At 44.4% G+C, this 288,358-nt stretch overlaps 2 protein-coding genes across 3 annotated transcripts; both read right to left on the bottom strand.

Moving 5' to 3' along the window:
• Positions 1-6,008: 6,008 nt before the first annotated feature.
• CMTM7 (CKLF like MARVEL transmembrane domain containing 7) lies at positions 6,009-76,846 on the bottom strand. 2 transcript variants are annotated; one of them, XM_049871199.1, is made up of 5 exons: positions 76,622-76,843; positions 20,298-20,471; positions 14,049-14,147; positions 10,146-10,227; positions 6,009-6,652 (listed from the first exon to the last, which is right to left on the bottom strand). In XM_049871199.1, the coding sequence occupies exons 1-5, from the start codon at positions 76,781-76,783 to the stop codon at positions 6,639-6,641; spliced, it is 531 nt and encodes a 176-aa protein (XP_049727156.1). In that variant the 5' UTR covers positions 76,784-76,843; the 3' UTR covers positions 6,009-6,638. The 2 variants fall into 2 exon arrangements, with proteins under 2 accessions (XP_049727156.1, XP_049727157.1); XM_049871200.1 differs by lacking the exon at positions 14,049-14,147 and having other exon boundaries at positions 76,622-76,846.
• Positions 76,847-95,366: 18,520 nt separating this feature from the next.
• Positions 95,367-210,631, bottom strand: CMTM8 (CKLF like MARVEL transmembrane domain containing 8). The gene is made up of 4 exons (XM_049871201.1): positions 210,229-210,631; positions 111,017-111,190; positions 97,270-97,386; positions 95,367-95,800 (listed from the first exon to the last, which is right to left on the bottom strand). The coding sequence occupies exons 1-4, from the start codon at positions 210,373-210,375 to the stop codon at positions 95,717-95,719; spliced, it is 522 nt and encodes a 173-aa protein (XP_049727158.1). The 5' UTR covers positions 210,376-210,631; the 3' UTR covers positions 95,367-95,716.
• Between the last annotated feature and the right edge of the window lie 77,727 nt (positions 210,632-288,358).

The following is a 288,358-nucleotide window of genomic DNA, read 5'->3' on the forward strand; positions in this document are numbered from 1 at the left end:
CATGGGCCCATCCTTCCCTTCTTTCCATGGCACTGCCTGGCTGGCCCTAGTAGGTGGGTCACCTCCCTGGCCTGGCAGCCTGGGTACTGAGTACAGAGTCTGGGTTAAATATGAGCACTGCCCACAGACTGGGCAGCTCCCAGAGAGGGCCTGGCTTGCAGAGTTCTCCAGGACCCGTATTGCTTAGCTATTACAATATTGCTGTGGTCTCTGTTGGGCTGTGGTTTGCTTGCTTTCGGTTAGGTATCATTTTTACTCTTCCAGCTATGGAGGGGCCTAGGCTGGGGTCCTGTACTGCCTTTGAGTGCTGCTTTGTCTTGTGTGAACAATATGGACTACACACCATCGTTCCACTTTGAAAATATGCAAAGCTTGAGGACCCGTCTCCTCTGTATCTTTTGCCCTTCACTCCTCCCGTGAGAAACTCAGGCATGCAAACGTAGTGGGGTTCCTGCCTTCAGTGCCTGCTCCCCCCTGGGGCAGCAGGAGCATAGCTGCACCCCACCAAGCTCACATGTCCCTGTTCACCAAGCTCGGTGATATCTGACCTCTTGGTCAGGTTCTCACCTGTTACCTGGTGGGCAGTGAGGTTATATGTGACTTGGCCAGCTGCCAGAGCTGGTGTGCCAGCCTTCAGCACAGGCCCTGGGCTTCTCGTCCAGTGCTGGCTCCCACGGCTCTCCTCTGCCTTGGGGTCCCTGGGGCCTCTGAGGGCTGGCACCAGGATGTGGGAAAGGACAAACCAAAACCTGTTGCCCTCGAGTTGATTCTGACTCATGGAGACCCTCTGGGTTTCAGAGTAGAACTGCGATCCATAGGATTTTCGATGGCTGATTTTTTGGGAAGTAGATCAGCACTGGAAACCCTGGTGGCATAGTGGTTAAGTGCTGCGGCTGCTACCCAAAAGGCTGGCAGTTCAAATCCACCAGGCGCTCCTTGGAAACTCTACGGGGCAGTTCTTCTCAGTCCTGTGGGGTCACTATGAGTCGGAATCAGCTTGACGGCAACAGGATTTTTGTTTTGTTTTGTTTAGATCAGCACCAGCTCTTTCTTCCATGGCACCCCTGGGTGGATTTGAACTGTCAACCTTTTGGTTAGTAGCTGTTATGGACTGAATTGTGTCCCCACCCAAAAAATGGGTGTCAGCTTGGCCAGGCCGTGATTCCCAGTATTGTGACTGTCCACCATTTTGCCATCTGATGTGATTTTCCTATGTGTTGTAAATCCTCTCTCTGTGATGTTACAGGAAACCCTGGTGGCATAGCGGGTAAATGCCACGGCTGCTAACCAGACGGTCGGCAGTTTGAATCCACCAGACGCTCCTTGGAAACTCTGTGGGGCAGTTCTACTCTGTCCTATAGGGTTGCTATGAGTTGGAATAGACTCGAGGGCACTGGGTTTTTTTATGATGTTAATGAGGTGGGATTAGCGGCAATTATGTTAATGAGGCAGGGCTTAACCTACAAGATTAGGTTGTGTCTTAAGTCAGTCTCTTTCGAGATATGAAAGAGAGAAGCGAGCAGAGAGACAGGGGGACCTCATACCACCAAGAAACAAGAGCCAGGAGAATAGTGTGTCTTTGGACCCAGGATCCTTACGCTGAGAAGCTCCTCGACTGGGGAAGATTGATGACAAGGACCTTCTTCCAAAGCCGACATAGAGAAAGTCTTCCCCTGGAGCTGGCACCCTGAATTCAGACTTCTAGCCTACTAGACTGTGAGGGAATACATTTCTGTTCATTAAAGCCACCCACTTGTGGTATTTCTGTTATAGCAGCACTAGATAACTAGGAGGTAGCTGAGTGCAAACTGTTCGTGCCACCCAGGGACCTGGGAAAGGATAAGGGGTTTCAAAATGCCATGATAGGAAGCAGTTGTTCTGCAGGCTTTCTCCTAATGTAGCTGTGGGTCCAGCGACAGGAAGCAGATTTACCCAGAACACCTACCGACACCATTCCTCACCCCTCCCCGCATCATGAAATAATAGACCTCAGAATTGCGCTTGCCCCTGAAGAGTCTTTGATTAGAACAGTGAACTCATCTGTAACACCACTGACTCAAACGCGGACGTGCACACGGGGCGTCTGCTGCAATGCAGAGGGTCTGGGTGGAACCTAGAATCCTGTCTTTCTAACCAGTTCCCAGGTGATGACCCTGTGGCTGAACCACACTTTACCTGCCAGGCCTAGCAGATTCCTGGGTCCCAGCCCAGACCTACTGCATCTCAGTCTCTTGCGGGGAGGCTGGCCAGCTGTCCCAGTTTACACCTGTATTGTGAAGAATTAATATCTGGTGGGCTGGTTAATTTTATGTGTCAACTTGGCTAGGCTGTGGTGCCTAGCTAGTTGGTCAAACACTAGTCTAGATGTGGCTGGTATTTGTAGATGTGATTAACATTTACAATCAGTTGACTTTAAGTAAAAAAAGATTACACTCAATAATGTGGGTGGGCCTTATCCAATCAGTTGAAGGCCTTAAGAGCAAAAACTTAGGTTTCCCAGAGAATAAGGAATTCTACCTTGAGACTTTAACATAGAAATCCTCCCCTACAGATTTCAGACTTAAGACTGCCAGTTTCTAGACTGCCGCCTGCCCAATGGATTTTGGACTTGCCAGCCCTCATAATTGCAGGAGTCAGTTCCTTAAAATAAATCAATATCTATTCATCTATCTATCAATCAATCAACCAATCTATCAATCATCTATCTATCATCTATCTGTCCCTCTGTCCGTCCATCTATCATCTATCTCTCTCATCATCCATTCATCTATTTATCCTATCTACCTACCTACCTGTTTATCTATCTCTATTAATCTATCTATCATCCATTCATCTGTTTATCCTGTCTATCTACCTGTCTACCTACCTACCTATCTCTATTAATCTATCCTCCATTCATCTATTTATCCTATCTACCTACCTACCTATCTCTATTAATCTATCATCCATTCTGTTTATCCTATCTACCTGTCTACCTACCTACCTATCTCTATTAATCTATCATCCATTCATCTATTTATCCTGTCTATCTACCTACCTACCTACCTATCTCTATTAATCTATCATCCATTCATCTATTTATCCTATCTACCTACCTCCCTATCTCTATTAATCTATCTATCATCCATTCATCTATTTATCCTGTCTACCTGTCTACCTACCTACCTATCTCTATTAATCTATCCTCCATTCATCTATTTATCCTGTCTATCTACCTGTCTACCTACCTACCTATCTCTATTAATCTATCATCCATTCATCTATTTATCCTGTCTACCTACCTATCTATCTATCTATCATCCATCTATCCAATTATCCTATGGGCTTTATTTTTCTGGAGAACTCAGACTAAATACACCTGGATTTCGAGGCTGGCCTCACCCTGTTATTCTCACATTAGTGTCCACCTGGGCATCTGAATAGCACTGCTCTACCGGCTTAGACAGTCCCTCCTTTGGGTGGAGCTGTAGCCCAGGGCTGGCGAGTCAGCACGGGGGACTCCGAGGCCTCCTCCCTAGTGTCCACCTGGGCATCTGAATGGCACTGCTCTACCGGCTTAGACAGGCCCTCCTTTGGGTGGAGCTGTAGCCCAGGGCTGGGGAGTCAGCACTGGGAACTCCGAGGCCTCCTCCCTAGTGTCCAACTGGGCATCTGAATGGCACTGCCCTGCAGGCTTAGACAGTCCCTCCCTTGGGTGGAGCTGTAGCCCAGGGCCGGAGTCAGCACTGGGGACTCCGAGGCCGCCTCCCTAGTGTCCCCCTGGGCATCTGAATGGCACTGCCCTACCGGTTTAGACAGTCCCTCCTTTGGGTGGAGCTGTAGCCCAGGGCTGGCGAGTCAGCACTGGGGACTCCGAGGCCGCCTCCCTAGTGTCCCCCTGGGCATCTGAATGGCACTGCCCTACCGGTTTAGACAGTCCCTCCTTTGGGTGGAGCTGTAGCCCAGGGCTGGCGAGTCAGCACTGGGGACTCCGAGGCCTCCTCCCTAGTGTCCACCTGGGCTTCTGAATGGCATTGCCTGACCGGCTTAGACAGTCCCTCCTTTGGGTGGAGCTGTAGCCCAGGGCTGGCGAGTCAGCACTGGGGACTCCGAGGCCTCCTCCCTAGTGTCCAACTGGGCATCTGAATGGCACTGCCCTACAGGCTTAGACAGTCCCTCCCTTGGGTGGAGCTGTAGCCCAGGGCTGGCGAGTCAGCCCTGGGGACTCCGAGGCCGCCTCCCTAGTGTCCACCTGGGCATCTGAATGGCACTGCCCTACCGGCTTAGACAGTCCCTCCTTTGGGTGGAGCTGTAGCCCAGGGCTGGCGAGTCAGCACTGGGGACTCCGAGGCCTCCTCCCTAGTGTCCACCTGGGCTTCTGAATGGCATTGCCCGACCGGCTTAGACAGTCCCTCCTTTGGGTGGAGCTGTAGCCCAGGGCTGGCGAGTCAGCACTGGGGACTCCGAGGCCTCCTCCCTAGTGTCCCCCTGGGCATCTGAATGGCACTGCCCTACCGGTTTAGACAGTCCCTCCTTTGGGTGGAGCTGTAGCCCAGGGCTGGCGAGTCACCACTGGGGACTCCGTGGCCGCCTCCCTAGTGTCCACATGGGCATCTGAATAGCACTGCCCTACCGGCTTAGACAGTCCCTCCCTTGGGTGAAGCTGTAGCCCAGGGCTGGCGAGTCAGCACTGGGGACTCTGAGGCCGCCTCCCTAGTGTCCACAGCATCGTCAAGTAACAGTTGAGTTGGAGTCACCTCGGCAGGAACTGGTTAGGTTTTTTGGTTTCCCGGAGAGGGTAGGGCTGGAATCAGAGAGACCTGGCTGCTACACCTGGCTCTCCTTGGCTTACCCTGTGCTCAGAAGTAGTTTCCGAGCCTCAATTTTCTCATCTGTAAAATGGCCAAGATACACCTGCCCAGAAGCACAGTTGTAACTATTCCACGTGATCATGAATGTTATGACTGAGGAAGTAGCAAATTTAGGACAAGAAGATGAATTGTCAAGAGTTAAAAAACATTAACTTCCTCCAAAGCCTCTTCCTTATTTCACACTGAATGAGGAAATTGGTATTACAGTAGAGGAGGAAGAGAGAAGTAAACCGAAATTAAAAACTGCACATGTTCACCTAGAACCTAAAAGTCAACACTAGACCATCGCCCAAGATGGAGGGAAAAACAAAAGCCTAGTAGTTCTCAGTCTCCTGGTGCCCCGCTACCACCACCAACTGCTCTGACAGGGATCACAATAGAGGATCCTGGGCAGAGTGGGAGAAAAATGTAGAATGAAATTCAAATTCACCCAAAAAAAGACCAGACTTACTGGTCTGGCAGAGACTGGAGGAACTCCCGAGACTGTGGCCTCTAGACACCCTGCTAACTGGAGCCACGCCCAAAGACCACCTTTCAGACAAAGATTAGACAGGCCTTTAAAACAATAACACACGCGAGGAACGTGCTTCTTCCTGGTTCAATCAAGTATATGAGACCAAATGGGCAACACCTGCCCAAAAGCAAAGAGAAGAAGGCAGGAAGGACAGGAATATTGGATAAATGGACACGGAAAACCCAGGGAGAAAGAGAAAGGGAGAGAGTGCTGACACGTTGTGGGGACTGCAACTAATGTCACAAAACAATTTGTATATACAATTTTTGAACGAAAAACTAATTTGTGCCATAAATTTTCACCTAAAACAATAAACGTCTAGTAGTTTAGCAAGGTCCCTTGGCAGTACAAACAGTTTGTGCTCAACTACTAACCTAAAGGTTGATGGTTCAAACCCACTCAGTGATGCTGTGGAAGAAGGGCCTGGCAATCTGCCCCATGATGATTACAGCCAAGAATTCACATTTTACTCTGTAACATGTGGGGTTGGCATGGGTTGGGATCAACTTGATGGCAACGGGTTTGGTCTTTTGGTTTTATACACAGAGCATGGGGTTTAGGGCACCGTGCTGGACACAGAACAGAAACTTCGTTTCAAGCCTGGTTTTATGCTCTTCTTCTAGTTTAATAAGATATCCTTCTGCAACTGGCCAAGTCAATAGTTTATTAAAAAACAAACACATACACACACACAATGGTAACAAAGGCTGGAGACTTGGGATCTCCTCTCTGGGGACGGGCCGACCACATAGTGTTTCTACAGGCATGCCTCATTTAAGAAAGATGGGTGTCTTCCAGGCCAGGCTGACAGCCAGGTAAGTTAAGAGGTGGCTTTGTTTTCATGAGAGGCCTTAAGGCAGCTCCCTTCCCCGAGGAATGTGAAGTAGAAGCAGATTTATGCACGAGTTTCCGGAAACCCCTCCCGTAGGGTCGTCAGTACCTGAAAAACCCATTGCAGTCAAGTCAGCTATGACTCATAGCGACCCTATAGGACAGAGTGCAGCTGCCCTGTAGAGTTTCCAAGGAGTGGCTGGTGGATTTGAACTGCCGACTCTTGAGGCAGTTCTAAAAGCTGACAGAGAGAGACCAGAGAAAGAGGCTGGACCAGCTCAGAGCCCAGGGAGCCAGTGTCTTAGAGAGCAGGACTTTGGCACAGGAACACAGGTTCAGAAGGCTTTCCTCAGGTCACATGCCCACCAGCCCTCCTGTCTGCTGGGCCTCGAGTCCCGCCAACCCCGGCAGGGTCTCCTGCAGTGCCTGGTGCTGTGCCTTCATCAGACGGTTGCATCTTGGGAAGGAAATGGTAAGGTCAGGTCAGCGTGCTGGGGACAGGCCCATTCAGAGCCACCCAGAAGGCAGGAACCCACCCAAGCTCTGCTCAGGGCATTTTTTTTTCCTCCACCCAGGACCAACTTTCTTTGCAATTACTTTATTCATTTGAAATGCATGTCTAAAAAAAAATTAAATAGTGCAGGAGGGACCCCCCCACCTTAGCAGTGTGCGGCCCCCGAGTCTGAGTCTTCGTCCTCTGGGGTAACTCCTTCTAACTCCGTCAGCTGCTGCTTTTGGCAAGCTCCTCCATAATTCCATAATTTTCAGTAGTATATTTCATACCAACGTGTATGGATTGATCAACTTCAGACGTTACCTATCAACTTCTTGTTTCACATTCTATACTTTCTATCACTCATATTTTTAAAAATAACTTTACCGAGATAAAACTCACGTACCATAGAATCCACCCATTTAAAGTGTACAATTCAGTAATTTTTAGTATATTCACAGATGTGTGCAGCCATTACCACAGTTGATTTTAGAACATTTTCATCATCTCAAAAAAAAAAAAAATCGCACACCCCTTAGCTGTCACCCCTGCTTCATGCGTCCCCTTCCCTCCCAACCTCCCAGTCCTAAGCAACCAACTAGGTTACTTTCTGTTTCTGTAGATTTGCCTGTTCTGGACATGCCAAGTGGATGGGATCATATAATAGGGGGTCTTCTGGGACTCGCCTCTTTCACTTAGCATCGTATTAATGCCTCGCTGGAGCCCTGTGGTGCAGTGGTTAAGAGCTCAGCTGCTAACCGAAAAATCGGCAGTTTGAATTCACCAGCCGCCCCTTGGAAACCCTGTGGGGCAGTCCTACTCTGTCCCGTAGGGTCGCTATGAGTCGGAATCGACTCGATGGCAATGGGTTTAACTTCTTGCCAGCGACCGACAGAAGGAAACTGAAAGCTCTACTATGACCACCTTTCTGCAGCTCTGACCATGTATCACACGCCTTAATGTACGTACTTTGATGTCCTTAACGTACTTTTTAAAAGAAAGAAAAAAACACCAAGGAAGGAGGTGCTGGATCAAAGAAAGAAGTAGATTAATAAAAACAACAGGTCAAGCTTTCAGCAATTCTACTTTTAGGAATTTATTTTCAATATGAAAAAAATATTAGGGCTAAGTGTGTTGTTGCTGTTAGGTGCTGTCGAGTCGGTCCCGACTCAGAGCAACCCTGTATACAACAGAACGAAACACTGCCCGGTCCTGCACCATCGTCACGATCAGTGCTATGCTTGAGTCCGTTCTTGCAGCCACTGTGTCAGTCTATCTCATTGAGGGTCTCTCTCTCTTTTGCTGACCCTCTACTTTACCAAGCATGATGTCCTTTTCTAGGGACTGGCCCCTCCTGATAACATGTCCAAAGTATGTGAGACAAAGTCTTCACTGGATATGTATAAGGTCTTAGTTTCAAGGATGTTCATTACAGCACTGTTTAATAGCAAAGAAAACAACAACAACAACAACAACAAAAAACCTTAAATCCCCAAAGAGAAGAATTAAATCAACTGTGGCACAGTCATGCAACAGAACATCACAGAGCCATTAAGAATGATGGAGAAGAAGACCTAATACTATCAGGAAAATGTGTGCCATGTAGTTAAACCAAACCAAACCAAACCCAGTGCCGTCGAGTTGATTCCGACTCATAGCAACCCTATAGGACAGAGTAGAACTGCCCCATAGAGTTTCCAAGGAGCCCCTGGCAGATTTGAACTGCTGGCCCTTTGGTTAGCAGCTGTAGTACTTAAGCACTATGCCACCAGGGTTTCCACGTGGTTAAGTAAGAGGAAAAAAACAAGCAGGTTATAGAATAGCACAAAGTCTGATCCCTTCAATAAAAGCAACACGGTATCTGTTCAAAGGGGAAATACTGGAAGAACAGCCCCCCAGATGCTGTTCCCAGGTAGTTATGACAGACAGTTTTTATTTAAATTTTTTTTCCTTATTTGTATTTTCTAAGTGTTCTACATTTTATTTCTGTCATTAGGAAGAGGAAGATCAATTCAAGAAAATATTCTGTCACTTGTAAACCCATGTTCCTTGCAGCATTACTCACAACAGCCAACAGGTGGAAACAACTGAAATGTCCAACAACAGATGAATGGATAAACGAAATGTGGTGTATACATAAGAAAAAAAATTTTTTTTTTTTTTTTACATACAATGGAATCTTACTGTTGTGGACTGAATTGTTCCCCCCCACCCCGCCCTCAAATATCTGTCAGCTTGGCTGGGCCATGATTCCCAGTACGGTGTGATAGTCCACCATTTTGTCACCTGAGGTGATTTTCCTATGTATTATAAATCCTATTTCTATGATGTTGATGAGATGGGATTATCGGCAGATATGTTAATAAGGCAAGACTCAATCTACAAGATTGGGTTGTGTCTTGAGCCAATCTCTTTTGAGATACAAAAGAGAGAGGTGAGCAGAGACATGGGGACCTCATACCACTGAGAAACCAATGCTGGGAGCAGAGCGTGTCATTTGGACCCAAGGTTCCTGCACTGAGAAGCTCCTCGACCAGGAGAAGACTGATGACAAGGACCTTCCTCCAGAGCCAACAGAGAGAGAAAGCCTTCCTCTGGAGCTGATGCCCTGAGTCTAGACTTCTAGCCTACTAGACTGTGAGAGAAGAAACTTCTGTTTGATAAAGCCATCCACTTGTGGTATTTCTGTTATAGCAGTACTGGGTAACTTAGACTATTAGTCACAAAGAGAAGTGAAGTCCTGAAACATGCTACAATATGGGTGAACCTTGAAAACATTATGCTGAGTGAAGTAAGACAACCACAAAAGGACAAATATTGAATGATCCCACTTAGATGAAATATCTAAAACAGGCAAATGTCTAAAGGCTGAAGTTTATTACTTGCTATCAGGGGTGAGAGGCATGGGAAAAGGGGCACTGAATTTCTATTAATGGTGGCGGAATTGGGAAAAGGGCAGTGATAAGGCTGCACAACACGCTGAACTAAGAAAGCTAGGGAGGAAGAAAACGTAAATAAAAATTAAAAACTGCGTATGTTTACCTTGAACCTACAATTCAACCCTAGACCACTGCTCAAGACAGAAAAACAAAAGTCTAGCAGTTTGGCAAAGTCCCTTAATGTCACTGAATCATACATGTAAAAATGGACAAATGTTTTGTCAGATATATTTTTGCCACAATTAAAAAAAAAAATGCTTTGCCATCAGAGGCTGGAAATTCGGGGCATCCCTGGGCATGGTAGGGGCAGGGATTACAGCAGAGGTTCTTGGGGGTCTATCTTTTCTCCTGCCTGGCCCCTGAGCTCTAACGCTGCTTCTGGGTCTGCCTCGGGCCTGAACACGGCCTCCTCGGTGCAGGGCCATTCCCTACCGCTAAACTCAAGAAGGAGTGGTTCTCCTGTTCCCGAGCACAGGGAGCTTTCAGAGATCCTCTGAGAACAGGTAAGCAGGACTCACCTGTTGACTGGGTGACGCAGGAGATCTTGTAGGACAGCCAGATGCTCATCAGGCACAGGGAGGTGGCCATGAAGCCGAATATCTGCACGGGAGAGACGGAAACCCACAGTCCAAGGGTCAGGCGCCAGGCAGTCCCATTGCTCATCTGTTTTCCCTCCTGTACTGACTGTGGATGGCAGGGGCCCTGGGGAGTCACCTGATCCAACCACCTCATCCTTTAGGTGTAGAGATGGAAGCCCAGAGAGGCCCAGTTGCCGACCCCAGGTCCGTAAGTGGGCTGGGTGGTCCAGGGGAGAGGCTGTGTACCCGGATGGGGGTACAGGAAAAAAAAAAAAAAAAGATAACCCAAACTCATGCTGTGGAGTTGATTCTGACTCATACCGACCCTACAGGACAGAGTATAGGATTTCCAAGGCTATAAATCTTTATGGAAGCAGATTGCCACGTCTTTCTCCCTCGGAGCAGCTGGTGGGTTTGAACTGCTGACCTTTTGGTTAAAAGCTGAATGCTTAACCATTGTACCGCCACGGATCCTTCTGATAGGGGTAGTATGGGAGAATTTGAATATTGTCCAGGCACACCAGTGCACACCTGCTGCGCGTCTTGGGTCTGCAGAGATATCATCCAGGCCCTGTAAGTTCTTTTCCAGAGTTTGTAAATTTTTGTGTTTTTGGTTCTATATAATATGTAGATATTGGTTCTAAATATAAACACTAATATAAGCATTTTTTTTTTTTTATATAAGCATACTCTGGATCGTCTATGTCAGGGGTCGGCAAACTACAGCTGGAAGGCGGAATCACTGTTTTTGTAAATAAAGTTTTATTGGAACACAGCCACACCCATTGGCTTATGCTTTGTGTGTGACTCTGTTCTTGCTATAATGGGTCTACTGGATGGCCAACAAAGCTTAAAAATATTTACTATCCAGACCTTTATAGAAAATGTTTATTGATCCCTGTTCTAAGAGATTTCTATATAACCATGAAGTGCAAAGCAATTTCAATCCCATGTTTGGGTTTATGTTTACAACGGGTTGGCTCCAAGCTATTGTACTTTAATTATCCTGGGTTCATAAAGAAGAAAAAGACGGAACTGTAAAACTTAATTTGTTTTTTAAAAATTTTAACATTACAGTGAATTTTATTGGGGTAGCACTGTTTGCGCTTCATTTGTAAATTTCATTTGTAAATCTGTTCTAGCCCGTAGCATAGCCTGGTTAGAGCCAGAAGCAGAGGCCTTTAGGCCTCAGTTTACCTTTGCACGTATTTAAATAATATGAAATGAAAATAAGTCAAGGCAGAGCTCTTTTCCTTTTTCAGGCTCCAGCCCAGTGCTCAAGTGCGAGGAAAGCTGGCTGGGTCTAGTAAGACCTCTTCACTTTATACGGGAGGAACAGGGCCCCCGGGAGGAGGAGGGCATTCCACAAGGAGAAGCAAGTGCAAACCTTGGTCTCTTTGGCACTCTGAAGCCTGGAGTCCTTTCCGTATTTGTGAGCAACACTGGCAGCTGTAGCAGCTAAAATTCATTGAGCGTTACTATGTGCCAGCCGGTGCGCCAAGCCCTTTATGGTTGTTAGTTGCCGCTGAGTTGATTCCTGTTCATGGCGGTCCCACGTATGCAGTAGAACTGCTCCATAGGGTCTTCAAGGCTGTGACCTTTTAGAAGCAAATCACCAGGCTCGTCTTCCGAGGCACCTCTGAGTGGGTTTGAACCACCAATCTCTCGGCTAGCAGTTGAGCACGTTGTATTTGCATCACCCACGGACCCCTAAGCCTTTTACAGGTGTGTTGGTTCCTTTAACCCTCACAGCTCTGCCAGCTGGGTGCTAGTATCACCCCACCCCCACCCCTGCCATTTTACAGCTAAAGACAAGGGGGACAGGAAGTCAATTATTTTGCCTAAGGCCACAGAAAACACGGGCAAGGGGCAAGGATGGGATTTGAGCCCCAGGAGCCTGGCTCCTGCATCCACGCTCGGCTGTACTCATTGTCCAAGCGGTCTCAGACTTGGGTTCGCCACGCCGTCCCTCGTGTAAAGCCAGGCTCAGCAGCTAAAAGCAAACAGGAATGGCCCAGGAGCAGCCAGACGAAGGGCAGGATTCTCAACAAGGTCTGTTTTCTTCTTTTGGGCTTGGTTGCTGGTTTGTATGAACAGCTGACCCCACCAGCTCACATCCAGCTCTCCCTCCTTCCCTGAGTTCCCCTCCTTGGCTCCTTTTGTACCAATTGTTCGCACCACATAATTTGCCTCTTGGAGCCTGTCCTGGCCTCTCATGGTCTGCTTTGCACAATTGGTACATTATATACCATCCTGGTCTCCACTGTCTGCCCTGCATAACTGAACGGTTTATTATATTGGTCTATAATGCCGTTCTAGACGACACCGCCTTGTTTGCAGATCCTTTCATATGCCTTGGCCTCTCCTCCTAAAATAGACTACGACTTTCTCATAAGCAAGGATTCTATCAAGTATTTCTTCTGCCCCATCCCCACCCCGCAGGTCCAAGGTTGGGTCCTAGGCACAAGGATGATGTCTGACTAAGGCTCGCTGGGGGGTGGATTCCAGGGTTGGCACGGTAAGTACAGCCTGACTCATAACACTCAGCGGGACTCTCCCCGTGGGGCCCCTGAAGCAGAGGGCATGGGTTTCCTCAGCATCTCTTCCACCACCTGCCCTGCGTGGGGCAGCGAGGAGCCTGCGGGTGGCGACCAACACTGACCTCAGAGGCAGCCCGGGGGAGGTGGGGGGCTTGGAGGCAGTTACGGAGCATCAGCATTTAGAGGCCTGGACGCGCCCTGCGCAGTGAAGCTCTGCCGCGTGCAGACCTTTGGAGGATAGACTCCGGCCCTCAGCCAACCTACTTCTCCCAGCTAGAGTCTGGAGGATTTCGGGAACATATGTAAACAAAAGACAGTGACGGCCGCTCAGAGCTCAGAGCTTTGCTCAAAACTCGCGGTAAAAATCTTGCCTGTTCATCCGTTAAACGAATCAGTATGGGCCCACAGCTACCACACTGGAGACAACCGGCTAAATCAGAAATGAAATCGCAAATCAGATGACAGGGATCTATGAACCTTCTTAAAACACACACACACACACACATACATATATATACACACACATCTATGTATATATATGTACATATCCATGTAACTGTGTATATGTGTGCATATAGTGTAAGGACACACACATATACACACGTACGTATATATGTACATATCTATAACTGTACGTATATGTGTGCATATAATGTAAGTACACACACAATACACACATCTATATGTACATATCTACGTAACTATGTATGTATATGTGTGCATATAAACACACACACATATATATGCATACATCTATGTATATATGTACATATCCATGTAACTGTGTATGTGTTTATGTGCAAATAATGTAAGTACACACACACACACACACACACCTCCCACAGCCCTGTATTCATTCATCAGATGGATCAGTTTTCACCTCTGAAAAGTACAGGAATGATGCCTTTGCTGGCCTGAGTACTATTAAAAGCCAGGAATGGCAATTCTAGGATTCGCCTAACTGATCATAGAACCCTTCCCCTGGGCCTAACGGAGACCTCTGAATCTTCCCCTGCATTGTGCTGAGGCAGCCACGAACGATCAGAGCGGGCATGTGAATTAGAACCTATTCACCAGCTGATTTAAATGGTGGCTGTAGGAGAGAGAGCCTGGGATTTGCAGATGAGATCCTCCATCGTGGGCCCAGGTTTAAGGCTCTTGGGAGATGGTAGCATCAAGGTGGGTGCTGATTTTGCAGAAAAGGGCCCCCAAAACCAGCCCCTCTTCTGCCCCCATCAGGAAGAAGACAAGCACTTGAAACATGAATTCATTCCTAAAAGCTCCCCCGAGAGACCATCCTCACCGCTCCGGCCACCAGTCCGCTCACGCCGTAGCTCTTGGAGGCTGCCACGATGGAGGCGATTAAGAGAAGCAGGGTGCCGATTAAATAATGCAGGAGCTCCTGGGGGCAAAAATAGAGCAGAGCCGTGGGTACGGAGGTCCACTCCTGGTTCTTAGACAGCAACCGGACATCAGAGAAGATGCAAAGACGGGGAGACAGTGATACTTCCTCTTGCTCCTTGCAACATGCCCACAGGAGGCCCAGCGCAGCTTGCAGGCAGCAAACGCAGAAGGAAGAGGCCCAGGCAAAAGAGCGGAAAGATGGCGGGCAAGCAGGAAGGGAAGGGGACAAAGAGAAAGAAAGCGTCTCATGTGAGTAGAGACAGCCACTCAAGGACAGCTTCATTCGTGAGATCAATTTGTAGGCAGTATCTCTGACCTCTGACCAAAGCAAATAAGCCTCTCTCAACTCCCCAGCTGGAGAGTTTCAATGAAGCTCCAGCTCCGAGAAGCAAAGCCCCATACAGAGAGGTGTATCTTCTGCTTCAGAGAAAGTTCCAGGCTGACAATGTGCTGGCTTTGCGTGACTGACCAGAGTGTCTGCCCATTCTGTGAACAGCCCCAAGTGAGGAACAAGAGGTGCTTGGACCCCCCAGACTCAGAGTCTGAGCCTAGAAAGAGGTCAGCTCTGAAACGTTCTATGGGTGTGTGGTGGGAGCTGGCTTTCTCACTCCTAAGTCCTCCTGGTTTTGTCCTCATTCTGTCATTCCCCCTTCTCTTCTCTTCAGAAGTGTGTATCAGGCCAAGCACTGCCACCTGTAAGTCTACTGGCAGGGTCAACGCTGCCTTTGCTTCTCACCATGGACCACAGGGCCACCCATTTCCACCTCATTCACCCCTCATGATTAAAAGGCCATTTTTGCAGGCCCAGGACAGACGGATGAAGGTCTGTTACTCAGCAGCACAGGAATGCTTCCATTTCACCCTTCCCCTTTCTATTAAACAAATCAGAAGGGAATCAGGAATTACAGCCATCCCTTTTCAGTTGTCTTTAATGAGAATTTAGAAATGATTCCATTGTGATGTTCTGCCCAATAGGCAGGCAGCTATTAAACTTTGGAGAAGCATCCCACTGTTAAACTGCTAATCCCCTTCAGGCTGTGTGAAATCAAAGAACCTGGTTTCTCCATTAGTGACTAGAAAGGAGTATAATGAGGTGAATCACAGAGATTTTGGCTAAAAAGCAGGTTAGTACCTGGAAGTTCTCCACCTCCAAGGCCACCCATGAAGAAAGAAGAGGATGGCATGGGATAGGGAAAACCAGCTTGAAAGAGTCTTAACATGAAGCCATTTAGAGAGTACTCAGCCAAAAATGTGTGGTTGAGCAAAAAAAAAAAAAAAAAAAAAAAACTCTTAATATAGTGGATAATAACATTAAATGTAAATGGATTAAACAATCCAGTCAAAAAAGCAGAGGTAGTCAGACTGAACCAAAAATAAAAAAGATTCAACATATAGTAGAATATGTGATATAAAGGAGACACACTTTAGATTCAAAGAAAACAAATTGAAAGTGAAAGGACAGAAAAAGATATATCATGCAAAGAAAGCTGGAGTAGCTATACAAATACAAACAAAATAGGCTTAATAACAAAAATGTTAGTAGTGCTAAAGAGGGACATTTTATAATGATAAAAGAGTGACTCCATCATGAAGATATAACAATTATAAACATATATGCACCTAATAACTGAGCATCAAAATACATGAAGCAAAAACTGACAGAAATAGGTAGTTCAATAATAATAGTTGGAGCACCAATGTCTCATTTTCAATAATGAATAGAAAAACCAAGCAGAAAATCAACAAGTAAACAGAAGACTTGAACAACAGTATAAACTAACTAGACCTAGCAGACATCTCTAGAACACTCTACCCAACAATAGCAGAGTACACAATTTTTTCAAGTGCATAGGAAACATTCTTAAGATAGACCATATGCTAGGATATAAAACAAACCTCAATAAATTTAAAAAGATTGAAATAATACAATGTATGCTCTCCAACCACACTGGAATGAAAATAGAAATCAATAACAAAAACAATTTGGAAAAGTCACAAGTAAGTGAAAATTAAACAACACACCCCTAAATAACCAATGGGTTAAAGAAAAGACATCAGGGAAATTTTATAGTGGTAAATGCCTATATTAAAGAAGAAGAGAAATCTCAATTTAACAATCTAAATTTCTACCTTAAGACACTAGAAAAAGGAGCGCAAACTAAACCAAAATCAAGCAGAAGAAAGGAAATAAAGATTGGAGTGAAAATTAATGAAATAGAGAACAGAATAACAATAGAGAAAAATCAATGTAACTAAACGCTGATTCTTTGAGAAAGATCAACAAAATTGAGAAACCTTTAGTTAGAATGACCAAGAAAGAAAGAGACAAGACTCAAATTACTATAATAAAAAATGAAAGAGGGGACATGACTACTAACCTTACAGAAATAAAAAGGATTTAAAAGGAATACTATGAAAAACTGTATGCCAGTAAATTAGATAACTTAGATGAAATGAACAAATCCTAGAAATACACGAACTACTGAAAACTGACTCAAGAAGAAATAGACAATCTGAATAGACCTACGAGTGAAGAGATAAAATTAAACAAAAAACTACCCAAAAAGAAAAGCTCAGGCCCAGATGGCTTCACTGTTGAATTCCACCAAACATTTAAAGAATTAATACCAATTCTTCATGCATCCTTCCAAAAATAGGAGATGAACACTTCCCAACTCAGGCTATGAAGCCAGTATTACCAAAACCAGACAAAGATACAGCAAGACAAGAAAACTTCAGGCCAACGTCTCTTAGAATATGCATGCAAAAATCCTCAGCAAAACACTAGCAAACTGAATCTAGCAACATATAAAAAGAATTATACACTATAACCAATTGGAATTTATCCCTGAGATGAAAGATTGTTTTAACATCTCAAAATCATTCTAACACACCATGTCAATAGACTAAAAACAAACAAAAAAAAAACACCACAGATCATCTCAATAGATGCAGAAAGAGTTTTACAAAAATCCAGCACTCTTTCATAAAATCAAAACAAACGAAACACACTCAAACTAGGAATAGAAGGGAATTTCCTCAACCTGATAAAGGGCATTTATGAAAAACCCACAGCTAACATCATACTTAATGGTGATGAACTCGATGCTTTCCCTTTAAGACCGGGAACAAAATACGATGTCCACTCTCACCACTTCTACTCAACATTGTACTGGAGGTTTTAGACAAGACAATTAGGCAAGCAAAGAAATAAAAGGTATCCTGAATGGAAAAGAAGAAGTAAAATCATCTCTATTTGCAGATGATATGATCTTATATATAGAAAATTCTAAGGAATCCACTAAAAAACTATTAGAACTAATAAACACGTTTAGCAAGGCTTGTAGGATACAAAATCAATATACAAAAACCAGTTGTATTTCTATACACTAACAATGAACAATCCAAAAATGAAATTAAGAAAACAATTCCATTTGAAATAGCATCAAAAAAAAAAAATAAAATACTTAAGGAAAATTTAACAAAAGAAGTATAAAACTTATACTCTGAAAACTACAAAACATAGCTGAAAGAAATTAGAGAAGATGTAAATAAATGGAAAAACATTCCATGGTCATGGAAAAGAAGATTTCATATCATTAAGAAGGCAATTCCCCGAATTGGTCTACAGATTCAAGGCAATTCCTATCAAAATCCCTGCTGACTTCTTTGTGGAAATTGACAAGATGATTCTCAAATTTATATGGAATTTCAAGAGGCTCAGAACAGCCAAAACTATCATAAAAAGGAACAGAGTGAGAGGACTCACCCTTCAGATTTCAAATCTTACTACAAAGCAATAGCAATCAAAACAGGGTGGCAATAACATGCAGATAGACATATAGGATCAGTGGAGGGAATTGAGAGTCTGGAAACAAAGCTACATGTCTATTGTCAACCGATTTTTGACAGGGGTGACAACAACATTCAATGCAAAAAGGATAATCTTTTCAACAAATGATGCTGGGACAAGTGTATAAATAGTCACATGCAAAAAGTTGGATTCTTACCTCACACCATATACAAAAATTAACTCAAAATGGATCAAAGGTCTAAATATAAGAGCTAAAACTACAAAACCCTTAGAAGAAAACATAGGGTAAGTCTTCATGACTCATATTTGGCCATGAATTCTTAGATATGACATCAGAATCATGAGCAACAAAAGATAAATTAGACTTCATCAAAATTTAAAACCTTAGTGCCTCAAAAGACACCATCAAGAAAGTGAAAAGACAGCCCACAGAATGAGAGAAAATACTGGCAAATCATATATCTGATAAGGGTCTAAGTATCCAGAATATACAAAGAACTCAACAGTAAAAAGACAATACAAATGAAAAATGGGCAAAGAATGTGATAGACCTTTCTTCAAAGAAGATACACCAATGGCCAGTAAGTACATGAAAAGATGCTTGACATAATTAGCCATCAAGGAAATGCAAATCAAAACCATAATGAGATACCACTTCACATCCACTAGGATGCCTAGGATCCAAAAACACATAACAAGGGTTGGAAAAGATGTGGAAAAATTGAGCCTTCATACATTGCTCGTAGGAATGTAAAACGGTGTAGCCATTTTGGAACGCTGCCTGGCAGCTCCTCAAAACGTTAAATAGAGTTACCATATATGATCTGGCAATTCCACTCTTAGGTACGTATCCAAGAGAAATGAAGACGTATGTTCACACAAAAAACTTGTGCATGAATGTTCATAGAGGCACTATTAATAATAGCCAAAAAGTGGATAACAACCCAAATGTCTATCAGCTGATAAACAGATAAACAAAATGTGATATACATCCATACAATGAAATTTTATTTGGCCATAGAAGGGAATGAAGTAGTGATACATGCTACAACATAGACAAAACTTGAAAACATTATTCTAAGTGAAAGAAGTCAGTCACAAAAGGGCACATATGATTCTGTTTATATGAAATGCCAGAATAGTCAAATTTATATGTACAGAAAATAGATCAGTGGTTCTACAGGGCTAGAGGGGAGGAGGGGGCAGTGATAGCTAAGAGGGTATGGAGTTCCTTTTCTTTTAATTTTATTGTGGTAAAATATATGTAACAAAATTTGCTGTTTTGCACAATTCAGTAACATTAATTACATTCACCGTGTTGTGCCATCCCCACTATCAATTTCGAAAAGTTTGTCATCGCTACAAACAGAAACTCAGTACACCTTAAGGAATATCTCTTCATTTCCCATCCCCCGAGCCCTTGTAGCCATGAATACATCTTGATCTCCAAGCATTTGCTTATTCTAGAGATTTCATAAAAGTGGGCTCATACAATATTTATCCTTGTGTGTCTGCCTTATTTCACTCAGCTTAATGTTTTCAAGGTTCATCCACGTCATCGCATGGATCAGAGCTTCATTTCTCTTTATGGCTGAATAATATTCCATTTGTGTATACAGACCACGTTTTGTCTACCCATTCTTCTGTTGGTGGCCTCTTGGTTTCTTCCCACCTTTTGGCTATTGTGTACAATGCTGCGGTGAACATGGGATTTCTTTCTGAGGTGATGAAAATGTTCTAAAACTAATCTAAATTGAAAATGTTCTAAAGCTGTGATGGTTGTATGACACTGTCAATATACTAAAAGCCACTGAATTGTACACTTTAAATGGGTGAACTGTATGGCATGTGAATTAGATCTCAATAAAGCTGTTAAAAACATTATATAGTAGGCAGAAAAAACCTGGCAACCTCTGATTTCTCTCCTCAGTCCCTGTCAGTCCATTTTAGCTAACGAATCTTATCCTTCAATTCTCGTTAAAAGTATAAATACCCACCCTCCTTATCGGTTACTTTTTTCCATGTTCCTCTTTCCAACTCAATCACACACAGCCCATTTTTCTGTCACTTGAGAAAATAAACACTGAAGTGAGAGGCAAAGCCTTCCAGGAGCTGAAAAGTGAGTTTTAGATACCAGCAGGATACCAGGCAGAGGTGCCCACAGTGGGAAGCTCAGGGCTGAGGCAGCAAAGGACAGCCAAGGAGGTAGGGTGGGAAGGCAGACGGGAAGTGCTCCGTCGGGTCTAGGTGCCCCAGCTAACACTCTGACTTCTGCATCAGACCCTCCGCAGACTGCCCAGGGGAGCCACGAATGGGGCCAGGCCACTCCCTTACCGACAGGGGCCAGTTGATACAGGTGAGCATGCGGTAGAGACGGAAGAGGTGGACCAGGTAAAAGGCGAGGATCATTATTAAGTCGCAAATGGTGACCACTTCAAAGTAGCTGTAGGCACCGTAGTCTGTCCACAGAGAACTCCTCACGCAGATGAAGGCAATCAGCAGAGTAACCTGAGACGTAAACATGGAGACGTCAGAGAAACCCCTCCCCAAGGCGGCTACCCAGGAACAGACAACAACAAACCAACAGAAGACAAACCAATTGTCCTCCACCTCTCACTCCCTCCAAAGCTCAAACTGAGGAACCGCTAAAATTCAGGCTATCTCCTCACGGACTGGCAGGAAGGTAGGGAGAGAGCAGTTTCACACAGTTCAGGCTTGTACGATACACACAGGTTGTGAATGCTGAGTCCTGAGGCAGCTGGCTTTGTTATCTCTGAAGTTCGTTAAATTGTGCCGGCAGGAAGCATCTTCAGAGAGGAGGCAGGAATACAGGAAAGTAACAAAGTGGAGTCATTCCGTCTCCTTACTGGGCCCCCAGAGAGCAAAAAGAAGAGTTCAGCATGATGTTGGATCTAGCATTTTCGTATAAGGTTGAACTCTATGACGTTACCAATATTTGGCTGTTTTTGACTTACAAACATGGCAATTCATACATTATACCTTCCTAGTTGGTAGAGAACAAGTTGTCATTTCCTGGTGCTGACATGCATGATCTCATTGAGGCCACAGAGAACCCTGCATGGTAGATAATATCCCAATTTTCAGATGGGGATACTGAGGCACTTGAGTTTGATAATTACTCCAAGGCCACCCAACTTGAAAGCAAAGGAGCTGGAATGTGGACCCAAGTCTGACTGACACCAGGGACAATGTTTCCCATGCCAGATACAGTTCTGCCTCCCATATATGTAAATCCTCATCATCCCACAACACTTAATTGTGCTCATGTGGAATGTGTACATAGACCAAGAGGCAGTCCTTCGAACAGAACAAGGGGATACTGCGTGGTTTAAAATCAAGAAAGGTGTGCATCAGGGCTGTATCCTTTCACCATACTTATACAATCTGTATGCTGAGCAAATATCTGAGAAGATGGACTATATGAGGAACGCAGCATCAGGTTTGGGGGAAGACTGATTAATAACCTGCGATATGCAGATGACACAACCTTACTCGTTGAAAGTGAAGAGAGCCTGAAGCACTTACTGATGAAGATCAAAGACCACAGCCTTCAGTATGGATTGCACCTCAACCTAAAGAAAACAAAAATCCTCACAACTGAACAAATAAACAACATCATGATAAATGGAGAAAAGACTGAAGCTGTCAAGGATTTCATTTTACTTGCATCCACAACCAACGTCCACGGAAGCAGCAGTCAAGAAATGAAATGATGCACTGCATTGGGAAAATCTGCTGCAAAAGACCTCTTGAAAGTGTTAAAAAGCAAAGATGTCACTTTGTGGACTAAGTGCGCCTGACCCAAGCCATGGTATTTTCAATCACCTCATGTGCACACGAAAGCTGGATAATGAATACGGAAGACTGAAGAAGAACTGATGTCTCTGAGTCATCGTGTTGGTGAAGAGTGTTGAGTATGCCGTGAACTGTCAGAAGAACAAGAAGTCTGTCTTGGAAGTAGTACGGCCAGAGCGCTCCTCGTAAGCGAGGATGACAAGAGTTTGTCTCAAGTATTCTGGACATGTTATCAGGAGGGGTCAGTCCCTGGAGAAGGATATCATGCTTGGTAAAGTAGAGGGTCATCGAAAGAGGGGAAGACCCTCAATGAGATGGACTGACACAGTGGCTGCAATAATGGGCTCAAGTACAACAACCCTTGTGAAGACAGCGCAGGAACGGGTAGTGTTTCATCCTGTTGTACACAGGGTCGCTATGAGTCAAACTGACGACACCTAAGAACAACATCATCATCAAACAAGCTGAGAAAGGTAGATGAGTTATCAGACCTGTGGGAATCCTGGTTTAGATGTTACGCTTGTTCACCACTAGGGCAGATAGTAAGAGCTCACTAAGAATACTGCTGCGTGAGTGAATGAATGGGCAGGCTGACTAAAAAACTAGATCAGGTAAATAGTATTAGCAAGGGGAGAGAAGATTATAGTCTTTATAAAGTCCCCTCAAGAGAATAAAACCTGTCCATGCCACATAGGGAACACATCAATAACACCCAGGTGTTAAATGTATGTAAAATCTTAACCAGTAAAAACCAGTTGCCATTGAGTTGATTCCAACTCATGGTGATCCCGTGTGTGTCAGAATAAGACTGTGCTCCATGAGGGAGAATGAAGAAAACCAAAGACACAAGGGAAAGATTATTCCAAAAGACTAGTGGACCACAACTACCACAGCCTCCACCAGACTGAGTCTAGTACAACTAGATGGTGCCTGACTACCCCCATCGACTGCTCTGACAAGGACCACAATAGAGGGTCCTGGACAGAGCTGCAGAAAATGTAGAACAAAATTCTAACTCACAAAAAAAGACCAGACTTACTGTTGGTCTGACAGACTGGAGAAACCCTGAGAGTACGGCCCCTGGACACCCTTTTAACTCAGTACCGAAGTCACTCCTGAGGTTCACCCTTCAGCCAAAGATTAGACAGGCCCATAAAACAAAACGAGACTAAATGCACACATCAGCCCAAAGGCAAGGATGAAAAGGCAGGAGGGACAGGAAAGCTGGTAATGGGGAACCCAAGGTGGAGAAGGTGAGAGGGTTGATACGTCATGGGGTTGGCAACCAATGTCATGAAATAATATGTGTACCAATTATTTAATGAGAAACTAATTTGCTCTATAAACATTCATGTAAAGCACAATTATAAAAAAAAACAAAAACAAGAACTGCTCCATAGTGTTTTCAATGGCTGATTTTTTTCATAAGTAGGTTGCCAGGTGCTTCCAAGGTGCTTCTAGGTGGACTCGATCCTCCAACCTTTCGGGTAGCAGCTGAATGCATTAACTGTTGCACCGTGCAGAAACTCCACGTAAAATCTTAGGATCTATTAAATGCACTAATTCAGGACAAAGATTATTTTGTATTGTCTCTTTCCTATACAACCAGTGGTTCTCAAAGAGAGAAGGTGTAAGTGTGTGATTTTTGTCCCCCAGAGAACACATGGCAATGTCTGGATACATTTTTGGTTGTCACTATTAGGGGGTGTACTACTGGCAAGGAATGGGTAGAGGCCAGAGATGCTGTGAAACATCCCACAGGGCACGAGATAGCCCCCATGACAAATAAACATCCCACAGTGCACAGGATAGCCCCCATGACAAAGAATTATTTGGCCCAAATGTCAATAGAGCTGCTGCTGAGAAAACCTGCTGCAGAAAACATCGAGTCTACAATAAGAATGAAATCACAAAATGGGTCCAAGGCTGGTCCAGGTGGCCAGTGCTGACGACACTCTGTTTTCTAGAGCCCCTCATTTCCAGGACCATGAAGCTCCTCAGTAATCGGCACAACAGCTAAAAAAGAACTCTCGGCTTGAAGCTTAAAGGGGCCACGAAGACTGTTTTGCTTAACAGATCAAAACAGAAGAGTGTGGCTCTGACAAGAAGGCACGAAGGGACCCTCAACATTTGCGTATTTCCCTTTGCTAATGAGCAATGTGAGTATTTCCATGTTTCGGTTCCTCTCAGGCCAGCCAGCCATGGTAAAATAATGATTCACGCCTAGAGGTCGTTTGAAGACGCCGGAGAGCGCTTCTGCCTCAGTCAGGAGTGTGCTTGACTGCCGTGCCCGGGGATTTTTATTATCTGTCTTAAAATGCAGATAATTCGGGACCATGCAGTGTGATTCCTGCGCAGAGAGGCACCTTTGTAAGAGCAAAGATTAAGTAAACGCTTAGAACTCCTCACCCGTGACAGAGCTGTGATTTTTTCATGGTGACACAGGGATTTGGGAGTTTCCCAGTGAACAAAAGGGGTCTGAGCAGGACTTCCCCTTCAATCCCCTAGGGCTGAGCGCTCTGCAGCAGGAAGTACCTCGGGCTCTGCCACAAACACGGCAGACCCCTCTGGGGCACTTGCTTATGAAATACAACTTCCAGCTCTGTCCACTTACTAAGGGGCAACCATGCCCTTTCAGGAAGGCACCCGTAACCCAGCAGATGGTGCATGCTACTAACGGTTTCCTTTTTGTCCAAGGATTTATTCATTCCTACAAGGAGCCCTAGTGGTGCAGTGGTTAAGCACTCGGCTGTTAACCAAAAGGTTGGAGGTTCAAGCCCACCCAGCTGAACCCACCCAGATGCTGCACGGGAGAAAGAGCTGGTGATTTACGTCCGTAAAGATTATAGCTTAGGAAATCCTATGGGACATTTCTACTCTGTCATGTGGGGTTGCTATGAGTCAGAATTGACATCACGGCACCCAACAACAGTAACACTTTATTTACTTATTTTTTTCTATTGTACTTTAGGTGAAAGTTTACAGCCCAAGTTAATTTCTCATTCAAAAATCTGAACACACACTGCTTTGTGACACTGGTTGCAATCACTACGATGTGACAGCACACCCCCCCCCCCTTCCACCCCAGGTTCCCTGTGTCCATTGGTCCAGTTCCTGTCCCTTCCTGCCTTCTCTTCTTGCTTTTGGACAGGAGCTGCCCATTTGGTCTCATACATTTGATTACGCTAAGAAGCACGTTCCTCACGTGTGAACAGCACTTTAAACGGCTAACATCTAGTGCGCTTAAAAAAAAAAAAAAGAAAAGGTTTGGTTGACACCAAACTTTTCAGAAACTCTTCTAAGATGTGGAGGTAATCTCTGCAAAGTTTGAGGGGGGGGCGTACCCATGAATCATTCAGGTTAATATTCAGGAGGGCAGCCAGAAAGCTGAAGCAGAAGAAAGAACAAGAAAACTTTGGAGAAAAGGACCTGGGGTGTTATTTTTCCCTACTCAGGACCCCTTCTTGTTCCACAGTTTCCCAGTTAGAAAAACAAATCAACAAACGCGCCCCAATTCAGAGATGCCGAGGTAGGCGTTCCGATTCCAGCACAGAGAGAGGCTGGGAGGTTCCTCCCGGAGACAGATGTGTTTAGAGCAACTCCAACGTGATACCATCCACAAACATGACCAACCGGTTTCTGTGGTGCCCACCGGCTCCTCTCATAAAGGTTTGCTCCTCTATATCTGTCATCAAAGCTGAAAAGAAAATATTAGGCATAAATGTCCAGGAATTTAAAAATCATGTTGCAAGAACCCTCAACTCAAAGCAAAGGTCTCGCAGACGAGCCACAGGCTCTCTGAAGGCATTGAAGTCACCGCAGATTAGAAACGTCCCTTTCTCTCCCATACTGTACCCTTGCTGATTCTGTGACCCTCATTTTCCAAACGATCTGAATTCTTACTAGAAAGAAGAGATGATTTCAGTGACAGGAGCGCTGGCTTTCAATTTCACAGGGGACAGAGCCTTCAGACATGCCCAGAGAGAAATGACTGTCCCCTGCAGAACTTCAGAATCAAACCAGGCCAGTCCTAACACGTCTGGACACACATAGCCAGGCATCAGATAGCTTGCAGGGCCCCGGGCCCACGTTCCCAGACTTGGCTGAGCGTCCCAAAAGGCAGCTTTTGGGAGATGCTTTCAAAGCTGAGCAGCAGATACCTCTGCTGGTCTTGGGGAGCACCCTGCCGCCCACTGCCTGCAGCCTGTCCTCTGGGACGTTCCATCAGCAGGCCTGCATCCTCATGCCCCAGCCACGTCTGGCCCACTGAGCAGTACCTGTGTCTGGCTGAAGAGGGCACCAGACACCTTTTGTTCTGAGAGCCCTGGGCTCCAAGCCGCAGGCCCCTCAACCCCACCCTCCTGTTGGGGCTTTTACTCTGACCTTGGAATAAAGTTTCAGAGAAAGAGACAGGCGGGTGGAGGGAAAGTAAGGGATGGAAACCAACATCAAAAGGTCTCAGACCCAGCTCTAAGAGGCTTTCTGGAAAAGCCCAGGAGATGAAAGCCAGGCTTGTACAAAAAGCCAGAGATGTAGATGGCTATTCAGCGATTGGAAACCCCGTTTGTAAATGGAAGCAGGCTCACAAATGTCTGCTTGGCAGTGGGCTGGCGGGAAAAGAACTGGATTTGTTCCTAATTCTGCTGAATTCTGCCCTGGGGTACAGAGAAATGTACTCCTGCCTCCGGGTTAAAGCCTCCACTGTGTCATCGCCAGGGAATAAAAAAAAAACACAAAAACCCAAAACCCATTGCCATCGAGTCAATTCTGACTCATAGCGACCCTACAGGACAGGGTAGAACTGCCCCATAGTGTTTCCAAGGAGCGCCTGGTGGATTCAAACTGCCAAGCTTTTGGTTAGCAGCCGTAGCACTTAGCCGCTATGCCACCATGGTTTCCTCAACCAAACCTGTTGCAGTCAAGTGGATTCTAACTCATGGCAACCCTATAGGACAGAGTAGAACTGCCCCATATGGTTTCCAAGGAGTGTCTGGTGGATTTGAACTGCCGACCTTTTGGTTAGCAGCCAAGCTCTTAACCACTACGCCACCAGGGCTTTTTCACCAGGGAATAGGCCTGTGCAATCTCATTAATACCCCCCAGGGCAGAGAGAGGGGCAGTCTGGCTTATTCCCTCAGGGAGCCAGTCTGATCAATATCAGATTTTAGCTACAGGGTCCTCCCCACCCTCCTCCATACCCACCTCCAATCTGGTCACGCAGCTTTGTTTTGTACCCAGAAATAAAAACGCAATAGAAAGCACAAGAGAGGGAGAATAACACAGGAACCATTCTATTAAGGGACCCTGGGCAGCCAGGTAATGGACCACACCGATTTCTGAATCCAACCAGGCAGCAAAGTCACCTGGCAGGGCATTAAAACCCAGGTCCTATGCTTTTTGAAAAAAAAATTTTTTTTTCCACTATGCTTGTCCAGGCTGGGAATATTTCTGGAAGGACATGTAAGAAACTGGTGACAATGGCTGCCTTTGAGGAGGAGAACTGAATATTTGGTCGATCACGGGGACGGCGAGGGACTGGGCGGCATTTCGCTCCATCGTGCATGGGGTCGCCAGGAGTTGGGGGCTGGCTTGAGGGCAACTAACAACAACAAAATTCGTGAAGTTTGTTTCACATTATGAAGGCCACATATTAAGTTTTACAAAGGCACCATTTTAGGACATGCCTTGGAGGTCTTTAATGCCACGTATATAGATCTACCTTTTTCTTTAAAACAGCTATATTAAAAAAAAACAAAAACAAACTCCGTTGCCGTTGAGTCGATTCCAGATCATAGCGATCCTATAGGACAGAGTAGAACTGCCCCATAGAGTTTCCAAGGAGCGCCTGGTGGATCTGAACTGCCGACCTTTTGGTTAGCAGTCATAGCACTTTACCGCTACGCCATCAGTGTTTCCAAAAACAGCTGTATAGTATTCTCTGATACAGCTGCTGCTTTATTTAAGCCAGAGCCCTGGTGGCACAGTGGCTGAGAGCTTGGCTGCTAACCGAAAGGTTGGCTGGTTTGACTCCACTAGCTGCGCGGTGGAAACCCTATGAGGCAGTTCTACTCTGTCCTACAGGGTCACTATGGCTCAGAACCAACTCAACGGCAACAGGTTTAGTTTTTTGTTTTTTATTTATCTCACGGTTTCTCAACCTTGGCACTGATGACATCTGGGGAGAAATTCATTTTCTCACAGGCTAGTAGGCTAGAAGTGCAAATTCAGGGTGTCAGCTTGAGGGGAAGTTTTTCTCTCTCTGTCAGCTCTGAAGGAAGGCCCTTCTGCGGCAAGATAATTCTTTCCTGTGATAGGCTGTCCTATAGGCTGTTTAGCAGCACCCCTGGCCTTTACCCACTAGATTCCAGTAGCACCCCCAGATGTGACAACCAAAAAACAAAAAAGTCTCCAGACATTGCCATAAGTCCCCTGAGGGGTAACATCACCTCTGGCTAAGAACCGCGATTTAAAAAACAAAACCCATTGTCCTTAAGTCCATTTAACTCACTTTGACCCGATATATTACAGAGTAGAACTGCTTCCCAGGGGTCTCCTTGGCTGTAATCTTTATGCACGTAGATCTCCAGGTCTTTCTTCTGTTCCTTGCTGGGCGGGTTTGAACCACCAACCTTTAGGTTAGTTGATGAGTGAAAATGGTTTGTGCCACCCACGACGAGCATTTAGCACATTCTCAATTTTGTTTTGTTTTGACTAATACAAACAAGCCTGCCAAAAATATTTTTGGACATACTTCTTTATGTATGTATGAATAGTTCTTAAGTATTCCTAGAAGTAAAATTACTGAGTGCGAGCATATTCACATTTAAGATGTTTTGATACTTGCTGCCAAAACGCTATCCAAAAAAGATACAAGTTTCTCCGCACAGGGACTCTGCCAACACAGATTATGATCAGTATTTAAAAAGAGTGGAAACTGTATTTGGTTGTTATCTTAATTTTTATTTCTCCAGCTACTAGTGGGTTGAATATCTTTTTGTGTATTTATTGGCTATTGCCTGTTCATATTCTTGGTATATTTTTCTGTCTGTTTTACTATTGACTTGAAAAACCCTTTATATTCTGAATATGAATGTATTGTCTATTACAGATATTGTGAATATATTCTCTCAATCTATCATTGCCTTTATTTATAGTCTTTTGTTATGCTGAAGTTTAAATTTTTTTATGTAGTCAAATCTACCCTTCATTTCTTTTATAGTTTCTTAGTTTTAACCCCGGGATTAGAAGATGTCTCCTACACTGAAAAGAAACATTTAGTTCCTTTAAAATATATATATATTGTTGTTAGGTGCCATTGAGTCGGTCCCAACTCACAACAACCCTGCGTACAACAGAATGAAACACTGCCTGGTCCTGGGCCATGCTCACAATGTTACAATGTTTGAGCCCGTTGTCGTAGCCACTGTGCCAACCCATATCGTTGGGTGTCTTCCTCTTTTTTGCTGACCCTTTGCCTTCCCATATGTGATGTCCTTCTCCAAGGATTGGTCCCTCCTGATAACACATCCAAAGTGTGTGAGACGAAGTCTCGCCATCCTCGCTTCCAAGAAGCCCATGGTAGGGTTCTAGTTTTATCCAAGTGGTTAATCCAATGTAGTGTCATTACTCACTGGATAGCCCATCCTTTCCCCACTGGTTTAAAATGGCAGCACTTTTCACACCAAATTTCTACCTATTCACTTCAGATCCGTTGTCCACAGAGCAATCATCGTAAACTTTTAAAACATCTTAAAGCTCTAAAACTTAGGACCTTTCAGTACTTTCCCAATATCCTTGAATCAGCTCAAAATCCTTTAATAAGGCTCAAAGGGGCTGCAGGTTCTGGTCCTTGCTGCTATGGACTGAATGTGTCTCCCCCAAGATATGTGTTGAATCCTAATCCCCATACTGTGGATGTAATCCCACAGGGGAATGTTACGTTAACGAGGTTGAGGTCGTAGCAGCGTAGGGCGTGTCTTAAACCTGATGACTTTTGAGATCTAAAAAGAGTAGATCAGGACACTTGAGACTGTGTTGGCATCTCCTGTCTGGAGGGGGGATGGGAGGATAGAGAGAGTTGGAAGCTGGCAAAATTGTCACGAAAGGAGAGCATGGAAGGGCTGACTCATTAGGGGGAGAGCAAGAGGCAGTACGGAGTAAGGTGTATATAAACTTATATGTGACAGTTTGACTTGATTTATAAACGTTCACTTGAAGCTCAATAAAAGTTAATAAAAAAAAAAACAACAAAAAAAAGAGTAGATCAGACACAGGGAAGCGAGCATAAATGGGGGAAAGACAGATGCCACATGGAGGTCGCCAAGGAACCCTAGGAATGCTGGGGCTACAGAAGCTGAAAGAGACAAGGATCTTCCCCCAGAGCCTACAAAGAAGGAGCCTTCCTCCATAGCCGGAGCCTTGAATCCAGACTTCTAGCCTCCTAAACTGTGAGAAGATAAATTTCTGTTTTGTAAAACCACCACATACAGTATTTCTGTTACAGCAGCACTAAGAAACTAAGACACTTGCTGCCTCTCCTTCTCTGGTCACACTGGGCTTCTCGGAGGTCCTCATCCATGTGCCGCTCGGGAGCATTCTACCCCAGCCGTCACTCTCTCTGTTCCTTTGCAATCTGTAACACATCCATATGCTTGTTGGGTGACACTGTGGACGGTGTCCCCCAAAAGATATTAAAGTCCTAACCCCTTCAACCTCTGGGAACGTGACCTTATCGGGAAATAGGGTCTTTACAGACGTAATCATGTTAACATCAGGTCATTAGAGGAGACCCTAATCCAATATGGCCAAAAACCAAAAAACGCAAACCCATTACCGTTGAGTGAATTCCAACTCATAGCGGCCCTACAGGACAGGGTAGAACTGCACCATAGGGTTTCCAAGGAGCAGCTGGTGGATTTGAACCACCGACCTTTTGGTTAGCAGCCTGAGGGCTTAACCACTGCACCACCCAGTATGACTGGTGTCCTTATAAGAGGAGAAGAAATGAAGTCCGGATACATGCCACAACATGGATGAACCTTGAAAACGTTGTTAGGCTCCTTACAGGAGCAGATCACTAGATTTTTCTCCCTTGGAGTGGGGCTTGGTGAGTTTGAACCACCAACCTTTTGGTTAGTGGCAGAGCGCTTAACCACTGCGCCTCCGGGGCTCCTTTTGAAAACATTTATGCTGAAATAAGTCAGCCACCAAAGGACAAATACTGTATGATCTCATTTATACGGAATGAACCAATACACGGAAACCAAAGATTATTAGTGGTTATCAGAGGGGTGAGGGGGAGTGGGGGAGTTTCTGCATAGGCGACATTGAGGTTATGTTAACTGTGGTGGAACCATCTGGAAAAAAACAGTGAGAATGGTTGCACAACATGAAGCATGTAATCGATGCCACTGAATTAGACCTGTAGGAATTGTTGAATTGTATATATTTTCACCACAATTCAAAAAAAAAAAAAAAGAAGAGGAAGATACAGACAGAGACAGACACCCAGCAGGAAGAACACCATGTGAAGATGTCAGCTGGAACTGGAGTGACGGTGCCAAGGGGTGCCAGGGGCTAAGAGAAGCTGGAAGAAGAGGCAAGGAAGGATCCTCCCCTAGAGGCTTGTAGGGAGCATGCCTCTGCCGTCCCCATGATCTTGGACTTCTACTCTCCAGGATGGAGCCCTGGCAGCACAGTAGTTACGTGCTACATCTGCTAACCAAAGGGCGACAGTTCAAATCCACCAGCCGCTCCTTGGAAACCCTATGGGGCAGTTCTACTCTGTCCTACAGGGTCACTATGAGTTGGAATCGACTCAACGGCAACGGGTTGGTTGGGCTGGTTAGTCTCCAGGATGGTAAGAGAATGCATGTCTATTGTTTTAAGCCACCCAGTTTGTGGCTCTTTGTTAAAGCAGCCCAAGTGAGCTGACATAGTAACCAGTTTACTAGCCCTCTTCCCAGCTAGACTACAAGCTCCAGAAGTATGAGGACCCTGTCGGTTTCACTTCTGCCGTCCCTTAGCTCCTAACAGTACTCTGCACACACACAAAAAAAGCAAAAACCGTCACTGTGGGATCTATTCCGACTCATGGTGACCTCATATATGTCAGAAGAGAACTGTGCTCCATAGGGTTTTCGGTGGCTGATTTTTCAGAGGTAGATCCCTAGGCCTTTCTTCCAAGGCACCTCTGGGTGGATTTGAACTGCCAACTTTTCAGTTAGCAGCTGAGTACGTAACTGTTTGGTCATCCTCTGTGACAGCTCCATGACGTTAATATGTTTTCAACACTGGTTGAATGGTTCCCGGGATCATCCTGCCATCCTCTGTGACAGTTCCATGACACTATTATATTTTTAAAACATACCTCCCCACCTAAGGAGCTGTGGTGGCACAACGGTTATGTGCTCGGCTGCTTCCAACCCACCCAGAGGCTCCATGAGAAAAGGGCCTCACGATCTGCTCCCATAAAGATTAGAGCCTAGAAAACCACATGGGGCAGTTCTGCTCTGTCATGTGGGTTCCTGTGAGTTGAAATCAACCTGATGGCACCCAACAAGAGCAACGACAAGTCCCTCCCTTATGGGCTTCAAGTCCCTGGAGAAGAGGACCATACTCTGTTATTGAGATTGTCTTCGGGGTCCAGCACAATGCCTGGCCCCTGGAAAGGACTTGATAAATGCCTGCCAGATGAATGACTTTTGGGGGCTACCCTTAGGCATCTGTCACGGTTGGCAGGCTGTCCTCACCAACTGCCCTGGGAAATGTGGCATTCAGCAATCCAGGCAGAGTATCAGAGCGTGGGTGCGATGGAAGAAGGGCTTCCAGGTACACATTCTTAGCTTGTGATGGAGCTGGACAGACCAGGCCACGTTTCCCTTGTCTCTAACCGATTTTCCACTGCAGACACAACCTAGGTGAGCCGCCTGTGAAGCAATGAGGCCAACCACGTCAGTCTTCACTGACAATGGTCATCAGGAGTTACATTTACGAAGACTGGCCTAGAAAGTGCAACTTTTCAAAGATGTCATTGTATCAAAATGAACACGAAGCACCACTGACATTTATTACGTAGCACACTTGATGGTTTGGTGCTTAGACTAAATCAAACCGAAGCCCAAAGTTTCTGTCTGCAACAAGGAATGGTTTCTCCAGCTTGCTTCTCTTTCAGCACCTGATTCAATTACTTGGTCTCTTTAGCTGCTGACTGAATTTCAAGACAACAAAGAGCTTCCTCCTCCTCTTACTCCTGCCATTAGTGCGGGAGTGAAAGGACAGGGCTGTGGATGGTCACCTACCTGAGGAGACCCCAGGACACAGGTGTGGATGGTGACCTCCCCAAGGAGACCCTGGGATACAGGTGTGGATGGTCACCTCCCCCACCAAGGAGACCCCGGGATATAGGGCTGTGGATGGTCACCTCCCCGACCAAGAAGACCCCTGGAGGACTAAGTCATCAGAGAGGACCAAGGGCAGCTGAGACAATGTGGAGATGCTACAGGAAAGATGAGTGTTGAACCCCAAAGAGAAGGATGTCTGCCGTGGGCTTTTGGCAGGGGCTCCTAGGATGAGGACAAGGGTAGAGGCAACAACCCGCATTCACTGACTGCAGCTGTGTGGTGAGCTCTGAGCACTTGACATGTACTTGCTCATTTTACCCTCACCAGGTGCTATGATGAAGGTACTATTACTCTCCTCGTTTTACAAACAGGAAACTGAGGTACAGAGCCATTAAATGATTTGCACTGATCACACAACTGGTGAGTCTGGATCCAGGACTTGAACCCAGGAGGCCTGGCTCCAGCACCCACACTTTTAAGCACGACAGCCTCTCATTGCTATGACAATGATGGCTCTCACCGTGGAGGCCTTGTCTCCAAAGGGTGCCACAGGCTCAACACTGGCTACTGGACGAGCGTCAGCAAAACTGAACAGGCAGAGAGGGATGGGTGGGGAAGATATCTGGTGGCCAGTGCTGGGGAAAACCCCAGAGGGATAAAGGAAGCAAAGGCTGTGGCAAGGCAGGAGGTGTAGAAGCCCAGGGAGCAATGTGGATGCCACACAGGGTGAGTAGGCAACAGAAGTGGCAGTGACAGCCATCTACTGAACACCTACTGTGTACCAGGCAGTATGACACCAGCAACAGTCCGCTGTCGCCAGGTAAGGAAATTGAGGGAAGAGGTGGGTTACTTGCTCAAGGAAGGTCACACAGATACTAGGTGGTGGAATCAAGAAGCAGATCTAGGTCTACCTGACTCGGAAGACTCTGCAAAGAGTGAGCATATTCCAGAGGGATGGTGACAAGAAGCTACTTTGGGTTGTCACGTCTCAGTGGTCTGAGCTCACATTCATGCCACCCAGAATAGGGGTGTCTACCTCTAAGTTTATGAAGTAAAAGAACTGAACAGAAGATTTCAAAGGACCTCTCGAGAAGACAAAATAAAGTATTATAATGACATGGGCAAAGAGCTGGAGATAGAAAACCAAAAGGGAAGAACACGCCCGGCGTTTCTCAAGCTGAAAGAATTGAAGAAAAAATTCAAGCCCCAAGTTGCAATAGTGAAGGATTCCATGGGGAAAATATTAAACGACGCAGGAAGCATCAAAAGACGATGGAAGGAATACACAGAGTCATTATACCAAAAAGAATTAGTCGATGTTCAACCATTTCAAGAGGTGGCATATGATCAGGAACCAATGGTACTGAAGGAAGAAGTCCAAGCTGCTCTGAAGGCATTGGTGAAAAACAAGGCTCCAGGAATTGATGGAATATCAATTGAGATGTTTCAACAAACAGATGTAGCACTGGAGGTGCTCACTCGTCTATGCCAAGAAATATGGAAGACAGCTTCCTGGCCAACTGACTGGAAGAGATCCATATTTATGCCTATTCCCAAGAAAGGTGATCCAACTGAATGTGGAAATTATAGAACAATATCATTAATATCATATGCAAGCAAAATTTTGCTGAAGATCATTCAAAAATGGCTGCAGCAGTATATCGACAGGGAACTGCCAGAAATTCAGGCCGGTTTCAGAAGAGGACACGGAACCAGGGATATCATTGCTGATGTCAGATGGATCCTGGCTGAAAGCAGAGAATACCAGCAGGATGTTTACCTGTGTTTTATTGACTATGCAAAGGCATTCGACTGTGTGGATTATAACAAACTATGGATAACATTGCAAAGAATGGGAATTCCAGAACACTTAATTGTGCTCATGAGGAACCTTTACATGGATCAAGAGGTGGTTGTTCGTACAGAACAAGGGAATACTGATTGGTTTAAAGTCAGGAAAGGTGTGTGTCAGGGTTGTATTCTTTCATCATACCTATTTAATGTGTATGCTGAGCAAATAATGCAAGAATCTGGACTATATGAAGAAGAACGGGGCATCAGGATTGGAGGAAGGCTCATTAACAACCTGCGTTATGCAGATGACACAACCTTGCTTGCTGAAAGTGAAGAGGTCTTGAAGCACTTACTGATGAAGATCAAAGACCACAGCTTTCAGTATGGATTACACCTCAACATAAAAAAAAAATCCTTACAACAGGACCAATGAGCAACATCATGATAAACAGAGAAAATATTAAAGTTGTCAAGGATTTCATTTTACTTGGATCCACAATCAACAGCCATGGAAGCAGCAGTCAAGAAATCAAAAGATGCATTGCATTGGGTAAATCCGCTGCAAAGGACCTCTTTAAAGTTTTGAAGAGCAAAGATACCATCTTGAAGACTAAGGTGTGCCTGACCCAAGTCATGGTATTTTCAATCGCATCATATGAATGTGAAAGCTGGACAATGAATAAGGAAGAGTGAAGAAGAATTGATGGCTTTGAATTGTGGTGTTGGCAAAGAATACTGAATATACCATGGACTTCCAAAAGAACAAACAAATCTGTCTTAGAAGAAGTACAACCAGAATGCTCCTTAGAAGCAAGGATGAAGAGACTGCGTCCTACATACTTTGGACATGTCAGGAGGGATCAGTCTCTGGAAAACGACATCATGCTTGTCAGAGTACAGGGTCAGCGGAAAAGAGGAAGACCCTCAACGAGGTGGATTGACACAGTGGCTGCAAGAATGAGCTCAAGCATAACAACAACTGTAAGGACGGCTCAGGACCGGGCAGTGTTTCGATCTGCTGTGCCTAGGGTCGCTATGAGTAGGAACCGACTTGACAGCACCGAACAACAACAACCTCTAAGCTTTAGGAACCAAGAAGTCCCCCACAGTGGTATGGAAGAAGGTGGTGACAGGAGGGGGCTACAAAGAACCAGTTCTGAGCCCATTAAACCTCCGTGGAGTGGAGGAATACCTGCCCCTTTTCTTCCTCTCAGGTATCTTCAGATTAAGTAACTTTCCCAACAAATACAATCACATTCCCACTCAGCAGCTGATCTTCAATGAGACCAGATGAAGTGGTGGCAAGAAGGGACAAATCCATGGGGCCATGAAGGGAGAGGAAAGGGATGAAGGAGACAGCCTGAGAAAAGGCCACAAGGGCTTGGCCCCTGAGTCATCTCTAGTCCCAGCAGCTACCTCTTCTTTTGTTTCACACGGTTTCCTTTCTGCCACAGCCTCTGATTTGCATTTTCCCTCCTTGACTTGCCATTCCACAAATGATGGCTGCTACCCTTTCTGAGAGCTTACTATATGCTACCTGCTTTACAATTTTTAACTAAGTTCATCCTCAAAACAACCCTTGGAGGGAAGTACTAGTATAATCCTCCTTTTATGAGGAAACTGAAGCACAGAGAGGTTAAGTAACTTGCTCAAAGCCACACAGCCAGGTTGAGGAGCCAAGAGTGGGACCCTGGCATGCTCCTTTAGTTCTTTGTCTAATTAGTCATAAAAAGAGAAGAGGGATGGGGGACAAAAGAACTGAAGTTTGCAGTCATCACTCTTGCCATAAGCCACAAGTGGAAGTTAGGAGATTATTATTTTAATTTTTAAAAACCATAAGGTGATAATTCTGATTAATAAGCAATTTGGGCAGCATGATGCCATGAGGGCTTCATTCAAGAGTAGACAACTATTTGTGGCTCTTTCTGAAAAATGGAACGAAAGTGCAACAGTTAACATTCCAACCACTGCAAGACCAAGCAACGAAATTCGACACTCACAAAAGTCTCCACCAGTGCGACACCAGAGCAGAGCCCTGGGGGGAGCATGTCTGACGCAGCCAAGCAAATCCTGTCTGAATGGAGCCACAGGTGGCCCACAGGTGAGCAGCTGTCACCTGCAGCTTTCATGAATTCTCAGGTGCATTTTGGAGCAATGAAGACCAGGACTGACTAGAAAACCACCCAGGCTGCATAGGTCAACTGGCCAGAGAAATGTGGAGAGCGTCGCTAAGACCCTGAGATATTTATAAGACCCTGAGATGTTTGGACATGTATCAGGCATGTTATAATTTTACAAGTCAAAGAAAGATCCTATGTGAGCAGAAAAAGGAGCAAAAAGTCTTATGCTAAGATGAGACTGGCCAAAGCCAAGCCACTTTCGCCTGAACAGTTTAGCTGCCCATAACACCACAACTCCCTGAGTTCCTTTATTTAAACCATTTGTCTGCCTGAATCTCACACTTTTTTTCCCACAGACACTCAGGGCTTCCTGCTGTCTAGACTCCTCTAGCCTGCTTAGTCTAGACTCTTAGTCTAAACCTTCTCCTAATTACAGTTCATCAGAAATAGTGTTTACTTTCTTGCTTCTCTTCAATGTTCTCTACCTAGACTGTCCAACCTGGCTGCCATGTGGGAGTTCTAGTGGTGCAGTGGTTAAGAGCTCAGCTGCTAACCACAAGGTTGGCAGTTCGAATCCACCAGCTACTCCTTGGAAACCCTATGTGGCAGTTCTACTCTGTTCTATAGGGTCCCTGTAAGTCAGAATTGACAGTAACGGGTTAATGGGTTAGCCACATGTGGCTACTGAGCACTTGTTGGTGCGGCTGAGGAACTGAATTTTTTATTTAATTTAATAAATTTAAATAGCCACATGTGGCTAGGACTGCCATATTGCACAGTTCTGGAGCCTCCACCAAGTATTCTCTGCCCTCCTGTGCCCCAGACTAGAGGGTCCTCTCTCCTCCCTCACTCCCACTTCTTTTTTTAGCATCTACCATGTCTCCTTCCAGGTTTCTTGCTCCCTGTGAGACAAAACTTCCTTGCACATCTAGACAAGGTCTGGGTCTCTGTTATGGATTGGATCGTGTCCACCAAAACAATATGTTTAAGTCCTAACTCCCCAGGACGTGTGAAAGTGGCCTTGTTTGGAAATAGCGTCTTTGCAGATGTAAGTAGTTGGCGTGAGGTCCTGCTGGAGTAGGTGGGTCCTAATCCAACATGAGTGGTGTCCTTATAAAAAGGAGAAGAGACACAAAGAGAAGATGGACTGGGTCCACGGAGGCAGAGATGGAGTTATGTGTCTGGCCAAGGAATGCCTGGGGCTCCCAGAAGCCGGAAGAGACAAGAAAGGATCTTCCCCTGGAGCTGTTGCAGAGAGCATGGCCCTGCTGACACCCTGAATTCGGACTTTTAGCCTCCAGAACTGTGAGACAATAAACTTCTGACGCTTTAAGCCATTGTTTGTTGTACTTTGCTTTGGCAGGAAACTAGCACAGCCTCTTTACATCCCCGAAAGCGATGACTCAGTGGGGGAATTGGCCAAATGCTTGTCCTCTGTCCCTCCTGGATTGTGCACCTGGTTTCTAGGAACGGCTTTTCGTACAGGCAGGACATCTACTGGCCGGGGAGTTGTTGCTCTAGCTGTACAAACCTTCAGTTATTTCCTGTGTTAATCCAAACCTGCTTCTGAGAAGCAGCTCTACTTCTGGTTAACTGCCTCACTTCAAACCAGATGCTACCACTTCCTAGCTATGTGGCCTTGACTTTTCCCTGCCTCAATTTGCTCATCCATAGAATGGACACGATAAGAACACCTTACAAGGATACTGTAAGGATAAACTCAGTTATAAGTAAGTAATAAATGGTGAAATAATATTAATAGCAAACTAATTTTTTACCATGCAAGGGCTGACAGGTGAGCTTGGGTCTGGAAGGTGGCTCCAGACTTAACACTAAATCATCAAATATCTACAAAAATGTGCACATTTTTTGAGAGAGTAATGCCACCTCCGGTAACTGATCCTACTGAAACCCTCACGGATATAGGCCAAGATTTATTCATAAGAAGCGTTATCATTGAGTGTTATAAAGGTGGACAAAGGAGAAAAAACCTACATACACAACAGTACGTGTTCAGTAAGCAAATTAGGATTCATCCTTATGACCAAATACTAGGTAGCTATTTGCTATTTGGAAAATATGGGGCCCTAGTAACACAGTGGTTAAGAGCTCAGCTGCTCACCAAAAGGGCAGCAGCTCGAATCCACCAGCCACTCCTTGGAAACCCTGTGGGGCAGTTCTACTCTGTCCTATAGGGTCGCTATGAGTTGGTTGTCTTTGAAAAAATAATTTTATAAAAGTGTATTTTATTGACACCACAAAATGTTTACTCAGCTAATGAAAAAACAAAACAACAGCAAAAAAAAAAAAAAAAAAAAGACTAAAGACAATGAATGTAAAGGAAACTATCACAGACAAATGTTAATTATGACTATTTCTAGGTGGTCACATTATGAGTGCTTTCTTTCCCTTTTGTGCTTTTTTTTTTTTTAAAACTTCCGTGCTGAATGTACTACTTTCATAATTATGGAACAAAAAGAACTTTTATAAATCTTGCTTTAATAACATGGAAAGATATGCACAACATAGCAGTAAATGTAGACACCAAAAAACCCGTCGCCATCGAGTAGATTCTGACTCACAGCGACCCTACAGGACAGAGTAGAACTGCCCCAGAGGGTTTCCAAGGAGCGCCTGGTGGATTCCAACTGCTGACCTTTTGCTTAGCAGCCTGAGCTCTTAACCACTGCACCACCAGGGCTTCAAATATAGACAAAGTCCAAAGAATGATTCTCAATGTGAAAATATACCTGCATGTACACTGAGAAAAAACACTGGCAGCCAAGTCCCCAGCCTGTTATTAGTGGCTAACTTTAGTTTTAACTCAGGGCTGTAGGCTAGGTGAGCAGACATTCTGGTCTGTTCGGGATAACCCCAGTTTCTGCTCCTGACCTGACCAGCTGGCTGACACATCCCCCTGGCTCTCATGACTGTCCTAGCGGACTATACCTTCATATATGAAAAAACAAAACAAAAACCAAAGCCCTTGCCGTCAAGTCGATTCTAACTCATACAGACTCATGTGTTATAGAGTAGAACTGCTTCATCAGGTTTTCTTGGCTGTTATCTTTATGGAAGCAGGTGGCTAGGCTTTTCTTCCTCGGCACTGCTGGGTGGGTTTGAACCACCAACCTTTAGGTCAGTGGTCGAGTGTAAGGGGGTGTAAAAAGAACACACCCACAACATCTCCTTAAGACACGGTGGCTTACTGTATTTTCCGAAAATGGCTATGGCAATATTTCCAGCTCCCATGGGAAACCCTGGTGGCGTAGTGGTTAAGTGCTACGGCTGTGAACCAAAGGGTCGGCAGTTCAAATCCACCAGACGCTCCTTGGAAACTCTATGGGGCAGTTCTACTCTGTCCTATAGGGTCACTAGGAGTCGGAATCAACTCGACGGCACTGGGGTTTGGTTTTTTTTTTTTTTTGGTTTATGCTCTTCTACAGCCTTGCTGCCCCCCTTCCAGAGGCGGGTCTACTTCCCCTCCCTTGAGCCTGTGCAGGGCTTTGTGGTCACCCAGAACGAGGAAGAAAAAGTCACACTCTGTGACTTCCAAGGCTAGGTCATAGAACTTAATACAACTTCCTCCCGGCCCTCTCTCTCTGAACCCTGACCCTGGGAACACAGTCACCAAGTCTTCCCAGCTGAGGCCCCAGACATTGAGGAGCAGAGAAAAGCCACCTCCACTGGGCCCTGCCTGAATTGCTGACCCACAGAATTTGTGAGCATACTACGTGGTTACTTTATGCCACTAAATTTGGGGGTTATTTGCTATTCGACGGTAGTATCTGGAACAGGCACTTAAACCAAAGAAGATCCTACTCGACTTGTTTTGAAAGTTGCAGATGAATTGTTCTAGGTTTCATGTTTTGATTCTTGGCACAGGGAAGTTGAGAGCTGTCCAGAGGCAGCGTTGGGCACAGGTGAGAAAGGTACATCTGCAACCCACACCTGGGACTCTCGCTTAAAAAGGTTCCCTCAGCCGACATGCTCTTGAGGCAGGCTCAGCGGAAAGGCAGCTGTCACCTCAGAGGACTTGATGTCACTGAACGACTTGAGAATGGCTTGGTAAATCCCCGTCCCTGTAACCACACCGCCAGGTGAGTGCTGCTTATCTAGAATCATCTTCGGACTAGCGGTTCCAACAGGGCTCCAACTGCAGGGCCTGGCGGCTCTGAGCTCTGCTTTAGGTAAATGACAGGCGGAGGCAGCTCTTGGCTTTGACCCCATAGCCATGGAACCCAAAGGAGCAGTGGCAGAACAGGTAACTCCTGCCTCCACCATCCTCTCAATACCCCAGCCCCAAGCAGCTCAGCCTTTTGGAATTATTATTTATGCTTCCTGGTAAGATTTCACATGAAATGAGGATTCAACTACCAAATATATCTACATATTTGTTACGGATTGAACCGTGTCCCCTCCAAATGTGTGTTGTGAATCCTAACCTCTATGCCTGTGGCTATAATCCCATTTGAGAATGAGTTGTCTTTGTTATGTTAATGAGGCAGGATTATTGTAGGGTCAGTCCATCTCTTTTGAGATATAAAAGGGATTAAATGGAGCCCTGGTGGTGCAGTGGCTAAGGGTTCTACTGCTGTGACAGGAAATCCAGGGTGGAAAACGGAGAGTACTGTCACATGATACAGCTAGCAACTAGGGTCACATGAAGACGTGTGTATAAATTTTTGTATTAGAAACTAACTTGAGCTGTAAACTTACACCTAAAGCATAATAATAATAATAAAAAAGAATTCTGCTGCGAACCAGAAGGTCGGCAGTTCAGATTCACCAGCCGCTCCTTGGAAGCCCAATGAGGCAGTTCCACTCTGTCCTATAGGGTCGCTATGAGTCGAAATCTTGAGTCATTCTCTTTTGAGATATAAAAGAGATTAAATAAGCATGACAGGAAGCAGAGACGGGGGAAGGGAGACACCATGCCACACGAAGATCACCAAGGAGCCAAAGAATACAAGCTGAAGAGAAAAGGACCTTCCCCCAGAGCCAGCAGAGAGAGAAAGCCTTCCCCTAGTGCCAACGCCCTGAATTTGGGCTTCTAGCCTCCTAAACTGTGAGAAAATAAATTTCTGTTTGTTAAAGTCACCCACTTGTGGTATTTCTGTTACAGTAGCACTAGATGACTAAGACAATATTGATTTTCTTTTTTGTTGCTGTTAGAATACACACAGCAGGACACACATCAATTCAACCATTTCTACACCTACGGCACCCAGTCTCCATTCATTTGCCTATCCCATAGAGACACTGAGAGTTTATCAAGTGCCTTGCTGAAACTCAGACATACTCTGTTGTGATAGACAGATGGCATTAATGGCCTCAATTCTTCACCCCTCCCTGTATCCACGTGACTCTGGAGATCCCCCCATAAAGGTAGGCCATTTTTCCCTATCCCATGTAACTTGCTTTGGCCAAGAGAATGAGGTAGAAGAGACAATGTGCCAGTTCTGAGCCTAAGCGCTAAGAGGCTTTGGGTGCTTCTGCTCTCTCTTGGAAACCCAACCAGTGCCAAGTGAGTAAACCCAGGCTAGCCTACTGGGGGATGAGACCATGTGGGGAGGAGTTGAGTCAGCCAATTCGTTCCACCGAGGACCCAGGCATGTGGAGGTTCCAGCCAGGTCAGCAGAGCTGGACCACAGCTGATCCACAGACGTACTGCTTTAAGCCATTACATTCTGGAATATGGAGTCCCTGGGTGGTACAGTTAATGTGCTCAGCTGCTAACCAAAAGGTTGGAGGTTCAAGTCCCACCAGGGGCGCCTTGAAAGAAAGGCTTGGTGATCTAATTCCAAAAAATCTGCCACTGAAAACTCTTTGGAGCACAGTTCTGCTCTGCCACACACGGGGTCACCATGAGTCAGAATTGACTTAATGGCAACTGGTTTATTTTTGGATAGTTTATTATACAGCAATAGCTACATAATAAATACACTCTTTTACTTCAACTTCTTACGGCCCCAACACAGATTTTCCTCAGCCTTAAATAATGTATGGGCCCCTTTAAAATTAAAACGATTTTCAAAGACTCACGCCAATAATAACTAAGTTATTTTAGTATTTACAAACACAAAATGAAAAGTAAACCTGGCACTTACAGGTCTTATACAACCATGAAACCCAACCATATTTGCAAATTAAATAAAAAACAAAACTATAGACCCAATAAAATTCAAATGGATAACGGTTGTTTTGGTAAAACTAGATCACAGCTTGCGACTTTCCACCGTATTGTGGTAGAGAGAGGTTCTTTTGAGTTTGGTGTGCTCAATTCACCTCATGTGTGCTTTGGGGCAACACAATTCTCCCACCACTAGTCTGCTGGTCCCCGAAGGATGAGACACATAAGAACAGTGCTGAGTCACCCCAGATGCCCCAAGCGAGGCCAGTTGAGATCAACAGGCAGCGGCTGGTCCCCGAAAGCAGGCCCAGGTCATGATTAGCAGAGCTAACCTCCAACTGACCTTGGCCAGGTGAGCCATAACTACTTATTGTCATATGCCACCAAGGTTTTGTGACTATTTGTTATGTGGCAAAAGCTAACTGATACACCTGTTTCCCGAATTCCCTTGGTTTCCTGATCAGACAACCCTAGTTTTTAAAGAGGGAAGAAGAAATAAAATTACTCATTTGATGATTATTTATTAGTATCCACCAGGCGCCCAGCCTGTGCCTGGCTCCCAGGATACAAGGCTATGTTGGTTTCCATGTTGCCCAAGACAACCCCAAGGAAACATTAACAGAGAAAAATAGCCACACAGCCAGCACTTTGGCCACCATCCTGGTGAAGTAAATATTTGGAGAAGCTGTGGAGCCCGTCTGAGCAAAAGGCTTGGCTTCCAGCCTTGGACACGTGCCAGGAGAAGTCACTGCCTGCTGAGCGTCACTATGTGGGTGTGGGATGCCTGATTAAAAACCCAGGTGGCACAATGCCAACTGGTACCAGCCTGGGGAAGAAGAAATTAGTCTGGGATGAAAATGACAAAGAAAGTACCCAAGAACCATTAAGAGGCTGGAAGCATGTGTCACTGATGCAAACCATGGTTGTTATGTGGTACCCAGAGAGGAGTGGAGAAGGACATCTGAGTGTGGGCCAAAGGAAGGGTGACTAGGAGCAATAACGCACAGTGAGCAGCCCCCATAGGAGCCCTGGGTGCTGCAAACAGTTAAGTGCTCCACTATTCGCTGAAAGGTTGGTGGTTCGAACACACCCAGAGGTGCTTTGGAAGACAAGTCTGGTGATCTACTTCCCAAAGGTCACAGCCTTGAAAATCCCATGGAGCAGTTCTACTCCGCACACACGGGGTTCCTATGCATCAGAATCAACTCAGCCGAAACTAACAAAAACAGCGACCCCCATAGGTCAACCAGTCATTTAACAAATGCATTTAATAGTGGGCCAGTTAACCCCTGGGCCTCAGTTTCCTCATCTTTAAAATGGGGATAACGATAGAACCTACCATGTAGAATCGATACAAAGAGTAAGTGAACTGAAGGCATAGGGTGGAAGCAGAGGCTTATTGGGAACAAGCGAGTCGTCCACGCCATATGTGTGTGAAGGGCCGTGATGGGAAGCACAGCTGGAAGGGAGGAGTGGACATCAGATTCCAGCTGAGGGCAGAGACATCATCTTATCACCGGGCAGTGGAGGCCAGTGAAGGTTTCTGAGCAGGGGAGAGTCACAGCAGAATTGTGCTTTAGGAAAACTGATCTAAAAGCTAGTGGGCTGGAGGTGGGGAGAAGACACAGACAGCAGTTAGGAGGTTGTGCCAGTTTAGCAAGAGGTCTGAGGACTAGAATCAGAGCAGGTGGGAGAGGAGGACGGTGGGCGGCATGGATGTCCCAGGGGGGCCTCCAGGAAACCAGGCTGCAAGGTGAGGTGGGGAGCGGGCCCCCCTCAAATTAGAGGGTGCAGGCAGCCAGCGGGGGCCCACAGGAAACTTCCGTAGCCAGCTCAGTCGGTAATGGGGTGGTTGCCTTACTGGAGGTTGCTGACAACATACTCACATTGAGCTAGCACTTCCGTGTGTGCAAACATTTCCACAAACGAAACCACTGATGAAAGGCAAAAAGAGCCAGGCCTCACCCCTTACGCACGCAGGCCCTTATCCGTCCCCCATCTCCTGCTCTGAAGAACGACTCCTCAGAGAAGACCTCTCCCTGCTGCTCTCTCTGGCTGCCTGGGCCTTCTAGGGAGCAGAAAACCTGCTTCAGTTAACCTCCTGCATAGCGACCCCTAAGACAGAGTAGAACTGCCCCATCAGGTTTCCAAGGAGTGGCTGGTGGATTCGAACTGCCAACCTTTTGGTTAGCAACCAAACGCTTAACCACTGCGCCACCAGGGCTCCCAGACAGACAAGACAGTGGGGCTGTGGGCATGGACACTTCACCTCTTTCTTCCTCCCATCTCCGGCCTTTCTACTGTGTCCCCTGCGTCAGACACAGCAGACGTCATTTAGAGCAGAATAGAGCAGGCCTTTCCTGTGGGCCACACTCTCACTTTTCAGTCCTCTCAGTACCAGGTGAAAACAAAGGCCTCCCTTCAAAGTCTCCTACCCCCTTGGTCTTCGCTTACTAAAAGTAACTGGGTAAGGCTGGAATCCAGCCACACCCTACATTTCCCCTCAGGGTCACTCTGAGGCCTTCTGGCTGCTTTAAACGCCACTTGGAGGTAAGACAAAGAAGGCCTTCTGGCAGCCACAAAGCAGGTCCTGCCTCTGCCCTGGCCTGGGTGCCTTTGGAGGAAGCACGGAGCGGGCCACAAAAGGCAGTGAACAAAAGGGTTATGCAAAAACCATGCTCTTCTTACACACCTGCAAATGGGGAACCTAGGTCCACTCAGACTAGTCAAACACAGAGAGGCTGTCCTCCCAGGGCACTTAGTAAACCAAAACCAAACCAAACTGACTCATAGCGACCCTACAGGACACAGCAGAAGTGCCTCATAGGGTTTCTGGCTGGTGGAGTTGAACTGCTGACCTTTTGGTTAGCAGCCGAGCTCTTGATCACTACAAGGCAATTAGTAGGACCTCAATGACGTGAGGCAAGTCAACTTGAACCTAGCTACTGGACTCAAATGACTGTTCTTGGGACAGGAAAACTGGACAAAGGGACACGGAGAACCCAGGGTGGGCAGGGAAAGGGGGAGAGTGTTGACACATTTGGGGGACTGTGACCAATGTCATGAAACAATTTGTGTATAAATTTGCTAATGAAAAACTAATTTGCACTGTAAACTTTCACCTAAACACAATTAAAAAAAAAAAAAAAAGATTCTTCCTATAACCTATTTCTGAATCGAGTTTAATAACTTCATAGTTTTCTAACATGTGGGCAAAAGTGATAGACACATAAAGTTAAAAAAAAACAAAACAAAAAAACCCAGCAACCCCAAGTTTCATTCTGCTGTACACAGGGTCACTATGAGTTGTAACAGACTCTATAGCACCTACCAAGGAGAAGTCTATTAGCATGTGAATGTCTTGAAAGTAAGGGCTGAAAGTAAGTGGAGTCCTTAGCAAGTTTGTAGAGAAACTCTTTCTAGGCCATCAAAAATCTTCAACAAAATATTAGCAAATGAAATCCACAGGGAATTTTGGGGTGATGGAACTATTCTGTATCACACTGTGCTGATGGGCGCATGACTCATGCGTTTATCAATACCCCTAGAACCATACACCACAATAGTGAATTTTACCATACGTTAAAAAAAAAAAAGATCAGGATCAAACAAAAATGGGATACAAACTATAACGAATGAACCCAACTATATTGCAAATAATAAAATACAACCACATTGAAAGGGTAAGGAAGAAAAGAACCAATCCTGTGGATTAGTGGAAAACAATATTTTGACTGAATATTGTAAGGCTAAAGATGAAAAGAACTGCACAGAAAGACAGTAATTAGTAAACTTGTTTCTCACAGGGAAATAGATTAGCAATTTTGAAGCTACTTTACGCATACACTAGGGTTAAGCAAATAAGTAAATATACTGTAAAGAATGACAGCCAGGTTTCTCACTGTTGGACAAAGAAGTTACAAATAAGGAAAGAGGAAGCCTACAATAACCAAAAAAAAAAAAAAAAAACCAAACCCACTGCCATTGAGTCGATCCCGGCTCAAAGCGACCCCATAGGACAGAATAGAACTGCCCCATAGGGTTTACAAAGAGTGTCTGGTGGATTTGAACTGCCGACCTTTTGGTTAACAGCTGTAGCTCTTAACCACTATGCCACCAGGGTTTCCGTCTATGATGAATCCCATGGTATTAGATTGGAATTGGAGATACCGGTATGAACTCATGGTTTTTAAACACATATGCAGATAGGTAGATACAGAAATAAATACAGATGTGTGTACATGCATACATTTCCTAGCTCCGTTCTCTAAAAGGGTCTAGAAGCAATAAAATCCCAGCATTAATAAGCACACTCAGCACCTTGATTTTGGTTTCTAAATACCATTCTCCAATAAAGTTACTAGGCTCTTTAGAGAAGTGGTTGATTTTAAGACTGAGGCAGGAAAAATATAAGATGAGCCTACAGCCTCTTGTGGGGCCAGAAAGTAAGGAAGCATTCACAAAAGGATAGAGGCATGTTGAAAGGGCACAGGAGCCAAGCTGAAAGAGCTATCACTGGCCAAAGCTAGAACAATCTGAACAACAAAAGAAATAATGATAGGACTGGACTGTAGCCCAGAGCATAATGATAATTATACTATGGTTATATAAGACGGTAACATTAGGAGAAGCTGGATGAAGGATATATGGGAGCTCTGTACTATTTTTGCAACTTTTCTGAGAGTCTAAAATTATTTCACAATTAAAAGTTAAAAAAAAAGGATAAAAAATGTTTTCCATAGATAAACTATGACATAGTAAGAAAATGGAATACTTTGTTGTTAGTCGCTGTCGATTCTGACTCATGGTGATCCCGTCTGTGTAGAGTAGAACTGCTCCACAGGGTTTTCTTGGCTGTGACCTTTTGGAAGCAGATCGCAGGCTTGTCTTCTAAGCCATCTTTGGGTGGGTTTGAACTGACAACCTCTTGGCTAGCAGTTGAGCACTTAACTCTTTGCACTACCCGGGGACTCCAATGGAATACCACTCAGCAATGAAGATGGAACAGCTACCCATTCACACATTTGAATAAATCTCAAAAATGTGCTGCATGGAAGAAGCAAGACCAAAAGGAAAAAAAAAGTACATATTGCACAGATGCATTTTTATAATGTTCTAGAGCAGATAAAACTACTCTATGGAGAAAAAAACATAAATTCGTGGTTACTTCTTGGAGGTGGAAGTAGGGTTTGACTGGGAAGGGGCAAGGGGACATTTCTGTGGTGTATATGTTTGTCAAAACTCCAAAAATCTCCTCTTAATATTTATGCATTTTGATGTATTAAATTTTATACCAAAAGAAAAAACTAAATAAATCTTGAACTCTTAGTAATACGTATGTTGTATTTTTAAGAAGAAGAGTACTGATGTTGGCAATTTACTCTGAAGTGTATAGAAATGAATTGACAGAGAGAAGGATAGACGGATGAATGTGGGATAAAGCAAGTATAGTAAAAAGTTAACGGTAGACTCAGAGTGGTGAATACATGAGTGTTTGCTGTAACATTCTTTCAACTTTGCCAGATTTGAAAATTTCAAAATCAAATGGAAAATGGAAAGCAGGATTCTATTCCCTGAAGTTCCAATGGGATATAATTGTATGGGTTGCTCTAAGCCGATGTAATAGATTTACCAAACACCTAAGTCGAATGAGGGGCAAAGATCATTTACAAAAGGATTTCTTGTTTGACAAAGAGACTCATCCTGAAGTTTGCTCAAGAAGTTCCTCTAAACCACGTTGATATTTTAGGATTAATGTATCTGCCACTTCTTTTTTTCAAGTTTTAGGAGTAGTAGATACTTTATGGAACCGCAGTATGCCTGTGGTGCCAGTATATTACCAGTCAAATGGAAGGAGTATATGAAACAACAAAAACAATAACAATGACACCTGTATACCACTTCACGTCCACTAGGATGGTTACAATAACAGTCAGATAATAGCAACTGGTGGTAGGATGCGGAGAAATGAGAACACTTCAGACACTGCTAGTAGGAATGTAAAATGGTGCCACCACTTTGGAAAACAGCCTGGCAGTTTCTCAGATAGTTAAATATAGAGTTACCATTTGATCCAGCAATTCCGCTCCTAGGTATATACCCAAAAGAAATGGAAACATATGTCCACAAAAAACTTGTACACTAATGTTCATGGCAGCATTATTCATAACAGTCAAAAGGTATAAATAACCTACATGTCTACCAACTGATAAATGGAGAAACAAAAGGTGGGCTATCTGCACAATGGAATATTACTCAGCCATAAAAAGGAATGAAGTACTGATACCTGGTACGACATGGATGGAACTTGAAAACATTATGCTAAGTGAAAGAAGCCAGTCACAAAAAGAAATTACATAGTCTATGAGTCTATTTATATGAAATATCCAGAACAGGCAAGTCTACGGAAACAGAAAATAGATAAGCGATTCCCTAGGGCTGGAGGGGTGAGGTGGTTAGGGGATGACATCTAAGGCGTGTGCAGTTTCTTTTTGAGGTGATGAAAATGTTCTAAAATTGATGATGGTGATGGTTGCTGTGAATATACTAAATGAAATGAATATACTAAACACCAGTGAATACTTTAAATGAGTGAATTGTATGATACCTGAAATATATCTCAAGAAAGCTGTTATCATAACAAAAACAAAAACCTTTAAAAAAAAAAACCCAACATCTGCAGAGAGAAGACCCAGATGATACTGCCAAACCTGAGAGTGAGAGTTAGGTTAAAGAGATGAGATGAACTTAAAAGGCTCCAGCCCTTAGTGGGTGTTTCCAGAACTCTGACTTTCTCTGCCCTGGTATTTCTTGAAACCAACAGGGAAACCTTCCAGAAATGTGCCCTGATGCAGAAATGTCACAGCCTCCAACCCTTACAGCTCGGCTATGCCAGTGACCAGGCTTTTACTGGCACAGCAATGAACACTTTGACCCAGTACATGCACGCATTTCTATAACAGTTAACACAGCAGTGATCTTGAAAAATTTCCCCTACTTCGCAGGTGAGAAAACTGTGACCGAGAGAGGAAGTGATTTACCCAGGGTTACCCTGCTGGTGGGTAGCAGAGCCAACAGTCTGCCTGGTGCTCTTTCTTCATCATACTGAGAACTCTCTAAATCACTGCTGTCGAGGGGATTCCGATTCACAGCGGTCCTACAGGACAGAGTAGAACTGCCTCATAGGGTTTCTACGAGGTCAAAAATCACTCCACCTTTGATTCTGAGATACCCTTAAACAAAGACCTGGGTGGGTTCTCTTCTCCCTCAGACGTGGATCTGTGCCAACCTAAAAGTCCTATCAAAGGCAATGGTGCAGACTCGTAGAAATAACATGGCGACATACAAAAGGGAGAAGGGAATGAGGATCTTGCAGGAAATATTATGAATATGGAATAGCAAGAACAAACTCACTTGATTTTGGGGGGAATGATTAAAGATGAAAGTTCTCACGGGGATTACTAAAAGGAAGTAGCAAAATAATAAGTAGCATTTACTCAAATAGTTCACAAAGGAGCTACAAAGTCCTTTTGGTAGCAGGTAGTATTATCATCCCCATTTCACAGATGAGGAAACTAAGGCATAGAGAGACTGGGTGACTCGCCCAACGATCCCACCCAAGCAGTGGGAATCCAGCAGTTACACTGCTTCAGTTTTCCCCACTTGGTCATGAGATAAGTGGCAACATGAAGGTACCTATGAGAATGCACAGGCGTCCCGGCAGAAGTATTGTTGTTACCCGCTGCCCAGCTGGCCCCCACTCATGGCACCTTCATGCACAAGGGAACGAAATGCTGCCCTGTCCTGTGCCATCCCCATGATCATTTGTGGATTTGGACCTTTGTGATACACAGGGTTTCTACTGGCTGATTTTCGGAAGTAAATCACTACGCCTTTCTTCCTAGTCCATCTTAGTCTGGAAGCTCTGCTGAAACTTGTTGAGCATCATAGCCAACACAAGCCTCAATGGCAGATGGGTAGTGGCTGCCTATGAGGTGCACTGGCTGGAATAGAACCCGAGGTTCCTTCATGGAAGGTGCGATGTCTACCACCGCCACCCCCCAAGAGTCTACTGAAAAGGCCATATGGCAGTGGAAGACTGGTCACCTGCAGATGGAACAAAGGCTTCCCATGGCCTCCAGTCTGCTTGAGATACAAGGCAAGGGAAGTAACGAAGATGGTGTGTGAACCACGTGCCAACGAGAAAGTCTATACCTGTGGTTCTCATCCTTCAGAAAGTGTATCAGCCAGGAGACATGTTAAAATGCAAGTTCCTGGGCCCCTCAGTCAGAGTTTCTAATCCAGTAGGTCTAAGCTAGGGCCTAGGAATCCGCATTTAGAGCAGGTTCATTTCCGCCCTGCATCAAAGTACCTCTTCTGCCTCTGGCCCCTCGACAAGACTATGGATAATCTTGGTATCTACAGATGGGAGGAAGAATAAAACCCATTGCCATCTAGTTGATTCTGACTCATAGCAACCCTATAGGACAGAGCAGAACTGCCCCATAGGGTTTCCAAGGAGCGCCTGGTAGATTTGAACTGCTGACCATTTAGCATTCGTAACACTTAACCATTGTGCCACCAGGGCCACGAGGGAGGAAGAATAATGTGGATTAAGGGCTTGGCTTTGGAGTCAAACAGATCTGGGGTCAAATTCCTATTGCCTCTTATCAGCTGTGTGACCAAGAAAAGCCTCTTAAGCTCCCAGAGCCTCAGTTTTCCAATTTGGAAAGTGGAGATGCAAACAGTACACCTCTTCAAAAGATTAGTCCAAAGGACTAATGGACCACATCTACCATGGCCTCCACCAGACTGAGTCTAGTACAACTAGATGGTGTCCGGCTACAGTCACTGGCTGCTCTGATAGGGATCACAATAGAGGGTCCTGGACAGAGCTGGAGAAAAATGTAGAACAAAATTCTAACTCAAAAAGAATAACCAGACTTGCTAGCCTGACATAGACTGGAGAAACCCTGAGAGTATGGCCCCCAGACACCTTCCCGGCTCAGTACTGAAGTGACTTCTGAGGACCACCCTTCAGCCAAAGATAGGACAGGCCCATAAAACAAAACAAGACTAAAGGGGCATACCAGCCCTGGGACAAGGACTAAAAGGTAGGAAGGGAACAGGAAAGCTGGTAATAGGGAACACAAGGTTGACAAGGGATAGTGTTGATATGTTGTGGGGTTGTTAACCAGTGCCATAAAACAATATGTGTACTAACTGTTAATAAACAAACAAAAAACCAGTACTGCTCCCTGAGGTCTATCTCATCTGAGATAATATCTGAAAAGCACTTTGCATTGTGCCTAGCACGCACTGCGAAATGCAAAATATAAAATACAAAACCATCGGGTCCTTGGAACGATTCTGTTGTGGTAAACAATTAGCAGGCTAGATCACATTCCCGAATTGTCATTTCCTCTTCCTTAGCTGAATTTTCTGGAAGGAGTCTCTTTCTGTGTGTAAATTTGAAACTAAATAGACCAAAAAAACAAAAACCAAACCCTCTGCCATCAAGTCCATTCCGACTCATAGTGACCTACAGGGCAGTAAACTGCCCCCACAGGGTTTCCAAGGCTATAAATCTTTATGGAAGTGGACTGCCACATCTTTCTCCTGTGGTGTGACTGGTGGGTTTGAATTGCCAAGCAGCTGAGCACTTTAACCACTGCACCACCGGGGCTTCTTAACTAAATAAAAGCCACCACTTTATCAGCTCCCTTTTTCTTCCCAGTAGGGAAGGATTCCTTCCGCAACACTGGACCTTTATTTTTCTTCACCTTGCTCTTTGGCCTCAAAGGATGGAGACTGATAATGACTTCGTGTAGACATCTGTGCAGAGTCAGGTCTGCGTAATTTGAATATTTATTATTTCAGTAATCTGTGCCTCTCCTCTTCCTAAAGTAATGAGGGGATAAAAGGAGCCCCAGTAAGAAATGTCAGCTACAAGGGGAGCAGCACAGACTTGCTTCAAACAGGAGGGAGCTCGGCTGATAGACAGGGCAACAAAAGTTGCCTGCCTTCAAAGGCATCAATGGAAATTTAAGACAGAAAACTGAACCAAGAAAGCTCAGGTTGGCCATTTGGGTTGGTGGCGCTTAGTGGAGTGTGGGTGGAGGAAGGAAGCGGGGGCAAGTTCCCTGGAAATAGACTTTGAGAGAGAGATTTGTATGCAGCAAGTATACTGGGGAGAGTGGAAGGAGGGTCTGAGCAGTTGCACCAAAGGCCTAAAGAGCCTAAGTGGCCAAGTGGTTTGCAACCAGCTGCTAATCTAAAGGCTAGCAGTTCAAACCCACCCAGTGGCTCTGTGGAAGATAGGCCTGGTGATCTGTTTCTGTAAAGATTACAGCCAAGAAAACCCTACTGTGCCTATCTCTGTAATGCATGGGACATCGTAAGGTGGAATCCCCTTGATGGTGATGGGTTTAGTTTTTGGTTTAATACAGGCCTTGGCTGATGCTCTAAGGAGCTCTGGAGCTGGAATAGTTCTTCAGAGCTGTCCCCACTGAAGCAAGGAGACCACACCTTTATAACTCCCCTCAATGACCAATCGTTGGACGCACGCTGCCCTCAGTGAGTGGGCGCCTGGGGTGAGACATGTCCCTTTGGCTGAGGGCAATTTCTGCAGAGGAGCCCAGCAGACCACATGCCTGGCATCTGGGGCAATGGGTGCTTCAGTAACGAAGGGGGTACCTGGTGCACTTGTCAGCAGAGCTAGGCTTGATGACCCACAGAGGAGAGAGCTGAGCACCTTTGGGCTGAGGCCTGCTGGCTGAATGGAGTGCCCTTGGCACTGAGGAGGGAAACCAAAGAGCTTTGAAACACTTACCCCAGCAGGGCAGGGGCTGATGGGCGCAGGGCCAAAGACAGGGGCAGATTAACCAGTAAGCATAGTATACACGGGCTTACAGTAAGAAAGTTATACATGGGCTTAATTTTATTTACTTACTACTCTGTAGTGCACAATTTCACATGGGTTTCACCATAGCAGAGCGGCGAAAACAGGTGAAATTGTACACTGCAGATTAGTAGTAAGCACAATTAAGCCCATGCATACCTTGCTTATTGGGTAATCTGTCTGTGGCTGGAGAGAGGCCTGCCTGTGAGCATGGCTGAGAAGCTGTCCTGATTGAAGAATTGTTTCCTGAGTTGCTCTTGATCCTGAATACAACCTGTTACTTCCCTAATAAATCCCATAACCAGTTGTATGGTCTGTGAATTTTATGTGGCCATTGCAACAAATTATCGAACTCAGCAGAGAAGTACAGAGTGCCATGGGAGGGGTGGCTGGTGTCAGAATTGGTAAAAAGGTAGCAGAGAGGAGGTATGTCTGACCTCTGCCTCATAGGGATCAGCCTTGGGCTGTTGATCTTGATTCTCCTTCCCCCTTGTGATGTTAGAGAAGGTCAGACGCCCCTGCCATGCCAGTTTTACAGTCATCAAGATTCTAGCCCTGCAAACTTCAGGTATGTACTCAAACAAGGACCAAAATAGAACATTTGTGGAATGGTGGGTCCATTGGTGAATTTTACCATTTAATAATATTCTGTATTTAATTATATTAATGTTACGCCAGTCCCATTTGTGTAATAACATAAAATCTCAGAAATAAAGGATGCAGGCTGTATAAAATGCCTGCAATGGAAGACCCAGATGAAACAGGTAAATTCATGTGTTCACTGCATCATGAATTTCTCCAGCAATGAGGGAAAAGCTGGCAAACCCTGACACACCAGAACTTAGTTTCCATGGTTAACAGTTCTTCCATACTTCGCCACTACCAAAAACTCATCTTGTGAGCTGATCAAGAAGTTTTCAAAGCCTCTCTCCCTTCTCTCCCAGCTCTGGGCCTTCACACAGCATGCTTTCTCCTCCATAACACTCTTCCCACCTTTCCCTCCTGCCTTCCCCCTGCCCTGGATTTGGCAATTTGAATCCACCAGGAGCTCCTTGGAAACCCTATGGGGCCGTTCTACTCTGTCCTGCAGGGTCACTGTGAGTCGGAATCCACTGGCCAGCAACAGGTTTGGCTCCTTCCCCAGGAGGGCCTGGCCCTTGCTTTTTGGCTCACACATCCTCTGCTTCCTCCTTCAGAACGTTCAACACCCTTGCACTTGCCACACTTCATTGATTCAAAGACACGCCCTCTTTCACATTTTTACTTCCCTGAAATCAGGCGCATGTCTCACCATCACCGTGGACTAAGAAGCACGTTAGCTCACGCGCGTGCTAGCATCAAGAGCATCAGCATCAAAACGTGCAGAATGGGCACAGCAGCCTGGCAGAAAATCTGGAGACAAGAATGGAGCACTCTTAACCGCTGGGAACTAGAGGGTCCTGGGGCTGAGATGACAGAGATGGCGGATCAGGTGTGTTTAGCATCACTCCCTGAGCCAAAGTCAAAAGGAGGTTAGGACGGCGTGACTGCAAAGCCAGCTTGTGAGCCCGGCACCAGTGGCTTTTAGTTCTTTCATGGATTCTTCTAAGAAATGCCGCATTGCTAACATTCTTGACGGCCCAGAGGACAATACCGACTGCCGACCTTTTGGTCAGCAGCCATAGCTCTTAACCACAATGCCACCAGAGCTCCAAGAGTAGATAGTGTGTTTAAAAATATTTTTTTCAAAAAGGGATTTAGAAGAGGAGTACTCTGAATATACAGAAACTTTAGGATTATCTTAACCAATGTATTTTCCTTTTTGCGGTAAGGAAATAAATTTTTTTTTCTTTTTATCACAGAGTGGTGTGATATTGCTCGCCGGACAGAGACTGGAGAACCCTGAGAGTACGGCCCCCAGAAACCCTTTCAGCTCAGTAATGAGGCCACTCCTGAGGTTCACCCTTCAGCTAAAGATTGAACAGGCCCGTGGAACAAAACAAGACTAAAGGGGTGCACCGGGCCTGGGGCAGGAGCTGGAGGGCAGGAGGGAACAGGAAAGCTGGTAATAGGGAACCCAGGATTGAGAAGGGAGAGTGTTGACATGTCGTGGGGTTGTTAACCAATGTCATTCAACAATGTGTGTACTGTTTGATGAGAAACTAGTTTGTTCTGTAAACCTTCATCTAAAGTTCAATAACAAACAACAACAAAAAGAGTGGTATGATAAAAATTTAACTATGTCCAAAAGAGTTCTTTCAATAGGTATAAAATAAAAATTTAAAGCAATGAGAGAGATTTGTGTCATCATACAATTAGCAGCATTTTTTTTTTCTTTCTTTCTTACTGGTGCATAAAATAATGGCGACTTGTTTTTAGGTGCTGTTGAGTTGATTCTGACTCACAGCGACCCCATGTACAACAGAATGAAACAGAGCTGGGTCCTGCACCATCCTCACAATCGTTGCTGTGCTTGAGCCCATCCTTGTAACTACTGCGCCCATCCATCTCGTTGAGGTCTTCTTCTTTTTCACTGACCCTACAATTTACCAAGCATGATATCCTTCTCCAGGGACTGGTCCCTCCTGAAACATATCCAAAATGCGTCAAACTCTCGCCATTCTTGCTTCTAAGGACCATTCTGGCTTTACTTCCTCCATGACGGATTTGTTCTTTTATCTGGTAGTCCATGGTATATTTAATATTCTTCGTCAACACCATAATTCAAAGGCGTCAATTGTTCTTCGGTCTTCCTTATTCATTGCTCAGCTTTTGCACGCAAATGAGGCGACTGAAAACACCATGGCTTGGGTCAGGTGCACCACAGTCCTCAAAGTAATATTCTTGCTTTTCAACACCTTAACAAGGTCTTTTGCACCAGATATGCCCAGCGTAATACGTCATCTAATTTCTTGACTGCTGCTACCATGGGTGTTGATTGTGGATCCAAGCAAAAGTGGTGCCTTAGAGGTGATGAAATACGCTAGCTGGTGAGTGCGTGGATTTTCAGCCCAGTGGGGAGGAGCCGGACCTGCCTTGTTCACCTTCTATCCCTGGCGCCTGGCACAGGGCTGGCACAGGGTAGGTGCTAAATAAGTATCTGATGAATTGACCTGAAATAGAGCCTCAGACAGGCGAAGTGTTGTGGCTAGGTCCACACCAAAGAGTTAGCACCTGAGTCAGAAATGTAAACCAGAAAGCAGCCCTCCACTCTGGCACTGGATCCTTTCAGTCTCCTCTCAGTCTTCATCCCACACAATAAGGCTACTATTCCACATTTCCTAGTCCTGCTTGAAATTAGAAACCATGTCCCGACAGCTTGATAAGCTGACAGACACTTCTCTCACCCCTCCGCTTGTCTCTCTTTGCTTTGGCTTAGGAACCTACTGTTTTGATTACGTGAGTCAGCGGAAACCTGCCAGCTTAACTAAATAAAAAAGAAAGATGCTATCTCAAAAGGGCTGGCAGCCAGGACAGACACTGCACCTTCATTAGAAACTCAGGAGCTGCCCCAGGTCAGGAACCTCCACCCCTTCTTTTTGGGGTCTCCACCTGCACCTTCTTCTGGCCTCTCCTCTCCTTGCCCACAGGTGTCCCAGCTTCCTGTCTGCAGGCCTGAAGTCACGTGCCCCGGACCCCAAAGTGGTGTTCTGGGCCTGGCAGAAGGGCTTCGTACAGCTGGGTCCCTGTCCTGCCTCCTGACACCAGCATTACCTCAAGCACTTCTTCCAGGCTGACTTTATTTGAAACGAGTGTGTTATGCACTGAATTGTGTCCCCAAAAATGTGCATCAACTTGGCTAGGCCATGATTCCCAGTATTGTGTGATTGTCCACCACTTTGTCCTCTGATGATGGCACAGTGGTTAAGAGCTACGGCTGCTAGGTCAGCAGTTCAAATCCACCAGGCACTCTTTGGAAACCCTATGGGGCAGTTCTGCTCTGTCCTCTAGGGTTGCTATGAGTCAGAAAAGACTTGACAGCAACAACAGGTTTTTGGGTTTTTTATGATGTTAATGAGGCAGGACTACAGGCAGTTACGTTAATGAGGCAGGACTCAATCTACAAGATTATGTTGTATCTTGAGTCAATCTCTTTTGAGATATAAAATAGAGAAGCAAGTAGAGACAGTGGGGCCTCATGCCACCAAGAAAGCAGCGCCGGAAGCAGAGTGTGTCCTTTGGACCCCGGGTCCCTGAGCTGAGCAGCTCTAAGACCAGGGGAAGATTGATGACAAGGACCTAACCCCAGAGCCCACAGAGAGAGAAAGCCTTCCCTGGAGCTGTCATCCTGAATTTGGACTTCCAGTCTACTAGACTGAGAGGGAATAAAATTCTGTTGTTAATGCCATCCACTTGTGGTATTTCTGTTATAGCAGCACTAGATAACGAAGACAGCGTGCTATTACCAGAAGTTTTGACAAAGAAAATATACATTCATTCATTAAAAAAAAAAAAAAGATTACGGGTGCTTTCTATGGTCCAGGCACTTAGGAAATGGGCATCTGTGGTGAGCCAGACAGAAAGGTCTCTGTCCCTCTGCAGTTCAGGTCCTAGAGGAGAAGACCCACTAGGAATGAGTAACAAAAAAAAGGAACAGGGAATTCCAGCTAAGGAAGTGCTGTGGAGATATCACAACTGGGTAACAGGATGGGGCAACGGTGGGTGGGGTGGGGCGATGGTGGGCAGAGCGGGGCTTGGGGACAACTTTAGCTGGAGTGGTTTCTCTGAGGTAGGATGGGGAGCAATCCAGAGGGTAAGTGGGCCTCTCTGGACTTGGAGAGACCTGGGTTGGTTTCTCAGTTTCCTCATCTATAAAAATATGAAAAATAATAGTATGATTACTAAATAAAATATGTCAACCAAGCCAATAGAACAGCACCGGGTAGGTGATCAGCCTCAATGAATCTTATCCATTATCCTAAAGAGGTGATATTTGAGCGAAGACTTTTTTTTTAATAGGACATGCAGTTAAGCTCAATGTAACTATTTACTTGAAATAGGACATGACTTATACATTTTCAAAAGAGACTTTGATGAAAACAAAAGGACTAATATTAAGATGTGCCATGAACCAAACCAACCTCCCTTTATCCCTCCCTTCCTTCCTTCCTTCCTCTCTTTTGCCCCCACTGTACCTACAAAACACTGAGAATCAGAGGGTCCCTCCAGACTGTCTTTAATATCCAATGGTGGGGCAGCTGCATCCCGGATGCTTCACAAATGTCAAGGTCATGAAAGACAAGAAAGGCTACGAAAACTGTTGCAGGTTGAAGGAAATTAAGGAGGCATGACAACCGAATGTAAGGTACAATCTGGAATTGGATCCCAGACCAGAAAAAGGACATTAGTGGGTCAACTGGTGAAATCTGAATAAGGTTTGCAGACTAGATAATAGTATTGATGTCACTGCTAATTTCCCGTTTTAGGTAACTGTGCTGAGGTTACATAAGAGAAGATCCTTCTTCTTAGGAAATGCACGTTGGAGTATTTACGGACAAAAAGGCATCATGTCTGCAACATACTCTCAGATGGCTCAGAGGGAAAAGAAATGTATATAAATAGAAAACGATTAAACAAATGTGGTAAAACGTTAACAACTGGAGAACACGGGTGAAGAATATATGGGGAGTTCTTTGTCCCGCTCTTGCAAATTTTCTCTAAGTCTGGAATTATTTGTAAATAAAAAGTTGCCAAAAGTATGCATAATTTACAGACTTAATCATTGGGTACTTCTATAAACACTTAACAAACAAACAAAAAAAACCAGCAACTATTTCAGAAGCAGGTTAAACAGGGCTAACTCGACCACCTGAATACATATGTTTCTGAGCGCCAGTAGCTTATCTTTAAGATCCTATTAGAGCCTGTACGTTTTTTGGCATTCTAATGGTTTGGAGAAACACAGAGACACTTTATTTAACACCTTTGGAAGGCCAGGAGCAGCGCTTCTTTGGAATATACTTTCCATCTTTTCCTTCCACCCTGTCATCTGAAAATTGCTCTTTGCTGTTCTCCTCGTGTTTGGTCTGCCTTTATTGTTCTGTTTTTCTCAGCAGAAACTCAAAGACCGTTTTTCCCTTTGAATTAGCTACCAAGGAAGAAAACAAAACAAAACAAAAAAACCTCGTTGCTGTTGAATCGATTCTGGCTCATAGCAACCCTGTAGGACAGAGTAGAACTGCCCCATAGTGTTTCCAAGGAGGGGCTGGTAGTTTCAAACTGTCGACATTTTGGTTAGCAGCTGAGCTCTTAACCACTGAGTCACCAGGTCTCCACCAAGGAAGAAGATGTACTCAAAGAGGACTGAGTTGCAATCGTCCTTCAGAGCGGCCATCTCTGAAGGTTCTTCCCTGGAAACGAGCAAAGCACTTCAAAAAGGAAAACATATTACATGTCTGCTGGCTACCATGTCGAAGAGTTTTAAAATCTGACCAGAATGGAAATTTTTTTTAAATTTTTATTGTGCTTTAAGTGAAAGTTTACAAATCAAGTCAGCCTCTCACACAAAAACTTATATACACTTTGCTATACCTTCCTAGTTGCTCTCCCCCTGATGAGACAGCATACTCCTTCTCTCCACCCTGTATTCCCCTGTCCATTCAGTCATTTTCTGGCCCCCTCTGCCCTCTCATCTCCCCTCCAGACAGGAGCTGCCCACATAGTCTTATGCGTCTACTTGATCTAAGAAGCTCACTTGTCACCAGTATCATTTTCTACCCCACTGTCCAGTCCAATCTCTGTCTGAAGAGTTGGCTTTGGGAATGGTTCCTGTCTTGGGCTAACAGAAGGTCTGGGGACTGTGACCTCCAGGGTCCTTCTAGTTTCAGACCATTAAGTTAAGACAAATTTTATTCTCTCATAATTCTGGAGGCCAGAAAGCCAAAATCAAGGGGCTGCACTCCCTCTGGAGGCTCTCGGAGAGAATCCTTGCCTCTTCTGGCTTCTGCGGGCTGCCCTGGGATTCCTGGCTGTGGCTGCATCACTCTAATCACTGCCTCCAGTTTCACACCCTCTTCTCTGTGCGTTTCTTTTAAGGACACTTGCCGTTGGATTTAGAGCTCACCCAGATATCCATGATAATGTTCTCATCTCAGAATCCTTGACTTAATTACATCTGCAAAGACCCTGTTTCCAAAAAGCTAACAGTCACAAATTCTGGGGATTAAGATGTGGACATATCTCTTTTGGAGGCTGTCTTAGTTATCTAGCACTGCTATAACAGAAATACCACAAGTGGATGGTTTTAACAAACAGAAATTTATTCTCTTACGGTCTAGAAGATTAAAAGTCCAAATTCAGGGTACCAGCTCTAGGGGAAGGCTTTCTCTCTCTGTTGGCTCTGGGGGAAGGTCCCTCTCATCTATCTTCCCCGGTCTAGGATCTTCTTGCCGCAGGGACCTGGGTCCAAAGGACACACGCACGCTCCAGGCTCTACCTTCTTGGTGGCATGAGGTCCCCCTGTCTCTCTGCTTGACTCTTTCTTTAATATCTCAAAAGACACTGACTCAAAATACAGCCTAATCTTGTAGATTGAGTCCTGCCTCATTACCATAACCGCCTCTAATCCTGCCTTGTTAACATCATAGAGGTAGGATTTCCAACATATAGGATAATCACATCAGATGACAAAATGGTGGACAATCATACAATATTGGGAATCATGGCATTGCCAAGTTAACACACATGCTTGGGGGACACAATTCAATCCATAACACCTGCCACCATTCAACCCAGTGCTTCTGGGAAATACTTTTGCCTCCCCAGGCGGCACCAAGACAACTAGGCACTGAAGTAGCGATCATGTTTCCAAACACCAAGTTGATGTCACCATGGGCTGCAACAGCAGGCTTACTGTTAGCAAGAAGATCCTCACCAGGTCCAGAGAGTTCTTTCCTTGGCCCACAGTGCTACCCAGTAAACGGGACGCATGGCTCAGTGGTGACACCCAAGGTGCCCTTGTAATGTCAATGTCACATTATCTACACAGGGTCAGAGGTGACCTCTTTCATCTTTCTCCAGTGGAATCCACAAGAGTATGTGCCTATAAGGACCCCAACCCCGAAGTCAAATATCTGTTCTCCAGGAAACTTTTGTGCTTATGGCCATAGGTCCTTCCAAGGAGTTAAAACAGATTGAGTCAAGGCATTTATATTACCACGGCATTGTTTGTAATTCCTCCGTAAAAGGTTGCAGAAATAATTTTGCTCCCTATTGATTTTGTTATTTTTCATTCAGCAAACATCGATTTTTCCCTCCTCCCATTGTTTCAAATTCGAGTTGAAAAAAATAACACAACTGCTTTAAATGGACAGCAAAAAGCAACATCAGAAGTCCTGTGTGGTCTGTCGGGCAGCTGCCTGGTGCCACAGGTCCTGGGGGACGCCTGGGCAAGAATACTGAGAGAGCGGTTTTGCAGGTGGAAGGAGGATCCGGTCAGGTTTGTATGTGCCCGAAGGGCACCAGCTGAGATCACAGACCAGAAGCAATTCCAACGGCTCCTAAGGAACACAGCAGGGATGCCATTGCTGCCAGGCCCAGCTCCTGTGAGCTCTTTCCCCAGGTCAGTGCCTCTGACCCCCAACTACTGCCGGTGCTCCTGCTAACCCCTCATATCTGCAACCTCCTGCTGACAGTTCCCTAGGATAACTCGGAGTGTGCCTCCTCCGACCTCCTGTCCCGGCCTGAGCCAAAAGCCCAGCTCCCTTGCCTCAACACAAGACAAACTCCGTGGTGCACCCGTAACCAGGCTAAGGCTAGACTTCGGAAACTCGTCTTTGTCTTGCTCCTTTTCCTGCCCTTTCCAGCTTCCCTCCTTCAATAAACCAGTCACATAAGCATCTCTGTCTTAGTTACCTTGCACGCTGTAACAGAAATAACACAAGTGGGTGGGCTTTAAAGAACAGAAATTTACTTTCTCACAGTTCAGGAGGCTAGAAGTCTGAATTCAGGGTGTGGCTTTGCTGGGGAGGTCCTTCCTTGTCCATTTCAGCTTCTGGTAGCTGCCAGCAATCCCTGGCGTTCCTGGGCTTGTAGATTCATCTGTCTGTCTGTCTTCCTCTTCCCCCTGTGTCTCTGTGTCTATTCTAATCTTATTATAACTCAGAAATATTAGGTTTAGGACCCATTCTATACCGGTGAAGGAGCCCTGGTGGTGCAACAGTTAAGCACTTGGTTGATCAGTGGCTCCATGGGAGAAAGACCTGAGCGTCTGCTCCCATAAAGATTGTGTGTGTGTTTGTGTTAGGTGCCGTCGAGTTGGTTCCCACTCAGCCATCCTACGTACAACAGAACGAAACACTGCCTGGTCCTGCACCATCCTCACAATCGTTGCTATGCTTGAGCCCATGGTTGCAGCCACTGTGTCAATCTATCTTGTTGAGGGTCTTCTTCTTTTTTGAGGGCCCTCTACTGTACCAAGCATGATGTCCTTCTCCAGGGACTGATCTCTCCTGATACCATGTCCAAAGTATGTGAGATGTAGTCTCGCCATTCTTGCTTCCAAGGAGCATTCTACAGCCTAGTAAACCCTATGGGACAGTTCTACTCTGTCAGAGAGCCGCTCTGAGTCGAAATCAACTTGATACCACCTAACAAAACTACGCTGGTATTTCCTCATTAATATAACAAAAGAAAAATCCTATTTCCAAACAGGATCACATCCACAGGTACAGTGGTTAGAATTTCAAAACATAATATGGTGGACACAATTCAAACCATAAGAATCCCCATCTCCAGCCCTATTTCTAGGGAAGCTGACTTAAATAGTCCCTTTGATGGCCCCTGGAGCCCTGGTGGCGCAGTGGTTAAGAACTTGGCTGCAAACCAAGAGGCTGGCAGTTCAAATCCACCAGCCGCTCCTTGGAAGCCTCATGGGGTAGTTCTACTCTGTCCTACAGGGTTGCTATGAGTCGCAGTTTGAGAACCTGCATTTCAGGACTGAAACATTTGGCCCAGCCACTCTATTTGTAGGGATTGCTCCTTCTGATATTCTTATATACACACAAAATGATGGTAGACACAAGGAAATCCACTACCGCACTGTTCAACAATAAGAGATGAGGAATAAACTGAAGGCTTATCGATATGGGACTGGCTAAATAAATTAAGGTAAATTCATTCTCTGGGACATCATGTGCTGTTCAAGAGAATGAGGACACTATGAATGGATATGGAATTATTTCCAAGATAGGAAGTTAAGTAAGAAGACACCACGGCCCGCAGACACCCTGCTAATTCAGAACTGAAGCTACTCCTGAAGTCTACTTTTCAGACAAAGATTAGACAGGCCTAGAAAACAAACAACAACACACGTGAGGAACACGCTTCTTAGATCAATCAAACCTACTAGACCTAATGGTCCACACCTGCCCCAAAGCAAAGAGGAGATGGCAGGAAGGGACAGGAAACCTGGATGAATGGACACGGGGAACCCAGCCAGGGTGGAAAGGGAAAGGGGGAGAGGGCAGATATTGCAACCAGTGTCACAAAACAATTTGTGTATAAATTGTTTTAACGAGAAACTAATCTGTGCTGTAAACTTTCACCCAAAGAACAAAAAAAACAAAAGAATATCCGGAGGTATTTTCCTAGGCATGCTATGCTAATTTTTTCACAGCAATATGTAAAAAAAAAAATAGTATTTGCGTGCTTACAAAAATACCTGGGCAGGGAGGTATGGCTGACAGACAAACGTCGAAGGAGCACATTATTTGCATAAAAATACGGTCCATCTACAGTTACTGTTTGGATCAGGGTTTTGATTTTTTTGGTGTGCCTCTGGAAAGGGATGGTGGAAAACTGACAACTGGGAGGCGAAGTCAGCACTTTCGCGCCAAGCGGCTCCCCACACCAGTTTCCCCATCTATAGTGTTGTTGTTGGCTGCTGTAGGGTTACCCCAACTCAGGAGAACCCCACGCACAGTGGAACGAAATGCTGCCCAGTCCTGTGATCGGCTGCAGACTGGATCGCTGTGGTTCATGGGGTCTTCACTGGCTGATATTTGGAAGTAGATCGCCGAGCCTTTCTTCCTAGTCTGTCTTAGTCTGGAAGCCCCCCTGAAACCTGTTCAGCATCATAACAACACACAAGCATCCAATGACAGAAAAGTGGTGGCGGCCCATGAGGTACATTGACTGGGAATCGAACCCAGGTCTCCTGCCTGGAGGGTGAGAATTCTACCACTGAACTGCCATTGCCCTCACTCCTCATCTATAAAATGGACATAATAGCACCTCATTTGGGATGGTATAATGAGTGAGCACATTTAACTGTTGGCACAATGCGTACTCCAAGAACTCGATACATGGATGTACCATGTTACAGGAATTCAAAGATATGTGACCACAGCCCTGAGCGTTCTGCTTTCTGTCACCCTGGTTTCCTTAACTAAGCAACAGCCACGAGAGCACCAGCTCTGATGTGGGGTAAACAGGTTCTTGTGGGTGTGTTAGTTTTCTATCACCGTGGAACAAATTACCACAAACTTAGTGGCTTAACACAACACACGTTTATGACCTCACAATTTCTATGGGTAAAAGGTCCAGGCACAACTTAGCTGGATCCTCTGCTCCGGGTCTCACAGGCTGCAATCAAGGTGTTGGCCAGACTTGCGTTTTCCTCTGAGGCTTGGGGTCTTCTTCCAAGCTCACCTGGGATTTGGCAGAATTCAATTCCTCGCAGCTACAGGACGGAGGTGTCTCTGGTTGGCTGCTCTCAGCTCCTGTTGTTGCTAGCTGCCACGGAGTTGGCTCCAACTCATGGTGACCTTACATATGACAGGACAAAACACTGCCCCATCCTGTACCACCCTCCTGATCGTTGGTACGTTTGCGTCCATTGTTGAGGCTACTGCGTCAGTCCACCTCATGGAGGGTTTCCCTGGTGTCCACTGACTCTCCACTTTACCAAACATGATGTCCTTTTCTAGAGGTGAGTCTTTCCTGATGGCACGTCCAAGGTAAGGGAGTTGACATCTCGCTCTCCTTGCTTTTAGACAATCTTCTGGCGGTATTTCTTCTAAGACTCATTTGTTTGTACTTCTGGCAGTCCACGGTATATTCAATATTCTTTGTTAGCACCACAGTTAGAACACGTTAATTCTTCGTCCATCTTCCTTTCTCACTGCTCAGCTTTCGCATGCACATGAAGTGACTGAAAAGACCACGGCTTGGGTCAGATGCAACAAAGTGACATCTCAGCGTCTAGACACCATGAAGAGATGCTTGGCACATGGATCTTTCACAGGTTCTCTTTACAAGGCAGTGCTTCTTCAAAGCCATTTGGAGACTCCCTCCCTTTGGGAAGGACCCAAAACCAAACTCACTGCCCTCAAGTCAATTCTGACTCATAGTGACCCCCCACAGGGTTTCTAAGGTGGTAAATCTCTATGGGAGCAGACTGCCCCATCTTTCTCCCAAGGAGCAGCTGGTGGTTTCAAACCACTGATCTTCCGGTTAGCAGTCCATCGCTTTAACCACTGTGCCACCAGGGCTCTGTGGAAAGTACCCAGTCCCTCCTTTAAGGGCTTTTCCTTGATTAAGGCAGGCCCAGCTAGAGATGATCACTTTGTTATTAACTAAGAATCAACTAATTTGGAACCTTAATTATACCTGCAACGTTCGTTCACTTGTGCATATCACACAGCCATGGAGATGGCCTCCCATCACCTTTGCCATATTCCACTTGTTCAAAGCAAGTCACAGATGCCACCCACATTCCAAGGAAGGGGATTATACAGGGCATGACTCATTGGGGATCACCCTAAGTGTGTCTGCCACAACGGGCTAGCCTGGGGACCTACTCACCTTACACAGAGTAACAGCACACCAAGCGGGACAAGGGTAGGCCTTGGCTGAACTAGGGTTCAGATGCTGGCTCCAGAGAACTTACTGGATTTTTTTTTTTTTTCAACCTTGGCAAGTTACAAAACCTCCCAGTCTCCGTTCGCCCAAAAAGGGGAAAATGAATACCTGACAGAGTCATTAGAAGGGACAGATAAGAAAATTGTGGGTAAACCCCCCTGGCATAGTAGAGCAGGCACTCAACCTTAGTTTCCTTCTCTTTTCTCAACCCTTACTGGAGGAACTTATGCATAAAAATGAGGCTAATGTTGCTTTTCTTTTAAGTCTTCCAGAAACCGTGAGTAACATGTGAAAGGCTTCATAAAATATGAGGCACATACTATCTGTCCAATCCTCCACAGCAGGGTTTTCCTTACTCTGGCTGGCTTCACCTCTGGCAAATGATGACCTCATCACTCACACCTGTTATGCCCCACAGCACCTCTTTCTGGATCAGCTACCACCTGCCCACCAAGACGGGGCCAAATGGATAAACCACGGGACAACCACGTAACGGGCTCTCATGCATTCTCGCAACACCATTTTCAAACAACGTTTAATGGCATGTGGAAATGCTCACAACATATTGGTAATAATAATGGTATAAAAAAAGTATGATTCCAAATTGTCCTTTTCATCTAAGTCAATTGGCATAATAAAATCTATTAAGGAAACATTCTGCATCCCACTTTGAAGAGTGGTGTCCGGGGTCTTAAACACTAGCAAGCAGCCATCTAAGATGCATCAATTGGTCTCAACCCACCTGCATCAAAGGAGAATGAAGAACACCGAGGACATAAGGCTATTATGAGCCCAAGAGACAGAAAGGGCCACATGAACCAGAGACTACATCAGCCTGAGACCAGACAAACTAGATGGTGCCTGGCTACAATCGATGACTGCCCTGACAGGGAGCACAACAGAGAACCCCTGAGGGAGCAGGAGAGCAGTGGGATGCAGACCCCAAATTCTCATAAGACCAGACTTAATGGTCTGACTGAGACTGGAAGGACCCCCGTGGTCATGGCCCCCAGACCTTCTGTTGCCCCAGGACAGGAACCATTCCCAAAGCCAACTCTTCAGACATGGATTGGACTGGACAATGGGTTGGAGAGGGATGCTGGTGAGGAGTGAGCTTCTTGGACCAGGTGGACACTTGAGACTATGTTGGCATCTCCTGCCTGGAGGGGAGATGAGAGGGTAGAGGGGGTTAGAAGCTGGCGAAATGGACACAAAAAAAGAGAGAGTGGAGGGAGAGAGCGGGCTGTCTCATTAGGGGGAGAGTAATTGGGAGCATATAGCAAGGTGTATATGGGTTTTTGTGTGAGAGATTGACTTGATTTGTAAACTTTTTGTAAACTTTCACTTAAAGCACAATTAAAAAAAAAAATTTCCAAAATTGTCCTTTTACAAGCTCAAGTCCTGGACTCAGACTGCCTGTGTCCCAATGCATTTTCACTGTCTATGGCTTTGTGGCTTTGGGCAAGTTATCTAACTTCTCTGTGCCTCAGGTTCCTCATCTGCAAAATGGGAATAATAATAAGACCTATCTCATAAGGTCATCGTGAGGATTAAATATGGTAACACTTATGAAAACCCCAGGCCCAGTGGCTGCCACCTAGTGAAACTCAATGAATGATGGGTGCTGTTATTATTTTCCGTTAAGCACCACTTCTATACTTTGAGGAAAAAGTTAAAAATAAAGACTTCGTAAACAATGAAGATGCTAATGAGTTGATGGCTGTCTTCTCAGGGGAATAAAGAAAAGCTAAGAGGAAGAGGAGGATAAAAAAATATACTGAGGTGAGACCATGCTTAGTAATTCTCCGTGCTTTCCAGAAGGTTCTACTTTGTCTGAAAGGCATTTACTGCATTTCTCCCTTTTTTTCCTCTGTCTCCATTCCCTTCTGAAGGAATCTCATTTCTTCCATCTTAAAGAGTAAGGGTGACACCGCTGTACTCTCTCAAATTTCACAGCAGCCCTTTTAGGTCTTACCTGCAAACTGCTTTGTAAACAATCTCTGTCTCATTAACAATCAGTCTACCCATCTGTCTACTTAATTAAAATAAATAAAGTGTGGCTGCCCCCAGAAAAGGATAAGCCACGTCCCTGCCTCCACTAATTAAAACACAAACCAGGTAGAACACTTCTCTGGAGAAGGCTGAGAAACCACTTCTGCCCATGATTTCCTGGGGAGCATGGATGGGGGTCAGGTGGCGAGGGACTCCATCCCACCCTCCTTCCAGACTGAGAACTTTTCCCTCAGCAAGGCCTGAGGCTGCTGGGCGTGAGAGCTGGCGCTGGCTTCTGACCCAGCCCCTGCTGATCCTAGGGGTTGCTAAGCACCCCAGTGAGGAATGTCACAGAGTAAGCAACAAGCCAGGGAGCCACCGAGCCAAGCTGGTGACAAAGAAAGCAAGCATGCGGCAGGCGGCGGGTCAGAGGGAGGCTTCCGTGGGCAGCCTGCCAGGCCGGCAAGGGCCGAGCAGATGGCAACGGGGAGGAAGCAGGTGGCTGGCTGCCCAGGGCCGCTGCACAGGAAGCTCCGGGGCTGTGAGCTGGGGGAACCAGGGGCTGGCAGGAAGGGAGAAGACAGAGGCCTTCCTTAAAACAAGAGCTTAAATAAATCCACTGACCCACACAGGGAATCCGTCAGTGTCCTGCCTGCCTGGAGGGTCTCTGGGACCCACTGCAATGCCAGAAAGCTGCTGGACTCCGGCCAGACCCACACAGAACCACACGCCCACCCACATATCACCCTGGCCCACTGCAGCCTGGCAGACCCAACGGCCAGGTGTTTTCTTCAGTACCATCTGCTCTCTGGGCAGTGGTTCCCAACCTGGGGCAGGTGTTTACCGTCGGTATCATGGGAGGGAATTCCTGCCAGATGTTAAGGACTCCATGTGTTCCGTAACCTGAAGAGATAACGTCTCGCATGTGTGTGGGTCCTACCAGTCTCCAAGTGTACGCAGCTGCTTTGTGCTTACTTAAAGCCAAGTGCAGAGGGCAGTACAGAGCTCTCCCTCACTGCACACCACCACTTTAAAGGAGGGTTGACGCTGACATGATGCTTCTCTGATATTCTTAGAATAAGGCCCAGACCCTCACCATGGTCTACTAGGCCTCAGGGATTTGGTCCCTGCAGACTTGTCCAGTCTGACCCACGCTATTCCCACCTCCAGGATTCAGCAATACTTCCTCCAGACTCAGAGCTCCTGTCCATGCACTTCCCTCTGCCTGTAATGCTGTTCCCTCAAGCTTCAGAGTTTGTGTCAAGTGTCCCTACCTCAGAGAAGCCCTTCCTGACCTCCTAGGTAGGCCAGGCCCCCCCGCCAGTATATGCTCTATGGCCCTGAATACCTCTCCTTCACAGCTCTGACCGCAGTTTGTGATTATATATTTATAATGATGTGATCGAAAACCCTGGTGGCGTAGTGGTTGAGTGCTATCGCTGCTAACCAAAAGGTCGGCAGTTTGAATCCACCAGGTGCTCCTCAGAAACTGTTGGACAGTTCTACTCTGTCCTATAGGGTCACTATGAGTCAGAATCGACTTGACAGTAGCGGGTTTAACGATGTGATTAGCGTTTCTTTCCCTATTAGATTGTAAACCCCAAGGTTGAAGGGGCTTGTCTGTCTTATTCACTCCTCTATCCCCAGTGACAGGCACAGCATCCTGGCACACAGTAACCTGTTGCCATCGAGTCGATTCTGACTCACAGTGACCCTACAGGACAGAGCAGAACTTCCCCATAGGGTTTCCAAGGTGGTAATCTTTACCAAATGACCTTTCAGTTAGCAGCTGAGCACTTAACCACTGTGCCCCCAGGGTTCCCAAAACAAACAAAACAACAAACCCATTGCCATCGAGTTGATTCCAACTCTTGAACACTCTATATAACCCACTGCCGTCAATTTCGACACACGATGGCAGTGGGTTTGGTCTTTTTTTCGTAAAGCTGTTAAAAAGAAACCAATTTAGGCAAGAGTTTGAGGGGAAAGATGCTTTGCGTGAAACCACTGGGTGTGGGAGAGCCATGTCTATACTTCTAGAAACCCCTGGTGTCCACGCAGAGTCTGGACTGACGAGCCAGGTCTCCTGGCATCACTGGGGTGCCTGGGGGCCTGAGCTGGAAGGGGTGCCCTGGGGGTTGAGGGGTACAGATGCCCTTGCTGTGGGCCCAGCAATGCTTCCCATCCCTCCGTTCATTCAGTAGACACTCAGGAGTGCCACATTCATCTCTGTGATGCAGCAAGATAACTGTGACAAAATCCCTGCCCTCTAGAAGTCTGTGGTTCAGCTGAGACAGACAAGTAAACCAAAAATGGCTGGTCATGGAGAGGACAGTTCTGAGAGTTGCCCACATTAGGTGAGAAGGGACGGAGGCAACACAAAGACGGTGTCAGCTGAGCTGAATCTTGAGAGGTGAGTACTGATTGGTTTATCAGGTTGGGGTGCCCCGTTTACCCCTCTGGTGCCTTTATTCAATATATCTAAGTTCGAGTCATATACGTGGTCTTTTGTGACTAGCTTCCTTCACTTAGCATGCTTTCAAGCTTCATCCGTGTTGTAGCACACATCAGTACTTCGTTTCTTTTCATTGCTGAATAATATTCCATTGTATGGGTATACCGCATTTTGTGTTCCATTCATCAGGTGATGGACATTTTGGTTGTTTCCATTCTTTTTTTTTTTTGGCTATTACAAATGCTATGAACATTCATTTATAAGTTTTCGTGTGGACGTATGTTTTCATTTCTCTTCGGTGTATACCCGGGAATAGAATTGCTGGGTCATATGGTAACTCTAAAAGGAGCCCTGGTGACACCTTGGTTGAGCACCGGGCCGCTAACCAAGAGGTCAGCGGTTCGAACCCACTAGCCACTCTGCAGGAGAAAGATGCAGCAGCCTGTTTCCTAAAGGTTACGGCCTTGGAAACTCGATGAGGTAGTTCTACTGTGTCCTATTGGGTCGCTATGAGTTGGGATCCACTAGACAGAAGTCCCCCTGGGTGAGGTAAATGGTTAACGCACTCGCTGCTGATCGAAAAATTGGAGGTTTGAGGTGCCTTGGAGGAAAGGACTGGTGATCTACTTCCAAAAAATCAGCCATGGAAAACTATGGAGCACAGTTCTATGCTGACACGCATGGAGCTGGAATTGACACAATGACAACTGGTTTATGGTAACTCTATGTCTAACTTTTTGAGGAACTGCCAGACTGTTTTCCAAAGTGGCTGCACCGTTTTACAACCCCACCAGCAATGCACGAGGCTTCCAATTTCTCCACATTCCCATCAACACTTGCTATTATCTGTCTTGTTATTGTAGCCATCCTACCCGTTACCCGTTGCCGTTATCGATTCCGACTCATAGCAACCCTATAGGACAGAGTAGAACTGCCCCCATAGTGCTTCCCAAGGAGTGGCTGGTGGATTCGAACCGCTGACCTTTTGGTTAGTAGCCGTAGCTCTTAAACACTGTGCTACCAGGGTTTCCGTAGCCAGCCTAGTGGGTATCAAGTCGTATCTCACTGTGGCTTTAATTTCCCTAAATCATTTAACAAGCAACAACTCTGCTGAATCTTCTGGGGATACTGAGGCCAGTCAGGCCTGGGTTGAGCCTTGCCTTGGCTGCTGACGCCGTGGGACCTCAGTAAGCTCCTAACCTTTTCTCAGGCAATTTCCTCATCTGTCAAACATGTTACTTCACTGGAGTCTTAGAAAAATTTCACAAGATGATACATGCATGGTACACTGTACATAGTTTTCAGCATATTGTCAAGAATGATAGCAGGGCTCAAAAAAATGTAGCTATTTAAAAAAAAAGGCTGTCCCTTAAGGCCAAGAACTGTGACTATTTGTCTTGTCTAATGAGGATGACCAAAGAGACTACACCATGGTGGCCACAGAACTAACTATAAGGATTCATTAAAATGATACGTCAATGACTAAGATTCACTCAGAAACTCCCTTCCTGGTTTCTCACTTTTTCATTTTCTAGTAGTGGGGGACCCAGGAAGAGGCCCAAAGAAAGGGAAATGGTCTTAGTTATCTATAAAACCCGTCGCAGTCGAGTCAATTCCGAATAATAGCGACCCTACAGGACAGAGTAGAACTGCCCCATAGGGTTTCCAAGGAGCAGCTGGTGGATTCGAACTGCTGACCTTCTTTTGGTTAACAGCCAAGCTCTTAACCACTGAACCACCAGGGCTCCCTTAGTCATCTAGTGCTGCTTTAACAGAAATACCACAAGTGGATGGCTTTAACAAAGAGAAATTTATTCGCTCAGAATCTAAGAGGCTAGAAGTCCGAATTCAGGGTGTCAGGGTGCCAGCTCCAGGGGAAGGCTTTCTGTATCTGTTGGCTCTGAGGGAAGGTCCTTGTCATCAGTCTTTCTCTGGTCTAGGAGCTTCTCGGAGCATTGACATAGGGTCCAAGATGTGGTCTAATCCTGGCTCTTTTTTCTTGGTGGTAATGACGTCCCTATGTCTCTTCTGCTCACTTCTCTCTTTTAAATCTCAAAAGTGGTTGACTCAAGATACAACCTAATCCTGTAGATTGAGCCCTGCCTCATTAACATAACTGCCTCTAATCCCGCCTTATTAACATCATAGAGGTAGGATTTATAACACATAGGAAAATCACATCAGATGACAAAATGGTGGACAATCACACGATACTGGAATCACGGCCTAGCCAAGTTGACATACAATTTTCGGGAGGACACAATACAATCTATAACAGCTCTTCTCCAAAGGAACAGCCTTTCCAGTAATTTCTTCAGGTAATTTGTTGACAGGTCTGTTTATCAGACCATGATGAAAACACGTTATGAGAAGTCAAGGACAAAAGGGTCGGCTACGGTCACTACGGAAACCCTGGTGGTGTAGTGGTTAAGTGCTACGGCTGCTAACCAAAAGGTCGGCAGTTTGAATCTGCCAGGCGCTCCTTGGAAACTCTATGGGGCAGTTCTATTCTGTCCTATAGGGTCGCTATGAGTCAGAATCAACTCGAGGGCAGTGGGTTTTTTTTTTTTTTTTTTTTTGGTTTTGGGTCACTATGAGTCGGAATCAACTTGACAGGAACCAATCTTTTTGTTGTTGTTGTTCAGTATGTGATTGAGACATCAATGGTCAAAATGACACACTTAAATGTCACATTTTTAGCTGCTTCTGCCCTTCCCCAAAGGAGCCCTGGTGGCACAACGGTTAAATGGTTGGCTGCTAATCAAAAGACTGGCAATTTGAGCCCACCCAGCCGTTCCCCAAGAGAAAGACCTGGTGATCTGCAGCTAGAAAACCCTATGGGGCAGTTCTACTCTGTCACACAGGGTCGCTATGAGTTGAAATCGACAAGGTGGCATGTAACAACAACAGTCCTTCCTCAACACTAGAACTTGGCCAAGTGTTTTCCAGCAAAGAGGAAGTGAACATCAAGTATCCAAGCAGGCACCCCAGAAAAGACAAGGAGGAGACTCGGGAGGAGGCAGACAAGAGGCCCAGGTAGGCAGCCCTAAGTAGTCTGTCTGCTGGAATGACCACCCTGCAGGGGAAACTCTACTCCCTCCCAGGGCATCTGCTCAAACCAGCCTGTAGCTGCAGGGGGGTCCTCCAGAGAAGGAGGAAGGTGTAATAATCCCCTGGGCATGGTTTCCACAGGAGTATGCAGAAGAAGCCAGACAAAGCAATTCTCCATCTTTGATCTTCTCTCTTGGACAACAGGCCCCACCACTGCCACCCACAACATGGTACCAGGGCCACAGGGAGATGGAGTGATAGAGATGGAGTGAGAGATGGAGGTTTCTTTTCTCCACTTTTGTCCACCAAATTCATGGACTGACAAGGACACTTCTCACCCCTATGATCTTTGTCCACCAAATCATTGGCCAAGATGGAGCCTTCCTACCCCATTACCTCTGCCCACTAAACGCATCCTCAGGTCACGTGATGTCTGTTCCAAGGCTCAATTAAGGTCTGTCTCACCCCTGCCCATCTTTTGATTGGACTGATCAAATCTCCTCATCTGGGCAAAAAAACATCCTGTTCAGACCCAGCACTGCTCAGCACTAATTTTTTTGTTCTTTTTTTTAAATTTAAGTTACTAAAGTGCCTCTCCTTCCTAATTTTTGGTCCATCCAGACACCCACCACCCATCTGTCAGCTGGTCATATTGTGGTGGCTTTCATATTGCCATGATGCTGGAAGCTGTATCATCGGTATTTCAAATACCAGCAGGGTCACCCATGGTGGACGGGTTTCAGTGGAGCTTCCAGACAAAGACTAGGAAGAAAGGTCCTTGATCTACTTCTAAAAATTAAAAAAAAAAAAAACGCAAAAGTTAGCCAGTGAAAATCCTATGGATCACAATAGAATACTGCCCAGCAGAGGGTGGGAAGATGAGCCCCCTAGGTTAGAAGGCACTCAAAATACACAGCAGCCGCAACAATGGACTGGGGCATACCAACAATCCTGAAAATGGCAATGTTTCATTCTGTTGTACACGGGGTCGTGATGTACATAGCTCAGACCAGAGTCAACAGCAGCTAACGATGACAAGACTGCCTTCTTAGAGATCTCCCTCTTTGCCTTCTGGTTTGTCCCGAGAGGGAAGTGAGAGCACCCTTGACCCACAGCCAGCACCCGGAGTAACAGTGCTGTAGATGTCTGGGGAGCTCTGATCCTGTGTCCAGCCCCCTGGGGCTGGACCACCTTAGCAAGCCCCCGGTTCTGGGTCTGGGACCTTGTGCCTATCCCCCCGTTCCTTTCCCAACACTCCTTTTCACAAACTACACCCTCCTCCTCCACCATTTTTGTCATCAACATTTCTGTGAATGGAAAGTCACCAAGAGCCCAACCCATTTTCACCACACTTCATCCAAACTGAAAAGATGTCTAAGTTTAAACATTTTTAAAGAAGAAAAACATGGAGAGGGAGAAAAGGAAAGAGTGGGGAACTGCCAGAACAGGCTGACAGCGGGAACCCTGGTGGGAAGGCTTCTGCCTGGCTTGTCACGGAGCCCAGACCTTCATCTTGCCTGGCTCCACAGGTGACCCCCATTCTGGCTCCCCAAAATAAGTACCAGCCCCTCAGAACAGGCTTCCCCATTGATCATCTGCTCTCCAGAAGCAACACACGCCCCCTGGCCTGGGCCCTCCCTTGGAACTTGAGAACAAGGGACACCAGGAAGCCTGCCCCAGGGGTTCCACTTTTGTTCCCTGCGGGGCAACTGCGCTCAGAGCGAGGACGCCCTGCGGCGCTGGGCTGGGAGGAAGGAGGAGGCCGCAGCGGGGAGGTCGGGTTTCGCTGTCTCAGCGCCGCCGCCGGGGCGACTCTTCCACCCCCGGCCGGGGTTCGAAGCCGCGGGGCCCAGAGAAGAGGAAGGAAGACGTAAAGGAACTTCTGCTGGGCCTTTCTGTCAGTTGGCGGGCCAGGCTCCGCAGAGACACTGAGGAGCCCTAGAGTCCTAGATTTGGGGGAGCAAGGGCGGGGCGAGGCTGCGCTCCAGAACGGGGCTGGATTTGGGGAGCAGGGGAGCAGGGGCGGGGGTGCGCTGAGCTCCAGGACCCGGGCTGCAATACAACTTCCCGGGAGGAAGCCCTCTCGGAACTTGACTTCTGGGGGCGCGGTCTCCCGCCCCGCCCGCGGCGCGAGGCTCGGCGGCTCCGCGGGGTCCCTGCCGGGGCCCCTTCCTTCCTGGGGGACGCCGTGTGGCCCCGACCCCGGCCCTCTTACCATCTGCGCCACTTTCAGCAGGCCCGTGTGAGTGCGGGGGTAGTCGGGGTCCAGCAGCCCCTCCGAGGGGCTCGCGCTGGGCTGACCCGCGCCGGCCCCGGGCCCGAACGCGTTGCTGCTGCTGCTGCACGTGGTGCGGACGAGACCGGCTCCGTGCGACATGGCGCGGCCCCAGCCCTGCGGCCGCCTCCTCGGGCAGCAGCGGAGGGGCCAGCTAAGGGGGCGGGGCCTCGGGCGGGGCGGGGCCAGATATGGGGACCTGGGGCGGGGCCAGACAGGGGCGGGGCCACGGCGGAGGGGCCAGATAAGGCGGGGAGGGCGGGACCCTGGTGGGAGGGGCGTGGTCGGGGGGCCAGATAAGGTGGGGAGGGCGGGGCCCTGATGGGCGGGCCAGATAAGGGAGGGGCGGGGCCTGGGGGCGTGGCCACGGCAGGAGGCAGATAAGGGGGCGGGGAGGGGCCCTGGAGGAGCTGGGATGGAGGCGGAGTCAGGGCTGGCGGGGCGGGGCAACGGCAGAGGGACAAGATAAAGGGGGTGGAGCCCGGGCGGGGGCGGGACTGCGGCAGAGAGACCAGATAAGGGGGGCGGGGCAGCGGCGGAGGGGCCAGGTAAGGGGCGGGGCTAGGACGGGGCGGGGCGGGGTCCCCCGGGCAGGGTTCGGGTCCCCCGGGCAGGGTTCGGGTCCCCCGGGCGGCGTTGGGGTCCCCCGGTGGGGTTGGGGTCACCCGGGCTGGGTGGGGCGGGGCGGGGCGCACGGTCCGGACCCCAGCGCAGGAGGCCGGGGTCCCGCGGCGGCAGAACTGAGCCGGGTCGGCTGGGCCCGGCGCTTTCCGGAAAAGCAGCTGCAGTCCCGGCCCTTGGAGAGGCGCGGAGGTTGGCCTGCAGGGAGGAGGGAACCGGACGCCTGGGGCCGTGGCCTCAGAGTGGGCAAGGCCGGGGCCACAGCTGGTTCTGAGCCTCCGGGGATTTCGGTGGGTGCGGCCGCGGATGTGTGCTGAGACTATTTTATTGAGGTATAACTTCCATACAGTAAAAGGCACAAACCGTAAGTTTCAGCTCCATTAATTTTTATACACCTGGGTAACCACCACCCAGATCAACACATATACCGCGCCCATCACCCCAAAAAGTGTCCCCATGCGCCTTCGCAGTCTACCTTCCTTTCCCGCCCCTCTGCCCCCCTACCCCACCACCCCACCTCCCCTCCAACCTCAGGCGACCTCTGTGCTTTCTGTCACTATAGTTTTGCCCGTTTGGAGGCTTCATATACTCGGAATCCTACTGAATGTTCTCTTTCCTTTCTGGCTTCTCTCACTCAACACCGTGCATTTGAGATTCATCGTGTCGAGCATATCAGGAGTTCGTATCAGTAGTTCAATAGTTTGTTCCTTTTTATTGCCGAGTAGTGTTTCACTGTGCAAAAAACACCACAACCAGTTTTTTGCTCATCCGTTGGTGGACACCTGGGCTGTTTCCTTTTTTGGGGAGCTGAGCCCTGGTTGACACAGTGGTTAAGAGTTTGGCTGCTAACCAAAAAAAAAGGTCAGCAAAGGGCTGCCAAACTGGAGTACCTTATCAGTGTCTCTTTGAGCAGAGTGTCCCTGTAACTGTAGGAATAACTTCCTTTGGAGATAACACCAAAAATCTACCTCTGGGAAAAATGCAGAATGGAATTTCAAATACTCATGGACTCCAGACTTTCTGGAGCCATGGAGGCTGGCCGAACTCCTGAAACTATTGCCCTGAGATAATCTTTAAATCTTAAACCAAAAATACTCCCTGGAGTCTTCTTAAAACCAAGCAATAGTTTAGCTTGACTAGTAAAAATTGTCTGCCTTGCACTGTTTACAATAGCAAAAAGATGGAAGCAACCAAGGTGCCCATCAATGGATGAATGGATAAATAAATTATGGTATATTCACACAATGGAATACTACGCATTGATAAAGAACAGTGATGAATCTGTGAAACATTTCATAACATGGAGGCATCTGGAAGGCATTATGCTGAGTGAAATTAGTCAGTTGCAAAAGGACAAATTTTGTATGAGACCAGTATTATAAGAACTTGAGAAATAGCTTAAACAGAGAAGAAAATACACTTTGATGGTTATGAGAGTGGGGAGAGAGAGGGGTATTCACTAATTAGATAGTAGACGAGAACTATTTTAGGTGAAGGGAAAGACAACACACAATACAGGGGAGGTCAGCACAACTAGACTAAACCAAAAGCAAAGAAGTTTCCTAAATAAACTGAACGCTTCAAAGGCCAGCGTAGCAGGGGCAGAGGTTTGGGGACCATGGTTTCAGGGGACATCTAAGTCAATTGGCGTAATAAAATCTATTAAGAAAACATTCTGCATCCCACTTTGGAGAGTGGCATCTGGGGTCTTAAACGCTGAGCGGCCATCTAAGATGCATCAATTGGTCTCAACCCACCTGGAGCAAAGAAGAATGAAGAACACCAAAGACACAAGGTAAATATAAGCCCAAAAGACAGAAAGGGCCACATAAACCAGAGACTACATCAGCCTGAGACCAGAAGAACTAGATGGTGCCTGGCCAAAACTGATGACTGCCCTGACAGGGAGCACAACAGAGAACCCCTGAGGGAGCAGGAGAGCAGTGGGATGCAGATCCCAAATTCTCATTAAAAGACCAGACTTAATGGTCTGACTGAGACTAGAAGGACCCCAGAGGTCACGGTCCCCAGACCTTCTATTAGCCCAAGACAGGAACCATGCCCAAAGTCAACTCTTTAGACAGGGATTGGACTGGACTATGGGATAGAAAATGATACTGGTGAGGAGTGAGCTTCTTGGCTCAAGTAGACATATAAGACTGTGAGGGCAGCTCCTGTCTGGAGGGGAGATGAGAGGGCAGAGGGAGTCAGAAGCTGGCTGAATGGATACAAAAATAGAGAGTGGAGAGAAGCAGTGTGCTGTCTCATTAGGGGGAGAGCAACTGGGAGTATATAAAACCAAAAAAAAAAACCAAACCCAGTGCCATCAAGTCAATTCCGACTCATAACAACCCTATAGGACAGAGTAGAACTGCCCCATAGAGCTTCCAAGGAGCGCCTGGTGAATTTGAACTGCTGACCGTTTGGTTTGCAGCCATAGCACTTAACCACTACACCACCAGGGTTTCCAGAAGTATATAGCAAGGTGTCGACGGCACTGGGTTCTGGGTAGATAAATTTTTATATGAGAGACTGACTTGATTTGTAAACTTTCACTTAAAGCACAATAAAAATAAAAATAAATTGTCTGCCTTGAGCATTATGCTCTTTTAAGAACTATCTGTATGAGATCAAACGGACAACAACTCAAACGATGTGAGATTCATCAAATACAGACAGAGGTTGGTGCCAAGATGCCCATGACAGGCAGCAACACTCCAAGACACCTGGGTAGAGGCTGCCTCAGGGCATTTCCAGGTGGGGGGTTATACACTTTGTCTTTACATGCAAAGATATGTGCAGGGATCCAGGAAAATACATGTCAAATCTATGATGGATGGAATTGTTTCTGTACTAGTTAATGGGTTTCAATTACCATGAAGTCAGGTGTTCAGTGTGTTTTTTCCAGGCTCTGGTCACTGCTCAGTAAGGTACTCTGGTTCTTTCCCAGAGTCCTTTGTGGGCAGGATCCATCTTGGATTGTTCAAGGCCCTCTCAGTGTTGCATATCATTTCTCACATACACTTACATTTTCACTCCTGTACTTGTCCAAGGCTTTGGGACCCATGATGGGGATGACAGGGGGTCTCTTAAAGCGAGGGCTTCAAGCACTGGATAATTTCTCCTCTGAGGGGCCTTCATCCAATTCTCCAACAATCTCCTAAATCAGAGATTGTCAGTGTGTGGTCTCCAGCCTGGCAGCACCGTGTGAGAAATGCAAATTCTTGGGCCCCACACCGGATCTGCTGAATCAGAAACTCTGAGTTCTGGGGCTCAGCAACCTCTGACATGATAAGCTTGTCTGCCTTCTACTCCATTCTCCTCCCCCTCTTGTTTTGTTTTCAACAATTCTCCTTGGATTGCCCATGCTTCTCACTTCGAAATCCTTCACCTTCTGTCATGGCGCGAACTCTCTCCAGCTCCTACCTCCAAGCTTGTGTATCTCAGCAGAGAGAGGGTGCTGCTGAACAATGGCTGCTCAGCAAAACCGGAGCACGCCCCCATCTGCTTTTCCTTGTACCAAAACAGGAAAAGGCCACAACTCATGTGACCCAACTTGGTTATATGATATGTCTGGTCAGACGTAATGATACAATAACAAAATGACAGGTATTTCTGTAATAGTCACGGTGCTTTTGGCTGCATGCTACAGAAACTAAACTCCAAGCAAAAAGAATTCATCCGCTTTTGTAAGCGATGAACTCTCATTTCAGGCATGGCTGGATCCAGGTGCTCAAATCAGGCCTGGTCGGGACTGCTGTCTTTTGGCTTCCCTCTCCTCTGTATTTGCTTTTCTGCCAGGCAGACCTTCTTATGTCATGACCTCAGCAGCTCTTTGAAAGAGTACCTCTTTCCCATTGGTTCTGGTACTAACTCTCATTGGTTCAAACATGAGTCACAGCTCCACCTTCCAGCCAATCCTTATAACTAGAGGGATGGAACATATGTATTGGACAGGCTAAGTTCTACCTACCTATGGAGCTGGGGGAGGGTAGGGTTGGCCCACCAGGAACTGAGTTGGGGAGGGCAAGTTCCCCAAAGGAAAATCAGGTGCAGGTACGAGAAACCAAAAAAAAAAAAAAAAAAGTTGCCATCAAGTTGATTCCAACTCATAGTGACCCTATAGAACAGAGGAGAACTGCCCCATAGGGTTCTCAAGGAGTGGCTGGTGGTTTGAAACTGCTGACCTTCTGGTAAGCAGCCAAGCTCTTAACCTCTGCACCACCAGGGCTCCAGGCATGAGAAAGGGGAAAACCAGCAGGTGTTGATGACACACTTCTAGTACCTGCCCTTGAATTCCTTTTCCAGTACATTTCAAGAGGTTGATTAGGTTCTGAGAGCCAGCCACACTTCCTGCTGAGGAACACTGATAGTTGTCCCTACCTTTGCACAGGGTAGCCCACGAGCAAGGCCAGGCAGTTCATGAGTTGGCCAGCAGTGTTTACAGGGGTTGATGTGAGTTTTGCTCAGTAGGAGTGGGCATATCTGTTGGAACCATTCAGATCCTCTCTCTTGAGGAGCTTGAATGTGAGGGAGGCATGGGGAGGGAGTTGCCAGGTGGAAGGTATAAACCAAAAAAAAAAAACCAAACCCGTTGCTGTCGAGTCAATTCTGACTCATAGCAATCCTACTGGGCAGAGTAGAACTGCCCCATAGAGTTTCCAAGAAGCACCTGGTGAATTCAAACTGCCAGCCTTTTTGGTTAGCAGCCATAGCACTTAACTATTATACCACCAGGGTTTTCCCATGGGAGGCATAAACAGCAGAGGCCAAAGGACACAGCAAGAAGGTGGAAGCCGAGAGGCTGGATGGGCCAGGGGAGGAAATAGAGAGGGGTTGAGTGGAACAGAAGGAGCCCTGGTGGTACAATGGGTAAGTACTCGGCTGCTCACTGAAAAGTTGGTGGGTCAAACCCACCCAGCAGCTCCATAGGAGAAAGACCTCGTGATCTGCTCCCATAAAGATTACGGCCTAGAAAACCATACGGGGAAGTTCAACTCTGTCACAGGGATCACTATGAGTCAAAGCTGACTCAACAACAATGAGAGGAACAAAGCGCCTGAGGCCCGGAAGAGAGGGAGCTGCAGGTGCTTTCTGCCGAGGAAGGGATCAACAGGGAAGCCTGGCTCTTACTGTCTAACCAATTGGCAATGGTCGTGTGAGAATCAAAGGAATTCAAAGCTAAGAACTGCTTCAAACGTGATATCTGTTATCATGAGAATGCCTCCCTGATCCATACTTTTTTTTTTAATTTTATTTTGTTGTTGTTTTGAGAATATACACAGCAAAACATACACCAATTCAAGAGTTTCCACGTTCAGTGACATTGATTACATACTTCAAGTTGTGCAACCATTCTCGTCCACCTTTTCTGAGTTGTTCCTCTCGCATTAACATAAACTCACTGCCCCCTAAGTTTCCTATCGAATCTTTTGAGTTGCTGTTGTCACTTTGATCCCATATAAAAACCAAAAACCCATTGTTGTTGAGTCAATTCTGACTCATAGCAATCCTATAGATAGGTCTTAAAAGAGCATAATGTTCAAGGGAGACCTTTTTTTCACTAGCTAAGCTAAAATACTGTTCAGTTTCAAGATGACCAAGGGATATTTTTAGTTTAAGGTTTAAAGATTCTCTCAGGGCAATAGTTTCAGGGGTTCGTCCAGCCCCCATGGCTCCAGAAGGTCTGGAGTCCATGAGAATTTGCAATTCTGTTCTGCATTTCCCCCCTTTGATCAGAATTCCTCTCTAGAATCTTTGATCAAAATGTCAAGTAATGGTAGCTGGGCACCATCCAGTTCTTCTGGTCTCATGAACAGGAGGCAGTTGTTCATGGAGGCAATTAGCCACTCATTCCATACCTTTCTCTTATTCCTGACTGCCCTTCTTCCTCTGTTGCTCTAGGTGAATACAGGCCAATTGTGCCTTGGATGGCTGCTTGTAAGCTTTTAGGACCCCAGGCACTGTGCAGCGAACTAGAGGGTAGCACAGAAGCACTAAACACCTTATTAGGCCAATTAACTGGGATGTTCCATGAAACTATGACCCTAAATCTCCAAACCAAAGAGCCAAATCCTGAGGTTTTTGATTGTACATAAGCAGCCTCAGCAGGTCTTTTTTTGTTTTGTCATTGTTAGAAATGTATCTATCACACAACTTTTGACAGTTTAACTTTTTACAGGTGCACAACTAATTAACAGCAATTACAATAATTGGCTGTGCAACCCTACCCTTAATGTGATTTTTCTAACCTCCTTAGCCCTTTTTTACCTGCAGGAAACCCTGGTGGTATAGTGGTAAAGTGCTCCAGCTGCTAACCAAAAGGTCAGCAGTTCAAGTCTACCAGGTGCTCCTTGGAAACTCTATGGTGCAGTTCTACCCTGTCCTGTAGGGTCGCCATGAGTTGGAATCGATTCAACGGCACTGGGTTTGGTTTGGTTTTTCTGGTACCCACCCTGGTAACCACCAATAAACTTTGTTCTCTGCACATTCCTTGGGTCATATAGTAGCTGTTTTTAGTGTTTTTGAGGAACGGACACTGTTTTCCACAACAACTGTACCATTTGGCATTCCCAGCAGTAATGGGTGGTGGTTGTTAGGTGCGGTCAAGTCGGTTTGTGCAACAGAACAAAACACTGCCCGGTCCTGCACCATCCTCACAATCTTTGCTATGCTTGAGTCCATTGTTGTAGCCACTCTGTCCATCCATTTCGTTTAGGGTTCCTCTTTTTACTGACCCTCTACTTTACCAAGCATGATGTCCTCCTCCAGGGACTGATCCCTCCTGATAACATGTCCAAAGTTGTAAGATGTAGTCTCGCCATCCTTGCTTCTAAGGAGCATTCTGGCTGTACTTCTTCCAGGACAGATTTGTTCGTTCTTCTAGCAGTCCATGGGGCACAAAAGGGGGAGGTGTTAGATGAGGCTAGAGAGGCAGTGGGGGGCTCCTCACTCCAGTGTGTGCGCCCAGCCATGTGCCCACAGTAGAAGTGTCTGGCGAACCACACTTCAGCCTTGGTGGTCTGTCTTCCCAGACTGGGAGTTCATAGAGGGAAGACATTCCTTGTGGAGACTCAGGAGTCTTGGACACACAGCTTTGGGTTTGAATGCCAACTCTGCCACCTACCAGCTCTATAAACTTGGGAAGTTACTAACCCCTTCTGGGCCTCAGTTTCTCCATCTGTAAAAAACCCCAAAAAACAAACCTGCTGCTGTTGAGTCGATTCTGACTCATACGGGGATGAAAACTTGTACCTATACTTCCTAATCCAATATCTTCTGCTTTGTCCCAAACCATCCCAGAGGTTAGTGCATCAAAGTAAGTTATTCTCTCTCAGGGTTCTGGGCTCAGCTGCATGGCTTTCACTTGGGGTTTACCATGAGGTTGTAGTCAGGTGGCAGCTGGGACTAGTCATGGCAGCTGGGCTGGACATCCAAGACGGCTTCCTCTCTCATGTGGTTGGCAGGTGATACTGGCTACTGACTCTAAGCTCAGCTATGGCTGTCAGCTGGAGCACCTACGGGTGGCCTCTCCATGTGGCTCAGGCTTCACAGAGCATGGCAGTTGGGTTCCATGAGGGAACATAGCAGGAGTGAGTATTCCCAGGAGGCAAGAAGTGGAACCTGCTGGCTTAGTTAAGGACTACATCCTTAACGTCATCACTTCCTCTGTATTCTAATGGACAAAGCACTCACAGGCCTGCCCAGATTTACAGGGGCGGTGAAATGAACTCCACCTATGGATGGGGAAGTTGCATGGTGATATTGTTGTGACCATCTTTGGAAAATACAACCTGCTATGCCTCCTGTGAGGATGAAATAAATTAAGGCATGAGGGTTAAATAAAGCACAGTGCCTGGCACACAGCAAGTTCCCAGAAGCATGGAGGCTCTTCTCGGCCTTCATCCTGACATCTTCAACCACAATGCCTGATATATAATTGGGCATCTTCGTACTTTTAAAATTTGATCGCGGAAGAACTGATTGCCATTTATGTATGATTGTCATGCAGGCCAAGAATAAATGTGACTACCATTAAACAGGTCAGATCAACTTCATGGTTCTATTTAATGAAAACTAACTCCACCCATGAAGCCCCGTCTGCACCATTGGTTTTACACGCAGAATAACCCTCCACTGGAAAATGGGGAAAAATGGGAGACGCAAGGAAAGCACAGAGTGGAAAGTGTGCTGCGTTCAGAGTCACAAGACCTGGCCTGGAATCTGGGTGCCTCTCGGAGTATCAGTCTCCACATCTGCAAAGTGGGATGAACTGCTGACCTCACAGGGCTGTTGTGAGGACTAAGCAAGAGTACCTTTGTTCAAGCATTCAGTACATGTTGGTGGGATGTGAAATAGGCTGGGATGAAAGGCTGATGGGTGTGGCATGTTAGGGCATCACCAGACAGGTGCAAACAGCATCTGGAGCCAGAGCCTGGCAAAATTCCCTGAGGGCTGCACTTGGCTGAGACCTGCCCTCTTCGCTCATGACTTTCATTGAGCTTCTGTGCACCGTCCAATGTCTCCCAGGCACTCAAAGGACGGCTCTGTGCACGATGCGGGGATGTGAAAAATTGCTAACACTTGCTTCCAGGGTCATTTTCACCTAGTTCCAGCCTGCACAAGTGGTCCCTGCATCACTCCCTTCTCTCCCTGTTTTCTAGGTGCCATGGAATTGATTTCAGCTCATAGTGGCTCCATGGGATAAAGCAGAACCACCTCACAGGATTTCCTAAGCTCTAATCTTCACGGAGGCAGATCTCCAGGTCTTTCCTCCTGCAGAGCCAATGGATGGATTGCAACTGCCCATCTTTTGCTTAACAAACACTTGATCGTTGTACCACCAGGGCTCCTTACTCTTCCCCTATCCCCTGTAATAATCTGTCTGGAAAAACCACCATAAGGTGGATCTTCATTGAGCAGACTGATACTGTCTGCTGTTCGCCGGCTCCAGCCTGACTGGCCAGGTGAGAAGGCTGGCCAATGAGCAAATGGCGGTGTTTGGCATCAGTAGTGAAGGCTGATCTTAGGCGGTTTTCTCTCATTTTGTGGTTACTTCCTGTGTGTTCGCCATGTCTTCCCAAGTAGACTGCAAGCTCTCTGTGGACAGTCTGCTTCATGAATGCTCTCCAAGGGCTGTAACTGGCAGATGGGTTGCTTACCATGTTTTCTGGCTGTACCTTTAAAAGGGGCAGGGCCAGGAGAAAACCAAGAAAACCAAACCCATTGTTGTGAAGTCGATTCCCACTCATAGCGACCCTATAGGACAGAATAGAACCGCCCCGTAGGGTTTCCGAGCAGTGCCTGGTGCATTCAAAATGCTAACCTTTTGATTAGCAGCTGAACTGTTAACGCTGCACCACCACGGCTCCAGGGCAAGGAGACCCAAAAAATTCACTGCCACTGAGTCGACTCGATTCAATTCGATTCTCCTCATGGTGACTCTATAGGACAGAGTAGAACTGCCCATAGGGTTTCCAAGGAACCCACAGTGGATTTGAACTGCCAACCTTTTGGTTAGCTGTCATAGCTGGCTGTAACCACTATGCCATCAGGGCTCCAGGGCAAGGAGAGGGCACGCTAATTCCTTAAACATAAGAGGGCCTGTATAAAGGTCCTGGTTTTGCTTTGCTTGACCTTTGGAGGTGGGGCTCTGGTTGCTGGTCTGGCCTCCGAGAGATCTTGACCAAGTGAAGTTCCCTGGGCCTCAGTGTTCCCATTTGTGAAATGGGCTGATACTGTTTGTACTGAAAGCTCAAGCAGAAATGTATTTGAAAATGTTTAGGAAGGTAATAAAGCACCTCCCATATATAAGACGCTATTAGCTTTTTGTGCTAATGCTTTCTCCAATACCTATATTTCTTCTATGAAGTTATCACCAGAGAGAGAGAGACAATGAATATGTCACTGGGGATAAGAAAGCATTACCATTTATGTTTTGAATTTCGAACTGATCAGGGATTCTTTTAGAAAACAAATCTTTTAATCAGATCCAAAGTATCAATAGTGCACTGATTTTTTTTTGTCATTAAAACATCATTTTTCTTTTATCCTTAAAACTCAGGAATAATATTTCTTTGCCTTTTTTCTGAGAATAAAACTAATATGCATTCATTATAAAAATGTAAAGATTATAAAAAATTTAAAGAAAACAAGCAAAAAACGAATTAAAATCCTTTTAACTAAATCAACAGAGATCAAGTCTATGTGCTCTGTCCTTAAGAATTGTGCACTTGACTTGTAGGAGAGGTTGTGTCTCAGATTCTATTTCCTCTCATTTAACATACAGTTCCAACAAGTCTACTGAAAATGAAAAACATTTCATTAGAAGGGGTGAGGCTTCTGTGGTATGAAGAAGAATGGGGCATCAGGAATGGAGGAAGACTCATTAACAACCTGCGGATACGCAGATGACACAACCTTGTTTGCTGAAAGCAAAGACCTGAAGCACTTACTGATGAAGATCAAAGACCACAGCCTTCAGTATGGATTACACCTCAATATAAAGAAAACAAAAATCCTCACAACTGGACCGATAAACAACATCACGATAGAGAAAAAACTGAAGTTGTCAAGGATTTCATTTTACTTGGATCCACAATCAACGCCCATGGTAGCAGCAGTTAAGAAATCAAACGACGTATTGCATTGGGCAAATCTGTTGCAAAAGACCTCTTCACGGTGTTAAAAAGCAAAGATGTCACTTCAAGGACTAAGGTGTGCCTCACCAAGCCCTGGTATTTTCAGTTGCCTCAAAGCTGCACAAGGAATAAGGAAGACTGAAGAGGAATTGATGCTAATCAAAAGATCAGCAGTTCAAACCCACTTGGAAACCCGACGGGGCGGTTCTACTGTGTCCTGTTGGGTCGCTGTGAGTTGGAATCAACTCGACGGGAATGGATTAGGTTAGGTTAGGTTAGTGGGTGCTTCAGTGGTAGAATTCTTGCCTTCCATGGAAGAGACTTGGGTTTAATTCCTGGCTAACGCACCCCGTGTGCAGCCACCACCATCTGTCAGTGAGGCTCGTGGGCTGCTGTGAGGCTGAACAGGTTTCAGCAGAGCTTCCAGACTAAGATGGAGTAGGAAGAAAGGCCTGGTGATCTATTTCTGAAAATCAGTCAGCGAAACCCTGTGGAATCACAATGGTTTGATCCTGTTGTGCATGGAGTCGAGATAAGTCTCATACTGACTTGGAGGCAGCTAACAAGAGTGCTAGTTGGACTTCTGTGCTGGTGCTCAAGTTGACTTATCCCATTATTATTGCCATCACCTAGGACCTTCTGGTGGCTTCCTATTAGAAAATAAATCAGAACCAAGATTGTATACCAAAAAAAAAAAAAAAAAAACACCTGTTGCTGTCAATTCCAACTCACAGCGACCCTACAGGACAGAGTAGAACTGCTCCATACAGTTTCCAAAGAGTGGTTGGTGGATTCTAACTGCTGACCTTTTGGTTGATAGCTGAGCTCTTAATCGCTGGGCCACTAGGGTTCCTTTGCTTAAAAGCCATTTGCCAGGATGCTCTGTATATTGGTTAGAATACGTGCTGTTGCAAGTAACAGAAATTGGTTCAGGCAAAGCGGTTATAATTGCAAAGCCCAGTGTTTGGCAGCATCTAAGGCTGTTGATTCAATGGTTCAACAATGCAGTCATTGACATTTCTTTCCATCCCTTTGTTCTGCTCTCCAGAGTTACCCCCATCCTACAACTGGCTCCCCTTAGTGGTCACCAAATATTTGCCAACAACTTCCTGGCTACATACTTCCTCAGTCTCCATCCAAGGAGAGAGGGACTGTTGCTTCTAAAACACCAAACCCAAACCCACTGCTGTTGAGTCGATTCTGACTCATGCTGACCCCATGCATTACAGAGCAGAGCTGAGCTCCACAGGGTTTTCTTGGTTGGAATCTTTACTGAAGCAGATTTCCAGGCTTTTTCTTCTGAGGTTCCACTGGGTGGGTTCAGACGGCCAACCTTTTGGTCAGCAGCCGAGCACAAACCGTTTGCGTTACCCAGGGACCTACTGTTGCTTCTACAGCTCTCTAAAGAGTAACCATGCTTCTTTCCTAGAACCCACAACCAAGCCCTGGGTCACATGCCCATCCCTGAACCAGTCACTGTGGCCAGGGGGTGGTATCATGTTGATCAGCTTAGGCAGAACTATGGGCCCCATTCCTAGAATCACTGTGGAGTCAGCTTCTCCCAGAGGACCTGGGCTGAATGTGGGTGGTGCGGATAGTGAACACAAGCTGGGGTACTTATATACTGTCATGGATTGAATTGTGTCCCACCCAAAAAATATCTGTCAACTTGGCTAGGTCATGGTTTCCCTGCATGACTATATGATTGTCTACCATTTCATCTTCTGATGTGATTTTCCCATGTGTTGTAAATCCTATCACTATGATGAAATAAAAAGGATTAGCGGCAGTTATGTTGATGAGGTCTACAAGATTAGGTAGTGTCTTAAGCCAATCTCTTTTGAGATATAAAAGAGAGAAACGAGCAGAGAGACATGGGGACTTCATACCATCAAGAAAGCAGCGCTGGGAGCAGAGCGCGTCCTTTGGACCTGAGGTTCCTGTGCTGAGATGCTCCCAGACCAAGGGAAGACTGATGACAAGGACCTGCCTCCAGAGCCGACAGAGAGAGTGAGCCTTCTCCTGGAGCTGGCGCCCTGATTTCGGACTTCTAGCCTCCTAGACTGTGAGAGAATAAACTTTGTTAAAGCCATCCACTTGTGGTATTTCTGTTACAGCAGATGACTAAGACACCACGGGAGGGAGAAAAGACACTGGAAAGCCAGGCACGAGGTCTGCTGTATCCTGGGATACCTTAGCTATTCTGAATATTCTAGCAAAAGAATATTCTGCCATTGACAAGGAACTTTTCCCAAATATACCTTCCAAATGGACTGTCCTCTCAGTCAACAACTTTCTTGCCATTTGCCTTCCTAAGTTTTTGAAAAGTCATCATTTCTATGATGCCACGTACTTTCCCCAAAACCCTGTCCTCTTTTATATCTTTACTCCCTAATTGATAACAATACACATTCTAACCTTCCCTACAATCCTAAGTCATCAATACTGGTACAGCTACCTCACCGTCCTTCACAGCTGTCTGCTTACAGTTCACACCTGGAAACACAAGGTTGCGAGAAGAACATTTACATTAGACCAAGTTAACCAGTGCTTCTTAGGTTGCCAACAATTTGTGTGTGTGTGTGCATGCGCCTGATTTTATACGCTAGGATTTTTTCTGTGAAAAGCCACCTTTTCAATTAAAACAATTGTCTAGAGGACAGAGATGCAGACTTTAAATTGATTTTCCACCGGGACTGCACCTTCAGTTAGCATTTCTCAACTCCTGTACTCTACACAGAGATATTTCATGGACTTAAAGTTGTTACTTTTAAGTATTTGTGCATCCCCTGAAGGGAGTTTCCTGGGAAGGGAACAATTTAAACATCTACAAAAATAGCTGATATTGATACATCTTTCTCTCTAGATTTTTTTTATAATTTTCAAATATTTGTCCTTTGAGGCAATGAGGTGGAAATAGCAACGGAGAGAGATTGCCTAAAGCATTTTATTGATTTGCCATGAATGGGTAAATGCATCAAATTAAAAACCCACCCAGCTCCATCCAGGAGGACATGAGGGCTTTGGAAGAGCTGGGAGGTGGATGCAGGTGGTGAACACAGATGGTGGACACAGATGGTGGACAAGAGCTTAAACTCACTGTGCGCTGTACCCGTAAGAATACTTCTCAAGCCCTCAGAAACCTTTCTTCTCGTTACTCTGGCTGTGTGGTTTGTGGCTCTCCTCCCTCTTACGTCTAGAGAAAACAAAGCAAATTCAGTTCCAAACTGAGAGCTTCACTTGAACCAATGCAAAATCGTTTTGTTGTCTCAATACCAAAACCCACACATAAAAAAATGATTCATAAACAAAGTTTCTCAGTATTCAAAAGAGGAAATAATAACTTCATTTCAGTTAAAAATAAATGTCTTTTTTTTTTTCTGTCAGAGTAGCACAAAGGATCGTGCTCCTGAAAAACCACAAATACGAGACAAGTGCCCCTGTGTCGGCACACCCGAGCCATTTTTCTCCTGAAATAAATCTCCTTGGTGGTACCGGCTCAAGAAAGACCTAAAGTTGTACTCCTTTTGGAGAACGTTTCTAAATGTGGTTTATGGCCCTTTTTACCTCAAAGTTGCTTCCCGTAAATGTGGCCAGGTTATAAAAGTCATACACGTATACATACACCCAGAATATAAAAGCAGGCTGCTTGCTCTATGACTGTTTCCAGAAGCAAACCTCTATAGAGGTACTGTTTTTATGCCTTTTATGTAAACTTGAGGAGCCATGGTGGTGTAGTGGTTAAGTACTCGGCTGCTAACCGAAAGGTCAGTGGTTTGCATCGACCAGCTGCCGCTCTGTTTTGAGAAACGTGGCTGTTCTCTTCTGTAAAGACTTACAGCCTTGGAAACCTTATGGGGCAGTTCTGCTCTGTCTATAGGGTGGCTATAAGTTGGAATCCACTCGATGGCAGTGGTATGGAGCCCTGATTGCAATATAAAAAACCCACAGGGTTGGATAGTGGTGATGGCTGCAAAGCGTGATGACTGTAATTAATATCTCTGAATTGTACACGTAAAAAATGTTGACATTGGAATATTTTACCATATACATACTTAACCAAGAAAAAAAAAAAAAACAGTTGCCATTGAGTTGACTCCGACTACATACGCATCAGAGTAGAGCTGGGACCCACAGGGTTTTTAATAGCTGATTTTTTGGAAGTAGACCACGAGGCCTTTCTTCCGAGGTACTGCTGGGTGGACTCAAACCTCCAACCTTTAGGTTATATATACTTAGCACACACACACAAAGCCACAGGATACACGGAAGGCACATGTGTGCATACAAGTGTGAGAGGGAACAATGAACACAGAGGCAGAGCACACAAACTGACCAGTTATTTCAGCTTTTCCTGCAAAATCAAGAAGTTGGAGGCCGTCCTGGTGGTAAGCGGAGATGCAGCCTTCAAAGACATTGCAACAACAATCACCGTAGGTCTGCGCTGCTAACTGTTCGACTCAGGGTGGCCTCGTGTGCTCCCTAACACACACCCCACCCATCTGCACCCTACCAAAGAAGCTCCATTGCTGTTGAATCGATTTTGACCCATGGTCACCCCACATGTTTCAGAGTAGAACTGAGCTCCATAGGATTTTCAATGGCTGTAATCTTATGGAGATTGCCAGGCCTTTCTTCCACAGTACCACTGGGTGGATTTGAACTACTTTTTTAAAATTGTTCTTTAGATGAAGGTTTACAGAACAAACTAGTTTCTCATTAAACAGCACACATACTGTTTTATGACTTTGGTTAACAACCCCACGACACGTCAACACTCTCCCTTCTCAACCTTGGGTTCCCTATTACCAGCTTTCCTGCCCCTCCTGCCTTCTAGTCCTTTCCCCTGGGCTGGTGTGCCCCTTTAGTCTCATTTTGTTTTATGGGCCTGTCCAATCTTTGGCTGAAGGGTGAACCTCAGGAGTGGCTTCATTACTGAGCTCAAAGACTGTCCGGGGGCCATACTCTCTGGGTTTCTCCAGTTTCTGTCAGGCCAGCAGGTCTGGTCTTTCCTTTTGAGTTAGAATTTATATCTACATTTTTCTCCAGCTCTGTCCAGGGCCCTCTACTGTGATCCCTGTCTGAGCAGTCAGTGGTGGTAGCTGGGTACCATCTAGTTGTACTGAACTCAGTCTGGTGGAGACCGTGGTAGATGTGGTCCATTAGTCCTTTGGACTAATCTTTCCCTTGTATCTCTAGTTTTCTTCATTCTTCCTTGCTTCCGAAGGGGTGAAACCAGTGGAGTATCCTAGATGGCCGCTCACAGGCTTTTAATACCCCAGACGCTACTTACCAAAGTAGTATGTAGAACACTTTCTTTATAAACTATGTTATGTTATGCCAATTGAGCTAGATGTTCACCGAGACCATGGTCTCCACAGTCCTCAGCCCAGGAATTGGGTCCCTCAGGAAGTTACCACCAACCTTTTGGTTAGGAGTTGAATGCAAACCATTTCCACCACGAAGGGACCTACTTGCACCCTACACCCAACTCTTATTTCTGGTGCCCACTCCCCGTTACCTCTTGGGGCCAAGTCTACAACCTAAGAACATTCCTCCTTGTTACTTTAAAGGTAGCATTAGACACTAAAGAAATCCCAACTCTCCCCGTAAGGGCATAGAGCTTGGATAAGGAATTAGAGTCAGATAAATAGGAGGACTAACTAACCCATCACAGAAAAAACAGCACTGCTGAACAAGTGAGAGAACGAGAGGGGGAGCCCGTGGGAAGTCATGTTGGTAGAGTGTGCAGTCCCTCTGCTGACTGTCATCAACTATTCCATCACTCCTGGGGTTGTTTCTCAAAAGAAGGTCCTGTTGAAATATCACCCAAGACACACTGCTGTACCAGCAAGAACATTTCTGCCTAAAACACTTCCTTCCAAGTGCACCTCTGCCTCGTTGATTTGGGTTGTTCCCACCGTCTGATATTATCTACTAAAAATGTTACAAAATATTTGTTATCGTTAGCTGCCTTGGTGGAGTTGGCCCAAATTCACGGTTGACTCCATGTACGACAGGGTTGGACTGCTGTGATAGGGCTTTCACTGGCTGATTTCCAGAAACAGATGGCCAGGCCTTTCTTCCTACTAGCTTGTCTTAGCCTGGAGGCTCCGCTGAAACCCATGTTCATCGTAGCAACATGCAAGTCTCCACTGACAGACAAGTGGCGGCTGTACCTGAAGTGCACTGGCTGGGAATTGAACCCAGGTCGCCTGCATGGAAAGCGAGAAGTCTACCGCTGAACCATCACTACCCCTTTACAAAATATCAGCACTGGAGATTCGAGATACTGAGATCTTTCGGTCCAGTGTTTCCCACAAAATGTGGTACACGTGTCACTTGTGGGCAAGATGATTTTAAGGTACACGCAAAAAGAGCAAGTTGTATAACGACATGGTTCCATTTTTTGAAAGTGGGTGTTTGTCTACACCCCAGAGGAGGGAGTTCAGGTGGAAAGGGAGGCAGGTTTTTTATTCCAGATTGTTCTCTTCAGCTGGGACTTCGGTTACAGGGAACATTACTTTTTTTTAGCATTTTAATATTTTAAAAGTAACAAATACATGGCTAGTTTGTTAAAGGAAAATAATTTAACTCCACCGCAGAAGTATACAAAACGAAACTAAAGCGTCCCCTTCCTCAGAGGTAACTGCGTTGAATTGTTTTTGTGTTTTCACAAATGGTGGGGGTGGGGTGGAGTCCTTTGGCTGGTGTCTTAGTTACCTAGCGCTGCCATCAAAGGAATAACCCCAAGTGGGTGGCTTCAACAAACAGAAATTTATTCTCTCACAGTTTAGGACGCTGGAAGTCTGAGTTCAGGGTGCCGGCTTTAGGGGAAGGCTTGCTTTCTGTCAGCTCTGCAGGGAAGGTCCTTGTCTTTTCAGCTTCTGCTTCCTGGTTCCTTGGAGATCTCCGTGTGTCTTGGCATCTCTCTTCCCTCATCTCTGCTTGTTCACTTGGTTGCTTAATCTCTTTTATATTTCAAAAAAGACTGACTTCAGACATACCCTACACTAATCCTTCTAATGGTCATGCATTTATTTTCATACACTGAGAATATATAGATAGACACCTAGTATGGCAGTTACTTCACCTGGTAGGACCACTCAGGATGGACTCATTGCCAGCCTCCAAGGCCAGCGTCCTTCTGGCCCAGCTTGTTAGCATGTGAGACACCCAGAGGTTCACGATGCCCAGATGTGGGTGGATGAATTCCTCCTACCGCCCTGCCCTTGTGACTGTGGACGAGTGTCTCCTGCCATCCCCACACCTCAGCAGCCCTGCGAGGATGCACATTTCACCTTGTGACTGTGGACGAGTGTCTCCTGCCATCCCCACACCTCAGCAGCCCTGCGAGGATGCACGTTTCACCGCAGCACCCCGCCTCCCGCTTCTGCAGCAGGTTCCCCTCTTGGAAATCAGACACAACAGTTACGGGTGATTTTGAAATATTTAATCAAAAAAGACTCTGGCATTTTAAAAGTTAGATTTACAAACTTGACACATTCTTCATATTAGCGATTGACCTATTTATTACACATTGTCCAAGCAAATGAGGTTTGTCAAGACACCAACAATACACTCGAGTTGGCTGTAATAGCACTTTGCAAATAAGTATCCAGTTTAACGGACCACTGCAAGCAAATTTAACTAAGTATGTCAAAACATTAGTTAAATACTAATCTCTGGAAATATACATTATACCTACAGCTGCTTTTTTTTTTTTTACAGTAAGGATCCTATTATTTTTCCTTTTAATTATCAAAATGGCAAATCACTGCACGGTCCTGGATCTCCAAGCAATAAAACTGAAATAGGTGTTTCCAGCGTAGCAGATGGTGACCAGGAAGGCAAAGAACTGGGGAAAACAAAGCAGAATGGAAAGGGGGGTTTAGGGCGTGTTCTAACAAGGAAAGTTACCATCCCCTCTACTGAATCACACATTCTCAGCATCACCCCCCCCCCGCTCCCGGCCTCCTAACCTAAAACTATTACTTCAATTACCTTCTCTCTCAAACGACTTCTGCTTCTGCTCTTTTTATTTTTTGGAGCATGTCTGGAAAGCCTGTAGTTATGCTCAGATAACTCCAGAGAGTTCACTTAGGAATGTCTATAATGGTGGCTGGAGCCCTGGTGGCACAGTGGTTAAGAGCTTGGCTGTGAACCAAAAGGTCAGCGGTTGGAATCCACCAGCTGCTCCTTGGAAACCCTATGGGGCAGTTCTACTCTGTCCTGTAGGGTGGCTATGAGTCAGAATGGATGCAGTGGGTTTGGTTTTTGGTTTATGATGGTGCTGCATCCGAGAAGTACATGTACTTCTGATTTGCCATAGACAATTGTAGACCAACTTCCGATTGCCACAGGGTCAGTTAACATAAAGGAGTCCGGCGGGCTGGAGGTAAGGTGTGAATCCACATGGCCCGTGTGGTGTGAATGGTGGGTGACTGTAAGAGTGCAGCGGCCATCACCTGGTTCCAGCCAACTGTTGCCATGTACTAACTTAGGCCCAGAGTGGCCAAAGCTTGTGATTTTTAATCTCATGTGCACCCATGCTCTCTGCCTATAAACAGAGATTGTCAAACATGAAACTAAGTAAAGAATATGGAGATTTTAAACCATAAATGTAAGTGAAAGAACATAATGAGCTCAGTGTACTTATCAACCAACTTCAGTATTATCATTTTGACATCCCTGTCTATTTTTTTCCATCATCCCCCGACCCTACTTTTTTTGGAGTGGGAATATTTGAAGGCCAATCTCAGAGAGATTCTTAAAATTAGTCTTGTAAATCAGAAAAATACACACCCTTATGATTAAAAAGTACAAAGAAAAAATAAAATGCAAACAGTACAGGAGCATCTAAATTAAAAAGTAGAAGTCCTTTGTTCTACACCCTTCATCCCCCAAGCCCAGGCCCTGGAAGGAAACTCTGCTGGTATATATTTTTTCTAGGCATTTTCAATGCACAAACGATCATTTCTACTTAAAAATATATATATATATATATATATATAATTGTACCGTGCCCACTCTCTGCAGAGTCCCCCTCACTTCATAAACTCCAGGCAGCAGAATTATTCTTAGAATGCCTCAAACACATCTTCTCCCCCCAACAAATACATGTTTTATTCCACCCACCTGGCTTTCACTCAAGCAGTCTCTCTCAACCTTTTGCACTTTAGACCACTAGAAGGCCCCGATGCTCCTTAAACCAATTAGCCAATGGCCAATGAGTCGTTACTGTAGATGGTACTGGTTCCTGTCCTTCCCCCTGGTCCCAGGCAGGCCCCGCCCAGGGGGTTACAGGGGATGAGAGGGCTCACTCACCGAGGAGGCCGCCCAGCTGTTGAAGTTGTGGCTGTCCCTCTCCGGGGAGACAGAGGATGCATCCACCACGGCGGCTGAGAGGTATAAGACGAAGGCACTTCCATTGAAGCACAGGCCCTGGAGAGTGTTAGGGAGGGAGGGAAGGTCTGGGTGTCAGGCTTGCACAGATCTGGACCCCAGAAGTGCTCAGGGCTGCACTTCGGGTGTAGTGACACGACACCTGGGCCTTGGGGGAGGGCAGGGACTGAGGGCTGTGCCTGGGGGGTGCGGGGTGGGAGTACAAGATGAGAGGGTCTCGCACCAGTTTTTATAGCACACCCAGACCCCCGCCCAACACCCAGACTGCATGCTGCCCTCCAGCCACTTCTCGCCTCAACTTGCTCTTTTTATAAAAAAAATTATTGTGGTGAAACACACACAATAAAAATTTTCTCATGTGAACCATTTTTAGGCGTACAATTCAGCGACATTAATTATATTCACCACGTTACATAACCATCACCACCATCTTTTCCACAAGTTTTTCATCCCCTCAAACAGAAACCCAGAGCCAATGAAGCAATTACTTCCCCTTTTACGCGGCCCTGGTGTCTGCGAATCTACTTTGGTCTTCAGTCATTTGTCTACTTTAGATATTTCATAGAAGTGGGATCATATGATATTTGCCCTCTTGGGTCTGACTTATTTCACTCAGCATAATGTTTTCAAGGTTCATCCACATGGTAGCATCTATCAGGACTTCATTTCTCTTCATGGCTGAGTTGATATTCCACTGGATGGATGTACCACATTCATCTGTTGCTGGACACTGGGCCGTGTGCCCCTTTTGGCTACTGCGGACAGTGCTACAATGAACACTGGCGTACCTCGGTTTGCTCTCGGCGCCCATTTCACCCAGACTTCAGCTATGGTGACCTACTGGCTGAGCAAGGCAAGCAGCAGTCGGGGCCATGCTGTGAGATTTTCCTCAGCTATGGTCCAGCAGCAGCGGTAGCCCCTCACCACATGTCCCTGAACAAGAGCTGGGAGACCTTGTCCTAAAACAGGCCCAGCTGACCTTCCAACGCCCATGCTCTAAGCATGGAGGGACCCTTTAGTGAGTTCCTCTTTCCTAGGCAAGTTCTTCAAAATAAAAATGAGTTTATAAATATTAATCTAGCCCTGGGAGAACTAATCTCACCCTTGGGACAGCTATGTAAATCCAAGCAAGCATTTGGTTCTCGGTTATATTTAAACTCTAGGAAACCATACTGTAAAATGTAAAAATGTTCAGGCAGCTTGGTCTTGCCTGAACAATGAGAGGGGGTGGGAAAGGGGTAAAGCCACCGGCAGGTACCAAAGCTGTATACAGGTAGAACCCACTGCCGTCGAGTCGATTCTGACTCACAGTGACCCTATAGGACAGAGTAGAGCTTCCACATAGGGTTTCCAAGGAGTGGCTGGTGGATTCCAACTGCTGACCTTTTGGTTAACAGCTCAGCTCTTCACCACTGCACCCCAGGGGCCCATACAGGTAGAAGAGGGATGGATTTCAAGGAGCAGGTCCCCATGGCCATTAACATCTCTACCTTCATAACTTAGAGACATAGAGAGATGGGCAGGTGAAGAAGCAATGCATTTTTCTTCTCAGAGGAAAAGACGGGTAAATAGAATTTTCTGGAATCTGGTTCTGGCCTTCTAGGTGGGGTCATGAATCCTCAGCTCCCCACACCACTCCTGGGTTAGAAAGGTCAGCATCTAAAATAGGGGCTTCACCAGGGTCTACCGAAAGTTGAAGCTGTGCAAGCTGCTCGCTTGCCGCTGGATGGCTCCTTATGTGTGGGGGTTGTGCTTTTTGGTCCAGGAACACATCTGTGTATTAACAAAAAAAATCTTACTGGTATTTTTTTTTAAATTGCCACATCACCTCTTGCAATTTAACGTTTTACACATTTCCTATTTACCAAGTGTTATGGATTGAATTATGTTCCCCCCAAATACAGGTGTTGTAAACCTAACCTCAATGTCTGTGCTTATAATCCCATTTGGGAATGAGTTGTCTCTGTTATGCTAATGAGGCAGGATTAGTGCAGGGTGTACCCTGAGTCAACCTCTTTTGAGATATAAGAGATTAAAACAAGCGAGGTAAGAAGCAGTCATAGGCGATGAGAGATGCCAAGCCAAATAAAGATCACCCAGGAGCAGAAGCTCAAAGAGAACTTCCCCCAGAGCCGACAGAGGAGAACGCCTGCCCCTAGAGCCAGTGCTCTGAATTTGGACTCCTAGCCTCCTAAACTGTAAGAAATAAGTTTCTGTTTGTTATAGCCACCCACTTGTGGTATTTCTGTTATAGCAGCACTAGATAAAAGAGTCCACCCCACCCTCATTGTTTTTAAAAACACAAAAAGTTAAATGTAGTTACCTCAGAGGAGTGGGAAACGTTAGTTTCATTTTGAATACTTCCATCAAACCAAAAAAAAAAACGACGCATTGCCTTTGAGTTGATTCCGACTCGTAAAAACCAAAAACCAAACCCAGTGCTGTCAAGTCGATTCCAACTCACAGCGACCCTATAAGACACAGTAGAACTGCCCCGTAGGGCTTCCAAGGAGTGGCTGGTGGATTCGAACTGCTGACCTTCTGGTGAGCAGCCAAGCTCTTAACCGCTACGCCACCAAGGCTCCAACACTTCTACCAAAAAAAAAAAAAAAAAAACCCAAACCTGTTGCTGTTGACTCTGACTCCTAGCGACCTATAGGACAGAGTAGAACTGCCCCATAGAGTTTCCAAGGAGCGCCTGGTGGATTCAAACTGCTGACATTTTGGTTAGCAGCCGTAGCACTTAACCACTAAGTCACCAGGGTTTCTAACACTTCTATAAAAAAAAAAAAAAAAAAATAGTGGGGGTTAAATTTATTTTCCTTAACAAACTAGCCACGTATTACTTTTAAAATATCAAAATGCTAAAAAAAAGTAATACATGTTCACTGCAGCCAAACAAAGTCCCAGTAAGCACGGTGTGGGAACTTACAAAGGTTTCCAATTGTTCTTTTTTGGAGGAAGGGAAGGCTATTCTTTTCTGAAATTCTATCCTTCTTTGGTATAAAAATATCCTTTTTTCCCCCAAAGGCGCACACATACCAAAACAAACGAACAAACACAAAAACAAACAATATGCTCCAAATAGCTAGCAATTCTTTGTTGTTCCTCTACAAGGCCTTATTGGTGTCTACGACTTACAAGACCGAACTGCTAATAATGTCTAACCCTTGGTGAAGAGGATTAGGTTCTTTTAGTTCTGTGGCAATTTCCTGAAGGCTAGATTAGACCCAGATCACAGAATTTCAGAGCAGTGTTTGTGAGAGGTGGCTTTTGGCCATCAAGTCTGGCCTTGCATAACCTCCCTGCCCTGGTGGTAAAAAACCCACTGCCGTCGAGTCGATTCCGACTCGTAGCAACCAGGGCCCTGGTGGTAGCCCTGGTGATAGCCCAGGCTCCAACGACAGGCACCTCACTACCCTCAGGTCACTACTCTGAACTGGCCCTTCTACTGCTGGACAGATTTAAAAAAACAAAATCCCACACAAAAGAGAGCAGTGTTATACACACTTACACACATGTTGTTAACTGCCATCAAGTGGGTCCCCGAATCCTGGCCACCCCACGCACGACAGAACAAAATGCTGTCCACGACTACGTCATCCCCATGATTGGTTGTAGACCAGACCATTGTGATCCAAGGGTTTTCACTGGGTGATTTTTGGAAATAGATTTGCAGACCTTTCTTCCTAGTCTGTCTTAGTCTAGAAGCACCAGTGAAACCCGTTCGGCATCACAGCAATATACAAGCCTTCACTGACAGACTATGGTGGCTGTGTGCCTGAGATACACTGGCTGGGAATTGAACCTGAGTCTCCTGCATGGAAGGCGAGAATTCTACCACTGAACCACCAATGCCCCATGTTATACCTATAAAAAAATAGTAGATATCAAAGAGATACTTACTGAATTCAAAGGATTAGAATTAGGCTTTAAGCTGGCTGAGGCTCACAAGGCCATGCACAGTACCCTCTGGTTTACACGATGACTTCCAACTTTCTTTCAATCCCTGGATGGGAAAGGTATGTACAGGAAGTCTACTTCCAACTTCTCTATGTATTAAGAGAAATTTCAGGTCTGAAGACAGTGGGGAGAAGTGGGGAAACAATGGCACAGGACCGGGCAGTGTTTCATTATGTTGTACATAGATAGGGCCACTGTCAGAACTGATTCCACAGTACCTGACAACAACAGATAAGACAGTTCGTCCCTATCTTGCACAGTATAAGGGATGGGCTGCCCAATAAGCAAGGTACACAATTATGCAGTTTCACCTGTTTTTCACCACATGAAAGATGTGGTGAAACCCATATGAAATTGTGCACTACAGATTAGTAAGTAAACAGACACAATTAAGCCCATGTATGCCTTGCTTACCGGTTAATCTACCCCTGCACAGTAGGACGACATAGTGGCCAGGGCTGGTCTAGCAGTCTCTGGGTAACAAGGACACAGGCTTCTTCCTTTGTGTTGGTCTGCCATCTCTGGGGTCTTAACATTCTCCAAGTGGCACACCAATGCGATGTCTATATAACAGCTAGTGGGAAGGTGCAGGGAGAGCAGGCCTCTCCTTAAGGGCATGTTATGGATTGAATTGTGTCCCCCCAAAAATATGTGTAGGAATCCTAATCCCTATATACCTGTAATGTAATACAGTGTAATATAACATGACCTTACATCTAATCTAATGTAATGTAATCACCTTCCATAATGCAATTTAATGTAATATAATTGATCACTCAGTTGAGGTCATACCAGTGTAGGGTGGATCCTACACCTTATCACTCCTGAGTTGTATAAAGAGCAGCACAGACACAGACACACAGACACACACAAAGACAGATGCCATGCAAGGACTGCCAAAGAACCGAGGAATTCCTGGGACTACCTATGAGGAAAGGACACAGTTGAGTCCCTGATGTGGATTTTTAGCCTCCAGAACCATGAGAACATGTATTTCTGCTCTTAAAAGCCACCACTGGTGGTACTCCTATTACAGCAGCATTAGAAGACGAAGACAGGCATGACCTACAAGTTTCACACATCACTTCCCCTCACATCCCATCAGCAAGAACTCAATCCTACGGTCCACCTACAGGCAGGGTGGCTGGGAAACGGAGACTAGCTGGGTGCCCAAAGGCCTGACTGAAAATCCTATGACTACCCAAGAAAAGGAATATCGGGGGATATTGAATCCTATTGCCCCTGGTGCTCAATCTATTCAGATAGCTCAGAATGCATGATTTTCAGGCTAATGTCTGATGACACTGGGTTCTCAAGAGTTTAAAGAAAGATAAAGCCCCTTGAGTTCACCACCTGGCATTCCATAAAGCCTCCGAAAGTTTAAGTTAACAGTCAGAAAGAACAGGTCCTTCCTCTTGCTCCCCTAGAACTTTGCCTCTTTCTTTAGTGTTTATTCTGCTTTACCTGATACTTAGCCTTGTACACGTTTGTCTTTCCCATCAGATTGTTTCTTGAAGGCGGTTGGGGTGTCCTATTTCTCTAGCTACCTCTTGCCTTTCTGGCTCTTCAGCCTCTAGGACCAAGCATCACGAGTGGAAGACAACCAAACCCCCTGCTGTTGAGTTGATTCCAACTCATAGCAACCATACAGGACAGAGCAGAACTGCCCCACAGGGTTTCCAAAGAGCGGCTGGTGGATTCAAACTGCTGACCTTTGGGTTAGTAGCCGAGCTCTTAACCACTGTACCACCGGGGCTCCTTAGAGCCAGTAGAGGGGGCCTGTCATGGATTGAATTATGTCCCCCCAAAAATGTGTGTATCAACTTGGTTAGGCGATGGTTCCCAGTATTGTAGGGTTGTCCTCCATTTTGTGATTGTAATTTTATGTTGAGAGGATTAGGGTGGGATTATAACACCACCCTCACGCAGGTCACCTCTCTGATCCGAGGTAAAGGGAGTTTCCCTGGGGCATGGCCTGTACCACCTTTTATCTCTCAAGAGATAAAAGGAAAGGGAAGCAAGCAGAGAGTTGGGGACCTCATTCCACCAAGAAAGCAGCACTGGGAGCAGAACACATCCTTTTGACCTGGGGTCCCTGCACCTGAGGAGCTCCTTGTCCATGGGAAGATTGAAGACAACGACCTTCCTTCAGAGCTGACAGAGAGAGAAAGCCTTCTTCTGTAGCCAACGCCCTGAATTTGGACTTTTAGCCTACTTTACTGTGAGGAAATAAATTTCTCTTTGTTAAAGCCACTTGTGGTAATTCTGTTATAGCAGCACTAGATGACTAAGACAGGGCCCATTTTATGTCTCTGAGCCCTGGGCTAATAAGTCATGTGCTTTGTTCTGGCACCATCTTTTGTGAAAGGGTCTTGTGGAAAGATCTGGAAATATCAGTACTCTTTAGAACTGCCAAAAAGGACCACCAAGGCCTAACATCTGGGCTAGCAGTTCCTGTTCAATACGGCACAATGAAAATGGTTACTTTCAAGGCCAAGAGAATTGAGCATCTGTGTACACTGGGAGCCAAGCCAATTTCAAGGGCTGACAGCTGCAGCTGGCATTAGGGACCTGCATCTCACTCCTGGCTATCAAAAATATCCTCTCAGTGCCTCAGTTTATCTGCAAAATGGAAATAATACATTCCATCTTTGCAGGGTTATTGTGAAGATTAAATGAAATGATGTAAATATACGACCCAGCATGATACCTGGCACACAGTAGGTGCTTAGTAGACATTAGCCTCTATTACTGGTAAAAGGAGGCTCACAGGACTTGCAATGAGGTCAGTGATAATGAGCTACAGGTGATCAAGTCTCAGAGCACGCATCTGGGTAGGCCTTGGTACTTAGCGCTACGAAGAGGACAAATTTTACTGCTTTAAATTTTCAGCTCAGATCAGATTTGGCACAAAGCACATCCAAGACTCTCTGGGCAAACAGTATTCTAACAGTTGGAGCTCAGGAGCTCAGAGGTGCTGGTGGGAACCAGCTGTGGTCCCTGCTTCATAATAAAGACAGCTTCAGGCAACTTTGCACCTGCACTCTCCCTAGATACATAAAGGCAATGGCACATTGTTTTTTTTTTTTTTTTAATGTAGTCAGTATTTTATTGAGCAAAATAAAGTAACACTTGAAAAACAACAGTGCACATAGGGGCTGGATCTATAATCAGGCTACAGAAAATGCTTGGGCATGTGTGGATTTTCTTGGATTCCTCATGAGATGGTAGTTACGAGAATTGGGCCCAAAGGTTAGGAACTGCTGGAGTAGTGAGGGATTAAGAATATGGTTCAACCCCAGCTCTACCACTTGTGGATGGTTTGACCTTGGGTGAGCTACTTAACGTCTATAAATCATCAGTTTCCTCAAATGTGAATACTGGCAATACCACCTGTTCCTCTAGGGTTGCTGGGAAGATCAGAGATAATGTATGTGGACCACGTGGCAGAGCCCTTGACACATGATTAGTACATGGCATATTGTTAAAACAGGTTCCCATGCAACGCTCATGCCTTATCAACTGAGAGGGCTGCACACAAGATTATGAAATTCTGGTTTCTGCGGTGTTCCCTGGATGGACTCTCAGTCAAGTTCCCAGAGGACTAATATCAGGCCCACTGATTCCTTATCTGCAGTCTTAGATTCACAAACGCCCTGAGAAGCAAAAGTAAACTCAAAACTCATTTGGAAGCCAGAGCTGGCCTGAATGACATGGGGTTGATGCAGTCTTTTCTGTCCCTCTGAGGAAAATTCATGTGTTCTTACAGAAACATGAACGTGTTTGATTCTGGTGCTGTCCCAAACTCAGAAATGCACCAAATGACTTTAATATTTGTCATGGATTAGATTATGTCCCCCTAGAAATGTGTGTATCAATTTAGCTGGGCCATGATTCCCAGTATTATGTGATTTTCCTATATGTTGTAATTCCTGCCTCTATGATGTTAACAATGGAGGATGGGTGGAAGTTGTGTTAGTGAGGCAGGACTCAACCTACAAGATTGGATTGTGTCTTGAGGCAATCTCTTGAGATAATAGAGAGAAGCAAGCAGAGACAGGGGGACCTCATTCCACCAAGAAAGCAGTGCCGGGAGCAGAGTGCATCCTTCGGACCTAGAGTTCCTGTGCAGAGAAGCTCCTAATCTGGGGGAAGATTGATGAGAAGGCCAACAGAGAGACAAAGCCTTCCCCTGGAGCTGACACCCTGAATTTGGACTTTTAGCCTACTCGACTGTGAGAAAATAGACTTCTCTTTGTTAAAACCATCCACTTGTGGTATTTCTGTTATAGCAGCACTAGATGACTAAGACGATATTCTTCTAAAATTTGGAGAAAAAAAAACTTAATTCCAAATACATCTGGTCCAGGGATTTTGGGTAAGGGATTGTGAATCTATAACTATTTCTAAACCAGTGCTTCCCAAACTGTAGGTGTGAAAGAATCATCTGGAAAGCTTATAATAACAGAGACTCCCAGGCTTTTTCTGGGAGTTTCTGACTCAGTAGGTCTGCGGTGGGGCCTAAGATCCTGTATTGCTAACGAGTTCCCGGATGATGCTGATGCCATGGTCCAGGGACCACACTCTGAATAGCAAGATTCTAGGAGTACCACTTGGGCACCAAGAGCCTATCAGCTGCCTCAACACAATGTCCTGGGTCAACCTGACCCCTGCCATGCTCCTGACCAGTGGTAGGACGCTACAGTGAGGACTGGCATCTGAAGTCCCCAGTCAGCTCTATAATAGGTTCTGCTGAGCAGTTGGTAATACACAAGTTTAGTCTGAAGTTGTCATTGTTAGACACCGAAGGCTGTTCTAGACCTGACTCTGGATGCTCAGATGAATGCCAACTCACAAATGCTCTGGGAGGTTGCAATGGTACTTTTCATTTGGAATGACAAATAAAAACCCCAACCAGAAGTCAGACATGTTTGACCTGTAGCATCTGCCCGCACCAAATGAAATTTTGAAAACATTTGGCTATAAACATTTTAAAACTGGGAAAGTTCACACAGAAACCCAATTTATAGATTCTCTTAGGGAAAAAAAAAATTGTCTGAGACCAGTAGAACTAGATGGTGCCCGGCTACCACCACCGACTGCTCTGACAGGGATCACAACAGAGAATCCTGAATGGAGCAGGAAAAAAATGTAAAACAGAATTCAAATTCATGTAAAAAGACTAGACTTACTGGTCTGACAGAGACTGAAGGAACCCCTGAGACTGTGGCTCCTGGACACCCTTCTAACTCAGAACTGAAGCCACTCCCAAAGCCCACTCTTCAGACAAAGATTAGACAGGCCTATAAAACAAAAAATAACAAATGTGAGGAACGTGCTTCTCAGTTCAATTAAATATATGAGACCAAATGGGCAGCAACAGTCCAAAAGCAGGATGAGAAGGCAGGAAGGGACAAGAACTGGTCAAATGGACACAGGAAACCCAGGGTGGAAAGGGGGAGTATGCTGTCACATTGTGGGGATTGCAACCAATGTTGCAAAACAAAATGTGTATAAATTTTTGAATGAGAAATTAACTTGAGCTGTAAACTTTCACCTAGAGCACAATAAAAACAAAACCAAAGTAACAAATGGAAGACCTAGGAATCCTGGGACCACATTTCCAGCTTATTTTTTTTAATGAAGAATATTTCTCAAGCTGTTTAATATGCTAATAAAGTGTGTCTGAGTGGAAAGATTTCAAAAGCACACTCAATTTACTCATTTACACACCTGTCTGGACCTTCACACACATGAGTGGTCAGCCCCTGACTTGGAGGCCATGCTTGAGGGGATAAACGATTAAATAATTCTGAAAGGACTAAAAGTCCAGGTTCCCTGACCTCTGGATGGACATCAGGACACGTGGACTCCTGTTGGGTGTGAGTCCGTGCAAAGTCACATGATGCCAAACCTCAGTTTTCTTATCTGTAAAATGGGGACACACCTCCCAATGATAAATTCTGATAATGCAAATCAAAGCATTGTAAAAACTAGGCAATGCCAGAAGAGAGGGCTGTTCATTTGCTTTTGTTGTTGTTGGGTGCCATCCAGCCAGTTCTAACTCATAGCGACCCCATGTACGACAGAATGAAACACTGCCCTGTCCTGTACCATCCTCACAATCATTGCTATGTTTAAGCCCATGGTTGCAGCCACAGTGTAAATCCATCTCATTGAGGGTCTTCCTCTTTTTCACTGACCCTCTACCTTACCAAGCATGATATCCTTCTCCAGGGACTGGTCCCTCCTGATAACATGTCCAAAGTACGTGAGGCAAAGTCTCAGCCGTCCTCACTTCCAAGGAGCACTCTGGCTGTCCTAGATTCAAGACAGACCTGTTCGTTTTTCTGGCAGTCCACGATATACTCAGTATTCTTGGCCAACACCATAATTCAAAGGCATCAACTCTTCTTCGGTCTTTCTTATTCATTGTCCAGCTTTCAGATGCGTATGAGGTGATGGAAAATATCATGGCTTGGATCAGACGTGCCTAGTCCTCCAAGTGATATCTTTGTTTTTCAACACTTTAAAGTCGTCTTTCACAGCAGATTTGCCAAATGCAATACATGTTGTTTGATTTCTTGACTGCTGCTTCCATGGACATTGATTTTGGATCCAAGCAAAATGAAATTCTTGACAACTTCAACACGTTCTCCATTTATCATGATGTTGCGTACTGGTCCAGTTGTGAGGATTTTTGTTTTCTTTATGTTCAGGTGTAATCCATACTGAAAGCTGTGGTCTTTGATCTTCATCAGTAAGGGCTTCAAGTCTTCTTCACTTTCAGCAAGGAAGGTTGTGTCATCTGCATATCACAGGTTGTTAATGAGTCTTCCTCCACTCCTGATGCTGCGTTCTTCTTCGTATTGTCCAGTTTCTTGGACTATCTGCTCAGCATACAGATTGAATAAGTATGGCGAAAGGATATATCCCTCATGCACGCCTTTCCTAACTTTAAACCACACAGTATCTCCTCTTTCTGTTCGAGTGACTGCCTCTTGGTCTATGTACAGGTTCCACATAAGCACAAGTAAGTGTTCTGGAATTCTCGTTCTTCACAATGTTATCCATAATTTGTTATGATCCACATAGTCAAATGCTTCTGCACAGTCAATAAAACACAGGTAAACATCTTTCTGGTGTTCTCTGTTTTTACCAAGAACCATCTGACATCAGCAATGGTAACCCTTGTTCCATGTCCTCTTCTAAATTCAGCTTGAATTTCTGGCAGTTCCCTGTCGATGTACTGCTGCAAATTCTTTTGAATTATTGTCAGCAAAATTTTACTTGCATGTGATATTAATGTTGTTATTCAGTAATTTCCGCAATCTGTTGGATCATCTTTCTTTGGAATGGGCACAAATAGGGATTTCTTCCAGTCAGTTGGCCAAGTAGCTGTCTTCCAAATTTCTTGGCATGGATGAGTGAGCATCTCCAGCGCCTCATCCGTATGTTAAAACATCTCTATAGGTATTAAGTACCATTAAAGCCAATGTTTAAAAAATTTTTAATGTAATAAATTCCTGAGGGAGTTTTAGGCTTGGAAAAAAGACTATATAGATAACAGCAAATGGAAAGGTTAGATAGGAACCTCAGCAGGCAGTGAGTTTATGTTAATGGCAGAGGAACAACTCAGAAAAGGAGAGTGAAGATGGTTGAAAACTTGAAGTAATCAATGTCACCAAATCGTACATGTAGAAACTGAATTGGTGTATGCTTTGCTGTGTATATTTTCAAAAACAACAAAATAAATAAAATTTAGAATAAAAAAAAAAAGTATGTATATGATCTAGACTAGAAGCCAGCAGACCATGGCCCACCGGCCAAATCTTGTCTACCGCCTATAAATAAAACTTTACTGGGACACAGCCACAACACATTCATTTACAAATTGTTTATGGCTGCTTTCATGCTACAAGCAGAATTATTTGTGATGAAGGCTGTATAGCCAGTAAAGCCAAAAATATTTACTATCTGACCCTTCACAGAGAAAGTTTCCAACCCCTGGCCTAGAAATTGAGATTCAGGCAAAGATGGAAATAAAGGTACTATTCATATCTGCATCCCAATGACTCGTTCCCTTGTTACAATGTCTGAGTTCTTCTTTCAAGTTCATAGTCATATTCTTCAAGACTTCTTACCCCGAACAGCCCTCCATAAATCCCCCAACTCACTTTGATTATTCCCTTAAGAGCTTGGGTGCTAACCAAAAGGTCAGAAGTTCGAATCCACCAGCCACTCCTTGGAAACCCTATGGGACAGTACTGCTTTGTTCTATAGGGTCGCTATTAGTCGGAATCAACTCAACGGCAACAGGTTTTATAGTCCCATAGTTACTAGTACTTCAAGGTGCTAGCTTTTTTTTTTAAATCCAACATCCAAATGAGTCTCTTCTCCCTAGTGCCCACCATGGAAGCAGAGCACTGATTCCAACCAGCCTGCCTCTGCTGCCCTCCACATTTATAGGCATCTCATTTGGAATTATTTTCAGAGCCTGTGACACAGTCTAAAGAACCTTAATGGAGAATCCTCGTTTTTTGGATTTGGAGAAACAGTCAAAGCCACTCAGCCCACTTTGAAATGAAGATTTGTGTTCTTGTGGGGCTTAACTTAGCTCATGTCTCTGAATTTCACTTAGGACATGTTGACCTATCTTCAAGATGAAGCTAAACTTCATCTCTTCTCTACAGATTTCCCAGCTGTCTCACACCAAGGTGGTAATCTCCATCACACTCTACATACCCCTGCCTCCTGTTGAAACCCGTTGCTGTTGTTTCCAACTCATAGCAAACCTACAGGACAGAGTAGAATTGCCCCATAAGGTTTCTGAGGAGCGGCTGTTGGATTCAAACCACTGACCTTTTGGTTAGGAGCTGAGCTCTTAACTACTGTACCGCCAGGGCTCCACCCACCCCAGCATACATCATAACCAAAAGAACCAAACCAGTTGCTGCTGACTCGATTCCAACTCACGGTCACCCCATGTGTGTCAGAGTAGAACTGTGCTCCATAGGTTTTCAATGGCTCGTTTTTGCAGAAATAAATCCCTAGGCCTTTCTTCTGAGCCCCTCTGGGTGGACTTGAACCTCCACCTTTCAGCTAGCAGCTGAGTGCATTAACTATTTATACCACCCAGGGACTCAGCATACACCATAGGGTACTACTGTATTTACACATTTTATCATTCGTTTACTCCTAGACTGTGTGTGGATCTTTGTTTATTCTGAATCCAGCATGTTGCCTGGAACCACGGCAAGAATCCAATCACCTTTGACTATTCTTGCTTCCAGATGTGAGGACACCTATTTGTTCTAATAGCAGTTTTCATTTTCATTCCAAAGGGGTCTGAAGGAAGGGAGATCTAGGAGGCTGGTGCCCTCACACACCACACCTGTTTCCAGATTGACACTGGTTACTCAAGAGTCTACATAAGAGAACTGAGCTCTCCTTGATTTGGTCTTCAGAGAGCTGGTTTGCTATTTTCCCTGAAATGAATTTCTGGAACTTCCAACATACCTGGTTTCATACTCAGGTGTAAAACACTCTGAGAAGCTATGGATAATGTTGTGATTAGGTGCCCTGTTGGGGTCTCCATTGCTTGGCCCACCCTCTGCTGGCTGAGACAATCTAGAATTGACTAGTGAAGGGCTAAATGGCATCCTATCTCATAGGCAACGGACAAGAACAGCACAGACTTCCTTACCACTGTTGTCCAGGGCACTTGGGGAATCCTGGTGTAGGTCATCGTTATGTAGATGATGAGGAAGAATACAGTGAGGACCCAGTAAAACACAGCTACAAACATGACCCAGCCAAACGCAGGGACGCGGAAGTACTCAGTTCCAGCAATAAGGGTCCACACCAGCAGTCCCAGCACCTGTAAAACAGTAGAGACAGAGGAAAAGAAAAGAGAGGTGAAGGAGAAAATAAAAAAATAAAGGAAGGAAGTGGGGGACAGAGAAAAAAATAATTATACAGAGCGTCGATTACAAATCTCATGCGTGCACACACATCCATGGAGCTTTGGTGGTGTGGGGATAAAAGCTGGGCTGCTAACCAAAAGGTCGGCAGTTCGAATCCACCAGCTGCCCCTTGGAAACCCTATAGGGCCGTTCTGCCATCCTGTAGGGTCGCTATGAGTTGGAATGACTTGACGGCAACACACACGATTTAAGAATATAATAACGGTTACAAACTTATGTTGCCTACAAATGCCAGGAAGGTAAGAGGCATAAACTTAGCAGGCAGAGCAGGCACCGTGGCAGATAAGAAAACCCACGTCTTGTCGTAAGGGGTCAGGCTCTGCTCAGCTTCAGGCAATCGTTGCTAAATCGCGGGCTGGTTCTGCCAGATCGTTTTTGTCTTTCCAGGAGAACACAGAAACTTAACATTTGTACATGATAAACTTGATGTTTTAAATGTTAGCAATAATTAAAGAGTTTTAAAACACCTCTCAGGGCAAAACCACACACACTATGGCTGGAATTTGCTCACAGGCTGATACTAGTCAAGGGAACAAGATGGCAGGTCCCCTCGGAGGTGGTCCCTGGGACTGCCCTGCTCTCAAGGCATGAATGTTCTCAATTGCTTTTTGAGAGGAATCTATTCGTAACGGTTTGAATGTCTGTGCAGGTACCTGGCTCTAAATGTTGTTGTTTCGCCCTCTTTACAGGCGGGACATCGACATTTTGTTATCTGCTTGATATTGTCCATGAGTTCCAAAGAAAAGATGCTTAATGGCGATGCATTTTAGGGGCTCACATCTGTGGCCACAACATTTATGGAAAGTGAAGATGAAAGTGTTACTAAGTTTCACACTAGTGAAGCTTTTTTGTCTTTTTTTGGCCCGAATTCATCAGGTAATCCATACGTGTGTATCTAACGTTCAGTTGGATCAGGAAGACCTGTAAGAGACGTAACTGGGTGAGGCAGACTTCTGAAACAACATCGCGGGCTTCCTGATTCAAAGTGAAAGGGTCAGAGGAGCCCTTGGTTGACAGTTCACACAGGAAACCTAGGGGCTGAGGGAAGAGGCACCTCACGTGGGCTTATAGTATCTGCCTTGCCACAGGAGTGCAGGGTTTAAGAATTTCCAGCACAGGCTTGTGTCCAGCCTGTTCAGCTCAACTAACAGCTCTTGGCTCCGAATGCAAAAAAGTTTTTCATTATTAAAGCAAGCAGAGCCCACTGTCTGGAGCTGCTTTGTCTAATGGGCTCATGGTGGTCATCTTTCACACACGGGGACAATATCGTTAACTGAGCCATCTCTCAAAGGGCAGGAATACATGACCCACCACCTCGCCAGTGAACACAAAAAGAATGCCAGTCAATAAAGGAATCGTACCACCTAAGTGAATTTCCTAGCCAACTGAGATACACGCAGAAGCAAACCTTCTTTCCTGCTGTAACCCGTACTGATGAAAATCACTCCACAAAAGCTATTCACTTCCTGCTTCTGGTGTGTGTATGTATGACAAACCCCAGACTTTATGTGCTTAGACTAAAAACATTGCTCAATCTTTTCCCAGATAAGCATTTAAGTTAAAACACTTTTTCTTAAATGATAAAGCTAAGACTTCTAAAAAATTCAAAAGTGATAAATGTAGGTAAAAAAATTAACAGAGAACTAAATAAAGGACAACTCCAATCCTACCCACCAGTCCTAAGTTTTTCAGAGAAACCAATACTACCAATTTTGTATCTATCTTTCCTTGCCTTTATAACCGCCCACCTGCACGTCCTTATACTTTACACCTATAAATATGGATCGCTCTGTACACATTGCCAGTGACTTGCTTTTTTCAATCAGCATTATGGAGGACATACTTCCATGCTGCTACATACAGATCTACGCCAATTTTAATGGTTACCCAGCTCTCCATAATTCATGTAACCAGCCCCCTACTGATGGAAATTAAGGTTGCCTCCTTATTGTAAGAAAAAAATGCCCCAAGAATAGTCTTATATACCTGTGCATACCTGAATTCCAGGAGGGATCTCCAGAAGTGGAATTTCTGGAATAGCGATAATGCCAAATGCTCTCCAAAACCTCAAATTAATTTACCCTCTCACCAACGGATGGGCGCTCTTCCCTCGCACCCTCATCAGCCTAAATTACTATGATTTAAATGATTCAAAGCCAGATTAAAAAGACAGGGAGAGATCCCATGTTGTGCCTCTCACTGCTTTATTTGAAGACAGCATTGAGAATAGGGCACCAGGATTGGAGGAAGGCTCATTAACGACCTCCACTACGCAGATGACACAACCTTCCTTGCTGAAAGTGAAGAGGACTTAAAGCACTTACAGATAAGACCAAAGACCACAGCCTTCAGTATGGATTACACCTCAACAGAAAACAAAATCCTCACAACTGGAACAATAAGCAACATCATGATAAATGGACAAAAGATCGAAGTTGTCAAGGATTTCATTTTACTTGGATCCACAATCAATGCCCATGGCTGCAGCAGTCAGGAAATCAAACGACATAGTGCATTGGGCAAATCTGCTGCAAAAGGCCTCTTTAAAGAGTTACAAAGCAAAGATGTCACCCTGAAGATTAAAGTGCGCCTGACCCAAGCCACAGTGTTTTTAATCATCTCATATGCATTCGAGAGGTGGACAGTGAATAACAAAGATTGAAGAACTGATGCCTCTGGATTAGGGTATTGGCAAAAAATACTGAATATACCATGGACCGCCAAAAGAATGAACAAATTTGTCTTGGAAGAAGTACAGCCAGAAAGTTCCTTTCGTCTCATGTATTTTGGACATGTTATCAGGAGGGACCAGTACCTGGAGAAGGCCATCATGCTTGGTAAAGCAGAGGGTCAGTGAAAAAGAGGAAGACCCTCAACGAGATGGACTGACACAGTGGCTGCAACAATGGGCTCAAGCATAACAATGACTGTGAGGCTGGCACAGGACCAGGCAGTGTTTCGTTCTGCAGTATAAAGGGTCAGTATGAGTTGGAGCTGACTCAATGGCACCTAACAACAACAACAACATAGAGAAAAGTGTACAGGACCTAAGTGAACAGATTGACGAATTTTCACAAACTGAACACACCTGGGTAATCAGTGCCCAGATTAAGAAACAGAACATGACCTGTGCCCCAGAAGCTCCACCCCCACCTCTTTCCACTAAGGCTAACAACTGTTCTGATTTCCATCATTCTGGATTACATTTGCCTGTTTTTGAGCTTCATTTAAATGGAATTACACATGTACTCTGATATCTGGCTTCTTTCCCTAACATTGTGAGATTCATCCATGAAGTTGACATTAGTTCATTCATTCTTCTGGTTATTTCTCAGTGGCTCTCAACTTGAGTGAGCATCAGAAATGTCTAAAACACAGACCACCTGGTCCCACCCCCCAAAGTTTGTGACTTAGTAGTTTTAAAATGTTAAGAGTTTGCATTTCTAACAAGCTTCCCAGTGATACTGATGCTGTGGGTCCAGGGACTACACTTTCTGAACCACTGACGCATAGTATTCTTCCTGCACCTCTGTTCACTTGCATTTTCCTCATCAGCAGTAAGAATGGTAGATTCCCTTTTCAAATGCTTATTAGCCACTTGGAGCTCTTAATTTATTGATGACCAAACCAAACCAAGAAGTCCTGCTGGTGCAGTGGTTAAGAGCTACAGCATGCTATGGATGCTAACCAAAAAGGTCGGCAGTTCGAATCCACCAGGCACTCCTTGGAAACCCTATGGGGCAGTTCTACTCTGCCCTCTAAAGTCGCTGTGAGTGGGAATCGACCCCATGGCAATGGGTTTGGTTTTTGGTTGGTTAAGCCAAACCAAAACCACTGCTATCGAGTCGTTTTCAACGCGTAGTGATCCTGAAGGACAGAGCACAACTGCTCCAAAGGGTTTTCAAGGCTGTACGTCTTTACGGGGTAGACTGCCACATCTTTCTCCCGAGGAGCAGCTGCTGGGTTCGATCCACTGAACTTTCTGTTAACAGCAAGTGGTTAACCATTGGGCTGCCAGGGCTCCTTTTATTTATTGATAGGCTTAAAAATTTCATTTTCATAGAAGATTTGAGGTCTTTATGTAAGAGAGAAAGTAACCTGCTATATATGTGGCAATTATTTTTCCCATCCAGCTTTGTTTTTAACTTCATGGAGTTTTTGTCATAGGGAAGTTTCAAATTTTTACACAGTTAATCGGTCACTCCTTAGGTCACCCTGGAAACCCTGGTGGCGTAGTGGTTAAGAGCTATGGCTGCTAACCAAAAGGTTGGCAGTTCGAATCCACCAGGCCCTCCTTGGAAGCCCTTTGGAGCAGCTCTACTGTGTCCTATAGGGTTGCGATGAATCAGAATCAACTCGACGACAAAGGTTTGGTTTTGGTTTTAGACAGGTTGCCTCGTATTCCTATCTGTTTAGGAAGGTTTTCCTCTTTCAGAAGGTTTTCATCAACACAACATTATAAAAATATTTCCAAAAATTTTCTTGTAGTTTTGTATGCTCAGATCTTTAATCCAACTGTGACTGAATTCTACATATGGAATGAGGGTCAATTTTATTTTATTTTTTGTAACAAATAGTAAATTGATCCAACATCACATATTGGTAACTTTTTATATATTGGATCATTTTCTGGAATCCTTCTCCCATTCCATTCACTTATGCTCACTGCTGTGCCAGCACGTATTTTAGGCTTCTTGGCAAAGGTGTCAGACTGAGCACATTGGTTTTTTTCCCTCCCGAAACTCTTTCAAAATTACTACGATGATGGGATGAATAGTAAAGCGGACAAAAGTAACAGGTTTTGGGAAGCTTGGAATGCATATGGTCAAGGGGTAACTGACTTAGCCACCCAAGAAAGCTGAATCCTAAACTTGTTAACAGGGAAAGTCATGAACCACATCAACCTCGTTGGAAAGCCTAGAAAAGCTCAGGAACACACAGCACCAGGTACCTCTGGGACTGGGAGCGAAGCGGGTGTGTGTTTAAAGTGAGGAGGATTAGTGGAATGTTGTCCGGAGAGAGCTCAGTCCTTATCTCCTGCTCCATCTCTGTCATGAGTCTGAAAGTTTATTCCCTAGACCAGGGTTTCTCAACCTCAGCCCTATTGAGGCTTTGGGCCAGGTAATTCTATGTTGCGGAGGGGGGCTGTCCTGCTCATTGCAGGATGTTTGGCAGCATCCTTGGCCTCTATCTACTAGATATCAGTAGCCTCCCTAGTTGTGACAATCAAAAATGTCTCCAGATATTGCCACATGTCCCCTGGGATGAAAAATCACCCCTCGTTGAAAACTGCTCTATTGTTCTTGCTGTTTTGTGCTGTAGATTCTGATTCATAGTGATCCTACAGGACAGAGCAGAAATTCCCCATAGGGTTTCCAATGCTGTAATCTTTATGGAACCAGGCTGTCACATCTTTCTTCTGTGGAATGGCTTGTGGGTTCAGGCCGGTGGCATTTCATTTAGCCAGGGCTTTGAACTGGTTCAAGCCAGTTCAGTCATGGCCAAAGAAGTAAAATAGGAACAGACCTGAATTTTTACAATCTGGGTGATCCAGAACCATAGCTGGAACGAGAAGAATGACAGGTCGAAGCCCTGGAATGGGAGACTTGAAAGGGGTGCAGTGAGCCCCTTCAGAAGCCTGATACATGAGACTGGATTACTGCCAGGACTGAGGAGAGTGACACACGTTCAAAGCAGTGTAGTTGGCTGATATCTTCAAGTAGGGCGCTGGTGTTTGACTCTGCACAAAATCCAAAAGGCAAGGGATTTGGCTGCTATGCAACACATATGCTGCCCTTGTTTTCCAAGGGGGAGATTAAGTTTCTAGCAGGGCTTTGACCTGTAATTTTTCCCATTCTGGTTAGGGTTCTGGTTCAATTTCTCCAGTGTCGCTTCCTTGGCCATGACTGAACTGGGAAGAACTGGTTTGAAGTTTTGGTTAACAGCTGAGAGTGTAACCATTGCACTGCCTGAGCTCCTTGAGAACTACCCTAAAGAAGGTAAAACAAAATAGTGTGTCTCTGGATTGAGGGACACTGTTGAAGGTTTGAGTATCATACTAAAAACAGGGTGTTTCAACGATTGTCTGTACTCAGTATAAAGGAATTCCCTGCCTGCTCTCCTCCTCCTCCAATCTCTAATCATTTCCTCTACACTTGGCTCTTAGAATACCGATGGCCAGGCCTTCACTCGCACAAAAGACCTAAATATACTGGCTTTGGGGACTCCCCAACATACAGCCAGCCAGATTCTTTTACAATCATATTCAAAGTTGATAAGCCCCACCCATGTGCTCAGAGCATCCAAACAGCTTTGCACTTGTAAACCATGGTAGACAACCAAGGTTGTGAGATCTACCAAGAGAGTGAAGCCTGTGACAGGGCAGTGAACTGCAACCAAAAAACAAGCACAATAAAGTAACTTTGAAGAGAGAGAAGAAAATTGCCCCCCTCCCAAAAAATCATCAGTATCCTCTGAGAGAAATGACACTATAATAGCACAAAAGAAGGTTACAAGGGCACCTTCAGAAAGCAAAAATAATTTTTGGAAATTAAAAATAGGATAGCACAAATTAAAAACTTAATAAAAATATTGGAAGATAAAATTTAGAAAACCTCCAAAAAGGAGAGCAAAAAGACAGGGATGACAAACCAGGAGAGGGAGGATTAGGTTCAGGAGGTCAAATATTTGATTAAGTTCCCAGAATAGAGACTGGAGAAAACGAAGAGTAAGAAATCAGGCACAGAATAATTCAAGAAAACATCCCAAAATCTAAGGACATGAGTTTCTATATAGAAAGCGCTCACCCAAGTATCCAGCTCAACGAATGAAAATAAACCCAAACCAAGGTACATCATAGAATTTCAGAATTCTAGGGACAAAGAGGAAAATTTTAAACAACCAAAGATCAAACAGCATACCAAAGGATCAGAGACAAGAACGGCTTTTATCTTTTTCCAGAAGCAAATTGGATGTTAAAAGACAATGGAGCAACACTTTCAAATATCTGGAGGAAAACAATTTCTAGCCTAGAAATTACCCAGCAAAGTTACTGACAAAGAAGAGAATAAATTTTATTTCTGACATGCAATATCTAAAAAATTTACTTTCTATGCATTCTTCCTCAGGAATATACTGAAGGATATGACCCATTGAAACGACAGTATAAACTAAGAAAAAGAAACATGGAATAGAGAAACAGAACTACATAGGAGAGACGTGAAAGTAGGTACGCCAGGTATAAAGGTAACCAGGGTAGGCTGGAGCAGTGATTCACGACGTCCATTTTAACATCTGTCGCCACCATGCCTTATATCATTTTACTTTCTATTTAAACCATTGAAGCTATTAGAGAACATGCTCCACCAAAATAAGTAAACCAAGCGGATGACATGGGATCCAGGAAACAAGGAATCCAACCCAAGAGAAAGTCAAAGGGAATTCCAAGGTTGGCAGTGAAGAGAGGTCCCCAGGAGAGTACATTCAAGACAAAAACTGGGACTATCTGACATGATTGGTCTTGTGGGAAACTTTACTGAGAGATTCTTGGAAAATGTGAGGTAAATTAGTTACAAAGAAAACTAAGGGGGAAAAAAAGGCAACGATGAACTTCTGAAAAAAACCAAAAGAAATAAATCATTGTTTACTATAATCTTCAGCTGTAAATATTTGCACGGGGATAATATAAACACTGAATACTGATTTAAACAAATTACAACGTGGGGAAGGGAAGCAGTGGGGATGGTAGTATAAAGGGAAATTACTAGTTAACATGTAAAATTGAATCAGAAGATGGCAGCACACAAACTATTTATAAACATAGACATGGGTAAAGCCAGAGGACCAATAAGCAACATCATGATAAATGGAGGAAAGACTGAAGTTGCCAAGTATTTCATTTTACTTGGATCCACAATCAAAATCCATGGAAGTAGTAGTCGAGAAATCAAAAAACGCATTGTGTTGGGCAAATGTGCTGCCAAAGACCTCTTTAAAGTGTTGAAAAGCAAAGATGTCACCTTGAAGATGAAGGTGCACCTGACCTAAGCCATGGTATTTTCAATCGCATCATATGCCTGCAAAAGCCAGTCAATGAATAAGGAAGACCGAAGAATTGAAGTGTTTGAATTGTGGTGTTGGGAAAGAATATTGAATATACTACGGACTGCCAAAAGAACAAGAAACCCTGGTGGCATAGTGGTTAAGTGCTATGGCTACTAACCAAACGGTCAGCAGTTCAAATCCACCAGGTGCTCCTTAGAAACTCTATGGGGCAGTTCTACTCTGTCTGTCCTATGGGGTCTCTATGAGCCAGAATCAACTCAACAGCAATGGGTTTGGTGTTTGTTTTTGTTTTTTTTTTTTTGGCCAAAAGAACGAACAAATCTGTCTTGGAAGAAGTACAACCAGAATGCTCCTTAGAAGAAGGCTGACGAAGACTATGTCTTACATACTTTGGACGTGTTGTCAGGAGGGCTCAGTCCCTGGAGAAGGACATCATATGCTTGGTAAAGTAGAAGGTCAGTGAATAAGAGGAACGCCCTCAACAAGATGGACTGACACAGTGACTGCAACAACGGGCTCAAGCATAACGGCGACTGAGAATTGCGCAGGATCAGGCAGTGTTTTCTTCTGTTGTACACACAGTCGCTATGAGTCGGAAGCGACTCAACAGCACTTAACAACAACAACATCGCACTGTCACACCCAGCTGATTCCCTAGCATTTTCTGGCTAAAACAGTCACACACATCACCTGCAACAAGGGCAGCTTTGATGTGTTCCAGTCTTTATACCACTTCTTTTTTTTCTCGTGGTATTGCACTGACTATAATCTTCAGAGCCATTTTCCAGAAGTGACAGTGGTCAATCTTGTTCTATTCTAATGTCTTCATTGTTCATTTTGATGTTTTACATTTGTGTGAGGTCCGTTGTTGGTTTTCGATTGATGATCTTTATCAAGCTAAGGGTTTCTACGTGAACTAAGAAGCTTCTTCCCCTCCCACCCCATAAAAAATGAGCGTTATGAGCTCAATCGAATGCATTTTCTATACCTCCCTTTTAAAATTAAATACTGTGTTCCTAATACAGCTAAGCCTTTTGCTGACCGACCCAGGGTCAACACAAATATCACATATTTCGATTCCTGCTCCGTGCTGTAGAAGGAAATTGCTCTAGTGTCTATTCTGAATGGTGCCAGGCATCTGTGGTCTGCTGTGAACAAATTCTGAAGAATTCAAAATGATCAACGGTCACTTCTTGTGGCTCTCAGTGACCTGATCCTAACAGCCCTCCTCTGCCTGTGTGTATACCCCTTACGCACACACATCTCCTTTATTTTCAGATCCTACGGACCGGTGCCTGGGTGGCACCGATGGTTAAATGTTCTACTACTAGCTGAAAGGTCAGCAGTGTAAGCCCACCCAGAGGCACTTCGGAAGAATGCCCTGGCCATCTGCTTCTGAAAGGTCACTGCCTTGAAAACCCCATGAAGTAGTTCTACTCTGTACATATGGGGTCACCCTGAGTTGAAATGGACTTGATGGGCAACTAGCAGCAACAGTGAGAAAACTGATGTCCTAGATTTTTATAATCACATTGAAAGACAGTAAAATGGCAGAACAGGCACAAGCTAGACATTTCCATTACAAATGGGAGAAACTGTAGGAAAAGAGGGGATGACAGGCACCAAGCAAGTCAGAAGAACACATTACATTCACCCTGAAAGCTTTGATAAGTAATCCTCTTTTCTGAAACCATTCACACAATGGCCCTGCCCTCCAGACTCTAAGTATTGGCCACACTCCGGATTCTGAGTGGAGGCCTCTTGGCCCTGGGCTTCAACTCTGCTCCGTCGGCGTTAGGTGCACCATTCTCCTGGTCCACCTGAGTGGCAACTCCACCCTTAGAAACATCAGAGGCAATGGCTCCCCTCTTTGAAACTCCTGAGGTCATGGCCATACCTTTTGAGACTAAGGCAGCTCGGCTTCTTGTGTTGTCTTTTCAGCTTCTGCTTCCTAGTTTCTTGGCCTCTTGGCTCCTTGGGCCTCATGCCTGCATCTGCCCTGATGAGGCAAGTGTTCCAAAGCTCTGTAGCTACACTGATAAGTGCCTGGAGGCACCCCACTCTGCCCGGAAGCCTCCTGCACACAGGCACTCAGCTCTCTCGCTCAGTGGGTTGGCTCCAGCGCTGGCTCGTGCTGGTCTCCTAGCTCTGCTGCTGCTGGTTCTCTGCTGCGCTGGTCCTCTGCCGCTGTCGCAACCCTACCCATTCATAGTTTCAAAACTGCTTCCACATTGTGGGTATCTGTTAGAGCAGCACCCCACTCTTTTGGTACCAAATTCTGTCTTAGTCATCTAGTGCTGCCATAACAGAAATACCACAAGTGGATGGCTTTAACAAAGAGAAATTTATTTTCTCACAGTCCAGTAGGTTACAAGTCCAAATTCAGGGCATCGGTTCTAGGGGAAGGCTTTCACTGTCAGCTCTAGAAGGTCTTTGTCCTCAACCTTCCCCTGGTTGAGGAACTTCTCAGGTGCCGGGACCCTGGGCCCAAAGGACACGCTCTGCTCCTGGTGCTGCTATCTTGGTGGTATGAGGTCCCCAACTCTCTGCTTGCTTCCCTTTCATCTCTTGAGAGATAAAAGGTAGTACAGACCACATCCTAGGGAAACTCCCTTTACATTGGATCAGGGAGGTGACCTGCGCAAGGGTGGTGTTACAATCCCGCCCTGAAATTACAATCACAAAATGGAGGACAACCACACATGGCCTAACCAAGTTGATACACAGATTTTGGGGGGGCCATAATTCAATCCATGACATGTGGGTCTTCCACAGGCCCTGGTCTTACACATCAACACCAGATGGCAGGCCAGTTCCAGAGAAGGCTGACCCGTGGCCTGGCGGCTGACACCAATCTTCACGGAAGAACCTGGTCTCAAAGCCAAGACTCATTCCATAGTGGTTTGAGGGTCACAGAATGTTAGTGCTGAAATTGATAAACCCATCGTTTTAGAGGCAGGGAAACTGAGTCAACAGAAGTTCAGGAGATGCTGACAAGCAATCAGTCTAGAGTCACAGAGCTTGTTAGTGGTCAAGGCAGAAATAGTGTCCAGCAGTGACTAAGAGTCTGGTGCTATTTTAATTCACGGTAGAAAGTCTATGGGGAGTTACTTGATTCCCTCAACCCCTCCTTCTTCTTGCCCCGCTCTCTGGCTGGGTGCTGCTACCACGTGTGTTAATGGCTGACTGAGAGGCAGAGCTTGCTTAGTGGGGAAAATCATGTAGGGTCATGAGTTGCTTAATGTCTACGATACGTTCTGTGAAACTGGATGTTATGTGATTTGGACGTTGAGTGAACACCATATTACATACTTAGCAAAGCTATATGGGACACCTTTTGTTTCCCTTCCAAATCGATCCTTCTCCTTTGCCTCCTGCTGCTGCTATCACTAGCACTGGTTTTGCTGCGTTTGGGAGCCATGATGCACTTTACGGTAATATTTTTGAAAGAAAATTAAACAGAGATAACATTATGACACTCAAGAGACGCGCGATACACGAGATTGGACGCTGCTACCTATAAGTCGAGGCATATATTATTATATGGTAAACTTTTCATTTGTAAGGGGGGAAGTTCATGTTACAATAACGATTAAAGTACGGTACAGATACACATAAGCCAGTAACATAGGCATTTATTATGACTAGCAAGACATACGTGTTACAGGTTATATATGGACTGTACCGTTATTTGCCTGGTAACGCAATCACTTTGTATATAAGAGACATGAGATACACGCGTGTTCAGGAAGCTGTTGTGTTTGCTACGTCCAATTATGTCCACTGCATCCTGTTTTCTGATCAGGATTTCTGAACACTATCATAACCTTGTGGCATCACGGACATATATGTGGTCGGACGTTGCCGGAATGGATGTTATGCAGCACGTGACTATACTCTGGAGTCAGCCTGCCTGGGTCTACTCCCTGCCCTTGGACAAGTTACTAACCCATAAAATGGACATGTAGAAACTGTCCTCACAGGATTGTAGAAGGAGAAAATGAGTTAAGGAATGTATGCAAAACAGTACTGGGTACAAGACAGGCACTGTGTCCGCTATTATTACTGTGCTAATATTACTACCAGGGTTTACAGTGACTCCTAGAGCCTCCCCTCTCCCTTCCTTTTTCAGGTAAAAAGCCTCCTTTTCGCTGTCATTCAAGATTTTTACACTTAAATGGAGCCAAGGAGTTGTCTCTGCTACTTTCAGCTCTCTGGACATACGGACTGGACTTGAGGACTATGCTACAAGCAGTTATACTACCAAGATATCAGGCTAAGTGAACCACAAGTTGGAAGTGTTTGGCCCATGAGCTCTGTCCTCCCTGCCCATTTGGACACCCTCAGTGCCACAGGGTCCACCTCAATGCCACGGTTACCATGTGCTCTGTTCCTATTTGGTCAAATGGTATATATAACGCCAAGGCCACCTGGTCTGGTAGAAAGAGTCAGGCTTTGGAATCTTAGCCAGCTGTGTGACTTGGCAAGTCACTTTCATTCCTTTATCCAATAATTATTCAACACCTGTAGGTGCCAAGATCTGGGTAGTAGTAATAGCATAAAGCCTACTACAGAGTAAGGAAGTCAGGCGCTTCACATGACTTCCCTCATTTAATCCACACAGCAACCCTCTGGAGTAACTTTTATCATCACCATTTTGCAGTTGGGGAAATGGAGGCACAGTGAGTTAAATAACTTAGTTCAAGCTTTTAACCACTGTGCTATATAGTCTCAACATTGCACCTCAAATCGTTTAACTTTTCTGTGCCTCAGTTTTTTCATTCATAGTACAGGGATAATATTTATTTTTTAAAACCCATGTAGTGAGACAGTATGCTCTACAAATGGTAACTACTATTATATTTAATAACTGAAAAAACAGTAATTTAGCAGACTATAAAACTGCACTAGGGGAATAAAAAAAAAAAAACTGCACTAGGGGAATAGTGATGTACAATGGCGAAGAGCCCATTGTTGAAAGATACGTAAGCTCCAGCCCTGTCTGCTTGCTCGTGTTAGGGATGTAGCGTTACCTAGACCACCACCAGCCAGCCCCCTGCCAAGCACAGGCCTCTGGGCACGAGTTGTTGTTAGCTGCTGTCCAGTTGGCTCCAACTCATGGTGACCTTACGTGTAACAGAATGAAACACCGCACACTCCTGCACCATCTTCAGGATTGTTGGTGTGTTCGGGCCCACTGCTGTGGCTGTTGTGTAATCCATCTCACTGACTCTCTTTCCCCGTTTTCACTGACCCTTTACTTTACCAAACATGATGTCCTTGTCTAGAGACTGGTCTTTCCTGATGACATATCCAAAGTAAACGAGCTGAAGTCTGGCCATCATCCTCGTTTCTAAGGAGCATTCTGGCTGTACGTCCTCCAAGACTGATCTGTTCGCTCTCCCGGCAGTCCACGGTATAACCAGTGTTCTTCGCTAACACCACAGTCTGAGTGCCTTCAATTCTCCGCTCTGCCTTTTTTCATTGTCCCGTTTTTGCATGCATATGAGGTGACTAAACCCATTGCTGTTGAGTTGATCCCGACTCATAGTGACCCTATAGGCTCCCTATAGGACAGAGCAGAACCAGGAATGGCTGGTGCATTCGAACTGCTGACCTTTTGGTTAACAGCCAAAGCTCTTAACTACTATGGCCACCAGGGCTCCATGAAGTGATCAGGTTCTGGTAAAAGTACCAGATGCCTCAATGCAAATCCACCCCTGGTTCTGCAAACAGAGACTCCCAGGAGCTGGCCTCTGACGCTGGGCCACCAGGGAGTGCCATCTTCAGGGTGGCACAGGCTGATCAGTACAAGGCCTTTCTAACTATTGTTCGCTCACATGGCAACTTGGTTGCTTTCAAAGGGAGACAGATATCCCAGAAAGAACATAGAGATGGCAGCTAATCCTATTTACTCAGATGGTTTAAACCTCCAGTTCCCAAAGTATGCTGCTTTTACCTCAATTAAGTCTAAGAAATCATGGAAGAAAGCTGATGGATTACAGAAGTTGACTTTAAGGGCCAGTCAAGGTCAGCAAACACTTTGTGAGCACCTGCCCCCAGCCAGGCACAGTGATGGAGGCTCAGGGTGCAAAGGTGAACAAGGCTTGGGGTCCCTGCACCTGAGGAATTTACCACCTAGAGGGAGAGACAAGCAAAATCCTGTACTTCCTCCTTCACCAGGGGTTGACAAACTACAGCCTGCTGTCCGTGTGCCTGTTTTGTTCAGCCCACGAACACAACCACCCTCTTGTGTTTACTTATTACCTATGGTTACTCTCGTGCTACAACATCAGGGTACGTAAAATATTTACTATCCAGCCCTTTACAGTAGAAGTTTGCCGACTCCTGTTCTTTGCCATCACATGGATGTATATGTACTTTGCACCAGGATATATACACACATGTACATACACACCTAGGAGTCCCTGAGTGTGCAAATGTCAAGTGTGGTACCACTAGCCTAAACGTTGGCGGTTTGAACCCACCCAGAGGCGCCCCGGAAAACAGGCCTGGTGATCTGCTTCCGAAAACCCTATGGAGCAGTTCTACCGCACACATGGGGTCGCCATGAGTCTGAGTCGGCTAGATGACAACTAACAGCAACAACTACCACCTACATACACACGCACTCATATTTTTGTTCCTTGCATTTTTCAAGTCAGTCAGGTTATTAACACATTGAGCCAGGGAAGGCAATAGGACAGACGAGGCTACTCCTTCTGTGAACCATCAGGCTGACTGCTCCCTACATCTGCTGAATACTGTCTTTATAGAGTCAAGGGGATCCTTAAGCGGCTGTCTCCGCTCCCATGCCAGGTTAGCGTAGCTGTTCTGTTCAGCAAGCATGGCGGCCTTTCGCATTTAGCCACTAGAGGGAGCCAAGCACTACTTACGGCAGATTAAGGAGCTAGAACCAGCCCGCTGGCTGTTTGTCCATCTGGGTTAATTCCTACACTTACAAAAACCCAAAAACCCCACTCTTTCCAAAGGTGGCGGGATGTAGAAGAATAAACTCGACTCTCACCCATTAGAACCAGACGTTGCCAGGGGAACAGATCTGACGAGAAATACAGTCAGCTGGATGAGATAAGGATGAATTAATAGACTTTGAAGGACACATTTAATTCACAAGTTCATGGCCTCCTCTGTGTGCCCCTGAGAAGTTTTAACCCATTTACTGATGTGTACTTATAAGAGGGATTAGACCGCTGACCAAAAAAAAAAAAAAAAAAAAAACCAGTATACATTGACCAATACACAGCAAAAGGGCCTCTAACTTTGTCACTCTCTCCAAGCACTTGGCCTCTTTGGGCCTCTGCTTCCCAGTCTGGGAAATGGGGAGAGTGTGGTTAGATTATCAGTTCTCAAGTGGGAGTGGGGGGCCTGTGCCTAGGAGAAGCATATCAGAATCACCTGAGAGGATTTCAGACTACTTGGTCATCTTCCAACTGTTAAACACATCATGGGGGTGGTGTTTCCCTCTGGCCCGCCCCAACCCCTTTCTCAAGCATCACGTAGGAGCCCCATGGGTGCTCCAGGGTAGAACAAAGGTGTTGCCAGACCCTTGTGACTTAACTTTGCTTTTGCTTAGGACTACAGTCTGACCATCTATGATCAACTAAAGACCTGCACTGAGGCAATACCACAGGACCTGGATACTCCCAGCAGACAATGGGAGGGAAACCTGCACATTGGGCCAACCACGTGTCAAAAAAAAAAAAAAACGAAGCCCAGTGCCGTCGAGTCGATGCCGACTCATAGCGATCCTATAGGACAGAGTAGAACTGCCCCATAGAGTTTCCAAGGAGCGCCTGGTGATTTGAAATGCTGACCCTTCGGTTAGCAGCCGTAGCACTTAACCATTACGCCACCAGGGTTTCCAACCATGTGTAGAGGTTTCAAAATATGTACATAAAGTCTTTGACACTCTTCCCTTCAAAAGGTGGAATTCAATTCCTTTCCTCTTATAGGTGGGCTGGACTTACTGAATTCTGCTGAACAGAAGGTGGTAGAAAATGATACTATGTAACTTAGGAGGCTAGATCATAAAAAGGATACAGCTTCCCCTTGGCTGTGTTGATCCTGGATCACTCATCTGGGGGAAGCTAGCAGCCATGTTTTCAGGACACTCGAGCCATCCTGTGGAGAAGAACTGAGGCCTCCCACCAACAGCCAGCACTAACTTTCCAGCCATGTGAGTAAAGCACCTTGGAAGTATATCCTCCAGCCTCAGTCAAGCCTTAAATGACTGCAGCCCTGGCTGACTTCTGACTGAGCCTCTTGAAAACACCTGAGCTAGAACTACCTAGCCAAGTTGACCTTGAGTTCCTGACCCCCAGAAATTGCAAGAGATGATATTTATTACTATTTTAAGTTACTAACTTTTGGGGTAAATTATTGCACAGCGATAGATAACTAGTACACTAAGTTCCACGCAGTTTTAGCTTGCATGCGAGGCAGTGTAGTAGAAAGGACAGGAACCCTGGGTTTATCGCTAGCACTCTGTATGATCACAGGTAATTTATTTTCCCTCGGAGCTTCAATTTGTACCTCCACAAGATGGGCACAGCACCATCCAGATGGCTGCGAGGCCTGAAAGTGTTTCATGATCTTCAAAGATTTAGGTAAACGGCGGAGATTACTGTTCTCATATTGTTTTTTTCTTCCAGGAAGCATGACTTAATTCTTGGCGTGCCTGGCATCTTGGCAGTAAGGGTCCTGGAGTACTTAAAGTCAATGAAAGAAAGGGTGGTCTGTGCCCATAATTAGAACCACTGGACTCAGGGTGCTGAGGAACCTTTAAAGCAGGAGTTGGCCAGCTTTTCTGTAAAGGGCCAAATACTGGGTATTTTCGGGTGTGGAGTCGGTGTTGTCTGTCAAAACTACTCAACTTTGCCACTATGGCAAGAAAGCAGCCACAGGCAGTATGTAAACGAATGGGAGTAGCCATGTTCCAAAAACACTTCGCAAAATTACCCAGCAGGCTGGATTTGTCTGGAGGGCCACTGTCTGCAGACCCTTGCTTGAGAGTCTTGCTTCTCAAAGTGTGTGGTCCCCAGACCAGCGGGATCAGCATCACTTAGGCCTTGTTAGAAATGCAGAGTCTCAGGCCCCACCCTAGTCCTACTGAAACAGTTATTTCTGGAGATGGGACCCAGCGATGGGTTTTAACAAGCCCTCCGGGCAGCTCAAGTTTGAGAACCCTTCTCTTCCTTCCTTCTTTTCCACTGGAGGCTGCGTACCCAGGTACTTAGGAAGGATCTTGGATGCCAATGGCCTGATCAAAGGCCTTCTTATAGAACACAATATTCTCGATGGATTAGTGAAAAATATTTGATTCTGGTCCCAGATCACCAATAAGCAAAGTAGCGGCCAGTCCTGGCCAAATAACTTAGTCTTAACATAAAACAAACAGCATGACAACCACACTATCAGAATGAAAGGGCTGGATTCCGTGATACCCCAGGCGGCCTCTGTGAGTTCAGGCTTGGGTGGAGCCACTTGTTGTCAAATGCCAATCATGTTCTCTGCTCTACTGGCTTCTTTTAACATTTTGAATGCTGGTTTCCCTCCAATCTGTGGGTATTAAAGGCAAAGGAGAAGGAAAAAGGATACCTTTTTTAAGGAACAGGCAGGAAAAGAAAGATTAAAGGCTTATAGGAAAGAGAATGAGAAAGGAACAAGGCGGGGACAAGAGTCAATATAAAATATCTTCCATCTCTACTTGGGAGAGAAACACTTGATCCCACGATGGCAGTAACTGTCTCTTCTCTAACGAGACATTAGTATCTGCACAGGATGTTACCCAGACGTCACACTCCATTTAGCCACATGATGGCCTTATGACATTGACATTAAAATCCACGTTGTAGAAAGGGAGACTAAATCTCAGACCAACGAAGGGCCATGTCTGAAGCCATGTTCTACCGAGATGGCTGAGCCATGGCTTAAAGTCAGGTTCAAAGGCTCCTTTCTGCTACAGAACCCTGGTCTCCCAGCACTACCTACAGGTCCACAGTTCCATTTGAGGTCAAGGTAAAACCATGTAAGTACAAAGCTTACTTATCAGGTCCCCTGAAGGGATCGTTCAGACGGTGGCCTACGTCATCCTGGGACACACCCCCCTCCACACCTTTAGAGCGCCCAGAGGTGGGACGTCAAACAAACAGTGTTGAGACACTGTTGTAAACTCATGTAGATAATCCCACGACTGGGGATCAAAAGTCACAGAGCCCTCCTTTAATCTTGAAAGATCTGAAATAAAGACCAAACCGCAGGGATTAGGAAATGCTTCCCTCCACCAAGGACACCCCCTGCTTGCCCCACAGCTGCCAGGTGTGACAAGCCGCACCTTCAGGTGGAGAATGGCTGCACGCGAGGCGGGAGGCTCTCCAGCCTTCTGTCTGGCTGCTGTTCCCTGGAGTCTGTTGTTCCTTCGGTTCGCTCCACTCCTGATGCCTACCTGCCTCAAGGGCAAGAAAAGAGACAGCACCTCCTGTGTAAGTGATGGAGAGTTCTGATCTCTCACCTTGCAGGTCTCCCTGTTTCCATGGAGCTGAAAAGGCCCCTGAAGCTGAGATGGACAATGTTCTCTTGTGAGCCATAAGGCCTTCATGGGCTAATTTTCAGCTGCAGGTTGCCAGGCCTTTCTTCCTCATCTTAGTCTGGGAACTCTGCTGAAACCTGTCCACCACAGGTAACCCTGCTGGTATTTGATATACTGGTGACAGAGCTTCTGCTATCAAAGCAACCCTTAAGCCACCAGTGCAACACACTGACAGATGAGTGGTGCTTACTGGTAATAGGCTCCCTGGTTAATGTGCTACAAAGAGAATCACATGGAGAAAGAGACCAATTTGCTGTATTACTGAAACCTGTCAAGGCAGCTTTCCCTGTCAATATATTCCACACTTCAGTCCTTTTGACCTGCCATATAAAAAATGAAATTTCTACCTACATTCAGGACTAGGAGAGCCCAGCCAAAAACCCAAACCCATCGCTGTCAAGTGGATTCTGACTCCTAGTGACCTTATAGGACAGAGTAGAACTGCCCTACAGGGTTTCCAAGGAACAGCTGGTGGATTTGAACTACCAACCTTTTGGTTAGCAGCCGAGCTCTTAACCACGGAGCCACAGCTTATACAATTGGGCAGATGGGAGTGGAACCCTCCATTCAGCTTCCAAATGCCCCTTGTCTGCCAAATCCACTATTTTTCTACTAAGAAAAATTTAAGGGAATACTCTCCACAACTTGCTCTTTGGAGTCTCAAATTCAAACTTTGTTCCAGGAGGTTAAAAACCCAACCTTCAGGCAATTAAAGTAGAAAACTTGCTCAAGAATAAACTTTTTTGGGGGGGCAGATAATGAATTCTAAAATCAGCCAGCAGTTATTCTTCAGACACAAATGGTTAACTTAAACACCATCACCCAGAAGCAACTAGAAATAAGCACATTCTCTCTTTTATGCCTCACATAGCTTCAACAGGAGGCCCCGAGAAATTGACTAGTCAAGGGTTGAGCAAGAGACACACCAAGGTGTTTGGAATTGTCCAGATTCTCAGGGTGCAGGACAGTGGGATGTTTGACCAAAGTATCCTCTCCAAGCATGCCAACCACAGACTTAGGCTGAGATGAACCAGAGTTTGAGCCCACGTAACCCCTCTCATGAGCTTCATGTTCTCACCAGCATCCGGAAGCTCAACAAGCCTTGGCTTTGCTGTGGGAAGCAACAGAGCTGCCAACATGGAGGAGCAATGGCTCAAACTCTGTCCTTCTGCCACGCTGCCCAGCTCTTCTCTGCTGGGACTTTGACTCCATGTGGTCCCCAATTATTTGGTCAAAGGCTCCTTAGGGTAGTAATTTGTAAAATTTGGGGTGCACATTCCAACATCTTAAAGAAGTTTGAAAACTTTGTTTTTTAATAATAAAAACACTGTTTGCGATAGAAAACTTGGAAAATCCAAAAAAGCATTAAGAAAACAAGAACCAAACCATTCACCTCCTATAACTCAGATGCACAATCAACAACCATGGATGCAGCAGTCAAGTAATCAAAAGACGCATTGCGTTGGGCAAATCTGCTGCAAAAGACCTCTTTGAAGTGTTAAAAAGCAAAGGTGTCACCTTGAACACTAAGATGCACCTGACCCAAGCCATGGTGTTTTCAGTTGCCTGGTATGCACGCAAAAGCTAGACAACGAATAAGGAAGACTGAAGAAGAACTGACGCCTTCGAATTATGGTGTTGGCGAAGAATATTGAACACACCACGGACTGTCAGAAGATCAGCCAGAATGCTCCTTAGAAGCAAGGATAGCGAGATTACATCTCACATACTTCGGACGTGTTATCCAGAGGGGCCAGTCCCTGGAGAAGGACATTGTGCTTGGTAAAGTGGAGGGTCAGCGAAAAAGAGGAAGACCCTCATGGAGATGGATTGACACAGTGGCTGCAACAATGGGCTCAAGCATAACAACGATTGTGAGTGTGGTGCAGGACCGGGCAGTGTCTTCGTTCTGTTTTACATAGGGTTGTTATGAGTCAGAACCGACTCAACGGCACCTAACAACAACAACAAAACTCAGGTAACACTACTGCTAATACTTGGTGAAGGTGCTTCAAATGTTTGAGTTTTTTCCACTTTAAACCATTAAGAACATATTTGTTACCTTACAGTGTTGTAAGAATTAAGGGCTGGTATTTGTTTTTTGTTTTTTTATTTGTTTTTAGTATATTTAGAGTTGTGAACCATCACCACAAAAGGAAATGCTGTATCCATTAACAGTCACTCCCCATTTCCCTTCAGCTCCACCCACCTCACCCCCCAGCCCTAGGCGGCCGTTCCTCTATTTTCTGTCTCTATAGCTTTGCCTATTCCGGACACTTCATATAACTGGAAGCACAGGCTATGTGGCCTTTTGTAACTGGCTCCTTTCACTTAGCGTGATGCTTTCAAGGTTCCTCTATGTCATAGCACATATCAGTACTTCATCTCTCGTCATGGCTGACTTACATTCCATTGTATGGATAACTACATTTTATTTATCCATTCATCTGCTGATGGACACTTGGGTTGTTTCCAATTTTTGGCTACTATGAATAGTGCCATGGACATTTTCAATTTTCTTGGGTATATGCCTTGGTGTGGAATTGCTAGGGCATGTGGTAACTAACTCTATGTAACCTTTTGAGAAGCTACTAGGCTGTACCATTTTACATACCCACCAGCAATGAGTGAGAGTTTTAATTTCTCCAAATCTTTGCCAATGCTTGTTATTCTGTCTTTGTTACTTAGCTATCCCCGTGGCTATGAAGTAGTATGTCACTATGGTTTTGATCTGCATTACCCTGATGGCTAATGATGTTAAGTATCCCTTCACGTGCTTATTGGCCGTTAGTATGACTTCTTCGGAGAAGCGTCTATTTAGATTCTTTTTCCATTTTAAAATTAGGTTATTATTTTTTTTAATAATTGAGGTATAAGACTGTGTTTTCTTTTTTAAATGTGACGGCAATATTTTCCTTCCAGTATCTTTTAAAAATACAATTATGGTTTTAACTGTAGGTGAATACCACTAATTTAAAAGCCTTTTTCCTGTGTTATCAAGTTGCTGTAAATCAATATGTATCCTGAAAGTCTTAAAAAATCAAAACCAAACTCACTGCTGTCGGGTCGATTCCAACTCATAGTGACCCCACAGGGTATCCAAGGCTGTAAATCTCCATGGAACCAGACTGCCACATCTTCCTCCCATGGAGCCACTGGTGGTTTGGAACCACCAACCTGGTAAGCAGCCAAGCACCTTAACCACCGTGCCACCAGGGCTCCTCTGAAAGCCTTAGAGAAGTGCTTATTCACAAAAGAAATCATAAAAATCTATCTAGGAGAATAATCACTTTCTAATTCAGTTTTTGTAAACTTGAGTCTTCTTGGATTGCAGAATCTATAGCCCATCTGTGTAACACTGTATTTTTTCATTCTTCCAGCACCTGAATGAGGGTTGCTAAGGCTACTGGACACCAGAACAGCCAAAGACGTGGCCCGGCGCAAGGCCAATACATAGAACAGACTACAGCTCCTCCCCTGAAGAATGTTCTGTGTGGCCAGGGAGATAAACCGATTGCTAACACTGCAGTGAAGCCAAGGGTAAGTGCCAGCGAAACGGAATCCCATCAAGAAATGCTCAGGGATTCATTCAGGGGGAGCGATAAATGACTCGGGGTGCTCAGAGCAGACTCACTGCCTCAAGAAGGCAAGGACCTAAGTGTGAGTGGCTACCTTCCAGGCAGGTGCCAGGCTGGGGCTTGGCACCCACCTGCTATGTGGATGGGGGCAAAAGGCCAGTGAATTGGCAGCACTTGGGATGGTAGTAAAAAAGGAAGGAGAGGACAGTTGAGGCTACGTTGTGGAGAGCTTGGAATGGCAGGCTAAGGAGTTCAGGTCTTATTTAACTGGCAGGTGATAACAGAAGCAGAGGTATTTTTGAAAAACTCTTCTGGGATCAATGCTTCAGAGTTGGCCCATCCTCACAATCCCCTTTGGAAATGGCTGTATGGAGACAACTAGTCATTGACTCGGGCACAGGCTGCTCATCAGAAAGACCTGTTCCCAAGTCATGTTGCCTACAAGGAGCCCTGGTGTGAAAATGGTTAAGCGCCTGGCTACTAACCAAAAGGTTGGCGGTTCGAACCCACCCAGTGGCTATGCGGGAGAAAGACCTGGCAATCTGCTTCCGTAAAGATTACAGCCAAGAAAACCTTATGGGGCAGTTCTACTCTGTCATATGGGTCACTATGAGTCGAAATTGACTCGAAGGCACCGAATAACAACGACATTGCCTAGAAGGCCAGAGGCTTCTACACCTCTCCTGGTTGCCTTTGATTTGTGTTGGGATCAGCACCTGCCCTCCTGAGAGAAGGTTCCCCAACTAGATACGCCGAGCCAGCTTATTTCACAAGTCCCACTAAGCATCTCCCTCTTGTTTGAGGCCATTGAGTTCTATGGTTTCTGGGACCTTAGCGCCCCTCTGTTCAGGTGGGTCAAATGCACTGCCTGACATTTTACAGTCAGTCACTGGCCCCTTGGGACTTCCTCCATGAGTGTTGATTGATGAGAAAGAGCCTTGTGGAAGCACAAATAATCCTGGGGAAGGTGCGTTTATGTGCCGGACTGTGGGAAGCCGCATTACCTTGAAGCATCAATTTTATTCAAAGATATGGGGGTGAGATAGGGAGGGATCCCAGATAAATAATTATCTCCAAAGGGAAAATAAAACCGTAAATACTGTCGAGGAGATCACAGCTCAAAGGGATTCTAGAAACAAAACACACTGCAAAAAAAATTTGACCTGGGCAAATGCGTTCACACTCTGAGGTTTGGTGGAAAAACCTGATAAGCCCAGACTCATAGAAACAAGACTTGTTAATTGAGACACCTACTGTGAAATGTCCCTTCCACGAAGTCTTAAAAAAGCGAGGTCTCCTCCCCTACTCCGTGGTGGGCGGGGGGGGGGGGGCATGTATTATTCAAGGCTCAGCACAGCCTTTTATCTGAAGAACAAAGGACTGCTGAAGTTGTTGAAGCTTGCCAATAACAATGCATCTTCACTACCGGAACTTTTTTTTTTTTAAGCTGAGTTACCCCTAAGAACTCCTTGGTCTATTTCACAATTTAAACAGGCATGTAATGATCCTCTGGAGAAGGCCATAAATCAGTACTCCCATTAAAACGAGCAAGAAGCTGCTGCTAATTGAGCTGAAATTTTAAATGGTTCATCAAGCTCCCTCCTGAGCAAGACCATGGTAGAAGACCCCTGCCTCCTTTTCCTTAGAGGAGCTAAACAGTAATCGCTCCCTAAATGAGGAAAACGAGAGGTTCTCAGAGAAGCCTGACATGCCCACAAAGAGCCAACAGACCTGAGATGACTACTGTATTTTACGCAAATAATGTGCACCTTCTATGTTTGTGTGTCGACCTTGTCCTCCCCTGAGAGGTATTTTCATAAGCGCACTATGCTAATTTTTTTTGCAGAAACGTGAAAAAAAGCTATAGCAGCGCTTACGAAAATACCTTGTGGGGAGGGTGCAGTTGGCAAGCAAACATAGAAGGTGTGCTTTGTTTGGGTAAAATACAGCATATAAACCTGTGGTTGCCCATTGTAGGCAGCAGACTCTTGTCTACAGAAGTATCTACAATATTTATGCTGTTGTTGTTACTGTCAAGTCAATTCCGACTCATGGTGACCCCACATGTGAGGAGTAGAACTGCACCGTAGGGTTTTCAAGGCTGTGACCTTTCCACAGCAGATTACCAGGTCTATCTTCCAAGGCACCTCTGGGAGGGTTTGAACCACCAACTTTTTTTTGGCTAGCAGTCAAGCACTTGACCCTTTGTACTACCCAGGGATTCCACAATATGCCAAACCTGTTTTCTCTTTCGAAAGGAAAGGCCCAGAGAATGTTTTTCTCAAAGGATAACTTAAAGCATGTTTAGATGGAATGTGTTTTCAGAATTCACCAGGTACAGCTACCGACTAGAAAAATGTTTTCAGGTTATAAGTAAACAGCTTCAGAGCTGGACTCCTGAGAGTTCACTCTGTAGCTCTTAAGTAAATAGGGCAAATAGGCCATATTGCAAACTACTGGTGAAATCAGAAGTCTGAGAATTGTGAAATAGGTAGAAATGAAGGGAGGAACCTTAACAGAAAAATAAAACCAGCTGACTTGACTAGCTAGCTGGAGAAACCCAGGGGCTGGCGTATCAAAGTCGAAGCTTACCAGCAATCCTCAGAACTCCCTTCAACCGTTTCAAAGCTGCTGCTTCTGCCCAGCTTTTTACAGGGCTGTTAGCAATTGGCAAAAATGATCAGTCTTGGCCTTGCCTACAGCATCTCAGAGTGGAGGAAAAAGAGCGAGCTAGCATTCCTCGAGTACCTATCACGGGCTTCCTAAGCACAATCGCAATCTGCAGCAACTCGATGGTGTCTGTAATTTTATCCACAGTTTTAAAACAGGGAAACAGGCTAAGTTGCCAACTTGCCCAAAGCCACACAGCCACTGGCAACAGGCATGGGCAGGATCGACACCTAATTTCCTAACCTCCAGAGGCTGGACTGGCTTATGGGTCCTTGGCCACTCCTTTGAGTTATGCTCAAAAAGCCACAAACGGGTATGGTGGTTCTGGCTCTCTGCATAACAGACGCTCTCTGCATAACAGACGCTCTCTGGGATGGCTTGAGCAGGAAGGGGGCTGTTCCTAAGCTCTGCAGGAGTCTCCTGGGCTCCAAGGAAAACCTGCGTGACTCAATTTCTGGTTCAGGAACAACAGGGAAATATTTATGTGCAATGACATAAAATTTGTGATTCGAGAGCCAAAGCATGGCCAGGCTGGCATTAATTTAATAAATAAGCAAGCAAGCAAATAAGTCTGCCTGTCTGCCCACCTGCCTACTTACCTACCTACCGAGAGGCTGAAAGAGGGTAAGCAAGGTGGTCATCATTGTAAGGAGTCCCCTAGTGATGCAACAGTTAACGCACTCACCTGCTAACCAAAAGTTTGGAGGTTTGAGTCCACCCAGAGGCACCTCAGGAGAAAGGCCTGATGATCTACTTCTAAAAAATCAGCCACTGAAAACCCTTTGAAGGCGCAGGTCTAGTCTGACATACGTGAGATCAGAATCGACTGGATGCCAATTGTTTTTTATCATTGTGGACGGCCTAAAATGGGGATGGAGAGTTGGAGGAAAATGTGGAAACGGTTGTCTCACCACCACTGAGGGGCCCACCACTGGCAACAACAACTGAAGCAGCTGGCTCCCTAAAGCCCACAACTGCATCTCAAGGGAACGAACCAAGGACAGGAAGCCCAACACATGGAGCAGCGTATAGAAAGCTACCAGAAGCAGCTCACCACAGTCACCCAGCTGTCCCACTTCTGCCACCCCAGCCAGGTGGCCTCAGGAGCTCAGCAGCTGCCGTATGTGCCATCAGAGGATACACTCCCAACCTTGCCAGTCAAGCATTTGAAAATCTTCTCCTTTGGCTTCAGCATCCCGTCATTCACCAACAGACATGCTGAGCCTCCCTGCCTCCTGTTTGTAGCAAGGTCTGATTACAGGACTGGCACCTAGGCCAAAGTCTATGGTAAGAGCCCACGAAGTTCTCCATGAGGTCCAGCCCCATCCAGCCCCTAAAACATCCTCTTCGGAGAAGCCCGCACCAAGATCTACCAAGATGCCGTGGGGAACGCAAGAAGTCCCGTTGTGCTGTCTCCCTCTCTGGGTTTCTCTGTATCCCAGGTCACAAGGAAGTAAATGTCAGAGGTCCATCCACTTAGACAGGGACTATAGCAACTCAGTCTCAAGTCCAAATTCCCAGGAAACACGATGATTGGCCTAGCTGGGTCAGGAGCCCAGCCCTGGACCAACCAACTGTAGCCACGTGCAGGGAATCACATTAAGTGAACATGACCATTCCCACTGCCACCATATGTAAAGAGAAACCAGTTGTCATCAAGTTGATTCCGACTCATGGCGATCCCATCTGTGTCAAAGTAGAACCCTGCTCCAAAGGGTTTTCAGTGGCTGATTTTTTGGAAGTAGATTGTCAGGCCTTTCTCTCAAGGCATGTTGGGTGGACTCAGACCTCCACCAAGATTAGCAGTCAAGAGTGTTAACTGTTTGCACCACCCAGAAACTCCAGATATGTAGAGAGAAGGGCTGGCAATTCCCAGGAACAGGGTGAGCAAGTAACTCAACAGGCCTCCATGACCACAGCAGCACTAAGTGGACCAGCCAGGAAGCTCCCTCGGGTACAAATCCACAAGGCGGTTAATATCTCACAGGGAAAAAAAGGTTAAACTTGGTGTCACACAACTTCTCCCATTAGAAGCAAAATGTAAATTGGTTCCATGCCTGCTTCTCGCTGAATTTGAGTGCTTAATAAGAGATAAACACACCGCTAGAGAATCTGTTTGAAAGGTTACCAAATAATTATCTTCCTGGGGCTATCTGCTCCAAGGAGAAAAACAACAAAAAAATAAACAAACATGCCATCTCATTAATATACAGCGACTACCCCGTCAGAATAATCCTGAATTGGACTGCTTGCTAACTTGTGTTCTTGAAACCCTAGCTGCACAGCTCTGATACCTGTGGTTTTCCTCCCAAACACACATTAGGCTCAAACTCTAAGTACGACCAATAAATACCTCTTCCAGGACTTCTGGCTCCCATGGGAAAGGGGTTCCATCATTTGCACTGAGGTTGGCAAACTTCTTCCGTGAACGGCTGTCGTTGTATGCCACTGAGTCGATTCCAACTCATAGTGACCCCATGTGACAGATGAGAACTGCCCCATAGGGTTTCCTAGGCTGTATTCTTTACGGGAGCAGAGAGCCAGGTCTTTTCTCCCACAGACTGGCTGGTGGGTTTGAACCACTGACCTTTTAGTTAGCAGCCAAGTGCTTAACCATTACGCCACCAGGGTTCCTTGTAACTGGTTTACCCGTTGCTGTCCGGTAGATTCTGACTCACTGCAACCCTATAGAAAAGATTACAGGGTTTCCTACGCTGTAATCTTTATGGAAGCAGATTGCCAAGTCTTTTCTCCCGCAGAGTGGCTGGTGGGTTCAAACTGCTGACCTTTCGGTTAGCAGCCAAGCACTTAACCGTGGTGCCACTAGAGCTCCTTTGTAAACGGCTAGATAGTAAACCTTTAGGTCTTGCAGGACAGTTTCAACTATTCCACTCTGTTGTTGAAGGCTGACAGCAGCCAACATGTAAACAAATGGGCATGGCTGTGTTTGAACAAAAATCAGGTGCCAGGCTAGATCTGGCCCTCAGGTTGTAGTTTGCTAAACTCTAGTTCGCCAATTACAGCTATAATTTCTCTTCTTATCAGATGGAGTTTGGGATGATACAGTAGGGGCTTCCCACCTGGGGGGACCCATCCCTCTTCACCATAAAATTTCACGGAAAAAAAATCTGGATCTCCTTCCTCTTTCCCTTCAAGAGGTTCCACAGAGGTAGCTGCCGTGGATTTAATTCACACACGTTGGCATGTGCGCACCGCACACCCGCATGTTCATTATCTGTGTGTTCTTCCCTCTTCGCCAAACAATTTTCTCTATTCAGCAGTTTTTCAAGGGAACGAGCTGGCTTATGACCCGAGCCTCATGTAGGTCCCCGGTGTTGTTAAACAGTGCCACATTTCCCTGGGAAACAATGCCGGGGCGGCTGTATCGCTGGTGGGAAAGTACACCACTGACTTGAGAGTTATTTTTAATCACAGTCTTCCTGTTGGGTCATATAAATAAAAGGGCCTGTCTTCACATTGTGTTTGGAACACCAAAGCAATTTCTGACACGAGAAAACTCCAGAAAAGGAAAGTCATGGATTGCTGCCCCCAGAAGAACAAAGATGGTCTACAGTGCGTTTTGGGGATGGGGTAGAGAAGGAAGGAAGTTGTTATTTTCTAAAGGAGCAGCTGTCATAACGCCAAATGAAGAACAGGAGTAAAGTGAGATCACTGGCTCAAATTAAGTCACTGCTGCTTTACAGGTGGGTTTTTGTTGTTGTTTTTGAGAGAAACTTAAGCTTACACAGAGCTTCAGAGGAAGCCACTTCTTCCTCCCCTCATCTTTCTTAGCCCCTGACCCTCTGCTGCACCCTCCCCCCCACACACATACACACACGCACCCACGCACGTATGCACACGCATGCCAGGAAAAAATGCCAACGAGGAGATACAGGTACATCCTGAGGCATCATGTGTAAAATCAAATCCTACGTTTTTATTTTTATAACAGTCTTTTTCAGATAGAATTCACCCATTTAAAGTATATGATGCAATGGTTTTTACGATGTTTGCAGACTCATGCAACCATCACCACAGCCAATTTTAAAACATTTTAATCTCCCTAAAAAAGAACACTGTATGCATCTGTGGTCACCCCCCACACCCCCCTCACTCTCAAAAAACCCAAAATTAAACCTGTTGCCATTGAGTCGATTCTGACTCGTAGCAACCCTACACGACAGAGTAGAACTGCCCACAGGGCATCCACGGAGTGCCTGGTAGATTCGAACCACTGACCTTTTGGTTAGCAGCTGAGCTCTTAACCAGTGTGCCACCATGATTTCCCCTTCACCCTTAGCCCCTGGCAATCACGAATCTACTTTCTGTCTCTACGGATTTGCTTGTTCTTGACATTTCACATGAATAGAATCCTATGTGGTTTTCTGCATCCGGCTTCTTTCGGTCAGTATTACGTTTTCAAGATCCATCCACGTTGTAGCGCGTTTATCAGTACTTCATGCCTTTTTATGGCTAAATAACATTCCGTGGTATGGGTAGGGAACACATTTCGTTCATGCATTCCATCAGTCGATGGAATTTGGTGTTGTTTCCACTTTTCAGCGATTATGAATGATGCTGCCATAAACATTCATGTACGAGTTTTCCTATGGACGTACGTCATCATGTCTCTTCAGTCAAATGCTATTTTAACTGCACAAGGGAAGCTTGATAAGGAGCTGAGGGAGCAGCCCAGTCTGGGATCAGTGTAGAGTTTTAGAAAACGGAACCCCTCGGTGTCCAATCTGAAGGAGCAGGGACTTTTTCCCAGAGTCCCTCTCCTACACACACAGCTGCTCTGGGCAGAGCATACCTGCCTGAGGAGATGCACAAGGGCCTCAACCTTCCAGTTCAAGTTCTGTACGACGGCAACCCCCAACGGGCCTTTTATGCTAAGCCTTCTGACACCGCTGGCAAACCAATATTTCAACCCAGAGTTGTTTTTCAAAGGTTGTTCTGACAGCTCGGCCATGCCTGCCTTCACAGTTTGCACAAGTACCTGAGTACTTTGTTGCTATTTTGCCTTATTACTCTATTAAAGTGAGTGGAAAATGGAAAAGTGGAACCGCTGAGGCTGGTGATAAGATCGTTAACCGTGTGTTCACAGAAGAAAGTCACCGGACTGTTCAGATGAGAAGAACAAACTTCACATGTAGGAAATGCTAGAACTCTCCAAAGAGCCTCTAAAAAGCAAGACGAAGTGATGAATGACGTGGACAAACCTTCTAAAGGATGGACCGAGGATTGCTGTTGTTGTTAGGTGCTGTCAAGTCGGCTCCGACTCATAGCAACCCTATGTACAACAGAATGAGACACTGCCCGGTCCTGCACCATCCTCACAATCACCGTTACGCTTGAGCCCACTGTTGCAGCCACTGTGTCAATCCATCTCATCGAGGGTCTTCCTTCTTCTCGCTGACCCTCTACCTTACCAAGCATGATGTCCTTCTCCAGGGACTGATCCCTCCTGATAACGTGCCCAAAGTATGTGAGATGTAGTCTCCCCATCCTTGCTTCTAAGGAGCACTCTGGCTGTATTTCTTCCAAGACAGACTTGTTCATTCTTTTGGCAGTCCACGGTATATTCAATATTCTTCACCAACACTACAATTCAAAGGCATCAATTCCTCTTCGGTCTTCCTTACTCACTGTCCAGCTTTCAAATGCACACGAGGTGACTGAAAATACCAGGGCTTGGGTCAGGTGCACCTTAGTCCTCGAGGTGACATCTTTGCTTTTTAACACTACAAAGAGGTCTTTTGAAGCAGGACTGAGGATTAGTATTTAAAAAAAAAAATCCATTAGGGTCAATTTTTAAGAGCGATAGTATTGTGGTTGTGTGTATGTGTGTGTATTATGTGAGAGAAGCTTAATCTAATACAAAACATTTATATTTTAAAATGTAATATTTTCTAAAATATAGGAGAAGTAAACTCTTATCTGTTAAGAGAGACGGACTGAAATACTGACAGATGAAGTGATAAGTCCTCTAGGACTGCCTTCAAATCCTCCTGGATGGAGAATGGACAGGGGAATAGATGAAACAAGACTGACTACAAATTAATAATTTCTGAAGCTGGGTGATGGACAGATAGGAGTTTATTATGTCCTCTCTATTTTCATGTCAGTTTGAAATTTCCCATAATAAAAGAAAAATAAAACCACACATTTCTGAGATCCAAGCACAGTCCCCAGCTGGCACAAACAGTTAAGCATTCGACTACTACTCGAAAGGCTGGTGGTTCAGACCCACTTAGAGGTACCTTGGAAGACAGGCATGGCAATCTGCTTCCAAAAGGTCACAAACTTGAAAACCCCATGGAGCAATTCTACTCTGTGCACATGGGGTGCCATGAGTTGGGATCGACTTGATGGCAAGCAACAACAACAAAAACAACATACAGTATTCCCGAGTACTATGGTAGCTCTAAACCAGTTAGGGAAGGATTACCCAATAAGCAAGGTAAGCATGTACTTAGGGCATCGACCAAACAGGGGCACCAGCTGTCCAAAGCAAAGACCAACAGATGCTAAGCAGGACACATGGAAAAGCATACAACAATGATTCAAGAAAGACTCAATTCATTATCCTCATTTTGTATGGAAGCAGATATTGTTTGGCAGCTTAATTGTAACAAGATCACTGAAGAATTTGTAAGAGATGGCACAGTGGTTAAATCACTCAGCTGCTAACTGAAAGGTCGGCAGTTCAAATCCACCAGCTGCTCCATGGGAGAAAGACGTGGCGGTCTGCTTCTGTAAAGATTTACGGCCTCGGAAACCCTACGGGGCAGCTCTACTCTGTCCTATACGGTTGCTATGAGTCAGAATTAACTCGATGGCAACAGGTTTTGGTTTGGTTTGGTTTTTAATTATAACATGTTAGAGATGAGAGATCTATCTGGAAATATAGTAATTTGCTGTAATATTTGTTTTCTGATCATAACATTTTCTTTTATGACACCTTTCTTATTTGTTCATTTATACTCACAGCATTTATTATAAAACGAGACATCAAAATTGAAGTATGAGCTGTTTAAACAAAATTGGTAAAAGTCATATTTTCGTTGTGGGAGATCAACAGAATTTTACAATGATTGTTTAAACAACTAAGTTCACTGTCATAGTTATCTAGCGCTGCTACAACCGAAATACCACAAGTCGATGGCTTTAACAAAGAGAAATTTATTTCCTCACAGTAAAGTAGGCTAGAAGTCCAAATTCAGGGAGTCAGCTCCAGGCAAAGGCTTCCTCTCTCTGTTGGCTCTGGAGGAAGGCCCCTGTCATCAATCTTCCCCTACACTACGAGCTTCTCCGTGCAAGAACCACTGCTTTCTTGGTGGTATGAGATCCCCCTGTCTCTCTGCTCACTTCTCTCTTTTATATCCCAAAAGAAATTGGCTCAAGGAACAATCCAATCTTGTAGATTGTCCTGCCTCATTAACATAACTGCTCATTAACATCATAGAGGTAAGCTTTATAACACACAGGAAAATCACATCAGATGACAAAATGGTAATCACACGATACTGGGAATCATGGCCTAGCTAAATTGGTACACATATTTTTGGGGGACACAATTCAATCCACGGCGTTCACTGGCTCATTTTCTTTGTTGTAGAATATGTGGAATATTCTTTTGGTAGAAAATGTGGTACATAGTAAAAATCTTAATACCCCGTATCCACTAAAAATTTAATAATCCAGTTCGCCTCATTCTATTAAAATGGTATACGCCACTTTTGAGTTCAATCACTAATATTACAGTTGCATTTGAAAAGAAGTTACCATGGATAGCTAAGACACACACATGCACATACATGTACGTATCTACTCACATATCCGTTCAGACGCGTGAGTAAGCAGAGGGGGCCCCACAGATTATCAGTGGTTAGGGCCCTCACACGCCTTAATCCCGCCCTGAAACCAGCTGCTGTCGAGTTGATTCTGACTCAGGGCAATCCCATGTGTGGTCAGAGCAGAATTGTGTTCCATGGGGCTTTCGGTGGCAGATTTTTCGTAAGTAAATTCCCAGGGCTGTCTTCCAAGGTGCCTCTGGGTGGACTTAAATCTTCAAACTTTGCATCAGGAGCTGAGGGCTTCACTGTTTGCATCACCCAGGGATTACTGGTCCCCTCTTGGTGGACATTTTTGGTTGTCTCCCACTCTAACAAACAGTGTAAAGAAGTATTGCCTTGTACACATACCGTTTTGCACGTGTGCAGGTTCAGCAGTAGGATAAATTTACGCAGAAGTACAACTACTGGATCCAAGAATCCTGCATTTGTCATCTGATACCTGTTGTTAAATTGTTCTTCAGAAAGGTTAGACCAATACTTTCCCACCCACAATATGTGACAATTCAAAAATAAAACCTGGGCAAAATTATGACCACCTCTTACCTCTCCCTTTAGTAGGAAGTCCTTGGTCCAGCACTAAAATTTATCTTCCCGCTAAAGGTCATTTCAAGTAAGATGGACCGAGTCAAACGTGAAGAATTTACTTTAGAAAAGGAATCACAATGGTCAATACTTACCGTTCCATCTATGTTTTAAGCACTTGGATTAAAAAGAAACTAACATTTACTGAGCAGCCACCACGGGCCAAGCCCTTTCCAGGGCTGTACCGATAGGCTTAATTCCCATACAGCCTTGAGGTCCATTCTGTTACCAACCACAACTGCACATGAAGACAGAGGCACAAAAATGAGTAACTGTCCTCAGGACACACATCTGGTAAGTGATGAGCTCATCTTAGAAGGCCTTCACCCTCTCCCTCTGCTGCCTGTCCCTTTATAACCCTTTAAACCAGTTGCCGTTGAGCTGATTTCAACTTGTGGTGACCCCATGTGTGTCAGAGTAGAACTGTGCTCCCTAGGTTTTCAATGGCTGATTTTTTGAAGTATATCACTAGGCCTTTCTTCCCAAGTGTCCCCGGGTGGGTTCAAACCTCCAACCTTTTGGTTTGCCGCCACACGCATTAGTTTGCACAGCCCAGGGACTTCGTATAACCCTCTAGAAGATTAAAAGCTTACTCATTTAGATCCCGAGCCATTTTCCAAGTTTTAGTTATCTGCAAATGAGGCTTTCTTCATAATATTTAAGTCTAGTGTTCAATTTTCAAATACTGGCTTGTCCTATATTCTTAGGAATAAATTATACACAAAATATCTACCACAATGACAAACAGATTTTCAAATCTAAGCTCACAAGCAGGGCACTGCTCCACGTTTTGGGCCCCTGAAATTTTGTAAGTGGAAAAAGCGTTTTCTTGTTAAAAGAAATCACAATAGATCATATGTTTTATGACTTCATAAAAAAAAAAAAGATTTGAAACTTTAGCCCTCAGGGGTTCTCTTGCCAGTTTCTAAACACTTTACTGAAAATTTTAGCTTCTGACTCAAGTCATTCAATGTGTCTTCTGCCTCAGCCCCCAAACATCATTCCTCTCGACTGAATCTTGAGTCGAAGATGAAACAACTGCTGTCTCAGAAAACAGCAACAACAAAACAATAAAAAGCACTTCTACGTTCAGCTTTCGCTTCATATTCAGGCAGCACAGAGCTCAACAGCTAACTGAACCTCTCTCTCAGGCACTACACATTCAGCCCCAAACCTTTCAATAAGAAAGGTCACATTCCTGTCATGACTTCTGTCAACCTTTTAAGCTCCTCTGGAAACGCTGTCCATCTGTCAAGGCTTGGGACCCACCGTGTAAACACTGAGCATCTGAAAAAGTCTGAGTTAATCGCGGAGGAATTTTTTTTTTAAGACAATGGCCAAAACTTCATCAAGTCGGCTTAACCCAGTGGATGGACCTGAGCAAGCATAAAGGTGGGATTTTTTGACATTTTTTCAGAACACATTGGCAAAAATTTAGATTTCAGTGATTTCCTTTGTAACTTCCCAGAGGATGTCTACTTAGTTCAAGGAATGTCAAGAATTTCTCAAAACAGAGCTAATTCATTAAAAAAAAAAAAAAGAGGGAGAGAGTGAGGGGCATTTGGCCTTCTTTAATGGAATAAAGTACAGGATTATAAATCCCAGAAAGTTGGGGAATTAAAATCTAACACCAGAAGCCAAAAATTATGCCAGTTGCTTTCTAAGTCACATTTCCCAGAGCATGTCCTTATTTATACTCCGTGAAAACAGAGTTCGTGGGCCAAATTAGCCTGGGAAAGGCTATACTCTAGCCTTGGAAATGTAGCATATTAAAACCGCGGAGAAGCCTCATCGTAAAAAAAATCAACCATGTTTAACCTGGCCTTTTCCACACTGACCTGACTGTGGAACCCCTATCATATCGCTTTGCCAGTTTCTTCTTTTGCCCCCGGTTGGACTCACGTGCCCACTGTGTCCCAGGCTTGGAGCTTCTTGGTATCTCATTTTTCCTCAAAGGCCAGCTCAGCAAGAACACAGCCTTGTTCGTAGTCATTCAGCTGTTCAAAGCAGGTCCCTGGTTCCTTCAGGAAGTCCAGAGTGGATGATCCAGTCCTGCACTGGCCTCGTCTGTGTTCTCAACGCGATCCCCCAAACCACGGCAGTGAATGGCAGGGTTGTATGGACGGCACGGGCATGCTGTGGACATCTTGGCATTTGTGGGGGTGGACTTGGCTCACTCCCCTGGCCTAATGTCTGAGATTCATCCACATTGCCATACATCTCAATCACCTGCCCTGTCGTGCAGCGTTCATGGCTACGCCACAACTTGTGGATCCGGCCACCTGCCGAGAGGCCCAATTGTTTAAATTTTCTTTACTATAATGTTTTCACAATTAATAAGATTAATTATATGCCCTATAAAATGTCCAGAATGAAAAGCAATTAAATGCCCTGGTGGTGCAGTGGTTAAGAACTAAGGCTGCTAACCAAAGGGTTGGCAGTTCGAATCCACCTAGCCACTCCTTGGAAGCCCTTTGGGGCAGTTCTACTCTGTCCTACAGGGTTGCTATGAGTCGGAATTGACTCAATAGCCACGGTTTTGGTTTTGGTTTGAATAGCATAGGTATTTTTCCAATTGTTTCTCCTAACTTTCCAACTTTCCATATTTCCAATTTTGTATAATTTTTACCCCTCCTAGCTTTCCATAATTCTTTATATTTGTATATGTAAGATGAAAATAAATCTTATAAAACAAGCCGGAGTAGCTCCGAGGTTGTTTAGAGGTTTCAGAAACAGCCCTGGCGCTTGGCTACACACATTTTCTTACAACACCGAGTACTCAAATTACCAGGTCACCATTCGAAGCCTGTGCCCGTAAGTGACAGTAAGAGATGAGCCACAGAGAATAATGGCTGGCAGCGAAGCCCTAGCGTTCCCGGGAGGAAACACACACACCATTATGCTCTGTACCTGGCAGTCTGGTATCTTCCCCACACTGCAGGAAAATAACCCTAAAAGAAGGCAGCGAAGAGCTTTTCAAGCCTGGCCTATTTTCGTTAATCTCCTTTCTTCTTTGACACCCCTCGTAGGCAAGGACTGGGCTGCCTATTAAGATGTTATTTACTGGATGGGAGATTTCTAAAATGCCTCCAGACAGTGGGTCCACAGCTCAGGTACGTTTCTTTCTTGAGGAAAAACACTGCTGGACTGTAAATTCACTACAGCCTGCCCTTGCCAGCAAAATCCCTTGTTGTGATAGAATTCTGAAGCGGTCTTCCCCACCTTGCCCCACAGATGGGTACCTCATGTCAAAGCCACATAATTACCCTTGAGGTATTTGATTTATTGAAAACACACACACATCATTAAATATCATACATAATTCTACCAGTACTTTCTACATGCTATACATGGCTTTTTTTATACATGGCTTACAGAGTCCCTGGATGGTGCAAATGGTTAACACACTTGGCTGCTACCTGAAGAGTTGGAGGGTTGAGGCCACCCAAAAGTACCTGGGGAAAAAAGTCCTGGCAATCTACTTCCAAAAAAATTAGCCATCACTAACCCTGTGGAACGCAGCTCTACTCTGAACTGTGTGGGGACGTCATCACCCAGAATCAACAGCAGCTGCCCCCCCCCTTTTTTTTTTTAATGTGGCTTATATAGCACGGGTTAAACTACATGAATTTCACATTCTGTTTTCTCTTAGTCTTATTTCGAGATGTCTTTAACTCACTTCCTTTTTTCCCCCTTCTAAAGGATGAGCCAGGCAAACAAAGACTGGCTGTAAGAATCTTAGATGTTCCTGCAGACAGCAGGGCTGACCAAGCAAGGTCCAGGGCACAGTCATAGATGCCCCGGTGGAGTGAGCTGCCTCTCCCATCATAAACGCCAAGGCACCTGCAGTATGTGGGCGCTGCCCATACAACGCTCCCATTCCCTGTTGTGATTGGGACAATCACGAAACCCAAGAACGTAGACAAGGCTAGCACAGGGTTTAATCACCCACTCTGGATTTCCTGAAGGGACCAAAGGCTCACTTAGAAGAGCTGAGTGACCACAAACAAGGTTGGGCTGTCCCTGGACACTTTAAGGGAATATGAGATGCAAAGATGCTCTAAGTTTGAGACACTTAGTGAGCATAAGGGTCCCTCATGGGGGTAAAAGAAGAAGTTGGTTTTGAGCTCAGCCATGCTCATGTCCTTTCAAGTTTAAGCCCAAAGCAGCTGGTCTTGCCATGGCACCAGGAGAAGTCAAGGAGGACTCAGGGAATGCCATGTACCGCCCGACATTTCTGTGAGCCAGCTGGGGTTTCAGGATGCTTTTCTAGAAATAAGCATCTCAGTATACATGGCCGAGACTCTAGCACTCCCCAGGACACCCAGCTATCTAAGAAACCTTCATTAGGAAGTATGGATTACACCTCAACATAAAGAAAACAAAAATCCTCACAACTGGACCAATGAGCAACATCATGATAAATGGAGAAAAGATTAAAGTTGTCAAGGATTTCATTTTACTTGGATTCACAATCCACACCCATAGAAGCAGCAGTCAAGAACTCAAAAGATGCACTGCATTGAGTAAATCCGCTGCAAAGGACCTCCCTAAAGTGTTGAAAAGCAAAGATGTCACCTTGAAGACTAAGGTGTGCCTGACCCAAGCCATGGTATTTTCAATCGCATCACATGTATGTGAAAGCTGGACAATGAATAAGGAAGACTGAAGAAGAATCGATGCCTTTGAATTGTGGTGTGGGCGAAGAATACTGAATATACCATGGACTGCCAAAAGAACGAACAAATCTGTCTTGGAAGAATTACAACCAGAATGCTCCTTAGAGGCAAGGATGGCGAGACTGCGTCTCACACACTTTGGACATGCTGTCAGGAGGGATCAGTTCCTGGAGAAGGACATCATGCCTGGTAGAGTGGAGGGTCAGTGAAGAGGAAGACCCTCAATGAGATGGACTGACACAGTGGCTGCAACAACGGGCTCAAGCATAACAATGATTGCGAGCATGGCGCAGGACAGGACCAGGCAGTGTTTTGTTCTGTGGTACATGGGGTCGCTATGAGTTGGAAACAACTCAACGGTACCTAACAACAACGACAATATAGAAAATTCAGTATATTACTGTTACTTGCTCTTTTTTTAATCACAATACATCGCTGTTGTTATTGCTGTTAGTTGCCATCAAGACGATTCCACTCATGGCGACTCCGTGTGTGTGCAGCAGAACTGCTCCATAGGGTTTTCAAGGTAACATCCCTAAAATCTGTAGAGACAAAGCCGCTCCCGCATCTCTGGATGCTGCAGAAAGCCTGATGTCTCCTTCTGTCTGTGCTAACCTAGAGGCCAAGTTAGGGGTAGAGTCTGAAGGAGGTTTGACTCTTCGTTTACCTTGTACTTATCCTTAAAGAATGCTTAAGTCTCTTCCATCCAAAAAATAAATGGCAAAAAAAAAAAAAAGGAAGAAAACACCCTTCTTACTCTATACTCCTTTCTATTTTTACTCACATTTTTCTTTTGAGTTGAGCTTCTTAAAGGAATGGTCTAAACGTGGCATCTCAGTTCCTTCCTAAAATCCTACTCTCCTGTCTTCTAAGAGCTCACTCGTCCTAGATTCCTTGGAGTTATTTTCATTTGTCCATCTCTTGAACACAGTCTTCCAGGGCTCTCTCCATTTATACTCTTGCCTAAGACTGGTGGTTCTCAAAGTGTGGTCCCCAGACCGATAGCATCAGCATCATCCAGAAGCTTGTTAGAAATGCAAATTCTCAGGCTCCATTCCAGACCTGTTGTTGCTGTGGGTCGTCAAGTCAATTCTGACTCATAGCGACCCATGTGACAGAGTACTACTGCCCCATAGGGTTTTCCAGGCTGTAATCTTTATGGAAGCAGATTACCAGGTGGCTATGAACCACCAACCTTTCGGTTAGCAGCCAAGAGCTTAACCACTGCAGCACCAGACCTAATGACTAGAAAACTCTGGGAGTGGGGCCAAGAGATCTGTGATTTAACAACACTCCAGGCAATTGTGCTGCCTGCTGAGATCTGAGAACCACTGCCCTAGGCACACCCATCCCTAGCAGTCACCTCCTCTCATTGCCTAGAAACTCCCACATCCTCATCTTCAACCTCAGCTTACTTCCAGGCTGCACATTCGTGTATGTAAGTGTGCTCTCTGGACATCACTACCTTGATACTCCACAGGCTCTTCACACTCCAGGCTGCCCAAGAAAGACTTCTTCCCTCTTCCCCCCTCAGGGTCTGTTCCTCCTCCCATATTCCCCAATAACTCATGTCCACACCCTCTTCCCATCCATCCAAGTCATTCTAGACTCCTGCTTTTCCCTTCTCCCCCTCACCCGATCAGCCACCAGATCGGGTGGATTCTACCTCCTTCCCTCCACCTCTATGACCTTAATTCAGGTCCTTATCATTTCTCCACTTCCAATGAGGTGCCCCAGCATCAAATGTAGTATTGTCCCTTCCAATCCTCTACAGTGCTACCAAGAGTATCCCTCTAAAACAGGAATCTAGATGCAAAAGCCCTGCCTAAAACCTACTGCCCTCAGCATCAAGTCCAACCTCCTCAACAAAGGAGTACAGCTGTAGTCCCCGGCCTCATCATCTGCTGTAGCTGCAGCCATTCCAGGAAGATGTAACCATTTGCCAGAAACCCAGAAGGCTAACAAGCACATGAAGAGATGCCCTAACTCATCAGTAATCAGAGAAATGCAAAGCAAATCATGATAATAAGATATCACTTTACACATATTTTGGAGCCCTGGTGGCGCAGTGGTTGTAAGCTACAGCTGCTAACAAAAAGGTTGGCAGTTCGAATCTACCAGCTGCTCCTTGGAAACCCTGTGGGGCAGTTCTACTCTGTCCTATAGGGTCAGCATGAATTGGAATTGACTGATGGCAACGGGGTTGGTTTGGGTTTTACACATATTAAGCTGGCCAACTGTGGCATCACTAGAGGGGTGTGGGAGGTGGGAACTGCACCTCCTGACACTGGCAGTGGGCAGGCCAGCAGTGCTGGGGGAAGGGCTGCCAAAGCAGTGACATCACAAGGGCTGGTGTCATTTGTCACCTAGTGTGGTAACTTGTCACTCCCACACTCCCCTGCCACCTGCCAGTCAGGGTGTGGGTGGCCGGGCTGCAGTGCCCACCACTGGGCAGAGAGAAGGGTCTCTGCCTTGGCCATGCGAGGGGGAGGAGCTTCAGGGATGCATAGCGGGTGGGACTGGACTGTTTCACCCGCCAGACTGGGGGGGGGGGTGACACCATGAGTTACTGCACTGGGTGACGCCAACCCTAGTGATGCCCCTGCTGACCAACATTAAAAAGATAGATAATGCTAAGAGTTGCCCGTGGCATTAGAACATGGGAACCCTTGGCACTGCTGGTGGGAATACAGTCTACAGCAGCCACTTCAGAGAGTGCCTATATGTCATCAAACTAAGTACTGGCACACCCTGAGACTCAGCAGCTTTACTCCTGGGAATATATAACCTCAAATTCTCAGACAAGTCCTAAGGTGTCATGTACAAGGGTGCTCAGCACAGTGTTAAGACTTGGAAGCACTTGGGCGTCCATCCTGGGAGAGTGAATAGGTACAAGGCAGGGGATACACACTCCAGTCGACTAGTTGATTGATGGTCCTGATTAAACCCACCACCATCAAGTCGATTCCGACGCATAGCGACTCCACAGGATAGAGTAGAATTGCCCCACAGGGATTCTAAGGCTATAAATATTTATGGACACCGACTGCCACGTCTTTCTCCCAGCTGGTAGGTTTGCACCGCCAACCTTTTGGTTAGCAGCTGAGCACTTAACCACCACCCCGCCACGGCCCCTATAGTCCCAGTAGGCTCCCTCTGTCTACACTTTCCAGTTCCGCCTATCAAGAGGTGGAGCCTGTTTCCCCACACTCTGAATATGGGTTGGACTTGTGACTTGTTTGGGCCAATAGAATATAGTGGAAATGACTGTTGTTAGTGCCCAGCCTGGGCCACGAGCATTTCCTCTCTCTTGGACTCCTGCCTTGCTACCATGTGAACAAGATCAGGCTAGCCTGAAAAAAAAATGTGTCAAGGTCCCCCTATTATCAGCTGAGATCAACAGAGCCAGGTACAAATCAATCGAACCACTCAACCAATCCATAGATTCACGGGTGGCTATTATTTTAAATCACTAAATTTGGGGTGGTTTATTACAGAGCACAATTAACTGATACACACCTCACGCAATACCTCGAAGCAATTGGAAGCAATAAAATAGATGGGCCCGTAGCAACATGAATTGATTTTAACAGCATAGTGCCAACTAGATAAGAAACCAAATGAGAAAATTTATACAAATGGATTGTGTTAAGACATCCACATAAGTCAACAATTCATTTTAAAAAACATGCAAAATTTGATGCATAGTGCCTGAGGTCTTAAAAGCTTGCAGGCGGCCGTTCAAGACACAATTGGTCTCTATTCACCTGGAGCAATGGAGGAAGGAGAAGAGTCAGGAGTAGGAGGAAGAAATGGAATGTGTGGCTAACTGCCTCCATGAACAACTGCCTCCTTTGCCACAAGACCAGAAGAAATGGGCGGTACCCAGCTACCATTACTGGACATCTTGATCAAAGATTCTATAGAAGAACCCTGATCAAAAGGAAGACAAAGCAGAATAGAATTTCCAATTCTCACGGAATCCAGATTTTCTGAAACCATGAAAGCTAGATGAACCCCTGAAACTGCTGCCCTGAGATAATCTTTAAACCTTAAACCAAAAATATTCCCTGAAGTCTTCTTAAAACCAGACAATAGTTTAGCTTAACTAGTAAAAAAAGTCTGCCTTGAGCATTGTGCTCTTTTAAGATCTATCTATATGGGATCAAATTGATAACAGCAACTCAAAACATTAGACAGGAACCTTAGGGGGCGGTATAAGCTTATGTTAGTGGGGGAGAAACAACTCAGAAAAGAAAGGTAAGAATGATCGCACAACTTGAAGACTATAACCAATGTCACTGAAACGTACATGTGAAAACTTGAAGTCATCTATGTTTTTGCTGTATAGACTCTCAACAACAAAAAAATAAGTAATGAAAAAATATATAATTTACCTGGAGGGTAGATGAGAAGGTAGAGGGGGTTAGAAGCTGACGAAATGGACACGAAAAGAGAGAGTGGAGGGAGAGAGCGGGCTGTCTCATTAGGGGGGAAAGTAATTGGGAGTATGTAGGAAGGTGTATGCAAGTTTTTATGTTAGAGACGGACTTGATTTGTAAACTTGCACAATAAAAATTATTAAAATATATATATATATATAACTTAAAAGGAGAGAAAATAAAAATTATAGTCCCAAAAACATGCAGTTGTGAGAACATAGTTCAACAAATTCCAACTCCACTTACGGAAACATTTATCAAGTATGCACCAGGTGTGTGTACTCCAGACACAAGGGGGCCTTCTGTGCCTGATTATGGAAGCCTAAGCACTGAACAGAGTTAAAGATCTGAGCTATAGCCTGAAAGCGCTATGGTTAAATAAAGGAAAATTTAAAAGTCAAAAACAAGCCAAACATGCAAAATCAAGGATTTACATTTCACCCCAGAAAATGGTTCCCAATGGTGTGGAAGAGAAGGAGGGATAAAAGGGGAATCCATACGCAGAGGGTGAGGCTGCTCACGGCCAAGTGCGAACGCCCTATGAGCTGCACAGTGTGTTTTCTCAGCCATGTGTGCTCAGGAACACCCGCTCGTCCTGTAAGCCCCAGCCCAAAGGACTCTTTGGTTCAGCCTGCTGCTCCATCTTCTAACAGGTAACAAATGCATTCATCACAGTTTAATGATTGTCTACAGTTCTGTCTTCCTCATGCGACGGTGAGTTTTGGGGATTAATTTTCTTGGAAGGCCCAGTGCCTAGCATACTGCAAACATTTGTCCATAAAAGAACTCTACTATCCCATAGTGCAGGGTTTTTCAACCTCAGCACTACAGATGTTTTGGGCCTAATAATTCCTTGTTGTGGAGTGGAGGGCTGTTCTGCGTATTGTAGGATGTTTAGCAGTATCCTTGGCTTCTACCCATTAGATACCAATAGGGCCTTCCTGGTTGTGAAGATCAAAAATCTCTCCCAACCCCCTGGAACTCTTATCCATTGCTGGTAGAAATGTAAAATGGCACAGCTGCTGTGGAAAACAGTTGGGAAGTTCCTCAAAAAGTTACACCTAGAGCTACCATGTGACCCAGCAATTCCACTCCTAGGTATATGCCCAAGAGACTTGAAGGTAGTGATATAAAAAGACCCGTGTACACCCACGTTCACTGCTGCGTTATCCACAATAGCCAAAAGGTGGAACCAACCCAGGTATCCATCAACAGATGAACGGATAAACAAAACATAGTATACACACACGATGGAACATTACTCAGCCACAAAGAGAAATGAAATCCTGATACATGCTACAATTTGAATTGAATCTTGAAAACATTATATGCTGAGTGAAATCAGTCAGTCACAAAAGGACAAATGTTGTGTGATCTCACTTACATGAAATATCTACAATAGGAAAAGGGATCAAGTCCAGAGTTTTATAAGTGGTTACCAGGGCGGGAGGAGAGGGAAAGGGGGTTCACTGTTTAGGAGGGAGCTGAGTTTTTGCTTCTGTGAAGGTGCCATCAGATTGGTTTCGACTCATAGCGACCATATTGTACAACAGAACGAAACACCGCCTGGTCCTGTGCCGTCGTCACAATCGCTGCCGTGCTTAAGCCCATTGTCGCAGCCATTGTGTTAATCCATCTCGTTGAGGGTCTTCCTCTCCTTGGCGGACCATCTACTTTACCAAGCACGATGTCCTTCTCTAGGGACTGATCCCTCCTGACAGCATGTCCAAAGTATGTGCGATGTAGTCTCGCCATCCTTGCCTCCAAGGAACATTCTGGTTGTACTTCTTCCAAGACAGAGCTGTTCGTTCTTTTGGCCGTCCATGGTATATTCTTCTCCAACACCATAATTCAAAGGCATCAATTCTTCTCCGGTCTTCCTTATTCCTTGTCCAGCTTTCACATGCATATGACGTGACTGAAAACACCATGGCTTGGGTCAGGCACACCTTAGTCTTCAAGGTGACATCTTTGCTTTTCAACACTTTAAAGAGATCTTTTGCAGCAGATTTGCTTATGGTGATGGAAAATTTGGCAACAGTTAATGGTGTACAACATGATTAATGTAATTGATATCACAAAATTATACATGTGAAAAACACTTTAAAAAAAAAAGGAAAGACATTCAACAACTGACAACAAAATGTCTCAGACGTTGCCAAGTGTCTCCTGGGAGACAAAATTGCTCCAGGAAATTGAGAGAACACTGTCTGTCATACAGGATTGGGCTACACAATGCTAGAAACATTTAAAATGTCTGAAACAAGTAACATTTGAGATTACTTAATTACATTATTCTATACGTAACACTGCTCAAGGAGGCTTTAAGGTTGCCGAAATTCTTCTTCTTGAGAGAAAGGGTTTTTTGCCCACGAGCCTAAAACTAATGTTTTTGTTCACTCCTTTGGTGGAGAAAGATGAAACACAAAACTCACTTGAGCTCTCACATCCATGTAGAAATCTTTCTCCACCTAAATTTTAGTCAAACCTTCTATTTACAAAGCTTCAATCTGTTCCCTGTAAGTGAGCGGTATTGCTACTGAGTTTCCTCTGTTAATCCTGCAGAGGCTGTTTATCTAGCTGGGGCTGCTGAAGCAAACGTTATTACTCCGTATTATTAACTAAAACATGAAAAACCAAGACGTAACCAAGCCACAAGAATTCTGCCTCGTTTGTCTTGTGTGTGCCACCAGGGCACAAACCAGGCACTTTAATAACCTCCTCAGACTTGTAGCAATCATTGTAGGCTATGGACTTCAGACAAATGTTTGCTTTGGAGATCTCCCTATGGAGAGACGGAGAAGCCAAGTTTCTTTTGGTCATTTGTTGTTAGCGGCCAGCCGGCCCCCAATTCATGGCAATCCCATACACGATAGAATAAAACGCTGTCCAGTCTTACACCATACACACAATAGGTCATGAATCAGGCTGTTGTGATCTGTAGAGTTTTCACTGGCTGATTTTCTGAAGTACATTGCCAGGCCTTTCTTCCTAATCCATCTTAGTCTGGAAACTCGAGGAAACCTATTCAGCGGCGCAGCAACATACACACACCATTGACGGATGGTGGCTGCATGTGAGGTGCACTGGCTGGGAATCGAACCTGGGTCTCCTGCGTGGAAAGCAGGAATTCTATCACGGAACCACCAATGTCCCCATTTGTTCATATAGTTTGAATATAACAATCTGGAAAACACAGAGCACTCACATGAACCATTTCTTGCAGTTACACAAATAAAAGAACAGAAGAGAACGTTCTACCAAGATCTGATTGAATGTACTTCCTCTTGCCTCCCTACTTGACCCCCAATAATAAATCCATGTTGGTGCTAAAACCATTGCATCAAAGGCTGCTGGGAAAAAGTACATTCACATGATCTCAGAATTTAACCCACAGACTTACTACAAGGGAGAAGGGTCCCTTTTACAAGACCTGGCAGATACCCCTGTACCAGGAGACCAAACTCAGCAACGCCAATGTCGGAACGATCTGTCATCACGTGCCTCCCAGTGTGATACAATCAGAAACACCCAGCACCGCCTAGATTGTGTGCTTGCCCAAAATGTTTAAGCTGACCGTCATTTGAGGCAGCAGATAAACCAGGCTGCGGAGTGTTCTAGAAGATAACTGGCCTGGTGTCTTTTAGAATGTCAATGTCCTAACTCAAGAAAAAGCTGGGGACGGTTCTAGATTAAGCAGCTGCCACTGAGCCGATCCTGACTCACGGCAGCCCCAGGTGTGTCCGAGCAGAACTGCTCCGTAAGGTTTTCAATGGCTGGTTTTTTGGAAGCAGATCACCAAGTCCTTCTTCTGAAGCACCCTGGGTGGACTCATGTCTCCAACCTTTTAGTCAGCGGCCAAGGGCATTTACCATTTATACCATTCAATGACTCTTATTCTACATTAAAGTTGACTAAAGTAACATGACAACCAGATGCAATTTGTGACCCTCGATTGGGTCCTGGAACAAACGGCAGTCCCAAAGACCGTTACTGGGGCAACGCGGAAAATCGGACTATAGTCTGCATTATGTGGTATTGAACTGATGCTAAATCCCTTGAGTGTGAGGAAGGTACTCTGATTATGTAAGAGGCTATTTTTGTTCTTAGGAGATGCATATTCAAGTATTTAGGGAGTAAGTGTCATGGCTGCAACTGACTTCCAAGTGGTTGAACAAGAAATAAAATAATACACAAACACACAGGAAGAGAAGAAAACATGGCAAAACGTTACCCGGCAACGTCAGGTGAAGGAGTCTAGAAATGTTCACTGCACCATTCTTCTAGTTTTCCTACAGATTTGAAATTTTTTAAATTAAATTTTGGGAAAAAGACAGCTAGGTATAGATCTGTTGCTACCAACAGGTAACCAGTCAGAATGCTTCAGAAATATATCGCACACGGAAAAAAGTCTTAAGAGACAAATATTAGTCTCTGCCTCAAATCTGAAGGTAAGAAGCCTGGGTTATTTTAAGTACTTGGAGTGTAAGATTTGAAAGAAAAGAAAACAAAAACCCGGAGTCCAATCCAACATGTCTCGACTGGCACGATACTCAAAATTTACTGAAATCAGAAGTTTTGATGCATCAGAGCTATCAAAAATCCTAGAAATTCCTCACTGATATAATGTGCTTGAAGGTTTATACACACACTAAATGAATCCCAAGCACTGCACTAAAGTGATCTTTGTAGTTTATTAACACAACTGCTGTCAATGAGCATAGGGAAATCTTTCCAGAAAAGCCTTCACTTCCCAGCAAGCTGATGCAGCTTAAAGCAATGACTATCAGCAAGTTGGAATAAGACGACAAAAACCTTTATTTAGGAAACCTTTTTTATCCACAACCTTAAGTCTATTTTGGATCCTAGACTTGTGCGATTCGGACATTCAGTGAAGAGTTCATATAACAGCGACAGAGAACACTTTACTGAAAAAGAAAGAAAACTGCACAGTTGTGCACGTGGTGTTTGTCAGCGTTGGGGGTCAGAGAGACCAAGTTAGTCTAACATAGTTAAATGGGGCTATTTTGTGCATTTAAACTTGAGACTGGCTGCCTCAATGATAAGAGGGTTCTAAACCAAGTCCTGGCTCCTTTGCTCAGCCTTAGCAAGTCGATATCCATGTCAGGGGTCTCAAAAGATCCTAAATTATGCATCAAACTTGGAGGACACGCACACCTGTTAACAGGAGAGGGGCTGTCCTCGGGTCATTAGCTGATCCCCAATCTCCCAAAAAAAGTGAAGAACCAATGCCTTGTGATACTTGTTGTAATCTGTTGTCTGGGCCTGAAATACTCGGGGAATTTCAAGAACCCAGAAGTGGACTTTTAAATTCAAAAGGGCCTCCGAGATTGGACTGGACTATAAGACAAAAAGTGATACCGGTGAGTAGTGAGCTTCAAGCAGACAAAGACTATGTGGACTGCTCCTGTGTAGAGGTGAGATGAGAAGGCAGAGGGGGACAGGAGCTGGCAAAATACAGGGTGGAGAGGAGTGTGTTGCCTCATTACGGGGAGAGCAGCTAGGAGTACATAGAAAGGTGTGCATAAGTTTTTGTATGAGAGACTGATTTGGTTTGTAAACTTTCACTTAAAGCGCAACGATAATAATAAAAAATTCCAGAATAGCTCTGCAAAGGCATAGCTAAGGTTTTAAAAAAAAAAAAAAGGCCTCCGATTCCTCGTCTTCTATTCATCCACCTCCCACTGTTCTGGCTTATGGGGATACCAATTCACCTCTTAGGGGCCCTGTTTTGTCTCATTCCCCTTTAGCCAAGGGAATCTTTGCTTTCAATCTTAAAATTAACTTTGAACAAGTAAGTGGACCTAAGGTATACGGAACAAAAAGATTCTATTAAATGCACTTGGCACCATAAACTGGACAGTAAACAAAGGGACATGATTCCATCGGGTCCTTTTCCACCGCTCCTACTTGTCCAAATGAAGAATTACCTTGTGAGTGGTTATTTTATCTATGTAGAAGAGGTCGAGCCTGGGTGTCTGGGGGGAAAGATTAGATTCTGAACAAGACTATGGTATCCTTATTTAGGAAAAAAGTGGGGGATCAGTGAGCACTTAATTCCACCAAAAGGAATTTAAATTTATTTTTGTCCACCAGAAAGAATATTAATGACTACAGGGCCCAGACTTTTAACTTTACATGTGCAAAAACAGAGATGCTATGACTTGCCCAGTGTCACACGGCTGGTTGGTGTCAGATGATCCGAAACTAGGAACCTCTCAACTCCCAGTCCAATGCTGTCTAGTAAACCACACGGCATCTCCGTATCAATGTCTTCCAAAAACCCGTAAACCAGCTGCCACTGAGCCGATTCTAACTCATGGCAACCCCATCCATGTGTGTCAGAGTAGAACTGTACTCTGTGGAGTTTTCAACGGCTGACTTTTTGGAGGCAGATCTCTAGGACTTTCTTCCAAGGCATCTCTAGGTGGAATTAAACCACCAAGCTTTCTGTTAGCACCCAAGCACGTTAACCCTTTGTGCCACCCAAGGACTCCAATGCCTTCTGGAGAAAACTAGCTGTCCTCAAAAGGATATTAAAAAAAAAAAAAAACTCAATGATAAGAACCTCTGGATAGAAACCAAAAATCCTTCTTGGAAAACTGTATGAAATTTCGAGAACCTCCAGGGCAATATCGCCACTGGTGCCTGGAGTCACCGCTCAACCACGGCTAAGTGGACACAAAAGAGGAATCCATCCAACCGAGTGCTTCCCCTGCCTCTCTTCATCCACCTCCACTCTTCCATGATCTCGTCCTGCACTCGACTGACATGATGAGGTATAAATATTTCACTCTTCCACTAAATGATTTATGGAATTTCCCTGGTCCTGGTTTTAAAAACAAATGGACAGAGACTGATAATACTGTTATCTAAAACATCTCATATTGCTTTTTACACAAGAGACAACCCGATCGTAATTTCCCAAAAGTCAAACACTTGACTCCCATACAAGTACGTACAGTGAACACATGCCAAAGACTTATTTAACTCGTTGATGAGGCAATCAGGAAAGGACAGAGCTGGCTCAAAGGAGGGTACAAAAACCTAAGTGGGGGGAAAAAATTCTGTGGAAAAAATGGGTGCTGGGTTTGGGGTAAGATTGGGAGCCCTGGTGGTGTAGTGTTTAAGAGCTATGGCTGCTAACCAAAAGGTCAGCAGTTCAAATCCACTGCTGTTCCTTGGAAACCCTATGGGGCAGTTCTACTGTGTCCTACAGGGTCTCTACGAGTCGGAATCAACCTGACAGCGATGAGTTTGGTTTGGGTTTGGGATCAGACTGAAAACCTAGACACAGAACTGGCTAATGTCTTACAGGGCATAAAACAGTTCCCTTGGAGATCCTCTTCTGCCTGAGAGAAACCGTGCACATCTTCCCTGGATAAAAATCATATGCAACTTCATTAATCTCTGCCACCTGTTTCCGAAAAAAAAAAAAAAACCAAACCCATTGCTGTCGAGTCGATTCCAACTCACAGTGACCCTATAGGACAGAGCAGAACTGCCCCATGGGGTTTCCAAGGAGCACCTGGTGGATTCGAACTGCCAACCTTTTGGTTAGCAGCTGTAGTTCTTAACCACTACGCCACCAGGGTTTCCATAGGGCCTATAAATGAAAGATGATTTTTACATTTTCAAATGAGTGAAAAAAAAAATCAAAGGAATAATAGCCTTTCATAAAAAGGCACATGAAAATTACATGAAATTCGAATTTTAGGGTCCAGGCGTAAAGTTTCAACAGAACACAAACCAAAAACCAAACCCTTTGCCCTGAAGTCAGTTCTGACTCATAGCAACCCTATAGGACAGAGTAGAACTGCCCCATAGGATTTCCAAGAAGTGGCTGGTGGATTCCAACTGGTGACCTTTTGGTTAGCAGCCAAGCTCTTAACCACTGCACCACCAGGGCTCCCAATGGAACACAGCCATGCGTATTCACATATGTATTATCTATGGCTGCTTTCATGTTACCATGACAGAGTTGAGTAGCTGCAATGAAGACTATATGGCCCTAAGGCTTAAAATATTGACTATCTGGCACTTTCCAAAACTTGCCAACTTCTGCCCTTAAGGCATCAGACGACCTTCAGTGGGCTTGTTTCAATGACCTTCTAACAGGACATTGAAAGGGGACTCAGAAAGCTATTTTGCCTTATTTCCAAGTTTTGGATAACTTTTTCTTAAAAATCACTTTCCACCAGTTTATTGTGTTTTTCCCTTGAGGGTAATGGATTATCCCTGCAGAGAGGAAGCCGCTGTCTAGTGTAAGGACAGCAAGATAGGCCAACAAACCTTAACTGCTGATACACTGAGCTACAATCTGGCATTCCTATGGTTAGTCGAAGTACTGCAGGGAGTTTATAAGATGACCCAAGCCAATGTTTTCTTAGGTTCAAATCAATTCTCCCTTTTGAATTCTTTTTCTCCTAAAAAGAGGGGTAAACCCGTTGCCATCAAGTTGATTCCGACTCATAGCAACCCAATAGGACAGAGTAGAACTGCCTCATAGGGTTTCTAAGGAGTGGGTGGTGGATTTTTTTTTAATTATTATACTTTAGATGAAGATTTAATGAACAAACTAGCTTCTCATTAAACAGTTAGTACACATATTGTTCTATGACATTGGTTAACAACCCCACGATGTCTCAACTCTCTCCCTTCTCAACCTTGGGTTCCCTATTACCAGCTTTCCTGTCCTCTCCTGCCTTCTAGCCCTTGGGCTGGTGTGCCCATTTAGTCTCGTTTTTTTTTTTTTATGGGCCTGTCTAACTTTGGCTGAAGCGTGAACCTCAGGAGTGACTTCAGTACTGAGTTAAAGAGAGTATCGAGAGGCCATACTCTCAGGGTTTCTCCAGTCTCTGTCAGGCCAGCAAGTCTGGTCTTTTTTTTTAAGTTAGAATTTTACTCTACATTTTTCTCTATGGCTGGTGGATTTGAACTGCCGACCTTTTGGTTGGCAGCTAAACCCTTAACCACTGCACCACCAGGGCTCCTTAGGAGGGGTAGAAGGCAGAAATATTTGTGTTTAGATGATGCCTTGATATCTTCTCAACTCATACCTCATGACAATACAAGCACTGACTGTCCTCTATGCAAACACGTGAGACTCTTCACAGTGTGAACTCAAGAGGGCTTTATTGTTGTTGTTGTTATTGGGTGCTGTCCAATCAATTTTCAACTCATAGTGACCCCCATGTGACCGAACAGAACTGCCCCATAGGGTTTCCTAGGCTGTAATCTTTATGGCAGCAGATCACCAGGTCTTTCTCCTATGGAACTGGGTGAGTCTGAACAGTCAACCTTTTGGTTAGCAGAGAGCCCTTAACTGTTGTGACACCAGGGCTCCGTAGGAGGGTTTTACACTAGTAATTTGATGAGGGACCGGATGATAGGAGAGCAAATGAAATATGAAATCAAGATTGTTTTTAATTTAATAAGCAGAGAGAAGCAATTTAATAAGCAGAGAGGAGCTGAGTATAGGGAAAATACCTAGCTAGGATCTCACTGGACACAGATCTGGAATTCTTATTCTGATAAAATTTAAGAGCATGAAAGGTTTCCGAAAGCAAAAAAAAAGTCATAGGTGCCCAGAACATTTCCCAGATCCTCAAATATTTATAGAAAGCTTTTTAGGTAGGAGATGAGAGAGATGGCTGGAATTCTGTGAGTGCTGAACCTGCCAAAGACCATGACGCCTGCTGAAGAACCCAGACCAGACCTCTTTACCTTTGCCCTTGAGCTTCCCACCCTCTTTGATTTTTAAAGTGTTATTCTTGCCCAGGGTGCCCTCACAGACAAACACTTCAAGTCCTTAAAATAGTACCCGAACTATGTCCCCAAATCCTTCCCACACACAGGCCTTATTCTACCATACACGGGCCTTTATTTGAAACTGCAAAATCCCCTGAGTTTAAGAACTTTGTTTTCCTTAATTACCACAAGCTGGTAATTAAATATTCCTCCAAATAAGGCTGACAAACAATGAAAGAAAACTGTTATCTTTCATTTCAGTGTTTTGCACCAGCTGCTATGATGGCACTTTCAGGTTTCTGGAAGCCCATGCTGCTGGGATTTCAGACAGACGGAAGGTGGGGAGCGTCCATTCGCCCCAGCTGCATATAGGGCCGATACTAAAACAAACAAACAAACAAAAAAACGAAAACCAAATCCGTTGCCATGGAGTCGATTCCGACTCATAGCAACACTACAGGGCAGAGTAGAACTGCCCCATAGGGTTTCCAAGGAGCGGGTGGTGGATCTGAACTGCCGACCTTTTGGTTAGCAGCTGAGCTCTTAACCACCGTACCACCCAGCATTCTCTGTGTGAGGCAACCAGTTTACTCCACAAGGTGAGTTTTAGTCACAAATGTTGGTTCACGGAAGAGAGTTAAAGTTTAGGTATGAAAAAAAAAAAAAAATGGGTTGTGTAAATTCAAGGTAAGTAAATATTTCTCTTTAAAACTAGTGGGCGATTTTCCTAAAATCATCTTTTTACACGCACACACCATGAGGGAGGGCGTGTGGGGATTCCATGTAAAAAGACTTACTCTATCTGTTCAGTAACTAGACCACAAATCTTCCAGAAAAAAACAAACAGACACGCACATCTTTTGAGAGCAAACACATGGAGAGGGAGTTGAAAACGTAAAGTTACGATGGCTTCTTAAAAAATGACTAAAAGTGTGGACCTTGTAGTGACTGGGTAGCTCTGCTGCCCTCTACTGGCTAAGATAAGCATCATCATTAACAACGATACACACTCCCTTTCACTCTAGGACTGAATTAGGCACTGCTCTTTCAGGGAAAGACTTGGGTGTAAGAGGCAGGGAGCCCACCCCTGGAATCTCAGATCCGGTAGGAACATCGGAAATAGCACAGGCACATTGCACAAGTCTACGGTGCGCTGTTTCTATGGGCTACAACATCAACAGAGTCCCCAGGGCTAAGCAATCCTGCAGCACTGATAAGTCATTTAATAGAAGAGTAAGTGACCTTTTCAGGGTCATGAGGCCAGTGGTGGGGCCAGGAGCACAACATGTTGCCTGTCTCAAGGGAGTAGCAAAGGAATCTGGATTCCAACAAAGGCAAACAGGCTCCAACTGGGCTGCCTTGAGTATCATCAAGTCAGAACACGTATCCATGGCCATTCTGTTTCAACCACCTATCTGTCTATCTGCAAATCCAGCCAGCCATCTATCCAGCAAATCCACTGTGCTGACACTTGCAGACACACCACTAGATGAGACAATGTCCCTGCCCCCAGGGGACTTGAAGATTAGGGAGATTCAGAGGAGTAAACCAGCAATTAAACTGTGATGTGGTAGAAGTCTTAGGAGAAGGAACTACTCATTGCTGAAGCACAGAAAAGAGGCACATGACCCACACTGAAGGGCGGGAGATCCAGGAGGGCTTCCTGAAGGAACTGACATCTAAGAGAGACCAAAAGAATGTGCAGATAATGGCCAGGTGGGTAAGCAAGGGAAATATTTGAGGCAGATGGAACAGCATGTACAAAGAAGCAGAGATGAGACAGCCCAGGGCATTCCGGAACCTGGAAGTCCAGTGGAGCTAGAGTTTAGGATGCAAGGGTGGGTAGATAGCCAGGTAACTGATGAGGCTGGAGAGGAAGGTATGGTTCAGGCCATATGGGGGTTTGCAACCTGCAGAAGGAGCCTGACTTCTACCTCGAAGGCCACGAGCAATAACTGAGGGGCTTTAGGCAGAGGCATTAATAGATTTGGGTTTAGTCCATCATTCTAGGCTTGGAGGAATTTCCCCAAAGAGTACTCATCATTCCTGTTCCTTACAGTGAAATAAAGAAAAAAAAAATAATGGTTAAAACAATTAAAAAGGATAGTGCTGTAAGATTTCAGAGAGAACATTAAGCAGATGGGTCTATATTTACTGCTCTCTCATTCCCTTCTGCTAACCGTGTCTCACTCCAGTTGAACACAAGCTCCACCAGGGCAGTGATTTTTGTATCCTCACTGTGAAATCCTCAGTCCTTAGATCAATGCCTGGGACAGAACACGTGCTCAAATACTTGCTGGCTAAATTACCGTTCCCTTGGTAGAAAATAGTTCTGCTTTCTAAAGACTAGAAGTGAGATCTTTATTGACTGTGTACAAGGAGACACAGAAAGCACTGCAGGGAATAAATGGACGGATCTGCCCTCCGGGAGCTGACACTCATTAAATGGCTACATGCTGCTGCATACTTTGTGTGGGTTTTTCCTTTCACTCTTTTTTAGTCTTCAGTGGGGGAAGTTCACTACCCATCTGTCAGTGTATCATACTGTGGTGGCCTGTGTGTCACCTGATGCTGGAAGCTATGCCACCAGTATTTCAAATACTAGCAGGGTCACCCATGGTGGACAGTTTCAGCGGAGCTTCCAGACTAAGACAGACTAGGAAGAAAGGCCTGGTGATCTACGTCCAAAAATTAGTCAGTGAAAGCCTTATGGGTCACAACAGAACACTGTCCGACTCGCTTGCTTTGTACATGTCATCAGGAGGGATCAATCGCTAGAGAAGGACATTACATTTCGTGAAGCAGAGGCCCAGTGAAGGTAAGGGTAAGATGGATTGGTATAACAGTCACAACGATGGACTCGAACAAGTTTGCGATCATGAGGATGACACAGGATGGGGCCACGTTTTGTTCTGTTGTACATAAGGTCGTCATGAGTTGGAGCCAACTCTACTACAGCCGTCTGTCTGTCTGTCTAGCAGGCGCCAGTGTCCCCACTTTACAGGTGAGGAAACCGAGGTTCAGAGAGACTTCGAAATTTGACCATGGACCTGGAGATGGTAAGTGGCAAAGCTGGAATCAGAACCAGACCTGTCCAGCTCCAGATTCCCAGCTAATTCTGGGAAACCAGACAACTACACGGTTGGCAACAACGTGAAGCAAGAGGGAACACCGAGGGGGAGGTGGCACCTGGGAAGTGGGTGAGCGGCAGCGTCAGGAAAGGTTTCTCGGAGGAGCTGGCCTTGGAAAGCCTCCGAGGATGGCGAAGCTCTCGGCACATGGCGGTGAAATGGACGGTACCGTGAGTGGAGGGCAGAGAAACAGCAAAGGCCCCGAAGTAGACCAGCCACTCAAGGAAAGCCGACCATGCTGGGTCTCACTTTGCTCCTGTTCAGATGAGTAAGACTACTCAAAATGAATGTTATGCTCGTCTGCTGGGAAACTAGAGGCGTTTCTTACCTACGGTATTCACAAGAATCCAAAAGTTTCGTAACACTGTTGGTGAGGCCTCGGGGAAACAGACTTCTTGATCATGCTCATGGGAGCTGCAAAGGGCATGGCCCCGTGGAGGGCACACCTGGCAGTACCCACCACAATGAGATGTCTTTACCTTTTACCCCACAACCCCACTTCTGGGAAAAAATGACACCTGGATCAGGTTACCCATTGCAGCACAGCACAATTTACCAGCAACAGATTGGAAACTAGCACCCAACAATAGGGGCCTGGGTGAATCAGCTATGCAATACTGGGCAGCTGCCAAAGTGAGCATGCCTTCCATGTAGCAGTCCAGCGGTCGCTAGGATATCTTTAAGTGTTGCGGGGGGCGGGGAAATCATGAAGGGGAACTGTGTATACAGATGGCTACTATTTGAGAAAGAAAGGTGTAGAAAGTAAAAACACACACTTACATTTGTTTCTATTTTCCTGTAGCAGTGGTTCTCAACAGGGGGCTACTGTGCCCCCCAGGAAACATCTGGCAATGTCTGGTGACATTTTTGATGATCCTGACTGGGGGAGGGGTGCTACTGGTATCTAGCGAGGCTGCTAAACACCCCACAATGCACGCAACAGTCCCCACAACAAAGAATTATCTGGCCCAAAATGTCAACAGTGCTGAGGTTGAGAAACCCTGGTCCAAAGAAACAAAAGAAGGATAAATAAGAAAACTAAAGTTGTCACCTAAAAAAGGTCTGGGGTAATGGCAGTGGGGAGGGAAGAAAGGGCAGCAAGACTTCTGGGTGCAGCTTTCCCATAATTTTGACTTTTCAATCAGGTAGATGTAATGGCTGGTATGTGCCTATTTAAGGCAGAGTGAAGAAGAATTGATCTCTTTGAATTATGGTGTTGTGGAAGAATATTGAATATACCAAGGACTGCCCGAAGAATGAACAAATCTGCCTTGGAAGAAGTACAGCTAGAGTGCTCCTTGGAAGCGAGAACAGCGAGACTTTGTCTCACATGTTTTGGTCATGTTATCAGAAGGACATCATGCTTGGTAAGGTAGAAGGTCAGAAAGAGAGAAAGACCCTTGATGAGATGGATTGACACAGTGGCTGCAACAACGGGCTCAAACATAGCAATCATCGTAAGGATGGCGCAGGACCAGGCAGTGTTTTATTCTGTTGTACAAAGGGTTGCTATGAGCCAGAACTGACTCGACACCTAACAACTACAACAACATATGCCTATTTGAAAATCAGGTTTCCCATCGACAGATAGACTGGGCAAAATAAAACATGGCATATACATATAATGGAATATTATTCGGTCATAAAGAGAAATGAAGTACTGCCATGACATGGAAGAACCCTGAAAACATTGTGCTGAGTGAAGTAAGTTAGTCCCACTTTCGTGAAATATCTAGAATAGGCAAGTGTTGCTATGATGCTGAACAGGCTTCATCAGAGCTTCCAAACTAAGACTAGGAATAAAGGTCCAGTGGTCTATTTCCCAAAAGTCAGCCAATGAAAACCCTACAGATCACAACAGTCTGATCCTGTTGTACATGGGGTCACCATGAGTCAGGGGCCAACCTGACAGCAGCTAACAACAACAACAACAACACAGAGACCAAAGTTTATTAGTGGTTACCAGGGATGCATGGGAGGGAGGGGAGAAGAGGGGCTCACTGCTTAGGGGACACTAAGCTTCTGTTAAGGGTGATGGAAAAATGTGGAAATGGATAATGGTGATGGTTGTACAATGTGGTGAACACAACTAATGTCACTGAAATGTACGTGACAAATGGTGAAACGGCAAATTTATATATATTTACCACAATAAAAAAATGAAGCGTAGCTAAAAAAGAGAAAGACAAAGTAGTGATGCATAGGAAACAGGAGGACTGTAGACGGGGACTCAGGAGGACTGTAGACGGGGACTCAGGAGGCCTGGGTTTTCAGCCCAACTCTGTCAGGAGCAGCAACATATCCCTGCCTCTTGGCCCGGTCGTCTTCTCTGTAAAATGAGGCATCTGTGAACAGAAGAGCTCCAGTTCTCTTTGAAATCTAAAACTGAGTCTGCCAGTAGCGTAGGCTGAATGTAGGAACCAGCCATTCCTACCACCCACAAACCTTGGCTCGTGAATGCACATATTTTTCTGAACATTTTCTCTAATGGAACCCATTGCCGTCTATAGTCACCCTGAAAGACATGGAACATTCTGTTTGCAGACCAAACAAACAAACAAAAAAAAACCAAGCCTGTTGCAGCTGAGTCAATTCCAACTCAGAGCAGAAGTGCTCCATCAGGTTTCCAAGGAGCAGCTGGTAGATTCGAACTGCCGATTTTTGGTTAGCAGCCAGTCTCTTAACCAATGGGCCACAAGGACAGTTTCCAGACCAGGTTGTTAAGATTGAAACCACAAGGTAAACTGGATAGAAGGTAACGAGAGCTATAGATGTGCTAGAGGGATTTAAGTAGAGGTAATCGCCAGAAAAGGACACCACGTTTGGTAAGTCAGAGGATTAGTGAAAATAAGGAAAACCATCAATGACATGAGCTGACATAACAGCCACAGCAATGGACCCAAACATACCAACAATCACGAACATGGCGCAGGACTGGGCGACATTGCGTTCTGCCGTTCATGGGGTCGCTGTGAGCCAGAGCCTACCCCACAGCACCTAACGACAACGATCTTACTTTTTCTTCTTTTCAGTTTCCCAGAAAAACTTTATGCCCTATGTTCAATCGACTAGTAATTAAAAAAACAGCAAGACAGACCATGAAGTGAAACTAACTCCCACTAACGATAAAGAGAGTGGCAGCAAATAGCTTCTCCCTTAATAATACATTCAAACAGGAACCCGGTTCAGGGAGGCAGCGTTTAGGGCCCAGGCCTTACAGTGCTTGGGTCAATGGCTTAACTCGGCGGACACCAGGCAGGTGCTGGGTACCTCAGGCCTTCTGGGGGCGAAAGGACAATCCAAGTAATAAGGTTTCAGATTCATTCCTTCCTCTGCATCCAGCTGTGACCACCCCAGTGTGGCCACCACCTCATCTCTGTATGACAGCTTGGTGGAATGCAGTCTGACTGATATCCTACCTGCTTCTTTCCTGCTATGTGGCTTTCGATAAGTTACTTCTCTGAGCTTCAATTTCCTTATCTGTAAAAGGGGAAAATTAACTCAAAGGGTTGTTTTAAGGGAATTCAGTGAAGCGCCTAATGACTTGACAAGAACTGACCAATATTATTCTCTACCCAGACTCACTTCTGCCTCTCATCTCCCATCTCCCTTGCAAACTGCCTGTGGAGTACCTTAAAAACTAAGTCTACGTTATATCCAACCACTACTCAAACTTCTGACAGCCTAATGCAGTACTTCTCAATCTTGAATAATGTACGGGCCTCTCTAAAGTGAAAAGAACTTTTTAAGGTAGCCCTCAATGATGGCTAAGTCATGTAATAGAGCATAAACCAACAAAAAATTAAATGTACATCTTCTACTTAAGAGTTCCTCCAAACTGGTAAAACCAAACCAAATCTGCAAGTTAAACAGAGTACAAAACCACAAACCCAGTGAAAGTCACATCAACATTAGTTATTTTAATGAAACTGGACCACTGTGGCTGTGTACGACCTTTTGAGTTTACCATACCCGTGTCACCTACTGTATCCTATATGACAACGTAATTCTCCAATCACTTTAACTTTTCCAAGATATTACTGGGCTGGGGTAGTATTTGGTCTACACTTGGTCTAACCAGACACTAATCAGTGTGATTTGTTGTTTTGTCATTACATGTTGCTGTCAAGTCATTTTCGACTCATAACTACTGCAACTCAACACCAAGGTGACCTCAAACACAAACACAAGCGTATGCCCTGAAATCACCTGGCAGCCCTTGGATAAATTCAGAATGTCTAGAATTTGTTTACAGCATTGAAATAACACAAAAATCTGGAGGAAAAAAAGCCAAAAAACTGACCCAGCCTGGGAAATACCAGTATATTGAATCAGGTCTAAACTCTAAATCTTGGCGCCCAAATCCTCCAAATATGGCCTCAGATTATCTGTTTCATATACAACACATTTCATAAGCAGCTTAACTTACACATACATTAAACATACCCACACGAAACTATTGTGATTTAGAGGGCAATTATATTGAATTTGATTTGGGAGACAGCTGACATTTTTACAATAATAATGCTTCCCTTTCATGAACATGGTATAGCTTTCCATTTACTCAGACCTTTGTCTTTCCATGAAGTTTCACAGTTTTTCTCTATAAGTGTCATATATGTTGTAAACTTTAAAAATTATATTCACAAACTGTTTATTGCTTGTGTATAGAAATGCAATTGACTTTTGTCTTATGATCTTTTATCTGGCAGTTTTGCAGAGCACTATAACTCTAATCATTTGTAGGTTCTACTATTCTTTGTAGATGATTCTATTAACTATGAATAATGACAGTTTACTTTCTTCTAATCTTTATGCTTCTTATGTTTCTTGTCTTATTACACTGGCTAGTAATGATGATCATAAATGGTAATAATGAGCTTCCTTGTGTCCCTGATTTTAGTAGGGAATGCTTCTAAAGCTTCACCATTAATACTGGTGAGGGGTGAGCTTCTTGGCTCAAGCAGGCACATGAGGCTATGTGGGCAGCTCCCGTCTGGAGGCGAGAGGAGAAGGCAGAAAGGGACAGAAGCTGGCTGAATGGACATGGGGAATACAGGGTGGAGAGAAGGGATGTGCTGTCACGTTGTCGGGAGAGCAACTAGGGTCACATAACGATGTGGGAATAAGATTTTGTACAAGAAACTGACTTGAATTGTAAACTTTCACTTAAAGCACAATAAGAAAATCAAGTTTCATCATTAAGTATGATGTTTGCTGGTGCTTTTTGATGGATGGTTCCATAATTTCTACGCACCCATCTCAGTCAAACTGGCTTTTTCCTACCAAAACGTTAACAGTGTGCTGGTCTCTCTGTTGATATTGCTTAGTTTGGGTTCTCTACATGAGCAAAACCAGTGACACTGACTGATTGATTTACTTCCAGGGATTGGCTCATGCAAACATGGAGCTGGCAGGTCCAAAATCCACAGGTCAGATGGCAGGCCAGAGAGTTTTGCAAGCTTATGTCCCAAGATCCATAAGTCAGGCAGCGAGTTACCCTTACATATGAAAGTTAGCTCCTCAGCTAAATTGTTAAGTTCCTTGAAGGCAAGGACCTATTTTTATATTGCTGTATTTCTCACAATGTTTTATATAGTTCTGAAAACACAGAAACAAAGTGATACTGTACAAACACCATGGTTACAGAGTTGGACTGCTTGGGCTCAAACACCAGGTCTAGCTACGTGGTATCTGGCCAGAGACTTCACCTTCCAGAACCTCAGTTTTATGATCCACAATAAAGTATGTTGAGTAAATAGTATTTATCATGTGAGCTGGGATTTCATAAATACTTTTCTTTAAAAGCCAGGGACAGAACATCCCCTTCTTTGCCATGCTTCATGCGTGGAACACTGCATAATGAGGGTCACTTGACTTATGAATATATTTTCAAATTTCATATTCTCCAGTGGTGTTCCCTAAATGATCAATCCTACCAACCCAACCAAACCTACTGCCATCGCGTCAGTTCCAGCTCACAGCAACCCCACAGAGTTTCCAAGGCTGTAGATCTTTACAGAAGCAGACTATCACATCTTCCTCCTGCAGAGCTGCTGGTGGTTTTGAACCACCAACCTTTCAGTTAGCAGTCAATCACTTTAACCACTGTGCCACCAGGGCTCCTTAATCTTACCAACAGCCTCCAGATAATTTTAATATCTTTCCTTTGCAACCAGAGTCTGAGTCAACTTCTCCTCTGCCACCCTTCTTGATTTGGCCATCTCCATGAAGTTTGAAGAATACATACATAAGGTAATGTGGATTATAATTTATTCAAAGAACACCCATTCTAAAATATTTATTCAATCTAATAAATTTTTTAAAGCCTCCAAAAAAACATTTATAGGTGCTCTAGTCATTCATTTGTGCCTTCTATGCTGGAGACACAGGTTCGATTCCCAGCCAGTGCACCTCATGGGCAGCCACCACCCATCTGTCAGTTGTGGATCGCGTGGTGCTATGACGCTGAACAGGTTTCAGGAGAGCAACCAGACTAAGAGAAGACTTGTGGCCTTGTGGCCTTGTGGTCTACTTCCAAAAATCTGCCTACGAAAACCCTACGGATTACAGCGGTCTGGCCTGTAACTGAGCATGGGGATGGTGCAGGCCTGGGTAGCGTTTTGCTCTGTTGTGCATGGGATTGAGTTGTGGGGCGGGGGGAGGGTATGACTCAATGACAGCTAATAACAACAGTCATTCTACTAAAGCTTTATTTCCCTAAATCTAATGTTTTAATTTAGCTTTACTCTGAATTGGTGTCTCCTGTATTCCTATTATACATAAGGACAAAATAAAAAACTTCACTGGTGGACTTCACCCAACCAATTCATACCAAAATTAATTCAAACACTAAGAAAGTAATTCATCTACTAATAGGATTAACAGCTAAAGTGTTTCATGATTTTAAGAGTAAAGGCAGTATCACATTGGTCTTCAACCTGGTTTGGGCATAAAACATCTGGAATTTTTAAATAAATCTTGGAGAAAACATTGAATTTGTGATTTTGTATCACACTACTTCTGATAAAGACAAAACACTGAAGAAAAACTCTAAGTTGAAAGAACAGAATAGCTTGTGTGTGTGAGTGTGTGTGTGTGCATGTGTAAAACAATGGAGATAATCTTGCATTACTCTCTGTTTGCTGGGAACTCCCTCACTTCATCCAGGTTCAAATATAATAGAAGATACCCAATAAAAATGGTAACTTAATATACTGTTGCATCTTAGCTCTCAAAGTAATCTTTTTTTTTATATTTTATTTTGTTCTTGTTGAGAATGTACGCAGAACATATACCAATTCGACAATTGCTACATGTAGAATTCAGTGAGGATTACATTCTTTGAGCTGCACAACCATCCTCACCCTCCTTTTCTGAGTTGTTCCTCTCCCATGAACATAAACTCACTGCCCCGAGGTTCCCATCTAGTCTTTCGAGTTGCTCGAAGCAATCTTTTAACGTACTGGGTCAGTCTAGCTACTTGTAGGCAGAAAAAAGAACTTAATGGATATTCTAAATGAAAACCCGATGCCGTCAAGTCGATTCTGACTCATAGTGACCCTGTAGGACAGAGTAGAACTGCCCCACAGGGTTTTCAGGGAGCAGCTGGTGGATTCGAACTGCTGACCTTTTGGTTAGAGTTGAACTCTTAACCACTGTGGCACCAGGGCTCCCTAGCTAGCCCAAAATAAAACACACTAAAAAAAAAAAAAAAAAAACCAAACCCAGTGCCGTCAATTCTGACTCTAAGCAGCCACAAGTATGATTCCACAGCATATCCCCACTCCAACTTTAAAGAGAAGGAAGGTGTGTTTCAGCGGAGCTGGGTGACCTGCTCAGGGCGACCGAGCTAAAGAGACTGTCCAGGCAGGGTTTGAGGCCAGTTATCTGACCTTTACACTGACAAGCTCTCCAGGAAACCACTGGGCTGGCAGATTCCTGCTAAGCCCTTTAGTGCAGTCTAGTAAGTACAGACACGATTCCGGATAACTTATGCGTGCTAAAGCTCTTAAGATTTTCTATGAAACTATTTGGCTTCCCTTATCTTTGTTCCTGGACATTTTACAGGAAGGTGCCTAGCAGGGACAAAAATAAAACTGTATTTCTTAGATGACAGTATTTTTGTTAATTTTCACCCCGGGAATGGAACTGAGCCCATAAAGCTTCTTGAGGAAAATCCAGGCTCCATTTACTGAGGCCACAGGAGCGGACTTCCTCCCGGCCGAGAGAAGGGACCCATCACACAGATGTCTGCTCGTGGGGAACACTGACTTCGCCACCTAAGTATCTCACTTCCACAGTCTGTGTAGGCCTGTGGCCAGCAACATGGGGGAGCTTGCCAAAAACGGCAGTGTCTACCCCAGTGGCTCTACTGCCTGGTTTTGTACAGCCCATGAGCTAAGAATCATTTTTATATTTTTAGATGTGTTGAAGAAGGAAATCAGTAACAGACATCTTGCGCTGATGTTAAGGTTTTTCTTATCCACAAAACTGTGTAAGGGTTCCAAAACTGAGGTGCCTGGCACGGCTAGGGTGGCTGGCCCAGGTGTAGGCCCGGCTCCATTTTGTGACCTCTCCGTTCCAGAGAATGTAACCTTGACTTCTTTATATGCGTATGGCCTGGGTCTAACCAGCAGACTAACTTCTTCCCATTCATATGCATATGAGCTTGGGCCTCTGGCTGGACAGAACCAGCAGACCCCGGTCCCCTATTAATGATCTTGTGACCCTCTTGCAGTTCTGTGAGTGTACCCAATCCCCTTAGCCTACATGTACTCTGTTAACCAATCCCAACCAAAGCCCTGCTTTGACATATCCTGCCTTCCTCTTTACTGACTGCTCACCTACCAATCAGGATATGATAACCTAAATTCCTGCCTCAACCCTATAACAATGGCCCCGTAACCACAGCTTTTCAGAGCTCTGGTTTTCACTTTGTAAGATCCAGCATGTCCCGGGCTTGAGCTGCCTTTGCTCTCGATAAATCTCTTTATTTTGATTTTAAACAGAGTACGCATTGTCATTTGATGACAAAACCAAATTATTAATCATAAAAAGCCTGACCCAAACTGCAAAAGCCTGCCATAAACTGCTCTCTAGCCATGTAAATTTGTCTCATCCTGCTAGAAAAGGATAGTTGTCAAACTATTGCCTGCTAATTTAAACCTCAAAAAGCCTCAGGGCTGCAGGTAGGTGGAGGGCCAAATTATTAGTAGCCAGGCCAGAAGTAACCTGATCTCAGTAAATGGGGACGTCAGGGTTCAAACAATCATGCTAAGATTAGTCAATGGTTGATCTTCGATATTTCTCCCTTCTCTTCTTTTCATTAGCCTCGTTGTACCTACCTTCTTCAAGCTATTTGCTTCTTCTGGAATGAAAATGGCCTCCCTATATGCATACAGAATAACTGCTCAGAATAAACCCTGTGTTCAAACATCTGTGAATTTTGATTATTTTTAACAAAGGGTTGGGGGACAAAAAATCAAAATATTTCATAACATGAAAATTATATAAAGCTCAAATTTCAGTGTTCATGAGTAAACTTTCACTGGAGCAAAGCCATGCTCATCCATTTATGGCTGCTTTCACACTAGAAATGACAGACTGCGAAGCCTAAAACAGTTACAATCTGGCCCTTTACAGGTGGCGTAGTGGTTAAGTGCTATGGCTGCTAATCAAAGGGCCGGCAGTTCGAATCTACCAGGCGCTCCTTGGAAACTCTATGGGGCAGTCCTACTCTGTCCTATATGGTTGCTATGAGTCGGAATCGACTCGACAACACTGGGTTTGGTTTTGGGTTTTGGACAGGAAAAGTCTGCTGACTCCTAGAGTTGAGCGTTTGCTCTCTTTCAGGTTCTGAGCTTTACCTACATTGCTACTTTTGTTAGCTGCTGTCAAGTTGCCCGACTCATGGGGACCCCACATATAATACCTGGTCTTGTACCATTCCCATGATCCGTTGGGGATCAGACCATTGTGATTCATAAGGTTTTCACTGGCTGATTTTCGGAAGTAGATTGCCAGGCCTTTCTTCCTAGTCCATCTTAGTCTGGAAGCTCTGCTGAAACCTGTCAGCATCATAGCAAAACACAAGCCACCACTGACAGACGGGTGATGACCGTACATGAGTTACGCTGGCCAGGAATCAAACCTGGGTCTCCCGTGTGGAAGGTGAGAATTCTACCACTGAGCTAACAATGCCCCCTTCTCCCAATGTTCTGAAAAGGTGGTACTGTCCTCATTGTAGCAAGGACAGAATGGCCTCAGTGAGTTAAAGTCACCTGTCCCCACAATTATACCCACATTCGAACATTCTGAGTAGAAAAATGGGTGCCTCTAATTAGATAGTAGACAAGAACTATTTTAGGTAAAAGGAAAGAACACACAATACAGGAGAAGTCGGCACAACTGGACTAAACCAAAAGCAAAGAAGTTTCCTGAACACAACCGAACACTTAGAACGAAGGCCAGAGTAGCAGGGGCGGGGATCTGGGGACCATGGTTTCAGCGGACATCTAGGTCAACTGGTATAACAAACTGTATTAAGAAAATATTATGCATCCCACTTTGGTGAATGGCGTCTGGGGTCTTAAACGCTAACAAGTGGCCACCTAAGGTCCATCAATTGGTCTCAACCCACCTGGAGCAAAGGAGAATGAAGAACGCCAAAGACAAGGTAAATATGAGCCCAAGAGACAGAAAGGGCCACATAAACCAGAGACTTCATCAGCCTGAGACCAGAAAAACTAGACAGTGCCTGGCTACCACTGACGACTGCCCTGACAGGGAACACAACAGAGAATCCCTGATGGAGCAGGAGAACAGTGGGATGCAGACCTCAAATTCTCATAAAAAAGACCAGACTTAATGGTCTGACTGAAACTAGAAGGACCTGGAGGCCATGGTCCCCGGACCTTCTGTTACCCCAAGACATGAACCATTCCCAAAGCCAACTCTTCAGACAGGGATTGGACTGGACTATAAGACAAAAAATGATACTGGTGAGGAGTAAGCTTCTTGGATCAAGTAGACACATAAGACTATGTGGGTAGCTCCTGTCAGAAGGCAAGATGAGAAGGTAGATGGCGACAGAAGCTGGCTGAATGGACACGGGAATACACGGTGGAGAGGAGCGTGCAATCTCATACGGGGGAGAGCAACTAGGAGTACATAGCAAGGTGTGCATACGTTTCTGTACAAGAGACTGACTTGGTTTGTAAACTTTCACTTAAAGCATAATTAAAACAAAAAAGAAAGAAAGAAAGAAATGGGTGCCAGGCACTGTGCTAGGTGCTGGGGATTTAGCAATGCATAAAACAGACATGGTTTATGCTCTCAGGGAGTCTATACTCCTATGGGAGAGAACAGCAATAAGCAAATAAGCACTTAGAGGTTGTGATAAGTGCCAAGAAGAGAAAAAGCTACCACTTTGCACCAGATGGTGTGGGACTGAACCCATGTCCCTGCTTTTTTGTTTTTAATTAATTGTAGACTCATTGCCAAGTAGTTGCAAAAATAGTACAGAGAAGTCTCATGTACCCATCATCCAGCTTCCCCCAATAGTGGCAACTTATGTAACTACAGTACTTTATCGGAACCAGGAAATTGACACTAGCACAACACACTTGAATAGTCTACAGAGCTTTCTTGGATTTCACCCATTTTTGCATGTACTCATTTTTGTGTGTTTGTTTTTGGTATATCTTTGTGTCTAATTCTATGCAGTAGCTGGGGTCTCCCACGCCCTCCTCCACCACCTGTCCTTCCACAGCAGGTCTTCAGCTTTTCTCCACGTCAATCCTGTATCTGCATTTCTTCTAAGTCTGCTTGAGAACAAGACTCGTGACATCCCCTGAACACTCCCGATATGACCGGTCGCAGGAGAGAACTCGCGGCACTGGGGCAGGTGGGCTGGGGGGACGACTCTCCCTCAGAAAACTGACAGACATATTCCTTTCCAGTAAGGAGAACTGTAACCCCGTTCATTTATTCAATAAAATATTCATCGAGTTCCTTCTGCCTTCCAGGTGCCACAGTATGACGGTGAACAGCCACAGTTCATGCCCTCCGTGAGCTGTGACCACAGGTGGCAGAGGAAGCAGACATAGGTCATTGAGAATTCCTACTGAAAAGTCAGATGCCCGATTTTAAAAGGATGCCATATGATCTGTTACGTGGGGTTTTCAATAAAGAACACGACTAGATGACTAAGGAGAAAGATGACAAGAGTGACAGTGCAAATGTAAACACACAGTACAAGGTGTGTAGCTGTGAGAGGAACACGGACACACAGACACAGGCACGTAGACACACAGCTACACACACACACAGAGACACAGACACACAGACACACAGATACACACACAGACACACAGATATATAGATACACACAGATATACACACACATTTACAGACACACAGAGACACAGGTACGTAGACACACAGATACGCACACACTTACACAGAGACACACAGGCACATAGATACACACATACACATTTACAGACACACAGATATATAGGCACACAGACACACAAACGCACATACACACAGACATACATGCAGACACACACACACCCATCGACACATACACACATACCCATACCTAGGCGCACACACACACACATGCACACAGCCGGTCCCTCTACACCTGGTTAGCAGAAAGCTCCCGGCTCCAAAGATCTCCATCACAGGCCGTGTCTTAACCCTCAGGGCTAACTTAGGTGTTTCCTCCAGTTACCTCAAGCCAATTTTATTTTTTTTCCCCCAACTTCTATTTTGTTAAATTTAATTGTATGTTCGTGTGTGGTTTATATAGAGTCATAAAGCTACTTCAAGTTCTTTTTGGAAAGAAGTGGGCTATAAATAAACCATTCAGTGAATATTTACAGTTTCAGAAAAGATACCAAAAGTACCTCAATATACCTAAAGCGTTCTTTTCTGGCCATGAACTAACAGTGTATTCAAGTCTCTGTGTGGAATGTCCTTATTTCCTCATCACTGATCCATGTCACCTGTGCCACCTCCTCAGAGCCCCCCTCTCCCCGATCCACCCCCGGAGCCCTGTTCTCAAGGGGAAAGAGAGTTGTGTGTGTGAAACATGTTGAAAATGTGTTTAGCGTCACGATAAATGCTGGGAGCCAGAGACAGGAGGCATCCTCCATGTGGGTGACAGTCCCATATTAACGGTCAACGGTCTAGCCCAAAATGCCAAGTGCCCCATGGACAGTGCACCTCAGTAAACTCCCCCAGTGCTGGCATTCTGTCCCCCACACTCTGGCTCAAGTATGGGCAAGAAAGCTAACTTCCCTACTACGTGCTAGTCACATCACATACACCAACTGTTAGAGATTGAATTGTACTGCCCTCCCCTCCGCCCCCCCCCCACAAAAAAATGTGTTGAATTCCCGGCCCTTGTACCTGCTGATGTGATCCAATTTGGAAATAGGGTTTTTCTTCTGTTATGTTAATGAGGTCATAGCAGTGTAGGATAGATCCTAAACCTAATCACTTCTGGAGTTAAAAAAGACCAGAACAAACAAGACACACACACACACACACACACACACACAGGAGGAAGACAGGTGTTCTGTGAGGACTGTCTCCAGCCAAAGAATGCCAAGGCACCAAAGAATGCCTGGGGCTACGGACAAAGAAGGAATCCACATGGCCAAGGCCCTCATTTGGACGTTTAGCTTCCAGAACTGTGAGAAAATGAACTTCTGTTCTTTAAAGCCACCCGCCTGTGGTATTTGTGTTACATCAGCACTAGGAAATGAAGACACCAACTATGGGTGGAAGCCTTGTCTACAAGATGGTGATTCCTCCAGAGAGCACACGTAAAAACCAAACTCTTTGCTGTTGAGTCGATTCTGACTCATAGCGACCTTATAGGACAGAGTAGGGCCGCTCACCATAAGGTATTCAAAATATTGTTTATATAAATTCTGGAAAGTGTCTTACCCTGGACAAAAAAAAAACAAAAACCCATTGCCGTCAAGTCAACCCCGACTCACAGTGACCCACCCTATAAGACAGAGTAGAACTGCCCCATAGAGTTTCCAAGGAACGCCTGGTGGATTCGAACTGCCAAACTGTTGGTTAGCAGCTGTAGCACTTAACCACTAAGCCACCAGGGTTTCCCTTACCCTGAAGAAGCACTTGATAAATGGCATCTATCATGCAGCCCTGAGGGTGCAGTGGTTAAGAGCTCTGCTGCTAACCAAAAGGCTGGCAGTTTAAATCCACCAGCAGCTCCCTGGAAACCCTATGGGGCAGTTCTACTCTGTCCTATAGGATTGTTATGAGTCCAAATTGACTCGACGGCAATGGGTATCATTAGTCTACTATGCAACAAGTGTTTTGCCCGGCATCAAGGATATAAAGCTAAGGAGATTAAGAAAGCTATTATGTCAGATTACCAACTTATATATTAGGATAGGACGAGGGAGAGAGAACCCAATTTGGGAACATAAAGAGGAGTCTGAGTTATCCTGAGGGGTTTTCCAGGCCAGAAAGTGAGGAACAAAAATTCTAAACAGAGGGAATGGCAAGTATATAAGCAAGGAAGTGTGTTAAAAGAGATTACCGGGCCACAGCTGAGAATACAACCTCAAATGTCCACAGGGACCAAGCAGGTAACATAAATGAGTGGAACAGGTCAGGTGTAAGATAATGAATGGCTTAGGTTCTTTGCCTCAGTCATAGGGGGATGAAGCAGAGTTGCGGACTGCAGCAAGCAGGTGAGCACGTGGCCCACTGCAGCACAGAGAACAAGTTGTCCATACTATCCACTCTCACTTTCCCCTTTAGTAAGAACTGGGTTTTAGCTATTCGCATGGCCACACAGATGAAGACCACATTTTCTCAGCTGTATATGCAGTCAGAGGTGGCCACGCCACTATGTTATCGCCAATGAGATGTGAGAGGAAGCAACACATGCAACGTCTAGCTCGGACCTTTTTTAAGGGAAGGGATACATCCTGCACTTCCCCTCCCCTTCCTCCTGTAGGCTGGAGCAGACCTGGTAGTGGGAAAACAAAGCAGCCTCCTGGACTACTAGATGCACGGAGCCCGCTGTGAGGACAGAAGAGAAATGAGACATATGCAGCCTGGGTTGCAAACACTATGGAGCCGCCATGTCTATTCTGGGCAACTCATGCTTTCACTATGGAATGTGGAAAAAAAAAAAGTTTCTGTGTTGTTTAAGAAACCCTTTTGGCGTAATGGTTAAGAGCTACGGCTGCTAACCAAAAAGCCGGCAGTTTGAGCCCACCAGGCGCTCCCTGGAAACCCTATGGGTCAGTTCTACTCTACCCCATAAGGTCGCTATGAGTCGGAATCGACTCGACGGCAAAGGGTTTGGTTTTGGTTGGTTTTATCTTAAGTCACTTATTTTGGTCTTTGTCACAGCAGTCAAACATGTATCTTTACCCACACTCTTACATGAAGGGTTTAGTTTTGGTTGGTTTTATCTTGTTTAAGTCACTTATTCTGGTCTTTGTCACAGCAGTCAAACATGTATTTTTACCCACACTCTTACATGAAGAAGGTGGTCACTTCTTGACTCCAAAGAATTATTGCCATGAGGGATTGTGGGCTCGGTGTTCCATGTTTGTCCAGTTTTTCAAGAGAATCTGGAAATCTAGATTTTCCTCTAGTACCTCCTGACCTTTACAAATTGACAACCAACCTTGATTTTTAACACAATACAGGCCAACACAACTAGTCTGAGGTCAGTCTGATTTCTGTTCCATGCGCTGCTCTGAAGCAAAGACTTTTCATAAGAACAAATAACTAATTCAGGATAACAGTGATAAGATGCTCCTAGCATTTCTTGCTAATTTCTATTTCTCTAAGTCATTAAAAATTTACTTTTGAGTATAAGTCAGAATCTTGTGAGTTTGGGCACCGTAAGACTGTTTCCACAATTTCTCATCACCCTCAAATATAATCCCAGGGCAGTTTCATTCCCTAGAGAAAGGACTAACCATGCTGTAAAACAGCAACAACCAGGAGGTCACCCCTGCCTTCGGGCCCACTCTTAGGGCCTCCCTGGACACCAGTGGCATTCACCTTTACCGGGTAAACACTGCCTCTCTCTCCCTTCCCTCCTTTTCAAGACTGAAGAAATTCTCAGATGACACGGTTAGACAATGAATAGTATTATGGAAATGTCATCCTTGTATGCCAAAATAGGAAGGGGGAAAAGGCATTCCTCAGTTTTATATGGAAGGTCTGGTAGCCCCACCAAACAAGTTCACCCAGACCGACAGCTCCTTGGAGAGGGAGTGGGAGGTGGTAGGAAGGAAGACGCAGAAGATGCAACACCCAATGCTCATTTTGTGGGACCACTGACAAGACCGGTTACAAGAAAACCTATGTGGCATTGGCGCTATGCAGGCCTCCAGCTATTATTCACTTCTGACACAGACCCTGTGTAATACAATCTCAGCTGAGCCCATCTTTCTCCCCTAGAGTTCAGGTAAAATGTGTATGCAGAGGTCCATGGTTAGCCACAGGCAATTACTCTAATTACCAGCAGGACAGCGCCTCCATCAAGGTACTGCCCAAACAGGTTTAAACCATGTGCTTAGCCTCTCAGGCTGATATAAGAGAAATACCTCGGCGTTGCACAAGACACACTATGAACAGAATGAAAACAATCATGTTATAGAACAAGAAGTTGCTGTGTACAATGCCATCTGCCCTCTAGGGAGCCTGGCTTTGGTTTTTCTGAGGAGGCTTTGTTCAACGGCACCCTCCCTGGGCTGAGATATACAAGCTGGAGAGATTTCTCTGCATGAAACCCGGTGAAGGATTTGGAGGTGAGAAGGATTGGGTAATCAAAGGAGGGGTGTCAAAACAAAACAAGAGGGAGAGGAAAGTGGAGTGGGAGGCAGGCTCATGTTCATCAAGATCCTCTGCCCTCATTGAGGGTCAATACCTAAAACCAACTCCACCTTTGGGGTAAGCAGACTTCTTAGGACCACTGGGAATGGGCAATAGTGAAGGGTAAGGGGAGGTGGGTGAGAAGGCAGAGAGGACCATTAATAGAAGTATATGGGAGGCCTTTAGGCTCCTCAGAGCCCTGGCAGTGTAGTGGTTAAGCGCTTGGCCACTAACCAAAAGGTCAGCTGTTTGAATCCACCAGCTGCTCCTTGGAAACCCTATGTGGCAGTTCTACTCTTTCTGCCCTATAGGGTCGCTATGAGATGGAATCGACTTGCTGGCAATAGGTTTGTTTGGTTTTGGTTTTAGGTTCTTCATATAGACTAAGATTCTGAACAATTTCACCCACACCCCAACGGACAGACAGGCCCCCAAGATACTCAGGTTACATCACTTTCCCCCAAAGCAAGAGTTGAGTCCTTACTATGTATCAGGCCCTGCGCTAAACAATTTACATGAATTCTTACTTAATTCCTTCAACAATCCCAAGAAGTAGATATTGTCAGTAGGTATTGTCGAAACTTATTTTACAGTTGGCTTAAGAAGAGTAAATATTTTGCTGAAGATCACAAAGCTAACGACATGCATGAACCCTGAAAACATGATGCTAAGTGAAGTAAGTCAATCACCAAAGGACAAATATTGTATGATCTCACTCATGCGAAATTGGCTAGAAGAAGCAAATGCGTGTAGAGACCAAAGTGGTTACCAGGGTGGAAGGAGGGGAGAGAGGGGGTCATGGTTTGGGAAGCAGTGAATTTGTTTATGGTGATGGGAATCTGGCAACGGATACTAGTGATGGTTGCAAAACATGACTGATGTAATTGAGTTCACTAAATCGTCTATGTAAAAAATGCTATATTGGCAAATGTCATGTTATGTTTATTTTTACAATTAAAAAAAAAAAAAGATCACACAGTTAAAAGTAACCTGTTATCATCGAGTTGATCCCAACTCATAGCGACCCTATAGGGCAGGGCAGAGCTGCCCCATAGAGTTTCCAAGGAGTACCTGGCGGATCTGAACTGCTGACCTTTTGGTTAGCAGCCATAGCACTTAGCCACTATTCCACCAGGGTTTCCACAGTTAAAAGTAGCAGGGCTAAAAGCCAGGTCTGTTTGGCTCTAAGTCCTGTGCCACTTCTGCTCAGAAAAACAGCACACTTAGCTGTGAGAGAGGGGATTCTGGTTAGAATCACCAACCACGAGACACTCTGACACCCCTGCCTCCTGATGTACTGCTCCATGAAGGACACGCGATCACATCAGTGATGATCCTGCCAGTAATTCACAACCTGAATCTGCTCGTGAGGGAACCTCAGACGAGCCCACCTTGAGGAGAAGTCCACAGAATAACTCACCTGGATTCTTAAAAAATGTCAAGAGCACAGAAGACAAAGAAAGATCAAGCAATTGGTCTAGATTAAAGGACTCTGAAGAGACATGACAGCTAAATGCAAAATGTGATCCTGGACTATATCTTGGATAGGAAAAAAATATATATATAAAGGACATTATTGGGACAGTAAGTAAAATATAAGTATGGACTATTTTAGTATTAAGGATAAGTTTACTGAATTTAATAGTTACACTGTGGTTACATAGAAAATTCTTGTCCTTGGAAGGTGCATGCTGAAATATTTGTGGTATTTGGGGTCATGATGCATGCAAACTACTCTCAAGTACCTCCACAGTTATATCTGGTAGACAGGTAGGCAGGCAGGCAGGCAGGGAGGGAGAAGAAGGGAGAACAAAGCAGGATATCTACATCGGGACATCACAGTAAAGGGATGAGGAAGTTCATTAGACTGTCCTTACAACTTTCCTTAACAAATTGAATTTTTAAATTAAAAAATTAAAGAGATCCTGCCTTCAATTTATGGTGAGAATCTAGGTATCCTAAATGAAACAAGTATGAAGAAAATACAATTTTTTTTTTTTAAATGTTGCTCAGCTGGCATGAAAAAGAAGGACTCCTAACAGGCCAAAAATGAAATAAAAGAGGAATCCCAGGAGAGTAATCCAAATTATCCCATGCTGAGTTTGTTCAACCTTGGGGACCTATAGCATCCATCTTTTTGTTTGTTTGTTTGTTTAACAGCTTTACTGACTTATAATTCATATACCATGAAATCTATCCCTTTAAGTGTACAACTCAGTGGTTTTTAGTATATTCAGACAGCTGTACAACCATCACCATCAACAACTGCAGAGCATTTTCATTATTCCAAAAAGAAACTCCATACCCATTAATGGTCATTATTCCCCATTCCTTCCTCTCCTTCTCTTCGTGGAAAACACTATCTACCTTCTGTTTCTATGGAGCTGCCTATTCTGGACACTGCACAAAAATGGAACCATACAATATACAGTCATTTGTGTCTGGCTTCTTTCACTTAGCATAATGTTTTCAAGGGCCATCCACACCGTAGTTTACACTGGTACTTGATTCCTTTTATTGCCAATTATGTCGTATTACATAGATGTACCACATTTTGTTTATCCATTCATCAGTCGATGGCTATTTGTACTGTTTCTTTCTTTTTTTTTTTTTTTTTTTTAGCTATAATGAACATTCACGTACAGGTTTTTGTATGAATATATGTTCTCAATTCTCTTGTGCATATACCTAGGAATGGAATTGTTGAGTTACATGCTAACTCCATGCTCTTCCTTTTAAGAACTGCCAAATTGTTTTCCAAAATGATTGCACCATTTTCAATCCCAACAACGATATATGAGGGCTCTCCACATTCTTGCCAACACCTTTTATTACCTGTCTTTTTAATTATATCCATCCTAGTGGGTGCAAGATACTATCTTATTGTGGTTTTGGTTTACACTTTACTAAAGACTAATGATACTGAGCATCTTGTGTTTATTGGCCATTTATATATCTTTTTTGAGAAATGTCTATATAAGTCCTCTGCTGAGCTTCCATCTTGATTCTGCATGGTGGACGGCAATTAAAGCCAAATGCCTACCCAAGATGGAAAGTCTAACAGGAATCCCCCCAAGTAAAGCTGAGACCGCAAAGGCTATCCTTTTAACGTAAAAGTGGACAAGAAATTAACCTACTTCCCAGATGGAATAGCAAGATAACTTAGCTATCTCAATCTTAGCAATGGGTAGGGGGGAAAAAATCTTCCTTTCAATTTATAGCCACACTCAGTCTCTCCTTTTGGTTGGGTCTGAGTCCATGTAGTATGAAATATCAAGTGGAGAATTTAAGTTGCCCCAAGTTGGTAGTGACCCTTGTAAACTGGCAGATGCAAATGCAGCTCATTTCCAGGCATCCAGTATCACCACAGATCAGAGTCATAGAAAATAAATAGTCCACAGTCAAAAACTACCACATAGGCCAGAAAATGTGATATCACGAATGGAAGCCAGTACAAACAGACAACAGAATCAGATCCTCCAGGACTTCAGTTATCAGAATGAAAAGTCAAATATAAAGTAACTAGGCTTAACATGTTTCCAGAAATAAAAAGAATTTCAAAATGAGCAAAGAGTCTACAAAGATCATAGCAGATCTGAAAAAGTTAAAGAATTTCTAGAAATATAAGAGAATTGAAGTTAAAAATTCAATGTGGATAGGTTAATCAGCCAATGAAAGAATTACTGAAATGGAAGACACAGCAAAATTAGAATAACAACAACAACAAAATGAAGCCTAGAACACAGAATTTATCAGTTTAAAAGACATGGAAGATGGAGTCTGAAGATCTAAGGCCCATTTAACTAGCGTTCTAGAAAGAGATGAAATAAAATAGGAGAAAATATTTCCCACATTTCAAGAGATAACAGCTGAGATTTTTACAATATTGTTGAAAGATTAATGATCAGATCCAAGAAGCCCAGCCAAACCCAAGGATAAATAAGAAATCCACAGCTGAACATATTATAATGAGGCTGCTTAATACAAAGAAATTTTTTAAAGGAACCAAATGGAAAAGGAATGGCAATTTGACAGCCAACTTTGACAGCAATCATGGAAACCAGAAGAACGACACCTTCAATATACTGAAGGAAAAATAACTGTCAACTTAGAATTCTGCAACTTGTATAATTATCTTTCAAGAATGAGAAAAAAAATTTGCATAAAAGCAAAAACAGATGGAAGGTCTGAGATGTGAGAAGCAATCGTGAGCAAAGATATCAGTCAACTGTGTGTGTTGTAGTAAAGCTAAATTATTGACTGTACAAAACAATTATAAAGCCTAACTTGTGAGGAGAAAACAAGACAGAATTAAATGACTAGAAAATGCTGTAAATTGTGAGCGATGTGAGGGAGTTAGAGCTCTGAGGTCTTTGTTTTTGTTCAGGAGCAGGTAAAAATACTGATAAATTTTCACCTGCATAACAGACTAAGTAAAAATATGTTAAAATACCTGGGGGATCCACTAAAAGAATAAACAGAGCAAAACTTTCAAACAAATAAGAGTGAAAAAGAGAACATGAAATATAAAATGAAAAATTAATCAGCCCAAAAGATGGCAACCTACGTGGTCATCGACATATTGTTGTTAGGTGCCCTGGAGCCAGTTCTGACTCATAGCGACCCTATGCACAACAGTATGAAACACTGCCCGGCTCTGTGCCATCCTCACCATGATTGTTAGCTTGAGCCCATTGTTGCAGCCACTGTGTCAGTCCATCTCATTAAGGGTCTTCCTCTCTTTCACTGACCATCTACTTTACCAAGATGACGTCCTTCTCCAGGGACTAGTCCTTCCTGATAACATGTCCTAAGTACGTGAGATGAAGTCTCGCCACCCTTGCTTCTAAGGAGCATTCTGGCTGTACTTCCAAGACAGATTTATTCATTCCTCTGGCAGTCCAAGGTATACTCAATATTCTTCGCCAACACCATAATTCAAATGCATCAAAAAAGATACACGGATGCTTTTGAATTTGATACCATCAACATACCAAAAACCATCATCGAGTCAATTCCAACTCATAGCAATCCTATAGGACAGAGTAGAACTGCCCCATAGGATTTCCAAGGCTGTAAATCATTACAGAGGCAGACTGCCACATCTTTCTCTCACAGAGTGGCTGGTGGGTTTGAACCACGGACCTTTTGGTTAGCAGCAGAGCACTTTAACCACGACAACACCAGGGCTCCTTCCATCAACACACAAGGTGCAAATTACATTCCATTCATGTAATGGAATACTATACAACTTTAAAAGCTCATGTACAACGGCTATATGTATCAACATGGAAGGCACTCAGTGATGAATGAAAGTAGGAAACAGTACGATTCTGTATTCTATAAAGTTCAGAATACCCAGCTCATTTTGAATTTTATAAGTATAGGGTCATATATATGTGTGTGACTTAAAGAAAAACAAAAGGATACTTAACAAAAATCCTGGATAGGGATTCCATGGTTCCTCAGTAGGGGGAGAGTGGTACACATGAGAACCCTCTAAGATATGGGTACTATTCTCTTCCTTAAGCTCAGTGGTTGCCTTATTAGTAGTAGTAGTAGTAGTTTTATTATTCTTTCAGCTCTCTACAGATTTTAATACTGGATATTTCACCAAAAAGTTTTAGTTAAAAAAGGAAGGAATCTTAGTTCTGGAAGAAAGTACAAGTCTCTATTATGCAAGTCAGTAACTGACGATGGTAGCACGACCTCTTTCAGTCCCTCAGAAGACAGGAAACACAAGAACGAACGCCCATCTGAGCTCTGGGCCCAAGTCTATCAGCCAGGCCAGCCTGGTATTAACCAGTGACCTAGTTAACTGAGCTTTGGTCTTCCCCGTTTCACTAGATCAACTTAATCACGTAAAGAGAAGTAAAGCGTCCAACGTTAGCTCCCGAGAGCAGTGCAAACATAAACTCGTGATGTGAAATGTGAATGAAAAGGAAAACCCACTCCAGATGCATGTCACAGTTGAAGGAACCTTAGACATAATTTTCAAAGTATAAGCCAGCAGGATATTAAATACAGCCATTATAGAGCTCCTCAAACATCTCCATCTGGAAGGAAATTTCTGGACCTGTGAAATTTGAAGGTCAGAGCCTCAGACACATGGACTTTTTTCCCCCTAAAGTAACACTAAAGTTGAAGGGAGATTAGCTGATGAAGTCTCAATATTTCCTCTCCTCAGCTGCCAAGGTCGTGTCAGGCAACACAGCCATTCCATTCCGTCTCTAGTGAACTGTATTCAAGAAAGCCACTTAAATCTCCTCAAGGTTTAGTGCTTCAGACCAAGTTTTTCTTTTTTCTAAAGAGATCTTGTTAGTCCTTGATTGATACGGATTTCTTGCTTCATCCTTTAAAAACCTCAATTCACAGATTTCTGTCCTGCCCCCAGTCCTCTCTGGAAAGAAGGCAGGTTATAAGTTAATAATAAAGATGTCTTTCTCCATCGAACTCTTAATCCTCCTAGAAAGTGGGCCTTCTATATAATTAGATTTTGGATAGATGAAGGAAAGGGCAAAGCAAGATAAGGAGCAAGATTGGAACTTTGCCCATTTTCCAATATAGGCCATTAAAACTCAGACATCAGGAGAACTGGCCCACACCATGGCTTTTTAGATCTTCTTTGAATAGTCTACACAGGAACATAAATCAATGAAATCTTTCTACTGCACCTACAAAGTGGCGTGAGTCATAATTTTGGCTAGATCATTCTACTAGACGTTCACAAAGTCTGAATGAACTCACCATTTTAAAAGTTAAAAATAAGCAGGTCTTCATGGTTCTCAAGGTAACCCTTAAACTTTTTTAAGTCAAAAGTACGATCTAACCCCAATACATAGCAGAGAGGCTAAACATTGCTTGATGTGTGAAAACCCACTAAAAGCTGAGGTATGGCAACTTCTCATCTCTGCAAGTGGGATCAATCTACAAATTAATCCCTCTGAAGGAGAAAAGGAAGAAATAAATCTATATTTGGTTTTTCTGTGGCAGCTATAACTGAAATCCCAGTGTCTTGCCTCTAGCTCTTTAGTGTTGAGAGGCAGGGCGAGGGGCAATCATTTGATGCCATGTGTCAGAGGGGAGACAACAGAGGTCCAGGACCCTGCAGTTCTGAGTACAGACCCTGCTTTCCAACTTCCTACCTGTGAAAGGCCAGTTCCATGGTGTGATTCTGGGAGGTGTTCCCAAAGCTCAGTCTAGAGCCTGCTCCTCCAGCCCTCCCCTATATTTTGGAAGCCATCTAATGATACGTAATACATCGCTTGCTTCTTCAACTAACTAGAGTGGATTCTGTCATCTGTAACTGAATCCTGACCAAGAAAATGGATATCCTACGTTCCCATGGAAGGGAGACACTAGTGGGGAGATGGCCGTGACACTCATGGCTGATGTGAAGGATGGGTATGGAAGGGATGGGCAGTCAGATGGGATCGGCTTCATTTCACCTTGCACTCCACAAGGATGTGGTTGACTCATTCATGTATGACTTAAGTAAGGACTGCTTCCTCAAATCAGGAAACCCTGGTGGTGTAGTGGTTAAGAGCTACGACTGGTAACCAAAAGGCTGGCAGCTCAAATCCACCAGGAGCTCCTTGGAAACTCGATAGGGCAGTTCTACTCTGTACTATAGGGTCACTATGAGTTGGAATTGACTCAAGGGCAATGGGTTTTTGATTTTTCCTCAAATCATAGCTCCACTAGAAATGGCAACAAAAGAGAGGGGAGCTCCCCTAAACCTCAGGCTGGCTTATTATCAAGTGAGATAAGGCATGTGGCAATACTCTAAATGATAAAATCTCACCTAAGCCACCTTCCTGGGAATGGCTCTAGTCACAAATGTCAGCATAAGAGAAAAAAATTACATTGTTTTTCTCTTAAATTTTAGATTTAATTCTATGAGATGAACCAAGGACCAAAGGCCTACAGTGAATAAAACGCTTCTTCAAATGTCACCTCAGAGTTTGAAAACTTGGATCTTTTTACTATGCTATGGCACCTTCCTAAGCATCTTTCTCTTTTCTTCTCACAATGCCTCCTATCACTTGTTTAAATAAAAATAGCAAGGTGCTAATTACTACTATATCCTAAGTGCTAGACACAGATTCTGGCCCATAGTAAACATTCAAGACATTTGATGACTGAATGAACAAGATATAAATCATGAATTCACACTGTAAAACTCATAGTATGTTAGGCTGGTTTTAAAAGAGCTTCGAGAGCCTAAGAATCCAATACAAAGACATAACCTGCAGCCAGAGAACAAACTGAGGAGTTTTCTTCTTAGGAACTGAAGTAGCAGGAGAATCCCTTTTCCAAAAATTAATTCATGTATCGACATGAGACTAAATGGGCAGCTCCTGTCCAGAGGCAAGATGAGAAGGCAGAAAAGGACAGGAGCTGGTTGAATGCACATGGGGAATACAGGGTAGCCAGGAGAAGTGTGCTGTCACATTATAGGGAGAGCAACTAGGGTCACATAATGTGTGTATAAGTTTTTGCATGAGAAACTAACTTGAGCTGTAAACTTTCACTTAAAGCAAAATTTTTAAAAAATGAATTCATGGAGTGAATAAAAATCCAATCAAAAGCCAATATAATCTAACAGGGGAGAGAGGACACGGCAGTGTATGGCTTAAAAACAAAACAAAAAGAAATAAAAAACCAACAATTCTAAAGATCAACTAGAAAGATAAACATGTGAAAATGGGGGGGGAAAACCTTTGAAAAATTCACAGCTGTGGTGATAGGGGATTACCCTATTAGATGTTAAAATATATCCTAGAACTACAGATATTTTAAAGATATTAAAACATGGGAACAAAGGCTAGAATGGTCCAAAAAATGCAGAGTTGAACCCACATATATATAAGAATTAAGTATATGGGGGAAGGGGTAGGCAATTCGGATCAGTAAACAAAGAACAGATTTCTGAGGATATTGTGTTGGGATGACTAAGTAGACATTTGGGAACGAAGCTAAAGTCTCACTTTGTACTTTCTGCCAAAATAAATTTTGTGCTAATATTGAAGTTAAATATTAAAAAGGACTAAAAGAAAAATGTAGGTAAACATTAATGTATAATTAATTACATGGAGTTTTGTTCATGAGGTACAACTTTCTACGCATGACACCAAAGGTTGGGACAAAGAGAAAAATAAGACTGGCAGGTCTGAAGACACATTTTTGGGATTTTAAATAAAAATCACCCTAAATAAATTCAGGCCTGATAAGCTGGAAAAAAAGATTTGCAAAACAGAAAGTGAGTCAATATTCCTTATATATGTTAAACAAAAAAAAAAAAAAAAATTTTTTTTTTTGTTCACAACCGTAGCACTTAACCACTATGCCACCAGGATTTCCATATACAATTAAAAAAAAAATGTATTTTACATTTTTTTTAAAGTGTAAAATACATTAAAGATACCTACAAACGAAGTTTTTAAAAAAATAGCTGAACTTCTCTTTCAAAACAGCTGACTAGACCTGTATGTTTACCTCCATCCTCCTCAAATCCCACTAAAATGACAAAAAGCGGCAAAAAAAAAAAAAAAAAAAAGAAAGAAAAACACACAGCAGTGCTGAAAAGCTGGAGAGCGCAGCAGCAGCAGCCTGGAGCAGCGAGGATTCCTGGCAGGTGAAACAACGTAATGATGCTGAGCAATGGCGTTATCGGCCTTCAGCTCTGGAGAGGAAAGCCGAGAACCTACGAACAGTTGAGTCTCCAAGCAGATCCCCAGAAAAATCCAAAGATTAGAGGCAGCAGCAAAGTGGAGAAGGAATAAAGCCATTGCCACTGAGTCAGTTTCGACTCATAGCGAACCTATAGGACAGAGCAGAACTGCCCCATAGGGTTTCCAAGGTACAGCTGGTGGATTCGAACTGCTGACCTTTTCGTTAGCAGCTGAGCTTTTCACTACTGCACCCCCAGTGCTATGGAGAAGGAATAGACCAAGGGTCATGTGCTGAGGAAGAAGTCTAACAGCTCAGAAGCTGCACAGGTCTCCCCACTGCCACCAGCAGTGACTTCTGGAAAAAGCCCCCCATAGAAGGCCTCAAGGCATCCAGCTGCTTTGACAAGATGTTTGCACAGCTCCTAGGAAAGCCCAGGCAGGCAGCTACCCTCATGCCCCACCACCCCCCTTAGTATTTCCCTTCCTTTGAAAAACCACCAGGTCATGTGATGAGAACCTGTATTCACAGCCAGAGGCACAGCAATTCTCACTTTAGCTGAGCAAACAGTCTCCCACCACCAATGCACACATCTACGATTACAAAGGGACAACCAGGAACCGCCAAGTAATTAACGGAAACAGCCCCGTGAGAAGCAACACATTCATCAAGCAGTATCGGCCCCTCAGTAAACAAAGAAAAGCTTCAATATACTGAACATTCTTTTTTTTTTTAACTGTGTTTTAGCTGAAAGTTTATACGGCAAATTAGCTTCTCATTCAAAAATGTATACACAAATTGTTTTGTGACATTGGTTGCAATGCCCACAGTATGTCAGCACTCTCCCCCTTTCCCTTTCCACCCCAGGTTCTCCATGTTCATTTGTCCCGTTTTCCTGTCCTCCCCGCCTTCTCATCTTTGCTTTTGGGCAGGTGTTGCCCATGTGGTCTCATACACTTCGTTGAACTAAGAGGCACGTTCCTCATGTGTGTGTTATTATTTTATAGGCCTGTCTAATCTTTGGCTGATAGCTCTACTTTGGAAGTGGCTTTAGTTCTGGGTTAGCAGGGTGTCTGGGAGCCATAGTCTCGGGGGTTCCTCCAGTCTCTGTCAGACCAGTAAGTCTGGTCTTTTTTGTGTGTGTGAATTTGAATTTTGTTCTACATTTTTCTCCTGCTCTGTCCGGGACCCTCTATTGTGATTCCTGTCAGAGCAGTCGGTGGTGGTAGCCGGGCACCATCTAGTTCTTCTGGGTTCAGGCTGGTGGAAGCCGTGGTTCATGTGGTCCATTAGTCTTTTGGATTGATATTTTGAATATTCTTAAAGAGATTCAATAAAAAAGAGATTCGACTACAGAGTAAAAAGAATGTTGAAACTCCTGAAAACTAAAACCATCAATTCCAAAATAAACAATTAACAGATGAGGCTGAAGAGCAGAAAAATAATCAGGTGAGAATAAGAATTTGGTCTGGAAGTGAATCTCCCTAGAACTCTGCAAAAGAACAAAGAAATGAAAAACATGAAAGAAAAATTAAGAGATATTAAAGGTGGTTTAATCTCTCCTGGAACTTCTAGACTGAACTAAAAAAAAAATTTTTTTAAAGGAGAAAACAGAAGAACCAGATGCACAATATAAGAGAATTTTCCCTGTGCTCAAGATTGATTTGACCCTTAGACTAAGGGTCCAAAGAACACTGAGGAAGATGAATAAAGAGATGCCCTTCTAGACACATTCTGGCACAAAAGACAGGAAGAAAATTCTAAAAGTGTCTCAGGAGAAAAAAACCATTTGGTTACCTAAAAGGAAATGAGGACCTTATGCACAAAGAGATGGCTTAGAGGCAACAGATGCAAATAACACATTCCCAGCAGAGAACTTGAGGGAACATGAGACCAGGGCTTTCTGAGAGAAGAGCTTCACTTCCGGTCTCCTGAATCCTCCCGTGTTGGGGTGAGGACATTCAGCCTGTCCAGGGAGAGATCTCGCCAAGACTCAGCAAACCTCAAGTGGTGGCTTAACAGTCTTCTTTTACTCCCAACCACGTTAACCTGAAACTCCTAATTACCTTGGGCTGCCAAAAAACGGCCTTTCACGAACCTTTTCGTCTCAGTATAACAACTACATTCCACCTACAATTTCTTGCTACTGCACCTGTGCTGTCTTCCTGTATTACCACGGGCAATACAAAGGTGCAAGCCATCACTTAGGCTAAGTTCAGCTGCAATTAAGTTGTGGTGATGTGGGATCCCATATCTAGAAGGCCTGCGAGGGACTCAGGCCTGTCTAAGGACCACTAGGCAAGCAACACTGAGTACCAGAAGACAATGGCACAGTATCTTCAACGATCTAATGAAAACCAATCTTGAGACCTATAATTGTATACCAACCCCATTTACACCAAATCCCACGTGTCAAAAACTGAAAAGATTTAAAATCTATTAGGAGATGCACAAGCAAGCTCATTTGAAAAAAAGTTAGGACTTTCAGAGCACACAATGACCTGAACTATGAACTCAATTTGCCCAGATGATACGACTCAATATCACGAATATATCTCCTCAAATTAATTTATCAATTTAATGCAATCTCAGTCAGAGCTCTAATGGGACTTAAGGAACGGGGATTCTAAATTTCATCTGTGAGTGTAAGTTTACAAGACTAGCAAAGAATTAGTGGTGACCAGGGGCAGGAGGGAGAAAGGGATGGGGGCAGTTATTGTTTATGAAGAACTGAGTTTCGGTTTAAGGCAATGGAAAAAAATCGAATTGATTAAGGGTAGGGTTGCAGAGCCGACTGAAGTAATTGCTGGCAATAGGATGTATGCACCTGTAAAACATTAAATTGGTAAAAGTTGTGTGGTAAATATATTTACAACAACAAAAAGAGCAGCTGCTGAGGCTGCTACGTATAAGCAAACACCTTTTGGGATTTGGTTCCTTGGTTTGGAAGTTTAGGGTCATGGTTTTATGCAATGTACCTGTTAATTGGCCTACTATTGTGTTTAGTGCCTCTGTTCTATCTCCTAGTCCCTTGAGTAGTGCCTGGGGCCTTAAAAGCTTGCAAAAGGCCATCCAAAGTACAATCGGTCTCTATTCACCTGGAGCAACAAAGAAAGGAGGAGAGTCAGGAATAGGAGGAGGGAATGGAATGTATGACTAACTGCCTTCCTTCATGAACAACTGCCTCCTTTGCCATGAGACCAGAAGAATTGGATGGTGCCTAGCTACCATTACGGAACATTTCAATCAAAGATCCTATAGAATTGTGATGAAAAGAGAGAAAATGCAGAACAGAATTTCCAATTCTCATGGAATCTAGATTTTCTGGAGCCATGGAGGCTGGATGAACACCTGCAACTATTGCCCTGAAATAGTCTTTAAACCTTAAACCAAAAATATCCCCTAAAGTCTTCTTAAAACCAAACAATAGTTTCCATTTAACTAGTAAGAATGTCTACCTTGAGCACTGCCCTCTCTTAAGAACTGTCTATATGGGATTAAACTGACAACAGCAACTTGAAAGATTAGATCGGAACCTCAGAGGGCAGTGAGTTTATGTTAATGGGGGAGGAACAATTTGGAAAAGGAGGATTAGAATGGTTGCACAACTCGAAGAATGTGATCAGTGTCACTAAATTGTACATGGAGAAACTGTTGAATTGGTGTATGTTCTGTTGCGTATATTCTCAACAACAACAAAAAAAATAAAATAAATTATAAAAAAATATAGCAAAGAAATAGAAAAATTTGTATGACTTAGCCTACTGGATATTAAAATTTACCATAAAGCCGTAGTAATCAAAAGGCTCTGGAAGTGACTCAGAAATAGGGTCAAGAAATAGTTACGCATATGTGGGAATAAAATATGGTAAATGGTGTTGAGACAATTGGATATCCATTTGGAAAAAAAAGTGAAATTACATCTTTACCTCTTATACACACAAAAAAACTTCTTACAGTGTATGACGGTAAACAGTCTTAACACTAGAAAATTTCTCTTATGTTTTCTTCAAATGTATAAGCTTGGGGTGGGGAAGTCCTGTTTAAGCAAGATAAAGCCCGGAATGTTTAATAAAGGAACAGTTTAGATTTCAGACAAATGAGAAACTTCTCTTGATTAAAAATGCCAAGTTAGTTATCTTAAAAAGTTAGAAATAGAACTACCATACAACCCAGAAATCCCACTCCTCGGAATATATCCTAGAGAAATAAGAGCCTTCACACAAACAGATGTATGCACACCCATGTTTATTGCAGCTCTGTTTACAACAGCAAAAAGCTGGAAGCAATCAAGGTGTCCATCAACGGGTGAATGGATAAATTGTGGTATATTCACACAATGGAATACTACGCATCGATAAAGAACAGTGACGAATCTGTGAAACATTTCATAACATGGAGGAACCTGGAAGGCATTATGCTGAGCGAAATTAGTCAGAGGCAAAAGGACAAATATTGTATAAGACCACTATTATAAGATCTTGAGAAATAGTATAAACTGAGAAGAACACATACTTTTGTGGTTACATGGGGGGGAGGGAGGGAGGGTGGGAGAGGGTATTTTTACTGATTAGTTAGTAGATAAGATCTGCTTTAGGTGAAGGGAAGGATAATACTTAATACATGGAAGGTCAGCTCAACTGGACTGGACCAAAAGCAAAGAAGTTTCCGGGATAAACTGAATGCTTCAAAGGTCAGCGGAGCAAGAGCAGGGGTTTGGGGACCCTGGTTTAAGGGGACTTTTAAGTCAATTGGCAAAATAATTCTATTATGAAAACATTCTACATCCCACTTTGAAATGTGGCATCTGGGGTCTTAAATGCTAACAAGCGGCCATCTATGAAGCATCAATTGGTCTCAACCCACCTGGATCAAAGGAGAATGAAGAACACCAAGGTCACACGATAACTAAGAGCCCAAGAGACAGAAAGGGCCACATGAACCACAGACTTACATCACCGAGACCAGAAGAACTAGATGGTGCCTGGCTACAATCGATCACTGCCCTGACAGGGAGCACAACAGAGAACCCCTGAGGGAGCAGGAGATCCGTGGGATGCAGACCACAAAGTCTCATAAAAAGACCAGACTTAATGGTCTGACTGAGACTAGAGGAATCCCGGCAGTCATGGTCCCCAAACCTTCTGTTGGTCCAGGACAGGAACCATTCCCGAAGACAACTCACCAGACATGGAAGGGACTGGACAGTGGGTAGGAGAGAGATGCTGATGAAGAGTGAGCTATTTGTATCAGGTGGACACTTGAGACTGTGTTGGCAACTCCTGTCTGGAGGGGAGATGGGAGGGTAGAGAGGGTTGGAAGCTGGCAAAATTGTCATGAAAGGAGAGACTGTAACTTCTTGTTTTCCATTTAATATCTTCATATCTTTTCATACTTCAGGAATCCCTGGTGGTGTAGTGGTTAAGTGCTACAGCTGTTAACCAAAAGGTCAGAAGTTGGAATCCGCCAGGCGCTCCTTGGAAACTCTACAGGGCAGTTCTACTCTGTCCTATAGGGTCGCTATGAGTCGGAATCGACTCAACGGCACTGGGTTTGGTTTTTGGTGGGTTCTGTACTTCTCTCTCCTGTAATCTTCTTTAATTAATGTATAAATATATGCTCATTATAGAAAACGAAATCAATACAGAAATATAAGGAGTTAAAAAGTGAACATCCTTATTTAAACCCAACACCACCCCCCATTTTGTTCCCTCCTGGGAGGTAATTTTCATTAAAGTTTTTTTTCCCCCCTTCTATAGCTTTAAAATATTTTTAAAAGAAAAAACAGCTCTATTTTCTTAAATGGCTACAGGGAAAAAAGAGGCAATTAACAAAAGAAGAAATAAATGGCTAATAACCATATTTTATCATGTTATCAGGAGGGATCAGTCCCTGGTGAAGGCCATCATGCTTGGTAAAGTAGAGGGTCAGCAAAAAAGAGGAAGACCCTCAATGAGATGGACTGACACAGTGGCTGCAACAATGCGCTCAGGCATAACGACAGTTGTGAGGATGGGGCAGGACAGGGTAGTGTTTCATTCTGTTGTGCATAGAGTCGCTATGAGTCAGAACTGACTTGCTGGCACCTAACAACAAGAAATTTATTTTAAATGTTCGACATTAATAATCACGGAAATGTAAATAAAAACAGCTTGCTTTTTTCACATGCCCAGGGCTCCCCGTAAAATTATTTCTAGTCAACATCCTCTTATGGGTGTGTGCCTGTGCCAAACAGACTTTTCTTTTCTTTTTTAAATATTTCCTACCCCAATCAACTTGGCAGATATTTAAAAGTATTAGTATTTGCAGAAACAACTCTTATTATACATTGAAACACCGAGACTGTAAATTGGTACAAACTTTTCTGTATAACTTGGCAGTAATATCAAAAGCTTTTAAATACATATGCCAAATCTCAAAAAAGAATAAAATACTTAAAAGTAAATTTAACATAAAAAGTGCACTGCAAACAGCAATATACTGTTAAAGGAAATTAAAGAAGAGCTCAATAAATGGAAAGATATCTCATGTTCACAAACTGGAAAACAATAGTTAGGATGGCAATACTCCCCAAACTGATCATTCAACAAATTCTGTATCAAAATCCAGTTGGCTTTGTATTTATTCATATTTTTTTGTAGAAATTGACAAGCTAATTCTAAAATTCATAAAGAAATTCAAGGGAACCAGGATACCCAAAACAATCTTGAAACAGAAGAACAAAGTTGGGAAACTCATACTTCCAATTTCAAAATTTACTATAAAGCTACAATAATCAGTACAATGTAGTGCTAGCATAAGGACAGACATATAGATCAATGGAATAAAACTGAGAGCCCAGGAATAAACTTACACTTATGGTCAACTGATTTTCAACAAGGGTACCAAGACAATTCAATGGTGAAAGTCTTCAACAAATGGTGCTAGGACAAGTGGATATCCACATTCAAAAGAATGAAGTTGGGCTCTTACCTCACTCCATATGCAAACTTAACTCAAAGTGGATCAAAACCTAAATGTAAGAGCTAAATGATAAACTCTTAGAAACAGAGGCTTTTAAATCTTTGAGATCTTGAATTAAGCAAAGTGTTTTTAGATATGACAACAAAATACAAGCAACAGGGAAAAGATATCTACATTGGACTTCATCAAAATTAAAAATTCTGTGCTTCAAGAAAGTGAAAAGACAAACCAGGGAAAGAAAAATATCTGCAAGTCATGTTTGATAAGGGACTTTTATCTCGCGTATATAAAGAACATGTACAACTCAACAATAAAATGACAACCTAAGAAATGGACAAAGAATTTGAATAGACATTTCTCCAAAGAAAATATACAATTGGCCTTATGAGCATATAAAAGATGCTCAATGTCATCAGTCATTAGGGAAATGCAAATCAAAACCACAATGAGAGCATTTCACACTCACTAAAACCCATTGCCAAGTCCATACTCACTAAAAACCTGTAAAACCAGTCCAGAAGATTCAGATCCATGGTGACCCTATAGGACAGAGGAGAACTGCCCCCTTAGGATTTCCAAGGAGCACCTGGTGGATCTGAACTGCTGACCTTTTGGTTAGCAGCCGAACTCTTAACCGCTATGCCAGCAGGGTTTCCTCACACTCACTAGGATGGCTATAATAAAAAAGACAAACATAATAACGAGTGTTAGTGAGGATGTGGAGAAACTGGAACTCTCATGCATTGCTGGTGGGAATGTAAAATGGCACAGCTGTTCTGGAAAATAGTTTGGCAGTTCCACCTGTTGCCATCGAGTCAATTTGGACTCAGTGTGACCCCACGTGTTAAACAGCAGAACTGCTCCATAGGGCCTTTTTTACTGTAATCTTCACAAGCAGGCCAGCAGAACTTTCTTCCTCCGAACCGTTGGGTGAATTTGAACCACCAACCTTTAGGTTAGTAGTCAAGCGAAAGAGTGCAAACCATTTGAGACACTGAAGAATCTTCAGAGTTACCATACGGCCCAGCAGTTCTACTTGTAAATACCCAAGAGAACTGACAAACATACGTCCACACAAAAATGTGTAAATGAAGATTCGCAGCACCATTATTCATAACAGCCAAAAAGTGGAAACAAGTCAAATCTCCATTAACCGATGAATGTATAAATGAAATGTGGCATCCATCCACACCATGGAACATCACCTGGAATTAAAACGAATGAAGTACTGATTTGAGATACAGAATGGATGGCCCTTGAAAACACTGAAAGAAGTCAGACACAAAAGGTGACGTGTATGATTCCATTCATGTGAAATGTCCAGAACAGGCCAATTCACACCATCAGAAAGTAGATTAGTGGTTGCCAGGGACTGGGGAGAGGAGGGCAAGACAGAGCATGGCATTTCTTTTGGGGATGATTAAAACGTTCTAAAATTAGATAGAGGTGATGGATGAATATACTAAAAAACCCTGAGTTATATACTTTCAAAAGTCAGATTTATGGTATGTGAATTATATCTCCAAAAAGCCTTTTTTTTTTTTTAAAGCATATGCCAAAACTGATAGGCTCTACACTAAAAAGGGTGGATTTTACTGTATACTCAACAAACTGGACTTTACAGAAGGTACCGGTTACCAGTCGCCTCCAAGTTGATTCCAACTCATGGCGACCCCACGTGTGACAGAGTAGAACTGTGCTCCACAGGGTTTTCAGTGGCTCATTTTTCGGAAGTAGAGCGCTAGTCTTCTTCCCTTTTACTCAGTTATGAGAGCTCATTCTTAGAGAACACTGAAGAACATATAGGAAGATGTGGCTTAAAGGATGTTTGTTACAACATTGTTAAAATAAGAAAATATACATATGTTGAGCAGTAGGAGCCTGGATATTCATGGAATAATATGCAGCCATTAAGGAGCCCTGGTGGCACAGTGGTTAAGCACTTGGCTGCTAACTGAAAGGTTGGCAGTTCAAACCCACCGGCTGCTCCACGGGAGAAAGATGTGGCAGTCTGCTTCTGTAAAGATCACAGTCTTGGAAACCCAAGGGGGCAGCTCTCCTCTGTCCTAGAGGGTGGCTATGAGTCAGAATTGACTCAATGGCACACAACAACAACATGTGGCCATTAAGAATGTCCTAAGGAATTAATCATTGACAAACCAAAAAAAACCAAACCCAGTGCCATTGAGTCGATTCCAATGCATAGCGACCCTATAGGACAGAGTGAAACTGCCCCATAGAGTTTCCAAGGAGCACCTGGCGGGTTCGAACTGCCTACTCTTTGGTTAGTAGCTGTAACACTTAACCACTATGCCACTAGGGTTTCCAATCTTCGACAAGCAAAGGTAATATATCAGGTCTTGGCAGGAAACTCGGCAAATTCAGATTGGGTGATCTGAGCAGAGTTGAGTAAGCGGGTTATTTGTGAAGCAGAGTGAAGGAAAACCACATGTAATAGTGTAGCACCTGGGTACTTGTGGGTGGCAGGTAGGGTGAACAGGCATCAGAGCCAGAGAGAATAGCTGTGTGCACACGGCTGCCAGACAACAGTCTTCCACAGACGGAAATGCCAACCTGCTGAGACCCAGCCTGGAGAATCCCAGGAAGGAATACCCAGATCGTGCCCTCCTCTCACCCCGCTGTCTCCTGCTGATACCACCACTGGGCGAAATCCAGTGGGACAGCAGGGGAGCCCTTGAGACAGGTCAGCCTCTAGGGTAGGGGGCAAGGTGCAGAAAGGTCGAGTGAATCCAGAAGGACAAATGGAAGATAGGACAAATGGAAGATATCCAACACGGATGGTCATAGAGGTAAACAGTTTACCAAAAACAAAACAAAAAAAACAAACCAAACCCATTGTTGTCTAGTCGATTCCGACTCATCGGGACCCTATTCGACAGAGTAGAACTGCTGCATAGAGTTTTCAAGGAGAGGCTGGTTGATTCAAACTGCCAACCTTTTGGTTAGCAGCCAGAGCTCTTAACCACTACACCACCAGGGTTTCCACTGTGTCACCAGGGCGCCAATACATAGCTTACCAGTGGCCATATTTTTGCAAAAATTACAATGGAGTAATATAAGCACTGGAGCCCTGGTGGCGCTCAGCAGCTCCCGCCAGCAGCTCCATGGGAGAAAAATGGGGCAGTCTGCTTTCATAAAGATCACAGCCTTGGAAACTCTGTGGGGCAGTTCCAGTCTGTCCTATACGGGTTGTGATGAGTTGGGATCGACTTGATGGCAGTGGGTTTGGTTTGGTTTAATATAACCACTGAGGAAATTCGATCAATTTATTCCAAGGAGTAAACAGCAGTTTTCTCAAAGTTCCTCAGCAGGGGTGCTTATCGAAGTTGGTAGGAAAATTCTTCATTGGTGGGACTGTCCCATGCATGTCAGGGCATGCAGCATATCCCTGGCCCAGTGCACTAAACACCACTGCAAATCCCAATCATTACAATAACCAAAAACAAATTAACTAAAAACCCTAGCCACACCTATTAGGAACCACTGTGGAGGCTAGAATTAGAGTTTTGCCTTTTTTTTTAACTTGCATTTTTCTATCAAGAATATGTATTGCTTTCGTGGAATAGAAATCATTCTCTATTTTTTAAAAGAACTACCCAGAATAATTTAGGTTCCAGCTCTCAATAAACCCTATTCATTCTTCTCCAGTTAAGTTTGTTCATGACACAGTAAGGAAATGAAAGCTGACTTAACCTTATCACCTGGATGCTAGAATTCATTTTGAAGTCACCAATAACAGGATGGACACAAATAACTCAGCTCCTTGCAAATCACTTTTATTCTTTAGCTACTGGTGATCGATAGGCGATCACGGCATCCTACAACTCACAAGTACTGGATTGCTGCTACCTTGTTATAAAGCTTTAAAAGGAAGGAAACCACTACGATTTGGTTTCAGTGTTATTTGGCAAAGTCTAGGTCGTTCTAGTAGGTATACCTACTCCCCTCTCAGCCCTGTGAGAAAACCAGGACAGGCGATTTGGACAAGTGATTTAGGGAAACACCCTGTTCAGTTCCCTGTATTATTTCCTTTCCCCCAGGTGCATGCAGGAAGTCAGGCTCTTCGTAGTTCTTTGTCTGGGGATTTTGTTTTTACAGGAAGAAGGTGGCATTCATCTGGGGGTGGGGGAGGAATACATCTCAATGTCAGGGTTGAGGGAGCATCAGATTGAGCCCTGCAGCCCCAGATAAAAACCACATTTCACTGCATTCCAGAAACCAGCCATTGTAAGCTGCCTCTCAACTTCAGATATTAAAACATAAAAAAGTATTTTAGATTTAATGAAACACAGTATATCATTTAAGGTGACCCTTAATTTTTTAATTTTCAGGCTTCTTCTAATTAAAAAAAAAAAAAGCGTGTTTTTAGTTTTAATAGGCTCACACTGCTGACACCAGTTTAAAGAAGAACATCTTTGAATATGTAGCAAAACCCTTACACGGACATACCTTTTGACCCAACGATTCTACTTTAAGAAACCTCTCTTCGGGAAAATTACTAGACAATTGTAAAATGGTACAACCACTATGGAAAACGGTACAGTACTTCCTCAAAAAGCTAGAAATAGAAATACCATATGATCCAGCAATCCCACTCCTAGATATGTATCCTAGAGAAATGAGAGTTGTCATACAAATAGACATATGCACGCTCATGTTCACTGCACCATTATTCACAACAGCAAAAAGATGCAAACAACCTAAGTGCCCATCAACAGATGGATAAACAAATTTGTGGTACGTACACACAACGGAATACTATGCAACACTAAATAACGGTGAGTTCGAGAAACATAACATGGGCGAATCTGGAGGACATTACACTGAGTGAAACAGGTCAACCACAAAAGGGCAAAAAATGTATGAAACCGCTTTTATAAAAAGTTAAGAATAGGTTTACACAGAGAAAGCAACACTCTTTGATGGTTAACTGGGATGGGAGTTGGGGAAGGGAGAATCACTTTTTAGATACTAAACGTATAATTCTGGTGAAGGGAAAGGCAATACACAATATGGTGGAAGTCAATATAACGGGACCAAGGCAAATAAAGTCACTGAGAGGTACACACGAAAAAAGAACAACTATGGTAACTACTGGAGCCCTGGTGGCACGGTGGTTAAGAGCGCAGCTGCTAGCGAAAAGGTCAGGAGTTCGAATCCACCAGCCGCTCCTTAGAAGCCCTAAGGGGCAGTTCTATTCTGTCCTATAGGGTCACTGGAAGTCACAACCGACTCGACGACGATGGGTTGGGTTTAGTTTTGACAGTAACTACTATACCATATGCAATTCAGTAACAACAGTAATAACAACCAAAAATGTGTGAGTGGTTACATAGTTAGATATGTATGCTATATAGACGGGGGAGGGTGTATGGGAGGGCATGCGAGTGCATTTTGGGGTACAGCTGTGGGAGTATGCATATACATATTTGTACGTGCTGTGTGTATATTCACATACATAACAGAGCACAGAGGGGACACAACTATGGAAACTTCTTAAGACAAATTCAAACACCTCGTTGGACTGAGTTAGTGGGCTTGAAGGCTAAAGGACCATAGTCTTCGGGGACATCTAGGCCAACAGCATAGCACGGTTCATAATGTTCTACATCCTAGTGTGTGAGTAGCATCTGGGGTCTTAAAAGCTTCCAAGAAGCCATCTAAGATACAACTATTGGTCTCTTCCATCTGGAGCAAAGGAGAGTGAAGGAAACCAAAACTAGTGGGCCACAAGAGCCACACTCTCCCCTAATCTGAGACCAGAAGAACCTAGATGGTGCCCAGCTACCACTACTGACCCTCTGACCAGGGACATGACAGAAGGTTCTGGTTAGGAGAAAAATGTAGATCAAAACTAAAATTCATAAAAAAAAGATCAGACTTACTGGAATGATAGGAGATTGGAGGAATCCCTGAGACTATTGACCTAAGACATCCTTTTAACCTGGAAACTGAAGCTACTCCCAGAGGTCCCTTCCAGCCAAATAACAGATTGGCCTATAAAATAAACAATAACACCTGTGAGGAGTGTGCTCCTTAGAAGAATCAACTATACATGACCAAATGGACAACATCTGCCCAAAAGCAAAGATAAAAAGGCAAAGAAGGGCAGAGAAACTGGAGGGGTGGAAACTGGAGGGGTGGAAACTGGAGGGGTGGAAACTTGGAGGGATGGAAACTGGAGGGGTGGAAACTGGAGGGGTGGAAACTGGAGGGGTGGAAACAGGGAGGCCAGGGTGGAAACGGGGAGAGTGCTGACACATTGTGGGGGACAGCAACCAATGTCACGAGAACAATTTGCGTATGAATTGTTGAATGGGAAACTGATTTGCTGTGTAAGCTTTCACCTAAAGCACAATATATTTTAAAATGAGAGCAACAAAAAAATTACTGGGAAATGTAGAAAGAATGAGGACAATGATGACAACAATAAATGACTAGACAAACGTGGAAAGATGGACAAAGAAGATTCTACGGCACTCGGCTATACTAGCAAAACCTGGAAGCATGCTAGTCTTAAAATAGCAGACTGAGGAAATCAAGTGTGGTATTGCCTTATGACAGAAAACTCTCATAAGAATGAGAGAGCTAAGATCCTAAAAAATGTTCATGATATAGTACGTGAAAACAGCAGGTCACAAGCCACTAAGAAAAATCATCAAAAAGAAAATTCATGCATAGAAACACTGTAAAAGGAGTCTCTGGAAGAACCGAGAATATGAAAAATAAAAATTGAATTTAAGAAAATCTCCTTAAACATACATGAGTTTTCCTGATTGAGACGATACGCCAGGTCCCCAGCATAACGGATGAGAACAGACTCATATCTAGGTACATCACTGTGATATTTAAGATCTCTGGGAGAAAGGAGATTCTACAAGCTTCCAGAGAAGGATCAAGAATAGCTAAAAGACAGTAAAAGAATACTTTCAAAATTCTGAACGACAATTAACTGCCAATCTAACATTTCTTTACCTAGCCAAAGTACGAATTCTGTAAAACAGGAGAATCAAGACATTTTCAAAGATGCAAGGACTCAATTTACACATGCATCTTTTCTCAGGAAGCTACTAGAAGCTGTGTGTCTCCATCAGTGAAAGTAAGGCAAGACAGACAAGGACACTGGACGTGGGAAACAGGAGATTCCAACACAGGAGAGAGAGGGGAAGAGAATCCCCAGGCTGATGGTGCAGGAGATCCCAGGCAGTCAGCTGTGTCCCAGCAACCTGGCCAGGTGGGGCAGGTGAGGCTTCAGGAAGAGTTGGTTATGAGGTTGACTCTGATAGAATACCCAACGTGTCTCAGCCTCTCGAGGGGAGATTTAGACAACTGGGATTATATTAGTGGCTAAATATCCAGAAAACTAAGGAAATAGAAAAAAGAGAGAATTACTAACTAGAAAAAACAAAAAATTGGGCAGGGAAGGAAAAGCTCTCCTAGCTTCTCGTTGGTTCAGCTGTGAACCGTATTTACAGCGTCATCTAAACACTTGCCCAAATCACCTTAGGACCACAGAGAGACAGGAAGGGGAGATGGATAAGTGGGGTGAGGAAGAGGTGGTCCAAGAGAGCTAAACCTTGTTTTTCACAGAGAAGAGGCAAGAGATAACTCTTACAGTTAAAAAAAAAAAAAAAAATCAAGGAATAGCAATATAAAGGAATCCTGCGTGCCGCAAATGGTTAAGCAGTCAACTATTAACCTAAAGATTGGCAGTTCGAACCCACCCAGAGGTACCTGGAAATCTGCTTCTGAAAGGTCACAGCCTTGAAAACCCTGTGAAGTACAGTTCTACCCTGCACACATGGGGTCGTCATGAGTTGAAATAGACTGGACACCAACTAGTTTGGTTTTGGTTTGGTATTCAACTCTCTTAAGAGATTTGAACATGGCTTCCTCTGGGTATGGAGATAATGAAGAGAAACTTATGGTTTCACCCATAGGACTGTTTGACTCAGTAAAATATGTACGTGTATAGCTTTGTCAAAAATAAAAACTTACACTCCCAAAGTCCACCTTTCATCCAAAGATCAGACAGGCCTATAAAAGAAACAGTAACACATGTGAGGGACGTGCGTCTTAGTTCAATCATGTATACCAGACCAAATGGGCAACACCTGCCCCAAAGCAAAGCCAAGAAGGCAGGAAGGCACAGGAAAACTGGACGAATGGACACAGAGAATCCAGGTTGGAAAAGGGAAAGAGGGAGAGTGCAGACACATTGTGGGGATGGCAACCAATGTCACAACACAATTTGTGTATAAATTTTTGAAGGAGAAACTAATTTTCTCTGTAAACTTTCACCTAAAGCACAATAAAACTCAACTAAAGTAGTAATAAGGGTGATTTTGCTTATACTTTTCTCCATCTTTAAAAAAATTTTTTTTCTTACTAAAATCTAAAGGATACAGGCCAATTTATCAACAGTGGTTATTTCTAGTGACAGGACCATTAACATTTTCCTCCGTCACTTTTCTATTTTCTGAAAAAGTGTTCAACATAGAGCATGTCGATCGTATACGAGAAAACAAGGGAGCATTTTACTTCATGCCTGGTCTGAACCCACCTCAGGGTAGACGTCCCACCTCATTTCAGCTTTCGTTTGCCTTGCAGGAGGAACAGGAGAGGATGCCAACTCCTCCTTCACACAGCAAATATTTGTTGAGCTCCTGAGAGCCTGGCCCTGCAAGGTGATTCTAGTACCTTCAGCTTTTTACTGGGTCTCCTGACCCTTTTCCTGACTCAGCATCCTCTTCCCCTGAAGTTCTTACTACTGGTTGAGAGAATGAGCTGGGGCTGGACTAAGCCAACACTTCTCAAACTTTAGGTGCACAAGAACCACCTGGGGACTACTCAAAAGGTCGGGGGTGGGGGGCTCAGAGACGCCAGAGGAGCAACGTGGGTTTTGCTAGAGTTCTCAAAGGAATTGACCAAACCTTCTGTCACTTCTGCACCATGGTGGCTCCCATCCTCTAGCCCCAATCCAGGTTAAATTTCACTTTTACAAATGTTTAAAAAGTCCACAAGCAGAAGGGCCACTGGGTAGACAGATGGAAGGGATTCCCCTTAGCAGCTAAGAACAGGGGTCTGAAGACACAGACCTGGGATTGAATCCCAGCTTCATCAGCCATGGGTTAATTTACTTCCCCTCTCTAGGCCTCAGTTTCTCCATATGTAAAATGGCGGTAATCATTGAAAGCACCTTCAACAGGGCAGAGTAGCTGTACAGGTTACACCAGGATGCTAGGGTGTCTACAGGGTTTCACAAGACCCTGGCAAGTGAAGGCTCAATAAACCTGGCCTTCGCTGGCTGTTAACCGGCTCCAGTGCTTCCTCAGCCATGAAGGGCTGGCTGGGACGCCTGAGATTACTTAAGCCCTCAGCCTCCTTGTCCTCCTATGGGAAGAACGCACATGGCCTGCCTCCTTCCCAAGGAGGTTCTGAGGCCTAAACCAGGATGTGCACTGCACCAGGTTAGAGATCCTTTTGGCTCTGGAGGAGGTGGAGGCCCTCGGAAATTTTACTCCGAGAATTTCTCCAGTCTCACCTCTATTTCACTAGGGAGGCAATCAGGAAAAGGAAGGAGCTGCCTGTTTGCCCCTAGGTCGCTGGGAGGAGGCCGCCGACGTGGAGATCAGGTGAGAGAAGCACAGGGTGCCCCTGACTTTCATCACCACAAACTCATTGCTCACCAAGCATCCTGACTCCAAGATACGCGCCACCGCGAGCCCCAGCAAGTTGGGCTTGTCCCCCAGCAGACATCCTGAGGGGCGCGACCCTCTCCCCCAGGCCGCCCAAGCGACGCGGTGGCTGGATCTTATTGGAGAGAGGGTCTTTGAGTTTTGCATTTTGGGGAAATGGCGAGGTTGAGCTTCGAATCTCCTGAAGCAAGAAGGGTCCTCGAAGCCCGCCCGAGGACCTGGGCTGGCTCCACCTGGGGAGCACCGCGGGGGCACCACTACGCCCCCCGCCTCCCCGGCCCCGGCCCGCTGGGCACTCACGATCTCGGCCACGATGAGGAGCCCCGGCAGGGTGCGGAGGAACTCGCGGTCGTAGGCGAAGCTGCTGCTGCTGGTGGAGAAGTTCTCGGCGAAGGAGCTGGAGGTGGTGGTGACCGTGTGCGAGCGGACGCGCTGCGGCTCCTCCATCGTCGGCCCCTCCCGGGCCGGCCCCTCCCCGGGGACCCCCAGCGCGCCCGGCGGGACGCGCGGCCCTGCGCCCGGGGGACAGCGGTGAGGGGGAGGGGAGCGCGGCGGGCGCGGGGAGGGGGCGTCCGGGACCGTCCGGCGGCCGCGCGGGGCCCACGAGCGCGCGGCGCCCCCGAGGCTGGGCTCGCAGGCTCGGGGCTGCGCGGGGCCCCCGAGGTGCCGGAGTCCGAGGAGGGGAGGCCACCGGCGGCCGGAGCGGGTGGCGGAGGGCGGGAGGCCGGAGGGGGCGTGGAGAGGGGCGGGCGGGAGGCGGGCAGGAGAGGGACCGCCCCGCGGAGGCGTCGTGGGCGCCGCGGCCGCTTCACCTGTTGCCGGGGCTGTGCGGCTGGCGCCCAGGGTCGCGGGGCAGGCAGCCCGGCGGGCGGCGCGGAGGAGAGGGCGCGGGGTTCCCCCTAGCCCGCACCGTCGCGTCCCTCCGGCGCCACCTCCTTTGGGAGTGCGGCCGCAACTACCTGTCCCCTGCCACCTGGCAGGGCGGGGGCGGCGCGCACTGGGGGCCCCTTAAGGAAAGCGAGGCCTCAAGAGGCTCCGTCGCCCCAGGACTCAGCCTGCGGAGCACTGACCTGGGCAGGCTTGGGGTGGCGACTTAAATGAGGGATCGAGCGGCTGGAATTCTGACCTACCCGGACCTTAGACCCGACATCGATGAGGCCACCTGGACTCCCCGGGAGACAGCTAGTCTTTCCCTCCCGCTGCGGCCACCAGCAAAGCGCGGCGTTATTTCCTGCCCCTCCGGTCGGGAACAATTTCAGGAACCAACTTAATCGCTAGACTTGGAGAGCCAGAAGCTTCCAGATGCCTGGGCGGGTCTCTGTAGGGGGGATCCGTGGAGCGTGGATGAAGACGCCTGGGCCAGAGGAAAAGGGAGGAGAGATTTGGAATCACTCATCAAGAAGAATCAGTGTGTCTGTCTTGTCACCCTGGGAAGGATATGTGTTTGCAAAAGGCTTGAAAGGTGTGGGTTGTGCACGCTGAAGTTTATGATGGAATGAGCTGTGCTTTCCTGGGATTGGGGAGATAGACTCATTTAATGAGGCAGCTTGTTACAGGGTCAGGTTAGACCTGAACTTCCAAGGCGGGCACTTGCCTTTCTCAGCGATGTGATGGTGGGCAGTGGCTCCACCTCTTTGGACCTCAGTAGTGCCATCTGCAAGATGTAGGGGTTGATAGGACTTGGTCCCCAAAAGGCCATCTCTCAAAGTCTCTCCTGTTTTGTGAATGAGTGGCGTGAAGAATTCTGTTTTATCCAGAAAAGACCAAGGGGAAAGGAAAGAATTCTTGGCCACAAACATAAGGTTGTTTTGGGGTCATAGCTAGGGCGTTCCCGCTGATCTCTTCCGAGGCAAGTTAAAAAGAGGTCAGAAGGGACCCTTTATCCATAATATTCTACAACCCGAGCTGAGAGAAAAGCAAAAAATACAATCGAGTAAAACAAACAAGGAATTAGTTTAATAAGTCTATGGCCTCACCAGGAGGACCTCAGGGGTTAAAGACTTCAAAGGCATGGCAAACCGCTATCGACCAGGGACACTTCTGACCGGGGACACAATAGAAAGTCCTGGATAGAGGGAGAAAAATGTAGACCAAAACTCAAATTCCTAAAAAAAAAAAAAAAAAAAGGCCAGCCTTACTGGAATGATGGAGACTGGAGGAACCTCCGAGATTATCACTCAAGAACACCTGTTTAACCTGGAACTGAAGCCACTCCTGGTGGTCACCTTTCATCCAAATAATAGACTGGCTTATAAAATAAACAATATCACCCATGAATACTGTGCTCCCATAAATAATTGACTGTATGAGACCATTTACCCTAAAGCAAAGATGAGAAGCTAAGGAGGGGCAGAGATGCTGGATGAATGGAAACAACAAAAAAGAGTGGGAGTAATGAGAACCTTGGCACATTGTGTAAAAGGTAACCAATGGCACGGAACAAGTTGTATAAAAACTGTTAAATGGGAATGTAATTTGCTATGTAAGCTTTCACCTAAAACACAGTAAAATATTTTTTTTTAAAGCACGGTAAATATGAAGATTTGTTGGAATTTTATCAATGAGCATTTGGTAAGTACCTAGAGCCTGTGGGTAAACCCAGCAAAAATAAAAATACAGCACCTTCCCCTAGAGAATTTCTTCTTAAAATGTGGTCCCTTGGACTAGCAGCATCACCATCACCTAGGAACTTGTCAGAAATGTAAGTCGTTTCACCCCAGGCCTACGGAATCAGAAACTCTAAGGGTGGGACCCAGGAAGCTGTGTTTGAACAAGCCCTCCAAAAGACCGAGCATGCTGAAGTTGGAGAACTACCCATACAGAAAAACTGACAAAGTCCTTGGGGAAATAAGAGAAGCAACCTAAAACATGAAGCATGACGTTTGGTGAATACAGGAAGACAGGAAGTGTAGACAACTCCTATTTCTGTAATACAAAGGACGATCCCTTCTCAAAATCCTCAGGCCCAGATGTATTTCAGGATTCTGATTTTTGTTAATTTAGAAAGGTAAAATGTTCACGTACCATATATTACATAACGTTCTCAGTGAGTCTGCAGCATTACTCTGTGATCAAATACAGTAATTTTCTGCCATGAAAATATACAAATGACATAGTATGTTTGGATTGTTTGCAATGTAATAAATTCTCCCAAATTCCAACTCTTAGCGACCCTATAGGTCAGAGTAGAACTGCCCCATAGGGTCTCCAAGTAGCAGCTGTTGGATTCAAACTACCGACGTTTTGGTTAGCAGCCAAATGCTTAACCACTGTGTTACCAGGCCCCTCGCTCCCCCCGCAAATGTTAGTGGTTTAAAATAACAACCATTTTATTTGCTTGTGAATCTGTGGGTCAGGGATTTGGGCAATGCTTGGCTGGTAGGTTCTTCTGCTCCATGTAGTATTGGGCTGGTGCCACTCACACAGCTGCTTTCAGCTTGTGGCTGGACTGAGCTAGGAAGTCCAAAAGTGCTTTACTCACATTTTGGCCCTTCAGTGCTCCTCCTCATAATCTCGCTCTCCTTGAAGCTTGGGCTTCCTCACAGTATGGTGGGCTCAGAGTATTTAGACTTCTTCATGGCAGCTGGCTTCTAAGAAGGAATACTCCATGAGGGGAAGAGCAGAAGCTGCAGGTCTCCGAAGGCCCGGCCTTGAAAGTTACACAGCATCTTTTTCACCACATTCTACTGGTCAAAGCCAATTCGAGTTCCCCTCCAGGAATGCTGTATTGCTTTGGTTTATTATTTTCCCAGGTAGGGACAGTTCTAATGGCTTCTGCTTGGCCTTTCCTACCATAATAGCCCTTACTCCACATCTCAGGGATCCAGTGTGGGGGTTCTGCCAGTTGCTGAGTATGTCTATTCCAACTATGTGTTCTGGAACTGGGGAGACCACTACAGGATGGGTTTGGGGACCCACTGGATCCACTGTGAGATGGACCTGAGCTAAGACTCCATTTATAACCTGACCTTCATATGCCCCCACTGTGACTGGTGGACCACAGTGACGCTTTGGGTCTTCTGGAATAAGTGTTAGTTCAGAACCAGTGTCCAGTAATCACTGAAAAGTCTGATTATTTCCTTCCCAACAAATAGTCAATCTTGTTAAAGGTTGTAGGTCTCCTTGGGGAAGGCTGGGAGAAAGATAACAGTATACATTTTGGGCAGTGTAGTGGGGTCTTTCCTCAAGGGGATCTAGCCTCTCCTTCATTCAAGGGGTTGTGGGTCTGTAAACTGGCTCAAATCTGGGAATTAATTGAGCTGAGACCCTCTACTCTGGTGATTGGCACTAGACTGCCATTCACTTGACCTAGAATTCTTCTGCTTGTACAGACCAAGTGAATATTTAATAGATTTTCTACCTATTTCACTCCTGGGGGCACCATGACTAAGTGGCCAATGCCATAAGTCCATATGAGTCAGACTATTCTGATTACTGCTTTGACTCTGCCGTCCATTATGATAACCTCGCCCACCTTGTCTTTGGTGATTAAGTGCTGCCACTTGGCCACTGTCACCACAGGAGCCAATGTGCCCCACTGTAGTTAGGTATCTTAATTCAGTTAGGGCAGTTCCCACTGTCAAACCTGACTTAAATAAAATAGCAATGACAGCAGTCTTCAAGGATGCTGGAGCTCCCTTCACAAAGGTGTGACTGTGGGCACTCCATGGGTGGGCCTGTGGGTCCAACCTGATAAATTCACTCTAACATGGCAATTTCTCTAAGCCTTTGGATACCTTTTTCTGCAGTGTGCTTAGGCAGGTCTGGCATTCCAACCTGATTTAGTGTAGGCCAACACTTAATCCGTGCTTCAGTGAACCAACCAAATAAACTCCTAGATCCTTTTCTAACCTCTGAAGCCAAAACAGTGAATGAAGAATCTGCTTAGTGGGCCCATATCAATAAACACAGACTGAACCTACTTTATGTTCCTTACACCATTAGTCTACACCCTTAGTAGCCATTCCCACACATATTCCCCAGGTTTCTGCTTGTACATATTAAAAAAATCAAGCAGTTCCTTTGGAGTGTAGCATACCTCCTTGTGTGTCCGACTTTATACTTCACCTATAGGGGTTCGCTGGGACTTAAGTCTAATTAAAGGACTAGCAGCAAAAATGGGTGGTGGGAGTGGGTTCTGGGAACATTCAGTAATGTTGTGTGAAACCTCAAGCAATATCTCAGACAAGGGTTCTTCAGGCACACCTGGGTTAATCTCATCAGATGGGGGTGGAAGGGATAATGGTTTTACTGTGGAAGGTGGCTTAGCAGACAAAGATGGAGTAATTTCTTCAGATGGGAGTAAGAGGGCTGGTTCTGTTGGCAGGAGCGATCAATGAAATTTAGGGGCTCAGTCCTCAGCTTCTTGATTATCTGACTGTATGTTCCCATCCCAAGTTTCAGGATCCCATTTCTTCCCAATCTATGCCCTCACTTTAGACACCATTCAAGGTTGGGAATTCAACTGGCGTTGTAATTCAGCCACACGTTTATGGTAAGACTGGTTTTTGGTTTTTTGGCAATATTAGCTCTGTTACTACAAAAAGGAGGCTTTCTTTTAGGGCATAAGTGGTAATTTTCAGGCCCTTTATGCTGTTCTTGAGCCGTGACTCTGAAGCCCTGAGCTTGTCTCTTTCTTTCACCATTTTGTCTAGTGAAAGCAGGACCAACTAACCAGCTTCCTTATACTTCTTATTCTGAAAAAACTGTAGAAAAGTATCAAATATGCAATCACCCCGAGTCTTGTCTCTCACAAACATTTGATCCATTGGTGGTGATATTTTGCGTATTTCTATTGCCAGCTCATGCCATGGATTAGCGGTGCCCTCTTTACTACTGGAGGCAGAGTCATCAGCGCTTTTAAGGCTAGCCAGTCTTGACAACTAATTCAGAAACCTCGTCCTTACGAGTTTCTTCCTCTAGAACCACTCTCAGTGCCAAATGTCTGAGGCTGGGTTCTCTAGGGGAGCAAAACTAGTGAAGCATATACATATGTATAAAAAGGGAGATTTATCTCAAGGAAATGGCTCACAGGGCTGCAGAGGCTGACAAGTCCCAAATCCATGGGTCGGGTGTCAGGCTAGTGGCTTTTCCTGATTCGCATGGTTGCAGGGGCTGATGAACCCAAGATTGATAACAGGCTGTTGGCCCCCAGGGCTGTAGAAGCTGAGGAATTCTAGGATTGGCAGGTCAGACAGCAGGCTGCTGGCTCAGTTCCAAGAACCAGAGATCAGATGATGACAAACCAGAAGCAGGATCCAGAGTGAGCGAGTTAGTGAGCTTTGCCAGAATATTCATATATACTGGGTGTAGGCCACACCCCTGAGGAAACTCTCCTTACAACTGATTAGCTCACCATATCAGTTCACATTATGGTGGATGATTATATCAGATAAAAATGGAGGATGACTACATCATTACACAACTGCCAAACCACCAAGAATCATAGCCCAGCCAAGCTGACACACAACCTTAACCATCACAGTGTCCATTCCTCAATAACAGCATTACCCAATCCACCCTTCATCTTCCTGGACGACTTATTGTCTTGAAACCTTAGGCTCAAACTTGGGCTAATGCCCCACCGTGGGTGTAGTAAGGGCCTATACAAGGTGGTTCAACCTATCTTTTAGGTCTCTCTTCCTACTCTTTTCCCAAACCACCCTAGGTTGCTTCCCATTCCCGTCCCGAACACATTTCCTTATATCTCTGTAGATGTGACTGCCTTTTTACCCATAACCAGCTTTTCTCTCAGCTTAGAAAGCCTCCTTCCTTCACTCACAGCTTAAAATCTGCATCCTTCAAGGCCCATCTCAAATGCCACCTTTCCCATCGTTTCAAGTTGAAATGATTCCTTTTTCCTCTGGATTTCCATAAAGCTTTGTTCTTCAGCTATTTGCCTTGGAACTCATTAATTGTTTGTGCTTCTCTTCTCCATTTTTTGAGAGGCTATGAATTACCCGTCTGTCTGTCCTACCCAAGAGGTGTTGAATGAATGCTGAGGCCCAAACTTTATCCTTAAGTATAGAAAAATGTCAAAGCAAGAAAAGGTAAGGCTTCCCCTCCAATCAAAGACTCCACACAGAGCAGAGCTTTGAGATGAATCTTGCAAAAGGATTTGGAACAATGGAGAAGAATGTGCGGCAGAACCCCAGCCTACAGGAACAGCCCAGGTGACACCAAAATGCCAGGATGACAGGTTATATGCAAGTAGGTACAGAGACACCTAAGGAAATGTGTTTGCGTAGAATGAGGGGGTGTGTGGGGTGTACTGCTGAGGGTTTAGAGTCTGAAATATGGTGTCCACAAGTGCATACTACCCAACTTGCAAAAGCTATGCCACAGAACTCTCAAGGGTCCACCGTGGGACCCAGGCCATTAAAAGGGGGACCAGTGCTCATTAAAAATTCAAGAAAATAAATGGACATTTGTGACTTTCATCTGCTATCTGAGAAAGGGGGGACCAAGGGACATTCTCATTTATAAGACACTTTTCATAGGTTCATCTACCACATGTTTCTCTTCATTATTATTTCATTTTAAATAAATTATGGTTGTTTCAGGCAAGAACCATCAATGGATGCTAAAATTTGTAGATGAAAATATGATGAGGAAAAGGATGGTTACATAACCTCAAAGCATCTCCAGACAAGAGACTGTTTCTCCCTTTATAATGAGTAAGTAACTTCACAGTGGAGAAACCTACAGGAGACCCCCAGACGTCAAAGGTAACATCACCAGACATCATGTTCCTCCTGGTATGAAGTACTGAGAAGCCTACAACATCCTTCTGTAATAGTCTTACCATAATGAATTTAATTGTGAATTTAACCTGAATTTAATTGTGAAGACACAGCAGACAGACCAGAATTGAAGGACATTTTATGAAGTCTCAAGGTCATCAAAGACAAACACCAAGGGACTGTTCAGGCTAAAAGAGAGTAAGGAGACATGATAACTAAATGCCACGTGAAATCCTGGATTGGATTTTAGGCCAGAAAAAGAACGTTAGTGGGACAATGGGTGAAGTCCGAGTAATTTTGTAGATTAGTAACAGTATTATATCAATATTAGTATCATAATTTTGATCCTCTGTTGTAGTTTTGGGGCCCTGGTGGCACAGTAGTTAAGAGCTCAGGCTGCTTACCAAAAGGTTGGCAGTTCAAATCCACCAGCCGCTCCTTGGAAACCCTATGGGGCAGTTCTATTCTGTCCTGTAGGGTCACTATGAGTTGGAATCGACTCACGGCAACAAGTTTTGGTTTATTGTAGTTATAAAAGACGGTAACATTCGGAGAGTCTGGATGAAAGATTCATGGGGATTCTTTTCACTATTTTTACAACTTTTTAAAAACTCAAATTATTTGAAAAAGAAAATTAAGAAAATAAGTTGTTATGGTTGATTAAAATAGAGGTCTCTAAGGCCAATTGCGGCTCACATCCTCCAAGTAGGTGTGGCTGTGTGTTTTATCCGCCCTAGGGTTTCCTGCCTCCCCTTACCTCACTATTAATGTTTGTCTTGTAGGAAACCTGGGTGCTTGACTGAGAAGTAAGAATGTTCTTCCCGCTCCAGTCCCAAAAGCCACCAGTCGGTCTGGTCTGTCCCCAGTTTGAAAACAGGCGGAGAAGGGGCCCAAATCCATTAGGTAATAATCCATTAGTTGTTGCTTCTAGTTGCCAGAGAGTTTGAGGCCAACTCATGGCAGCCCCACGTGTGCAGAGCAGACTGCTCCACAGGGCTCTCAAACCTGTGACCCTTGAGAAGCAGATCACCAGGCCTACCTGCTGGGGCATCTCTGGGTGGGCTCAAACCACTAACCTTTTGGCAAGTAACCCAAAAAACCAAACCCCTTGGCCTCAAGCTGACTTCTACTCATTGTGACATTATGAGTTTGGCTGGCACTCGGCAGCTTAATGTTTACACACACACACACCCGGGGGGGCTCCAAATCCATTAGGCCTGGGGTCTATTTGGGCTCCAAGAGGCTCTATCAATCCAGCTGGAGGTCTTCAATCCGAATGACCACATAGGCCAGGCTGATAAGGTAAGATAAGTGAATCAGGTCAGATCTGTTTCAGAACAGCTTCTTGAATTGTATCCGTGTGATCCAGACACCCAGTCCCGATTCCGACTCATAGTGACCCTATAGGACGGGGATCCAGACACAATTGGGTTTAAATATTACCTTTGTAGAAAGTTCTTCACTTGCACAAAGGAGTGTATTCGCTCTCATTCTTCTTGTCTGCTTTAGTTTGAGACCCAGAGGGAAAATAAGCATTTTACTTTTCTCTTACCATAAGGAAAGCAACATTCGGGGAGTCTAGGGGAAGGGTGTACAGGAATGCAATGAAATTGGTCCCCAACTTTGGGACTCTGCCGGGTTTGCAATAGGTAGAGTGGGGTTCTAAAGGGATTTGCTGGCTCTTTGCTTCCTGACTGTTGTATGCTGGTATTTCTGGTGCTGCCAGAAATCCAGATTTTTAAATGTTGGCAATTATCGCCTGTTGTCTAAAACACTGTGCTTGCCACCTTTGCAGAACAAGCAAAGCACATCTGAGAAACATCAGCTGGGAGCCTCTGATTCAGGCAATGGGGTCTCAGACTCCTTGTCTTCCTCAGGGGTCTCCAAGGGGCCTCAGGGGACAAAGAGCTTAGGTAGAGAGAGTGACTCCTGAGCAGAGTAGCTGGAGGAGGTACTGAGGACAGTGGTGAGGAAAACGTGGAATAAATAGATGGTGCTGTGGGTAGAAGGGCGTTTTCTGAATTCAAGGAAAATTAAGGTTGGAAGAATATGGAGGGGTGTTAAGAATCAGCTTATTTAGAAGTGGGACTTATTGGAAGATGTGATGATATTAATAGCTAATGTATTGATAGCCTATTTGGAGCCCTGGTGGTATAGTGGTTAAGACAGCTTGGCTGCTGACCAAGAGATCAGCAGTTTGAATCCACCAGGAACCCCTTAGATACCCTATGGGGCAGTTCTACTCTGTCCTATAGGGTTACTATGAGTAGGAATTGACTCGACAGCAGTGGGGTTTCTTTTTTTTTTTTTTTTTTACTTTGAGCCAAGCACTGTCTTAATTCTTTAAATAATTCTGTTAACTCACAGATTAAAAAAAAAAATCTCGGGGGTCTTGATCTCAATGGGAGAGGTGGATCCCCAAAGTTCTTAGCTGCGCTGATTGACTCTGTAAACATTTACTTAATACCTGCAGTGCACCACGTACAGCTGGGACACACAGCTGGGTAGACACTGTCCTGCCCTTAATGAATACGTCATCCAGAGGGTGGAAGAGAGGCCAATAAATCTGTGCTTGATATGGCCCCTGCCTGGCCAGGGGTGGGCCCAGGGTGAGCCCCATGCAGGGGAGGGCAAGGCAGGAAGGGTCCGACCTAGGCTCAGGGACTGTTTCCTCAAGGAGCAGGCATTTAAACTGATTTCAAGGGCCAGTCAAAGTGAGCTAGGCAAAGAATAGAAAGAGGGGGCGGGGAGGGCGTTTTAGGGGGAGGGCCACAGCCCCTCCCAGCAGGAAGCGCTGGCCTCTGGTGTTCAGTCAGAGGAAATATACAGCCCCCCTCCTTTCCAGCAAGAAAACAAAGGGCCTCCCTCCTCCTTCTCTATCCATGGAATAGCATTCACTGAACTGAGGGTTGCTACCAGATGGAACTGAGTTTTAAACTGTCCTTGGAGGCCTTGGGTGCTGTAAACAGTTAACGCACTCAGCTGCTCCCTGAGAGGTTGAAGGTGCGAGTCCACCCAGAGCTGCCTCACAAGAACGGCCCGGTGATTGACTTCCAACACATCGGCCACTGAAAACCCCATGGAGCCCAGTTCTGCTCTGATGCTTGTGGGGTCGCCATGAGTCGGAGTCCACAGTAACTAGTGGTGGTGAGGTGGTAAACTGTGCTTGGCAGAGGGGAAGATTTGGAGAAATCCCATCAAGGAGCATTCATGAAGCAAAAGGACGTACCATACTCCTGTTTGAGCCGGGGATGGGGCGCCGAGGTATTTATATAATCTCAGAGGGGCATGTGAATTCAGGCTCAGACAACTGAGACTCGCTTGGTCCGCAGATTTTATCAGAAATCACTTTTATAAGCCAGTAGGAAATCCAATTGGTGATACGTATAACATTTCACACCAACAAGGATTGATCAGAGGACAAGAAAAGTGGGGTACAGTTAACTTTCTCGTGTAGGACACCGGACATGCCAGGGCCCCAGTGGCAGCTTAGCTGACTCCCCACTCCAGGTTGCTGAGCCAAAAATAACTAAGGTTTGTTGAAGGAGGAACAAGTTTTCCTGAAAAACGTCTTGGACGGGCCCATTTATCACACTCGAACAAGGAAACCAACTCATAAATCAGGCGGAAACCCACCAACGCACTGTGACCCGGGATGAGGCCCAAGCAGCTTGGACATAGGTGTCCGGATGAGAATTGCTTGGTTTGCAGGAGCCGCCCTAAAAGTCCATGGAATGGTGGGAAACCCAAAGAGGACAGGAACCATTGCCGTCAAGCCGTTCAGACCCACAGAGGCTCTGTAGAACAGAGTAGAACTGGCCCACAGGGTTTCCAAAGCTGTGATCTTTTTTCCAGTGGAGTGACCGGTGGGTTTTGAACTGCTGACATTTCAGTTAGGGGCAGAGCACTTAACCACGGCGCCACTAGGGCTCCTTACAATCTTAGGGCAAAGCCAGTTGCCATTGAGTTGATTCGAACTCATAGCAACCCTATAGGACAGAATAGAACCGCCCCACAGAGCTTCTAATGAACGCCTGTTAGATTTGAACTGCCAACCTTTTGGTTAGCAGCTGTAGTTCTGAACCATTATGCCACGGAGGGCAGAGGCTGCTAAAAATACATTGTGCTTGTTAATAGCACCTTGTTGGGATTCCATGGGCGGAAGCCCACAGGCTTTGTGAGTGTAGGGCTGATGGAATGCCCGATTCTCTTAGAAGGACTTGAAATAAAGGTGAATTGGAAGGTCCAAATGCTAATGAATGAAGGTGCATCCTTCGTTCATTAGCATTCATTAGGTGCCCACGTGTAAATTCCTCTCCCCAAGGTGCCGGATGAGAAAGGACCTGTCCTTCCCAAGCTAACTACACCCAAAGACGCACCAGGAACCTCCCAAAATGAAATCAGCAGCACACCAAAAGATGAGACAGCAGAGATGAAAAAACAGAGCAATTATACCCTGATGAGCTTCGCTAGAAGACACTTCAAAAGCAGGCAATTTAGGGAGTGGTTATTTGCTTACCAAGTGCTTTTACTTTAGAAAGAATTAATTGGGTTTTTTTTTTTTTGTGTGTGTGAGCCCCAGAAGCCAAGGAACACTTGAATGCTTGTTTATAGAAGATTAACTATTTGAAGATAGATGATGGAGCTGAGAAATCGGAAGGTGGGTAGGATCTTTATCCAAAGAACGATCACGAAGAAACACCAATAAAAAAAACCCAAAACCCGTTGCCATCGAGTCAATTCCAATTCATAGTGACCCTATAGGTCAGAGTAGAACTGCCCCATAGGGCTTCCAAGGAACAGCTAGTGGAGTCAAACCAGCTGGCCTCTTGATTAGCAGCCGAGCTGTTAACCACTGCGCCACCAGGGCTCCAAGAAACACCAATAGCCTGCCGAATTTGCACAAAAAGGTCTATTTAAGGATTTGCATTCTTGAAGAGTTGAGGGCAAACAAAAGGTAAAATGAATTACCGGGTTTTTTTTAGGAACTCTATCGCTTTTTTTTATAATGCAAAGAATCAGCTTCTCATTTATTTTATTTTGAATACTGCTTTGCCAGAAGGTGGTAACCGTTCCTGCCGCTGCAGCCTGTGCTAGCTTCGGAGGTTGGGAAGCTCTGGGCCTGGGTAGCATGGGTTGCACTTTTTGAAGTAATATTAGTGTCAGCCTTATTATTGGATGGCAAGCTGCATCTAGTTCCCCCTCCTCCCTGGACCTGGGGCATCTGTACCCAGTAGACCAGTTAGAGCTCCACACACACGCAGAGAGTGGGGGCTGCAGAAAGGGGCAGCTGGGCGCCGTGGTGGGACCTGTACTTTTCAGGGTGGGGGATCCTGGAGCCTCGCCTGTGAGAACCCCAAACGGAGCAGAACTTGATGGGATCGTGGTACTGCCAGGAAGAACAGAGTTCACCTGGACACCTAGCCTAGTGCCTGGCAGATGGAAAGCCCTCAGTACAGATCTGGGGGAGAGAATGGGGCAAAAAGAAGCTGCTATTTTTTTTTTTTTGGTTATTTTTTTACCAAACTAGAGTATTGTGGGGCCTCTGAACAGGTCGTTGGGGACAATTGAGACAGAGCTCAGTACAGAGCCTCAGACATTATTATTTTTATTGCTTTCTCCATCTCTAGGGGTGGAAGGGACCCACCCCACCACGCAGAGAGGAGTTTACCTTGACTGTTGAAGCCCCAGACTAGAGATTGCAGTCACCTGTCTTCAGCAGTGTTTTCGGCATCGTGGCAACTCTTACAACGAAGACTCCTGTTGTTTCCTGGTGTTGACTTTCCCCTTCTTCTTCTGTAATAAAACTCTGAAGTTTAAACTGGACGCATTCCACCCGTTACCATTTGCCACTGGGTCAATTCCGACTCATGGCGACCCCCCTACGGCTCCGTAGGGTTTCCAAGGCTGCGATCTTTTAGAAGCAGATTGCCAGGACTTTCTTCCAAGGCACCTCTGGGTGGGTTCGAACTGCCAACCTTCTGGCTACTAGTCTAGTGCTTCACCATCTGTGCCACCCAGGGACTCCTGCTAGATGCATAGCTACTGGTTAAAGATACTTTCCAGGCTCCCTTGCAGTTAGAGGTGCCCATGTGGCTAAACAAATAAAAATAATGATAGCTTACACGTTTACATGTGCCAAGTGCTTTTCTAAGTGCTTTGCATATATTAACCCATTTAATTTTCACAGTAACCTCAGAAAGTATTAGGAAACATAGGCACAAAGATATTAAGTGACGTGGCCAAAGCCCCCAAGCCCTAGTGGTACAGTGGTTAAGTGCTTGACTGCTAACCAAAAGGTCGGCGGTTCAAATCTGCCAGCTGCCTTGTGGGAGAAAGATATGGCAGTCTGCTTCCATAAAACTTACGGCCTTGGAAACCCTATGGGGCAGTTCTAGTCTCTCTTATAGGGTCACTATGAGTTGGAATTGACTGGATGGCAACAGGTTTTTTGGGGTGGTCAAGGCCACTCAGAAAATAGTAGAGTTGGGACTTCAACCCAAGAGGCCGGCTCCAAAATTTGCATGCAGGCTTACATTCAGTCCAACAGGATGTGAGTAGAAGGAATAGGGTTCAACTTCCAGGTCATGCCCTCAAGGAGGAGGGGCTTGTTCTCCATTGCCCGCCTCCCTTCTCTGCGAGCAGGAAATGTTTCCATCTTTAACCACATATTGAAGATGGCACAGCAATGAGCTAGAAGGAGCCTGGGTGCCCGGCACCACAGAACTACCTTGTCAGCCTGGACTACTCATAGACTGTTATAGGAGAGGAAACAAACCCCTATCTGATTTTAGCCATGGTTATTTGGGGAGGGCGTGAAGGAGGTATCTTTGTTACAGCAGCCAAGAATAGTGGTGCAAGCAGTTTGCAGTCGATTGCTAACCTGAAGGTTGGAAGTTCGAACCCACCCAGAGGCGCCTCAAAAGACCGGCCTGGCAATCTGCTCCTATAAGGTCACAGCCTTGAAAACCCTGTGGAGCAGTTCTACTCTGCACTTGGGGTCGCCTTGAGTCCGAATCGACGTGATGACAACTAACAACAACAGACCTTATGTGAAGAGTGAAGAAACCGAGGGATGTTAAGGGAAACCTGTCTTCGAGCACCTACTGTATATCCAGTGTCTTCACACATTATGTCATTCAGTCCCCACAGAATTCCTGCAAAGTGGGCCTCCTTAGCGAGCAAACTGAGGCTCAGAGTGGATAAGTAACTTAAGATCGCACAGCTAGCAGGTGGATAGGCTGGGATTTCAACAAACCTTTGCCTATATTCCACTATTCTCCTGTGATGCCTGTGAAGGAAGGTGACTCGGGTCCAAGAGGCATTTCTACAGCATCAGTACCGTGATTTGTAACCTTTTTATTAGTTACTCCTCGAAGCAGTCTGGTGAGATCAGTACTGTTAGCTCTGTTTTATAGACATGCAAACAGGCAAGACAAGCAATTATACCCCCAAAGTCAACAGAGAGCCTAGATTTAGACGCCACAGCTGCAGAAATACAGGGCCGAAATGATTCCTCTATAAATAGCACCAGCCAGAGAAACTGGAAGCCCTGATTCTTGAAACTCACAGTGTCTTCTCATTTTTTCACGAATTTTCAAGGTGGAGGATGGAAGGAGAGAGAGGTCAGTTGCCTGTGACAGAGAAGTGCTGTATTTAACATGAGCCCTAGAGTTTGACCCTTCAAGGCTTGTTGGTCACATTAGACCACTTAGGTTGCAGGGAAAGTGCAGAAAACCCGCACCTGGACACCGACCCTCCCCCAGAGACAAGGCCATTAATGAGGGGCTCACTCACCTTGCCAACATCTCAAGGTGGGAGACTTGGAGACCCTCCAGTCCTCACTACTGCCCTGCTACGTCTTGTTTCCTGCCAGAGACCTGGTTTTTCTGTTTCCTGTTCTATGTGGTAGACAATGGCAGCCAACAATTCCCCATTACATATCTACTGGGTTAACAAGGGCACCCAGACCAAACTGGAATCTGCATGTCACATTCGAATACCCAGGGAAGGGGCCTGTCTTAGTTATCTACTCCTGATATAACGGAAGTACCACAGGTGGGTGACTTTAATAAACAGAAATTTATTTTCTCATAGTTTAGGAGGCTAGAAGTCCAAATTCGAGGTGCTGGCTCTAGGGGAAGACTCTCTCTCTGTCGGCTCTGGGGAAAGTCCTTGTCTCTTTTAAGCTTTTATTCCTCGGTGACCACATGGCCTGGCATCTATCTTCCCCCACCTCTGCTTGCTTAATCTGCTCTTTTATGTCACAGAAGAGATTGATTTAAAACACACCCTATACTACTAATACTTCCTCATTAATACAACAAAGAAACCCTATTCCCAAATGAGATTATAACCACAGGTACAGGATTTACAACACATATTTGGGGGGGCACAATTCAATCTATAGTAGCACCCACTGGTGTAACTTAAACCCAATGCCCCCTCATCCAGTCAATAGTGGCTGATGGATTTTAACCATATGGGTTCTGGGAGAAGACCATCCCTATAGAAATGGGGACAGAGGCATCTCACCCAAAGAATGCACAGAAGGAGAAGCTCTGGGTGCTACAGAAGTCCACTGGATCATCACGTAACCCAGAAGGTAGGGGGAAGGAGTAGGGAAGTGGTCCCAGGAAAGCCTAAACAGAGATCTGAAGGACGAAGTGGAGCTAGTTAAGGGACAGGAGTAGATGCTATCCAGGCAGAGGGAACAGCATGCGCAAAGGCCCGGGGCAAGAGACAGAGCCGTATGTTCAAGGAACTGAAAGATCAATATGGCAAGAGAGTGAAGGGGGACAGTTAAGCAGGATCCAGATGACGCAGGACAGGGGTCCTCGACCCTGGCTGCACATTAGGATACCAAGGAAGCTTAAAAAAATAAAAAAACTAAAGTCCAGGTCCCACCCCCAGAAATTATGATTTAATTGGTCTGGGGGGGATAGACTCCTGACACCTGTGTTTTGTGAAAGTTTCCCCAGGTGATTAGGGCCTTGTATGCCATCAACTATGCAAAGGCATTTGACTGTATGGATTATAACAAATTATAGATTAACATTGCAAGGAATGGGAATTCCAGAACACTTAATTGTGCTCATGCAGGACCTACACATAGATCAAGAGTCAGTCATTTGACCAGAACAAGGGGGATACTACATAGTTTAAAATCAGGAAAGGCGTGCATCAGTGTTTTATCCTTTCACCATACTTATTCAATCTGTGTACTGAGCAAATAATCTGAGAAGCTGGCCTATATGAAGAAGAATGGGGCATAAGGATTGGAGGAAGACTAATGAACAACCTGCAATAAGCAGATGACACAACTTTGCTTGCTGAAATCCAAGAGGACTTTGAAGCACTTACTGATGAAGATCAAAGACCACGGCCTTCAGTATGGATTACACCTCAACATAAAGAAAACAAAAACTCTCACAACTGGACCAATAAGCAACATCATGATAAACAGAGAAAAGTTTGAAGTTGTCAAGGATTTCATTTTACTTGGATCCAAAATCAACACCCGTGGAAGTAGCGGTCAAGAAATCAAACATTGCATTGCATTGGGCAAATCTGCTGCCAAAGACCTCTTCGAAGTGTTAAAAAGCAAAGGATGTCACTTTAAGGACTAAAGGTGCGTCTGACCCAAGCCATGGTATTTTCAGTCGCCTCATATGCTTGTGAAAGCTGGGCAATGAATAAGGAAGACCGAAGAAGAATTGACGCTTTTGAATTGTGGTGTTGGCAAAGAATACTGAATATACCATGGACTGCCAAAAGAACGAACAAATCTGTCTTAGAAGTACAGCCAGAATGCTTCTTGGATGAAGGATGGGGAGACTTCATCTCATGTACTTTGAACATGTTATCAGGAGGGACCAGTCACTGGAGAAGGACATCATGCTTGGTAAGGTCAGCTAAAAAAAGGAAGACCCTCAAAGAGATAGGTTGGCACAGTGGCTACATCAATAGGCTGAAACAGCAGTGATTGTGAGGATGGTGCAGAACTGGGCAGTGTTTTGTTCTGTTTTACAGAGGCTTACTATGAGACGGAACCGACTCGACAGCACCTAACAGCAACATAACCAGCCATAGTAAGGATCCCTAGTGGCACAATGGCTAAGTACTCAGCTGCTCATGGAAAAGTCGCAGTTCGAACCTACCAGTAGATCCTTGAGAGAAAAGACCTTGCGATCTGCTACCATAAGGATTACAGCCTAGGAAACCCTATGGGGCAGCTCTCCTCTAACCTATGGCATTGCTGTGATTTGGAATTCAAACAGTGTAAGGCAAGTGGAGGGAGTGTGGGGAGCAAAGACTCTTAAGGCTCCGTTTTCAAACTTTATTGCCTGTTAGAATCATCTGGGGGAACTCTAAAAAGCTCGGCTGCTAACCAAAAGTTTGGCAGTTCAAATCCACCAGCTGCTCCTTGGAAACCCTATGGGACGGTTCTGCTCTGTCCTATAGGGTCGCTATGAGTCAGAATCAATGGACTGGACGGCAATGGTTTTTTTCTGTTGTTGTTGTTTAATCTTTACTGGAGCAGATTGCCAGGACTTTCCCCCGCAGAGAGCCTATGGTGGATTTGAAATCAGCAGCTGAGCGCTTAACCATTGCACACCAGGGCTCCTTCTCCCCTTACACTGCCCCCTTGCAGTAAAAGTAGGGGAGTCAGTACTGAAAATCCCACCTCCATTAGGAGGGAGAATTCTAAGAAAGAAGTTATCCTATTTGTGCCTTAAGGCCTTAAAGGCGGTCAATATCTCCAGGCAAAAATACAGCCCTAAAGACTGGACTTGAATCTTTACAAGAACTGATTCCAGGAAATTTTATGCCTGCCTAATTCTCCACCCCTTCCTTCCCAGGACCGCACCCCTAGGTGGTGTCAGCCTGGAGTTCTCTCTCTCCTGCAAGCTACTTTCTGAAGGCAAGGAAAAAAATTGGAAGATAAATACTAGGCTTCCTGAAGCTCACCTCTGTGTCCACAGGGCAGAACACCATTTTTTATTGATTTGATGTCTCAACCCCAGGCAGTTTTCCATTTTTCTTGAGGTCTCAGCCTTCTGAGCAGCTCAATTTATACTTTGCCCTCCTCTGAGCCTCTACACTGAAAAGCCCTACAGGCCCATGGAGCAGGCTCATGTTTTCTCTCGGCCAGATAGCATCAGAAGGAAATAATTGAAAGCTACTGCTGGAACAATCGCCCTTTCATGGCCTTCACTGGGGGAGGGGACCCCTTTGCTTCACTATCTTGAAAATTAACCTCACAGGAAAGGGTCTGTGCCCTCCCCCGAACGTCCATCACCACCCCAATCCTGGGCTTTTCAGTGTCACTCTTCAATCTTCCTTACTCCCTCCTTTTCTTGGGAAAGGATCATGTTTGCTACAATGGGTTGAGGCAGATGTTGAAACTCAAAAGGAGAGAGCTTAAATCTGTGGGAGGCAGGCGGCCTCAAGCAGGGATGGGTGAAGTACAGCGGAGTCAGAGATAAAAGACAAAGGGTTGGGCGAAGGAAGGCCTTAGTCAACTCCCCCATATCTGGCTCAGATGAATTGAATAAGAGTCACCTGGAAGTATGAAAATATATTCTTGAACCAGTGTCTCAAATTTGAACAAATGGGCTCACATGCGAAATGGTGGGTTTGGTGGACCTTGTGGTTATCTCCCCTCTGTCTGTCTCGCCCCTCTGCCATTGTGGGGCAGCCACAGTGTGGGATTGAGTTTGGCCCCACCCCCAACTCCATGACTGGGCTCTGATTGGTTCAAGGTAATCAGGATAATCCCACCTCCCCTTTGACAAGTGACTGGTTTGGATGGCCGCTCTCTCAATACCATGAAGGGAAGTTTGTCTGAGGATGAGCAAACTCATGGGAGAAAAGATCGAGCTGAGAAAATAAAAATGCAGTTTTCTATTCCAGCTGCTGTGGAATACAGTGTGGCACTTCCTCAAAAAACTAAAAATAGAAGTACCATGTGACCCAGCAATTCTACCCCTAGGTATATACCCAAAAGACTTGAAAGCAGAGACTCAAACAGATACTTGTACACCCATGTTCATTGCATCACTGTTCACAGCAGCCAAGAAGTGGAAACAACCTAAATGTCCATCGACGGATGAATTGACAGAATGTGGTACATACAGACAATGGAGTACTACTCAGCCAGTAGGAGAAGTGAGGTCTTCATACACACTATAATATGGATGGAGCTGGAAGACATTATGCTGAGTGAGATAAGTCAATCACAAAAGGACAAGTTTGTATGAAAAGATGAGAACAGGTCATGTATAGAGACCAAAGTGTATTCGTGGTTATCAGGGGTGGGAGGGAAGGGAAAAGGGGGGGTTATTGCTTACGGAGTACTGGCTTTTGGGTTACGGTGATGGAAAGAAAAATTGCATTGATTAAGGGTAGGGCTGCACAGCCAATTAATATAATTGCTGTCAGTAAGTTATACACCTGTAAAAAGTTGAATTGGCGAAAGTTGTGTGGTAGATATATTTATAAAAAAGAAAAAGAGCAGCTGCTGAGGCTGCTTATGTACAAACAACTCATGGAATTTGGTTCCTTTGGAGGTTTAAGGTCATGGTTTCATGGGACATCCCAGTTAATTGGCCTAATATCGTGTTTAGTGCTTCCATTCTATCTCCTAGTTTTTTTGTATAGTGCCTGGGGTCTTAAAAGCTTGCAAGCAGCCATCCAAAGTACAACAAATGGTCTCTGTTCACCTGGAGCAACAAAAGAAGTAGGAGAGTCAGGAATAGGAGAAAGGAATGGAATGTGTGGCTAATTGCCTCCATGAACAACTGCCCCCTTGCCATGAGACCAGAAGAACTGGATGGTGCCCAGCTCCCACTACTGAACAGTCTGATCAAGGAGTCTATAGAAGAATCCTAATCAAAAGAGGGAAAATGCAGAACAGAATTTCTAATTCCCATGGAATCCATAATTTCTGGAGCCATGGAGGCTGGATGAGCCCCTGAAACTACTGCCCTGAGATAATCTTTAAACCTTAAACCAAAAATATCCCCTGAAGTCTTCTTAAAACCAAACAATAGTTTAGCTTAACTAGTAAAGAATGTCTGCCTTGAGCATTATGCTCTTTTAAGACCTGTCTATCTGGGAACAAATTGACAACAGCAACTCAAAAAATTAAATAGGAACCTTAAGGGGCAGTAAGTTTATATTATTGGGGGAGGAACAAGTTGGAAAAGGAGGGTGGGAAAGGTTGCACAACTTGAAGACTATAATCACTGTCACTGAATTGTACATGTAGAAAGTATTGAATTGGTATATGTGCTGCTGTGTATATCCTCAATAACAGCAACAAAAATAAAATAAATTATGAAAAAAAAAATACAATGACTCTCAGGAGATAGTGTATAAACACCCCAGTTTCCTTACCCTTCAGGCGGGCTAATTCTGAGGCATGTGTTTTACATCATTTCTCAGAACCTCCATGAGGGATTAAGCTCCAGGTGCCCAGTGTCTATAATTGTTTAATTGTTGTTGTTGTTAGCTGCCCTGAAGTCAGCCCCTGACTCATGGTGACCCCATGCAAAATGGGAAGAAACACTGCCCAGCCCTGGCCATTCACATGATCGGTTTTGGATCGGACTGTTGTAATCCATAGGGTTTTCGTTGGCTGATTTTTGGAAGCAGACCACAAAGTCTTTTTTTTTCTTAGTCCGTCTTAGTCTGGAAGCTTCCCTGAAAGCTGTTCAGCATCACAGCAACATGCAAACCTCCACTGACAGGTGGGTGATGATGGCCATGGATGAGGTGTATTGGCCGGGAATGGGACTGGGGTCCCCCACCCACGTGGAGGGTGAGAATTCTACCGCTGAACCACCAATGCCTCAACTAGCTTAATAATGCCTCCTTCATTGACTGCCTTCCCTTATCACTTCTCAATTCTCTTCTGATGTTCTCTTCAGATTCCAAATAAACTACTTTTGCTCAAATTCTTATGTCAGGCCTGCATTAGAGGAGCCTAAACTAAGACAGTTTTGTTAAAGTGAAAACCAATCCTGAATTTTTAGACCAAATGAGTAACTTCCTCTGTGGATGCTGTGGTGTTTGTTGGCCCTCTGCCTGGGTCACACTTTCTTCCCAGTTTCTGCAAGACAAACTCCTACTCATGTTTCAAGACCCAGTTCAAGTCTGTCGTCTGTGGCCCTTCCTGGACACACCTAGGAAGAGTTAGTCATGGCCTTCCTGTGTTACCACTGGACCGTGTACAACCTTCTGTTGTTGGAGTGACTCAGAGCCTTACTGGAGTTAGGTGTTTACCTGGTGGTCCTCCCTCTGGACTGAACACCTTGAGGGCAGACACCTCTGTTCCTCCTGGGGATTTGCACAGAACTTGGCACACAGCTGGCACTCAATAAATGTTGGTTGAATGCATGTATGAATGATCTAATGTGTAACCAAAAGAGACAGGCATCCAATTCTCTAGAATTTGGAGGGTAGAGTTCCTGGTTTGTGAGTCTGTCTCTGTAAAGCAGAGGCTCTTAACCTACATGGATTCTGGGGGTCTGGGAAACCCCAGACATTGTCTACAAAACTATGCGTGTCCAGGCATCTATAGTAGCAAAAGGTTTTTGCTGTGGTCATATTTTCAAGGAAGCCTGTGACTCAATTCATTTAATAATATATGATAACTATCATGTGCCTATGGTCATGGTGGTTAAAAAAAAAGAATATATATATATTTTTTGTCCTCAAATCAGTTCCAACTCATGGGACCCCATGTGTGCAGAATAGAACTGCTCATGTTAGCTCTAGAATCGTGGTGAGAGGTATCTGTTTTCATAATTAGCAATCTTGGAACCAGCCTGGCTCAGGCGAAAGTGTGAGGGGGCCATACATCTCTTTAGCGTTCTGCAGTCTTTTTACCAGGTCTTGAGTTTTTGGATCTCTCACCCTCCGGAAGCTGCGTGGTACAGTAGAAAGAGCAGAGATTGTTCTCTCAGACAGAAATGTGGGCCAGTGCTGGGTACATTATTTAACTTCTTCCCTAGCTTCCTAGTCTGGAGACAGTAGTGGTTGTCATAAGGATTACATGAAATGAGGCATGTGCTCTAGTTACTACATGACAACCTGCCCCAAAGCCTAGTAGATTAAAACAACCACCATTTTATTATATCTCACAGATTTTGTGGGTCAGGAATTTGAGTGGGGTTGGCTGGATGAACCACCAAGTGACAACTGAGGTCACTCGGTGGTTCTCAGCCGGTGGGAGGAACTGACCTGGCGGATCCAAGATGGCTTCACTCATGTCTGGCACCTTGGTGGCCATGGCTGGAAGGCTGGGTTGAGTGTAGCACCTACAATGGCCTATCCAGCACGGCAGTCTTAGGGTCACTGGTCTTCTTACAAGGCAGTTAGCTTCTCCCAGAGCGAGCCCAAGAGAACCAAGCAGAATTGTATGGCCGTTTCTGACCTAGCCTTTGAAGAGTCACTTTCTTCACATTCTTTTGGTTGCAAAGGATTTATGAGACCAGCCCAGTTCAAGGGTAGAGGAATTGGACTCTGCTTCTTGACGGGGAAGTGACAACATAAAATTGGAAAAGACATTGTTGCAGCCATCTTTGGAAGCATTAAATGAAGTAAGGTAAGTGAAGCAGTTGGGGTAGCAACAGTCTCGTATTAAGTCTCTCAGTAACGCTGCTTCCCCTCTCTGGTCTTGTTTTCTGTGCCACTTACGCCTCCTTCTGCTTCCCAGCAGGACTTCACCTAAGTCCCATGGTGGAGGGAGTACACTCATGCTCACAGAATGACATATTATGCTGTTTGCATTCCTATGGGAGATCCTGTAAGAATCTGCCCTCAATCAGCACAGGACCAAAAGCCTTCCAGATCAGGAATACCCAGAACTATATGGCCCCCCGATGCTCTGCTAACCCAGAACTGAAACCATTCCCAAAGCCCACTTTTCAGACAAAGATTAGACAGGCCTATAAAAGAAAAGGAAACCCCGGTGGTGTAGCGGTTAAGTGCTCTGGCTGCTAACCAAGAGGTCGGCAGTTCGAACCCGCCGCGTGCTCCTTGGAAACTCTATGGGGCAGTTCTACTCTGTCCTATAGGGTCGCTATGAGTTGGTATCGACTCGACGGCAGTGTGTTTTGGTTTTGGTTGTAAAAGAAAAAATTAATACATGTGAGGAACGTGCTTCTTAGCTCAATCAAACGTATGAGACCAAATGGGCAGCTCCTGTCCACAAGCAGGATGAGAAGGCAGAAAGAGACAGGAACTGGATGAGTGGACACAGGGAACCCAGGGTAGAAAAGGGGAGGGTGCTGTCACATAGTGGAGATTGTAACCAATGTCACAAAATAATATGTGTATAAATTTTTGAATGAGAAATTAACTGGAGCTGTAAACTTTCACCTAAAGCACAAGAAAAAAAAATCAATGAATTTAAAAATATTTTGTGCTTCTCGGGAAAAAAAAAAAGGCTTCCAGACTGAAAGGAATTAGACCTTAGTGGTACAATTCTAGGTCACAATGAAAGATAGGAAAGGTATTCTTGGAAAGCGGTTTGACTGGATCCTCCAAATTATAGCTCAGATTACCTGCTACAGGCAAGGCCAGCGTCTACCTGGGAAAACACCAGACTTGGAGTCAAGAGGATTTAATTACTAGCTTATGACTTTGGGCAAGTTTATTAAGTCTCAGAGCTACCTTAGTTTCCTGATCTGTACGATAGGGGTAGAAATACTGGTACCTTCTATGATTTGGGGTGGTTTGTGATACAGCAACAGATAATCAGAACAGCCACCGTTAACTTTTTGACCTTGAACAAGTTGCTTAAATTATCAGGTCCCTCATTTGAAAAGATGGGGGTGATAATATAATGGTAACTACTTTCTAGCCAGGATTTTGTGAGACTCGAGACAATTGATTCGTAAAGCGTAAAAGACTATAAATCACAGGTGCTGGATTATATTTTAAGGTCATCCCTGTGACCACTAAAATAGAATATACACTGAAGCATTAACTAGGGTTGAATTTGTGTTTCACCATGGTGGTGGTTTTAAAACATGATCGCAAATTCTTTGACACTCTTCCCATAAAGATGTGGGGTATATGTCCCCTCATCCATGTCCTACCCTTGAATGTGGGTGGGAGTGATTTTATGTGACTTCTGAAGTTCGATCATGAAAGACCATGGACCATCTACCTTATTCATTGGAATACTCAGTCTTGAAGCCCTGACCTGCCGAGCAAGAAGTTCAAATATTCTGAGGCCTCCATGCTGTCAGGAAGCTCAAGCTACATGAAGAGGCCATGTATAGGCACTGTGGTCAACTCCTGTAGCTGAGCCCAGTCTTTAAGTCATCTCAGCCCAGGTGCCAGTCTTGTCAGTGAGAAAACCTTCAGATTACTCCAGCTCTTAGCTGTTCAAGTCTTCCCAGCTGATATCTCCGCATTATAGAGCAAAGCTAAACCCACCCATGGTGTCCTTTCTGAATGGTGTTGGTGAAGAATATTGAATGTACCATGGACTGCCAGAAGAACCAACAAGTTTGTCTTGGAAGAAGTACAGCCAGAGTTCTCCTTGGAAGCAAGAATGGGAAGACTTCATCTCACATACTTCGGACATGTTATCAGGAGGGACCAGTCCCTGGAGAAGGACATTGTGTTTGGCAAGGTAGAAGGTCAGCGAAAAAGAGGAAGATCCTCAACTAGATAGGGTGACACATGGCTGCAACAATGGGCTCAAGCATAACAACAATTGTGAGGATGGCACAGGACTGGGCAGTGTTTCGTTCTGTTGTACATAGGGTCTCTATGAGGTTGGAACCAACTCTAGGGCACCTAACAACAACAACAAAATCCCTGAGCATAATAAGATGGTTGTCATATATCACTAAGTTTTGGGCTGGTTTGTTATACAGCAATATGCAGATAACCAGAATAGCCACCGTTAGGTTTTTGACCTTGAGCAAGTTACTTAAACTATCAGGTCCCTCATTTGAAAAGATGGACGTGATAATATAATGGTACCTACTTTCTACCTGGGATTTTGTGAGAATCGAATAAATTCAGAGACTTGTGTCTGGTACATAGTAAATGTTGAAGGAATGCTTTTAGGATTACTCTCGCTGCCGTGGCCAAGCACTCAGAGCTGTGACCTTGCAGAGGTGTTTAATAGCTAACAGTGTTGACTTTCAGATGTGATCCTTTTAAGCAGTTTCAGTTCTAAGACTAAGCCCTCTCCTGAAAGCCCCTGTTGCTCACCTGCCACCTGCCACAGGTGGTATTTCCCCGTCTGCTACTTTTCTTCCTGGGTCTCGGGGGTGGTGCCCTTGGGAGATCTGGGATGGAGGAGTCAGGGCCTTGTGATAGTTGTACACCCCCCCATGCCCTCGCCCCCTCTTCCTCTCCCTACCCAGGACCCAGATGTCTCGCTTTAGCACTTAGGAGGCGGAATTAGAGAATTCTTTCTCCCTAATTCTCACCACATCCTACATAATAAGGTATCTGAATCAACCAGGAAACCTGCAGGAAACTGATGACACTCAAAGATTGAGTAAATTAAGAGGAGCTCAGCAAAGGGACTATTCATGAAGCTGTGGGGAGGGGGGTGTCTTAGTCATCTAGTGCTATTGTAACAGAAACACCACAAGTGGATGGCTTTAACAAACAGAACTTCATTCTTTCACAGTTTAGGAGGATAAAAGTCCAAATTCAGGGTGTCAGCTCCAGGGGAAGGCTCTCTCTCTGTTGGCTCTGGGGGAAGGTCTTTGTCATCAATCTTCTCCTGGTCTAGGAGCTTCTCAAGGCAGGGACACTGAGTCCAAAGGATGCACTCCGCTTCTGGCTCTTCTTGCTTGGTGCTAATAAGGTCCCCACTGCTCTGCTGCTTCTCTCTCCTTTAATCTACTGTAAGATAAAATGTGATGCAGGCCACACCCCAGAGAAACCCCCCTTACGTGGATCAGGGTTGTTACCTAGGTAAGGGTGTTGCATCCCTCCCTAATCCTTTCATAGGCAGAGATCACGATTGACGGCACATAGGAAAATCACATCAGATGACAAGATGTTGGACAGCCATACAATACTGGTAATCACGGCCTAGCCAAGTTGACACATATTTCGGGGGGGACACAATTCAATCCATGACAGGTGGGAAATCACATGAATGGTGCCATACTCAGGTTAGTAACAGGTGGGAGCTGTTACTGCTCCTAGGTCTGAAGGTGGGAGGGACACAGAGAGGCTGTGTGTGGGGGCAGAGTGGGGACTGCCTTACAGAAGCTGAAGCAGCCAGTCTTTGTCAGCCTTGCAAGGAGCGAGTTAGAAGAATAACTGCCCGCTCCCCTTGGCCTCACTCTCCTCCTTCCCTCCAGTTTCCCACTGAGGTTCTCCAACTGGCCATAGGGGACAGCCTGGCACACAGAGCAGGATGTGGGAGGGCAGGGAGGGGACCTGGAGGGGCACAGGGACCTCGTCCAGAAAGAGTGTCATTATCCTGGGTTAATTACAGTAGTAAAACCAAGGCTCAAAGAGGTTCAGTAACTTGCTCAGAGCTTCAGGGACATGGATGATACTCCCCAGAGGGATGGCCCAGTCATTTTCCTTATACATATGTCTTTAAATCCAAGTCCCTCGGTATTGTCAGAACAAGATTTCCTTTTTTTTTTAATTATTGGGGCAGGAGAATAGTGGGACATAACCAAAATACATTGGAATCTAATTTTAAATTGCATTTAGGTCCAGTAGCTTTGTTGGGAAAAGAGCTTCTCCCACCAGGCTGGGCCTGGGGCTGGGCTAAAAGCAAATGGGGGGAGGGAGAGGTTGGTGAGGAGGGATCTCAGTTGAGGTAACTCCCACCTGAACCCTGGAAATCATGGTCTTTTGAATGAAAAGATGCTCAACCCCCCCCCCCCCCCTTTTCTAAGGAGGCTTATAGTGTGACTTCAATTCAGTTCTTACCTTTCTCTTCTGTTTCTGCTAGGTCTGGGTTCTAATAAGACCGAGGTGAGAAGTATTTACCTTCCTTGCTAGTAAGCAAGGAAGGTAAATACTTTGTGGCATCTAAGACTTGTATCCTGTTGCCATCGAGTCAATTCCGACTCATAGCAACCCTATAGAGCAGAGTAGAACTGCCCCATAGGGTTTCCAAGGAGCGCCTGGTGGATTTGAACCGCCAGCCTTTTGGTTAGCAGCTGTAGCTCTTAACCGCTACGCCATGTATCCTGTAGGCAAATGCGAGAGAGGTTTGGACTGACTTCAGGCACGAACAAAAACTGACCTATTTTAAACATTACTGGTCATGGAATCTGTTGGAGGCTTATCTGGGAAGCAATAGTGTGGCCAGAAGCACAGATTCTCAAAAGTGAAATACTGGGTTTGAATGTCAGCGCTGCCATTTCTAGCTATATAACCTTCAGCAACTGACTTAACCTCTCTGCGCCTTGAATGCCTCCTCTGGAAATCAGAACTCTTAATAAGGACATCTGCCTTCTAATGGTATTGTCAGAATTACATGAATTATTACTGTAAAGCACTGAGAACAGTGCCTGTAACCTAACCGTTAACAATTACTGCAATCTCATAGTGCCACCGTGAATATCAAATGAGTTCATACAAGTAAATTATGCAGTATATCCCTGGAACACAGGAAGTGCTCAATAAATGTTAGCTGTCATTGGAGCCCTGGTGGTGCAGTGGTTAAGAGCTCAGCTGCTAAGCAAAATGTTGTCAGTTAGAATCCACCAGCAGCTCCTTGGAAGCCCTACAGGGCAGTTCTAGACTGGCCTATACGGTCGCCGTAAGTTGGATTCGACTTGATGGCAATAGGTTTGGTTTAGTTGGTTTATCATCACTCTCATTCATTCACTTATGCAGCAAGTATTTAGTGAGCACCTACTGTATGCCAAGTCCTGGTATAAGCACCGGGGCGGAGGCGGGGAGGGGCAGCAATGAAGAATAAGGAGCTTACATTCCAGTGCTCTTAGTAGTAGGCATCTAGGTGGGTTTACTATGAAGCTAACGGAGCTTACATGAGCCCCTCAGCTGCACGGGCCCTTCGAAAGGGCCCTTAGCCATGTGTTTACGTTTCTTGCCTAATTTGGCATTTCTGATTGTGCATTCTGTTTTTTAAAGAGGTTTCCCCAAACTGCAAAAGCCTCTAGTCCCATAAAACCTGGATCTGACTTCTTGTCAGTTTATTGATTGCTCGTTTGTTGGTTAGCTGCCGTTGAGTCAGCCCCCAACTCATGAGGACCCCATCTACAACAATCGAAATGCTGCCCTGTCCTGCACCATCCCCAAGATCAGTCATGGTTCAGACTGTTGTCAGTCCACAGGGCTTTCATTAGCTGCTTTTCAGAAGTAGATTGCCGGGCCTTTCTTCCTCATCCATATTAGCCTAAAACTGTACTGAAACCTGTTCAGCATCATAGCAACATACAAGCCTCCACGGACAGACAGGTGGTGGTTGTACATGAGATGCACTGGCCGGGGATCAAACCTGGGTCTCCCACATGTGGAAGGCGAGAATTCCACCACCGAACCACCATTAATAGTTATGATTTGTATGATAATAGTCGTTGTCATTTGTTGGTAAATGAGATGATATCATAGGTGATTTCTGAAGCCTTACACTATTACTCTAAATCTTTATACTTTTAAGTGTCCTGCAGAAGGCCTGTCTGTCCAAATAGGGATCACAGCCTTTCCTGCTTTGTCTCCTCCCGACATCCCCTGTGCCATGTGTTACCATCTCATTAAGCCTGAAAGCTCACCTGTAAAGAAAATTGCTTGCATCAGCTGCTTCCGTGATGTATTATCTCAAGGCTGTGGGCTTGGATTCTTTTGGTGGGGAGGGGGCTTAGAGACCACAGAGCCCAAACCTCTCAGTTCACAGATACAAGAGCAACCTGGATAGGCGGGTGCTCAAAGCAGGGCCTTTTTCCTACAGCTGCCTGCATCCTGACCAGGGACAACCCCTATTTGTCAAAATATCAGATAACTTGTATCCAGGTGTTTTTCTATAAGGCACCTATAGCTCAGGTATCTGCTCACACATGCAAATATCATTTCCCACCTGCCCCTGGTAGAGTGGCCTGTTTGAATGGCAAACAAGACTTTGTTCCTTCTGAATGCCTCTGTACACAGAGTGTCTGCAGCCCACCTGACCCCACGCAGCTGACTTGGGCAAACAAGCAGATATTTGTCGATAGGCCCAGCCGTTAAAGACACATGCAGGAACTTTATTTTGCGGGGTTGGTACTGAACCCCTCTATGGCTTGACATTTTAAACCATATCAAGGTGTGATTTCATATCAGAACCTGGTAGTATTTATTACCATTCTGATTAAAAGTAAAATAGAACCGCCTGTCACATAGATCTTTGGGGGAAATTACATGCAAAATTAATTTACTCCTTCAGCCAGACAAGCATTATCTACTGTGCCTAGGATTTCAGTTTTAAATAGTGTTGGGAATAGCAATGAGTGAAAAAGGGAAGATTTGGATGAAAGCCTTCAAGTAAGTACTCCATTAGAGCTGGTTTATTAACTTTTGATATGAAGTGAATATATCTATGGCATACTCGTTCCAGGAACAAATTACCTTTAACCTTCTCCACGTATCCAAATAACCATACAGCTTCACAAATTAGGCTGGGTAACCTTGCGTTTAAAACTGCCTTTCATATATGGTCATTTGAATTAAGGTTCTTCGCAAGTTAAATAACTTAATTGCATGAGATTTTTAAAAGGCTGGCTTTTAAAGTACTAGGGAATCTGAAATGGATGGTGATTTTTGTTTCAATTGTTTTATTTTGCTGGCTAGCTCCCTCCTCTTTGTTCCTGTAACAGGTTGTATAAATTTTTATTAGAGCCAGGGACAGTCTGAGCTTATCTGTGTTGTCACGGGGTCATTATTAATAGTGTCCCTTCTGACCCTCAAAACTGTCCCAGCTGAAGGATACATTATCTGAAAAAAAAAAAAAAAAATTGCCGTTGAGTTGGTTTCTACTCATGGCAGCCCACCCAGAGGTACCTTGGAAGAAAAGGCTTGGAAATCCGCTTCCTTTAAGATTCTAGCTAGGTGCCATCAAATTGATTTTGACTCATAGGCACGCCATGTGACAGAGTAGAACTGCCCCATAGGGTTTTTGTGGTGGCGTAGTGGTTAAGCGCTATAGCTGCTAACCAAAAGGTCGGCAGTTCAAATCCACCAGGCGCTCCTTGGAAACTCTATGGGGCAGTTCTACTCTGTTCCATAGGGTCGCTATGAGTCAGAATTGACTCGATGGCAACGGGTTTGTTTGTTTGTTTGTTTGTTTGTTTTTGGAATCATTCCAGGAACAGATCACCGGGTCTTTCTCTTGTAGAGCAGATGAGTAGGTTCGAACCGCCAACCTTTCAGTTAGCAGCAAGTGCTTAACCATTACACCACCAGGGTTCCTTAAGATTATAACCAAGAAAACTCTATGGGGAAAACTCTGCTCTGTAACACATGAGATCATCATGCATTAGCTGGTTGCCCTAATTATAGTGCAGGCCATACTGGGTTCCAGTGTCTCCATACCCAGGTTGTGGGTTCCCTGGGGAGGAGAACTCTGCCTTTTGTCTTTCTATGTTTGTGTTCTTGGTGCCCAGAACAGGATCTGACACATGGCAGGTATTCAGGAAATGTTTACTGAAGGATTAGCAGCCAGTTGCCAAGCGACTGAAATTTCCCATTGAGATATGTTGATTAAGCTCTGTCTTAATGATTTTATTTCATTTGCTGAATTGTCCTTGAGCCTATTAAGCTAATCAACAATTGGCCATTTTGCCCATTGCCATCAAGTCAATTCTGACACATAGCGACCCTATAGGACAGAGTAGAACTACCCCATAGGGTTTCCAAGGACCACCTGGTGGATTTGAACTGCCGACCTTTTGGTTAGCAGCCGTGACACTTAACTGTTATGCCACCAGGGTTTCCAATTGGCCATTAGTATGGTGGAAAAAGTAAATTCACTCAAAACAGTCCCATCTGATTGGCTAACAGAGTTACAACAGGGTACCAGGCAGAGGAATAATAAGAAGGCAGGTGAACATGTCCAAAATCCAGGGACAGGCTCAAATATAGAAATGATCCCAGAATCTTTTTACTTAACAGGATCTCCTACCAGAAAACCAAACTTTTAGAAAAAGCAATCTACCTGGCAGTCAAAAATTACTAAGACTTTTCAATATTTACCATGATATCAAGTGGCGGAAAGATAAAATTATTTCTAGTGTATGACTTGTCTATGGCTGCAGAATGATATATTTTGATCTTGAATTGTAGTAACTATCGAATCCTTTATGAAAAGCTTCACCACCCTTGGAGAAATGCATGGTAATACTCAGTTTTAATATCATGTAGTTCATTTCTTATTTAGCAGAGTAGTACCGGTGGTAGTTTTGATGTATAAATTTCTCCCTGTGTTGAAATTATCCTAAAACATGAATCTTAGAGCCACAAAACCAAAACCAAACCCACTACCGTCAAGTCAATTTCGACTCATAGCAACCCTATAGGACAGAGTAGAACTGCCCCATAGAGTTTCCAAGGAGCGCCTGGTGGATTTGAACTGCCAACCTCTTGGTTAGCAGCTGTAGCACTTAACCACTACACCACCAGGGTTTCCCTTAAAGCCATAGGAAATGAAATAAGGTTTCTCTTTGATAATAAAAAAAAAATGGGGAACATTTTCACTGGGTGATTTGAGTTTTGTGGCTGTTTAATCTCTACACAGAGCTCTACCCCTCCCCCCAAAAAGTTACACAAGTAATAAGAACTCATTGTACGCCATCCCGGTACAGGAATATACACAGAGAAAATCCTTCCTTCTCTCCTTCTCTGCTCTCCAGAAGAAATTATTATTTAGTTTTTCAGTTTGAGCAGGATTTTAAAGACAATTTTAAATGTTTAAGTGAAAAAAAATATTTAAAATTGTCTTAAAAATCCTGCTTAAATTGAAAAACAAAAGTTTTTAAGTGAAAAAAAAATAACATCAATGCAAAGATGATTTTTTTAGAGGACAACGTCCGTTTCCTTGCTAATAGTGCATAAATCACTTCCTAGTCATAATCCTAAGGCATCGGACTGAAAAATCTTTTTTTAAACTTTTTATTTTGAAATGGTTTCATAAGACGTTGTAAAAATAGTATAGAGAGGCCCCAGGTAGTCTTTGTCCAGCTTTGCCCGATAGTTCCATCTGACGTAACTAGAGTGTCTGTCCCAAACCAGGAAACTGAGAAGATCACTTCTTTTTGAAAGTGCAAATCCTTTTGGAGAAATCCTGCTAGGAATATAGCAAAAGCCCCTCTAGCCTAGTTTTTAACCATGGGTTATCAGATAAGATAATAAAAACACTAGAAGCAAAGGACAAATAGGACCTCATAAAAATTAAATACTTCTATTTATCAAAGGACTTTATCAAAAAAGTGAAAAGACAACCTACAGATTGAGAGAAAATTTTTAGGAAACATATATTCAATAAGGGTCTAATAGCCAAAAAATATATAAAACTTCTACAAGTAAAAAAAAAAGGAAAATAAAAAATGGGCAGAGGGCTTGATTAGGCATTTCACCAAAGAGGATATTCAAATGGCCAATAAGCACATGAAAAGATGCTCAACGTCATTAGCCATTGCTCTTGCTAGGTACCTTCGAGTTGATTTCTACTCATAGTGATCCCAAGTGACAGAGTAGAGCTGCCTCACAGGGTTTTCTAAGCTGTAATCTTTAGGGGAGCAGATTGCCAGGTCTTTCTCCTGCAAAGATGCTGTATGGGTTTGTACCTCCACTCTTTCGGTTAGCAGCCAAGGGCTTCACCATTTGCATCACCAGGGTTTCTTCAATACCCATGAAACCCGCTGCTGTTGACTCAATTCCGACTCATAGCTACACTATAGGACAGAGTAGGACTGCTCCATAGGGTTTCCACGGAGCAGCTGGTGGATTGGAACTTTTGATCTTTTAGTTAGCAGCTGGGCTCTTAACAACTGCGCCACCAGGGCTCCAGTTAGCCAGTTTGGCAAATGTGTGTTATATATTTTTTTACAACAATAAAAAAGAAAAAAAGAATTGCAGAAAGATGAAAAAACACAACCAAGAGCCCCTTTGGATTCTTCATGCCTAAATAAAATTATTTTGTAAGTATCTATATGGTAGAACCCATTAAAAGCTTTTATTATAACATGCAACCTGACTCGAAGCCACATGACTGGATAGACATCAACATGTAACATTTAATTGGCTCTCATGAACTATGTATTGGTTTATGTATGGTTTAACGCAGTGGTTAAGAGCTATGGCTGCTAACCAAAAGACTGACAGTTGGAACTCAACAGCTGCTCCTTGGAAGCCGTATCAGGCAGTTCTACTCTGTCGTATAGGGTCACAAGAGTCGGAATCAACTCCACAGCAATGGGTTTGGTGGGTTTTTTTATGGACTATGTGTTGGCTTGAACTATGTTTTGGCTTAAATTCTGTGCCATCCTTGTTTGGATAATCTAAATTTAGAGTAATGAATGATATTAATGGACTAAACACAATGAATAAGGAAGACCGAAGAATTGACACCTTTGGATTATGGCGTTTGTGAGGAATATTGAATACACCATGAACTGCCAGAAGAATGAACAAATCTGTCTTGGAAGAAGTACAGCCAGAATGCTCCTTAGAGGCAAGGATGACAAGACTTTGTCTCACATGCTTTGGACACGTTATCAGGAGGGACCAGTCCCTGGAGAAGGACATCATGGTTGATAAAGTAGAGGGTCAGTGAAAGAGAGGAAGACCTTCAATTAGATGGGTTGACACAGTGGCTGCATTAATGGGCTCAAGCATAACAATGATTGTGAGGTTAAGCTGGGCACTGTTTAGTTCTGTTGTGCATGGGGTCGCTATGAGTTGGAACTGACTCGATGGCACCTAACAGCTACAACACCATAAACATATTTACACTTAGTGGCAGTGGGATTTGGAGATAAATTCTTCTTTAAAGTGCTACTTAACTATAAAAAACCCAGTGGTGTCGAGTCGATTCTGACTCATAGCGACCCTATAGAACAGAGTAGAACTGCCCCATAGAGTTTCCAAGGAGCGCCTGGTGGATTCGAACTGCCGACCCTTTGGTTAGCAGCCGTAGCACTTAACCACTACACCACCAGGGTTTCCTACTTAACTATATCATGTACTTTTTGGAGCATAAGCGGAATCAGCAATATCTATAAACAATAGCAAGAGCTTATGGCCTGGACGCTTTAGCTGTAACATAAAACCCTGCCCCCAAGGCCACACTTATATTAATCTCTCAAAAGCACTAGGTTTTCATTTATTTTCAAAGCATCTTCATTTGGCACATTACTTTCTTTGCTCTTGAGGTTTTATTTAGCAAAATCAAAGAAAAACAAATAACCTGGTAATGCAGGTAGTCCCGGAAGGCAGTTTTGTAGTTATTTAGCAGGTGGTTGGGGGCCTTGGGAGTCCTGGTAGTGCAGTGGTTTAGAGCTTGGGTGCTAATGAAAAGGTCAGCAGTTCGAATCCACCAGCTGCTACTTGGAAACCTTGTGGGGCAGGTCTACTCTGTCCTACAGGGTCGCCACGAGTCGGGATTAACTTGACGGCAATGGCTTTTGGTTTGGGGGCTTTGAAAATATAATTACAGCATAAATTTAAAAAAAATTTATTATTTCACAGAGTTTCTGAAGATTAGAAATCTGGGATTGGTTCAATGGGGTAGTTCTAGCTCAGTGTCCTTCATGAGATGCCAGCTGAGGTTGAGAATCTTTCAGACTTTGGTTTTGCATCTCAGGAGATAACAAGCTTGCTAACCACAGAACATGGACAGATAATAACCCACAGGGCCCTGGGGCCAGTCTCTCAGCAAGAAGGTGTGTAGAGGGTCCAGAGGCAAAGCCCTTGTTTCTCTAAGTTCCAAGGACAACGGATAAGGAGCTCCAGGGAGTGGAGCTCAGCAAGAAACGTGAAACCTGCCCTTCATTCTGAGTTGTGAAAGTATGTATCTTTCTTTTCTTTTTTTTTGGTAGAGAATAATTTTAACAAGAATGGTTTAAACAATAATTTAAAGGAAGCATGCCCGGGTGAGGTAAGAACCAGAGCTTCAGGGAAAACAAACAGACAAACTCTAGAAAACACCCAAAGTCTGGTTAATGCTCCAAAGGTAGAACAGAAGGGCAACAGAAAGACACGGTGTTGGACCCAAATAGATCTGCCTCCTTTCCCTTGAAGGGTCTAACCCCATTCTCCCAAATTAGCTCTCTATTCACCTACCTGCTCTTCTGGTTCATCTGGCTCATTGAGCTCTCTCTCCCACCCTCCAGCACAGATTCCACCTCCTCTCCATTGCCCAGGTGGTGCTCCCAGCCCCAGCCTGGATGGAGATCCTTGAAGACAGGATGGTCAAGAATTACACCAGCACCAGTAGTTCCGGAACAGGCTCCTTCTATACCTCTTGGGCTCAGCCACTTGTGGCAGAGCCCTACAGACCTGGCAGAGCTCCACAGACCTGGCAGAGCTCCACAGACCTGGCAGAGCTCCACAGAGGCACACATCTCCTGGTCTTAGAGCTACCTGAAGTGCTGACAGGCCAGCTCTTGGCTGGGTGGATGATACCCTTGCAGCAAGGTCTCTCTCCTCCATAAAGGATTCTATTCATCTTCACCTTCAGAATTCTATTCTGCTTTTGAGGGATATGGGGGGCCAAGGGCATAGCCCCCCTCATTGCTGTGGCTATTCCTTTTTGTTGTTGTTGACAGTATACTTTTATAGGCCAGAATTCACAAATGGAGGAAAATAACAGATCAAAGGAATCTTTAAGAGAAAAAGTCAATTATTTACTGACGGCCAACTGGCAGGCAGGCAGTCTTGGGCCCCAGATAAACAGTGCTGAGTTAGACTATTTTCTCTTTTCACAGATTTTAACATCTCAGAATTAGAGAAGTAACTAATTGTGTCTTAAATCAGTCTTGGCCAAGTGGTGGTTGTGATGTAGTTGTTACTGCCTCCACATTTATGAATTTAATTATAATTCCTGGTTGTAAAACTGGTTAATTGCCGCCTTCCAATGTTTCAGTCAATAAACCATTTAAGCATCTGAAAAGGCGTCTGGTTTTTGCCTGAAACCTTTCATTGCCCCTTCCAGTAAGATCTAAAAAACAACATCAAAACTTGCAAAATGGCTGTCAGGGCCTTGGAAGAAAATTCCAGAAACAATACCGAAGAACTCTCTTAAAGATCCTGAAAATCTGATATTCTTGATGTCTTAAAGGATAATATAAAAATATTCATGGGAGGTGGAGCCAAAATGGCGGAATAGACAGCCGCTTCCATCAAGCCCTCTTTACAACAAAGACCCGAAAAAACGAGTGAAACAAGTATATTTGTGGCAAGCTGGGAGCCCTGAGCACCAAAGGCAAGTTTAGACAATGAACTGAGGGGCAAGGGAAAGAAGACATGGTTCAGAAGTGGAGAGGAGTTGCCAGACCTGAATCGCGGGGAGCCCTCAGGCACCATTCCTGGAGCGGTGGCGGCGGTGGTGGCGGCGGGCTGGTCCTAGCTTTGGGCCTCAGTTTCCTTGGGGAGAAGCAGCAGCCACACAGCCCACTCTCACCTCCGGAACCTGAGCAGAAGGGCACTCTGGGCAAAAGCTAAGTACTTGTGTATATTTTACCGTGCCCCCCCCAACCCCCAACCCGGCTTCAGCGGCTGAATCCCTGGGCCTGAGATAGACCCTGGTGAGCACCTGGAGCCTGGAGCCATCCTCCCGGCCTTGGAGAAGGAAAAAATTTGCAACTAGGGGGAAAAGATAATTTGTTAGCTCCATTAACTGGGGGAGCTCAGGACAGAAGTGGCTCCTGTCCAGGCATAAACCTTCCGTGGACATTGAGCACCTTTCCCTTTTGCATGGACCTGTGTGGGCCTATTTCAGGAGAATAGGCCCTTGTTGGCAAACTCCAACCATTTCAGCTGTGCCGTGGGGAGATGAGTGTTCGACGTTTGCCATTGCTTTGCCTATTAAACAAGGTCCTCACCTACCCACATCAGGGACCTAAGGACTGGTAGCTCCACTCAGGTCACCCAGCCACCCACGACGGGGTCCAAAGATAACTGGTACCTCCCAGTCCTTACAACCAAAAACTTTGGGTGCCCGTGGTCCCTCTGCAGAACCCACCCACCAGCACGCTCTAGGGAATAGAGACACGTTTTCCTCAGAGACACTTGGGGTTCGGTTCTCAGCCTCCTGCCTTGTTCAGAGTGACCCCCTGCTGCAATCAGATACCGGTATATACGCCAATCACCCCTGCCCATTTAACACTGTAGGACAGATCCTGTACCACATACTTGATATCAGCTACCTGGAAACGTGAGCTGAATCCATACAAGAAAACTGGATGGACTCCTAGGCTGATATACCTGATAACAGCTCTAGCCAGCTGGGGGGAGGACACCAGAGCTCCAAAGGTGAAAATAATCAAGCTAGCTCACTCAAGCAACCCATAGGGGTATACCAAAACAAAACAAAGCAAGCAGCTATGACACAGTAAGCACGTATAAACTAATACAATAACTTACAGATGGCTCAGAGACAACAGTCAATATCAAGTCACATAAGGAAACAGACCATGATCACCTCAATAGGCTCTCAAAACAAAGAATCCAGGGATCTTCTAGATGAAAGTGCATTCCTGGAATTACCAGATGCAGAATGCAAAAGTTTAATATACAGAACCTTTCAAGACATCAGGAAGGAAATGAGGTAATATGCAGAACAAGCCAAGGAACACACAGATAAAGCAACTGAAGAAATTAGAGAGATTATTCAGGAACATAATGAAAAGTTTAATAAGCTGGAAAAATCCGTAGACAGACAGCAATCAGAAATTCAGAAGATTAACAATAAAATTACAGAATTAGACAACTCAATAGAAAGTCAGAGGAGCAGAATTGAGGAAGTAGAAGCTAGAATTTCTGAACTCAAAGATAAATCACTTGGCACTAATATATTTGAAGAAAAATCAGATAAAAGAATTTTAAAAAATGAAGAAACCTTAAGAATCATGTGGGACTCTATCAAGAGAAATAACCTACGAGTGATTGGAGTACCAGAACAGGGAGGGATAACAGAAAACACAGAGAAAATTGTTGAAGATTTGTTGGCAGAAAACTTCCCTGATATTTTGAAAGATGAGAAGGTATCCGAGGTGTTCATTGAACTCCACGTAAGGTAGATCTTAAAAGAAAGTCACCAAGACATATTATAATCAAACTTGCCAAAACCAAAGATAAAGAGAGAATTATAAGAGCAGCGAGGGAAAAACGAAAAGTCACCTACAAAGGAGAGCCGATAAGAATAAGCTCGGACTACTTGGCAGAAATCATGCAGGCAAGAAGGCAATGGGATGACATATTTTAAAAATTGAAGGAAAAAAATTGCCTGCTAAGAATCATATATCCAGCAAAGCTGTCTCTTAAATATGAAGGTGAAGTTAAGACATTTCCAGATAAACACAAGTTGAGGGAATTCGTAAAAACCAAACCAAAACTACAAGAAATACTAAAGGGAGTTCTTTGGTTAGAAAATCAATAATATCAGGTATTGACCCAAGACTAGAACACCGGGCAGAACAACCAGAAGTCAACCCAGAGAGGGAAATCCAAAAAATCAAGGCAAGATTATAAAAAAAAAAAAAAAAAAAAAAAAAAGCCCAAAACAGGGTAACAGCAATGTTATTATATAAAAGAAGACAACATTAAAATAATAAAGAGGGATTAAGAAATGTAATCATACACCTTCCATATGGAGAGGAAGATACGGCAATATAAAGAAATAAAAGTTAGTTTTAAATTTAGAAAAATAGGGGTAAATAATAAAGTAACCACAAAGGAGATAAACTATCCTACTCATCAAAATAAAATACAAGGGAAAAATACAGACTCAGCAGAAACAAAACAACAACAAATACGAGGAAAGGACAGTATATAAAGGAAATCTACTCAGCACATAAAATCAAGAGGGAAAAAGAAACTGTCAACACACAAAAAAAGAATCAAAATGACAGCACTAAATTCACACCTATCCGTAATTACCCTGAATGTAAATGGACTAAATGCACCAATAAAGAGACAGACAGTGGCAGAACGGATTAAAAAACAAGATTCGTCTATATGCTCCTTACAAGAGACAGACCTTAGACTTAGAGACACAAACTAAAACTCAAAGGATAGAAAAAAATATATCAAGCAAACACCAATCAAAAAAGAGCACAAGTGGCAATATTAATTTCTGACAAAATAGACTTTAAATCTATCATAAAGGATAAGGAAGGACACTGTATAATGATTAAAGGGACAATACACCAAAAAGATATAACCATATTAAATATTTACGCACCCAATGACAGGGCTGCAAGATACATAAAACAAACTCTATCAGCATTGAAAAGTGAGATAGACAGCTCCACAATAATAGTAGGAGACTTCAACACACCACTTTCGGTGAAGGACAGGACATCCAGAAAGAAGCTCAAAGACACTGAAGATCTAAATGTTACAATCAACCAACTTGACCTCGTGGACATATATAGTACACTCCACCCAACAGCAACCAACTATACTTTCTTTTCTAGTGCACATGGAACATTCTCTGGAATAGACCACATATTAGGCCATAAAGCAAGCCTTAGCAGAATCCAAAACACTGAAATACTACAAAGCATCTTCTCTGACCATAAGGCCATAAAAGTGGAAATCAATAACAAAAAAGCAGGGAAAAGAAATCAAACACTTGGAAACTGAACAATACCCTGCTCAAAAAAGACTGGAATATAGAAGACATTAAGAATGGAATAAAGAAATTCAGAGAATCCAGTGAGAATGAAAACACTTCCTATCAGAACCTTTGGGACACAGCAAAAGCGGTGCTCAGAGGCCAATTTATATCAATAAATGCACACATCCAAAAAGAAGAAAGGGCCAAAATCAAAGAATTATCCCTACAACTTGAACAAACAGAAAGAGAGCAACAAAAGAAAACCACAGGCACCAGAAGAAAACAAATAATAAAAATTAGAGCTGAATTAAATGAAATAGAAAACAGAAAAACAATTGAAAGAATTAACAAGACCAAAAGCTGGTTTTTTGAAAAAATCAATAAAATTGATAAACCACTGGCCAAACTGACAAAAGAAAAAGAGGAGAGGAAGCAAATAACCCAAATAAGAAATGGGATGGGCGATATTACAACAGACCCAACTGAAATTAAAAGAATCGTATCAGATTACTATGAAAAACTATACTCAAACAAATTTGAAAACCTAGAAGAAATGGATGAATTCCTAGAAACACACTACCTACCTAAACTAGCACAAACAGAGGTAGAACAACTAAACAGACCCATAACAAAAGAAGAGATTGAAAACGTAATCAAAAAACTCCCAACAAAAAAAAGCCCTGGTCCTGACGGCTTCACTGCAGAGTTCTACCAAACTTTCAGAGAAGAGTTAACACCACTACTACTAAAGGTATTTCAGAGCACAGAAAAGACGGAATACTACCAAACTCATTCTATGAAGCCACCATATCCCTGATACCCAAACCAGGTAAAGACACCACAAGAAAAGAAAATTATAGACCTATATCCCTCATGAATGTAGATGCAAAAATCCTCAACAAAATTCTAGCCAATAGAATTAAACAACATATCAAAAAAATAATTCACCATGACCAAGTGGGATTCATACCAGGTATGCAGGGATGGTTCAACATTAGAAAAACAATTAATGTAATCCACCACATAAATAAAACAAAAGACAAGAATCACATGATTTTATCAATTGATGCAGAAAAGGCATTTGACAAAGTTCAACACTCATTCATGATAAAAACTCTCAGCAAAATAGGAATACAAGGAAAATTCCTTGTATTCAACATAATAAAGGGCATTTATACAAAGCCAACAGCCAACATCACTCTAAATGGAGAGAGCCTGAAAAGATTCCCACTGAGATCAGGAACCAGACAAGGATGGCCTTTATCACCACTCTTATCCAACATTGTGCTGGAAGTCCTAGCCAGAGCAATTAGGCTAGATAAAGAAATAAAGAGCATCCAGATTGGCAAAGAAGAAGTCAAAGTATCTCTATTTGCAGATGACATGATCTTATACACAGAAAACCCTGAGGAATCCTCCAGAAAACTACTGAAACTAATAGAAGAGTTCAGCAGAGTATCGGGATACAAGATAAACATACAAAAATCAGCTGGATTCCTCTACACCAACAAAAACATCGAAGAGGAAATCACCAAATCAATGCTATTTACAGTAGCCCCCAAGAAGATAAAATACTTAGGAATAAATCTTACCAGAGATGTAAAAGACTTATACAAAGAAAACTACAGTACACTTCTGCAAGAAACCAAGAGACTTACATAAGTGGAAGAACATACCTTGCTCGTGGATAGGAAGACTTAACATTATAAAAATGTCTGTTCTACCAAAAGCGATCTATACGTTTATTGCAATTCCCATCCAAATCCCAAGGACATTCTTTAATGAGATGGAGAAACAAATCACCAACTTCATATGGAAGGGAAAGAGGCCCCAGATAAATAAGGCATTACTGAAAAGAAATAACAAAGTGGGAGGCCTTACTTTACCTGACTTTAGAACCTATTATACCGCCACAGTAGTCAGAACAGCCTGGTACGGGTACAACTACAGATACATGGACCAATGGAACAGAATTGAGAATCCAGACATAAGTCCATCCACATATGAGCAGTTGATATTTCACAAAGGCCCCAAAACAGTTAAATGGGGAAAAGACAGTCTTTTTAACAGACGGTCCTGGCATCACTGGATATCCATCTGCAAAAAAAATGAAACAAGACCCATACCTCACTCCATGCACAAAAGCTAATTCAAAAAGGATCAAAGACCTAAATATAAAATCTAAGACGATAAAGATCATGGAAGAAACAATAGGGACAACGTTAGGAGCCCTAATACATGGCATAAACAGTATACAGAACATTATAAAGAATGTAGAAGAAAAACTAGATAACTAGGAGGTCCTAAAAATCAAACACCTATGCTCACCCAAAGACTTCACCAAAAGAGTAAAAAGATTACCTACAGACTGGGAAAACATTTTTAGCTATGACATTTCTGATCAGCGCCTGATCTCTAAAATCTACATAATACTGCAAAAACTCAACTGCTAAAAGACAAATAATCCAATGAAAAAATGGGCAAAAGATGTGAATAGACACTTCACTAAAGAAGACATTCAGGTAGCTAACAGATATATGAGGAAATGTTCACGATCATTAGCCATTAGAGAAATGCAGATCAAAACTACAACGAGATTTCATCTCACTCCAACAAGGCTGGCATTAATCCAAAAAACATAACATAATTAAAGTTGGAGAGGCTGTGGAGAGATTGGAACACTTGTACACTGCTGGTGGGGATGTAAAATGGTACAACCACTTTGGAAATCGATTTGGCGCTTCCTTAAAAAACTAGAAATAGAAGTACCATAAAACCCAGTACCCAGGGCCATCGAGTTGATTCTGACTCATAGTGACCCTATAGGACAGAGTAGAACTGCCCCATAGAGTTTCCAGGGAGTGCCTGGCGGATTCAAACTGCCAACCCTTTGGTTAGCAGCTGAAGCACTTAACCACTACGGCACCAGGGTTTCCTCTAGAACTACCATACGATCCGGGAATCCCACTCCTTGGAATATATCCTAGAGAAATAAGAGCCTTTACACGAACAGATATATGCACACCCATGTTTATTGCAGCACTGTTTACAATAGCAAAAACATGGATGCCACCAAGGTGCCTATCAACAGATGAATGGATAAATAAATTATGGTATATTCACACAATGGAATACTACGCATCGATGAAGAACAGTGAGGAATCTGTGAAACATTTCATAACATGGAGGAACCTGGAAGGCATTATGCTGAGTGAAATTAGTCAGAGGCAAAAGGACAAATATTGTATAAGACCACTGTTATAAAAACTTGAGAAATAGTTTAAACTGAGAAGAAAACATTCTTTTGTGGTTAGGAGAGGGGGGAGGGAGGGAGGGTGGGAGAGGAGCATTCACTAATTAACAAAAAAAAAATTAGTAGATAAGAACTACTTTAGGTGAAGGGAAAGACAGCGCACAGTACAGGGGAGGTCAGCACAATTGCACTAAACCAAAAGCAAGGAAGTTTCCTGAATAAACTGAATGCTCTGAAGGCCAGCATAGCAGGGGCAGGGGTCTGGGGACCATGGTTTCAGGGGACATCTAAGTCAATTGGCATAATAAACTCTATTAAGAAAACATTCTGCATCCCACTTTGAACAGAGGCATCTGGGGTCTTAAACGCTAGCAAGCAGCCATCTCAGATGCATCAATTGGTCTTAACCCACCTGGATCAACGGAGAATGAAGAACACCGAGGACACAAGGCAATTACGAGCCCAAGAGACAGAAAGGGCCACATGAACCAGCAACTACATCATCCTGAGACCAGAAGAACTAGATGGTGCCTGGCTACAACCGATGACTGCCCTGACAGGGAACACAACGGAGAACCCCTGAGGGAGCAGGAGAGCAGTGGGATGCAGACCCCAAATTCTCGTAAGACCAGACTTAATGGTCCTACTGAGACTAGAAGGACCCCAGTGGTCATGGCCCCCAGACCTTCTGTTGGCCCAGGACAGGAACCATTCCCAAAGCCAACTCTTCAGACATGGATTGGACTGGACAATGGGTTGGAGAGGGATGCTGGTGAGGAGTGAGCTTCTTGGACCAGGTGGACACTTGAGACTATGTTGGCATCTCCTGCCTGGAGGGAGATGAGAGGGTGGAGGGGGTTAGAAGCTGGTGAAAAGGACACGAAAAGAGAGAGTGGGGGGAGAGAGCAGGCTGTCTCATTAGGGGGAGAGTAATTGGGAGTGTGTAGCAAGGCGTATATGGGTTTTTGTGTGAAAGACTGACTTGATTTGTAAACTTTCACTTAAAGCACAAAAAAAATTATAGTATAAAAAAATTCACCTATTCACACAAAGACTCTGAATTGAAAAATGACTCAGAAACATCGGGCTCTGAATGCGAGGTTTCATTAGCCAATATACACGTTACACACACACACACACGCATGAACGCACACGCGCACGCACACACACACATACATACACACATCATATATACACGTCATACACACATATACACACGCACACACACATATATACACGTCACACACACGCACACGCACATATACACACACGCATGCACATGCACGCACATACGTGCACATACGTACACACACATACACACATACCATATATACACATTACACACACACGCACACACACACGGGGCGGGGGTGGGGGAACAGACACCAGGTGAAGGTAAATCTAGCCAGGGAATACCAGGAACACCCATGGCTACAGAGGCTGAAAGAGACAAGGATCTTCCCCTAGACCCTACAGAGACAGCCTGCTTGCCTATGTCCTGGATTTGAACTCCTAGGCCCCAAAACTGTGAGACTATAAAGCCCTGTTCTTTAAAGCCACCCACCAGTGGTATTTTTTGTTACACCAGCACTAGGTAACAATTAAAAACAAAAACTCGTTGCCATCAAGTTGGTAGGGACTCAACTAAGACAATATGTATAAAAAATGAATCTTGACCTCTTCCTCACACCATATACAAAAATTAAAATGGGTTATAGGCTTAAACACTAGATCTAAAAATATAGAGCTTATAGAAGAAAACATAAGAGAATATCTTTGTGACTTGAAGAAAGGCAAAGGTTTCTTAGGGCACAGAAAGCATAGAAGAGGCGTCATCCAAATTAAAAGCTTCTGTTCATCAAAAGACATTATTGAGAATGAGATTAGGCAAATTCCCAGATTTGGAAAAAAAAATTTGCAAAATATACATCTGTCGGGACTGGTAACCAGAATGTGTAAAGAACTGTTCCCTCGCCTAAAAAGATAGCACCATAGGCAAAAATTCACTCAAAATGGATCATAGACCTAAATATAAGAGAAGAAAATACAAGAGTAAATCTTCATGACCTTTGGTTAGGGAATGTCTTTATCATTGAGTGACAACATGTACTCTGTTTAAAATGAAAGTAGAGATTTATTGAGACCAAAGACAGCTTTAGTCAGGGACAGGCTGGTTTTCACGAAGTGCGGCAGTCACACAGGCATGGTTACAGGGTTAAATCAGGAACTTAGCTTACATTATTCTGAGTGGTAGGTGAGCATCATTAAAGTGGAAGGCAGGATATGTTGAAGCAGGGCTTTTTGGGGGATTGGTTAACAGGGTCTATGTGGGTTAAGGGGATTGAGTACACTTATATGACTGCTTGCAAGGGGGTCACAAGATGATTGATAGGGGGCCAGGGTCTGCTGGTTTTGCCAGCCAGAGGCCCAACCATGTGCGTATGAACGAGAAGAAGTTAGCTGGCTCCACCCAGCTGCAGACCCAGGGGCGTATGCATATGAAGAAGTCAAGGTTACATTCTCAGGAACACAGAAGTCACAAAATGAAGTGGGGCCTATACCTGAGCCAGCAACCCTAGGCATGCCAGGCACCTCAGTTTTGGAGCCTTCTTAGATATGACATTAAAATCTCAAGCAGCAAAAGGAAGAGTAGATCAACCGGATTTCATCAAAATTAAAACTTCGGTGCTTCGAAAGATAACATCAAGAAAGTGAAACGGCAACCCACAGAACCAGAGAAAATATTTCAAATCATATATCCATAAGAGATTTGTAGCGAGAACATATAGAACTCTTACAATTCAATAAAAAAGACAAATACCTCAGTTAAAAAATGGACAAAGGATCTAATAGACACTTCCCCAAAGAAGGTACATAAGTGACCAAAAAGTTCGAATCCACCAGCCACTGCTTGGAAACCCTATGGGGCAGTTCTACTCTGCCATAAGGGTCGCTATGAGTCGGAATTGACTTGTTGGCAACAAGTTTGGTTTTTGGTTTGGTGCCCTACCCTACACTTTGCCGAGCGTTCTCTCTGCTCATAGAGCAATTGTATTTCCAGGTGAGCAGGGCATAATTTAAGTTCGTCGAGTTTGGCTGTACACTCCTGACATGAACCTGGTCAAGTGGACATTGTGCATGAGGGGGATCACCCTGATCCATGAAAATATCCTTCATCCTGGGATTCCACCCCGAGTGTTGGCCCCAAGGCAGCATATTTGCTATCAGGAAGGATTGCCTAATGCCCCAGTGAGATAAGGTTTACCTATAGCGATAGTAGCTTTTGTATTCAGTCAACAAATTGTTAACGACCCTCTCCTCTGTGTCAGGCCCTCAAGCAGCTCATAGACTGGCCTGCAGAGAAACACGTGGTCAGCTATTTATTGTTCGTGGTGATAAGTAAGGGTACTTACTTGTCAGACTCCATGAATTCAAAACCACTTCAACACCAAACAGCTGTGTGGTGTTGGTTCAACTTCTCTTAAGCTTTCTGTGCCTTAATTTCCTCACCTGTAACTACAGTTAATAATAACTAGTGGAAGTGGAGCTGATTCTGACTCATGGCCACCCTGTGTGTGTCAGAGTAGAACTGGGCTCCACAGCGTTTTTAATGCTGATTTCCCCCCCCCAGAAGTAGATTGCCAGAACTTCTTCCAGGGTAAATAATAAACCAAACCAAACCTGCTGCCATGAAGTTAATTCTGACTCATGACGACCCCCCATGTGTTAGAGTAGAACTGAGCTCCATAGGGCTTTGTTGGCTGTAAAGTTTACGGAAGCATATCACCAGTCCTTTATTCCATGGCATCAACAGGCCTTTATTCCGTGGCACCACTAGCTGGGTTCAAGCCACCAACCTTTAGGGTGTAGCCAAATGCAAATTTGCACCACCCAGGGACCTAGGGTTAATAATGTTGTTGTTAGTTGCAGTCAAGTTGGTTCCAATTCTCGGCAACCATGTTAGCAGAGTAGAACTAATCCGCAGAGTTTTCAAGGCTGTGACCTTTTGGAAGCAGGTTACCAGGCTTGTCTTCCGAGGCACCTCTGGGTGGGTTCTAACCACCAACCTTTCAGCTCGTAGTCGAGCACTTTACCCTTTGCACCACCCAGGGACTCCTCTGGGACTCCTCAAAACAATAAACACATTGCAGCTGAAGTCAATTCCCACTCTTAGCACCTGTTAAACGGAGCTTCTGAGGATTGAATAAATCATCTGAGTGCTTGGCACAGATCCTGGCTGATAGTGACAGCTCAATAAATGTTACCATTGTTGTTGTAAAGGGACAGGAGGCATTGGGGGTGTGCTGAGGAGGGGCCCTAAGCCAGGCTGGATGGGGCGGGAGTGGGAGAGTGGGGAAGAGGGCAGGATGACCCAATAAGCCAGGCCTGCACAGACCCTGTGGTGCCTTCCCACCAATCTGCAGTGCACAATTTCACCTGTCCCTCACCAAGTCAACAATGTGGTTGAACCCACGTGACATTGCTTACCACAGACTAGCAAGTAAATACAATTAAGCACGTGGGTACCTTGCTCAATGCAAGCCTGAGATACTGTGCATACTGGTCAACCCACCCGTGGTGGGAAGTGAAGGAAGAGGGATAGTCAGGAAAAGCCTTAGAGTAGGTGATGCCTGGTCTGAGTTTTGAAGGTGCCTTCAGGAGTTAACCAAACGTTAACCAATTTAACTAAGGGGAGAAAGGACTGGAGTGGGGTGGAGAGAGAAAAGCTGCTCAGGGAAAGGAGCAGTCTGTGCAGAAGAAGGAAGGCGTAAGTAAGACCTGTTTGGGGCACTGCACCCCAGCCTGCTGCCCTGGAGAATCTAAGAGCTGGCAGGAAATGAGCCTGGCAAAGTACACGAGGGTCACATTACACACAGCATCAGGAAAAGTCACAGAACACTTAGAAAAAAGCAGTGTTTTCTTCAATGTCATACTGAGTCAACCTGAGTAAGAGGTCCATCCAAGGATTATTTAATTCTCTAGGAGACGATTCCATTTCTCGATTTTGTTACTTACGATTAATTAAAGGCTCAGACACTGTGACGTTCCATGTAAATTAGTAGATTTGTGTCTAGTATTTGCATCTCATGGAAATAATTTCTGTCCTGTAGAAAAGATAACCCCAAAGGTTTCGGTTTATTGTCTTGTAGGACATTAACCCGCTTTGCATCTAACCTGGAAAACTTATTCTACCTTTTTTTTTTTTTTTTAAACCAAAACCCACGGCTGTCGAGTGAATTCCAACTCTTAGCGACCCTATAGGACAGAGTAGAACTGCTCCATAAGGTTTCCGAGGCTGAAATCTTTAAGAAAGCAGACTACCCCATCTTTCCTCTGTGGTGCCAGTGGTGGGTTTGAATCGCTGAACTTTTGGTTAGCAGCTGAGTGCTTTAACCACTGTGCCACCAAGGCTCCTTTTTTTTAAAGGACTGTCCCTCAAATGCTCCTTGAACCAGCTTAATCTTCTGTTTTCGTCATTAATTAATACATTTAATAAATTTAACGTGTTCTATGTTAAATTATTTCTAAGTTTTGAAAATTATACTTTGACAAGGACCCTGCATACCAGCTAAGAGTTGAGGATTTTATCTCAAAAAGAATAGGGAAATACTGAAGCTTTTCATGCAGAGGAATGGAAAAATTATACTGTGGTACTTTGGAAGCTTCATTTTGGTAGCAGTATAGAGAGGGGTGAAGTAGTTACTTATGTGAATCTTAAGGCCGGAAACAAGTAGGCCTTTGGTGCTGAGGGTAGCAATCAGAATTTCTGAATATCCCGAGGACAAGGGGCAATTTCAGGCATGGAGGTGTTATCATGTAAAGAACCAAAGCGAGATGGTACTCACACTGCGGTTTAGAAATATGCCCTGCATATTAACATATGTTGTGCAGAGGTTAAGAGCTTGGCTGATAACCAAAAGGTCAGCAGTTCAAATCTACCAGCCGCTCCTTGGAAACCCTATGGGGCAGTTCTACTCTGTCCTATAGGGTCACTAAGAGTTGGAATCAACTGCAATGGCAGTGGGTTTGGTTTGGTATGATAATCAGGGATTGTAAATATTTTAAGCAGATTAAAAAAATGTGCCCTGAGGTGGCTGTCAGAAGCACTTTAGCAATGTGCCCTTGGAGACCTTAGAAGAATGAATTACAGATCACCTTCAGCTGGGAGGAAAGCAGTTTATCTGATTTGAAGCGACCTCTAACACCCCTTCTTTCTCTCTCCGAAGGCTCCAAACACAGGAGGTAAATTGGACTGAAAAAAAAAAAACCATCTTGGCAAGCTTAAGTTCTCTGGGTACGCTGCCTCTGGGGTGCAAGGGAAATGTACTATTTATTCATTTTTCTTTACATTTGGAGCCATCTGAATGCACAGGTATCCGGTGTATGGTTGTACCTGTTGTGTACTGCACAAAAGGGCCACCAGCTGAGAAGGCACCATTCCGCAGAGAGGTATCTTAGATCTGGACAATCATTATAACAATTCTCTGGCAGCTGGCAATAAAGTGTCTTGAATCAGGAATGCCTTTTTATGCACCAAAGGAGCCCTGGTGGTACAGTGGTTAAAGCGCTCGGCAGCTAATTGAAAGGTTGGCAGTTCGAACCCACCAGCTGCTCCTTGGGAGAAACGTGACAGTTGGCTTCTGCAAAGGTTACAGCCTTGGAAACCCCCTGAGGCAGTTCTACTCTGTCCTATAGGGTCACTATGAGTTGGAATCGACCCCACGGCAGTGAGTTTGGCACAAAGGCACCAAATGGGCTAAGGGTGACCTTGTGAAAGACCTACCTCTTCAAAACATATTTTTAAAATATTGTGTGTTGGATTCCTAGGATTTTTAAGACTGGCATTCTGAAGGGTTTTTCTTATGTCAAACATTACTGAACCACTTTTTCCTCCTTGGAGTCCTGATGGTGCAATGGTTAAAAGCTTGTCTGTTAACCAAAAGATTGGCCCTTCAAATCCACCAGCCACTCCTCAGAAATCCTATATGGGCAGTTCTACTCCGCCCATGGGGTTGCTATGAGTTGGAATCGACTCCCAACGATGGGTTTCTTTTTTTTCTTGCTTAAAGTGGACGTATTCCTCCAAGGCCTGGAAAGAGAGCTGAAGTCACAAATTCTTCACCTAATGAGCACCTTCCTCCTGTTTTATGTTATTTTTACATTAAGATTCCCTCTGTAGAGGACACATCATTTTCCTAACACTGGCATCTGTTCCCACTTTAAGACATCACCCGGGAGTTCCTTTGGGAAACCACCCCTTCCTCATTCTCAGCCATGTGGTTCAGTTGATCCTACCCCCAGCTCCAGGGCTAGGCCCTGATTGGCTTAAGTCACCATCTTGGCCACTGAACTGGTTCAGGAAAAGTAATATAACCCAGTCAGAACTAGTGAGAGAGGATGATGTTTGCAGGGGCCATTTCGGGATAGCCGAAAGCCCCTGGAGGGAGAGAAATTAATCTAGTATGAGACTCAGTCTAACAACTTAGACGATCACACAGAGGGGAGAGTCATCATTTGGGCCCTGGATCGAACTGTTCCTGAAGCTAACACTGCCTCTGACTTTTTTTGTTGATCTGAGCCAACACAGTCCATTTGTTGTTAAAGCATTTAGAGGTTTTTGGCAAGTTGGTTTTGTTTTTGTCATGAAACACAAAGGTCCTTACCTGTTTCTAATGTGATATGATTTCATCCATTTTGCAGACCAGCAGCTGAAAGGATCAGCCTAGGCTACAACAGATAATTCTAAAAACAATTATTTCCTACTAAAATGTGTAACATGTTGCTGGCAAGACAGTCTTATAATATCTGAAATTTACAATTATATTTTGTTGTCCTTGATCAGAACTGAGTACCCTGACTGCTCTTTGCTGATATTTTCCTTGTGTATAAATGAGTAGCACACTCTCCAAGCAGGAGAAAGAACCACACAGCAAGTTAAACAGGGAAAACTATATACAAAGAAGTATTAACTGTGATAAAATAGTAACTATAAGATAAAAGGAAAGGTTACATAGTATCCTAGCACTGAAGGAGAGTAGCCAAGGAAGGACGAACTTGGAAGTGGAGAAGATGGGGCTGGAGAAGTATGATCCAGCCCACCAGACATCAGAGAGGACCCCTGGCTGGTTGGAGCTGTTAGCTGCAACAGGCCACCCTCAGGGGTGCAGAGTGGGGGGTGGGAGATGGAGGCTGGCCGCCAACTACTGGTGGTGTGGGCACGTGGTGGGGGTCCCGCTGCTGAGGGGACAGGGGGCCTTGGGACAGTGGTATCACTAGCATCGGTGTCGCCCAGCGCGGTAACTCACGGTGCCACCCCCCAATGCTAATTACCACAATATTGTAGCTAAAACACCAGAAAATTTGACAAAATCATTGACTATAAAAACCAACAAATCTGTCTTGGAAGAAGTACAACCAGAATGCTCATTAGAAGCAAGGATGGCGAGACTTTGTCTCACATACTTTGGACATGCTCTCCGAAGGGCCCAGTCCCTGGGGAAGGACATCATGCTTGGTAGAGTAGAGGACCAGTGAAGAAGAGGAAGGCCCTCAACGAGACGGATTGGACACAATGACTGCAACAATGGGCTCGAGCACAGCAATGACCATGAGGCTGGCGCAGGACAGGGCGGTGCTTCATCCTGCTGTACACAGAGTCGCTATGAGTCAGAACTGACTCAAGGGCACCTAAGAGCAACATAAAAACACCGGCAGCAATGAAAACAACAGCGCCAACTTGTAGCACATGCAGATGAAACCACGTGATTGGAAGTCTCATTGCGATTGGGTAATAATGTCAGCTCTGACAGGAGTGCATTAGAAGGTTCAAAAAGTAAATTAGGAAGCTGGCAAAATTGTCACGAAAGGAGAGACTGGAAGGGCTGACTCATTAGGGGGAGAGCAAGTGGGAATACGGAGTAAGATGTATATAAACTTATATGTGACAGTCTGACTTGATTTGTAAACGTTCACTTGAAGCTCAATAAAAGTTAATTAAAAAAAGTAAATTAGCACAGATTTTTAACCTTGTAGGTATATCGATACACAGAGTCGGAATCGACTTGACAGCAACAGATTGGGCTTTTTTGGTTTAAGCTGGGCTTATGAAAAATACTTTTGTTGCTATAACTAAAGGGATATTTTTATAAAAAATAAATTTCTGCTGAAACACTGTGCAAAAATTTTATAGACATTTTGGTGTCACCCCTCTGTGACAGCATCACCTGGTATGGTCCGTACCTCCTGCACCCCCATAGTGATGCCACTGCCTTCAGAGTGCACAGATGGCACAGGGGCTTTGGCTTCCATCGAGAAGGCTATGAAAAGGCAGAGGCTGCAAGGCTGCAGCAGGACTATGTTCTCAGGCTCTGCCAGACGTTCTCTAATCCCATCAGGGGACCCTGGGTCTCTCTCTTCACCCATGTGTCCCTCCAGCGCCCTCTACCGAGATAGTTAAATATCAGGGTCACTTTTAAGGAAAAACAGAGGAATTCCGTCGATTACCACAGAGCATATGTAGAAGGGTGCATTCAGAGTTGAGAGACAATAAATTAATAGCCAACACAGTGCGTTTTCCAAGAAAACAGCTCTATCCAATTCATCAGGTACTATTTGGGAGGGAGGAAGGCCAAAGCTGACTGATCTCCCCCAAACTCTGAAGTGGGTTAAGGGTTTTCTGAAGGGGTTGAGCATAGTCTAGAAAGGTCCCTATGGAAGTGTGTTCTGTGCACTAGTGTATAGCAGAAAAAAAATTGGGATATACTGGACTAAGCAACACGACCTGGTGGTATAGTGGTTTAGCTTTTGGCTGCTAACCAAAAAGTCGGCAATTTGAATCTACCAGCTACTCCTTGGAAACACCATGGAGCAGTTCTACTCTGTCCTATAGGGTTGCTATGAGCTTATGACCACAATGGAAGTAATACTATGTGACTTTCAATACAAGGTTACAAAACAGAATACATTTCAGTCTTGTTCTTTTGGAATACCTACTCTTGGAACCCAGGTGCCATGCTATAAGGAAGCCCAAGCAGCCACATGCTCGGATCTCATGCAGCTTTCCTGGCCAAAGCCCCAGCCTGTTAACAGCCACCATCAATCCCATACATGGGAGTCAGCAAGTCTTCAGATGAATTTCAGCCCCAGCCATTGAGTCACTCTCAGGTTTCAAGTCTTCTCAGTTAAGGCCCCAGACATTGTGGAGCAGAGATGAGCCACCATCTCTTGTAAATTTCAGACTCATAGAATCCATGAACTTAATAAAATGAGTGTTGTTTGAAGCCACTGAATTTGACATGGTTTATTATATAGTAACAGCAACTGGAACACACCCTTTGGGAAACGCTTTCTTATAACTCCCAGCTGTCCCACTGTCTCCTCACACCCTTTCACCTTCCCATCCTCTAATATCAGGCTGTCTACTGCTGGATACACTCTACGAACACACCTGCAAACATTCTGTGCCTCTGTGAGCAAGCTCTCTGTGTGACCCATTCGAGCAGCAGAAGGCCAGAGATTGATGCGTTCGAGATTCTTTCTCCACAGCATAAGGAGTGGTTTCTTTAAGGCTGGAGAGGAGAGAGAGGATGCCTGACTTCACCACGTGTGGCTTAATCTCAGGTTTGTGTCTTGGTCAAAAGGAATGAAGACATGAGTCTGCGTCTAGCCAGTTCTTCCTTTTTTGGGCTGATAGTCACACAGAGCATTCACACTCCCACAAGGCCACCTTCTCTGAACATTAAGTAATTACTAAGAGCCAGGCATTGTGAGTTATCTCATTGAATCCTCACAACTTAATGAAGTGGTAAGTACTGTTATTATCCCCTAGTTGGTGCTGTCAGGGTTCTATATCCCCTTGGATCCCTTCCCACTTCCCTCCATACAGGCTCCCTAACCAGCACCCTAGTCTCCTCGGGTTCTTTGTCCTAGAATGACCCTCAGCCTGCAGAAAGCCTAGTTGCAAAAGCCTAGCAATTGATATACCCCCTCTCCAAGCCAAAAACACCAATCCCATTGCTATCAATTCCGACTCATAGCAACCCTGTCAGACAGAGTGGAACTGCCCCATAGGGTTTCCAAGGAGCACCTGGTGGATTCGAACTGCCAACCTATTGATTAGCAGCTGTAGCTCTCAACCACTACACCACCAGGGTTTCCACCCCCTCTCCTCTCCAGTAGCCCTTAACCCCTGTGGAAATGAGCCAAAATTATCCTCTACGAAATTCACCCACCGAGTTTCCAGGGGTAGAGACAGTCATGGACTCCTTGATGGGAAGTGGCAAGGTTCTCAAAGAGCATGTGGGATGAGAAATATGACTGTGGCCACTTTTATAAAACACAATCTGCCACAGCATGTATTGTCTTTATTCTCTGTCTTAGTCATCTCGTGCTGCTATAACAGAAATACCACAAGTGGATGGCTTTAACAAAGAGGCATTTATTCTTTCACAGTCTCAGAGGCTAGGAGTCCAATTCAGTGTGTCAGCTCCAGGGGAAGTCTTTCTTTCTCTGTCAGCTCTGGGGAAAGGTCCTTGTCATCAATCTTCCCCTGGGCTAGGAGTTTCTCAGCACAGGGACCCCAGGTCTGAAGGATGTGCTATTCTCCTGGCTCTTCTTTCTTGGTGTATGAGGTCCCCATGTCTCTCTGCTCACTTCTTTCTTTTATATTTCAAAAGAGCTTGACCTAATCTTGTAGATTGAGTCCTGCCTCATTTACATAACGGACTGTAACCTTACCTCATTCACATTATAGAGGTAGGTTTTACAATACACAGGAAAATCACATCAGATGACAAAATGGGAGACAATCACACGATACTGGGAATCAAGGCCTAGTCAAGCTGATGCACAGTTTTGGGGGACGCAATTCAATCCATAACATTCTCTAACGTGGGTTTCCGTCAGGCATGGAACACATGGCCAGCAATGATTCCTATACATGCATCTTTAGCCCCATCATCTGAGAAGGCTGCCCCTCTGGCCTTTGGTCCAGTTGTGAGTGGGCCTTTGAACCAGACACAAGGATCAGAGATTGGATAGTGTGATTGCCTTTTTTTTGGTCAGGGGCCTTCCTCTCAACCAATCACAGTGGCCTAGGAGGTGAGATCTGAAAGAAGGTTGTGCTAAGCAAGAATAGGATCAGGATAGCGGACAAGAGTAGAGGCCCAGGAAGGGAGGGGTGGGATCTGAGCTGACCAGACAATAGCTGTCCACCATAAACAAGAAGGCCTGACTCTGAGGCATGCTCTCGTGTAATGGCGTAAAGGTCGCTCCTCCCCTCCCCCAATGGGTGACAAGGAAGGTGGCCTGTGCGCTGATAAACGGACTCCCTGTTGGCGGTCTCAAAGGGAGGACTTGTGTTACTTTATGTACCCAATTCTGATAATATACCTACAGGCTTCGGTGAAAGTTGTAAAGATGTATCTTTAAAGAAAGAAACCCAGCAGACTTATATAAATGGGATAAATTTCTCTCTGGAGGAAAGAAGTCTAAATGTGATACATTTCTTTCTGGAAGAAAGATGTTTCAGAGAAGGTGTAGAGTTTCAAACTTCATGACCCTTGATAGCTACCTGCAACCTACTTGTGTTTTTCCCAACTTCTTTGGCTGAACACTTTGGCTTTTGAATGCCAGCTTTGGCTGGAGAGAGAGAGAGAAAAAAAAAAAAAAAAAAAGCCAGTTGAGACCACTTCAATAAAATCTAGGTATGTTTCTTTTTTTGACCAGATAGTCAAGACTTTTCTTAATCTGGCTCACCTAAAAATTATAGCCTTCATTTTCATTATCATTTTAAGCTTCAAACAGTAGAATTTAGTCACAAAACAATTTGTGCATACATTGTTGAATGAGAAACTGATTTGCTCTGTAAACTTTCACCTAAAGCACAACTAAAAAAAAAGAGAACCTATTTCATGCTTGGTAAGGTTGAGGGCCAGCTGAAAAGAGGAAGACCCTCAAGGAGATGAATTGACACAGCGGCTGCAACGCTGGGCTCAAGCATAACCAAGCCTGCGAGGACGGCGCAGGACCAGGCAGTGTTTCGCTGTGCTGCGCACACAGTCTCTGTAAGTCGGAATCAACCTGACGGCACCTAACAACAGCAACAACAAAAAGTTAAAACATTTTAAATATTCTATACTTTTATTTTTCACATTTGGTGATTCCTAGGTGGTGGATTGTGGATCTTTTTTGTTGGGTTTTCTTTATATTCTTTCTGTATTTGAAGAAACCTAATAAACATTATTGGGGTGGGGGATAAAATTCTTCGCTTAACGGAGGGATCCTCCCAAACCTGCCCAGTGCTGCCGGAACGCTTCCCGGGAGAGAACATACTGCCGTGCACGGCTGTCTACCTTCCTCTGCTGGACAATGATTTCTGTTCAGGTTATTACACTGAGCCCCAACCTGCCTCTCTCCTAGCCATCAGCGCAGTTCTAGGCTCTGGATCAAGATGAAGGTTGCAATTTCTCCCCACGACAGCCCTCTGGATATTTAGGTTTTTGGTGTGGTAAAATATATATAAGATAAAACCTGCCATTTTAACAATTTTTTACAGGTATAATTCTGTGACGCTAACTGCAATCACAATATTGTACAACTATCACCACTATTTCTAAAGCTTTCCATCATTCCAACCAGAAACTCGGTACTCACTAAGCAATATCTCCCTATTCCTCCTTCCCCCCAGCCCCTCGTAGCCACAAATCTACTTCCTGTCTCTCTGAATTTGCCTACACTAGGTACTCATGAGGGGCAGAGGTGGTTCAGTGGTAGAACTCTCCCCTTCCAGGCAGGAGGCCCAGCTTGGATTCCTGGCCAACGCACCTCGTGCGCAACCACCTGTCTGTCAGCGGAGACTTGAGTGTTGCTATGATGCCGGACGGGCTTTAGTGGAGCTTCCAGAATAAGATGGACTACAGAAAGTCTTAGAGGTCTAGTTCTGGAAAAGCAGCCAATGAAAACCCTATGGATTACAAAGGTCTGATCGGCTGGGCAGCGTTTCTTTCTGTTTGAGAGCGGCTAACAACAAGATGTTTCATGTAAGTAGGATCATACAATACTTGTACCTTTGGTGTCTGACTTATTTCACTCAACATAACGTTTTCGAGGTTCATCCATGTTGTAGCATGTACTGGAACCTCGGTTCTCCTACTGGCTGGGTAGTAGTTCATTGAATAGATAGAACACATTTTGTTTATTCATTCATGTGGTTGATGGGCAGTTGGTTGTTTCCACTTTTGTCTATTGTGAATAATGCTGCAATGAACATTGATGTGCAAATATCTGTTTGAGTCCCTGCTTTCAGGTCTTTGGGGTGTATACCTAGGAGTGGAATTGCTGAGTCATATAGTACTCTATGAAAACCCTGGTGGCATAGTGGTTAAGGGCTACGGCTGCTAACCAGAAGATCAGCAGTTCGAATCCACTAGGCACTCCTTGGAAACTCTACCGGGCAGTTCTACTCTGTCCTGTAGGGTTGCTATGAGTTGGAATCGACTCGACGGCAACGGGTTTTTGGTATAGTATTCTATGTTTAACTTTTTGAGGAACCCCCCCCCTCCACAAACACAGCGGCTGTACCATTCTACACTCCCACCAGCAATGGATGAGGGTTCTGATTTCTCCACATCCTCCTTGACATTTGTTATTTTTGGTTTTTCTGATAATAGCCATGCTACTGGGTGTGAGGTGGTATCTCATTGTGATTTTGATTTGTATTTCCTTAATGACTAATGACATTGAGCATCTTTTCATGTGCTTGTTGGCCATTTATGTATCTTTTTCTTTTTTTGAACATTTTATTGTGCTTTAGGTGAAAGTTTACATAGCAGATTCATTTTCCAATCAACAATTCCTACACAAATTGTGCCATGACTTTGGTTGTAATCCCCACAATGTGTCAGCACTCTCCCCATTTCCTCCCTGGTTTCCCCCTTGCCATTCATCTGGTTTCCCTGTTCCTCCCTGCCTTCTCGTCTTTGGTTTTGAGTAAATGTTGCCCTTTTGGTCTTGAATAGTTGGTTGTTCTAAGGAGCTGTATATATTTTTTAATTGTGGTGAAAATATACACACCATAGCATTCACCAATATAACAACTTCTACGTTTACAATTCAATGACATTGATTACGTTTTTTCATGTCGTGCCACTATTGTCACTGTGCTTTTCCAAAATAGTCCACCGCCATTAACTTATACTCAATGCCCCCCAAACAAAAACTCTCCTTTTCTCCTCCTTCCTACTCCTGGTAACCATTAATAACCTTTGGTTTCTATATATTTGCTTGTTTCATATAAATGATATCACATGATAGTTATCCTTTTGCAATTGACTCACTTCACTCAGCATAACGTTTTCTAGGCTCATCCACATCAGAACTTCATTTCTTTTTGTGGCTGCATGATATTCTACTGTTATGTATATACCGTATTTTACACAAATAGCGAGTGCCTTCTACATTTGTTTGCCAACCGTGTCCTCCCCTCAGGAGATTGCTGTAAAAAAAAAGTGGCATAGAGGAGCTTATGAAAATACCTCACGGGGGGAGGCGCTGATTGGCAAACAAACATAGAAGGCAAACGTTATTTGCATAAAAATGCAGTACTGCATTTTGTTTATCCATTCATCTGTGGATGGACATTTCAGTTGTTATCACCTTTTGGCTATTGTGAAAAGTGCTGCAATGAAGAATGGTGTACAGATTTCTGTTTGTGTTCCTGTGTATATCTTCTTTAGTGAAATGTCTATTCAGATCCTTTGCCAATTTTTAAAACTGTCTTTTGTTGTTCAGTTGTAGGAATTATTATTATCCTTTGGATAATAAACTCTTATTCTATATATGGTTACTGCTTGTATCCCACTTTGTTGGTAAAGTCCTTTGATTCGCAAAAGCCTTAATTTTAATGAAGCCCAATTTATCTATTATGTCTTTGGTTGTTTGTGTTTTGGTGTTATATCTAAGAATCTTTTGCCAAAAACAAGGTCCTGAAGCTTTAGTCCTATGTTTTCTTCCAAGTGTCATATGGTTGTAGCTCTAATATGTAGGTCATTGATCCACTTTGAGTTAATCTTCAAATAGGGTGTGAAATATGGATCCAACTTCCTTCTTTTGTCTGTGGAGATCCTGTTGTCCCAGCACGTTTTGTTGATGGGACTCTTCTTTTTCCATCGAATGAACTTACTACCCTTGTCAAAAATCAATTGGTCATAGATGTATGGGCTGGATATTTTAAGATCTAGATCATCACACGTGTTCAGCTCAAGCTTTCTGCCATTAAGTTAATCACCTCTAGAATCCAGATTCCATTCCATCCTGGTTGTCCTTCAAGATTCATCTTCATTTTCAATGTTCCCTCTGAAAATGGGGTGCCTGTACTGAATACAGTATCCTTCATTCCTTCATCAACTCTCATTGAGCACATACGGCCAGCCAGGTTCTATTCTTCGTCTGGAGATCAAGTAGAGAACAATGCATGTCCAATCTCTGCCTCACAGAGCTGACAATATCTCAAAGAAGATGAGGCATGCAGAGTACCAGGTACTACTGTTATTTCTCATGATCAGGACTCATTTCTCCCACTCATGCAGCCAAAAACTGTATTCTCGTTTGGTTGCCGCAGCAAACCATTTTCCACATGAACTGGGACAATGCCAAGCACCTGTCACCCTGCACCTGTGCAGGTTTATTGATTTTATACCGAAGTTTCCATTCTATCTTGTCATTGGTTATAGCTCAGCATTCTGCTTGGTTGAAATCATTTAAATGATGGTTACGCTATTTTTTAATTTGCCATCTCTCCCAGTGTAGGATCATCTGCAAAGTTATTAAGCATGATTTTAAAGATTTTGTTCTTCAATCAAGGGTGAATAATAATAAAAAGTGAAAGACAAAGCTGTAAACAGTACCCTGTGAATAACCACACCAGTTAAAGTCTGCTTCTAAACTTTGACAAGAAGCCCTCGGGCAGGACTCATAGTAGACCTACCTGAATGAATGAATATGCACTTTTCTCTGAGATTTTTAAAATCTGCTTTTCTTAAGTCTTCTCACTCATTTGCTATTCTCCAAATCAACAGGTCACTTTTTCCAAAGGGCCCTTGTCTTAGTCAGTGTTCTCTAGAGACACAGAAGCACAACTGATACATATATCGCACAAAAACAGGAAACACAGTTACCATCAAGTGACTCATGGTGGCTCCATGCATGTCAGGGTAGAACTGTGCTCTATACGGTTTTCAGTGGCTATTTTTTTGGAAGTAGATCACCAGGCCATTCTTCTGAGATACCTCCGATGGATTTGAACCTCCAACCTTTTGGTTAGCAGTCCTGCACGTTAATGTCAAAAAAGGATAACCTTTAAAAAATGTATTAAGCTCAACAAAGACATCTGCTAAACCGCTTTGATGGTAATTTTAAAGGAAGATCCTATTTTTATGCTCATTGTTGAGAGCATCAGGTAACTCCAGGAAAGCGAATCCAAATGAGTGAGATCAGACAATCCCAGACAATGGGTTGTCGGGCCATAGCCTCAAGCTTCTAGTTGAGCCTGTGCGGAGTTACGGAGTCTCTTCCTAACGCTGGAGCAACTTGCTAAAGTAACTTCTGGTTCCAGCAGCCTCACAGAGCAGAAATTAGAGCCAGACCGTGAGGTCCGAGGCCACCTGTCAACCTCTGTTCTATGGGAGGAACCAAGATTCAGGGAAGTAAGTTAGGGAAATAAAAATGGTTTCTGCTAGTAGCTGACCCACACTGTGCCCTGGGGTTGGGGGTATGCTTGTGTCTTCATTGGCATAGACTTATCTCTGCCCAATTTTTGTTTTGTTATTTTTTTTTTAGATGAAGGTACAGAGCAAAATAGTCTTTCGTTAAACCATTAATGCCCATATCATTTTGTGATTTTGGTTGCCAGCCCTGCAATGTGTCAGCACTCTCCCCTTTTTGACCTTGGGTTCCCCATTACGAGCTTTCCTGTCTGTTCTGGCCTCCTAGTCCCTGTCCCTGGGCTGCTGTGCCCATTTAGTCTCATTTTGTTTTATGGGTCTGTCTAATCTTTGCCTGAAGGGTGAACATCAGGAGTGACTTCAGTACTGAATTAAAAGGGAGTACAGGAGCCATACTCTTGGGGCGTCTCCAGTCTCTGTCAGGCCAGTAAGTCTGGTCTATTTTTGTGAGTTAGAATTTTGTTCTACATTTTTCTCCAGCTCCGTCCGGGACCCTCTGTTGTGATCCGTGTCAGAGCAGTCGGTGGTGGTAGCTAGGTACCAGCTCGGTCTGGTGGAGGCTGTGATAGTTGTGGACCATTAGTCCTTTGGACTAATCTTTCCCTTGTGTCTTTGGTTTCTTCATTCTCGCTTGTTCCAGATGGGTTGGGACCAGGGGAGTTGGTAGCTCACCAACTTTTAAGGCCCCAAATGTTACTCACCAAAGTAAGACGTAGAACGTTTTCTTTATAAACTATGTTATGCCAATTGAGCTGGATGCCCCCTGAGACCTTGGTCCCTAGCCCTCAGGCCCAGTAATTCGGTACCTCTGGAAGTTTGGATGTGTCTATGAAGTTTCCATGACCTTGCATTGGTCAAGTTGTGCTGGTTTCCCCAGTATTGTGTATTGTCTTACCCTTCACCAAAGTTACCACTTATCTATTGTCCGTTTAGTGTTTTTCCCTCCCCACTCCTCCCTCGTTACCATCAAAGATTGTTTCTGAGTGTAAACCTTTTCATGAGTTTTTTTTGTTTGTTTTTGTTTTCATTTTTTTTTTATTAACTTTTATTAAGCTTCAAGTGAACGTTTACAAATCCAATCAGTCTGTCACATATAAGTTTACATACATCTCACTCCCTACTCCCACTTGCTCTCCCCCTATTGAGTCAGCCCTTTCAGTCTCTCCTTTCGTGACAATTTTGCCGGCTTCCCTCTCTCTCTATCCTCCCATCCCCCCTCCAGACAAGAGTTGCCAACACAATCTCAAGTGTCCACCTGATATAATTAGCTCACTCTTCATCGGCGTCTCTCTCCCACCCGCTGACCAGCCCCTTTCATGTCTGATGAGTTTCTTCGGGGATGGTTCCTGTCCTGTGCCAACAGAAGGTCTGGGGACCATGGCCGCCGGGATTCCTCTAGTCTCAGTCGAACCATTAAGTTTGGTCTTTTTATGAGAATTTGGGGTCTGTATCCCACTGATCTCCTGCTCCCTCAGGGGTCCTCTGCTGTGCTCCCTGTCAGGGCAGTCATCGATTGTAGTCTTTTCATACAGTATTTGTCTTTTTGTGATTGACTTATTTCACTCAGCATAATGCCCTCCTGATTCCTCCGTGTCATGAGATGTTTTGCAGATTCATCACTGTTGTTTGTTGTCGCGTAGTACTCCCTTGCGTGTATGTACCGTAGTTTATTTATCCATTCAGCTGTTGACAAGCGCTTAGGTTGTTTCTATCTTTACGCTGTTGTGAACAATGCTGCAGTGAATATGGGTGTGCACATGTCTATTTGTGTGACAGCTCTTATTTCTCTAGGATATATTCCTAAGAGTGGGATTGCTGGATCATATGGTATTTCTATTTCTAGCTTTTTAAGAAAGTACCATATGGTTTTCCAAAATGGGTGTACCATTTTACATTCCCACCAGCAGTGCATAAGAGTTCCAGTCTCCCCACAGCCTCTCCCAACATTTGTTAATTTCTTTTTTTTAATTCATGCCAGTAATGCCAGGGTAAGATGGTATCTCATTGTAGTTTTGATTTACGGTTCTCTAACGGCTAGTGATTGCAAGCATTTCCTCATGTATCTGTTAGCTGTCTGAATGTCTTCTTTTAAAAGTATCTTCATATCCTTTGCCCATTTTTTAATTGGATTGTCTTTTTTGCTGTAGAGGTGTTAGATTTTCCTGTAGATTTTAGAGATTAGACCTTTATCGGATTTGTCATAACCAAAAATTTTTTCCTAGTCTGTAGGTTCTCTTTTTACTCTTTTGGTGAAGTCTTTTGATGAGCATAAGTGTTTAATTTTTAGAAGATCCCAGTTATCTAGCTTATTGTCGAGAGTTTGTACATTATTAGTTGTGGTTTGTATCCTATTTATGTCATGTATTACAGCCTCAAGCATTGACTCTATTTTTTCTTCTATGGATTTTATAGTTTTTGGTTTTATATTTAGATCTTTCGTCTATTTTGAATTAGTTTTTGTGTATGGTGTGAGGCATGGGTCATGTTTCAATTTTTTACAGATGGACATCCAGTTTTGCCAGCACCATTTGTTAAAAAGACTGTCTTTTCCCCACTTAAAGGAGTTCGGGCGCTTGTCTAAGATCACGTGACCACAGGTACTGCCCAATATTTTTGCAGCATGCAGTGTTGGAGGGGTAAAATTGTGAAGCCAAATATTGCTTGACATTTTGCTATTTATAAGACTGACAGAATTATTTTATTATTTACACCTAAAACATTTATGCCTCCCCAAAAGTTTACGGACACCCTCAGGAACTGCTGGTGGGAGTGGGTCTGGATTAGTCATCTTGGAGAGCAAGCAATCTGGAAATACTTACAGAAATTTGAAGTGCAAACGTGTACCCAGTAGCCCAGCATTCTCCACTCCTGGGTTTATGCCCTAGAGAAACTCTGTGAGGGCACATGGACAGAATGTTCACTGCAGCAACCGGTGTGTTAAGCAACCTAGGTGTCCATCACTAGGGGAGTAGAAAAGAAAGATATTGAGGAGGCAGACCATGGACTTCTTGGACCTGCCAAAAGCAATGAAGTAAATATACATACAGTAATATGGATAGGTCTTGAAAACCTGATGTCGAGTGATAAAACTTTAAAAACTCGAGGGTGCCCGGCTACTATCACTGAACGTTTTGATCAAAGATTCTGTCATGGATTGAATTGTATCCCCCCAAAATGTGTGTCAAGGCCATGATTCCCAGTATTGGGTGATTGTCTACCATTTTGTCATCTGATATGATTTTCCTATGTATTAAAAATCCTGCCTTTATGATGTTAATGATGCAGGATTAGAGACAGTTATGTTAATGAGGCAGGACTCTATAAGATTAGGTTGTATCTTCAGTCAATCCTTTTTGAGATATGAAAGAGAGAAGCTAGCAGAGAGACACAGGGATGCAATGCCACCAAGAACGAAGAACCAGGAGGGGAGCATGTTCTTTGGACCTGAGGTCCCTATGCTGAGAAGCTCCTAGATCAGGGGAAAATTAAAGACAAGGACATTTCCCTAGAACTGACAGAGAGAGAAAGCCTTCCCCCGGAGCTGGGGCCCTGAATTTGGATTTCTAACCTCCTGGGTTGGGTAAACTGTGAGAGAATAAATTTCTGTTTGTTAAAGCCATCCACTGGTGGTATTTCTGTTATAGCAGCACTAGATGACTAAGACAGATTCTACATAAGAATCCTGATCAAAAGGGGGAAAACACAGAATAGAATCCCAATTCTCATGGACTCCAGATCTTCTAGAGCCATGGAGGCTGGACGAACCCCTGAAACAATTGCCCTGAGATAATCTTTAAACCTTAAACCAAAAATGTCCCATGAGGTATTCTTAAAACCAAACAATAGTTTAGCTTAACTAGTAAGAATGCCTGCCTTGAGCATTGTGCTCTCTTAAAATCTATCTATATGGGATCAAACTGACAAAGTGACTCAAAAGGTTAGATAGGAAACTTTGGGGGCAGTGAGTTCATGTTGATGGGGGAGGAACAACTCGAAAGAGGAGGGTGAGTGTGGTGTACAATTTGAAGAATGTCATCAATGTCACTGAATTGTACATGTAGAAATGGCTGAATTGGTATATGTTCGGCTGTGTATATTCTCAACAACAAAAACAAGATAAACTATTTAAAAAAGGAAAGGGGAGATCTAGAACACCACTACTTGAAGTATGGTCCGTAGGTAGCAGCAGCACCATAGCATCACCAGGGAACTTGTTACAAACGTAGGATCTCAGGCCCCACCCCAGACCTGCTGAACCGGAGTCTCTTACGGTGGTGCCTGGGAATCTGTGTTTTCTTCAGGTGACTATGCTGCTAACCATAAAGTTGGATTGCCATTTATATAAGCTTAAAATACATACATATGCAATCAATTTTCTGTATTTGTCAAAGGCGTGTTGTTGTTAGGTGCCATCAAGTTGGTTCCAGCTCATACTGATGCTATGTACAACAGAATGAAACACTGTTGGGTCCTGCACCATCCTCATGATTGCTGTTATCCTTGAGCCCATTGTTGCAGCCACTGTGTCATTCCATCTCATTGAGGGTCTTCCTCTTTTTCACTGACCTTCTACTTTACCAAGCACGATGTCCTTCTCCAGGGACTGAGCCTTTCCGATAACATGTCCAAAGTATGTGAGATGTAGTCTTCCCATCCTTGCTTCTAAGGAGCATTCTGGCTGTACTTCTTCCAGGACAGTTTGTTTGTTCTTCTAGAAGTTCATGGTATATTCAATATTTCTTCGCCAACACAGTAACTCAAAGGCATCATTTCTTCTTTGGTCTTCCTTATTCATTGCCCAGTTTCCATGTGCATACCAGGCAACTGAAAACACCATGGCTTGGGTCAGGCACACCTTAGTCCTTAAAGTGACATCTTTGCTTTTTAACACTTGAAAGAGGTCTTTTGCAGCAGATATGCCCAATGCAATGTGTCATTTGATTTCTTGACTACTGTTCCGTGGGCGTTGTTTATGGATCCAAGTAGAACGAAATCCTTGACAACCTCAATCTTTTCTCCTCTTATTGTGATATTGCTTATTGGTCCAGTTGTGAGGATTTTTGTTTTCTTTACATCAAGACGTAATCCATACTGAAGGCCATGATCTTTGATCTTCATCAGTAAGTGCTTCAAGTCCTCTTCACCTTCAGCAAGCAAGGTTGTGTCATCTGCATAACACATGTTGTGAACATGTCAGAGGTATATTCATGTCCAAATAGATTCTACCCACCACAGCTAGTGCCAATGGGAAGAAGTGTGCAAGAGGAGTGTGGAGCAGGGGTAAAGAGGAAAAAACCCAATAAGATCAATGGGAGAGTGAGGTATGGCTCAGATAGAGGAGGATAGTATGTGATAAACTAAAACACATGAGTAACTGAGGTTAAAAATACTTGTCTGGTCACAAACAGACACATGTACACCAATGTTCACTGCAGCATTCTTCACAATACCCAAAATGTGCAAACAACCTAAATGTCCATCTACATATGAATGGATAAATAAAATGCGGTACATATGAACAACGAAATATTAAAGAGAAATGAAGCCCTGATGCATGCTACAACATAGGATGAACCCTGAAAATGGTAAGCTGAGGGAAATAAGTTAGACACAAAAGGACAAACATTGTATGATCCCACTTCTATGAAATAGGCAAATGTATGGAGAGCAAGAGGAGCCTTGGTGGCGACGTGGTTAAGTGCTCAGCTGCTAACCGAACGGTCAGCAGTTCAAAACCACCAGCTGCTCTGCAGGAGAAGATGGGGCAGTCTGCTTCTGTAGAGATGTACAGCCTTGGAAACCCTGTGGGGCAGTTCTGCTCTGTGCCATAGGGTCGCTGTAGGGTTGCTATGAGCCAGAACTGACTCGGTGGCAGTGGGTTTGGTTTTAGTTCGGTGTGTAGAGAGAAAAATTTATTACTGATTACCAGGAGTGGAAAGGTAGGGGAAATAGGGAGTCAGTGTTTAGGAAGCAGCGACTATCCATTTACAGTGACAGAAAACTTGGCAGCCGACACTGGTGTTGGTTGCACATGATTAATGTACCATATTTTTACACAAATAACACGTGTTATACGTTTTTCACCAACTACGCAGTCCTCTAGGCATGCTATGCCTGTTATACGTGTGGAAAATGCGGTGACTGGTGTCACTGAATTGTACATGTAATAAATGTTAAATTGTCAAATCCTGTGTTATAATATGTGTGTGTGTGTGTGTGTGTACACATTTCACAACAATAAAAAAAAATACTTGCCTGGTTCAGAAAATCCTAAAAGAAAATTGAAGAGCACACCAGGACCTGATACAAGAGAAACCTTTTTTGCCCCTTACTTTAAGCCCACTCTCTCTGCTCCAGGCAGAAGAAGTATATTCAACCAGCTGGACTGCTTGCATCTGTGCACAGATATAAACTCAGTTCCTCCCCCATTCCCACTAAACAAATATTTAAAGGATGTCACTTTGAGAGGAAGTCAGATTACCTGCCTAAAATGTCCACATACCTTACTCTGGCCACGAGGGAATTACCTTACTGTAAGAGATCTGTAAAGCAGGCAAGACCACCATCGGAGAAATCACAGGCTCTTTAGACAACATTTAACCAGTATATCACATAGCACATGGCCAGAAAATTGGGTCTGAGGGACCTCAGCCCAACCAAGACGGAAGCTGAAATGACCGCAAAAGGACTGGCTTCTCTCCTAGGTTTTTCTTTTTTTTTTTTTAAATCTCCTTTGTCTTTTGTTTGAGAATCTTGATTTCACTTGGCTGAACACTTGGCACTCGGTAATCAAAAACCCTTGCCAGAGGAACAGAGGCAACTCGTGGGCTGTAATAGTGGACAGGTTGGCCCTGTGCTGACAAGGGGCCCTGTGTGTCCCAGGGCACCACCCTGAACGCCTCCTCTGTGGAAGAGGAAGTGAATGACCGACGGGATGGTGGATGATAACATGTCCACAGGCTGGAAGTGGCCATGGCTGGGTTCTCAGTGGGTTCTGAGGAGGGAGACCACTCAATTTATCATCCAAACTGGGCACTTTTTAAAATGATTGTGAAAATATACACAACCAAACATTTGCCAATGTAACAACTTCTATGCGTAGAATTCGGCGAAACTGATTACATTCTTCTTCTTGTGCGACCACAAACTGGGGTACTTTTTAAAACCCCTAGATAATTCTGTGCACTTCTTAAATACAAAGATAATCTACATACATCTATTCCACACACTTTATTCAGATTTCACCACATGACATACCAATATTTCTTTTTTTTTTTTCCCATCCAGGATCCAATCCCATATCATGCATCGCATTTACTTACCATGTCTCTTTGTTATTATTCTTGTTAGTCACCATCTCTTGGGAAGCCCATGTGTACAGAAATCAGTAGGGTTTTCAAGGCTATGACCTTTCAAAAGCAGATTGTTTCAAGGAGCCTCTTGGTGGGTTTGAAATGCCAACCTTTCAGCTAATAGTTGAGTGTTTAACCATTTGCTCCACCCAAGGACTCCTTGTGTCTCTTTACCTGTTGGTACCTGTTGCTGTCGAGTCGATTCTGACTGTAGTGACCCTATATGACAGAGTAGAACCGCCTAACCCGGTGGATTCCAACTGCTGACCTTTTGGTTAGCAGGGGCAGCTCTTAACCACTACACCACCAGGGTTTCCCACGTCTCTTTAGTCTCCTTTAATCTGGAAAAGTTCCTTACTCTTTCTTATCTTTTGTAACCTTGGTATCTTTATACACTAGATATTTTGTAGAATATCCCTCAATTTGGGTTTGTCTGGCATTTCCCAGTGAGTAGATTCCATTTATGAATTTTTGGTGAGAATACCACAGAAGCGCTGTCATATCCTTCTCAGTGCATCATGTCAAGAGACACACGGTGTCTATTTGTCCCATTATCGCTGATGGTTACTTGGATCTCTGGATGCAGCCTCTGTCAGCTTTCTCCTTCGTAAAGTTGCTATTTTCCCTCTGTAATTGTAAGTATCTTGTGGAGAAAAAGCTTAACACCATGTAAACATCTGTCAGGGGGGTTCTGGGAGTAAAATGGGTGCTATTGATACTTAGGAGCCCTGGGGACAAGTGGTTAAGAGCTCAGCTGCTAACCCAAAAGGTAGGGAGTTCAAGTCCACCAGCTGTACCTTGGAAACTCTCTGGGGCAGTTCTGCTCTGTCCTATCGGGTTGCTATGAGTTGGAATCCACTCGATGGCAATGGATTTTACAGGATTGATACTTAAATCAGGAAAACACAAGTAAACTGAGATTATTCTGGAAAATCCAGTGTATATGGTCACCTAGTTCTAGAGAACTTCTGTGACTTGGCATAATGGCCGGGTTGCTCCCTGCCACAGCTTATGGGTGATATTCTTGGTGAAGCATTATCTGAGTGCTTACTCCTCCTCTCTGTCCCCACTTCACCTTGTAGAGATGTCCATCAAACAACTCGAACACTGAGGTAACCTCTCTGACTTCCTGTCTCTCTCCATCTCAGACTAAGATCTCCTGGAAGGTAACCATCTCGTCATATTTAACTTTATCTCCTAGTGTTTTACGTGGAGCTAGCATGGGAAAGGCACGTCCTAAATGTTTGTTGAATTCATACTTCCCCTTTTCTGAACCTTGGTTTTCCTATTTGTTGCAAAGGGGGATAATGAAACTTAGTTGATCCTTAAGGATCACTTCTACTGAGACTATGTAACTGAAAATGCTTTGTAAACTGCAAAGTGCCATGGGGATGTAAGGCGTTGGTCTTTGGAGCCAAGAAAGACCTACTAGATACCAGTGAGCACAAGCAGGTCTCTTCTCATGCTCCGATTTGGATTTAAAATCTGCTTTTACACTCTTTACTCCTAAGGGCTTTCCTGGGGCTGCCTCGTTTGTCTTAGCAGCCTCGGGGCCTAGCACAGAACACAGTCAGCTGTTTTTTATGTTTTGAAAGAACGACTGCGTGAGTGAGTGAATCTAGCCCCTTCCCTCTTGTTAGATTCTCAGTCCTCCCCCAAAGAAATGTAAGAACTGGCACTTTACCTGATACAGTATTGTGCAAACATGAAAAAACAGTATTCTTGATGGCCACCACAATTCAATAGGGAAAGAATAGTATTTTCAACAAATGGTGCATCTCCAAAGATGTGTTGTTGTTATTAGTTGCTGTCAAGTCGATTCCATTTCATGGCAACCCAATGTGTGCTGAGTAGAACTGTTCCACAAGGCTTTCAAGGCTGTGGCCTTTTGAAAGCAGATTGCCAGGCCTGTCTTCTGAGGCACCTCTGGGTGGATTCTAACTGCCAACCTTTCAGCTAGTAGTCGAGCACTTCACTGATTATGCCACCCATGGAATCTTCAAAGATGATGTAGATAGAAATGGCTAGTAATTACATAAAAAGATGCTCAAGGTCATTGTCCATCAGAGAAGTGCGAACCAAAACCACAATGAGATCCCATTTCACACTCACTAGGATAGCTATAATCAAAAAGACAAATATTACCCTGAGCATATGGCCCCCGGATACCTTTTAGCTCAGTAATGAAGTCACTCCTGAGGTTCGCCATTCAGCCAAAGATTACACAGGCCCATAAAACAAAATGAGACTAAAGGCACACACAAGCCCAGGGGCAAGGTCTAGAGGGCCTGAGGGGACAGGAAAGCTGGTAATAGGGAACCCAAGGTCAAGAAGGGAGAGTGTTAATATGTTGTGGGGTTGTTAACCAATGTCACAAAACAATATGTGTACTAACTGTTTAATGAGAAGCTAGTTTGTTCTCTAAACCTTTATTAAAAGTACAATAAAAAAAGGCAAATATTAACAAGTGTTGGCGAGAATATGGAGAATTTGAAACCCTTATACACTGCTAGGAGCCGTGGTGGCACAGTGGTTAAGAGCTAGGGCTGCTAACCAAAAGGTCAGCAGTTCGAATTAACCAGCCACTCTTTGGAAACCCTATGGGGCAGTTCTGCTCTGTCCTATAGGGTCACTGTGAGTTGGAATTAACTCCATGGCGATGGGTTTGGTTTTTTGGCTTATATGCCAAATATAATATGGTGCATCCGCTTTGGAAGACAGTCTGGCAGGTCCTCAAAAGGTTAAGCAAAAAGTTACCATATGAACCAGCAACTGCACACCTTGGTATAAACCCAAGAGAACAGAAAACATATGTCTAAATAAAAATTCATACATGAAGTTCATAGCAGCATTACTCATAATAGCTAAAAATGTAGAAACAACTCAGGTGTCCATCAACTGATGAATACATAAAAATGGTGTATCTATACAATAGAATATTATTTAGCCATAAAAAGGAATGAAATACTGATAACACATCCTATAACAGGATGAACCTTGAAATCTTTTTGCTTAGTGAAAGAAGCAGGTCATAAAGGACCACACATTATATGATTCTGTGTATATGAAATTTCCAGAATAGGCAAATTCATACAGACAGAAGTAGATTAGTGGTTTCCAGGGGCTGAGGGGAAGGAGAAATGGGCAGGTGCCAGTAATGGGCATGAACCTTCTATATAGGGTGACCAACCTTCTGGATGTGCCCAGGACTGAGGGGTTTCCTGGGACATGAGGGGGACTCTCAGTGCTAAAACTGGGATAGTCTCCAGCAAGGCAGGATAAATTAGTTCCCCTATTCCATATTGGAGCCCTGGTGGGGCAGTGGTTAAAGCCATGACTGCTAACCAAAAGGTTGGCAGTTCGAATCCACCATTCGCTCCTTGGAAACCTTATGGGGCAGTTCTACTCTGTCCCATAGGGTCCTTATGAGTTGGAATCGACTCGATGGCAACAGGTTCGGTTTTTGATTTTTCATTCCATCTCTGTAAGGAAATGTGTTATATTAGGTTACTTCTAAGGTCCTTATTTCAAGCTCACAAATTTTTTCAGGTTTTATTTTTTATGAAAAACAAACAAAAACACACACTCAAAAACAAAAACAAAACCATTCCCGAAGACAACTCATCAGACATGGAAGGGACTGGACAATGGGTTGGAGAGAGATGCTGACGAAGAGTGAGCTACTTTTATCAGGTGGACACTTGAGACTGTGTTGGCATCTCCTGTCTGGAGGGGGGATGGGAGTGTAGAGAGGGTTAGAAACTGGCAAAACGGTCATAAAAGGAGAGACTGGAAGGGCTGACTCATTAGGGGGAGAGTAAGTGGAGTATGGAGTAAGGTGTATATAAGCTTATATGTGACAGACTGACTTGATTTCTAAACGTTCACTTAAAGCTCAATAAAAATTATTAAAAAAAAAAAATGAGGTAGAGAAGACAAGAAAAGCCTGTTTTTCTTTCCCTGACTGGTAAATGATACTCCCTGGGGAAGCTCACTGTTCACACTTCTTGGCCATTCTGGGTTGTGGGGGAGGGGGTCAGAGCTGGCAGCAGCAGGGTTCTCTGATTGCCAGAGAAGCATCCTAGTCTGGTATTGATCTCATGCATCCAAAACATTAGCCATACACAGTCTCTAACAGCAATCCAATGAAATCAGAATCTCTTGGGGGGTGGAGGTCAGGCCATGGTACTTTAAAAAGTTGCCCCTGTGATTCAAATGTGCAGCCAGGTGTGAGAACCAGCGGCCACGGCTCCCCAACCCTTCTCCCTTCATTTCCAGACAGTCAGCTCCTCCAGTTGACTAGACTAAGGGCTGCTGCGAAATATGAGCTGAGCCCATCAGTCACTCTTAGGAATTTGATCAAAGGTTTTCTGGGGGAAGCCTGTGAGAAGCTGGGGGGGGGGGGCGGGGAAGAGGGGTGTGATAGGCCACAGGCCAGCGGGAGTGGGGGAAAGCAGAGACCAAAGGAAAGCAGTGGCCAGAGAGCGAGCAAAGGAGACACAGAGGTCAGAGTCACAGATGAAGTAGCTAGTTCTGCCCTGGGTTTTCCTAATTCCAGTTTTTTGATGGTAAATCCTCTTTTTCTTAACAGTATGCCAAAGTTGGTCACAACAGTGTCTTTATCCCACATGCTCTCTTCAGTGTGACCCCACCGCTCCCCCATCAGGAACTGGAATCTAATTCTTCCCCCCCCCCACCAGCCCACCCGAATCTGGGCTGGCCTTATTCTTGTAGCCAACAGAATGTAGAGCAAGTAACACTATGTAACTTCCAAGGCTAGGTCAGAAAAGCCGTGTTAACTTTCATCTGGGTCTCTTGGGAAGCTTGTTCAAGGAGACCTGAAACACCATGTAAGAAATCTGACCACCTTGAGACAACTGTCTGGAAAGGCCCCATGTAGGCTCTGCAATCGACAGTCCTAGCTGTGTCCAGCCATGTAATCATCCCCACCAAGGTGCCAGACATGTGAGTGAAGCCCTCTTGAATGCTCCAGGCCAGTCCATCCACCAGCTGAGTATCACTGAGTGACCTCAGTCAATATCATGGGGAGCAGAAGAACTGCCCTGCTGAGCCTTGCTCAAGTTCCTGATTCACCGAATCCATGAGCTATAATAAAATGCTTGTTGCCCGATCAACCAAGTTTTGGGGTAGTTTGTTGCCCAGCAATAGTAACTGAATACATCGTCTAAGAAAATCTGTCTTCCTTGTAGTCTTGAGCCTGACAAGCATGCCTAACTCTATTTCTGAGAGCCTATCCTAACTCACTGTTGGTTTCCATCAGTTCCTCAACCCCCTACCTCCTACCATCACTGGGTGAACTTGAACTCTGGATAGAAATTGCTGGCACTTTTTACAGAGTTTCTAAAAACCTACAGTAAAACTATAAAGTATTAAGAGAATATAAGCAATATCAAATGAGGATGACACCAAAAAAAAAATAATAATAATAATAAAATAAAAATAAATGAAAAAATCAAAGGATTTCATTACATAAAAATAAAAGTGTTGACTATGATTTAAAAAAAAAATGCCATAAACCAAATCAAAAGACAAATGACCCAGGGGGGGAAATTTTTTTTTTTTTGCAATATTTGATAATGGATTTTTAACATAGAGCAAGTAAAATCCCATTTAAAAAAAAAATCCCATAAGAAAAAGATAAATCCCAATAAAATTAAAAAGGGCAAGAGATACAAATATGTAGTCCACAAAAGAAAAAATGCATCATCCTTTTCTATACATGAAAAGTCTAGTGGAAGCAAAACCAACTTCTTGCCTCTATTAAAGTCCACAGAGGAAAACACACAGTTTGAGCCCAATTTCTAGTCCCCCAAATAAATGAACTGTTGAGCATTTTCCGTAAGTTGCTTACTATGTAATGCAAACAACCTTCTCCTTGATTTTTGCAATGCTGTTGTCTTAACTGGCCCAACCTTCCTGGAAGTGATAACCCTGTAAAGAAAATTGCTGGTTTTCTGCCGTGAACGTGCCAATTGCAAATTCAGGAACCTTGGTAATTTCACAGCGTTTGGCTTTAATGACCTGTTGTGGCTTTATTTGGTGAGCAGGTCCTTGTGAACTTCTCATATATTTTGCAAGTAAACTTGTTTGCCTTCCTAAATGCTGTTATCTCTGAGTTTTTTTTTTTTCAGCCTCTAACTTACTGACAAAGAAATGCAAAAAAAAAAAAAAAATTAAGATACAATTTTCAGCTATTAAATGGGTGTTATAGATTGAATTCTGTTCCCCAGAAATGTGTATCAACTTGGCTAGGCTATGATTTCCAGAATTGTATGGTTGTCCACCGTTTTGTGACCTGATGTGATCATCCTGTGTGTTGTAAATCTTAACCTCTACGATGTTAATAAGGCAGGATTAAAGGTGGTTATGTTAGTAAGGCAGGACTCAATCTACAGGAGTAGGTTATATCTTGAGTCAATCTCTTTTGAGGCAAAAGAGAGAAGTGAGCAGAGAGGAGAGGGACCTCATGCCACCAAGAAAGAAGTGCCGGGAGCAGAGCACATCTTTTAGACCCAGTGTCCCTGAGCTGAGAAGCTCTTAGACCAGGGGAATATTGACGACAAGGCCCTTCCCCCAGAACCGATAGAGAAAACCCTTCCCTGGAGCTGGCACCCTAAATTTGGACTTCTAGCCTTTAAAACTGTGAGAAAATAAATTTCTGTTTGTTAAAGCCATCCACTTGTGGTATTTCTGTTATAGTAGCACTAGATGACTAAGACAATGGGCAAAGTTTATTTCAAGGTATTGCTCAATGCCAGCAAGAGGGAAATAAACTAGGCATTCATTCACACATAACTGGTAGGACAATTTGGACACATTTATGGAGAGCTTTTAAAATATATCCTTTAAATCCAGTAATTTTACTACTAGCAATTTAACCAGTGGATTAAAAATTAAAAAAAAAAAAAACTCTAAAATGCCATCAACAGGCAAATGGTTAAATACATTTTCTGAGGCTATTTTTTTTTTTTATTTAATGCTATGGGAATTGCTCTTGATTTACTGTAAAATGAAAAAAAAGTGGACTCATACAGTATGATAGAAATTTTGACCAACGAATCTATACATGTGGCACTAGCAAAATGAGAGACAAAAGAAAGCAATTGAATTACCACTCCTTCCCTTTCTTTAAGGAGAAAAAAGGGAAATCATTCTATTGCACTACCATTTAATAACCAAAACCAAACCCGTTGCTGTCGAGTCGATTCCGACTCATAGTGACCCTATAAGACAGAGTAGAACTGCCCCATAGGGTTTCCAGGGAGCGGCTGGTGGATTCGAACTGCCGACATTTTGGTTAGCAGCCAAGCTCTTAACCACTGTGCCACCAGGGCTCCCCATTTAATAACAGAGAATGCTAAAACTTCCTAAGCTTAATTGCTTTGGAAGTATGCATAACATTCTCTACTAAGGCCAGTTAAGGAGGGTGGGACTGCATATGGTGGTTAGGAATGAAGAAAAGCAAGAGGGAGAAAGGAAGAGAGATGACATTGTGAAGGGAGGCAGGAGAATGCACAGAGAGACCTAGAAATCTAGACAGAACGATCAGATGAAACTAACCTATGGGACACTGTTTCATATTCTCTCTCTCTCTCTGACACACACACACACACACACACACACACACACACACACCAGTCTGTTACCCAAGAAGGCTCTGCCATAGACATCCATGAAGAAAGCAGCTCTCTGAACCGAGAACACAGACACACCTGCAGATACACGTACTGAATGAAGGAAACGGTGATCACGTCAAATCTAGGTGGAGACAGCAGATGCAGGCACACGCAGGCTGGAGTTTGCCGAGGACATCTGAGATGTCTTAGAAGTTGTCGTGGGTTGTTTGGGAGTGAAAACAACTCTGTTACAAATGGCTGACACCCTTCTTCAGAAATCACCAGGAAACCTGGACTTGATTGCACGTGTGTCCACCTCCAGGCGGCAGGGCAATCAGGCCCCAGTTACTGCATGATTTATTGGCGCTCCAATTTGAAAGAATGGTACCAGTTTAAAAAAAACAAAATTAAAAGGTCAGGGTAGGGGAGTAAGCAAGGACTGGTGGAAAGAAAAGTGCAGGCTGTTATTTACAAAGGACATGCGCAAGTGCGGTCACGCACACACACAGGTGCAGACGTGTAACGTGATCAGAGAAGCAGCGCGCTGGCGAATTAAGCAAAAATCTTTAGGAAAGATCAAAACAGAGGTAGTTGCTTATGGCAGGGCCCAGGTACTGCACTGCTGAGCAAGCCACACGGGCTTCTGCTAGGACAGAGCGGCCCCCATGGAAAAATCTTTGAATTGCTGAGTCAAAGGAGGTCTGTCCTCTCTCAAAGTCTCGTCTTGGAGTACCCAGTTTGAGATCTTTTTACTGCATTAAACCCTCCAATGAGTCTGCTTTCAATCATAGGGAAATGCCCCATATTTGGAATTAGGAAAGTGTCATAAACACAGGAGAATTAGCAGTTGATATCGGGTCGATAAGCAGGGCCCTGGGTGGTGCAAGCGATCTGCACTCAGCTATTAACCGAAAGGTCGGCAGTTAGAACCCACCCAGTGGTGCTGCAGAAGAAAAGCCAGCAATCTGCTTCCCTAAAGATTTCCCCAAAAAAACCATTGCCGTCGAGTTGATTCCAACTCATAGTGACCCTATAGGGCAGAGTAGAACTGCCCCATAGAGTTTCCAAGGAGCGCCTGGTGGATTCGAACTGGCGACCTTTTGGTTAGCAGCCGTAGCACTTAACCACTAGGCCACCAAGGTTCCCCCCTAAAGATTATACCCAAGGAGATCCTATGGAGCAGTTCTGCCCATAACACACAGGGTCACCATGAATTGGCTTGGCAGCAAAGTTTTTTTTTCTTTAAATTGGGTAGATAAAGCAGGGTTCCTTGGCTTAGTTTGAGAGAAACAGATCAAGTTAACAGCTTAGCCATTCAGCTACCTGTGAAGTGAACCCAAGAAGCTATTCGGACACCTGTAAGCTCCCTGCCTGGTGTAGATTTCACGAACCTGGGGGCCTTTGATTCTTACAGCGTCTCCCGTTCAACAAGCCACAGCTCTGAGGTGGCTGAAAATACCATAGAAAGCAAGGTCAGAGGGCCTCATACCTGTATCTGTGAGATGGGTAAGGTCAGGATGCATGAATAAACATGTACCTTTCCCATTCCTGTTTCCTTCAATATCGAGATGTGGCCTCAGCTTTGGTGCTGGGGCGTTGCAGGGACACTCACTACCTGAGACAGCTATAGAACCAAAAACCCATCGCTGTCAGGTCAATTCCAACTCATAGTGACCCTATAGGACAGGGTAGAACTGTCCCGAAGGCTTTTCAAGGAGCTGTTAGTGGATTCAAACTGCTGACCTTTTGGTTAGCAGCCAAGGTCTTAACCACTGTACCACCAGGCCTCCATCTGAGACAGTGGTAGGGCAGGATCATAAATGAGAAAGGGGTGTCAAGGAACCCCCAGTAAAGTTTACCACCGTTGTGGATATGAAAGATGGATACCGTACTGTCCTCCCCCATCCCCCTCCAGGAGATTGTCAGCCCCCATGT

The sequence above is a fragment of the Elephas maximus genome, chromosome 27, assembly GCF_024166365.1.
Source record: "Elephas maximus indicus isolate mEleMax1 chromosome 27, mEleMax1 primary haplotype, whole genome shotgun sequence".
Taxonomy (NCBI): Eukaryota; Metazoa; Chordata; class Mammalia; order Proboscidea; family Elephantidae; genus Elephas; species Elephas maximus.

What these genes read in the sequence shown, in the direction of transcription:
- CMTM8 (XM_049871201.1), bottom strand. Translation starts at nt 210,375, where the DNA reads ATGGAGGAGCCGCAGCGCGTCCGCTCGCACACGGTCACCACCACCTCC. An exon ending in TCCTCATCGTGGCCGAGATC is followed by an intron (nt 111,191 to 210,228) that starts GTGAGTGCCCAG and finishes ACTGTTTTACAG; the next exon opens with GTGCTGGGACTGCTGGTGTG. An exon ending in AAGTGCCCTGGACAACAGTG is followed by an intron (nt 97,387 to 111,016) that starts GTAAGGAAGTCT and finishes AACACTCTCCAG; the next exon opens with GGCCTGTGCTTCAATGGAAG.
- CMTM7 (XM_049871199.1), bottom strand. Translation starts at nt 76,783, where the DNA reads ATGTCGCACGGAGCCGGTCTCGTCCGCACCACGTGCAGCAGCAGCAGC. An exon ending in TGCTGAAAGTGGCGCAGATG is followed by an intron (nt 20,472 to 76,621) that starts GTAAGAGGGCCG and finishes TTTACGTCTCAG; the next exon opens with GTTACTCTGCTGATTGCCTT. An exon ending in GTATCAACTGGCCCCTGTCG is followed by an intron (nt 14,148 to 20,297) that starts GTAAGGGAGTGG and finishes TTTTGCCCCCAG; the next exon opens with GAGCTCCTGCATTATTTAAT.